The 243,459-nt window shown below is 45.3% G+C and overlaps 11 protein-coding genes across 19 annotated transcripts; 5 read left to right on the top strand and 6 right to left on the bottom strand.

The window, feature by feature from the left end:
• Positions 1–14,034: 14,034 nt before the first annotated feature.
• fws (Conserved oligomeric Golgi complex subunit 5 four way stop) lies at positions 14,035–60,140 on the bottom strand. Its single transcript, XM_084578193.1, has 19 exons — positions 60,006–60,140; positions 59,737–59,876; positions 59,468–59,580; positions 59,210–59,400; positions 56,820–56,950; positions 55,047–55,218; positions 52,816–52,925; positions 49,604–49,681; positions 46,334–46,415; positions 44,942–45,098; positions 42,356–42,520; positions 39,719–39,932; positions 38,994–39,056; positions 35,411–35,514; positions 24,906–25,037; positions 23,522–23,690; positions 20,261–20,404; positions 16,968–17,047; positions 14,035–16,197 (listed from the first exon to the last, which is right to left on the bottom strand). Exons 1-19 carry the CDS (start codon positions 60,049–60,051, stop codon positions 16,080–16,082), a joined length of 2,409 nt encoding a protein of 802 aa, XP_084434319.1. The 5' UTR covers positions 60,052–60,140; the 3' UTR covers positions 14,035–16,079.
• Positions 60,100–62,873, top strand: Dus4 (Dihydrouridine synthase 4). Its single transcript, XM_084578199.1, has 7 exons — positions 60,100–60,284; positions 60,347–60,468; positions 60,537–60,612; positions 60,673–60,714; positions 60,798–60,938; positions 61,005–61,213; positions 62,593–62,873. The coding sequence occupies exons 1-7, from the start codon at positions 60,100–60,102 to the stop codon at positions 62,871–62,873; spliced, it is 1,056 nt and encodes a 351-aa protein (XP_084434325.1).
• Positions 62,863–63,675, bottom strand: LSm3 (U6 snRNA-associated Sm-like protein LSm3). Its single transcript, XM_084578201.1, has 4 exons — positions 63,542–63,675; positions 63,350–63,457; positions 63,168–63,263; positions 62,863–63,027 (listed from the first exon to the last, which is right to left on the bottom strand). Exons 1-4 carry the CDS (start codon positions 63,560–63,562, stop codon positions 62,944–62,946), a joined length of 309 nt encoding a protein of 102 aa, XP_084434327.1. The 5' UTR covers positions 63,563–63,675; the 3' UTR covers positions 62,863–62,943.
• Positions 63,676–63,769: 94 nt separating this feature from the next.
• Nf-YC (nuclear factor Y-box C) lies at positions 63,770–81,862 on the top strand. Of its 4 annotated transcripts, none has more exons than XM_084578197.1 (10): positions 63,770–63,958; positions 65,469–65,582; positions 67,358–67,543; positions 68,816–68,953; positions 70,729–70,833; positions 72,047–72,145; positions 74,322–74,384; positions 74,534–74,653; positions 78,663–78,794; positions 81,546–81,862. In XM_084578197.1, the coding sequence occupies exons 2-10, from the start codon at positions 65,475–65,477 to the stop codon at positions 81,693–81,695; spliced, it is 1,101 nt and encodes a 366-aa protein (XP_084434323.1). In that variant the 5' UTR covers positions 63,770–63,958; positions 65,469–65,474; the 3' UTR covers positions 81,696–81,862. The 4 variants fall into 4 exon arrangements, with proteins under 4 accessions (XP_084434323.1, XP_084434324.1, XP_084434320.1 ...); XM_084578198.1 differs by lacking the exon at positions 63,770–63,958 and adding an exon at positions 63,969–64,063 and having other exon boundaries at positions 70,732–70,833; XM_084578194.1 differs by lacking the exon at positions 63,770–63,958 and adding an exon at positions 64,324–64,523.
• A 4,213-nt stretch (positions 81,863–86,075) lies between these two features.
• On the bottom strand, positions 86,076–92,466 carry RpS12 (ribosomal protein S12). Its single transcript, XM_084578200.1, has 4 exons — positions 92,316–92,466; positions 91,995–92,120; positions 88,138–88,240; positions 86,076–86,286 (listed from the first exon to the last, which is right to left on the bottom strand). Coding segments are annotated over exons 1-4 (399 nt in total). The 5' UTR covers positions 92,318–92,466; the 3' UTR covers positions 86,076–86,118.
• Positions 92,467–92,616: 150 nt separating this feature from the next.
• eIF2alpha (eukaryotic translation initiation factor 2 subunit alpha) lies at positions 92,617–100,626 on the top strand. Its single transcript, XM_084578202.1, has 8 exons — positions 92,617–92,756; positions 93,136–93,386; positions 95,839–95,918; positions 96,005–96,153; positions 96,494–96,600; positions 97,644–97,741; positions 99,652–99,795; positions 100,415–100,626. The coding sequence occupies exons 2-8, from the start codon at positions 93,149–93,151 to the stop codon at positions 100,574–100,576; spliced, it is 978 nt and encodes a 325-aa protein (XP_084434328.1). The 5' UTR covers positions 92,617–92,756; positions 93,136–93,148; the 3' UTR covers positions 100,577–100,626.
• A 5,020-nt stretch (positions 100,627–105,646) lies between these two features.
• On the bottom strand, positions 105,647–114,419 carry Exd2 (Exonuclease 3'-5' domain-containing 2). 2 transcript variants are annotated; one of them, XM_084578204.1, is made up of 4 exons: positions 113,522–114,419; positions 113,254–113,464; positions 108,929–109,170; positions 105,647–106,380 (listed from the first exon to the last, which is right to left on the bottom strand). In XM_084578204.1, exons 1-4 carry the CDS (start codon positions 114,205–114,207, stop codon positions 105,747–105,749), a joined length of 1,773 nt encoding a protein of 590 aa, XP_084434330.1. In that variant the 5' UTR covers positions 114,208–114,419; the 3' UTR covers positions 105,647–105,746. The 2 variants fall into 2 exon arrangements, with proteins under 2 accessions (XP_084434330.1, XP_084434329.1); XM_084578203.1 differs by having other exon boundaries at positions 113,254–114,417.
• A 201-nt stretch (positions 114,420–114,620) lies between these two features.
• On the top strand, positions 114,621–124,042 carry LOC146178373 (uncharacterized). 2 transcript variants are annotated; one of them, XM_084578208.1, is made up of 4 exons: positions 114,621–114,788; positions 115,930–116,047; positions 120,800–121,006; positions 123,007–124,042. In XM_084578208.1, the coding sequence occupies exons 2-4, from the start codon at positions 115,965–115,967 to the stop codon at positions 123,158–123,160; spliced, it is 444 nt and encodes a 147-aa protein (XP_084434334.1). In that variant the 5' UTR covers positions 114,621–114,788; positions 115,930–115,964; the 3' UTR covers positions 123,161–124,042. The 2 variants fall into 2 exon arrangements, with proteins under 2 accessions (XP_084434334.1, XP_084434333.1); XM_084578207.1 differs by lacking the exon at positions 114,621–114,788 and adding an exon at positions 115,112–115,406.
• A 2,571-nt stretch (positions 124,043–126,613) lies between these two features.
• Positions 126,614–142,456, bottom strand: LOC146178374 (syntenin-1-like). 2 transcript variants are annotated; one of them, XM_084578206.1, is made up of 8 exons: positions 142,311–142,456; positions 141,537–141,595; positions 140,050–140,256; positions 138,938–139,114; positions 137,650–137,825; positions 135,409–135,550; positions 128,297–128,418; positions 126,614–127,925 (listed from the first exon to the last, which is right to left on the bottom strand). In XM_084578206.1, exons 2-8 carry the CDS (start codon positions 141,588–141,590, stop codon positions 127,871–127,873), a joined length of 933 nt encoding a protein of 310 aa, XP_084434332.1. In that variant the 5' UTR covers positions 141,591–141,595; positions 142,311–142,456; the 3' UTR covers positions 126,614–127,870. The 2 variants fall into 2 exon arrangements, with proteins under 2 accessions (XP_084434332.1, XP_084434331.1); XM_084578205.1 differs by lacking the exon at positions 142,311–142,456 and adding an exon at positions 142,144–142,300.
• Positions 142,457–144,480: 2,024 nt separating this feature from the next.
• Positions 144,481–234,410, bottom strand: r (carbamoyl-phosphate synthetase 2, aspartate transcarbamylase, and dihydroorotase rudimentary). 3 transcript variants are annotated; one of them, XM_084578210.1, is made up of 44 exons: positions 234,226–234,410; positions 233,746–233,865; positions 233,290–233,444; positions 232,430–232,702; positions 224,271–224,329; positions 222,291–222,374; positions 220,017–220,158; positions 218,921–219,101; positions 217,265–217,450; positions 215,992–216,093; positions 213,847–213,997; positions 212,475–212,840; positions 211,814–212,035; positions 209,881–210,069; positions 208,963–209,196; positions 207,265–207,402; positions 204,551–204,718; positions 203,377–203,459; positions 200,897–201,146; positions 199,832–199,930; positions 197,007–197,108; positions 196,506–196,628; positions 193,845–194,027; positions 193,152–193,370; positions 192,162–192,329; positions 191,094–191,276; positions 187,149–187,253; positions 184,796–185,077; positions 182,592–182,840; positions 182,235–182,399; positions 180,850–180,981; positions 180,021–180,222; positions 177,875–177,990; positions 176,040–176,255; positions 174,046–174,129; positions 169,391–169,508; positions 167,722–168,107; positions 163,966–164,107; positions 161,517–161,587; positions 159,095–159,220; positions 157,072–157,227; positions 154,229–154,330; positions 152,340–152,434; positions 144,481–145,617 (listed from the first exon to the last, which is right to left on the bottom strand). In XM_084578210.1, exons 3-44 carry the CDS (start codon positions 233,396–233,398, stop codon positions 145,515–145,517), a joined length of 6,864 nt encoding a protein of 2,287 aa, XP_084434336.1. In that variant the 5' UTR covers positions 233,399–233,444; positions 233,746–233,865; positions 234,226–234,410; the 3' UTR covers positions 144,481–145,514. The 3 variants fall into 3 exon arrangements, with proteins under 3 accessions (XP_084434336.1, XP_084434337.1, XP_084434335.1); XM_084578211.1 differs by lacking the exon at positions 233,746–233,865 and having other exon boundaries at positions 233,290–233,440; XM_084578209.1 differs by lacking the exon at positions 233,746–233,865 and having other exon boundaries at positions 234,226–234,409.
• A 772-nt stretch (positions 234,411–235,182) lies between these two features.
• On the top strand, positions 235,183–239,145 carry LOC146178376 (acyl-coenzyme A thioesterase 13-like). The gene is made up of 3 exons (XM_084579744.1): positions 235,183–235,286; positions 235,491–235,672; positions 238,809–239,145. Exons 1-3 carry the CDS (start codon positions 235,203–235,205, stop codon positions 239,014–239,016), a joined length of 474 nt encoding a protein of 157 aa, XP_084435870.1. The 5' UTR covers positions 235,183–235,202; the 3' UTR covers positions 239,017–239,145.
• The last annotated feature ends 4,314 nt before the right edge of the window (positions 239,146–243,459 follow it).

Raw genomic sequence — 243,459 nt, forward strand, 5'->3', positions numbered from 1 at the left:
ACAGCCATCAGGCCAAGTGTGCTGTCTTTAATTAATGAGAGCCACCCAGGAATGACAAAAAGAGAAATTCTGGCCCGAAGTTCGATTTGGTGGCCAAATATTGATACAGATTTGGGGGACATAGTACGAACATGTGAGGACTGTCAAAGTGTGCGGAATTCTGTGCAGTCAGTACCGATGCAACCTTAGCCAAGAGCTGCAAATCCTTGGGAAAGGGTTCATTTGGATTGTGCGCAAGTAGAAGGGAAATCATTGCTGCTGGTGGTAGACGCCTACTCTAAATGGCTCGAAATAAAATTAGTCCATTGTCCATACGCCTTGGCCATGGTGGAGGCGGTAAGGAACAATTTTGCGGTGGATGGCCTACCAAATATTGTGGTGACAGACAACAGCTCACAATTCGGATCCATGCAGTGAATTCCAACACTTCTTTGAGCAAAATGGTGTAAAGTCAATTTTTCCACATCCATATCACCCTCAATCCAACGGTGCAGTGGAAAGACTTGTGCAGACAACAAAGAGGGGCATCTTGAAATTGCTGTTCGAAGATGAGAGTCGGCCGAAGGCGGTTCCTACAGCACCGCATTGATCATTTTCTGTTTTCATACGGGACAACGTCTCATTCATTCACAGAATCCGCGCCCTGCGAATTGTTTCTCGAACGAAAAATTCGAGCCAGACTGTTCACGCTGAAACCATTCGAAATGACAGTGTGGAAAAACAGAAGTGAAAAAAATAAGCTAACTGCAGATGCGAGGTGGGGAAACAGCCGCGAGTCAACGAAAAGGTGAACTGGTGGCTTGGAAAAATTGTTAAGGTGTCAAAAGTGACTTTCCTGATGCGGGTAAGCTGAGTGCTTTGGTTTTGCCATGCAGATCACATAAGATGTAACGTGGGACTGTCAAGGGTTTCCTGGTCCGAGATGTCGCTGTCTGCGAACGCAGAGCCTCAAAGCGAGACGGTAACCGAAATTTCGTCAATTGAAGGTACATTAGACACCGGCACGTCCGTGCAGTCGTCAGTGCCATCGGGAGAGGGATCAGCAAGCGAACAGACTTCCACACAGCAGCCAGCAGGACCAGGGCCCCTGCGGCGATCCACTAGGATCCGGCGAATGACTGAAAGGTATGGGTACCAATTACTGCTTGGTAGCGATCCAAAATAAGGGCAGGGAAAGTGTTGCGTATTATATCCAGCAAGAGGTCACGGTCATCTGTACCTCAGCGCCACCACAATACTATAAATAGCCTGCCCAGTTAGGGAGACGCGTTCTTGAGTGTTCCGTGTGTGTACCGACAAGCCGTCGATAATAAACACATTCCCACCGGCGTCTCGACACTAACAATTACCAGATATGCCTCACAGTATAATATAATGCCGGGGTGACGCAGTGGTTACGGCGCTCGACTACTGTTCCCAAGGACGCGGGATCGAATCCCGGCCTCGGCAGCAGCTTTTCGATGGAGGCGAAAAGCAAGGCGCCCGTGTGCTGTGCGATGTCAGTGCACGTTAAAGAACCCCAGGTGGTCGAAATTTCCGGAGGCCTTCACTACGGCGTCTCTCATAGCCTGAGTTGCTTTGGGACGTTAAACCCCACAAACCAAACCAACCTTACAGCATAATGCGTCATTGGGCCTCCTAACCTCACTAGGCCCTATGACATATCCCATTTCCTATCCTCTAGTTCCTCTAACAGCACTGCTAAATTAGCTTCACTTGCTAGGGTTCTAGCGTTGCCAGGGTCAGTTTCCAATGGCGGCCTGTCCAGCGGAGCCAGAGATTGTTAGCACCCCCCGCTACGTCACGAGTCTGACCCCCGCCGTGGTCAGTTGCTCCCCAGCCGCTGGTGACTGAGGGCCAGGGTTTTATAAGACTAATCATAGGAGGTTGCGGCCAATTACTGCACCAGAGTGGCCAACTCCTGTTCTGGTGAGGGAGTGCGCTGCCGGAGGTGTTCATCGGCATCAGGTCGCACCTCAAACCTGTTTATGCAATTCCATCGACACGCATTTTTTTTTTTTGATACGGTGGAGAACTGCGCGGCACCGGGATTCAAACCACAGCCCTCTTGCGGATGTTTTAACTCTACGCCGCCGCTGCGCTATTCCGGATATTCCCCTCTGAAACGGGGTGGTGATAGTCACCGTCATGCTCAACCTTCCTTTTTACGTTTTTTTTTTTTTTTAACTTATAATCCAACAACTCTAACGACTTTTATTTTAGTTCCGGGATATCTTTAAATACCCGTGTTTAATTTCGATTTAGTTTGCATGTGTGTTTTCCGTGCTATTCATCCATCAATCTTCCAAACGTCTTTTGCTTGCCTCTACCGTCGATTCGTTCACGCTTTCTTTGTCATCTATAAACCCCAGGGCCTCGGCTAGAGTGACTGCGTCCGTATCGACATCTGAATGGATACTGCCACACTCCATATAAGATGTCCAGTTGTTTCTGGGCATCTACCGCACATAGCACAATAGTTTCATCTTCTTGATTAAACTTCCTTCTGTAACTTCGGGTTCTAAGACACCCTGATCCAGCCTCAGAAAGAAGGCCGCTGCCTCTTGAGTTGTCATAGGTTTCCTTCCTAATCCGATTTTTTCATTTTCTATATATGTCTAGGGTCGGCTTCTTTTCCATTGAATTATTCCATTCCATAGTCCATTTTCCCGAGGCGCTCTTTGTACAATATTTTGCTCTGAGCATCTCGTGCCTCGAAAGAAGCCCAGACCTTGTCTTCCTGTACTGCTTCGTTTATAGCTTTGCCGTTGGCTCCAAGTACTAATCTTCCCACGGTACTTTGATTTATTTCTAACCCCGACTGAACTTCTGCCCTTAAGCACAAAACCGCGTTCCCGGAGGTAAGCCCTGGTACCATTATTCCTTTCCAAATACATTTAAGCCCTTCATATCTGTTGTACCCACATAATGCACTGTGCTATTATCGCGGCAACCCTTCGCTCTTGTGGTCTATTAATGCTTTTCCATGTATACCTGTCCTTCGTTTATCCATACCCCGAGGTATACTATTATTCTGTCAGTTGGTATCTCACTCCCTTGTATTGTCAGCTTTTTAGCACTGAATGTGTTGAATACCATTACACCCGACTCAAGTGCACTCAAGGTTAAGCCGACTGCATATCCTTCGTATTCACATATATTAACCAATGCTTGTAAATCTTCTTGGCTATTGGCTAATAGAACAATGTCGTCCGCGTACATTATTCCCCGAAGCGTTTATTGCAGGTCCGTTCCACCTAGCTTATACGGGATTAAAATCAAGCTAGGTTGCTTTCTTGCAGACTTTTTTCCACATTCTTCGTATAAATCATGAACAATAGCAGTGATAGCGGACACCCTTGCTTTAGTTCTTTGCATACCTCGACAGTAGACGTTCTTAATAATCCTTCCCATGAAATCTCAACTTTATTATCTCGGTATATTTTCCCTAGTAATTCTATTACTTCGTTACCATTGCCTTCAGATTTGAGTATGTTCCACAAAAGTTCCCTGTTCGAGCTGTCGTATGCACCGCTTATGTCCAGGTCTGTTTATATAATTGGTTCACAGGAATTGGTGCCCAGTATCGGTCACACGCCCTGGCTATGCACTGGCACGGCCGCTCGATGGAAGCGCTTCCATCTAGCGGCCGTGGCACTGGGTTGTTACGAAAATGCTATCATCTAAGCGCCTACCACTCCTGAACCCGTTCAGCATATAGACCAACACCGATCTGTGACATAAGCGCGATGCGGTGGCACTCCTGTCGCCAGGCTGGGCCGGTTGGGGGTGAAAACTAGGCTTTAGCGCCCATAGGAATACATGGACCCTAAAAGTTTCAAAGCAATTTTCTAATTTCTTGGCGCAACTATGATCTCGTTATTCGGTACAGAGCAACCATGAACATCCTAGAATAGATCACGAAAGTATGAAATCTCATTAACGAGGCGAAGTATTTTTAAAATACTGGGAAACGTATGCGGGTGCGAGTTGGGAGGGCGACCCATAGAAACACATGCAAACACAACTTACCGGAACATTTTACTCGGTTCAGCAGCTTTGAACCCTTCTCTTTTTTTTTTTTTTTTTGGTGAACGTCTTGTATCACACCCCGACATCATGTTGAATGGCATACTATATTCCCTTGCAAGTACTGCAAGTCTGACGACTTGCGGGACCGTTCACAGCACGATAAACTGACCGCGCACAGTTGCAGACGGCAATGCACCACCGGCGCTGTGGCTAGCAGACGCTCCGGAGCTGGAGGCGGCCGCGGTGGGTATCGCCAGCTGCGCTGTCGTCTGCTGCAATGCGCGACTCCTGTTCGGTCCGTATTGTCGTACGGCGTTTGACAACTGCCTTTTAAATGTAATTCTGTCTAGGATGTATCACTTGAGGACAGTATTATCAAGCTAATTTACTCCATGCGGCAGCATATCCGACTGTAAACAAAACTACGTGATTCGCTACATGAGCATTAGGGGGTGTCTGAATTCACCACATAGATTTTTCGAAGAGTTTTAAAAGTAGACCACCTCCACAATGACGCAACACACTTTTTCAAAGCGCTGGCCAATGTTTAACGACCAGCCACCACTTCTAGTGCTCTGCGAAACGAGAGAAATGTTGCGGTAAGTTGCGTTTACTTGTGTTTTTATGGGTCACTCTCCCAACTCGCACCCCCATACTTTTCGAGGTGTTTTAAAAATACTTCGCCTCGGTCATGAGATTTCACACTTTCACGATGTTCACGGTTACTCTGCACCGAATAAGGACTCATGGGTGTCTCGTGAAATTAAAGAACTGCTTAGAAATATTTCGGTTCCATGTATCCCTATGGGCGCTATTCCTGTTTTTCACCCCCAATCGGTTGCGACGCCGCGAGCGCCCCCTTTGTTTGTCAACACGGTGTTAGTCTATATATGTTGTTGTTGTTGTTGTGGCTGTAGGAAAAAGGGAAAGAAATGCACGGGCCTGCCACTGCCTCTGTAGCTGAGCCACCTTCGCTGCCTCGTGCGGACAGGAGAAAATAGAGAAGGAAGAAAAAGAAGAGGGGCAGAAAGACGCGCGCCGCAACAGCCGTCGTCCACCACCGAAGCGGTGGCGGGCGCAACGACGGCCCACAACAGATAAACATTCGGTGGCAGACCAGCCCCCCCCCCCCTCCCCCCAAGCGGCGGTGACCCACCTGTCCCAGCCCCATCAGGGCCAGAAGCAGCCACCCTCCTTGGTCTATATAATAGGGTTTCGAGTATAACGCTAGCGCTACCGCACGGTCTTTTGTCGAAAGAGTCCGGGAATCTCAATGCTGTGGAGACAGGCGCGACTCTGCAGCCACTGCTCTCCTGAAGGCACTGAAGACGTGCGAACTCTCCCTGTTTGGCTCATACGGGGCGCTACCATAAAATGAAGATGGCGGCTCCCAGGCATCCAAACTTAAAACCCCAATAAAATATCGTCTTGCTACCGCTCATGGTGTTAGGGGAGCCCATTTGTGTGCCCAGGGCTCCATACTAATTTTTATTTGGAATACTGCTAACCCTTTCAGAAGGGTTGCAGAACCGTTCACGTGCGTAACAACTGCATAGCAACGCTATAACAGTTAGCCAAGCACGGTCCTGACAGGTGCCTATATATTGCCACGAACCTCTGTAATCTTTTTATCTGCCAACGACCAATGGCACGCAGCCTCAATTTATTCGCAGCGGCTCTTTGTCGCCGAGACGCGGCTAGTCACTTTAAAGTGTGAGCTCTATACTTTTCGCACTGCAACTCCCAAAGCGTTTGATTTTGAGCCGAGATTACGCTGTAGTGGTTGGGCTCCGAAAAATTTTCGACTATCTCCCAATCAAAAAAAAAAAAATCAATGGGTCCAACTGGGAAGACCAGTCAGATTGAATTGGTTCTGCCAATCCCAAATGGTTTGTCCAATGGGTACTGTCCAACCCAACAGGTTTCTTCACTCCCAATTGGGAAGCGCAGTTTGTTTCTTCACTCCAAATTGGGACGCCCAGTTGGTTTTGTGACTCCCAATTGGGAATGAAGAAACCATTAGGGCGTCGCAATTGGGACTGAAGAAACCAACGGGGCATCCCAATTGGGATTGAATAAACCCATAGTGCTAATGGGAAACCCAACAGGTTACTTCAATCCCAATTGGGAATTCTTCGCTCCCAATTTGGACGCCCATTTGAAACGAACTGGGCTTCCAATTGGTTCTAATTGGTCCTAATCAAACATTCCCAATTGGGAAAGTCAAGTCAGTGATATCCTTGACTGAGATGTGCACAGATATACATACCTCTATAAAGAGACAACAGTGAAAATTTTAAGTTCTTATAAAAAGTATATGCCGCTTAATCTTATTAATTATATCGTGTTCACTGTGAGTGCAGGCATAATTAAATAAGTTAAGTCTGAATAACAAAGATGTGTCACTGGTCCCAGCAGCACTGTTCAAAGAATGGAGTATACAAGTCTGCAACCTGTGGATATAAACATTGAATCTGTGTTAGTTCCGTGTGTGTAATGCTTGCTTGTCTCTCACAATTTCTGTAAAAAATTGTAATTTCATTCCACTTGTATAAAAATTGGCTCCCCTAAAACTTCTGGACAGAAAACATTGAAATTGCATCTCCGTTCTTTTTTTCTTTTTCAAGCTATGTGAGTTCAAACCATTTGGGCTAAATGGGTATGCCATTTGAGTTCAATTGGTGAACCATTTGGTCTTAATAGGTGACCATTTATTTCCTATTGGGAGCACCAATTCACATCAAATGGTCAGGCCCAATGGGTGGCGAAAACACAATTGGTTTTTGACCAATTCATTTCGATTGTGAAATTCCCAAGTGGACCCATTGAATTTTTTTCACTGGGCTTGACTCAAGGTCAGTCGCGCTTTTCTTCTGGTTGTTGTTGCGACTGAAGGAAGAAAGAAAAGAAAACGCACGGGCCTGCTACTGGCTGAGTGAGTGAAAAACTTTATTGAGTAAAGATAATGGGAGGGCAACGTTTATACAGGGTCTGGAATATTTGGGGGCTGGGATTTAAAAAATTCCTATGCAAAATCTACTAACCCATTCGAGCTGAAATAACGTTCACAAAGTAGCAAAATACAGTCTACGTTATCTGATAAGTGATTCAACATCGGTACTTGCCTAGATTTATCGAAATCGAGAAAAAACTGCTCTCGGTGGCGTGCACAATTTTCGCAGAAGAGAGTCGAAAAGCTATTTTAACATGATGCGTCATCTGTCGAGCAGTGAGACAAGCTCCGTCCCGGCCGTTGGCGCGCTTGCCTCGCTGCCCGACAGATGACGCACCATGTTAAAATAGCTTTTCGACTCTCTTCTGCGAAAATTGTGCACGCCGCCGAGAGCAGTTTTTTCTCGATTTCGGAAAATCTAGGCAAGTACCGATGTTGAATCACTTATCAGATAACGTAGACGATATTTTGCTACTTTGTGAACGTTATTTCAGCTCGAATGGTGTAGTAGATTTTGCATAGGAATTTTTAAAATTACAGCCCCCAAATATTCAAGACCCTGTATAGGGTTTTGAATATTTGGCGGCTGGGATTTAAAACATTCCTATGCAAAATCTACTACACCATTCGAGCTGAAATAACGTTCACAAAGTAGCAAAATATCGTCTACGTTATCTGATAAGTGATTCAACACCGGTACTTGCCTAGATTTTCCGAAATCGAGAAAAAACTGCTCTCAAAGGCGTGCACAATTTTCGCAGAAGAGAGTCGAAAAGCTATCTTGACATGGTGCGTCATCTGTCGGGCAGCGAGGCAAGCGCGCCAACGGCCAGGATGGAGCTTGTCTCAATGCTCGACAGATGACGCATCGTGTCAAAATAGCTTTTCGACTTTCTTCTGCGAAAATTGTGCACGCCACTGAGAGCAGTTTTTTCTCGATTTCGGAAAATCTAGGCAAGTACCGATGTTGAATCACTTATCAGATAACGTAGACGATATTTTGCTACTTTGAGAACGTTATTTCAGCTCGAATGGGGTAGTATATTTTGCATAGGAATTTTTTAAATCCCAGCCCTCAAATATTCAAGACCCTGTAGATCATTTTCAGTTCCGTATCTACTCGGCGCGCCCGCAGGGAGCAGGCGGAGCAGGCGGCCCGACGCTGCTCCCGCCACCGCGGCGCTGCTCAACCTTTGCGCCAGGGAACAGCGTCGTCTGCTACAGAAGCGCCGCGCTCCACTCCGCTTCCCGAACAGCTGTGCTTTGTAGGTTTATGGACTTGGGTGACGTGACAATAAGGACGATTGCTGCTTAGAAAAAAATGGGCGTCTGCGATAATTATCGTTTCGGGCTGAACAGCCACTTTTTTGCGTGTGCATTTCAAAATAGAGAAGAAAGAAAAAAAAAAGAGGGAGAGAAAGACGTGCGTCACAACAGCTGTCATCCACCACCGAAATGTAGCGGGTGCAATGACAGCCTACAACAGATAAAAGTATGGTGGCAGGCTAGCCCCCGCCGCAAGCGGCAGTGACCTATCAGTCCCAACCCCGTAGGGCCAGGAGCAGCCACCCATCGCCTTGGGCGGAGAGGCGACTTAGTTTAGTGGAGAGGTTCGAAATTTTCAAGTTCTTCGCATTGCAACTCCCAAGGTCATTCACTTTGCGTTTGACCTTGACCTGAGATGCATAGTGGTTGGTATGAGTGAGTAAGGGAGAGAGAGAGAGAGAGAGACAGCGAGAGCAGTGTATAAACAATTTTACATTTGGTCTAGGTGCATCAACCCTTCCAGCTGCGCGGAGGAAGCGAAAAGAAATTTCTGAGCATTCCATTTTACGAGTGGCGAAATGCTGCGAACAGCCAATCTCGACGGCACGTGGCACCGCACCGAGCTTCTCAATGCATTTGTATACCAGAAAAAGACAGCTGTGCGCACGCGCGCACATACATACACGCGCGCGCGCGCACACACACACACACACACACACACATCAGACACCGAGAGTCATAGAGTTCCTTACACTAACTAGAGGGAAAGCTGAGGGCGCTGCACTTCAGCCACCATGGGCGCGCTAAGAATCATGGGCCGGTGTGCTACTTGTTGCGGGACAGTCGGTTTTTCTCGGGTACGTGGAGTGGCGTTACTGCGATGTTTCTTTTTCGTCATCATCATCATCTGAAGGTGCGTACATAGACCGCGAAAGCCATAGTAGCGAAGGCGCAAAAGCATCCGTCGCCAATAAATGGTTTCTGTTTCCCGAAATGCCACTAAAAACTTCCTTAGGTGATTGCACAACGATAAATATTTTCATAACATTTTTTTTATTTCAAAGTTTGCATATTAAGTGCGAAATATTGGTATTTGTGCTGCTCAAAACTAAGCCAATAGGAGAAAGAGCCATCGCTTATATTGGATAAATATCACACTGACATGCTGTTTCCCTCTCTCTTTACAATTTATAGTCACAATATTCATTCTTAGGACATTATTTACGGTATAACAACGTTTATCTTTGCATTAGTTTTGGCCAAAAGTTGTAGTTCTGCACTCGGTAGCTCACCGGCCCATGATGCTTTGAGCGCCCATGGTGGCTGAACTGGCCGTCTGGAAACTCCATGTAAACGCCCATAGACGGCAGCACAGCTTTCCCTCTAGGTAAGAGTAAGAAACTCTATGCCGAGAGTACCCTTGAATGCTTCGGACGCGGCGAGACACCCCCAACCCCCTCACTCACCATAGCGCAGGCCGTACACTGGCGAAGCTTGCAGACTCGGACTGCTCCATACCCTACACTTCTACATGCGTTCGATACCCATGGACCAGTTTTCATCATCATGCAGACTCTGCGGCAAACCAGGACACTTCCTACACATCATTATAAAATGCCTCACCTTTCCTCATCCCCCATCACCGAACGTCGCCGAGTCCTACTGGAAGTCTCTCATGAAGAGCCCTTTAAGTCAAGACCAACGGAAGATCATTTCTATGCAGTGCTACGTGCTCTTCAAGGACTTTCTTTTGCCTTATAAGGGTGCTTCCCATGTAGTAAAGGAGCACCTATAAGTGCCATGCAGGGGGCTTCGCCCCCCCCCCCCCCCCCCCTATTTGTTCCAATGGCAATAAATGTTTATACCACCATCATCCTTTTTTGAGAGAAAGGTGGCTGCTCCTGGCCCTACGGCGCTGGGACGGTAGGTCAACGCCGCTTGCGGCGGGGGCTAGCCAGCCACTATTTTTATCTGTTGTAGGTAGTCATTGCACCCGCCAACGCTTCGGTGGTGGTGGGCACGCGTCTTTCTCTCCCTCTATTCTTTCTTTCTTGTCTATTTTTTGTCTTCTGTCAGCACGAGGCAGCGGAGGTGGCTCAGCTACAGAGCCAGTAGCAGGCCCGTGCATTTTCTTTTTTTTTTTTTCTTCCTAAAGCCGCAACAACAACCCTGTTTCGATGGAGTCGAAACGCCTCTCCGTGTGCTATGCGATGTCAGCGCACTTAAAGGTCCCCAATAGGTCGAAATTAAATCGATTATCTTTACATCCTCGCTACCTTGAGAGAGTTCGCAGAATTTGAAGTGGTAAGACGCCCGACTACTATGCCGGAATACCCGGGTTCGATCCCGACCTCGGCGGCTGCGTTTCGATGGAGGCAGAACAGAGGCGTCCGTGTGCTGTGCGATGTCAGCGTACGTTAAAGATTCCCAGGTGGTCGAAATTACTCCCTAGCCCTCCACTACGGCTTCTATTTCTCTCTATCCGCTTTCACTCCCACCTTCCTCCCTTCCCTTACGGCACAGTTCAGGCGTCCACAGAAACAAGTGTGACAGATACTGTGCCTTTCCCTTCCTGTGAACCAATTATTATTATTATTATTAATAGAGGGAAGGTACGCGCAGTGAGAGAAGAGGTATGGGGGGGGGGGGGGGGCACTATGTAGTGGTCTGAGTTGAAATATATAGTTTCTTGTATATGTAGCACCCTTTCGGTGCCCAAAGCTTTGGTGACACCTGTTGTGCTGTCATAAAGGTTCAATGTCTCTGGCTCAATGCCACGATGGTGCTGCAGGCCGTCTTCGCGTTTGATGCCCCCACAGGAGTGGGCTGCATCAAATGCGAAGACGACCTGCAGTGCCATCGTGGCATTGAGCCAAAGAGACATTCAACCTTCATGATAGCACAACAGGTGTCACTAAAGCTTTGGGCACCGAAAGGGTGCTACATATACAAGAAACTATATATTTCAACTCGTCAGTGCAGACCAATTAACTGTTTTTTAGAACACTACATAGTGCCCCCCCCTACCCCTTCTCTCCCTGCGCGTACAGTTAATTGGTCTGCAATGATGAGTTGAAATATATACTTTCTTGTAGTATATGTAGTGCCCTTTCGGTGCCCAAAGCTTTGGTGACACCTGTTGTGCTGTCATGAAGGTTCAACGCCTCTTTGTCTCAATGCCACGATGGCACTGCAGGCCGTCTTCGCGTTTGATGCAGCCCACTCCTGTGGGGGCATCGAGCGGCGGCCTCCTTTGTTATCCAGGTAAGGTCCCCCCACCTCGAACACACAAAACTCTATCCCAGACCCCACTTAGCCCGGTGGGAAGGGGGGAGGTGGGGGTGGGCTGCCGGAGGTGTTGAACGGATGATGGGCTGATGAGTTATGCGAGACTGGGGCGCGGCCCTTTTGGTGTCAAGTCCGCCCTCCCATGTCTGACAACGGTAGCCACCAGGATCATTGTGTGAGTACGTGATGTGAAAAGTTGTTGCCGCCGCCAGATGGTTGGATTGTTCGGCTGTGTCAGCGGCGCAAGTGAGCCGTTGTCTACTACCACTGGCGACGGTCGGCAAGCCGTTTGTTGACGATCCGGGCAGCAGGCCTGGCTGGGCTCGCGTTTGTTGTGAAGTCCAATTGCTGCAGCTAGAGGCGGAGGGGGCCGAAAAGAACTCGTATCCAAAGGGATCATGTCCTCTGCAGCGGCTAAAGATGTTGCTGTTGTACGAGAATGCAGCCACAGTCGTAGCTGTAGTCATGGGTGGCGGCAGAGATAAGGGTGGGTTGCTGCTACTGCAGGAGCTAGCCCTCGAGCGCCGTCAGCGCGGTGGTGGCGGGGCGGGAAGGTCTGCCAAACATTGGTCAGCTTGATCGAGCAGATCGGCAGGTATATTCAGTGCTCTCCTTACTACCGTTGCCCTCGGCCAAAGGGTCAAGGCAAAGAGTTCGGGGAAAGCCATGGGCATGGGGGCAAGCAGGCCGTCACCTGTGGCAAGCTGCCAAACAGCAGAGCCTTCGGCGGCGGCGGTACACCTCGGTACTGCACTGTCTCTCTAAAGGCAGATGATTTTAGAGGTGATATATAGAGGCGGCGGAGGCTCCACAGGTGTTGCTGGCTTGGATATGAATTGGCACGGGACCCGGGTATGAGAATAGGGTATAATAGCGCAGTGGAAGTGCGCATGTTCGTATAATTGCAGCACACCCAACCCATTCACTGCAGCATTCTGCGCGTGCGCACTGTCGCACCGCAATTACCATATCCCCCTTAACCAATGTCCCCCATTCTAAAACTCGCTAAAACGAAAAGAAAAAAGCGTGCGCAGTTGCTTAGGAGGGGTGGATAAGTGTAAATGCAAGTTGGTTTATATGAAAGTAAAGGAGCAGCGGTGCACACCTCATATATATGTCCCAGCTAACTTCTGCCAAGGGTTAAAAACAAATAATTGAGATAAGCCAGGAAAAACCGCAGCCAGCCTTGCGCACTACAGGCATTTGACTTTGAAGTCAGACCAGATGACATGGTCAAGTTGGAATGAACGTGGAAAGATGGAAGAGAATCGAGCATCATTAGCTAAGCTGTCTTGTGACGTCACGTCCACTGGCCTCGCACAAGTAGTTCACACTAAGGCCAGTCAGTATAGCTTAGCCTGTGACTGATCTTTAATTTTTGACCTAAACCTAACTAGTACTTCTAGCGAGTTTTCTAGTTTTGATAAATACTGTGCCATGGTCCATTTCAATCCCCCCTCAATTCACAATCTTCCTAATCAACCACAATACAACTTTCTACATGGTACTGCAACTTGATCTAATACAATCCCCTTTCTCTAAATAATTCAAAATTAAATTAAAGAGACCGAAAAACGTGGCGTGATATGGTCCGTAGGGTCACGAAGTCGAACACGACTGAACGACTGAACTGAACTGAACTGAGATAAACCACAACCCACTCTAATGCAACTTAATTGACTAAGATCCACATTTTCCACTCTTAATCCAACATACTCTAACTTAATCCAATTAAATCTAGCCTTAATGCAACATTATCCACCACAATTAACCCATAATCTTACTCTATCTGTCCGTAAATTAATCTAGTCCAAGTCCTATATCTAATTACTTTCATTCCAGACATCAAAACATGACTTGGGCATTGTAGCAGCATGACGTAGGTTTTCAGCTCCGGCGCGCCAAAATGATGAAGACCCAAAATTTCAGCGTACTTATTACACAACATAAAAATTACAACTGCATCCGTACACACCACATTGGACAAAATCAAGGTGGTGGCGTTGTGAATGTTCACGTGGCCCCAAACCCACTGTGCCCCCAACAAATAAAACCTATCAAATAAATAGGACCTCCAATTATTTTATCATGCATGGTAGGTTTCTTGGTATATATTATAACAGTCCTTTGTAACCCATGAAGAGAAATGTTATGTGGGGCTGCCCTTGCTCCATTCCCATCAAGTCTGCTCTGCTTCCCCTGGAGGGATTCAAAAATTTATGACCATCAATAGTAGCTAGATTATGTCCACAGTAAGACGGCAGAAAGACAGTGATCTGGTCCCAGCTGCCATATTGGTTATTACGAACACAATCAATTGGAAGTACACAATAGAGCTCTGGACAAGGCACAAGAGGCTTTGTCTCTGCTGTCACAGGTTTGCCAAGACTTTAAAATTGAATACATAACACCATTACAAAGGCAGTTTTAACCTCTTTTGTTCCTACCAGTGTGGTATCTTAGAGTGTACAAGTAAAATAACCCGAAGAAAGCAGCACAAAATAACTTTTATTGAAATTTTAACTGCAAAAGATTTGGTGTGCTGTAATCAGTATGCCTCAGTGAAGAATGAAACAAATCGTGTTCATGCCATCAACTTATTTGTGATGAAATCACCCAGTGCATGTGGCACAGTCTCAGTTCATGCAAAAATAGAGTAGTACAATCTAATTAATGGTTTTCAAATTCATGACATCATGAGCAACATCGTCCAGAGCACTGAGCCATACCAACGTCCTTGTTGTCTTGAGACTTTGTGCTGTAACAACATTTTTGAGTTGCATCACTCACGAAAAAGATCATAGATCGCTTTAAGCGTGCGAGATTTTCTGGAAGGTAGATTAGCCATTGATGGAAGAGGTGTTTTTTTCATTACCTAAATTTGAGCTCCTCACTTCTGCACATTTACACAAGTTTACTTACTCCTCAACAAATTTTAATTTACGTATTAAAAATTGATAAGCTTCACAATATGTACACTATTAAACATGCCATAGTACAACAATTGAATGTTAACCTTGCCCCCCCCCCCCAGGAAAAGTGGGGCCATCATAGGCTTACTCAGGACAAGGCATAAATTCCTCTACCACGTACGTCACTCCCTGCACGCTGTTTCTCGAGATGCTTCCCAGTAGGTCGGCGGCTCTCTGTCAGTATATTATTAAGACCACCTGACAAATGTCATTCCTGTGTTGCTACAAGAACATTTGCAACAAAACTGATGCCTTTAAATGTACTTGGTTCCCAAATCATTGCGCATAATTGCAGGACTAAAACAAAAACAAGAAAACCAGGTTCGAGCAATTCAGCAGTGTGACGGACTTACAAACTGAACACACATTTCCTTAAGCTTTCTTTTTTTTTCTACTGAAAAGAGGTCACATCACTCGCAACATCAGCAGTAGCTAGCACCAAGGCGGGGGTTCACTTACTTACACTTTACACCACTATTTGCACGTCCTCACAGGAGGTGACAAAAACACAATGCATAAAAGAAATGCTCAGATACCTAACTATAGCACTTTTCCTTTTATGCATCGAATATAACTTGTCAAACTTACCACACTAAGACCACGACATAACGTCTGGTACCCTTTTTGCAGTATAGGAAAGAAAGAAATGGTTAGATAACTTAGTAGGTTAAATTCTATGTATTGTATATTCTACACAATACATATTATACAGTCAAACCCATTTATAACAACACTAAGTGCCATGAAAATATTGTTATAACCAATAATAGTTATAACTGAGCTATGCCAAAACAACAAAGAAAACACAAGAAACTTGTGAAATTTTATTAAAGAGGAAGTAGCTTACACTTTTCACTTATTTGCAGGCAAAAATATATAATCAATCAGCTTAAATTTAATTTCACTGCTTGACACCAATATTGTTGATATCTCTCTGCAGGGCATCCACTGCTGCACAAAGCTGAGTAAAAGATTATTGCCATAAATGATGTTCCGCAGGGACTTCATCATTCTTAGAACTTTGTGATGTGGTTTGACTGGCATGGTCTCAGTGTTCAGGAGATTATATGCAGGTTATTTTACCATAAACCACATGGCAAAGTTGATGGTGCTATGACTGACCATTGCTATGTACAATACAGTATTGTTCAAAATGGTATTGTTATAAGTGGGCTTGATGGTACAACAATATAGATTCAATTAAACAAAAGTGGCAACTTTTCATCACACAATGCAATAAATTAGCCCAAAGTGCCTTGTAACAGGCTGCTTATTTGGAAACAAACACTATTTTGTTATTCATACAACACAGCGACTCTCATCACATCTGCAGAAAATCATGGCAATAAGCATAAGCGATTGCAAAAGAGGGCTGAATATATTCTGCACTTTGCTGACCAATAGCCGCTCACTCCCTGTTCGCAGGATGTTTCTCAAGTCAAGAATACGACATCCGAGCAACCTATTCATTTTAACACCACCGGACAACCTAGCAAAATATGGATGGGTTGTGGTCCCTCAAAAGCACTGTCCTTTTTCAAGCCTAGTCACCCTAGTGCATCGCAGCATCAGACCCTCTCCAGGGCCATGGCTTTCTCGAGAATCTCCTTCATGATGGGGTAGACAGGTGCGAACTCCTTGCCCTGCCGCTGTCGCACGGTCTGCACGTAGGACTCCATTGCACCCCTGTAAGCCAGGATGGAGTAAACAGGGAGAAAGTGGAAGGCAACCCAATAATGTCAGAAGGATTCATTTTGCTGTTTTCAGCCAGAATATAGAAAGAGCTAGAAAGTATGCACCAGGCTGCCCCAACTACTAAATCATGAGGCCCCTGTATACTTGCCACACCTAGCCTACATAGCGGAACAGGTACAGGTGAAGCTGCAAACACTGTCGTCTCTTTTGAACAGATGACCGCTTTACATTTGGACCAGTTAATGAGATATGAACTCAGATTGAAAGTATATCTTTGATAATTCATAGTGTGCACAACTAAGATGTCTTCAAGCATGTCAAGTCCCCCTTAAAATTTGACAATGAATGGGTAAAAGCCTGAAAAAGCCCTCAAATGCATACTAATTGAATGGAAAACTGCACAAGTGGCACCGAGAAACAACAAGCTTGAATACATACTTATAAGCAGAACCGGAAGACTCAATGATTCTCTTCCTTGAGGGCTGTTTCGTAAAAAACATTGAAACTCATACCTTTTCATAAGCCACTTCATAAAAGGATAAGTATTCATAGCTCCTGTTTGTAGCCATGAAGTTAAAGTAATGAAATTCAGAGAGTAGACAGTTATGGCCTCCTACTTAAAGTAATCTGCCATAGAGGAAGTGAGTGACCATAAAAATAATTTTCCGATGACACTTCTAAAATAGTGAGAGTATTCACACAGCCAAAAAGAGCAAAATGACTGATCTTCCATCATTCGTTATGCAAATTATTTCACTCACCGCACAAGAACAAGCCGCTCCTTCTCAGACGTATGTTCATCCAGCCACTTGGAGTACCTACTACGTGACCATGATGCAGCCTGCGATAAATGGGACGCAAATGTGGCAATATACAGCAGTGGATTTGCATAGTTACCAAGTTTGTTTTAGACTACTGCAACTACGAACACTACATTGACAAGATGCAAAAGAAGAAAAAAGATTAAAGAGACCGAAAAAGATAGGCTAGGGCTTAGAGCTGAATTTTTTAACTCCATTTTCACAAATTCACCATTTCCTGCATCATTTTCTTGTTCACTTTTCACTTGGCTTGGCTTAGATCTAGGGTCAGCACCAATCTGCTTGAGTGCCAAAGCAATCCAAGGCAAGGAGGAACTACAGTACAACCTCAATAAATTGAACTCGGTTAATTCGAAATCCCAGATAATTCGAAGGTTTTCTGCGGTCCCGTATTTTCCAATGTAAATTTGGCCGGATAATTCGAACAGGCGGCCTGCGCCAGCCCGGTTAATTCGAAAATTTGGACTGCTATGCGGCAATGCCTGATCCATGTTTCGCCGCAAACTCGGCGAAATGACGGCCCTACGGAGCCGCGAGGCAAAGCCACATAGTAATGGTGATGATTTATAGGCGAAGCGCCCCAGCCGGAGCACTCTCTGCACAAAAATCGGTCCACAGTGCGCCTCGCGCACCGCCGAAACACGCGCCTGCAGAGGAGAAGACGTGCTTCACTGCAACACGGCGGGCATACCGGTTTTTATCACGTGACCTCGCCCCCACTCCATCCCTTGGTGTGCTTCGCCCACTCTTCCCCCGTGCCTCCGACGCTGCAAGTACGCCACCACCACCGCCGCGCCGGTCTCACCTGCGCCATTTCTTTGTGTTGTGCGCTGTGGTTAGGGGTCGGCTACTGTGCCGTTTTTTTGGACGGGACTGTGCAGAAGTGCTAGCTTTGTGACCGTAGCAGTGCAGAAATGCCAAAGTACAAGGCTTTAACGCTGCAGCAGAAGTTCTGCTTGATCCAGGAAGCAGGCAAGAGCGCTTGTTCGAAGACCGAGTTGGCCAAAAGGCATGGCGTGCCCCTCTCGACATTGTCCACAATATTGAGCAACAAGTCAAAAATACTAGAGGCTTACGGCAAGACCTATTCTTCGAAGCGGTCACGAGTGCGGGCTCCCACGTATCAAGATGTGGAAGCTGCTCTGCTTCGCTGGCTGCAGAAAGCAAACGCTGCCCACCTTCCCGTCAATGGAACGCTACTGTGGGAGAAGGCCAACGACCTAGCTCAATGCGCTCTGCACAGAGGATGAGTCTAACGCAGTCGGCTTCGCCGAGTATATCAACATTGAGAGCGAAGGACAGACTGGCTACTCTGACTTGGAGAGTGAGATCACTGCTGGTACGAACATGCGCGATGACAGCGACGATAGCGACGACGACACCGACGAGCCTCCCCGAGCACCTGCTCTTGGTGAAGTTATCGGATCGCTGAACGTTATCCGCAGTTTTGTTGAGTGCCGCGGTGGAAGTTCAGAGATGTTTCGTCTATTTGACCAACTCGAGAGCATGACCTTAGGAGCCGCAAACTACCGGACGCGGCAAACCAGCATCTCTGATTACTTTCAGTAGTAATTCAAAATATGCCGAATAAAGGTAACACGTTCCTGCAACGAATTTTTTTGCCTAAGTCTTATTTCTTGGTGTGTTCGGTTAATTCGAAAACCCGCTTAATTCGAAGATTTCTCGCGGTCCCGATGACTTCGAATTAACGAGGTTGTACTGTACTATTACAATGGGCTACAGTGACACAGTGACTCAGGAACGGCTAACATTGAGGTAAAAGAAGGAAAGGTGGGAAGGGATACTAAAAAGACGGCATGCCATTAGAGAGGAAACGTGGATGAAGAAAAATTAAGTTTGTGCGCTTTCTTTGCCCTTGAAGCCCTGTTGCTTTTACCAGTGTACACAAAACACAAAAGAAACACAGAAAAAGTAGGTGTGGGTGGCATATGCATACAAATGTTATCTTGTTGTGCAAGGCAGGAAAATTAAGATGAACAAACAGGGGTGCGCAGATATCTGAGATTTGCTTCCGGCAAATTAAGTGATGTCAGACTCCTCTACATTACGAATCCAACCAGACAGACTTCCACCAAAACTTTTCATGCATAAGCGGTGGTGGTAAGCAAGGTGCACCACACAGAATGAAGCCTTGCCATAAGCGTGACAAGAAACAGAAATTAACAGTCACACCCTGTGGTACCTGCGTCATAATACAACGACTATGTTTACTTATAGCAACATATAAAATGAGAGCTTTATGATCTGGTAAATGTGTGGGCACAGGCTTGTGGACCTCAGTATGTAACATATTCCTCTTCTGTTCCGCCCGGAAGACATTTGCAAGCTGCATCCTCCCACATACACACAGTGTTCTGAACGTGCCAGGCTTCCTTAGCTGCACTCAAGTCTTTTTGCAATGTAACTAATGTGCCCCGTCGTCACCTGATGCTTTATCACCATAGAAGCTAGTAATACATGGTGTCACCAGAGGTACGCAAGAGCCATCTCTCAGAAACACAAGCATCAACAAAATCGATTTTCCCTTGTTTTCCCCCATTGTCTTTTCCTTTCCTTTCCATGTGTGTGTGTGTGAGTGACTGCCTACTTCCTCATTCGCTATTACATGGCCCCACATCCTTTGTACATCTACTATATGGCTCCCTCCCCATTCAAGGATGACAAAACCTATGAAATGAAGCTCAGAATTTACTAACAATTAACCACAGAGGTCTATCTGAAATGGCTTTAAAGCTGTTTCTAGCTTCTACATAGTAGCTCGCTTCATATGTTGCTGGTGGCAAAAGTTCAGCAAGGTAGCAGTCAGGCTCAACCTAATTCTTCTAAAACTCACTTAGAATAAAGCAGTTTAGAAAAAATGCTTTGTCAGAAAACAAAAGCTGAAGGAAGATGTAATGCAGGAATTAATAAAAAATAACTCCATAAACATCAAACTAAGTGTCAGTGTATGACACTAAACAGGCTACGTTATTGCCTAATATCAAATTTTTCTGTACACAGTGTTATAAGACAACAATAGGGTCTACTATCTTGACTTTGTGAACTATTGTCCTCTGCAGCTAGTAACAGTGACTACATGTTGAGAGCTGCATTCAGACAGCTATCTTGGATCTACATTAACAACAATTTCAATATGGCCAAAGTTAGCATTTTCCAGGGTATAGCAATGCACCGTGACTAGAAACAATGCACTTCTCACTTCAAGAACACACCTCGTAGGGCGACCGGAGTTCGGGTGGTGCCTTGGCAAACAGAAAGTGCAGCATCAACGAGTGGGGCACCACATCACCTAGCATGGGAGACTGGGACACATGCTGTGGGCTCTGGAAGAGCAGTGGACGCAGTGCCCGCAACACCTGCACCAACAAAGAACGCAGGCATCAGTAACCTCAACACGCAGATCGTTACACACACCCATACTGACATAACAAGAGCAGCCAGCGGGCATTTCGAAGACCTTTGAACCGATTGTCTATCGACTCAAAGGCCTTCGAACGCTGCCACACGGGCGTTTTAAATGGCCATTGAGTCGGTAGTCTATCGAGTCAACGGATCAGTTGAGAACTCTATTGAGGTCTTGAAGGCCTTCAAATGTCGCATAAGGTTGCTAGCGTTGACCCAAGGAGCACAATGTGCACTCTCATGCACAACGTATTTACGATTGAAAAACATGAACAATCGTTATTTTATATCTTTAATTTATGTGCGTAATAATATAAACATAGCATTGCTCTTTTTCAAGGCGAATTATTTTTGTACTCTCTACCACTGTAACCTGCACTGCCGAAAAAAGCAAACACAATGAAAACCACAGCTGTATGAATGTCAATGCATTACAAAAACAAAAAAACAAACAAAATTGCCTTTTAAAACAACTAAAAACCAGCAGTTACTAAAAAAAAGGTAACAGTTATATTTTATTTTGCATTGATAAAAAGATTTTAGTTCTCTAAGCAAAACCGAAAGCAACGATAGTGGCGCCACAAAAGTTTGCCGCCAAACACCAGAACTATTTCAACAGCCTTCGAGTTTTGCCGTGTAGCAGCGGCACAACTCCCAAGTTCAATCGTGATTGAAAATCTCGAAGGCTATCGACTCAATCGCCTTTGAAAATGACCATGTGACATGGGTATAACAATAATATAGAGAGCCCAAATACCTGAATAAAAATCAAATTCCAAAATGGCTTCATGTCGATATATATTTCACTATGGGCCTGTGTTCCCATTCCCATACAGCAACTGGCCGCTCTTTCAGATTCCGATAATTCGGACGCACAAAGCACTTTGAGCTTTACTAAGGAAGCATCACGCAAACATAATGACAACGACCAACATTTCGAACCCTGCAGAGTCCAAAAGGTCACGTTTTTGGACTGACTTCAATGGCATCAATACTGTAAGTAATCATTTTTTAGATCTACTACAAAAGCAAGCAAGTGCCGCTATCGCAGCCAACTGGCTTTTCACTACCACAAAATATGCCACCCAAAATTTAAATGGAGTCAATCAGATGAACTGGCTTGGATAGGCTTGGCTATTTGTTTTTCACTGTCAGCACTCAAGTCAATGGCATGCTTCTTGTTGCCACTTCTTGATGCCGATCAATAAAGAGCGGATGAGGCTAAGGTATGTGGTCAGATTAAAAATGGGACAGCAGTAACATCTGAATTATCTTAAGCAATGCCAACCATGGTGTTGGGCCAAAGAAAAAATTGTGGGGGGTGGGTGTGCAGTCAGGGGTGCTGGCTTCTTTCCGTGGGTACCCTCTTGGTCTTTGCAACCACTGTTGCCCACAGGAACAGACTCTGTTCTCACTTCTGCACAGGGCATGCACTGCCGTGCGACCTGCAGATGTGTTGCAGTCCAAGATCAATATTGAACATATTGAGGCTAGGACAGCCATTCTCTCTTAAAACTTTTTTACTTCTCTTTTGAAAGCACTCATAGTACTCAGAACACTACCAAAAAAATTTTATGCCGACATCAATGGGAATATTTTCATGCATTACCACATTCAAAGAGTGCAATGGGCATGTCTGAGCGCCTAAGAGCAGACAGCCTACTCTACTCTAAACTTTTCATCACCAGCTGCAGGTTCAGCCACGCTCATAAAGAAAAGTATTGGCCCCATCAGCGAAGAGTACTGATTCATAAATGTCATGAACAGTGCAAAGGAAACAATTAGTTCGATACTCTCGATCATTGTAATAGGTCCATAAAAAGAAATACCTACAGTGACCCCCTAAACTTAGTTTTGTATCAGCATTTCGACAATGTTATGCAGCACTAGCATAGGGGCTTGTCTTTTCTCACTGATTCCATCACAAGAAAAAGCCGGACCTCCAAACCACTCGTCTAAATTCTAGAATACCCGAAAAAGCTTCTTGGAATAGCCTTTCTATTTGAGGCATCTGCTCTGTCACCCGAGTTTATGGCTATGAATATGAATATGGGGGTACACGCAGTGGCGAGCAGTGGCAGGAGTGCACGCTGCCCTGGCTGCAAAGCTGGTTATGAGGGACAACACCGACGGCAACGCGAAAAGCAGGGACACAGAAACGGGCACCAAAGAGCTGTGCTCTAAAAAAAATCAGAAAGTCCATGGCGTATTTTCAGTACATGATGCCTTAAATGGTGCTGAGAAACCCTCCTCATTACAGCTGAATACCATAGTGATGTTCAGTTAAATAGGGAAAGAATACTTAGAGATAACAAACAGTAGCTGAACTCCTCTCTGTAAAGAACAAACAAAATTCTATCTATCAAAGTGTACACTAGAACAAATATTTAAACTGCCCACTTATCAACAAGCAAAGGGCTCAGGACTCCTATTAATGCCTTACTGCTAAAAGAAAATATAGTCCAAAGTACTGCAGCACAGCTTCCATCATTACATATTGCAATAAGACTTACACAGTTGTCAAACTCTGGAATCAACCCACTTTCAAGTAAGATAACTGTCATGCTGACAAGTACAGCTGGGCAACCTTCAACAATGTCAGGCTTCGTTTGCCAGCACATGAGACAGGTCGAAGCCTGAACCACAAGCACTGACAGGATATGTAGGCCACAATTCAGCCCATGAAAAGAAGCAGACTGTGTGCAGTTCAAAGCTATTTTTTTTTCCTTTTGTGCGCTAGAAATACACAAGCTGACAGGACTTTTGAGTGAGGTATAGCACTTATCTTTAGCCAAGTAGCTAAAGAAGAAAAAAAAGCCAAGCACGTCTAGCGAAATAAATTAAGCCCCTCCAGAGTTGAAAAAAAGAAAAAAGATGACAATACAATTAGCCACCTAGGCCTCTCTCTCTCTACCTCTAACCTCTAGGCCTTAAGAGGACAAAGATGCAAAGACTCCTGTAAACCACTGAATAAGCTCAAGGCAACCAGCCCAGCCATTAACAGAAAAATTCAGTACTATGCAAATCAACAGCAGCGGTGTGCACAAAGAATTAGCAGTGCATGCCAAAACCTTGTATGGTCGTCCTAGGTCGGCCAGCGGTTGCCCCAGGGGTGCCAGCGCCATCTCCATGTGGGCAAAGTCAGCAGCCAGCCGCATCTTCCCTCCCTCGGCAAGAGGACGCACCAGGCTGGCGTGTCGAACCAGAAGCTCAAGGGCACGTGACGCCAGCTCCCGCACCCTGCGGTGGATTCCATTCGCCTACACGTCACAGCTCCCGGACACCAATGCATCCATTCGTCATTGATATCTGCTCGCACCTCAGATCAGCCAGCCGTAAACCAATGCCACTCACTTTGCTACAAAGCTGTTAGTTACGCAAAAACTGACCTACCTCCAAGGGCTTAAAAAATGTATGCTACACAACTGCTGCCAAGGCGACTCTCAAATGTGGTGCCATCCCTATGATGTAACGTGCATGCACAAACAAAGGCAAGGGGACTCCCTGGTCAGCTACGACGTGAATTTTACCTTAAATGTGAGTGCTATAGATGTTTGCTGCTGCCCTCTGAGAGAAGAGTTCCTTCCCAGGTAACACAATTAATCAAGAACAAAAACAGAACTGTCCAGAGTAAAGGCACCTCAGTGTGACAAAGGGAGGCAAGACAGCATTACTTTCTTTCACCGCTGCAAAAATTAACATATTAGATACAGTTACGGTACTTCAAAGTAAAATGTAAAAGACACAATATTTTTGATATCCAATAGCTGCTAGTTGTATAACAGTCAATCAAACAGCAAGAAGTTTCAAGAAAGCAGAACTATGTGAAACCAAAAATGCTGTGTGGGTTATGACAGGAACCAATGAAAGCAAATTCATCTATGATAGAGGCAGGCATTTGCTGCATTGAGTAAAATTCGACAAAAAAATTAGTGACAGCAGAGCGGTGCCCAGCAGTAGCCTATGAATAAAGGATGACATAATATCTGTAAAAACAGATCAGTCTAAAGCAACACACTGTGTATCAGCATCTTAAATATATATATATATATATATTATATAATAAATCAAACAAAAAATTATCATTTAAGAAGTGTTAGAGGAGGTTCCATGGAAAAAAAAAAGATATATGCAGTCCCACATATTTCTCCCATCTTTGCATTTATTAGGAAACCATGCAGTTGCATGAAAAGATCTACCATACAAAAGTACGGATTGATATCAGGTGCACAAAGAGAAAAAATACCTCGAACCACCAATAAATAACATTCGCATGCCCGCAGCAAAGGCTGGTAATTACAAGAACAAAACAATACCCCAAAAAAGTTGATGTCATTGAGATATTTTTCAATGCAATGCCCTCCATTCAAAGTTCTAGTTGCAGACACGTCGTCGGTAAATGCGACAAAAACAAGTGCAAGAAGAAAGGCTCTGCCACCAATTGCCTCCGCTTACCCCTGCGTGACAGCTGGTGCAGGCGGCCATGCGGAGAAGAAGTCGGTCTGGCAATGGGCGAGAAACTGCTGCAATTCCCGCATGTACAGAGAGCAGGGGGCATCAGGGGCAGCCATGCGGTCCACAGCAGGCCTGCGAAAGCAAGAAGAAGCCAGCCTACTATCAGCATGCAATGTATGACCGTCCGAGGATGCACAAACAGTCATGCACAAAAAACAAGAAAACTGACAAACACCGCCGGCAGTCGTTAAACAAAACCTTGCAGCTTGCAGTTGGTCCCCATTTTATGGGCTTCAGCGTAATCAGAAACACCATCATGTGCTGACATCACATTCTGAAAGTGATGCTGGAAGCGTCCAAGTAAGTGAACTGTGAAATCAGTGTTCAGGCACAACATAGCACGCTGAAACAGAAATGCAGCGCTATGTCCTTGGCGTATCTAAAAAGATACTATAAGATGCTTCAAAATAAGTTAAACCTCAATATAACAAAGCCGGTCAAATCCACAATTTACTTCGTAAAATTGAAATTTTGCAATATTGAAATTTGTCTCCTGCTATGGAGATAACACTCTAAAACATTTTATGTATAATTAAGAGAGAAGGCCTTTAATTGTGGGTGGAAGTGGACATTACGGGAGTGAATGGGACGCTGTGCCCGTATAGTTTTGGTTTCAGCATTGTCGTCGCCCTTCTGAACTATGAATCCTCGAACATGTTGTTGATTTGGGAGTGCGTTCGGATGCCACTGCGATCACGTGGGACAAAGCAAGGGTTTAGTTTGGTTTGTGTGGTTTGATGTCACAAAGTGACCCAGGCTATGAGAGATGCCGTAGTAGAGGACTCCGGAAATTTTGATCACCTGGGATTCTTTAACGTGCACTGACATCGCACAGCACACGGGCGCCTAGCTTTTCGCCTCCATCGAAAAGCGACCGCCGAGGCCGGGATTCAATCTCGCATATTTGGGAACAGCAGTCGAGCGCTGTAACCACTGCTCTACCCCGGCGGGGCACAGAGCAAGGGAAACGAAGGCGGCGGCAGGCCATGCCAGCTTTTCTATCTCACTTTCTCTATGCAGTGACAGCTAGCTGGAACAGTGCCCTCCATCATACCAGATGAACTGAAACCCACTTCGCAGCGCACATCGTGGCTTTGCATATCTAGTGCAAGAATACGCACATCTCACGTACACACAGCATCTGAATGAGAATTGAGGTTAAGGTGGACGGGTGTGCCTACCTTTCCAGTTCTCTTACCAAGCTCTGTCATAAATAAACCGAATTATATTAGCACGGTTTCCTTTAAGTATAGGTGGCCCAATTCTACATCAGTTTCAGGCAAGATTGTGACATATTACGAGAGCAGTGTCTGATCTCCCTGGCAATGCGTTTTGCAGACGCTTGGGCCACTCTGTGGTTACCCATGACACCACGTTCACGAACCTCACCCAAACTACCCTAGATGGCACAGCAGGCGACATACTCCCCCTTCCCCTCACATTTACACTCTCTTCAGCTGCCTTCCAAGCAGCGCCCACCTTCACGTTTGCGTTCGAGTGCATGCTTCAGTATGTGCCCTGCTGAAGCTTCGAGCTCACGGCACAATTCTTTGACGGGTTCATTTCGAGCCCACAATGAAATTTCGCTACACTGAAAGTGCATTAGCTTTACTTCATTATATTGAAGCCAAAAATACATGGTGCTCTGCGGACCCCAAGTTGGGAAAACCAAAATAATTTGTTGCATTGAGGATTTCATTATACTGAAGTTTATTACATTCAGGCTTAATGAAGTTGCTAACAACGCATTGCCTCACATAGTTTCTTATTACAGTCTAACCTCAATATATTGAACTCAAAAGGAATGGCGAAATAGTTTGATATCTCAATAACTGAATGTATAAGAAAAGGCAATAGCCTACAGGCAACCTTATCTGTCCCCTGGAATAAGGAATACATACACCGCACCCATGCTAGTGGCGCAACTTGTAGTGATGTTTAGCTCATTAAAATTAAAATACAGTTGGTTTCCACAAAGCTTTTGGCAGAGAATCGAATGAAGCATACTAAGAGAGGAGCACCGCTAGGCTTTAGTTAGTTTGATTGGCTTCCCTGCATGACACCAATCTGGCATGAAGAATTAGTACAATGTGTCGAAGACCACCTCAAGCACACCGCATATCCTCCTTGTCACACGATTTTACAGCGCTAGCACGCAACCATGGTAACCAGCAGGTGACCAAGGCTGTGCAGCCAACCTGTGTCCGCATGAAAAAAGTAGCCAAAAAGCGCCGTTAGGAAAAATGCTCCTAGCAAGAAAGCGGCTGCAGCTTGATATAGGAAACCCAAGCTCAAGTATCGATGCGTTACTTCAGCGTTACGCCTCCCTTGGAGGCGAACCATCGAGGCTACTAGGGAGGAGCGCGACGGGCACTGCCGGCCAGACAGTGGAAGCAGTGGCAGCACGCGCGCGTACGTGCCCCTCAGTTCGAGTAGGAGAGGAGCAGCGCCGAGCACACACATCCCCTCTCAGTGGATGCATGCCTTTGTACTGTACTGTGATAGTCAGCACTTCAGCCATCGACATGCACCAGTGCGTTGTGCGACGAAGACAAAGAAGAAGTACGCTGGGCTCGCCGTTGCAAGGTCATCTCCTCACAGCTCTCCATCTGAGCGTCAATAAACGCCCTATTACAATTGGCGGAGGTGCCGGAAACGATCCCATCCAAACTGGAACTGCGAAGCCGTACACTTCCCTCTACGACCGCCATGCAAGATGAGTCCACTTCGACGCTGCCGGCCGTTCCACCCACGATCATGTGTTCTGGCGTCGTGCGCCAGCGTGACCCTTGCCTCTTCAGTGGCACGGCCGACCAAGATGTCGACGACTGGCTGTCATCGTATGAAAGAGTAAGCAGCTACAACAAGTGGGATGACTCGTACAAGCTCAGTAACGTCATATTCTATCTGACGGACGTGGCGAACCTCTGGTTTCGCAACCATGAGGCTGACCTGTCATCTTGGTCGGAATTTAAAAAGAATTTCGCGGAAGTGTTCGACCACCCGGCAGTGCGTAAGCTTCGTGCCGAACAACGTTTACACGATCGTGTTCAGCGCGCTGATGAGACCTTTACCAGCTACATAGAAGACATCGTTGATCTCTGCAAACGAGTCGACCCGGCCATGCCGGAAGCGAACAAAATCCGCTACATCCTCGAGGGCATTACTGAGGACGCCTTCCAGATGCTGGCAGCGAAAGATCCCACCAGCGTTAGTGAAATCGTGAAGCTTTGCCAGAGCTACGACGAGCTCCGCAAGCGGCGCGCTTCTAGGCGCCGCTCGAGTGTATGCGACGAAGGCGTATCCGCATTAGCCCTGGGTGGTTCGCCAACTTCTGAAGGGAGCCCGCTGAATCAACAGATCACAGATTTTATTCGTGAAGAGGTCGCACGTCAACTCTCACTCCTTCCCCATTTTCAAGACTCGGGCCACCTCGTTCCTGAACTGGCTCCATCTTTGGCCCCTGCTATACGCCGTGTCGTGCAAGAACACGTCGCTGATGTCTTGCCGTCCAATCCCGTGCTGCCACCTGTGACGGCACCTCTCACGTATGCCCAAGTAACGGCTAGGCCACCACCTTCGCCCACGTCTGGCTCCTATGTGCATGCCCCTGCCTACCGTTCACCGCCGCATGCTGAGCCTTCGTTCCAAGCCCCACCCTCAAGGTTCCGCCCACATCCTATGAAACCTTGGCGTACTACAGACAACCTTCCGATTTGCTATGCCTGCGGTCGGCCGGGCCATGTTGCACGCCTTTGTCGCCAGCGCCTCCAACCTTCACAGCCTGACATTTGACTTTACCCGTACGATACCGACTCACGCTCGCAAATGATTTCGCCCGGTTCTCAATTTGTCTCACAAGATCGCCAAACCTATGCCACTCGTCGATCACATTCTCCTCGGCGCCGATCGCTTTCTCCAATGCTGCGACGTCCTACCAGCACCGTTGAGGGAAACTAACAGTCGCAGTTCCGGGGGCAAGAACTGCGCTTGTTTCGAATTCCTCAAGTCCTCCGTCTCGTCCCGCTAATGTTATCAAAGTTTCTGTAGAAGGCGCCACAGTTCTCGCTCTCGTCGATACCGGTGCAGCCGTCTCCGTCATCAGTGAAGCGCTCTGCCGTCGAATTCGCAAAGTGACCACTCCGATTTCCGACTTTTCGCTCCGCACCGCCTCATCACAGCACATTCAACCCTCCGCATCTTGCACAGCCCGTGTGCTCATTCAAGACGTCTTGTACCCCATCGAGTTTATTGTTCTGCCGAACTGCTCGCATGATATCATCCTCGGATACGATTTTCTATCGACTCATCAGGCCGTTATTGACTGTGTTCGCGCGCAAATTGCCTTCGCCCCCCTCTGTGATGCCCCCTTCTGTGATACCCCTCCCCGCACTGCAAAACTTCTCGTCGCCCATGACACCGACATTCCTCCGTTTTCTGCTGCCCTTGTACCACTGTCTTGTGAGTGTGTAACTCCTTTGACTGCGATTTTTACACCTTCCGAAGCCGCCTCCCGTCATCCCTGCCTCCTTTTTCCGTTCGCAGTTCTCGAAATTCAAGACGGCGAGACTGCACTTTACGCCTCGAACCCATTTTCTTGCCCAGCAGTCCTGCTCCGTGGCGAATGCATTGGACGTCTTGAAGAGCTTGATCCCGGTCATATCACCACTCTTGCTGACTCAACCCCCTCCTTCGACGTTAGTCTGTGCTCTTGCGATGTTGCGACCGCTTCGACGCCCTCCGACGTTTTCCAACATGTTATTGATGCTGATCTTCCACTTGCGCAACGTGATAAACTTGTCGCCCTCTTGCAGAACTTCGCTTCTTCATTCGACCTTCCTCAAACTGACTTGGGCCGCACGTCTGTCGTAGAGCACACCATCGACACCGGTAAAACCGCACCTTTGCGCCAGCGCCCCTATCGCGTGTCGGCTTCGGAGCACTAAGTAATTGCTGATCATGTGGATGACATGCTCCGTCGTAGTGTCATTCAGCCATCCCACATTCCCTGGGCGTCTCCAGTTGTGTTGGTACCTAAGAAAGATGGCTCCTTCCGGTTTTGTGTCGACTACCGCCGGCTCAACAAGATCACGCGCAAGGACGTCTATCCTCTGCCACGCATCGATGACGCACTGAACTGCTTGCAGGGCGCCGAGTTTTTCTCCTCATTGGATTTACGATCTGGCTACTGGCAGGTGCCAATGTATGACGCTGGCCGCTCTAAAACTGCCTTCATCACACCAGATGGATTATATGAATTCAACGTCATGCCCTTTGGGCTTTGCAACGCCCCGGCCACATTTGAACGCCTCATGGACACTGTGCTTCGTGGATTCAAGTGGCGAACCTGTCTTTGCTATCTCGATGATATCGTAGTCTTTTCTACCGATTTTCAATCCCACCTGCTCCGATTGAAGGACGTTCTCACTTGTCTCGCTACCACCGGCCTCCAACTGAATCTGAAGAAGTGCCGCTTTGCTGCTTGCCGACTAACTATTCTAGGTCATGTCGTTTCTAAGGATGGCATTCTTCCCAATCCCACCAAACTTCGTGCAGTTGCCGAATTCCCACGCCCAAAATCACTGAAGCAGCTACGAAGTTTCATCGGCCTGTGCTCCTACTTTCGCCGCTTCATCTTAAATTTCACCTCTATTATTGCTCCTCTCATCTAGCTCCTCTCCGGCAGCTCCGACCTCTCTGCATGGACACCTGCTTGTGATGACGCCTTCAACACATTACGCTGTCTTTTGGTTTCGCCTCCCATCCTCCGCCACTTCGACCCGAATGCGCCAACTGAGATTCACACTGACGCTAGCAGTATTGGGATAGGCGCCGTTCTCACCCAACACAAACCTGGTATCCGAGACTATGTGGTGGCGTACGCAAGCCGCACCTTGACCAAGGCAGAGTCCAATTATTCTGTTACGGAAAGAGAATGCTTGGCCATTATTTGGGCCATCGGCAAATTCCGTCCGTATGTCTATGGCCGACCATTTTATGTGGTCACTGATCATCATGCTCTGTGCTGGCCGGCGTCCCTCAAGGACCCGTCCGGCCGCATTGCTCGCTGGGCTCTTCGCCTCCAAGAGTATAACATTCGTGTCATATATCGCTCAGGCCTCAAGCATACTGACGCGGACGCTCTTTTGCGCTCACCGCTGTCTCCCTCTTCGTTGTCTGATGAGATCTGCGCCTACGATTTGTCTTCGCTTGCCACTATCGACATGGCCACGGAACAGCGGCGCGACCCGTGGATATCTACACTTCTGGACTTTCTTTCAAGTCACTCTCCAGGTCGTTTGCCTAGGGCGCTTGCCCGCCAAGCTCACCATTTTTCAATTCGTGACGGGCTGCTCTATCGTCGCAATTATCTTCACGATGGAAGGAAGTGGCTTTTAGTCATCCCCCGTCATCTCCGCGCCGAAATTTGTGCTGCTTTCCATACTGATCCCCAGTGCGCCCACGGCGGAGTGTTGAAAACCTACACGCGCTTGCGTCTACGCTTCTTCTAGCGTGGAATGTACCGCTTTGTCTGCCATTTTGTCCGCTCTTGCCAGTCTTGCCAACGCCAAAAAACTCCTCTCAAGTCTCCTGCCTCGTTGCAGCTGTTGCCCTGTCCTGCCCGTCCGTTTGATCGTGTCGGCATAGATCTATACGGTCCCCTTCCTACAACTTCAGCTGGCAACCGCTGGATTATCGTGGCAGTGGATCATCTGACCCGCTACACTGAGACATCATCATTGCCCTCTGCTTCCGCACGCGACATGGCTGCCTTTATTCTGAAAAACCTGGTTCTTCGCCATGGTGCCCCTCGCGAACTGCTCAGTGACCGCGGACGCGTTTTCTTATCAGACGCTCTTGAGGCTCTCCTGAAAGAATGCCGCATCATACACCGCACTGCTACCTCGTACCACCCTCAGACATATGGACTGACAGAACGTTTCAACCGCACTCTCGGTGACATGCAGGCTATGTACGTGAACACCGACCATTCCAATTGGGACCAAGTTCTACCATTTGTAACTTACGCATAAAACACCGCGACACAGACCACTACTGGATTCTATCCATTCTTTCTTCTTTACGGGCGCGAACCACCCTGTACTATGGACACACTTTTTCCCTACCGTCCTGACGTTTCCGAATCTTCCCCGCTATCCGATGCCGTCACGTACGCAGAAGAATGCAGTCAGCTCGCCCGCTCTCTCACAACAGAAAATCAGTGGCAACAAAAATACCTCCGTGATACCGGCGAAGCTTCGTCATATCTCCCGAACTCTCTGGTGTGGCTCTGGGTGCCCTCCACAACCCCTGGCCTTTCAAAGAAGCTTCTTGCTCGCTACCACGGGCCATATAGGGTCCTCCAGCAAACATCTGCAGTCAACTACGTAGTTGAGCCCGTCACGCCCTCTGCGGACTTGCGTCGCCGTGGCCGTGAAACAGTTCACGTGAACCGATTGAAGCCATTCTATGACCCCGCTGTGCTTTCCGCGCCATAAGTCGCCAGGATGGCTCCTTTTTTTTTACCCGGGAGGAAAATGTACTGTGATAGTCAGCACTTCAGCCATCGACATGCACCAGTGCGTTGTGCGACGAAGACAAAGAAGAAGTACGCTGGGCTCGCCGTTGCAAGGTCATCTCCTCACAGCTCTCCATCTGAGCGTCAATAAATGCCCTATTACAGTACGAAGAGATAAAAAGATTTGATTCAGTGGGTTTGCTTTCAAGAATACTGGTCTGTTATGAAGGTTAAGGTGAACGGGATAACAGTTCATTTGAAAAGTGGAGGTTGGCCATTAAATTAAACATGAACTATTGCTCGCCGGAAATAATTTCTCGTGGGTTCAGAATTGACCGACTGAATTTACAGAAGCACTACATTATAAAGCATGAAGGCTTTTCCAACTCGTGGGCGAAGAGATCAAAACACTGGCTATTACCCCACTGGTGCACGAGTTTACTTCGTATTATTTTACATGAAGGCCACAGCAGCTTTGTTTTGAAGTTAGCGTCAGTTCCAGCTTTGCAAGGGCATCTTCCATCTTGAAAGAAAAGCTCTGACTTTTCATGAGATGGTAATGCCCACAATGAATAAACAAATGTGAGCTAGCATTGACTTTTACCTTAAATGTGCTATGATCTTCGAAACTTTGCTCACCAAACGCTAACCTTGTTAGCATCCCTCTCCAATCCCCCGGGAGCTGATACAAAAATAATAAAGCTTTAAAACTTATAATAAAGTTTCTTAACAGCAAAATTTTTCGTTTAGTGTACTAAGTGATTTTCTTCTACTTTTACACAGGACTTTCAAGAGATTAGTCTGTGTTCAGCATGGCCAGTAATGTGAAATAGCCGGGTATGATACATCCAGGTTCAATTGTATGCACTTAAATGCTATCCCATGCGCAGTGGCAGCATATTTGATGGGACAGAGAAGACTGGTAAAGTACTACATGCACTATTATGACCAAAGTTCAAGAACATGCCTTATCTTAACCCATTAGTTCCTGCCGTTTCATTTACGTTTCCAATGCAACAAACACTGCTGTCCAATTTTAGCACCCAGAGTGACCCATTTTGCTGGAAACAATCTGCAATATCTCGCACTACAAATGTCACAGCAGGATAATGTTTCATTCAGCTGTCCGAACATGCACCATAGCAACCTAGAAAATTTTTCATATGTGGAAATCTCAGTGTTCAGGCATGTGATATGAATTCTTGCATTTTTCACACTCACAATGATTCTTGCTTTTTTTGCCCTGGGCTTTCCAGGTGACGTATCTGTTTAATGGATTTTGCTTCATGACAATAGAAGGTATCTGTCCAATAAAATAGGCCTATCTGCAGATCTCTAAGCGCATTAGAGATGGAGATCCTGCTGGCTTATCTCTGCTCTTGTATCTAGGCAGCAGGACACTTCATCAATCGGTTCAGCGACATCAACCTTCCAGTCCGCGTAGGACAGTTTTATTTCAGCCACTTTCCTGTATGATCGTAGCTGCTATAAACGGTGAAATCCATTGCATCTAACATTGCCAGAAACGAAGTCAGGTGTTGGCCTTCAAGGTCAATGCATCCCACACTTTTTTTGCAGTGAAGCACCACTGGACTGCTGTCACAGTCAACCACCACTGCTTTGCAAGCAGTCTACAAACTCTAGATCACTGCAATCTGAATTATTGTCGCTGGCAAAACGAACCGCTTCGATCTCAGTACCCTTGAAGACTCCTGCCTCTCCTCGATGCCATACTCACCCCAAAAATTGCTGTCTGAAATACTTCTCCGCAAAAATAGTATTTGTGAACTTAGTGGAAAAGTATTGCAATGTGGCATTAAAGCTACAAAGCACAACCAAGATGATTCTTATGCAGCGTCATTAATTATTATTCAGTGATAGCCATCATTTTTTCTGGCGGACGGCATTCCACAGTCTTTTTCCACTTTACCTCTTTCTTTGCTGAATGGAAACCCTCTGTCATTAAAAGCCAGTGGGTTAATGAATGACCTTATCTTGGGAACTGATTTCAGACTATGCCAGCATGTGGTAAGCGAAGCCAAATGGTACCCTATTAACAGCTATGGAAAGACAACACAAAAATGATGCCACAACTGTCTGTCTGTAAGGAGGTACCAATAAAGAAAAGCATCAGATATTGGCTGAAACAATAGGTGGCACACAAATACAGCGAAACTCTTACAAACAGAATGTAACAGTTTGGCACTGTTGTTTAGTTTTATTCTCACAGAAAACTCTAAACTTCTAAACTTGTGCACACTCAAGAACAAGAATTCCAGCACTGCCACAAGAGCGCCACCAAACAGCAATGACGTTCTCACAGTCTGGCAACGCGAGTGGTGAGTTCCATGTATTGTGGCACATGGCACATAACTAGACACATTCTGCTCTTTAATCACAAAAACAATTTTTAGGACCACTATAGCTTCTATAAATGGTCAGAAAATATTGGGACATCTTTCTAAGTGAGGGAGGAGCAACTGCAGCAGAAAAAGGCTGCGTGCTAGACAACAGCTGCAGGCAATAATTTATGAAATATTTTCTTCTCAGAGTGGCCTTGCATAGCTCCTCATGCCTACAGCAGTCCAATAACTTGCTTGAAAACCTGTGGTTACATGCTCTAATATGATGCAACATTTAAAAAATTTCCATTAATGAGGTCCTATTTATAATATTGGTCTGATGATCCCTCAGATGTGCTAATTTATACAGGAACGAGCAATACCCATACTGATATGTTTCTCAATATAAGGTTGCCTTTGTATGGAATCTTGAATGTAGGGCACAAGTCATTCGTTCCCAAGATGAACGCAAACAAACGACTTCCTCTTGGGCCATGCTAGCTATTAGTTAACTGCTCTAAAGCACTGAGAAAGTGTCTGAAATAACCAAATACGTCCAAAAAAAGAAAATAAATAATGCTTACGTGCAAAAGTCCTCCTCGTGCATGGTGAGGATGATGGCCTCGACAGACTGGCTCACAGCATTCAGGAGTGGCTGCACAATGCTCTGGATGACGGCTTCCACAGTCTGCACAGCAATTACAGCAGCGCCACTTAGTAACTTGCGCCACATATCCCTTGCATCAAAATTAGGTAGATAGTGCCTCGAATATGTTAATGCCATTATACGTTCCAGGCCGCTGCCACACATCACTGTACACCATGGTGAGGAAGTACCCTAGAAAGGAACATGTTAACATTATTCGTAAGCTTTATTCATACATGCAAAGTTATTTATTTATTTATTTATTTATTTATTTATTTATTTATTTATTTATTTATATTTATTTATACAATACTGCAGGCCAAAAAAAAAAGGCTCTGGCAGGAATAGGGCACAATCGAGCATCGTTATACACACCTATGCACATTACATTTTTCCGTGGAAAAAAGAAAGCAGAAGGAAAGAACAAGAACACATTTTGAGAAGTAACAAAAAACAGACGTTACTGCTTCGAAAATTGTTGAACTGCAGAGAGGACATTTGTACCTTTAAACACATGCGAAGGCAAACCATTCCACTCAGTTAAAGTCGTTGGGAAAAATGAATATTTGAATTGGTTTGTGCGGGCAAATACAGGAGTTAGTTTATGAGGATAGTGACGCCTCGTAACTCTAGACGATGAGGGTTGAAAATACGACGAATTCATATGGAGCGTGTGATAACAGAGGTTGAAGAGGAATTTTATTCTTGCTAGCCCTCTCAGAGATGCTAAAGATTCGATTTCATACTGCAATATCATTTGATTTTTATTCAGCAATTTGGAATACAGCCATAATAAACTCATGGGATAGTGCACTTCTCAGTGTTCATCTGAAGTGCTATCAGTAAAAATTGCACTGCAACTTGTAAAACCTCACAGGCATGCCCCACCTGACGGCGAATTACAAATATATTACTTGGTACATGATAGGATATTACTTTGATTGAATGAGCACTTTACTACGTGAGCAATGAGGTGGGGAGAACACTTCTGTTATGGGAAAATAAGCTGCGGCAAACTCAGTAAATTATGAATGACATTAAACACACTCTTGGGCACCAAAAGAGTTGGAACCCTGAAATGATTTCGACAGTCACATTGTAAAACAGAGGTTCACAAAACGTTTTTGTCACAGGTCATGTTGCTTGTGAATGGACCCATTTTGCTTTTTATTTTCTCACTCAGTGCACTTCTGAAAGCATTCCGTTTGTTTTCTTGCTTTTGGCAATTAGTTTCTTTTCTTTTTTACCTATCTCTCCCTCCATTCCCATCCCACTGTGTGCTGAACAAGCTGTCTGGATCTCATAGGCTATCGCCACCCCCTGCTCTGGCAACAGCATGGCGGCGCCTTTTGTTTCTCTATTTTGGCAGGCGCTGCTGGCTTTCTACCTAAATGGCTGGTTGGCACCAAAATTTTGCCCAGTTATCATTGACCACATTAAAATGTTTTACGAGACAAGCGCTTCCTTTTTTTTTTTTTTTTTGTCCGAGCTGGGTTTTGCAGTGCATCCCACGTACACCTCCAATAATTATGCACATGAGTGCACGTTTCAACATAACGTTAGTAAACAGTCTCAGCATGCATCGCCTTATGTATCATGGCCCTTCCACACTGTCTCACCAGTGCTGTAAATGTATGCATGACGGTGGAGAAATGTAGTAGAACGCTACCGAAGTCTATGCTGTAGACAGTATCAACGCAAGAAACTGCAATAGTAAGATCCAATGCTCTAAAATATGTTTTAGTAAACCAGATACTGTGTCTGGAGAAGTGAGAGGAAGGAAGTACAGGCCAGAGTGAATGTTCGCGGAACCCACAAACAGCCCATGAACTGCCTGGGTTCAGCAGAAGTCAGTCTGAGAACCCCTGTGAGTTCAATGCAACAAATTTTTAAAGGCGAGCCATGAGCGTTTAAGTCAAATTTAAAACCCCTGAATGGGCGCCACAATTTACAGAAAATTTTTAAAAACTGCTCCTTGCTACTGATTAGGAACGCCTTAGAATGCATTCTTAACCATCCCTGCCCTCCTGACATACAGTGGGGAGTATGTGCAAGCCTTTTCACTGAGCTTCCCCAAATTATGTGGTCAGGGTGCAGTAGCAACCCATTTTCTTCTTTTTTTTTTCTTGCACTTTGATGTGCAATCAGTTGGAGGGAGAACAGGAGCACTATTTTTTATCCTTAATATCTTCGCATTAGTGAAGCCAGATTAAAGATTTTTGTGCTGTGAATAAATATGGTAAATAATGCAACTTCAAGAAAAAAAAACTATACAGCATTGTAACACAAATTAGGCCTTTTCAAGCCAATTACAGCCAAGTGCTCGAAAAAAAAATAAAAGTCTACAGTACACAGTTATGCAAGCAACGAATTCGAAGATATTATTTGAGAGGTACCCGTTTAACAAAAGTGCACAATGTCGATCCCAGCAAAGCCTGCGACGCATTACCTTGGCACTCTGCCATGCACCAGCTGCTGCCATCCCCAATGTGCCACTACAGCTCCGAGTTTCGTGCTGCTCCCTCCTTTGCTCTTGCACCCTGCTTTTATTTCCCTATTCTACTTAACATCTTCCTCGCTTTCTCTTTCTCAATGGACCGAGCCAACCTCTTTCCCCAATGTGCCACCGCAGCTCCGAGTTTCGTGCTGCTCCCTCCTTTGCTCTTGCACCTTGCTTTTATTTCCTTATTCTACTTAACATCTTCCTCGCTTTCTCTTTCTCAATGAACCGAGCCAACCTCTTCCCACGTTGATCACCACCCCTACTTTTCCCGTAGGCAGCATGCAGTCCTAAAGGCACCCAAAAGCTGGTTTCTCCTAGCAGCTTGACAGTAAGCTAGTGCTAGCTTGAGTGCCATAAGGGAATCAATGAAGGAAGGGAAAAAAAGCGCCTTATATTTGTGTAAATACGGTACCCTTTATAAATACCCTATGCAGCCTCGCAGCGACGACGGCCAATAGGTGTAAGTTGTGAGGAGTGCATGCTATAGGTTCCATGCCAGAACAAGTTCCAATCTAGCTCGGAGGGATAAGGAATGTTTTTCTTTGTACGCTATAAGGCTAAGGAATGTTTTCCTTTGTACATTATAAACACACATCTGAGGGAGATTCACATCTTACTCGACATAAGGCTAGGCACTTGTTTCAGCCTCAACTGTGGCATCTGCACTGCCAGAATTCTGAGTTCTGATACCAAGTTCAAATAATGCTGAGAATACATCCAAAGGCATTGCATACCCTAAACTATGAAAGATATTAGGTGCTCAGAATCACTCTTGGCAAGCATGCGTCCCAATGTGGGTGCTCTGCACCCTCGTGAGCCCTAAACTTACGCTTCAGCCTACTGGGTCGTTAAAACATGCAATGCTGGATTAAAATGTTGGCAACTGTATTTTCAAATGGCAGTAAGAACTTGCCCATGCTCACCCCTTCAATTTAAACAAAAGAGAAATTACACACTGCAGCCATAGTGACGGACAAGGAAAGTGTCAGGAACAACAGTAGGAAGAAATCGCACTCACCTTTAGAGAATTTCTCACAATGGAAGCAGCCTCGGGTGACTCAAGAGAATTGCCAGATAAGAACTGGAACAAAATGCAGTGCAACAGCGTATAATCATGCACAAAAAAACTACACTACTAAATGCAATGAAAGTACACTAATTTGAATTTCTGTATAATTTGAACTGTGCTACTTGGCCCAGCCGAGCTCCTAATAAAAGCCCGTTAATTCGAAAACATGACAGTTCCGTCATGGATAATGAATTGTGCACCACTTGGGCAGCCTGGTGCCCAGCATATCGCCCAAGAAACACCCCCACAATAGGGCGGCACAGTCACGAGGCTGCAGCATCTCCAAAATGGGGAGAGAAGATAAAACCACGTAAAACCACGAAAGAATAGGTAAAAACCACACTGCCGCCAATGCCCGCCCAGAGGCTGGGGGCTCCGAAGGAGTGGATGGTGGCCGTAGCAGCAGCTGCCTGCTCCCTGTCTCACATGACCAAGACTTTCAACTGAAAAGTAATTAATTTGACCCCCTTAATTCGGAGATATGTATAAGCCTCACTGTTGGGAGGCTATGGTGTCATTAAATGGCCTTGAACAAGTTAGACACACCGCCCTAATACTGCTCTTTAAAAACTCCCTCTTTTACTTCCCTTACTCAGCCTCTGCCCAACCTGCCCTAACCATACCCTTGCTTTCCTCCCTGCTGTCAGTATGAATTCTCACGTAGCACTACTCACCGTGTCCATCTGTGTCTGAAACAGGTGCAGCAGGTGGAGCAGGGCAGCGTTGCACTGCTGGGCCTGGGTGGCTGGGCCATTGACCTGCAGTGCCTCGGCACCCTCCAGGGCAGCCAGCTGCTCGCACCGGGCAGCCAGCTGGTGCACGGCCTGTGCCACATTCTTGGCCACCAAGCGGCAGAGACGGCCGTCCACTGAGGCCACTCGCAACTCACTGCACGCACAGCGAATAAGCTCCATCAAGGAACAAGGCCGGGAGCTTTAGAAGCCATAACATTGAATGCTTACATTCTAATATGAATGTTTTTCATTTCACTGTTCAAAGCATGGAGCTCTTATGGACACCTACGAAACAACAAAGTGTCTCATGAGCTGCCCCTAGCAATGCAATAGTCCATTTAAAGAAGCCTCGAAATACTCCCAGAGGAACTCTTGCAACAACTTATAGCAGCCTTATTTTGGTTTCAACAAGAGATCAGCTGTTTTAGCTGCGCTAGCACAAAAACAGTTAGGTGGGTAGGCCAGCCACGCAGTACACACCACGAGCACAAAGAGGTAATGCACTGTAACAAATGAATACCATCAGCCATAAACTGGATTCCGTACAAGCCTTCTTCACACTTCAGCATTTGGATTTTGCCTATTTTTTGACAATGTAAACATCGGGTTATGCAAATATTTTTCGTGACCCATGAGATTAGTACTATCACCGAGAATCTATCGGCACCCTGCACCCGCTAGGAGCCGTCAACGTAGAGGCTGCATTCAGCGCCCCACACGGCCCGTTCCTTGTCCCAGTCATGAAGGCTCCCTCCGCATCTTCGCAGGATTGTAGTCAGCTAGCGGTGTGCCGCTGATTGTAGAGGCAGGATTCGGAGCTGTTAATGAGGCAGAAAATTCTTTCGAGGCGCAAACATCAGGAAAGGAATGAAGTTTTTTGAAGCAGGCCATGTACAGGACATGAAGGAGATAATTTCGTATGATGAGGTCCAAATAACAGCCCGGTGCGTTGCACAGACAAGCATCAGTTTGCCATCGAAAACCATCAAATTAGATGGTTGTCTTGTTCGTGGGGTTTAACGTCCCAAAGCGACTCAGGCTACGAGAGATGCTGCGTGCACTGACATCGCACAGCACACGGGCCCCTTGCTTTTCGCCTCCATCGAAAAGTGGCCGCTGAGGCCGGGATTTGATCCCGCGCCCTTGGGAACAGTAGTCGAGCGCTGTAACCACTGCGCCACCCCGGCGGGGTTCATCAAATTAGAGCTAAAGAATATATTTATCCGCTGACTTTTACCATGCTGACTGTTGCGCTGCTAGCTTTATGCAATGTAACAACCGGCCCGGATTACCGCTACATTCTTGCAACTTAAAGTATGATAGACAGGAATGGCAACAAAAAAGGAAAGAAAAGCATACGACGTTTTGGAACCTACTCGGTTCCTTCATCAGGTGTAACTACAAGCGAGTTCTTGGTGGTGGTGGTGGTAGTTTATTAAACATAATCAAAGAGAAAGTAAAGGAATGTTGCTGGCTGCGGAAATTGGTATCTAATATCTTAAGCACCCTGAGCTGCCGACGGTGGAAAGAAAAGGGACAGGATGCATGAGAGTTGCAGATTACCTTTTTTTTTAACCCCCGATTATTCATCCGTCGGCTCACTGAAAGTAGCCCGCGGATGTAACATGATATGCAGGAAGGGATCCTGGGTACAGGTTTATGTTTCCTTGCGCATACTCTGATTCCGGCAAGAGTTTCCTGTGTGAGTGCGGCTCTGTGCCCAGCACGTTTTATTTTTTCAAGCCATTCTAGTGTTCGAATGTCTTGCAGTGTAAGGCCACCGTGCTATGGTCTCTGCTCGTTTGTGTGACGTCTACCTTGTGCTGTTTCATGCTTTTGGGGAATTTCGCTATTTTGTAGACTGAGGGGAAAATACTTGGGCTGTAGGATGGGTGCCCTTATTCGTCCGGGTTTTCATTTTCCACAAAATGGCTCCTGCATACCTTGGATTTCACCCCCCAAAGCACACAATCCGTGCCATCTTTGCTGAAGAGGTAAACATAAAAACAGATAAACAGAATACTCTGCTACGCGCATGCAATGAACAATCTACGATGACTTTATCCAATATTATGTATGTCCAGCATGCACGGCAGATGGCAAGAAACGTCCCTTTTGCACATTTTAAGACTTCAACAAGTGCCTACTTCTACAGCATGATGTGCGTGAAAGAAATAGAGCTTAAGCTTAGTTTTCCCAATGAACAATGCAAATCCAATGCTGCCGTCATTCTGTCTCACAATGCCATGTTGGGAAGCCGCAAAATTTTGTTCCAGCAGGCAAATTCATGCAAGTATTGCTGCAGCTTACAACACAGCCGTGTGTCCGGCTGTTTTTATGTATCATTTGTGACCGAGGAGGAGGTGCAGAGCTCATTTGTGACGATGCGCACAGCACTGCTGGCGCTGCCGTCTGCTCTAGCCTTCATGACAGGGACGCGCTCGCCACTGTGAGTGGCACACATGTCGCTCCAGAGTTAGATGAGCACGGTGCCTATAGTAAACCCCTACCCCTTAGCTACTCAGAAAATTCAGAAACTCTCTCTTTTACATGCACTGAAGTGAGAAAGCACTGGACCTGGAGATAGCTCGAAGGATGCCATCCAGGTCATCCTGCGAAGGGCGGCTCTCATGGCTGCTGCCCGAGAGGGCTACGTTGACTGCATCTAGGAGCCGCGACAGAGATCTTGACAGGTACGCCTTCTCCAGTGGTGCCAGGGTGCCACAAAGAGCGTCTTCCAGCCTGCACATACACCAGCAAAGCAGAACAGCTCAAAAACAGTGAAGCTCCTACGAGGTGATGCATTTCCGAGTGCCTCATAATAGTTCTGCACTCATGTGACCTTGTCACCAAAAGAAGCTCTAAGCATGTAGCTCTTCTTTATTTGTTCAGTCAGCAATCTGTCACCTCAGCAAGACTTGGTGCGCAGGTAGTTGGTAATCCATATTTTAGCAGTAAAACATCACAACACAAATGACCACAGGACAAAAAATTACAGGACTGCGCTAAAGTCTGCTTAAGAGCAGAAATGGCGAAAGCCACTTTACAGGACTGTTTTTATTAACTGCATCATCGCTATCATCATCATCATCACTATCACTACTATCATCATTATCAAATCAATGCACTGTCATAGTCATTGATATTATCACCATATCATTACAATTTACCGCAGTGTTAATATTATTGCTACTACCGTCATTATCATTATCCCTAACTGCATCATCAATGCCATTGCTACTATCATCCTGATCCTAGACAAAGAGTGGAAGAACGGGCTAGTTGGTAAATCATCTCGGAAATCAAACTAGCGCACTTCAAAACAAAGACACAGGAAGAGAACAACAACACAGCGCTGCACAGACAAAGAGAATTGCAATCGGTTTCTCATGAGCCTGGTGTGGCATAGTGGTTCACGCATTCGGCCGGAGATAGTGGTTCGATTCGCGGTGAAGAAAGATTTTTTCTTTAAAGTAAATCCATGCGAATATTTCCACAGCCTGTGAGCCAAGACAGGCTTTTGTCTTAAAAAGATTATATATGAAACAAACGCTTTCTGTTGTTGTGAAGTGTTGTCTTTTTCGAACTAAGGCTGTTTATGTTGTGCTGTTTTGCTTTGAAAGCGCAGCAACATTTGATGTTGTGCAATAGCCCTGTATACATGGACTCGACAGTACAGTGTCGAGCCAGCGTCGGGTAAGACCTGATTAGTGTCTAGATGAACTCGCTTCTAGTGAGTATATAGCAGCGACGCCTAGCGTCGAGACTTTCACTTATTATGCAAGCTTCCTGCCCATGTTTGACACTGTTGCCTTTTACTATCATGAGTTCCGCTCATTATTTTTTATCACTGATGAGGGCTAGAAAGCATTCAATTTCACCGATGCTCCAAGCCACGCTGGAAGCTTTTTTGATCCCAGAGTTCATCATAACTTGATTCCCTGACCTGATAATGTCTATGTGATATTAGACAAATGGGTCAAGAGAGTTAAACTGCTCCCTGCAGGCAAGTTAACTCGCTCCGCTGCTTACTTTACTCAACCCAAATGCATACATATGAACCCTACAACTGGTTTTTTACTCGACAGGCTAACTCGACCAAACTCTGTCAAGTCTATTTATACAAGGCTACCATGAAGAGGCTGCAGTTATTGACCAATTTATTTCAGACTCGTCAGGACTCACAAGGTGGTGTGAATAGACAAAGTTCAAAGAAAGCTATTAACTTAAAAAAATATCCCTAGTGCTAATTAGTTTTGCCTTCTCACGTGTTCCACCGACAAGCTGTAACACATCAGCTTGCATTTGAGTTGGACGGCCATGCTTTCATCACATCAATACTGCACGTGTTCGCAGCACACTGCTAGCAATACCGTTTGTGTGGTCTGCGGGTGGTGCCACAAACATGCCATGAACCGATGACCAATTCTCTGCTGCTGTGCCACAAGGCATGCTCCTTGCTGCCATCTAGCCCAAACATGCTCCGTGAGATTCTGACAGAAATTTGTCAAGAAAGACCAGGACAGAGTCTATTTCCAGGAAAATTATGTTCGGGCAGATCGACACGGCATGCAGAGACGACACATGCTGAAAGTGGGTAGCTCTGATGCCCGAATGGCATGACAATGTTAAATATTAGCATTCCAATAAGCAGGACCGCTTTGGACATGCCCACAGATTAAAACATGTCCTCTCTTTGGCTGTCTCAACACCGGGCATCGTGGTAGTCAAGGGAAAGCTCCCATAGTATATGAGAGTTTTGCTCCCCACTGCCCCTACTAGTCAACGTACCACTTACAGCTTTCTTGTTGCATGTGAATTCACGGTCCTGCCTGACTGGCAGAGCCATCGTTGCTAGGCTGTACTGCAAGACACTCCTAATTCCTATCAGCTCACTGCTGACAGTGGCAAGTGAGCCCTTGAATTATGCCCTGTCAAGGAACAAGGCTAGCATCTGAAAAAAAAATAGTAAAGAAGCGTTCTTCTTCATTTAAAACACGGCACAAAGAAACAATGGCTCTAAAAGAACACCTGCTTCCCTTGGAAGGCACTAAGGAAACCACGGTCGGTTACTAGCCATCTAGCGCTGCACTTAAAAGGGCCTTAGCTATCAACACACAGAGTGATGAAATACCACATCCTCAATAAAAACGTGGCACCTACTTGAAGTCACCCTGGCCCAGGAAGTGGCCACTTGGCTCTCCGTCAGAGCTGGCAGGAGCCTGGCCTTCAATCTGGTCCAGCCGCTTCCAGAGCCCATTGAAGAGGTTCAGCAGCTTGGGGTACTCGCCTTCAAATGCCTGCCGCAGAAATGTGGACTCTGCAAGGATGAAATTTTCAATCAGTAGTTTGCGCAAGCTGAAAAGTGACACGGCTCGACTAATTATTGCCACCTCAGATCTTGCACAACAAAGTTCGCAACTGCTGTACACCTGCGCGAAAATGACTACCGAAGTCATGTCCCAAGAGAGGCTTCTTTCCTAATAATCTCGACAGTAACCATAATCGAAAACAAATGTTTTTAAAGATACCATCCACAGCCCATAATAATCACGACAATTTAATGAGCAACTTCTCCCTTGTCAATCAGATGTAAGCTGCCTGATTTCACACGTGTGTGGCATCTGTGCAGGCACATCTGAAGGTTTGACAGCAAAAGTTACATTTTTTTTCTGATATGGTTCACTTACTAACACTATGCACACTGGCCAAAGACCCCAAGAGGCACTATCCTGTTATTTGTGCAGGTAGTAGCAACAAATTATTCGCAAAGGGCCATGGAAGAACACCCATCCTCCCGTCAGCCATGTGCAAATTCTAGCCCCTTGGGCAGAAATCTTGATCAAAGTTTACTCAGAAAAAAAAAAAAAAAAAAAATTTGCTGGTGGTGTAATTTTGGTTAGCCCTGGAGGGGAGCAAAAGCTTCACGTACATACCTAAGCTCATCGCCAAGCTTGCATTAAACACATTGTGTGTTTCTCCAACCGTAAAGCCCGTTCTTCATCGGTCTCTTCGACATGCCGCCATTTCACGGCCTCATTCCGACATGCCTTCTTCGCGTTCTGATGCACTACTGCAGCAGGGTGTCCGTCCTCCTCCATTTCGCACAGTGTTGTAACCTAGGCAGGAGCTCCAGGGCGCCTATTTAGAATCGTCAAAGAGCCCTCTACTTCCACGTGACACTGACATCACCTCGTGTGAACTTGACCTTGACAGTGGTCACAGACCACTTGGTGGCCTACGTGTCTATGCCCCAAAGTTACATGCCGACCACCAGGCTTAACACAAAAGTTTGACCGCTAAATCTCTCTCAAGGTGAAAATCGTGCATACCCGACAGCACCTTACATGACCTTGATAGTGGTCACGGGCCACTTGGTGGACAATGGCCCAAAGTCGCACTGCGACCACCAGGCTTCAGAAGTTTAGCCTCTAAATTTCCCTGAAGGTTGAAAGCGTGCATACCTGATGGCTCGAACTACCTGGCATACTTCAAAACTTTCGCTTCAAAAAAGAGAAAGAAAGAAAAGCATGATGTTGTTAAAGCACCACTTGCCGGCAGCTGCCTTTGCCAATTCATCGGACAACATCTCAGCGAGAGAAAGCCAGAAGGAACGAAGAATGTCCCCGTGTCCACTCTGAAATGAAAAAAAATAATAACAATAAATTCAATCTGAACAGAGTGCAAGTACAGATGGCATGGCCCTATAAAAGCACTACAAGATCTGCATAATGATACGACGACTCGGAAAAAATAAAGATTCACTTCAAACAGGCAAAAGTGAATTGTTGTCTTGAGACAAAAGAAAACCTTTCATGCCCTTATGGGGGAGAGATACAAGTGTCAGCTCGACGAATCACCCACACATGCCTTGCTATGCCCTCAAAATCTACCTGGTGAAGGAATATGCCTGCTGGTTTTTACCGAGCTTTAGCTGCTCCTCTTTCTTATGCAGCTGTCAATAAACAGGAACCTTGTGGAAGTAGCCTGAAGCTGCAAGACAGCTTCACACAGCAGACAGCGCGCGCAGCAATCCGATAACACACGCGGTCGCCACCACGGAGGTAGCGGCAGGGGGGTGGGGGAAGGAGCGCGCGCTGCCCCAGCTGCGGAGCTGGTTACAGGGACAACGCCACCGCCGCCAATGATGACGCGAAACGCAGGAACGAGCGCCAAAGAGCTGCGCTCTAAAAAAAAAAAAAGGAATCGGGACACAGCGCGTCGAGCTAATGCGTTGGTCGGGTGCGCCGAGGAAGCCTGCATGCCACGATGACGTGGGGGAGGATGGAGCACTTCCTCATGAGAAGGAGAAGGGAAGGCGTAAGGCGCTGCTAGGCACGGCAGTTCTGAGGGAGAGCTTTGAGCACTCCCCCTCGAGACCGCACGTGGCCTAGAGAACTTACATCCTCTCTGCCTCTGCACGGTGGAACAGCTCATTCCGAGGGTGCCCTGACCGTGATGCGCTGCACTATCATCCCATATTTGCTTTGTCCAGGCTCCCGCTTCGTGGCTGCACATGTTTTGTGGCAAGCGTGCAGCAGCAGCGTTCGTGCACGTGTCTTTCTAACGTGGTTCTCCTAGTGAGCCATCATTCTTGCCACGATCTTGCTGGCCCTGGATTTTTCGTCAACAGTAATGGAGGATCCTCCTTCAGGAAGTGCGACACAACCGGCGCAGAAGAGGAAGTGAATGGCAATACCGCTAGAAGTTAAACGGAAGATGGTATGGTGAGTACAAGGACGAAGTAAAAGTGTGCAACTTGGTGCGCAAGTACGAGCTGACACAACCAACAGTAGCAACAATCATACACAACGCGCTCAAGATTGAGAACGGAAGCGATGCCAGTGCTGCCCATGCAATGAACGACAGTTACAAAGACGTAAAAAGGCGATCTACCAGTGGTTCTTGAACGCCGGTGCAGCGAACCTGCTAATTAGTGGCCTGATTTTAGAGTAGAAGGCAAAGCACTTCGCATACCTCCCACGCAACATCGATTTCCAGCCTGGTGGTGGTTTGATTTAATGGTTCAAGGAGAGCCATGGGATTGTCTACAAGGCAGTCGTGGGTGAGCCAGGATCGCTCATGTCGACGCTAGGCAGAAGCGGCTTGAGGAAACACTGCCCTGCATCCGAGAAGCATACGCGGACCGGGACTTGTACAATGGGGATGAGACTGGGCTGTTTTTCCAGATGCTACCGTCAAAGATGCACGTTGTCAAAGGCGATCCCTATAAGGGCGGCAAGCAAAGCAAATTGCATGTGGCCATTTTTCTGTGTGCCAACATAGATGGCAGCAACAAGTTCCCTGCCTTCGTCATAGTAAAATCCAAGAATCCCTGCTGCTTTCGTAGTGCTGCGAGGATCCCGTTTTGCGAGGATCCGCTGCGAGGATCCGAGGATCCCGCTACCGTCATAACGAGAGAGCATGAATGACGCGAACTTTCCGCGAGTGGCTGGTCGGTTTGATAAGTGGATGCAACACGAAGGCAGGAAGGTTGGCACTGGTGCTCGACAATTGCACTGCGCACCAACCAGCTCAGAATCTCTCGCATGTGTAAGTTTTTTTCCTCCCACCTAACACCACTGCAGGCTTGCAGCCTGTAGATGCAGATGTGACTGCTTGCTTCAAGGCACTGTATCGTCGACATTTTTTGAGCAGGCTCGTGCTGAACCTCAACATTTCTGTCCGACAACGCGGACAGGCGCCAGACTTGAAGATTTCGCTCCTGATGGCAGTGCAGCTCATTTCCGGAGCATGAGCAGGAGTAAGCTCCTCCATCATCATGAAATGGTTCAGGAAGGCGGGCTTCACTGGGGATGCTGGCGACGCAGAAGGTCGCAAAGCTCCTGCCGACACAGCAATGACTGAAATTTGGTCCCCAGTGAGCGGTAGGGACGGTGACGCGTCAGGACTTGAGGAATTTTAAATGCGGACAACACAGTCGCGACAGATGAAGAGCTGACAGACGAGGCCATAGTCACAGCAGTCACTGGCACTGAGGATAGTGACAGAAGCGACGATGATGAACCAGAACCTGTGCAGGTTGCATCTCACTAGGCGGCTTTGAGAATGGTTGACTCCCTGCGGGATTTTGTTTTTGCTGAGAACCTTCCACTGCACTGCGTTCAGCAGTTGGATGCCCTGCAGAAAGATGTCGGGCAGATTGCCGTGAAACAGACAATGCTTACAGATTCGGGTTTCTTCCCGCTACGAAATAAAAAGTGTAAGGTGCCTCGTCCTCATTAAATGTGTAGTTTATAATGTTGTTTCTTTTGTGTGTTTTTCGGCCTAACCCAGTTACATATAACAATTATCGTTTATAACAATATTTCCATGGCCCTTCAATACTGTTATAAGTGGGCTTGACTGTATTAAGCACTTGTCGAATCTTGTTCTAGTGAAGTTGTTGTACGTAAACTTATCCTTTTTTTTTATTTTTTTTTTTTATTGGGTGGTGGAGACAAAGCGCAAGCTTTAGTCATGGTTCTAGAATATTTACTAATGGGATAATGTGCAGGCAAATTTTTCATTATGTTTTTGGAGAGTGCAGAGCCATTGAATCTGGCATGTGCATGTAAAATGCCATGTTGGAAAACAGTGCGGATGTGGGGCTAAGCGATGAAACTCTGACCCCCTTCGGCTCAGTGCGGTCCAGTTGGGTTGAGATGAGTTTAGTTCAGGCTAGGCTAGGCTACATTAAGCTAGCTTAGGTTAAGCTAGGATAGGTTAAGCTAGGTTAGAAGCCTCGCAAAGCTAAGAATAATTTTCAGCAAAATTATTTTGGGCATCAACAGCCACATTAGAATCTTGGCAAGTGAAGCTCACCTTTTGCAGCTCCTGAAGGAAGATCACATGTGTGACAGGATCTTTCTTTTTGGCCAGCACATGCTCCAGCTGCTGAATCTACACAACCACATGAAAAAGATCAAATAAGCTGGCAAGAAATATCCTCCAGTGCAACAACCAAAGGGAAAAAGAATGACTTGTAAAAGAAAAAGCAAGTATAACACACCAAGCAACACAAAGGGCCAGTTAGATATGAGCATAGCAGCACAGCATTGCTTAAGTGCGGCAACACAAAGAGAGGCGGTCATCTCAGCAATGACAATTGGGCGCGAGCGCCACCACTAGAGCAAACAGCGCTAGCTTCGACCTAGGGGAGCAAGCGGGATCACATGACTACTCTTTAAATTAAATTTGCGCATTTTAAACGCTAATATAGTCGCATTTTTTCTTGTAGTTTTTCTTAATATAACAAGTGCCAGCATTGAACTTTTTGATCTTTCATCATTGCTGCGATTACTGAAGTTTATATAAGCTGTAGCGAGGGTCCATTATTGCTCTGTATCTGGAAGTATGTGACGAAACCCAACGCAAGCTCCCATTGCTACCCAAAAAATAAGCTCACGGAATCTTCCTTATTTAAGATTTGAATGGGCAAAGAAGCGAGTGTGTGCAGCAGACATTTCAGTAAGCAAGGTTTAATAATATTGTTATGTAATATTGTAATGTGACAATATTAATTGGTTCACAGGAAGGGAAAGGCACAGTATCGGTCACACTTGTTTTTGTGGACACCTGAACCACACAATAAGGGAAGAAAGCAAGGTGAGAGAGAAAGTTAGAAAGAGAGAAAGGGGAGCTATAGTGGAGGGCTACAGAGTAATTTCGACCACCTGGGGATCTTTAACGTGCGCTGACATCAAACAGCACACGGATGTCTCTTCGTTGAGCCTCCATCTAAACGCAGCCGCCGGCGGTCGGGTTCGAACCCGGGAACTCCGGCACAGTAGTCAGGCACCTTACCACTGCACCCCCGTGGCGGGGCTAAAATTTCTTCTATGGAGTTAGTGCTAAATAGTTCAGTGAGTAGAGGCAGAAGAAACAGCGCGTGCGTTTTAGTTTGCGCTTATCAAACGAAGACCTATTGCTGGCAAGATTGAAAACATGCTGCCTTCACAGAGCAGCACGCTCCCAGAACAAGGAAGGATCATGCAAAAGACATAAGGTCTCATTCTTCTGAAGGCAATAAAACATAAGTTTCACAGAAGTGAACTAGATTCTGCAGCCACGGGGAGCGGTATGCGTGATGAATTGTCTCAGGCAGTGTTCAGAGTGCTGATGTAATTTCAAATCACAGAGTATGTGAATAAATGAGAGATAGAGCATTACATGTGATATGCTGAGGTATGCCTCAGCAAAGCTATTCTGCATGGGGAAAACAAATATGGGCACCCAAACCAAGAGTGCCAATGACAGTAGTCAGTGCGCAAGAATTCGCTGCGTGGGAAACACTTCTTCACACAATGCTATAAAATTTAAACCATGTCTTCCCCATACTCTAACTTGTCTGTTCTACTATGTTCAAGAGAGCAGGTGAGCGGCACCGCTTCCACCGGCACTATTCGGAGGCACTCAGCATATGTCAGGAGCCTGTATGATCTGTTTCCTCTAGCAAAGAATTCTTATAACTGAAATTCACCAGCAGCTTACTATTGACTGGTTGTACGGAAGCTTGAGTTCCTTACATAATGGCAATAACAATGCAGGCCAGTCCGCATCCTCATCCAAGTAAACTTGTCGGCCAAGCCCTCGCTTCGGCAACTAACACTCGATGAAATGCTGTCTTGCTGAATGAGTGGGCCTAATATCTCAAACTAAGCTTACAGAGGCCCAAAACAAAGTGTAAATAAATAAATATGTGAATGCAGCATTAGCGCACAACTAAACTGCATAGGAGAGAACTGCACAGCAGCAGTTCAATGCGCATTATCCCACTTAGTCTGTCATGCAGGGCTGCTGAGAGGTGGCGCCACGGTATGCCCTCACGCCCAATAGTGTTGATCACCATTCTTTTTGTTCAGAATTCAAAACACCAGCCAAAGCTAAACGCTTATTGAGTGCAACCTGGACAGGCCCCTTTTTCAAATACAGTGAAAGCTCGTTCATTATAATGTCGATAGTTCGAATTTTCGAATAATTCGAACTACACTACTTGGTCTGGCCAGTCCCCATAGAGATCTGTGTATAAAAAAGGCCTGTTAATTTCGAATGCGAGTTAGTTCCACTACGGATAATTCAAACAACTACAGGACACCGCGTCTGGGCGGCTTGGCACACAGCACGTGCAAAGAAAACATCACATCCGCGAAAGAGCGGCATAGTTAGAGGCTGCGCACACCCGAAACAGAGACAGAAGATGAAGACAGGTGAAGCCATGGAAGAGTGGGTGAAGCCTGAATGGCACCATGACCGGCGCAGCAGCCGGCGGCACCGAAGGGTAGGGAATGGCGGCCGCGGTGGTGGCTGCCTACTCTTGCTTCCACACAACCTCCGAAACTCGCAACTAAATAGTTGTTAATTCGAGCCCTGTAAATTCGGAAGCATGGATAAGTGCTGTCAGCGCGGTCCCAGCCAACGCCCATGAAAGGCCATGACTTCGGACGGGTGCTACAAATTATGAGAAAAACTTCTCTTTTTTTTTTGCAATGGTCGTCCATCCTTCCACCCATCAGTCAGCACGCGGTAAGCCGCGATCATGACACTGGCTCTTTAGCATCACTGGCTTCAAAAGGTGTTTGCTGCTTTCGCACGTTCCTATGATTAAGTGGCAGTAGACAGCGGCCGCCCTAATCGCCCATGACATAATAAAGCGAACATTCTGAAAATGAGGCTTGCACAACCGGAAGTATCTGGCACTATATCAAATTCGCTTCTCCTCCTTGCTAGAGCTAACAACATAAGGTAAACACGTGGTGTTGTTATCACTGCGCACCAAAAAATGCATTGTGGATGTGACAGTGCGAAACAGAGGGAAGTGCCAACGACTCACACTTTCTTTTACTATTTTTATTTTTTCAAATTCTTAAGCGAAAATCGGGGGTGAGTGAGTTACACGAGTAAATACGGCACATTTCGAGGCCATTCGATAATTCCAACTTTTTCCCTGCTCCCGTGAAGTTCGAATGAACAAGCTTTTACTGTATAGTAACAATGTCCGCTTCCTGGCGACCCAGATGTCTTGACGATGCACCTACCTGACAGCAGGCTTGACAGACACTATCCACCAGGCGGTCCATACTGGTCCAAAGGGCTGCTCGGAATGCTGCACTGCTGCCTGTGACTGGCATGGCTGCTCGACCAGGACCTACCCAGGAGTGGCACCGAAAACTTTAACAGCACTGTTCACGATGGTGTGCAGAGCATTGACACTGCATGCTTCGGAGCAGCAATGCAGATAGTAAGACCAAGAGACATCCCAACGAGAAGTCACAATTGGGACCAATCTTCCACAAAGATATCATATTTGGCATTGCCCACTAGCTGAAGCAGCAAAGCAGAATAGAGTAAGATAGATACACCTGAGAGGTTGCCATTCCAAAGCTGCCAATTGACTACGAAAAATGCTATCGCAGTGGGCCTAGGAATATATTTGACCACCTGGGTTGCCTCAACATGCATGGACATCACGTAGCATGCAGGCTTCCATTAAGGCAATCAAAAGGATGTCTACGCTGAACTGTCAATTAACTTCTAGCCACCCCAAGCAATGGAGCACACTCAGCGCACTGTACTTGATGGAACACTGTAAAATCGTGATATGTGCAGATGATGTACACACTTTCCCACAACTGCAGGTGCCATATAATGCAGGCCTAAGAGACAAAATTCGTGAAGATATCCTCCGCAGCCCTTCCTCATACACAGATGACTCCCGTTCAACTACCAAAAACAAAAGGCAAAGGCATTACATTTCATCATCAAGCTTACTTAGCTTTTCCCACCTGGCCTTTTCCAATGGAAGAGACCTTTTTTCCATGTCGCTCCCATTAACCTGGTCCTGTTCCTGTAAAGTTAGCTAATGCCAAAAAACTTCTTAATCTCATCTTCCCACTTAACTTTCTGCCACCCCAGCTACGTTTGTCTGCTCTTAAATCCAATCCATTACCCTTAAGGATACTGGTTATCTTGCCTTCGCATTACATGCCCTACTCATGCCCCATTCCTACTTATTTCAGTTATAATGCCACTATTATTAACTAGCGTTTCTTCCCACACCCACTGTGCTCTCTCCTCATCTTATAATATTACATCAACTATTTCCTGTCCCACGGCTTGCTGCAATGTCTTCAAGCTAACCTTAAGCCTCGATCTTCATTAGCCTCCATGTTTCTGCCCCAGTGGTGAGTACCTGTTAGGTACAGCTGTTACATAATTTTCCTACATACTGTAAAATTCCAAGCAAGCACCCCCCTCCATGCAGGTCAAAATTAACAGGAAAGTAAGGGGAAAGGGGCACTATCCCAGAATAGCATGAACATTCAAGATGTTGACGACAAAATTTTCCTGCCAGAAAAGGAAGTGCACATGAATTTAAAGCTGTTTACATTTAAATGGCATGCCGAGAGAGAAAACAGCTGCAGTGACGAGTCGATCAGTTTGCATCGGTGGAGACTTAGCAAGAACACTCGGTGGCAGCGTGCTGATATATTAACACACACCTCCATGCCCGATCAGCCTGATCTGATCAGGCTGACCGGGCGTGGAGGTGTGTGCCAAGACATCAGCGTGCAGCCACCATCAGGCTGATTGGGAATGGAGGTGTGTGCCAAGACATAAGAGCGCCGCCACCATCAGGCTGATTGGGCCCATGTGGAGGTGTGTGCCAAGACATCAGCATGCCGCCACCGAATGTTCTTGCTAAGCCTCCACCGATGCAAACTGATTGACTCGTCGTTGCAGCTGTTTTCTCTCGGCGTGCCATTTAAATATGGTGACGATTGTCTTATATTTCATTTTAGCACTAGCTTCCACCTAAACAGCAGCTACCCACTCTTAAGTGAATGCACTTCAGATGCCTCGATTGCGGTGGTCACCTTCATAAGCCTTTTGGATGTGAGTATCTGGAAGAGTCGGTGCTCTTTATGCTTGTGGTGGTTTTGAGCGTTTGTATGTGAGATGTATGCACGGCACACATCTCTAATCATATCTAATCTAATCAGCTGCAAAGCAGAATTTGAGTGAAGTGTATAGAGTTCTTGCATAGGAAATGGCTGGCCAATGTCGCCTGGGCGCAGTGCATAATGAGGGTGTGAAGCAGGGTGGAAGAGCTTCTCTTTCCCAAAATGGTGTGAAAATGTGAAATTTGCAGTGAAGTTAAGAGGGCTCTTGCATGGATTGGGGAGCTTGACCAGAATTTCACAGTAAATAGCGCATTGCATTTACTTCCCTTTAAACCCAAAATGCAGCCTGTGCCAACTGCTCTGACCTCGGTTCCCAAAGGCTGCGGATGCCTGCTGGTCGAGGCTCCCCACGGAGAGCGCCTGCTGCACTGAGTTCCGCAGCCGCTCAAGCGTAGAGCGCACCAGCTGCAGCACGCGAGGCTGCAGGAGCTGCAGGTGAAACAGCACCTGCAGGGCAGTGCCCACTTGCGCCTGGTTCTGAAAAGAGAACACACACACACACTATGTGTGACTTATCGCCAACAACAGCGCAGTGCTTTAGGCCCTAAACAACTGTCATGGATAGCTTGGCTATCTCAGTACAGTGGCGAGCAAAGCTGTTTAGAGCGCTACAGTAGCATGAAGCAAATAATGCAAAATTATAGCACAGCTGTTGTGTTATGAGGCTGACTGCTTGTGCCTGTGATGCTCGTTTATCTTTTCAGCTGAGCTCAAAACATGCACCGCCTGTGAAACAGAGCTGCTGCGTAAATTTTTTTGCACTGAATACCCCAGCCATTGAAGCAAACATTACAGTTCAGTTCAATAAGCAAACTGTTAGAAATTGTTACCCTTCTTCACTGCCTCAAACAGCTCTCATTTTCATCATTTCAGTCCACAGTGCAGACCTTGACAGTGCACCAAGATGCTGCCTACTGATCACAGATTGTTTACCTTTTGCCAAAATGCCTTGCGAATGTGAAACGCTCGGCAAACTTGGCAGAATGCCACGACACTGCATGCCTTTAAAAAGAGCCCTGGTGACAGTGCTGTGCTTGACGCACTGCTGGGCACTGGGTTGCACCAGTGTATGATTAGAAAGTCTGTAATCCAGAATGTGCACTTCATCACTCCACAATCAATCAGTGCCATTCTCTGCCAAACAAAACGTGGAATTGCGCCCCAATAAAAGCAAATACTTTTTTTAAGTGAACGGTGCTTAGAAAAGGCTTTATGAGCATGGTTAACCACCTGTTTCAGTTGATGATTCACGGATGAACAGCCATATATCAAATTTCGGCTCTTGCAAAAAAATCTGTTGGAAACATTTTCGCCCCATGTAACGAGCCCCCATCAAACTGATGTCAATTTTTCCTGAAAGAAGTGGGTTTATTATGTGAGTAAATACAGCAACTATTACTGTCTGATCCTTCCTTGCCCTTCCTCACTGGCTAAAATGACACCATACTCTCGCCACTAATGAGGTGCAGGCAGTGAAAAACAGGAAACGCAAGGTAGAACATTTCTAAAAACAATAGCAAAGAGCAGGCTAAATTGAAACAGTACACAAAAAGAATAGAACTATTGTGTTATGCTGACCCTTGGATAATTCTGACTGCCTTGGATCTGTGAAACAATCAGACAGCTGAACTAGTGCATAGCATTTTATCTGGTAACTGTGGGTCCTTGACACAAACTGATATATCAGGGAACAAGTGCTTTTGCGTCCAGCAAAGGGTTTGAGGAAGCTAAATAAGTTAGACTAAACTGTAAATTTTATGGTTGAACATCCTGAAGTAATGTACTCTGCAAGAAGTCGTAGTGGAAGGCTCCGGATTACTTTGACAATCTGGTGTTCTCCAACATGGCTGACATTGCGTAGCAAAACATGTTAAGTGTGCCAAGAAGTATCACAAGCAGCGAGAAAAGCACAGTTAAAGGCAATGTAGTTTACGGCCACTCAAATATGCCCATTTCATTACTAGTTTAAGGTGCTCTTCACAACACTGCAGGTCAACTATAAAGCTGGTTTCAGTACTAATGTGCTGAGCCCCCAAATATAGAAAGCAACAATGTGACCTTTAAGCTTGTTTTCCTACCTGTGACTCGGTACCTTTTTCGAGCATGCGCTCTGCCTGTCTTTCGAGCTCCTGTCGTGCATTCTCAAGCACAGCCAGTTCATCCTGCGCCACCTCCACACCGCTCAGGTCCACACCTTCAAGCAGTTGATCTGCACATTAACAGGCACACATCAGAAATCTGTGAACAGGTAGGATCTGATGCACACTGAAGTTCTCTACAATTGTTAGGGAATTATTTTCCTCATCTCCATGACAAGCACTTGTTTTCAACACTGGAAACACATCATTGTTTTTAACACTGCAAACTGGCTTCAGCTCCTCAGAAGGGTTTAAGAACAATGTACTTCTTACACTTATTTCATGAGCGAAATGGATTTAACTTTGAGACTTTTGATGTAAAATTTCTCTCTTATTGGCCCCCACCTCCTCTAACTGCAACCCTGTTCCAAAACCCAAGTGGATCATGAATTTTGCACAAAACAAGAATCATACTGAGTGCATCTCCTTGCCTGTCAACTATGACCTGACCATTTCAAATTCTGCAGCTGCAGTTCATGACAGAATTGATCATGCCAATCAAGTCCTCCAGTGATATTGAACACACTATCAACAATGAAGCTTTTCTGCATGTCAACTTGACAGCAGCTCCAGAAGCAGTGCCAATTAGAGTCATTCTATTATACAGTTTTCTGCAACTTTAGTGGAACACTTTTGAAAAATTCTCCTGCCTCAACTAGAAGCTCAGTTACGCCGAAACCGCAAGAGCTTGATCGTTGTTGACCCTATAGTTATGCAGTAAGTTTGTCCAAGGTGCTTATCTGGTTTGACCATCCATGATGAAAAGCCAGAACCATCTGCAACAAGACTAACCGAGCAAAAGGCAGTTGTGGCGCCATCTGACATCGCTAGAGGAAAGCGCTGATGCTTGAAATCGCCAAGGCAAGCGTACCACGTTTTTGTAATAATGCTAGATGGCACCATCCCTGACCTTCACCGGGAAATTGGAGTTTGCGTCTTTCGTTTATTCAATCTCATCCCAGATGGTTCTGCTTTCTCATCATGCGAGGCCAAACTAGGTGAGCACCACTCTAAAACTTACTACACAACAAAAGGAACAACAACACACTAGCTTCCCGCATGGTTTCACCGGAAACATGTCTCCAGTTGAGGCAGGAGAATTTTTCAAAACGGTTTCGATAAAATTGCAGAGCACTATACGTGCTAGGTATAATTGCGATTTTCACAAAACGCCAATTTTAACAATAAAAACAGGCTAGTGCTGGTAGGTAGGATGAAATGCAATGCCCATCAGAGTCATTTTATCATACGTGCTTCACAAAAAAACAATTTGGTTTTCACAAAACACCGATTTTAATTATAACTAACTAGTCCTGGAGGGTTCCGGTAACAGCGTGCCCGGAAAAAATGGCCCTATTTGAGAAGTAGGAAAATATGTCCCCAGACAGGGACTGTAGGCTTTGGGCTATAGGACATAGACTGCATTATACCGGGAGAGCTGCAGGTGTATGCTATTGCTACAGCGCCTACACCTGTCAGCTTGGAAGTGGCCAAACACCAAATTGAAGTGGGGCATTCATAAAAACAAAAAAGCAATTGAAGCAGTAACACAGTGACAGTGCCTTGTCTTCCCTTTGTCTGTGGGGAAATGGCGAGCTGACCACTGGCTTTAGCAGACCATAAGCTTAAAGCCATGCTTTAGGGCGGACATGGTGCAAGACAGGTTAAGCTTCGGCTCCCTAATACAGCATCTCAATCACCATGGAAGTGCACCAAGAATTTTACACCATCATCAGAGGAAGGCTTGAACGTCGTCACCGAAAGGTCTGAGGGGTTCTAGTGAGGCATTCTGTTTTGGGCGCTTCCCCACGGCTACCATGTGCACTGACATACTTGTACCTTTCTCAGTAGGCAATATTGCCAAGCTGATAAGACCTTTCGTAATGATTGCTTAACGAGCTGCGGAGCCCAGAACCATGCAATGTATAAACAACCAGACGACTCTTTCACAATAGTTTTTTGCCGTGCCTTCTGCAGTACTTGTAAACATGTCCAGCATCCAGAGGACCCAGGTCACATACGATGATTACATTTATCTAACGCTAAGAAATAATGGAATAAAATGTGCGTTTTTTGAGATTTGAATTCGAGACGAATTCATCCTTAGGGCCAATTTTTACCTTTGGGGTGTTTTTTCCTAGTGGCCACTTCTTCAGCGGCCTTTCCTTCCAGGGACGTTTTTACATACCCCTAGTGCTAGTAGGTAGGACGAAATGGAGTGCAATGTTTAGAGGAGTGAGTTGGTTAATTTATGCTCGGATTGAGGCAGAGCTGGAAGGGCAAAATGGAAATGTGCAGAGCAAAGTTAAGGCGAATCGTACGCTTATCACCTGCTTCACTGAGACTCTGGGCAGCCTTGGTGATTTCCTTGCCGCCACCTTGAAGCTGCAATCGCAAGCGTTTGACAATCTGGAATAGTCGTCCCATCCGTCGAATCATGTCGCACGTTTGCTGCAGTCGGGAGAGCATTGCCGTCTGGGTCCAACTTTTGTTGTACGGTTCCACGATCTTGCTTTGCAATCTGCAAATTATTTGCCATGAATACACTGCTCCAGTCCCTTCACAAAAAAATACGATTCCTCGATTACCTTTCAGATGTCCCTTGGAGGTTCTGTATGGAGGCACACATCGTTTGCAGAGCGCCTTCCAGGGTTTCGATTCCGGACGCCTGAGCCAAAAGGTCTTCATAATGAGCGGAAACCTGCGAGGTTTCACAAAAAGGTTCGAACTTCTCACACCACACTCACGATTCCATTGACTTCATTCTTTGGCACGGCCTGTCAGACCGTCAAAAATAACTATCTTCCTTTTATACACAAACATTCCACGCATGCATAAACAATTCAGCTCAAATTACCTGGCTATGGAGTTCTTTGTCCAAAAGGGAGATGCCGGTAGCGAGCTTTGCGAGATGCTGTGAGATTGCAAGGTCTTGGATGGCGTTGCAAGCGACAGACTTCGCGTCGAAGTCGTCGAGCAAGAACTGCTTGTAAACGGCTGCAGAATTAGGGAAACAAGTGTCACACAGCACGTTACAGCGCAGTTACAGATAAAAACGTTCCTGTGCACAAAAATAAAATAATAAGCGATCGCATGAATTTACATCAACCAAGAAGCCGGTCTTACCATCGTTCTCAAACTGCTCGAGAACGCCCGACGTGTCTTCCGCCATGTTTGTTTACATCCTGGCGTGCACAGGAGATCGGCAACGAGGGATTGAATGGTGTTCGCAGGCGGAGAGACACGCGTGCGTCATAGTGCATCGTGGTACAGAGTTTATAGAAGCGGGTGTTTAGAATCCCACCTTAAAATGAACGAAGCGGTTGAATCTTGGAGTAAACCGCTGGATCTGCTGAACAGTGGTGAAATGACCAAAATCTGTGCTCCAATGGTTCGGTACTCAAAGTGAGTGGCGCTTTGCCGTCGTTTCGCCGACCGTATACCTGACCTAACAAATCTCTCTTTAGGCAAGCTTTCCGTCACCTAGTCCGGAGGTACAACGTCGACATCGCTTACACCCCAATGATTGTGTCCGATTCATTTGTTAAATCTCGAAAAGCAAGAGACGCAGAGTTCACCACAGGCCAGGGTAGGGAATCATTTCATCTGGCTTGATTCAGTGCATGGCCGTTGTAGTAAATGTCTTGCTCTCGACAGGAGATCGACCACTTATCGTACAGTTTGCAGCAAACAACGCTATTGATTTGGCGAACGCAGCAGAGCTTGTTTACAGGTGAGAGACGCTGCCCATAGGATCCCTGAACAATGAGTAAAGGTGTTCGTCATTCTGCAGGTATGCTGATGGCGTTGACTTGAACTGCGGGTGCCCGCAAAGGTATGTAAACAAGTCGTGTCCACAGCCCTCGTGACGTCACGTAACCTCCGCTAAGCTTGGTCATCGGTGGTATATTTCAACAGGTGGGCTATGGCAGAAGGATATGGCGCCCATCTCCTAGCTCACCCTGAACTCGTGAGGGATATGGTACATCAGACCAGGAATCGCCTCTCTGACTGTAGCTTTACTACATCTGTGAAGATTCGAATATGCAGCGACCTCAGGTAGTACATGGTGCAGTTTGTGTATGTTCAGTAAGACCTTTTAATATGCGAATATTTATCTTACAGGAAGACAGTGGACTTCTGCCAACAGTTGGAAGCTACAGGTGTGTCCTTTGTGACTGTGCATGGCCGTACCAAGGACCAACGTTCTGAGCCGGTCAGCATAGAAGCCATACGGACTGTCAAAGACTCATTACAGATACCTGTGGTTGCTAATGGCGACGTAACCAGCTTGAGCAAAGCTGAAGAAATCTGCAAGGAAACTGGAGTCAATGGTAGGTATCTAGTCGCACCCTTTAATATGCCAAAGGTGAAACTACAGCCTAAAAGAAAAACACACGCAAGGAGGACAACAGGACACGGCCTTGTTGTCTTCTTTGTGTGTGTTTTTCTGTTAGGCTGTAGTTCTGCCTTTGTCATGAACCAACTAGCTCAGATCCAGATCGCCCTGCCTTAATATGGATGACTCGAGTGATGAACTGGTTACCAAATTGTTTCCGTTCGGACAATGGACATGATGAAAATGCACAGAGCCTATGGATCTCCATATAATGGGCAACTGGGCAACAAGAACACATGATTTCTACTTAGACATTTACTCGGTCCTACGAGAACTAAGGCCGAATCCCGCAAGAACCTACATAGGATCTCGCAATCTTTCCAAGACACCGACGAAGAGCTCATGAACACATTAAAAGATATGTGCGTTAACACCTCCCAGAGTATACCCACGCCAGATGGGTACTCAGGATAATCATCACATGGATAGCTTCTTTACCGTAGCAGGGATCAGAGCTGCTCTTAACCAAATTAACATCACCTCGTCACCGGGGAAAGTATTAAGGAAGCCTCAGCGTAGGTAAAGCAGTAATGTGAGCCGCCGCTGTCAGCAGGCCACCAAGTAAAGAATCTGAAGGGAGAAGAGGCTATCCTTCAGTACCGACTACCCTCCCTGAAGGCAGTGCCGGCCAGTGCCCAGGAATTTATCAATACAAGCACATGATCATAACACATGTGGACATGATATCGAGTGGAAATGTGCTGCTCATTGATGTGAACATGAAAATGCACAGAGCCTATGGATCTCCATATAATTTCGTAACATTAGTATGGATGGCAACGAGAAAGAAAATCTGGACTCCTCAACTGTGCATTTCCATACTTGTATTCGAAGTGCTGGACACCAGCAAAAGGCATTGCAGAGATTTACAAAAATAATAAATGCCTTGTTTTGGGGTTTCATGTTTTCCAGTGTCATGATGCCCAGTCGATGAGCCTTAACATTTGTTTTGCTAAAAGTGCTCTCTCTGCAGCTGATGTTGAAAGCCTCCTCCATAAGCTGTCCACATACTTGGCACAGATATCAAGTCCAGAGTTCTACAGAATCCCATCTGGTGGCGGAAATTCATACTGACTTTACATAAATATACGTCAAAGGTGGTAGAACAAAGTAAAACGGAAAGCGTGTATGTTTTAATCAAGTTGGTAGAGTTGTACTAGCATTTTGTGGTATGCATAATAGGGGACATGTTGCCTGAAGAAGCCATCATGCATCTCACAGACCGCTAGGTATTTTCAAATGCATCAAATTATTTTATTGAGTTGCTAGTGGTTGTCTCACCTTGCACTCTTGACCAAGTTCCTCTCTGCACAGGTGTCATGGCAGCAAGAGGAATGCTCGACAACCCAGCCATGTTCTCAGGGTCCAAGCATACACCCTCAGTGTGTGTCCAAGACTGGCTTCAGCTAAGTTCCCAGCTGGGATGTCCACTGACGCAGTTCCACCACCACCTCATGTTCATGCTCGACCAAGTGCTGTCTCGAAGCGAGAAAAGGATATTCAACAGCCTAACCAGCTACTCTGCAATTGTAGACTATTTGCGTGCCACCTATTCTATAGGGCAATGTCTAGACAAAGACAAACTTATTTTGTGAACGTTTACATTTTATTGAGTGATCATGGACGTGGTTCAAAGTGACAGAGTGGATGGGAGGAGGTGTACGCTCAGTTCGTCGTTCGGACTGGAGGGGACACCAGTATGACGCCGTCCCCACGCACGAACAGCATTGGGATGGACCTCCTGGTACTCTGCACAGGTACGGCAAAATGCAACAGATGTGTCGTTGTATACATGCGTTCTTTCCGAAATTTTACAAAATGAAAGAAAAAAAGCGCGCCCCGTTTAACCGAATATAAGTCGTCGAGAGTCGCGCAGCACACCCACTTACCTTGTACACCTCTTCGTACGTTTCCTCGTCAATCTCCACGCTGGTCACAGTCTCCTCTACGTCACCCAGGATCATGTTGAGATGCTGATCGTACGCCTAGAAACAAACATTTGCCCGCCATCAATTAAAGCTGCACCGCCTGTACAGGTAGGGCTTTTAAAATGTCTAGAAAGCACACTCACGTGCAACCTTCCCCTCAGTTCCCTTTCGTTCCTCATTTTGACGTAGATTTTTTCATCCAAGCTCAGACGTATCAGGTCCAGCGGCTCCTCAACTGCGGTTGTTGGCGCCTGGAACAGCACACTTACATATATAAAGGTTCGTTTATGTGCAACCGTTTAAAAGCTCAGAAGTTGAAATGTGCTCAAATTTACCTGTTCAGCCTCGTCAGCCATCGGTAAAACGTGCGTCTTCCGTTGCTCTGAGTCTCTCCGTTCTGTCCTGTCGAAGCACCGGAAGTAGAGCCGGAAGTGCGATTCCGGAACTTGCTGTGCGGCTGTGAGCGCCTGGTAAGCTACCGCAGCGCCTGCGAAACTTGGCGCGGCAGTCGCGCGCAACAAAGAAAAAAATAATAAACCATAAAAGAATGTGAAGTCGGCTTCAGCGGTCGACCGTGTGTGTGTGTATGTGTGTGCAATCTTGTCGACTGCAGCCGCGCTGTACGGTGTACTCGATCTGTGTGCTGTCTCGAGCGCACGCCGCCGCTATGTCCGCGATCGGCAGCTGATAGGATGTCGACGTGGAATCTGTCACATGCTCTCGATCTCTAGTGCGACTGGCTAATCGACAAGGTGAGTGGTGCGTCGTTCGCGTGCTGCGCAGCGCCTATGGTCGAGAACCCAGCCACTGAGTGCGAGCGGTCCGCCGTCGTCCTATCAACTCTGTCCAATGGGGCGGTCAGTGCTCCTGTGATTGGCCTGGGCCCCCCAAGAAATGCTCCCTTCAAGGCACCGACTGATTGGCCGCCGGCGGATTTGAAAAACACCAACTCGTGGCCGCCGGCAGAGCACGCGGGATGCGCGAAAAGCAATCTTCTTTTCCACTGGTGTACTAGGCGATATTTCGTACAGGGCCGTAGACGACGCGCTACCCCGATTAGGCTTAGACGCGGTCACGGTCGACGCTGGTCCCAATGGCATCTCCGTTTATGGCGATAAGCGCGAGCCGCAGGTTGCTCGGGCGATAAACCGGCCCGCGTGTATCGCGATGACAGGCAACGTTGTGTTAGTCTGTCTGAGTGTTTCATGGTGCTTGTAAGGGGAATCAGTCGCTACCAAGCGTTTTGTCATGATCTGGCCGCTCATCGTTCACCCCACCGTGCCAACATAAAATTCGATGGAGTTCGCGGAGTTACAGGTGCTGACCCATGCCATTTACAACTGCCTAATTTCGAACAAAGGCTTCTGTTTTCCACTTCCTGGAATATTGTCATGGGCCTAATTTTTGTGAGAATTAAATGCATGAAGTTTTCACTTTGTGTGTTGCCTTTTATTCGTTTTGCTTAATGCTTACTGCTATTTATGTACGTTTTCTTCAGGAAAACTCTACTTACTTGCAACACTAGTAAGTTAGGGAAGGCATCAATTGTGTGCTGAGGTAATGATTCGATATGCTACTGCAGAAAGTCACATCACTAGTTGGATAGGCTTCAAGGAGAAAGCAACAAGTGCCCCTGAAAGGAGGCCCTCCAACCAATGGCATTGACTGATTGACTGAACTTTGCTAGCTGGCATGAAATTGCGAGCAGCGGCCAGATATTACGGAATTAACCACAAATTAACTGGGACTCCATGACGGCTGACAGCACAGGTCTGAGGGTTTCCTTTGAGAGGATTTTTGTCGCTTTGTTCTCGATTTTTATAAGGCTGTAGTCGGTTTTTAATACATGGCACATTTTATTTTTTGAAATACAAGTCGCATCTCATTTCTCTCAAACTTGAATGAGTGCTTTTGTACTAAACGTTTTATCATAAAGTCAGTGTTGTTCTAATGTAAGTAGTAAAAGCTCCGATATGTGCCCTTACTGGTAGGAACTTTGGATTGCTTTAGCTCAGCAGCTCATCATGAGTCAGTTATCAAGCTGCTCTCACTGAGTGAACAACGTGCTAACACATGTGGCAAAAGTGCCAATAGGTGTTGACAGGGGCAGTGCATAAGCTTACTCCCCCATAAATAGGTCTGCGCTTAATATGATCATGTAGTCATTGTCTAAACATTATGCACTTCCTTCTGAAGGAGCATTATGCTTTGGACGTAGATTTGGCCATGTGCTTATTGTATGACTATAACTTTTGAATGCAGGGCATCATGTCTGATTCCCAGACATATACGAGTGGCTCCGGCCAGACAGAGGCCCACCAGGCTTTGGAATACTTCTGGCCTCGCATCATGGAGGAGACGCGGAATCTAGGCGTGGTAGCTATCCTTTGCCACTCTGGTGTCTTTTGTGCAAGACTCCTTTAGCTGTTGCTACAAAAGTGGCAAAAAGGGTCATGCTTAAGTTGCAGTGTGTAAAAAAAATATTTTCACGGACAATAGGGCTAGACATGCCTAAAAAACAGTGCTAAGCTGTACCAGCAGCTTGAGTTCCGCACAGAGCGCGCGAGCTGACTTCAGCGTCTTTTTTTCTCCTAGGCGCCACCTAAGAATCTCGGGAACACCAGGTGGCAATATCTTCTTTATCTCATATTACTTTGTGTTTCATGCCGAAGCATAGAGTTTTTGCTAGTGATGTTCTACATTAGTGCATTTGACATTTGGCGACAACAAGGACAAAGGAAATGAACTGCCCCAAGAATGCCAGCGACACAGTGTGTGACGCAGCACATTGAGAACACTGAGCAAACATCATTCTGCCAAATAAAGAACGGCGAGTTTCCTACCATAAGGTGATCACAAAAACTGACAAACAAGTACTGTTTACAAGCGTTGAATTTCTGGCTAGTTAGTAATACATTTGGAATAACAGCACGAAGGACGAGGATGAAGATCAGAAGATCAGCACTGTGTTTGTGTCCTTCTGCACTTCGTCCTCGTCCTTCGCGCTGTTATTCCAAAAGTACTGTTTTCCACAATGGCGTTCCATGCTGTAACCAAAGATTAAGTCAGTTGCATTTGGGATGCTGACACAAAACCATATGGGTGTCATGAAAACAGTATCATGTTTGTGGCTGCCACAATGATTAAGGAATTTTCAGTCTTGCCACCAGCACACAGATTGCTCTGTCACTCAACCCAGCGCAGAGCAACCCAGTATCATTTTTTCAACCTAGTTGTTGCCAGTAAATTTCCATTTGCTTTTTTCTTTGCTGGCTATTTCATTTAAAAATTTTTTATTTCCCATGACTATAGGAGGTATTCAAGTGACGTCACACGCGCAATTTTGAGGTAGAGAGCAGTTTCAGCAGTTCAAGCCCAATAAGCTGATTAAATACGCCTGTAGCTTTTCGCCGTGCTTCTTGCACCACAAAATGGCCACCGACTGTGATGTAGGTGCATACTCTCTATACTGACAGAGTTCACGAATTCACTTTGAAATTCTGTTCTCAGAAGCTGGGTAGGATATAAGACAAAAGATGGTGGAGCTGTTACCCTACTTAAATCTGGTTAAAATGAGTAAAAGCAGCTGCCACAGTGTTTGTGTGTAGCTTCCGAGACATCGGTTGGACGAGACGTTGTCTTGGAAGCCATTGTACTTGCCCAGGCAAAACCGCTGCCGTGTGGCATGGACAGCTTGCAAACACACAAGCCTTAGACAATGTTAGATGATTTTGATAGGGTCGGAACACCTCCAGATTAATGCTTCACACTAAAAATGTCAATTCCCCCCCTCCCGCCCCGCTTCTGTTAATGTGTACAAACCTGCACACCAGCTTTAGAGATGATAGAGGTGTGATGTAAATATATTATGCCTGTTACAATTTTCTTCGGCAGTTTGACATGCTAAAAACATCTTGCTTAATTTTATATTTATGCATATGTAGGCAACTGTAGACAGCTGGGCATGCTGTTTATCCCAATGAAAAAAAAGAAAGCTTGTACAGGTGCTTCACATATGTTTTCAGGAAATTTCGCATGCCCACGGAAAAAGGGCACTTTTCTCTTAAAGCTTCGAATTGGTTTACAGCCTTGCCTTCCACATCCACTCGCTTTGATGCCTTTAATTAGTTTGTCCTTCTTCTTTTTTCCAGAATGAATTCAAAAACCAGGAACTACCACTGGCTAGGATAAAGAAAATAATGAAGCTGGACGAAGATGTGAAGATGATTAGTGCTGAAGCACCTGTGCTTTTTGCCAGGGCGGCAGAAATCTTCATCACTGAGCTTTCGTTACGTGCTTGGGTCCATACAGAGGACAACAAGAGGCGCACATTGCAGGTGACGCATCTCGCTAAGACTGTGATGACATTTATTTTGTTGAGGATTTTGCCATTGGCACACGAGTAGGGCAGGTGGGATCAGCACTATTCAGATGTGTAGCTAGCCTTACCTATTACAGCCTTGCTTTGCTTTTAAGTGCCCACCACAGTGACTTAGTGGCCATGTCGCTCTACTACCAAGCTAGGTAGCTCAGCTTCTGCTTTTTGGCTAAAGCAAAAAGCAAACCATTCTTTGCAATGTCAGGGCGCATTAAAGAACCTCAGGGGGTTGAAATCATTCGGAGGAGAAACCAAACCAACCAAAGCTGAGCATATCCAACATATAATGTTTCAGAATGGTCCCATCATGTGCAGTCTTTCTGAATGTGCTCGGCAGGAAGTATAATGACAATCGAACTGTAGCCTGAGTGGCTAGATGCCAGGAAGTGTTAATTCCATGCAAGATATATGGTGCAGTCAGTCCCAAAATATCAAATTTTCGCAATTCTAAGCATCCCCATAACTTCGCAAAAGGAAAATTTTGGAAAGAGCTTGCATGCAAATCTGAGCACCCTCCTTTTTGTAAGAAAGAGAGCGTAGACCAGCTTGCCAGTGCACTTGCTCTCTCAGTCGAGCCATTGGAGACCCAAGATGCAGCGAGATCTCCAGCTTCTCGTGTTGCTGCATTCTGACACTGCACTATAGCAGGTGACGCAGGACAGCAAAAGCCGACTGAAAGCGACCCCGAATACTTCATCACCGTATTGTCACGTGGACGTGGGATCGGTGGCTATTCGGCAGATCTCGGCAATTCTGACAGGCATTGCGGGCCCGTGTTGCTTTGTTTAGTGTCAGCTGTTCGGCATCCGTAACAGAAGTCAGAATGAGTTTTAAGAGGGCTCCCACAGCTTGAACTTCCAAGTGCATTGCATTTGCGTATGCGGAATATGTTTGCCAAATAAACTGTTAATTCTCGAGCCCTTTTTATTTTTTATTTTTTAATATCTAAGCACCCCCCTATGACTTTGTCACTTCGGGTATTGCGATCGTGGAAAAAAAGGAGGGTGCTTAATGAGTAAATATGGTACTAAATTTCTATTATGCTGTAACCTTCCCCATTTTTTATTCTCTTGTTTAACCTGAATGACCACTCACTTGCATTGTTGCTTGTAAATGTGCTTTTGAAAGAGGACTTGTTTGCATGGGGATGACCTTATTTTGTAGTTGTTTGTGTTGAGCGTGGCAGATGCATTGTCCAGGTGGTGCTTGACCCATTTTGTGGATGTTGCAGAGAAATGACATAGCCATGGCTATCACTAAGTACGACCAGTTTGATTTCCTCATCGATATCGTGCCAAGGGACGAGCTCAAACCGGCTGCCAAACGGACTGAGGAGACAGTGCGGACAACCACCATGCCTGCTGACCAGGTGAGCGGTGACCTTGTTGCTGCTGACATGTGTATTTTGCCTAGCTGCTTGTGCATGGCACTCTGTGGAAAAAAGCCATGAACAGGAGTCTGTAATCGCTTAGCTACACTGCAGAACGGTGAGTATAGTAGGTTTTGCTTCCGACACCTTTTCTGGGAGTGAATGGTGCCAATAAAGCCAGCAATGAGCTGAGCTTGATGTGGAATAAGGTAAGTCTTACAAGCTGCACCTGACAAATTAGGGTGCCTCTAGCCACAGTTGTCAATGCAGGATGCTAGGAGATTATCTGCTTAGCGACGTTTTGCATGCTGGGTCTTTATTGGCATTCATCCACTGTAGCATGAGAAAAGCAGGTTGCAAATTTAGTAAAGTTTTTGCAATTTTGTTGCCTGTAATTTTAGAGCGGAAGAATCATTCTGACTAGGGTGCCTTGTAGCTGGACTGTGTGGAAATGGGGTCCAGAAAAAAATGTACGTGCAATCACCATACTGTAATAATGCATGAAATGACAAACGAAGAAAGAGGCAAGACAACACAGAGATCACCTTTTGTGTTTTTATATTATGGTGATTCCCAGAAGCAGGAGACGCCTGCTTCTGGGAAAGAGAGCAATGGTTAGCCTTGACCGCCTAGTAAAGAGCAGAGACATTAGTCTGCCAACCAAGATCCGTATAACCCGTGCTATGGTCTTTCCAGTTGTGATGTATGGATGCGAGAGTTGGACTGTGAAAAAGGCTGACCGCCGAAGAATTGACGCGTTTGAATTGTGGTGCTGGCGAAGACTCTTAAGAGTTCCTTGGACTGCCAGAAGATCAAATCAGTCGATATTGTCGACCATAAACCCTGACTGCTCATTGGAGGGTCAAATTCTAAAGTTAAAGCTCAGCTACTTTGGTCATCTGATGAGAAGAGAGGAGTCGCTGGAGAAAGATTTGATGTTGGGAAAGGTTGAGGGTCGCCGGAGAAGGGGTAGGCAGCGAACGCGATGGTTAGATGGCATTCTCGAGGCATTGCAGATGAAGCTATGTGATGTTAAGAAGATAGTGAGAGACCGGAAAGCGTGGCGTGACATGGTCCATAGGGTCACGAAGAGTCGGACACGACTGAACGCCTGAACTGAACTGATTATGGTGAACCGAAACCAACTTGTCAAGCTTTTCTTCCTTCAGACAAATGTGTAAGCTTTGAACTGGGTAGTCCTGTTTTGTAGTGAGGTGTATGTGTTTGCATGCTTTGTGACACTATTTTTACATGCATTTGTACAAGTTTCCCTCACACATATGGCATATCATATCATAGCGGCAGGCTACGAAAATTTGATGCATAACTGCGCGCCTGTCTTCAGGCGTATTTTCAAGCATTGTATGCCACTTAAAATTTTGTAGTTTTGATGACGAAACCTGAAAATGTTGAGCTTGCTACTCTTAGAGTGGAAAGGCCACTTTTCTGCATGTGTGCATCTGTGAAAGAGATAGATGAGCAAAGCAGTTATTGTTTGTTGTATGCATGAGGGCGTGCCTCTCACAAGAAAAGCAAAAGGTATTCCTGAACTGCAAGTTTCACGCAGTCAGAAAGCGCCTAATAGAACTTCGAAAACACTTTTTTTGGAGATCAACTGGAGTGAAGTGGCTTTTTGTTTATGTTTTTGCAAGTTCCAATCACTTTTATTTATGCCTACTTGTGTGTTCATACTGTGAACTTTTTTGTTGTTGGTTTTCCCCCCGATAAAACTGTGAAACTGATGGCAAGTGTCTATCCATTCTCCACTGTGAAAGCAGGTGCAGTACTACTTCCAGCTGGCGCAACAACATCAGGCAGCCTTACAGCAGCAGCAGCAGCAACAGCCGGCGACTGCTTTGACCGCAGCACCCCAGCCACAGGTCAGGGCTTGTCAAAGAGATGATGTCACAACTGCAATGCTTTTCATGCAGTGCCTTTCTCTTAGTGTGTCTGTACTGTACAACTTGAGAACAAGATGGCGAGGCCTCTCTGTCGGGTACCTCCAACCAATAGCATCGACCCATTGTGATGATGTCACAGTTGCCTGCTAACATTGCATAGCAAGTGGCACAGCAGGTGAAGGGTAGTTGATGCTATGCCATGGATTTAGGTTGGCATCATTGGTTGAATGGCAACCTGTGAAAATTGTACCCGACTATCTTGTGGGGTCAGTGTGAAGCGGAGTACATATGGCCAAGCCATTGTTGCAAATCCAACATCCAGTTTTACCCGCTGTGGTGGTTCAGGGGTCATAATGCTCAACTGCTGAAGCCAAGGATGCGGGCTCAGTATGAGCCACGGCAGCTGCTTTTCAAGAGAGGTGAAAAGCAAGGTCCCCTTGTTTGGCAGTGCATGTTAAAAAACTCTAGGTGGTCGAAATTTCCTGGAGCCCTTTACTCTGGCATTCCTTACTTAGTGACTCGACTCTATTTCAGACGTTAAACCCTATAAATCAATTAACCAAACTGGAAATGAGCTGGACCTGCATTAGAGTGTTGCACGGCATGCCGTTTAATGAGATCGCATTGACCTTTGCCATACTGCTTTAGTAAAGCATGATCTCTCAACAAAAATCCAAGGCTGCTACATATTTCTGTATTGTGCATGCCATGCATGCAGCAAATTGCTGCATTGTAATGCACGTGTGTCTCAGATATCATGCTCAGAGCATTGGCCCCTTGGCCTAGCAAATAAATATAAAGTTGACTTGTTATGTGGACTGATATATAGTATTCTGAAGGGTTAACTGGCGTCATAAAACAAGGATTTCCCTGACCAGTACACTGTAATGGAACTTGGGGCTATTCAAGCTGTCTTCTGTTCAGCTTTTTAGCCTTGTTTTCCCCACAACCTAGTACCTCCCTGTTTCTGGAAATAAATCAAATCAAAATCAAGCCTGCTGTGAGACAAAGGCCTCCCCCAGCCTCAACCTGGATTTGGTCACTTGTTCTGTGTACAGCGTGCCTTCTTACAGTAACTGAATGCAAGATAATCATAGCTGGAGCTGAAACTGATCTCATCTTGACTGCTCGTAAACAAGTTTGCTGTTCACTGGGCGAGGTTATTCAAATCGCTCATACTTCCTCATTGCAGATCCAGATAGTGCAGGCGTCCGGCACCAACGCTCAAGCCTTGACAGTGCAGAATGCGGCTCCTTCATTCTCAATGCCATCAGTGCTGCAAGTACAACAGGTCAGTGGAAGAAATCGCCACCACATTACGCAACCATAGTGCATTCTGTTCGCATATTTGGACATATGATGTCGAAGGCCCCTTGACTGCTTTTGCAGCTAGAGTTACTACTGGGAGTTTGCAAATATCTGAAATTTTGAAGCCTCCAAATAGTATAGTTGCTATTGGATTCAATTCACACTCCACTTTCACTATTTGAGCCTCCTATAACCTTTACGCAAGGGCTAAGCGGACTATGTATCATCACGAGCGCAGTGTTTCGGGCAACATTCCTACTGCTGAGCTTGGCCTTCAGACATCGCGAGGGAGCTTGGATGTGATTGTTGTGCCTGTCTTGTGCTTTGCCAGTACCTTGTCTCGTCATTAGCCGACTGCTGATGTGACAACATTCAGTAAACTTCCTTTTTTATGTGAGCACTAAGTTAAACTGATATAGTATTAGGCTTTTTGTCACTGACAAAAGTTATCTAAAAACTGTAAATAGTTTGCTATTTTTACTGCATGATCCCTGTCTGCTTATTTAGTGCCTGGTAGGCCATGCAGGTATAACAAAATATGTTGTTGATGGATGAAAACAATTTATTTGCAGTATCTCTATTTCTTTTTAGCTCTGGTTTTTGCGCAACATCATTTCTCTATTATTTTTATTCACTTCGCACTCAGTAATTTGCTCTCTCCACACTCTAAATTTTTTTTTTATGGCCATGTTTCGCAGCAGATTTCACCTGTTATTTATCTTAACAGTCTTTAAAAATATTTGGAAAATAATCAGATCGCACAGCTCTACATTAAGTATATGGCCCAGTGTTTTCGTCGGAATACATGGAGAAAGAATTTTGCGTGCAGAGCAAGCTAAGTAGATGCTGGCTTCTGCTGGCATGAAAGCCACGCCTGTGTCTAAAGTAAAGTGCCCTCTGTCTTCAAGTGAACTGCGTGGGTGGTGTTTCCTGACGTTGCCAGAACACTGTAACATTCCTTTTTCATTTTCTTTTTGGCACAAAAGGAGGTTACCTCAGAGGCAGTAAAAGGTTCTTTCTCCATCAGCATGTGATCGACATAAATGAAAGCTTTGTGACCACTGAACACAAGATCCTTAGTGCACTAATCGTGGTGAAAGAACAGCCGAGTCCTGCCCTGCTAAAAATCTTTGCAGTTTTTTTACCTCCAAAATAATAGTTGTAAGAAGTTTTACAAGAAAGGCTAGAGGTGTGCAAATATTGAAATTTTTTAGTCAAATGCAAATACAGGGAAAAAAATGCCTTTCAATATAGAATATCTAGTCAGTGATTAAGAAAGAATGAAAAATTAGAAAATAGCAAACATTGCCTCATTTATTTTAGGGTTCACATGGTATTGGCAAATAAAATAAACTGGTATTGCACAGAAGTGCATATGCTACTGAAAAATATAATATAAACGCTATGCAGGGTTTCGTATATACCGGTTTTCTATACAGGAAGGACGTACATGAAACCAGGTGTTGTCGTACTGTACTGCTGCTGAATACAGTAAACTTATCGTTTCAGCGTTCAAGGAACCAGAAAGAACTGTCAGAGTTAACCAAAAGTTTGAATTATCGAATGGGCGTGAAAAAGTGATGAAAACTGTTTGCATTTTAGATGAAACCGAAGTGAGAGCCCCAATTTTTTCCCCAGCTTCGTCAAGTTCTTCGCTTTGCACACACTTTGGGAAGGCTCCCTTCACAAGTCACAAAACTGCCCCATCGCACTTTAAAGATGCTTCACAGCACAGTCCACGCACAGCACAGTTCATCAAAGTCAAGCATTGTGATGAAACTACAGGGAATTGGAAGTTTCTCAGTTTATTCACGAATTTTCGAGGATTCGAAAAATTCTGAATATGCGTATTTCGAATGTGAATGCGAATGACAACCACATTTAGTTCTTAATCAAAATATCGAATATTTGCACCCCCTAAGAGAGACCTAAATATGGAATTCTTTGTATTGTTGTTCACGGATGCATACGCATGTTACAGCAGTTTGAGCACTACCGAAGCTGCTAGGTGATCCTTATTGCTGAAGAATGTGTTCAGTCTATGGTTGTATCGGGGGCATTATAACTGGCAGCTGGGTTGTCCAATATAACATAGTGTCTTTGCTCATACAGGTCTGCGATTTGCAGGCAGCAGCTGAGCGTATGCTTTGCCCTTGCAGGTTGGGACCGCCGAACAGCAGCAACAAGCCCAGCAGCAGCAACAGCAGCAGATCCAGCTGCAGGTGAGTCCATCCGGGCAAATGCGACCTCTTGCATGTTTACAAGGTATGCCAATCTTCAGGTGTGCCCCGCGTTCCTTGCGCATTGCCCGAGATTGATTTTGATGTCCTTTGCGTCTTGCGAGTTCTTACACCGTGCTGTGCCACTGCAGACCCAGCCCCAGGTGGTGCAGTTGCAGCAGCAGGTGCAGACGCAGCAGGTGGCCCAGCAGGGGGGCATCCAGATTGTGCAGCAGATAATCAACAGCAACGGCGAGATACAGCAGATACCGGTGGGTGTTGTGGGCACACACCACCCACTGCTTATAGTACTATTGTTGCATGGAGTGTTGTGTGCACTCTTGTATGCTCGGCAGAAGTTCCTGCCTGGACAGTTAGTACTTCATTATGTCATTGAGAAAACTTTTAGCACAATAGAAAAGACAAAGGATAGCAGACAAACGGGACAAGTGCTTGTCCCATTCGTCTTTACTGTTGTGCTACAAGTTTTCCTGGTCGCTACTTTTACAGTACTGTTGTTGCATAGGGTGTTGTGCACACTCTTTTAAGCCAGCGCATTTTTTATTATTATTATTATTTATTTGTTTATTTCAACCAAATTCAGTCGAACCCGGATATATCAAACTCGAAGGGGAGCTCGAAATAGTTCGATATATCGATAATTCGATATACAAAAATCGGCTTGTGACGACACAAAAAACGATACCGTATTTGTCACGTCAGCAACCCACTCCCATAATGAACCCACCCTGCACTTTTGCACGGAGAATTTGAAAAAAAAAAAAAAAGCGTCAAGGCCAGCTCGCTCACATGCAAGCGATTGAGCGATCTCAGGGACGAGCGGCAGCGACAGAGCGAAAAAAATTGTTGGAACTGCGTTCCTCTCGCTGCTCGAGCCATCACGGCAGCTCTAAACTAGGTTTCTGTGTTGCCGCGGCAGAAATCGCGAGCGTTTTCGCTTGCATGTCGATGGCGCGCGTCACTCCGGTCTCATCCGCAGCTCATTTCTTGGCAGCGTGCCAAGATGCTGCGCAGCGATAACGTCGGGGCGCGTTTATTTTCTGATAGCTCCTGCGGTGGCGGGAGCGAACTTGGCAGAGTGCCCGTGATGGCTTGATTGCACAAGCCTGGTTCGATTTATCACACCACGCTTGGGGCGGGCGTCATGATCGCAGCAGCTGACCGCGTGCTTTCGTTGATTCATACATGCAAGGATAAACGACTCCCACAAAAAGAAAAAAAGAAAAAACTTCCGCTTCTTAACGTCCGACCAGCACAACGATAAAAAAGGATGACTCGCAAAAAAAAAAAAAAAAAGAGCTGCCGCTTTTTAACGTCCGCAGGCACCAGCACCATAGCCACCTCAGCCGCCGCGCACGCAGAGGGTTCGCAACACACGCTGGAGAAAGCGTTGATGCCTGTCTGAAAACGGGCTGAGCTGGCTTGGCGCATGCGTAGCGCGTGCTGAAGGAGAGAGATAGCTTGGCAAAAGGATGGGCGAACGTCGTGTGTTGGCGCGCGGAAAACGATAACTGCAGATGCGCGCGCCTTTGGGGAATGGGCGCGGCGCTGCCCAGACCAGCCGTCGCCGAACTGTCCCCTCTCATTCCTTCCGCACGCACGTGGCTTGAAAACGGCACGCGGCAAACGGCCAAGGGTGATGCGATCATCTTTGGGGAAAGCACACTTTCCAGTGCGTGGTGCGGAGTTCGATATATCGAACGACCGGTGAAATTAAGTTCGATATATGGCGCGGCTTTCCTATATTTTTACATGGGATTTTCAAGGGGATATTCTGTAAGTTCGATATAACCAAAATTCGATATATCCAAGTTCGATATAACCGGGTTCGACTGTATGTTCAGCCTTTGTAAAAACTTAGCAGACAACAGTGACATCTAAACTCCCACCAGTTAATCTGGGGCAACTTGAAGCAATGTTACACCGTGGCATTTGGCTTCATTCCAGCGGGCAGTGTGGTGCAACCTGCATATAAAGTCAGCCTGCCCTGCATTTTTTCATGCATACTTGCAAGAGTGCCGTGCAAGAGCTGTGGAGGCATGGCGCCATTCCCTGGTGCCCACTGATGGCCACCTTGGTGCCATCTCATAGCATTCACACTGCCATGCAGTTTTAGTAGACACTTTATGGCTCTTTACCTCTCTTGAGAGATCTACACCAAGCTGGCATCATCTTCCCATGATCAGCCAGTTCATGCAAATGGAGAGAACTTTTATTCTTTTTTTTTTCTTTATAACCTTCTTCGCAGTCCTAAGTGGCTTGCGTGTTTGTTGATTTTCAGCCCTTCGTGCACACTAAACAAGAGCACAGGGCACATCTAGGGTTGTCCTACAGTTGTGCGTTATGCAGTAGCCTACCCTCATCCGCCTTTCTTTGTTGACTTTTACTGGATAGAACGAGTGCTGTTGTGCATGGCTGCTAGCCATTATGTTACACGGGGCGTTTCAGATAACTTGAGCCAAGAATTTGAAGAAAGCAGCACAGCGTAGCTTAGTTAAACCAACAGCATGTCATTTGCCATCATGTAGCGCTCCTCAGAGTATTTATAATGCCACTGCATTAAAGGCCCCCTTCTCCAGAAAATCTAGTGTTGGTGTTGTGAGCAAAAAGTTACGGGAATGCCTCTGGCAGGCATATTGTGTCAAAATTACGAATGCTCGCTCAGGCTTACTAACAAAATTTTGGTCAGCAGTCTCGCTCAAACTCACACACGCTCGGGCATACCGAGCTCGTGAACTCATGCACTTTGTACTTAACTGAACACATATATTAAAGATTTCGTATTGTTCATCTTAGTTAATGAACTAATTACACAGAATGTAAAAGATACATTTTGAGAAGAACTACATGGTGGCAAACAATATGCTGTTGGCTTCACCGAGCTGTAGCGCTCTTTCTTTTTTAATCCTTGGTTAAAGTTACTTGAAACGCCCTGTATACATACTTCATTGTGATGACACATGTTCATGTTTAAATGTTTGATAAATGTAAAGTAAGATGTTTAGCCCTTCCCAAGTCAACCTTGAACTAAAGGCTTTAAAACTGAAGATTTTGATCTTCATGTTAACTGTATTGTGTTTCTCAATGTCTGATACAAATTTCATTGCAGATTTTGATTAAATGTTCCGCTTCTAAACATTTTGCCCCATTTACAGGTGCCCACAAAAGTTTGTGGAAGGTTTAAACAAGTCAACTCAAATTTCATTGTGAACTGTGCGAGTCAACCAAGGAAGTGCAAAGTGCCTCCTTCCTTCTGTGGTTTATTGCTTGAACAACTAAGAAATTGAGCTTTTCTGAAATATCCATCTCCCGAAAACTTTTGGGGCATGTGTGTGTGCTGTCGTCCACTTCTTCCCTTCATTCAGCGCTCAAGTAAACTAGCACAGCGCAGTGTGTGAAGCAGTGGCTGCTGTAATACAGATGCACTTTTTTCTTCTTGGTGAACTGCTTTTTGTGTATGGTGCATGCAAGTTCCTAGTGGTCATTCGACACCTGATTACCGACTGTAACAAACTGAACTCAAGATAATCTCGGATATATCAAACCCAGATGTATTTAATTATTGATTGTGTTGAACATTCAAAGAACCCGCTTGGTAGTTCCATGCAGCCGTGTAGGACCAGTGGGCACATTGACCGACTCTTATAAACGAGACATCCAATGTACCGAACTGTGTCATGAGGGATGTGACAAGTGATTGGTGGTAGCCTTTGGTCTGGCAGACCCATTTTCCACGATACTGCCGCCGAAGGCATTGCAAAACCCAACTGTACCATAATCTTGACTAAGTATTGTGCTTACATAGTGCACTAATAACATAGTTAGGCCTCTTATGCTAGGCAGCGGCTACACACAAAGCACCGTCGGTGCCTCAGTACACTGCTAGCACTGCGCCGACGGGCAGCACGTCGCTGCAAAACGTGTGCAATTTGCACATTGCTACAGTTCATTTCCTTCTAGATTGCAGACGATCATATCCACTGCGGTGTTTGATATGCTAAACTATTAATATATTGAACTGTTGTGCGATCTTCAAGTTAGAAGTACCACGCTCGACCGCGTTATTCTTCCCTTGTAGAATTAAAATTGTGCTTTACTGCTGTTCATGGCCAAGCATTTTGTTGTAGTCAGTGCTATCCCACAGGCTTGAGTTTCTTCTACTGCTTTCCTGGCAGGAAGCACATCTCACAATTGTGCATAGATTTTAGAGCTCTAACATGTGTGATGGCTTGCACGTCTTTTCCTCCTTCTGCACTGCAGATCCAGCTGACACAGGCGCAGTTGCAGCTGATCCGGATGCAAATGCAGGGACAGAGCACTGGCCAGCCTATCATCATCCAGACAGCACCCATCCCCCAGGCAGCACCACAGCCCCCACCACAGCAGCCACAGGTGAGGAACATACAGGCACTGTGCACAGAAAACATGGGTGTGAGCAGTTGCCAACCGCCCGCAGATAATGGCTCCACAGTTATCGACAAGACTTAGTCCCCGAGACACCCCAGTGCTTGAGTGTACAGGGACTGTATGAATACGAAGCAGGGAACCATAGTTTAGTCTTGTCGGTAAAAGTCAAAACATTTTTTCTCTATCACTTTTAAAATTTTTCAATGAATCGATACCTAATTTCAGCAAGAATCAGAATTTTTTTAAATTCGAGGCAGAGCAAAATAGAAAAGTTGATCGCTTTACACAAAAGCCAGAACCGACTAATTTATTCTGCACATGCGTCATCTCTTAGATTTCAAGGTCCGCATTGTGTTTTAGGCGCTGATGGAGAGAATTTACGTGCAATATTTTTGGCAAGCTATATACCTTTGCAACAAGGGCTCCCTGGGCATCTCCATATTGTCTGCTGTGCTGTTGTGTGCACATGGCGCTAGTACTGTGGAGGCAGCATACAAACCGGTTTCCAATAGCCCAGGGAGGAGGATTTTTGACATCCTCCTCGCCCGATGTGAAGGTCTAGACCAGATTTTTTAGCTGCTCCCGTGCGGTGCCATTTTCTGCCGACTAGCGCACCGCCGCTTGGGTGCTTCTTTGGGGACTGTGAGGCCGCGTTATCACTACGGCCGTGCCTGTACAATAGCCACGTTTAGCTAGCCTTCAGGCGCTGGAGAACATCGGCAAAAACATTTTCACCGCACGGTTGTGTTGGAGTGAGTTTGTTTGCATTGTCGTAGAGTTAATATCAACTTATTTATGAGGTTCAGTTTGACGTAACTGTGTTGGTGGTCATCACGCAGCTGCGCTAATAATGCCATCTTGGTCCCTTACTGACAATAAAACTTTTGTAAGCAATTGCAAACATTACTCTTGTGTACGACTCGCATATAATTCCACTTCCAGTCCGCTCTTCCTTCCTACCAGCCATTTCGAACCTTACCAATTAGATAGTGTTGTTTGCGTGGTGTGCGCCAGTCACATCAACAAATTATCACATCTGAGTTGATAAGCTAATGGCAGGCAAATTTTTTTTTGCGCTTTATTTATGAACATGGCCACATTAAGATCGTTATTTTTTATCCCTGGAACTCTATAGCACCTATCAAACTGTAGCACCTGCATGTCAAACTTAATGCACCTTTTAATTTATATACTGCATATACATTCGTACATGCCAAAGAAACAGCAGCAAGACATTGCACACTACACAGGTGCTTCAGCTCTGTCTTCATCGAAGCGCAGCCGTCGCTTCTGTGATCGAACCTGTCTTCCGGCTCAGCAGTCAAGAGCCCTAACCACAGAGCCACCGCTGGAGGGCACAACCCCATTTCGCTATTTGTATTAATCCTTGAACAAATATTAACACAGCAGCCAGCTCTCGTGAGTTTTGCAGCGACAAGACGAATATACTCGATTTCGATGTTATTGGTATGTGTGTGAAACCGCTGCTTAGCCGGTTGGGGCAGGTCGTAGCAAGTAATGAAATCGTGTTTGTTGTGTCCGAGGTAGATACTAACTGCAAAAAGCTACTACACTCAACCGGTTTGCACGGCGACTTCTCTCTGAAAAGGAAATAACAATTGAGAGTCCTGGTAGTCGTGCTTAGGTTCCCTTAAAGGAATAACGAAAGCCAAAGACAACCACTGTTGGTCTAAAAAACGTTTTGCCTAAGAAAACTTCAGCACGAAGCTCGTCGATCTGGTTAAATCTCACACCATGGAATCAGGTCCAAAAATCTACATCCTTGTACGTAAACTATAAAAAAAAAAGTGTGGATTTATTACACGCACAAAAAAAAAAAAACACCACTGCTGCACATAAACAATTTACAGTTTGTAAACCATGCACGCAAGAGTACCCTCATATATTGCGTCACCGAGGGAACAGTGCGCTTCAAATTGCTGTAGCACTCTCTGGAACAGGGAGAAATGTGAGTAGCAATGCACAGCACACGCCTACATGCATAGGTGGTAGAGCACATTAACGACAGAATTGAATGCTCACTCACAAACACGTATGCAACGCGAGGCGCCCACGTGATCCTTAATCCCCTAGCAACGTGCGCCCGACAGATGGCACCTGGTGTCGATAGTAGGAGCGCGCTAGCAGCCTGCATGTGAGGGTAAAAATATCTGGTCTATAATCATTGCCTGTCAACCTGACCAATCTTGTTCTTATAATTAGTTAATTTCCATCTCATCTTCAGGAGCAAAAATTATTGCATGTTTTTCCCACTTCGTTGATTTTACATTTAGGGTGTTATTAAAGCTAGTTTGTATTACGTGTATTTAAGGCTTTCATTTACAAACACTTAATTATGCTTATTTACTCGCACCAGCCACTGGCAGGCTGGAAAAGCAGGGGATCGCTTACTTCAGGTTTTTGTCATAATTTGAGCAAAAAAAACTTTTGTGCTAACAAAGCCACCAGCAGCTTTCTCTCTCCCTCTTTATTTCCTTCTGAACATTTTCTCGAATCTCTAGAAACTCCCTTTCTATGAAGCCAGACTTTTAAACACACCACTTGAGACAAGTGAACCTTTGATGATGATGTGCAATCACAGCCAGCACATTTTAGCAGGTGCTTAAATCGAGCTAAAGGCAGAATATATAAAGAATCGGCAGATAAAACACAGGAAAGGAGCGGAGCTTGCGTTCACCGTTAACAAGACGTGCTCTCTCTTTCCCCACTACCTAGACGCTGTACCAGATCCAGCAAGCTCCTGGGCAGCCAGCTTCGGTTTTCCTGGCTCCGACGGGAGCAGTGACGGGCACGCCACAGACAACCGTCCAGATCCAGACACAACAAGAGGCGCAAGCCACCGACGACGACGGCACAGATCAGTGACGATGGAGGTCTCTCGCGGCTGTCAATACTGCTGCACCCTTGTAAAAGCCATTGTTGTACAGATCCGCTTTTCACCACCACCCTCACAACCCGCGTTTTTGTAGCATGCTGCCGCCATTTGTCTGCCAGAATAAATGGGGACATGTGGCACCATCACCTCCACCACCAAGATATTGTGTCCATGTTTGCCTTCTAGTCTGTGATGGAGCATGCCTCAACTTGCTGCATCAAGCAGTGCTCTCTTCTGTGCCTGGTGCTGTCAGCCTTGACTGTGTCGAGGATCTCATAAGCACCCACGAAGTTCAATGCGGGGTCCAAGAAAACTGTGAATCAAACTTTTTTTATGAACGTGCACAAAAGAGCAGCCAAAGGAATATTTCTGCACTGTCTAGTTTACTGCGTCAGTATGTTGAAACACTGCACTGAATGTACGACTGCCTAAATGCACACAATACAGTTATTCGACTCTCCAGTTGCACAAAACAAATTAGGCTAGTGCCTAGCCTCTTGTAGGTTTTGCCATTGTTTAACATTGTTGGTTATTGAAAATCACGTGGGGCGCAGGAACACTGGCCAAATGCCTCATTTGCTAGCTAGCATTCGTTTCTCCCTTTCTCATTTAGGTTTTCTGTCTTCTTTTTCCTCAGTGTGCTGATGTGTTCACCGACCAGTTAGTCTTCCTTTCCTGAAAATCAAGAGAATCCATATTTTTAAGTCTAGACTCAAATGGTTTTCCAAGTGGGTCCAGATCCCAGCAAAAAACAAACAGCAGGCTTTATCAGAGTAATAGCTTCAAGGACCACAAGAGTGCCTCCAAGAGCAGACCTCTATTGTTAGGATAAAGTTCACTGCGCAGGCTTCGAGAGCCCTCACGATAGAAGAAAAAGTGTCACCGCAGCCATTGCCAAGAAAGCATTAAAAAGTAATCTCGTCTCTTCATGAGTTTCTGGTGATGTCAGCATTGCTTTGAACATTAGAGACCTCTAGAATAACATGCGCTGCTAAGTAGGTTTCTGGTGATGCTAGCAACGAACATTCGACTCGGCATTGCACTGCTACTACCAGCGCACCAGTGTGGAGGCCTACGTAGGCTAGCTTCTCTCTCATTGTTTGAACGGGACAGAAGGGTAGTCTAGCCTCCGGAATCCACAACGAAAATAATGTTGCTGCACATATTACACTTGCAAATTCAGCTGGCAACAGCAACAGTAGTTAATTACCCAACCGTTTTCTAGCTTTTAAGTTTCCTACCAGTGACAGTAGCATCTTTGCAATTATATTGTTACAATCTATTCGTGCAGGCAAACTATCGGTTTGCTGCCGGTGTCCCTTTGAGAAAATTGCCGTTTATATGAGAGCAACCACACATTCACTTGCTAGCTTCACATATCTATGGATCTACTGCAGTATCATGCACCTTACAGCAAAAAAAAAGAACACTTGTTTGCCTAGCAAACATAGGATAACTGACTGCCAGCAGTCTTTCATTACAAGAACTACATGCAGAAAGCACACGCACCAAAACTAATTGCAACAGTAAAAAAAAAAAAAAAAAAAATTGCTGTGGATTAGCTTTTGGTTAAACCTGGAGTTACACGAGAGCTATCTGCATGGCTACGCTTAGGTTCGGCTTGAAAGTAAAGACATGGCCTATGCACATAGTAGTTTACCATGGTTCCAGCTTTAGTTATGCCATGAGGGCACCTCACACTTCTAAAGTACAATGAGGCAAAAGCCTCTGTTACGCGGTGGTCCAAAGCCCTCCAATACAGCATCTCTGTTTTCACTCCTACCTTCACAATGACGCGACAGTGTGAGCTACCAGACAACACATAAAGCCTCGCTTTAACCGAGCCATATGAATGTGCCTGTGTGGCCTAGGGATAATGTGAATGTAAGGGTTTTAGCAGACTATGTCGCCACCTTCCCATATGAAAGGGGAGGCCCGAGTAATGTCAGGAAGCCCTACATCTAGTTGATGATGAACTGTCAAAATTGCACATACCCACGACAGGTGATTGGCCAGGGTACATTGTAGATTCTAAATATATATTGTCAAGGACTGGTGTATTCAGATAAATAAGGGCGTTTAATTAGAATTAGTGCCCTGCCATGTCAGCTGCCGCCTCCCAAGACTCCTTCTTCGCTCTTCGGAGAGACACGGACAGGAACGGCGACTGTGGCCAATGTAGTTCTCGCTACAATATACAACAAAATCCAAGTTTGACGACACATTGCATTCCTTTGGTCACCGGTTATTTCTTTGTGCTAGTGCTACAAATGAACCTATGTCCTGACTAGCCAAACCAGATTTACAAGAATTGTGTGCCTGTCATGTATGAAGTAGTTGAGTGCTCCTAAACTGCAGTAACTATGTACAGGAAGTAGCCAGTCCCATCAGTGCAGACTTATTTCAACTAAAAAATTAACCTGAAAAATTCCTGCATGCACATAGTGAAGCAGCAACTTACTCAATGATAACAAGGCGCTAAAACAGGAAAGGGCTAGCAAGGCATCCATACTAGAGTAACAGCAATAACACACAAACTTTGGGGTACATGGCTGCTGAACAAAATGCACTCGCAGGCGTGGAAGCAGGCTTTAGCATTTTGGAGCAGCTTTGGACCAACAAAAAGAGTTTTGGAGCATGTTTCTAAGGTCAAATGCCTTTGATAACTGCAGTTTTCTTTTTCTGAAATACAAAATTTCATTTGGTTCCTTTTTGTGCAAGTTCAATGCCTTTTCAACTTCGCATTCATCTCTGACAAGACAAACTGGCAACGCTCGCTGATGCGCTTTATAACATCTAGTCTGACCTAATGCATTTGCCTATTTTGACTTGGCAGATTCAAATGTAGTCTACCACTTCGATGCGCTCTAGCAGCAATACTAATTCGAAGTTCAGATTAATGGGCATGGCATTTCCGCTCCCTATCTTGGGCATACTAGTATTTTATTTAGAGTACATTTGAAAGCCCCCACATATGGGGTATTACGATTCTTTTTGATCCTATGCCTGGGCTGATAAATCCCCGAGCACATGGATATTTCATCTGCCAAAAATGCACTCTCAGACCACAATAACACACCTTGAAAAGCTTGGTACCAGTGCCACTCCCTTGCTTTTTGCCTACCGTGGGATCGCAGATTGCAGCACGACTAGATCGCCTTATCCATTTGTAAATATGGCGAAGGTTTTACAGGGGTGGAAGCGGGCTCAGGCATTTTGAAGCAGCTTCGGGATATATAGATGGCACTGAAGTGTAGCCTTTCCATCCTAGAACTTTTTTACTTTACTGCCTCCTGCCAATAGTTCATCCTTTGCATGAGCAAGCTGGGGCTCACTTTTAATATTTTGGCAATAGACCCCACCCCATATGCCTTTCCAACACTCTTGAGAAGCTTCCTAGTGATTGACAGCTTTGGCGTACCAACCCATCACGCTTCAAGTATAGTTTTGTCTGCCATAGGCCTGGCAAGCTTGTCACTGACAAAGAGGCCCGATGGTGAAGTACCTGCTTGTTTTCACAGCAGAACCATTAGAATAACTCCAGCAGTTTTTGCAGTCAAACAAGTTTCCTTCCCGACGGCTCACACTTGTTTGCGCTACCTGCTTCATTTGCTGATCTCACTTCTCTCCACTGGCAATTCAAAAGGCTGAGAAGGAGGTGCTACGTCACAGGAACAGTGCATTTTATTTCGCAAATATTATGCCCCATACTTCCCTCCATTACAAAAACTTCATTTGTATTAAGCCCAATGCAAGATGCGTTATACCTTTGCCACTGGTGTATCGATATTGTTCCCATGTTCTGCTAAATTTCATAGCAGAACATCAAAAGTTTTGGAGCAATATTGCATTTTGGAGCAGCACTTCCAGAATGTACAGTTTTCTGTCAACTTCTACTCACCTAACCATCCATCCATCCCAATTTCACATGCATAATGCAAAAAGCACCACCTAATTTCACAACCCCGGACCAAGCATCTGGTTTCAATTAGCTATAACACGTTCACTGCTTTCAAGGTGTCATTGCATCCGACCCGGCCACGCAGTAATCTGAAGTGGCTGGCCATGTGAAGCAGCACATTCGTGTCTCTGTGTGCTTGAATCGCTTTGCATCGATATCTGCCTGCGTCAGATACAATGTTGCTTTAAAAGCAGTGACCGTGTTCTAGCTAGAAGTGGACGACCCTGTACATCAGCGCAATCTCACTACTGTCATGTCTCTTCCTCCATGAAGGCAAATGGCCCAACCCTGCCTTTGTATCACTTGAGCACATGCCATAAGTTTTGGCACGCTCCATGATTACGGTATAAAAGTATGGCACTGGTGGAACACTCAACACCACACATAAATCGCACACACTGAGGCAGCATTCTTTCTTTTTGCCCCTTTAATGCAAGCTGTGGCAGCCCATGTCAGCCTCTCTTGGACTGGAAGTAGTCTGCGAGGACGTCGTGTGCTTGCGTCTCCTTGCCGTAGTCCTTGACCACAACGCAGCTACAGCCGACCACTTTCCTCGCCTTTCCCTCTTTGTCGATCTTGCACAGGCCAGCCCACTCGCCAAGCTTCTTGTTGCTGTCAACCTATGCACAATTCCAAGAAAGAGCCAAGGTTAAACTTGCCAGTATACTCTGCCATCACTTACAAATGTCAGAACCAAGTGTGCAAAATCAGGGGGTAACAATTCCACATCAAACTTTTTCAGGAGAGGGAGTCCGTTTCTCATCATGCACACTTGTTTCACCTGCCATTCAGGTTTGCAGTTGAGCAATATGCACTCAGCATCTCGCATTTTAAGGCCGATTCACACAACAGATGAACTGTCTGTGGACGGAGCATTACGCCATCAGACGTTATTGGCTCCGCCTCATCCAAGGGCAGCGGACGAGGTGCTAGACGACATAGCAGATGGAAACCAAGGAAGGGCGAAGCCACATTGTACCGCTCCTTGCAGCTCAACACCACCACAGAGGAAAATGGCAGGCGATGGCACTTCAAGAAAACTAAGTCATATTGTTGACTAGGGTGCCTCGATGGCTAGGGAGGCGAGAGCATCGACACACCCTATTGTTGAATCTACAAAAGCATCCCAACTATGTTAAAAAAAGAAGTGACAATACAATTGTTGGTCCACTTGGAAGATGTAGTTCTGGTAAAAAAATAGCAGACAACCACCATATTTTGACAAGGGAAATGAATGCCAGTGTGTGGCTTGCGAAGGCTGCGCCGTCCATGGACGAGGCGGAGCCAGTGACGCTAAGCCATGTGGTTCTTGTCTGCTCGTGGACTCCAGCGATTCCATCTGTCGTGTGAATCGGCCTTTATAAGCAGCGTATTACATAACACGCAACTGGACTACTCTTGCTTCAAGCTAAATTGCATGCTCTTCGACCAGCTACTTCTGCAATGGTCTCTTCTCGCAGGTAAGTCCTCAAGGCCACTGTATGACTGGAAAACTGGGAATGCATTCATGTTCACCTCGTACCTGTGCAAAGGAACTGTACAACAGGATAACTCTGCATTATGGAATGTATATTCACAGCAGCCGAGGCCCATTGCACATAAGATACAGCTTTTTGTAAATTAGGACTATACAGACAAAACCCCAAACTTAAAACAAGGCATATCATTCCCCACCAGCAACTATTCAATTCAATTCAATTTTATTTTTATGTGAAGCAAAGCGGCTTGGTTTGGTTTGTGGGGTTTAACGTCCCAAAGCGACTCAGGCTATGAGAGACGCCGTAGAGGAGGACTCCGGAAATTCCGACCACGGGGTTCTTTAACAAGCACTGACATCGCACAGCACATGGATGCAATTAGTATCTGGGAACATATTCATTCACTGGGAGAAAAATAGTGCAACTATACAAGACATTTTGATGTACAAACCAGAAAACTGCACGATGTGGGAATGCATGCTTTACTGTATGCTTTGTGACTAGTATTTCATGTCCCCGATATTGTCAAATCGCAAAAAAAGGGGGACCCCCATGAGTCAGCTTAAAAGCTTGCATGGCATCAGTGGCTGCTCTGCTTCTTTGCTGCTTTCACCATTTCCATTTTCCCAATTCCAGCACACTTTCCCACTATTGCCTGCACCTGATGGCCATTGAGCCATATACTGCTGCCTCCGTGGCACGACACTGACACTTCCTTGCCATAGAACGGCAGTGGAGCCAGTTTGCAGCAGCCCAGAGAGGAGGCACTTGACATTTTCCTCGCCCAATGGAAAGGTTATCGAGATACACAGTAGGGCAAATAATACCAAATCACTACACTGCCTAGACTAAGTGAAGCTAGACTGGCATTTGATTTTGCAACTTAGCAATACAAGAATCATACTCCACTTCAATGGCTGCCTACACCTAAACATATGCACGTTCACAATCGGAACTATAAAAAGTGCACTGGAGGTTTGTTACTTAAATTACCTTGATGAGGTTGATCTGGTGCTCAGCGCACAGGGCTTCCACGAGCTTCACATAGCTGGCCTCGTCACAGTTGTTGGCGAGGACACACAAGTGAGCCTGACGCCTGTAAAGAAGGGTGAACTCAGCCACATGGCATTTCCAGCTATTTACTGTGACACAAAGACTTACGCATGAGAACTCTTGTGGATCAGACATGCACACTAAGCTGGGAGCATATGGGGTGTGTGTCATTCATGGGAGACCTCAAGGGGTCAATTAAGAACTTAATTCACACATACTCTTGATAAACATTGCTCATGTTCTAGGTGAATGGCCCCACTGCTTCCAAAACTTCACAGCTTAAGACTTGCAGACATCCTCTCCAAAAGTTTACTTATCAACATGGACAGCTGTTCACAGCGTCATAACAGCTAATAAATAAACTTCCAAAATGTGACAGCCCAGAAGGGCAATCCCCCCCCCCCCCCCCCCCCCACACTCAGATTCAACATCTTTATACCATAATCATAACCAGACTCACATACACTGTAACCTTGTTCTAGCTTTGTTTATAAGGTTTAACGTCGCAAAGTGACTCTGGCTATGGGGATTGCCATGGTGAAGGGCTCCAGAAATTTTCACCACCTGCAAATGACATCACATAGTATGCAGGTGCTTTTCACTTCCATTGAAAAGTAGCCACCCCCCCCAGGATTTGGTTCCACGTCCCTGGGTTGACATGCGAGCACACTAACCAGTAAGCAACCAGGGCGATGCTGAAATCTTATTCTGTGCCAAATATGCTGACACCCACTCTTCCAGCAGTGCCAGAACATTTATTTGAATCATAAACAAAATACACCTTATGCACACCTTGAAGAAACGTTTTAAGGTCAAGATGACACAGATGACATTTTGATTTTTTTTTTTTCAGAACTAATAGCAGAGTTACAGCCATCAAGATCTATCTACAACGCCATGCTCCACTCCTCGCCTTCAGTCTTCGATGGGTTTCTTTCTCCTGCCTGGTCAACTAGCCTCCACTAAAATTGGCCATCCTCAATTTCAGCGAGATGAGTGCCATCAGTGAAGTACCACAGGTGCCGACAATCATGATCCTGCCTTGGAAAGCATCTTAATCTTGCTTTTTATACCCGAGCATTCCCAGGTTGCGGAGACAGAGGAAGGCAGGCTCCTAAGCGACCTTCTGTTTGAAAGTCTAGAAGGAAGCTTTTGGCGGCATGATCGTTCGGCCCTCATCGGGCTACTTGAGCTCAATGGGTGATTAAGATGTGGACAGGGGCACTCTCTGGCATCTCAGAAAAGCAGGCCGATGCACGCAAGCATGTCTCCGTGTGTTTATTCTGGTCTTTTCTGTGTTCATGGTCACACACGGTCATAGTGGCGCAACATACAAAACACTGAAGCATGCATGAATTAAGACAAGAAACTAAAAGCCTTTTTGTGTGGCTGCATGCATGCACAAAAAACGAAAAGACGCGACGGAAAAGTGCGCATGATCCTAGCAATGACACGACTCGCTTCAACCGCCAGACACTGAAGCATGCATAGATTAAGACAAGAAACTAAAAGCCTTTTTGTGTGGCTGCATGCATGCACAAAAAACGAAAAGACGTGACGGAAAAGTGTGCATGATCCTAGCAATGACACGACTCGCTTCAACCGCCAGGCAAAGACCAATTTTATACGTCACATTCAAGATTCGACAAGCTAGTGTAGAGGATGTAGAGGTATGAACCTCAAAAAAGAAGTGAGAGAGCATTGATTTGAATGTTTGGTGCTTTACAGCGCATGCATTGCTGTAGAATTTTGCGCACTACCTAACTGAAGCACTAGCCTTGTTTAATATGTCATAACCTGGCCAGTGAGCATTGAAGACAGTGTGTATACTGCCAGCAGAATTTCCTGAGAAATTCTCTCAGCAGTTGGCTCCAATTGGATGCAGGAAGTCGTGCGACATTTCTTCACAAATGTGGCTTGAACTCGTTTTTAAGGCGAAAGCCTTTATTGCCTCATTGTCGTCAGCAAAAGTGTCACGCTTTCGCGGCGGCTCTGATTGGTTGATACGGGATGAAGTCATGGAGGTCTCGACATCACAGAGCACCGCCACAGTATGCGCGAATACGTGCGTTATATGGCCGTACGGCAACCAATAATCAATTACTAATTAATTAACAAAAATGAATTAGTGACAGTTGCATAATTTGTTAATTACTCATTTTTGCTGTGCACCTGGTAAAATAAACCACACTACAGTAAACGTAGAACTGCGAAGATACAAGGTTGGTTGGTTGGTTTGTGGGGTTTAACGTCCCAAAGCAACTCAGGCTATGAGAGACGCCGTAGTGGAGGACTCCGGAAATTTCGACCACCTGGGGTTCTTTAACGTGCACTGACATCGCACAGCACACGGGCGCCTTGCTTTTCGCCTCCATCGAAAAGTGGCCGCCGAGGCCGGGATTCGATCCCGCGTCCTTGGGAACAGTAGTCGAGCGCCGTAACCACTGCGCCACCCCGGCGGGGTGGCGCAGGGTGGCGCTCTTCTGCTTTCTATATAATTTGCGTGTTCCAATAAATGTTTTATGTTGATATTGAGCACTTGTTCTCTTCGTCTCAGTCCTCGTTCTTGCAGAAGATACAAGGAGCGCGATCGCTTCGTTGCCAAGCAGAATTCACTAAATAAATGCACTTGCAAAATGTGAGAATAGTCATTTACTCGTAGCAATGTGCAACAGCCGCGTAACAGAATGCAGCACTCAGGCTTTCGCCTTTCATCACTTCAGTCGCCAAAGTGTCCTCGATTTTTTCGCACTCTCACCAGCCGTCCCTCAACAAACCACTCCTAACAAGCGTATGCTGCCATGCACCACTATGTAAGCAACTAGAATGTTGTTTGGATAGCAAGCAACTGAAAGACTTGCTTGAGCAACATTTTCGAAGTAGACTTCCATGCCCGTGAGCCAAATATCACCCAGCTTTCCAGTGCAATAAAATTGTGGTGTGGAACTTTCATCTACTGAACAGGAATTAAGTGCAGTTCATGTGTTTACAGCAAAAAATTATATAAAGCATAAGACTACAGGAGCAAGACAAAAGCATTATCGACGGATTTACCAGTTATTTCTATACTACGGGTGCTTGACTCACCAAGGCTGCGTGCCAGCGCTACGATCGAAATGGCACTGATTACGGGCACTGCTTCGATTAAAACTTGAACACACAGGAAACTAAAGCTGGCTAACCATAGCTGCTTCATGCATCAACGGCTCAGGTAATCCCACCATACTGGTTACGAGCGCATGCCCGATATAAAACAGCACAGGAGATTATGGAGGCCTTTAGGATAAGAAAGTCAGCCGATAAATGTGTGAGCCGCCTTCGCTGTTACTACTCTACTCAGTGTAAATACCTTGAAGATACACTTTCCCTTGATACTGTTAGAGTTACGCATGCCGCGTTTTCGTTCTTTGTGTTCGCTCTTCTGCTTTCTATATAATTTGCGTGTTCCAATAAATGTTTTATGTTGATATTGAGCACTTGTTCTCTTCGTCTCAGTCCTCGTTCTTGCAGTGCCACAACAAAATGGATCCGTACCAACTTGCCAGTTTTCGACCCTTTTGCATGCTAGGTAAGTAAGCTTTTACAAAAAACCATCCGCACTTTCAATCATGCATATCGGTAAAATATGCATATCCATGAAAAAGAACCGTTCGCTCCAAGTTCTTTCACACAACCGCCACTCCGATATGGTGCACACCGTGCAGTGAGCCAGTGAGCTCCGTGCTGGCGTCACGAGCACACCTAAGCAAGATCACAACTGATGCACGATCGACTTGTGCGAAGGTTTCGGTACTCACTTGTCGAGAGCTTTTGCCGCTTCGTGGAGCCCACGAGCAAGGCCGTCGTGCATCAGGGCCATCTTGAGCACCTCTTGGAGGGCCGTGTAGACATCCATGGGCTCGCCGCTTGAAGCTATCGCCTCCCTGCATGGCGCACAACGAGGTGCGATCCCAAGTCACATTTGCAGCTGTGCTACAGTGAGGTGCCGGGCACCCTTCGCTTAACGCCGAAGAGCATGGCAAAGTTCCGCGCCAATATTCGTGACACACAAGCGCAAAGCATGAAATACATAGTCGAACACTAGAGAAGATGCTTGTCATTTAGAAAAGTGCACTTACATATTGTAGATCAAATATGTCCTCGGCGATAGACACGAATTAGGAACAGGTCTGCTGAATGCGCCTCACCGGCTCAGGGCAGACATGAAAAGGAAAAAGGATATTGATGCGTGCTGAAAGTACCCCTATCCATAGTTTCGCAAATAGCAACTAACCAAATACTGATGTCTTTAAAACTTGTTATAAATAATATAAATTGCAAATGTTATATTAAATTACTTATTTTATTAATATGTTAAATAACCGGTGCAATATAAAGCATTTTATATAATTACCTTTTTACTACAATGCGGAGCGGCATTCCGCTTCCGTTTTGTTTTATTTTCCACTGTTCATGAGCGCTTCTGAAAGCGGTGCCACATGTTGGTTTGACTTATTTTTCGGTGTCTGTGCAACGTTTCCTCGTGGTTTTGAGCCCTGGATTGCATAAGACGACTTAACGTAAGTGACGCGCCGAAGATCTGGCTTCTTTACTTTCGTCTGTGGTGGAGTAAATTCTGTTAAATCTCACCTCAGCTGCCGGCATCGCTAGTTGTCAAGGCATGTGGAAAATGGGCCGGCTCTCAGATCCCGTCATTAACGTTAACTGCTTTATCTTGTAGCCAACACACAAGTGTGTTTCATGCGTTGGGTCATCACCTCCTTTTATCGAAAGCAAGACATGTAACCGACTTCGCGCTGAGCGATCAAAGTATCTCGTTTATGGCATATCACCGACTGTCGTGTAGAAAGTCATTCCTCCCCTTCGTGCTTTAAATTGTGTACTCACTGCTACTCTGTTCCCATTCATGGGTTTGTACTGATAGTTATTTATTTCCAGTGAAACAGCCACCATGCCGCTTTCATGTCGATTCTACTCGCAAAAATACCCGGAGCCCGAAGATGTGGTCATGGTCAACGTCCGGCAGATCGCTGAGATGGGCGCCTACGTGCGGTTACTGGAGTACAATGACATCGAAGGCATGATCCTGCTCTCGGAGTTGTCTCGGCGTCGTATCCGTTCCATCAACAAGCTCATCCGCGTTGGCCGCAGCGAGTGCGTCGTCGTCATCAGAGTGGACAAGGACAAAGGTATAGTTCCTGTCCGCGATGCAGTTTTCGTTTTGGGAATAACCTCTCCCCATTTTAGGGACATTTCGAACTGTTCCTTTGTGGATTTGCGGCTAGCCAGTGCTCGATACATGTGCACGCGCCCTTTAACAAATTGTTTTGGACGAACGCTACCAACCTTACGTGAAGTAAATATGAAGCTCTGATGAGCAGACAAGTTGAAAGCATTTTGTAACGCCTGGTGGTCGAACGGGGTTCGGAGCACCTCAGTGTGACGTTCCCCTATCACATGCATCTTACCGTACGAAACAGTACCATGCATACTTGTATTCTATTAACGCGATAGCCTTTAATAGAGACTTTTAGAGTCTACCGCTACCACGCGCTGATTGGCCCCTGCATGCGGAATTTGACAGGAATGTGGTGCCATCTGTCGCCTTCGGGGTGATCTGCGCATGCGTACTGACGCTCGCGCGGTAGCGCTATATAAAGGCCCCAATATAGTCCAACGTTTTCGACGCGACTGGCAGGGCCGGCAACGTCGGCCACGGTATGTCGGCTACGACGAGCACGTCAAGAAACCGCCGCCTTTACAGTCTGGGGTGCACGATGCTACAGCACGCATGCGCATAAGACTCCCTCGAGCACTAATACGTTTTCAGCTGGTGTGCATTTTTGAGCAGACGACAGGTCTCCTGGAAGAATTGGGGAAGTCGCCTATCGAGACACTTACTGTCGTGGTCACGGCAATGACACGATGCGATTACTGCGAATGTTCGAATGGCTCAAAACATTTGCAGCCGGCCATGGAGACATCGAGCCTAGCAACGGCCTGAGCTTGCACCCACGATGGCTACAGACGGGGCGATAATGATTGTGTATGTGCGTGTTTTACTGAAAACTAATCATCACTTAAGTGTCTGTATTATTGCAGAAAAGTTAAACATAGGGAAAGATTGCACAGCCATGAGGACCACTTTCTCGGTCAGCCTCAGTTCCTGTAGAATTCCATCGATTTCGCGAATTCCCGAAACCGTTTCTGTTCCATGTCGCCAAATAGACGGCCTTCGATTCCGGAGTGTGCTGGTTACAAAGCCGCTTCCACAGTTTCTGGTATTCTTCTACTGCAAGTACTGCACATAAGAGAAACAACACCATCGCTACACCTCCTCGAGCACTGCACTAAAACAGGCATGGCACATTACGCACTGTAGCGAAAAGCTCACAGCTGTGCTCGGGCCGCTCTGCTGACAGATTGCATCCCTGGCATTTATTTATTATTTTATTTTATTTTTTTGTAGCGAGAGCTACATTGGCCACAGTCTCGCCATTTCACCATGCCTGTCAAAAATTTAAGCGCAACAGAGACAACACACAGACAAGGTAGGATAGGACTTGCGCTTCCTGTCCTCTCTTGTCTGTGTGTTGTCTCTGTTGTGCTTAAATTTTTGACAGCTATGCACCAACCTGCTCCGCTAAGTGTCTTACTAAAGTATCACCATGCCTGTCCGAAGAAAAAAAGAAGACAGATAATTAGGTAGTTGGTAGAGGCAAACAACAACAGCGAGTTGCTAGGACAGAAGGTTCGTTCTAATGTTATGATGGCGGTGTGTCCAGGCATGAAGACTGCTCGCATCTTCTGCAAGAGGACTGCTCACACTGAATTTTAGCTCTCATTAAGTCGCAATAGACCCCCCAGCTATAACTAAAGCCGTTGACTACAAGTTTTAGGTTGTGTTTTGAGTCTTGGACTGAAAGCGGCACACATATTTAACGCTTCTCGCTGTGGAGGCTTCTGCGTAGTTAGCGCAACTTAGTCTCGGACATCCCGTGCTCACAAAGGGAAACACGAATTTCTATTCTAACAATTAAAGCATTGGCTTTTATTGATATAAAATATATTTGTAACTTTTGGAACAAAGTGAAATGCTTCAGTTGTACTGGCATGCATATATGAGTTCTTTCTGTGCACTGTACACTTGCAGACAAGTAAACATGTACGCGCAGTTTTATTTATATATTCACAAGCACAATAATGTAGCTGAAACTACATTATTGTGGATGTCTTGAGCTTGCTGTGTTCCATGTTGTTATAAAGCACAAGAACTAACTGGCGATCTTATCAATTCGTTAATATTTGTCTTCAGGGAGTGCACTAAAACAGTTTCTGCTTTCAAAATGATCTTGTAAAGCCCCAAAACCACGGTGACATCAAGATATGAAACCAGTGGCAGGTTGTGTGTTTTGCTGAAATTAGTTTCTTGCACTGAAATGCAGCAATGAAATCTTGTTGTTCTGTAACTTGTTCCACGGAGGATTTGCTATCTGAAACACTCGAACACCTCTAGCAGTGCAAATTGTAATAAAGTGTGTGTCATGCACTTGCACTTGTTTTTGTTGTTTTTTGGGTATCGTGGGTGCAGTTTGTTCATCCTCATGTTCTGTGTAGTCAAGTAAGATTCCATATTTGCAGGCTACATTGACTTGTCCAAACGGAGAGTGTCTCCTGAAGACATCACAAAGTGCGAGGAGAAGTTTGCCAGGGGTAGGGCTGTAAGTAGGAGTTACTATGTTATAGACCTCCCACGTAATGCAGTAAGGATTGATTTCACTTGTATCGATGCCCATGCTTCTCACAGGTGAACAGTATTTTGCGGCACGTGGGCGAAACACTGAAGTATGAGACTGACGAGCAGCTGGAAGAGCTGTGCAGGAAAACTGCGTGGTATTTTGATGACAAGTTCAAGAAGCCCACTGCATCATATGATGTCTTCAAGCTCGCCGTCACGTAGGTGTTCTTTGACAGAAAATGCTCCTCTGCTATTTCTTGCTTCTATCAGCATGACAATTCACAATGTTAGCTAACCACAGGAGTCACAGAACCAAATCTTGGTGACATTGACTCATCATCTTTAGGCTGTCAAAATCTGCCTGGAGGGTTGCATTGGTACTTGAATGTTCACTTTTCAGTGGTAAAAACGTTCAACTTCTGAGCTGGATGACCTAGGTTCAGTTGGACGACCTAGGTGTTCGATGACAGGAATTTGGCACATCCAATATGTGCAGTTACGCTGTGTCTGTGCACAGAAAATTGGTGCTTGAGCGAGTTTGTCTCTTCTCACTGACAGAGATGTGTCGGTCTTGGATGAATGCAACATAGACCCCAACACGAGGGAAGTCCTCTTGACCAACATCAAGCACAGGCTGACTCCTCAAGCAGTCAAGATCAGGGCAGGTGGGTCAATTTCATTATGTACAGTAAAGCCTCTTTTGTACACTTTCAACAACACAAAATGCAGGGAGGAACGTACTATTTAAACAGCCTAGTTTTGAAAAATACAACTGTTAAATGAGATGCAACGGCATTCCTTGGCATAAGGTCAGACCACGGTGCGGGTTTATTTGCCTAAAGATGTTCTTTTCTGCAGTTCGTGAAGTTTAGTCTGCACCTGCAGTGGTCTCATTAAATATGGTAGGAACTTCACTGCACATCTGGTACAGTGGTAGTGTGATGAATGTAGTCAAAACTTTGTCCATTTTGTTTTTGGATGTTTCGGCATCTTGCTCCTATCCACTTTGGAAAGACGCTCTGTCGGTTGAATGTCACAGCGATCTTGCTTTTCATGCAGCACTCCCCAGACTTGGCCCATTCCTTCGCAAACGAGTAATTGTAGTTCTCAGATGCCCTCATAGCCTCAGTCAGATACTATAGACCAAACCTAGAAGAAAAATAGGAGCTCTATGAAGGATAATTAATGCCCATCAGTGCATGGACCAGGAATGTAACGGCAAGGTTTCACTGTAATGCTCCACCTAGAGCAACTGGTGGAGACCTCATATCTCACCTATCCTACAAGTTTGCTGCAAAAGAAATTTCTGCATCTACAACGTTTGCTGCTAAGCCCTTGCTGGTTTGGTTCCCTGCTACTGTGGATGGATTTCAATTGCAGGTAGCATTCAAGAAGTTTTTCAAAAAAGCACTCAGATTTACATTCTTATAATTGAACACTAGTTGTATACAGTTAGTGCTCTCACAGGGCTGCTACTCATTGTAGCCTGCAATGTACAGTGGATGTCCAAGAATGCATTAATCTCCCATTTTCCACCCCTTACGAGAATGAGGGAAGAACATTCGTTTTTCTTTTCAAATTAACAGATATTTGCTTTTGTGGTTCTTCATTCAAGTGCATCTGAGCCACCTTTCACATCTTGCTCACTGCTGTATGTATGAGTTTGCCAGTGCTCATTTCTTCCTCTCATTCCTTTCCCCACTGCCAGATATTGAGGTGTCTTGCTACGAGTATGAAGGCATTGATGCTGTGAAAGATGCCTTGCGGGAAGGCATGGCTCTCTCCACCGAGGACATGCCTATCAAGGTGAGGTTGCTAGACCCATCCTTTGGCCTTGTTTTGAACTTGTGTGGTTGTTGAAGATGCCAGGCCTCATAGTGGATGTGCTTATACTGTGGCACTTGCATTCTGGGCTTCAGGTACTCTAGATGCACAGCGTGGTTTGCATAGCCTGCTTGGATCATTGTGTTGTGACGCATTTAATATGCTGTTACCTCAAAATAATTTTCACTCAGATGAGGGTGGCAACTACAAAACTATGCACTCTTTCACTACTCTTATTGGACAGATTCACAGCTCACATTGTCTATTTGCCTGGATGTGTGCTCTGAAACATCAAAGCCTTGCTATGCACAATACAAATTCAGATGCAAAAAGACATGCGAGTTGTTAAGGCACCTTTTAGAACCTGCAGATGGCTAGATTAGTGCATCCGTATCAAGGCACAACTGAAGAGTTTATAAAGGAACTCCGGGATCGTTACATAAACGACAGGCAGGGTGGTCGCTTGCTAGATTATTTGGGGGAGGAAAACAGAATTAGATGCCGACTTTGCGGTGGCGGAAGTGGAGTTTGCAATGGGGCAGCTTCATACTACTTAGCGGGTCCCGACTGTGTTACCAACAAAATGCTGAGGAACCTGGACTTCAAGTCTGTAGAGGCACTCACAGACCTGATGAACAAGTATTGAGAGGCCTACGAGATCCCAGCAGAATGGAAGCATGCTAGGATTATATTTATTCCTAAGCCAGGAAAGAAGCTATGTATCGAGAATCTGCGCCCCATCTCGCTGACATCCTGCATGAGCAGGTTGATGGAGCACGTGGTCCTCCATTTATACATAGGCGATAGGATTCATTCATTCATAAATATATGCGATGCATATAAAAGCTGAACGCATTCATGTGGTCTGCTAGCTGTGAATTATATTGCCACTCACATCAGCCGGCGCCAACATGCCGAATAAGATCATTTTCAAACAGCACATCGTAATGAAGTGTTGACGCGAGCCAGCCTCAATGCATGTGCACTATGCGGGAGCCGGCACGAAGCGAAAACTACTTGAATCACGATTCAGCATGAATCATAACACATGCACGTGCTTACTTGTTAGACATGGCTTGAAGTATGCGTCGTCGTTCCTTTGGCGAACACAGGCACTGTGTTCTCATTGACGAGTGCAATGATAAATAGGGTCGCTTCACTGTTTATCACAACACGCGAGCCATTGTCGCGCTAGCCGTCATCTTCTGTCACGCGGCGGCTGCAGCTGCAACATTTCGGCACTGATCGCTGAGGAGGTGCACAGTTTTGCTAAACTTTTCGTAAACTCGACCTGCATGACATCTGCACTTTTTGAAACAAACGGTGTGGTGCACAGGGCGCCATGTTACATCGTTTAAAAACGAATGGCGAAGTGCAGCACCACATGAATCAGTTCTCATGGTGCAGGTGAATTGAATGGACCTCATATCTTATGGGAGTGCAGCATAGCGCTGCCGTCGGCGGATATTATGCAGGATCTTTCTTTAAAGCAGTGGGAGGCTGTGTTGGCCAGCTCAGACCCGGTTGTCCAGACCAGGTCCGTGGAGTGGGCCACCCGGGTCGCCGTCAGCCATGGGTTGATGACCAGCTAGCACGGAACAGTCCGCACCTGCTGTCTGACAAAATAGTTTTTCCATCCATCTATCCACCGGAAAGAAGTGTCAGTGAAGGGAATAGCATCTGAATCTGTTTGCAGACTCTGACTAGCAGCTCTTGCTCTGTAACAAATGCAATAATGCAGGACTTCAAAAAAGCAGCAATGGCTCGTTCAGGCTGCTTGTATGGCTCTCTTGGCGTAGGTAGCAGACCTGGGCATGCAACTGTGCCATGGCCTTTGTGGAGTCATCCTGGGCAAGGAACTGATCAGGGCTCTTATCGTTCCTCCTCTGCAGATCAACCTGATTGCCCCACCTGTCTATGTGATGACCACAACAACCATGGACCGGGCAGAGGGCCTGGAGGCGCTCAACAACGCAATAACCAGGATTGAGGAAAGGATCCGCAAAGCGGGAGGTGTCTTCACTGTGCAGAGCGCAGTGAGTACATGGCGCTGTTTTCATGGTCTTTTGTTTGAGTGCCCCTGACCCACTCTTGCAAGATCTTACCAAATTCGTTGAGGTGACCTTCATTCTTTCATGTAATTAATTTTCCCTGAACTGCTGCGTTGCAGAAACCATAGACTTTTGTTGGCTGCTGTACTTGTCTCGAAGGAAAGGACAGCATACTTATGATCACACCGTAAACACATTTTAAAGGTGCTGCAGCGTCTTGTTTCATGCCCTGGTGGATCTGAGAAAGTGGGCTCAACTGTATATATCTAGGCGTTGGACAACTTGGCTTTAGTTCATACATTATGCCACAGACTCTGGAAGTGTTTTGAGGAGCTTTTTATCATCATTGACCAGATATGCTTACTAGTGGCAAAAAAGTGCATCGAGTGGCACAGTGAAAAAGCTTATTTTGACTAAAAGTAAACAAATGCAGATAGACTTATGTGAAAGGAGAAAAGCTGATTAAGTTGTTTCCTATTCACTAAAGATGTGCACTAAAGAGTCTATTGCAGGGGCTTGACAAAGGCATCGATGCTGTGGTCGTGTAGAACTCAAATTTTTCTGATGCTTCCCCCCCCCCCCTCTCTCCCCCATTTCTACACAGCCCAAGGTGGTGACAGAGACAGACGAGCTGGAGCTTGCCAAGCAGCTAGATCGCCTGGAACAGGAGAACGCCGAGATAGACGGAGATGATGATGACGAAGAGGCTGAGGCCGGCTCGGCCTCTTCGGGAGGCGAGGACAATGTGGTGATCGCCGAAGCCTGACCAGAGATAAGCCAGGGCGTGGAGGAATAAAGTGACTGATTAATATTAAACCCTTGCACTTGGCTTGTTGTCTTTTCCTCAGGTCGGTGTCATGATTTGTTGCTCCGCCTTTCCTAGTGCAGAGCATCAAACAGGCCGGAATGTAGTAGTTGAGGCCAGCCTGTCTGCCTTTCATATAACTCCCTCCTGGCCAGATTCCCACATGATGGTATGGTGCAGGAACTGGCAAAGCTTTGCAGTGCTTTTTAAAATAAGCAAACAATGTTGATCTCTGTCACAGATCAATTGTGCTGCAGTTATATTTAGTGCAGGGTTACAGAGGTGAGGTTTACTTGATTTGGCTGAACTAGCTGCACTAGCTCATTGAAATCAGCGTCTTCATAATTGTTTTTTTAGTGCAGTGCGTGGCACCTGGCTATTTATTTTGCAAGTGCAAGCCTAGTTCAGCGCGAGTTCACTGAATCTTTTAACTGGCCGTTTGCCAACTGCAGCAAACACGCAGCGCCAGTGGCGCTAGTGTCGCACTGCACCTGAACTAAACCTGATCTAGCTGGTCCAGTGCTGCAAGCCATTTGCACCCTCTTGAAACCCCCTTGGATCTTGCCAAACTAGTACAGAAAGCATAGGCAAATCGAGTAGACCTGTAGGGTAGTTGTTGCTGCTCTGCTTTGATGTGTGGTACTCTAGAAGTTTTCCATGCTGGATGCAGGGTAGTTCTTGGTTCCTGTAATGCCTTGGTATACTTGTATTGGGGAATCATAATGTTAACAGTATAGTACACTTGTTGACTATAGTTGGATAAAATTCAAGAATTGAATAAAGCCTTCCTCCAGCCAATTGTGTGGATGGTTCGTGCGATGTTGAGGTTAATCCTTTACCGTGAAATCGCAGCTGACTGGCAAGTAGCTCTGTGAAATTAGATCGACTGACGTAACAATAGCATTTATAGCAGAATTCATATCGGTCTATAGAGCAGCCCAGCTAATGCATAACTTGATAAGCATTCTTTAATTTCTTTTTCTGGCACTGTCAAGTTCATCTCTTGGAGGACAACAAAATGTCCTCTCCGGCTGAAGCCTGAGAATGCAATGATGTTTTGGATAATGCAAGACAAAGCTAATGCACCAAACATTTGATATGTTGTTGAGTGCTGCCACAAACCGCAATGTAAATCGTGAAAGTAAGTTATAGTGATAACTTCCACATGGCCCAAAACCTAAGATGTAAAATTTCAGAATGAATACACTGGACTCATGATAAATAAGTTGAACAATGTGATACTGGTTTGTTACCCATAGAACTCGTCAAAAGAAAAATTTCTAAAATGACCCGTCTTGTATGTACTGTGGTTAAGATGAACTTAGCAGGTACTGTGAAATATGTCGTCTCCATAAAATGACACTTGCAGGCCATTCGCAAGGCACTGTCATGGGAAAAAAGAAAGTGGGTCTCTACAAAATGGCTTCCTCACAACACCGTGGAGAACTGTAGGAAAGCCTTGCGGGAGCGCTCCCTGTTAAGGTGGAGGAAGAGCTTTCTTAGCCATGCGGAAAGGTATGGTGTGGTCTGCAGGAATCTGGCATGGTCAGAGATTTCGACGTGTGCATGACGTGTTGCCCACAAACTAGAAAAGCGGAATTTTCGCACAGTGTGCCTATTCATTGACTTCAGGCACAAAAACTCCGGAGCCGAATTTTCAACTGTCTCAGCACTGCAACATGCATTATTGCGGTGTAGAAATGGCCAGATATTGGTGCTACGTGCGTTGCCTATAGCAAAGAGAGCCATGTGGTGTGCCTACTCATGGGGTGTGTAAATGCTAGATATACTGCAGATGGAGCAAGATAAGATAGAGATGCCCACGCTACACTGCTGGGCATATTCAAAGGATATGCAAAGGAAGATGCAGTGGAAGAACAAAACTAGACCAATGTTGTTTTCAAGGATAACATGAGCTGATTTCATGTCATGTCTGCAACTCACTTCATGCATAGTGCAATAAATGCTTTGTTTGCAATTATTTTCTCTCTGGAAGAATATTATATATGGACCATTTTCAAACTAACAAAATTATTGGTCACTTTGAGTTCGTCTTAAAGGGAGCCTATCTGCTGAATTGAAGAAATCTTTTGCAGCAGCAGAAGTGCGGACTTCGTGATGATATGGAACACTAAAACATGAGGCAATACTGTTACTGGCCTCCCACCATAAAGAGGAGGAGGAAGATTAGGAGAAGGAAAGGCAGGGAGGTTAAGAGTTCACAGCTTCTTACAGAATTCACTTCAAGAAAATCTTGTTTAATGTTTCATGTCATGAAGCCTGGTCATGAAGCCAAATTTCCACGCATGGAAAATAAAAAAATTCCCAGACACCAAGATTACTGCAAATTAAAGGATACCACATGGTTGAAAATAATTCATTAGTCCACTGCTTTGTAGTCTATTTTTTCAAAAACATGCAGTGCTAGGGTTTTAATTTTCCTCTAACCAGTATAAGAGCGCTTGTACAACATCCATGTCCCAAGACTTGGAGGAGTGAAGACAAGAGCTCCTTTTGCCGCAGAGATTTAGAACCCTGGAGATTCATTACGCACCACATAGCAATGTCCAGAAACAAATATTGTCAACTGTATATTTTGGACAAAGGGTGTACCATATCACAGGCCACAAAGCTTTTTGGACATGAAAAAATGAGCCACTTGTGCTAGCCATCTCGCATCATACATGCAAAACTATGTACTTGTTCCAATACAAGACATTGATGCCGAAGAAAAGTAAGCCATTACCAATTCTTCTGAATTTAAGAAAGGCTAGCATCTATTTATGGAATAAAATTATGGGGATGCTAGTGTACCTTAATGACACCTAATTTCCGGTTGCGAGTTTTCTTCTTTGTAATGTTATGTAAGATGTTACCAGTATACATGGAATACCACATATATGGTATTCATCTACAACCGCCAGAAAATTTAATAATTTCAATTTTTTTTTCTGTCACCAGTTTTGGTTTAATAGCTAAGCAAAGGGTATATATATGATGTCAATTGTCAAAGGGATAGGTCACCTGAGGAATTCAAAATCATTGCTTCGTCATTTTCATTCATTGCAGTGCTGAAGCCAATACGCCTCAAGTGCCAGGATCGCAATTAATAAAGAAGCAGTGATTACATTGGAGTTTTCTTGATGTTTCACATGACCTGTACGAGTCTGATATCAGAGCCATTGATCGGCCACTGGAGCTGACACAGATTAATACATTCGATCTCAGCTGTATTGAACTGCTGTTTATGTCAAACTCTCAGAGTATCCACTTAAATCTCCTATGCAGAGGTATAGCAGTAGTGCTCGCATTTATCGAACTCCCGTTCAGCGGAGCATTCCGTACATCACTGATCAATCCGTGTGCTGGCAATGGGTGCTTCTCCTCATTTGCATCCCCGCGATTATTTTTCGCAGGCGGAGCCATGTCAGCTGCGAAGCTTTGGGCACCTGCTGACAGCCCTAATGCTGTGCAACCGCTTGAAGAGGTGGAAGTCGAGCCCACTTGAAAGTGGCCTTAGATCTGGCGTGTTGCTTTCAACGCGACATTTTTTTATTCAGGGAGCTAACATTCTGTTGTCGTGCGGTGAAGCTATGGTGCCAGCATTGCTGACCAAAGGCCTGCAGCGGTTCTCCTGTGGCCCGCTTCGCTGCTGAAGCAGGCAGAAGTCAACGGCACCATAGTATTAATTTAGCATTTTTGTGCATCATGCAGTAAGAGAAATATACCCCTTATGATCAGTGGTGGCTGTTCTCAAAGCTGTGTGTGCAGGAGCTTTATGTGGTCCCCAACTCCAACCACACTTAATTGTTCCGCGCAGTGAGAGACATGAGGTGAGAGTAGAGCGAGCTCTGACGCTCTGATCAGCCTCTGCCAAATATTTTGAGAGCATGCTGGCACCCATGGAGCGGCACGTGGGTGCACAATCGTCACGCTTCTCGGCTGCATATCTGTTGGCATGTTTTATATAACAAATTATATATCGACATATCCGGGATCGACTGCATTACATTATTTAGCTGTCTTGCAAATACCACAAAGTGATCTATAAACAGTAATTAACATCTGATGCATCATTGACAAGAAAAAAACAACTAAAATTTGATCTTTGTACACCTTTCATAGTGTTATGAACACCCTTAGGAACACTGCTGCAAGGGGTTTGAGTCACAGCCGCCCGACGTTTTTGCTTGTTTCCACTGTTGTTTTTTTTCCTGCTATGGTAAACGCAGGTGCTGATTCTAGCCCCCTTCCAATCAAATGCAGAGCTGTCCAGACAGCTGCATAAAACCAAGCACAACTGCAAACAACCACTGATCGGACCATTGCTTTCAGCCAGGTCACATGACAAGCGCATCTACAAAATGCCAGTGCACCTGCAATTTCTGTGTCTATGTCATGACTCGTGATTCCACACATCTCAGGGACTAATCAGCATTCAGCTGTCCCCTGCCAACTCAGCCATTTCACTTGGTGTTACCCTGCTGGCCATCCAGTGCTCAATTATGTCACGTGGCCTAGTGACATCATCATTTCGACCAATCAGAGGATCTTCTGACATCGTTAGTTGCTACCAGGTTTTTATGAACTCTAATGCTATTGCATTAAATAGGCTCTTGTCTAGTATGATACGGCATAGTAGCACGTGCAGTTTAGTGTCCCGAAGCTGTGCACAGGCTGAGAGGCATTGTAGTAGAGTGCTCTGAATTTTTTTAGACCACCTGGGGTTCCTTAACGTGCACTGGTATTTCACTGCACATGAACATCTTTCATAGCACACCTTCATTAAAAGTTGGCTGGCATTTGATGTCGCACCTTTGGGCTCAGCTGCCAAATGACATAAAGCACTGAACCACCAGTTATTTTGGTGACATGCCCTGCGATTTGGAGCTATCACTATACTTGCACCAAAGAGGGAGGTATGCTCGCAAAAAACAGTACAAAGTAAAAGCTGAGCAGCTCAGTAAAAGCTGGCAAAGCAGCACCATGCTGCAGACCTCAAGCCAGCCATTTTATCAATGACAGAGAGAATCTATAGGTGGTACCAAGTTTATCCGCAACCAAACAAATAAAAACATCACAGTGGACCCATTTCATTTTCACAAAAACCAGCGGAGAATGGCACATATTGTCAACACTGTTTTCTAGTCAAATCATCTGGAGCAACATTCAGTTTCTTCAAAACAGTGTCCACAAGCTCTTGACTGATGCCAATCTCCGAGAGTGTGACGTCCTTCGCCCTGCCTTGGGCAAACTTCAGTGCCAACACTTCACGATGGTGGTCTACAGACCACAATGGTGGCATGTACTTGGGATGCATGGAGTCCAGAAAGTGTTGCCTCCATCGCATCTCCAAGTTGGCCAACCCAATCGTCTTCTTGAAATGTTCGACAACTCTCTGACCATGTGGAATGAAGTCATCATTGTAAACCCGTGTGTCAATATCTGAAGCATTCTGAATGATTTCATCAGTGACCTCGGCGACATTGAAGTGCTCTTTGAGGACGTCTTCAAGGAGTGTCACCCTGTCCTCTGGAAGTGAACCTCGGGCATTAGACAATGCACGGCCGGCCGAGCGCACTTTTCGCAGTAATCTGTCTTCCCTCGCTTTGCTTATATCGCCGCTCTCTATGGGCGCATTGCACTCTTTGGCCAGTGCCTTGCGAAGCGCAGCATCCCTGAGGTTGCTGACCTGGTGACAGCGAAGGCACAGCAGCAGGATGTCGTGCGAAATGTGGTTCTTCATTATCTCTGGGAAGTATTTCCTGGAAATTAAAAGCAATGAGATTAATTCTTTTTATTAAATCTTCTAAAAAAAGTTGCAAAAGCAACAAATGCATGATTAAGTATTGCCACGAAACTATGAACATCAGGTGAAAGAAGGCACAGCAGGATTCTAATTTGTTTTCTACTACACTGTAGTAATTTCTTCTCTTTTGATGCATGTGCCTAGCACCCCATGGTGATGTTATTGTGGAGCCTGTCATTTTTCTACTATGTTAAACCAGGGTCAAGTACACAAGGGCAATGTGTGTTTTCTCTTTTGTATCATGCATGTGTGCTGGGGAGGGGGTGCATTCTTTGAATGTCCTAGAGGACACACCATATTGGTTGATTTGCGTCACAGTATGCGTGCACAGTGTTGCAGGCTTTAATCATTCTTGCAAAACTTCTTCACGTCAATGACCTAAACACAAAGTGGTGACGCCTGTGGTGTATGCGCGTGTGGCGCTGTAGCCGTATCAAGGTACACATTGGCACCAAAAACAATATTTAAGTTTCGCTACAGTAGAGAAATTGCAGCAGAATTTACTGCAATGCTATGCCCACCAGTACAGTTAACAGCAACTAAATTGAACCCTTGGCAGAGCTGTAAAAGGAAGTAATTCCTGCAAAAATCCTTCTTGCATGATGAGATCAATAATTGCCAACTTTTTCAAGAAATAAACGTGCCTTGACATAGAGTACTTTGTTATGGTTTTTCATCGGCACTGCCACGATAATCTGACATTTAATTAATCCTGACATTTTCCAGTCCTGGTAAATCTGAATGAATGGGGGCTGTACTCTATAAGTCGGCAATAAACAGCAACGCATGAGCATGATGTGACGGCAATACTGAGTAGTGCTTCTCTGAAGAAGACATTCATAGCTAACAAGAAACCGCATTATGAACACTGTAAACAATAATAGATAGAACTATGATTAATGATCTGTCCTTTGCAGAATATTTACAAGAATTTTTAAGATGCAAAGACAAGACAGATATTCAACAACCTCAGCAGTTTTAACAAGGCTAGCCGCCATTGCAGACAAATACTGTGCACCTGTTTTTAGTTCAATTTAATTACTTTGGAAAAAAGTGTACAAAAGTGGGTGATAAAAACATCTGTGACCTTAGCAAGCTGCTGGTTTGGGCCCACGCAATAAATGCACAACAAAAGCATACCCAGGTACCAGTCAAAAAAAAATGTGTACACCCTGACATGGCACGAAGGGTTGAGAGTGCAATCGTGGCATCCTTCATGTTGTCCTTTTTGCACATAGCCTTTCATGGGGTTACAAGATTCAAGCCTACTAGCCCCCTACTAACTCTTGCTAAAGGGCACCTTGACATGTACGAAGATATGTGTATAAAAGTAGCACTCAAGTGAATGGATACATCACATGTATGTGACCGGCAAAAGAAACAATAAACCAACACTGGACACTGTATACGCATATTCAAATAATACATAAAAGCTGTGTAAACAAGAATTGAGGTTTTAACATGATCTTAGTACAACAACAAAAACATTTTTAGGATAGCATTACACTTTGGCAAGAAATTCAGTTATTTTTGCTGACGAGCTCTTTCAGTGACAGAAGTTATGGCTTCCTTTTACTGTTTATGGAAGAGTGTTCTATAGTCTTGTGCCAGTGTATGCTAACAATCATTGGCTGCATAAGTTGTGAATGGCTGGAATGTTAAAATTATAGTTCACTTCATGTATGCATTTCTGGGGGTATAAAAACAGTGGAAGGAAGAGAGTTATCAGACAAATTTGTATGCACAGCACATGCCGTTTTGTAATCTTGTGCGACTCTAAATGGCATAATCTGAAGTTTGTCAAAAAGTGGTGCTTTGCATTTTCTGTAGTTTGAAAAGGTTATTAAAGTGCACAAAGCACGTTTCTGCAAAATGATCAGTGGTTCAAGATAGAAAGGATGAGTATAGCCCCATGAATTTTGACACAGTATGTAAGATTGCAGTGAAAAATTGCAAAATAATATTTTAAACGTTTTTAGAGGAAAGTGCTGACGTGCCTGATAGAGTAAGTAGAAAACATGTGCGATTGTTTCTTGTAAAGTTTACTGATATGCTCCTTGAAGTATAATGGTGAGTCCTGGGTCATACCAAGGTATCAGCACAATTGTATCTTGAACTACTACTTCGCTATAAATTCTTGAGGTTATAGGACATTTTTGCTGCACAGTTTAACATCAATTTGTTGGCAGAACACCAGTTAGCTATGTTATTAAGGTCTTTATTAGACTTTCTTTTATATAGAACCTATATATTTACCCGAGATGAGTACAGCTATGTCAACCACATATAGAATGGTATCGCCATTTTGCATGTACTTTGGGAAATCATTTATACACAAGGAAAACAAGATTGGTTATAACATTGATCCTTGTGGTACCCAAATGAGACTGGGTAAGGCTTTCTAAGGCTATCAACCACAAGCTCCATCCACTATATTTGCTGTTATCAAGCTACATCGGGCATGATTGTTGTACTGACCCACAGTAGCCCTACAAACTGCTCACCTGTACTCGTGAGGCACAACATTCTTGCGTACAAGGGACTGCGCTGAGCTGCAGACCACGCATATGTTGTCCTTGTTCTGTATGTAGTACTGGCTGTCCAGCACAGGCCTGTTGGATGGCTCAAAGTTCAGCTGAACAGCGAGTGGTTCGTCATCGCCAGACACAACGGTCCCGAGGCCTCTGTCCACGTACCACAGGACCTTCTTGTAGTTGCAGCTGCTCAGTCGCTCCCCATCTGGGGCCTGCAGGCAAAGATGGCTTTTCATTTTTTCTGTGGGTAGACATTACACATTTTCTGACTGTTGCTGACATTTTTTCAGTAGTAAGAGTCATTGGAACACTCGTAATTGGAAGGATTTACGCATGCTAGGCACGTACAAAATAGGTTAGTATGGATGTGAATTAGCAGAAGACAAAAAAACGCCACCACAGAAGTCAAGTCACTCAATTTAGCATGGCCACACCTACTGTTGACAAAAATATAGCAGCAACGTTGTAGTCAAGTGACGGATGGGCCAGTTCAAAGTTACAGCTTTAGGAGTAGGTTTCATTCAGTATTTGAATGCTTTGGCAACAAAATATGCCTTGCTGAAATGAGAAAACATGATGGGAGAACTCTGTTGTGTTGATGCTGCTGATTTGGTAAATACCAAAGGACACAATGGCACAAGGTATTTTGGTATACTCAATACAGGGCCAGAGATCCATTTTTCAATTATTTCATTCCAAAAAACCCAAGTACCAGGCCAGGGAAAAGCTTGCACTCATTTGTATGACTGGTGGGCGCACAGCACCAGTGAGGATGAAGCCAGCACCTCCTCCGTGCAAGGCAGATGCTCTACCGAATAGGCCACTGGCCAACCCTGCAATGGCATGTACGCATTCAATGCTTGCTAATAACATCTATCAAGGCCTAAAATTAGAGATTATTATCATCAGTCCTAGTATGGCCATTACAGAAAAAAAAAACAAAAAAAAAAAAAACCTTCCTCACATCGCTCCAATAAACCTGGTCCTGTACCAATTGAAGCCACTCTCTCTGCAAACTTCCTCTCATCTGTCCACTAGTGTGCTCGCCTTCTCTCAGAATCCAGTGCCTTACATTGCCTTGCAGTGCCCAGTCCCATCAGCTTTTTGGTTTATGTTTTCCTTTTCTTCCCCGCTTGAGTTGGCCCTTCTCTAGGTATTCTTTTAGTAAGCCCTACAACGTCATCATATGTTCAGACCCTATTTGGTTGCTTGTATAATATGCCTTCCATGTGATTGCCACTTCCTTAAACTGTGCATTGTGGTTATGGTTTTCTTTCTACTTTTGTCCTTTTAATGCAGTTGATGCCCTCCCAAACCTGATTTTAATTTTTCTGCGATCACTTCCCAAGCTTTTCGTACCTTCTTCATCAACTTCCAATCTCCCTAACCTGTCATACAGTTTGTGCAACATTAGGGAATAAGCAATAGTGGAGAGCGAGTTATTTTTTTACAGGCTAGTTCCCCCTCGCATTTAATTTCAGAGTTTACCATTACAAGATCATGAGCCTCGAAAAATTGTTCTGGCATTTTACCTGCCTTTTTTGTAGCTCCATCGAAGTGTTCCCCCTTATGTCTTTAGATATACATTAGAGATGCCTTGCATTCTCCTCTCTCAAATCATTCCCTGTACTAAAGTATACAAACCCCAGGATAACCTCTTGACCTCCACTACGCCTTGGAGTCATATAATGTTCCCTGCAGTCTTTTGCAGTTTAGCTCTTTAATAATGCCCCTAGCCCTTTTCCTTTACGGTCTTTCCCCTGCTTGTTGCATCCTGTCCAACCGTAGCCTTCAATATGTGAAGGTTCTACCCATTTTTTTAAAGGTTGTCGCAGTGCCGGCCTTTGGGGTGGGCGACCGATGCGGTCACACAGAGTGCCAGCATGAAGAGGGCGTCGATCTGCACTTAGTGCTCACTCTCCCCCCCCCCCCCCCCCCCCTGTTCTCTCAGCATGGCCCCCTTCTTGTCTATCATTCTTCACAAGAGGCATTATAGCCGTGTGCTTATTGAAATGAGGAAAGCAATATGTTTGCTTGCAGAACACCCAAAACGAAAGCCACCGAAAGGGAATGGCCTTCCCAGAAACCGCCTAGGGAGGCCCCAGGACATGGCGTGGTTTCAGCCTTCTTTTATAACTGTAACATAGCTCCGTGAAGAAGAAGTGACGAGGGGGAGGGGGGGGGGGGGCGAAAAAATGTTACTGTGCTGTCTGTCCAGTGCCTGTCTGTTGCGTTTCTTTCTCTTTTTTTTTTTTCTGTCGCTTAAAATTCCTTAAAACATGTCCTTTGAATAATGACTGTTTCTTTCCTTTCTGCGTGCTCCACGGTGGAAACATCATTAGAGCACACAGCTTCCAAAAAAACAACATGATTTTGAGATCAAAAACGCATCTGAACGTGACTAGTTGCCTTGTTAATCTCCAAAATTCATCATCATCATCAGCCTGACTATACCCACTGCAGGGAGAAGGCCTCTCCCATATTTCTCCAATTAACCCGGTTCTGTGCTAGCTGCATCCACTTGACCCCTGCGAACTTCTTAACCTCATCCACCCACCGAACTTTCTGCCGCCCCCTGCTACGCTTTCCTTCCCTTGGAATCCAGTTTGTTACCCTAAGCGACCATCGGTTATCCTCTCTTTGCACTACATGTCTTGCCCATGTCCATTTCTTCATTTCTGCTAGAATGTCGGTAACTTGAGTTATTTCTCTGACCCACTCTGCACGCTTCCTATCTCTTAATGTTACCCCGACCATTTTTCGTTCCATAGCCCTCTGGGTTGTCCTCAACTTAAGTAGAACCCTCTTGGTAAGCCTCCACTTTTCAGCCCCATAGGTGAGTACAAGGTAAGATGCAACTGTTGTATGCTTTCCTCTTGAGCGATACCAGTAAGCTGCTTGGTAAGCCTCCACTTTTCAGCCCCATAGGTGAGTACAAGGTAAGATGCAACTGTTGTATGCTTTCCTCTTGAGCGATACCAGTAAGCTGCTAGTCAAAATCTGCGAGTGTTTGCCAAATGCACTCCATCCCAATCTTATTCTTCTCGTTATTTCCTTTTCATTGTTCGGATCTGCGGTTACTACCTGTCCTAAGTAGACGTATTCGCCTAGTACTTCCAGTGGTTCGCTACCTAATGTAAACTGCTGTTCCTTGCCGAGGCTGTTGAACATTACTTTAGTTTTCTGCATATTGATTTTCAAGCCTACCTTTCTACTTTTCCTGTCTAGGTCATCAATCATTATTTGCAGTTCATCCCCCAAGTTACTTAGCAAGGCAATGTCATCAGCAAATCGCAGATTACTGAGGTATTCTCCATCTACCGTAATCCCTAACTGCTCCCATTCCAAGTCTCTGAATACTTCCTCTAAGCAAGCTGTGAATAGTACTGGGGAGATTGTGTCTCCTTGCCTAACTCCTTTCTTTATGGGAATTTTGTTACTTTCTTTATGCAGAACTACTGTTGCTGTGCAGCCACTATATATATCTTCCAGCACTTTCACGTACGGTTCGTCTACCCCCTGATTTCACAATGCCTGCATCACCGCCGAGGTTTCAACTGAGTCAAATGCTTTTTCGTAATCAATGAATGCTATGTATAAGGGCTGGTTATATTCCGAGCATTTTTCTATCACCTGATTGATGGTATGGATATGATCGATAGTAGAGTACCGTTTCCGAAACCCTGCTTGATCCTTTGCTTGATTGCAGTCTAAGGTTGCCCTAATTCTATTAGCGATTACCTTAGTAAATACCAAAATTCAATTAACCTTAATTTTGAGTAAAGAACAATTTTGTTCCTATATTGTTGCTATGTGAACGAATGCGACTGTGGACAAAATTTCGTGCAATGGTGTGGCTACTTTGGAAAGATAAGTTGGGTTTGCCGAGTCTGGCATTATGTTAAAATGCAGTTTGTTTTTATTTTGAAATCTCCTCCCTTCCCTATTGCAGACTGAAGAAAAACTAATATTCCTTATGACAATACATGGCTGTATAAGTCTTCTCGTAAGCACCGTTCTAAACAAGATTTGTCAAAGGAAAGGAAGGCAGAAATGCTAAATTAACAGGTGTGCATGAAAGGAGTTCGCACAGTGCACCGAATGAGATAAGGCCGGCCTTGGGTTGTCGAAAAAAAAAAATATATCATACTGTTAACCCTGATACCATAGTAAAACGCAATGTCCACCGATTTAAAGGTGGCAATGCTAACAGCAATAGCTGCAGCTCAAGCCCCTCGTCCCCAGGCGTACGACAGCACCAGTAAAAAATGAATCCAACAGCGTGCTGCAAGTACCTGCAATATGCAGTTGTCGTACAGCGGGGTCTTGCGCGTCACGTACGACCGGAAGCAGCCCAGTTTCTTTGGTATCCCGCTGGCAGCAGTAGGCGACGAGTCGCGAGACTTGACAAGTGCCAAGTTCTTCTCCGGCTTGGAGAAAGGGACATCCAGCAGCCCTTCGCAGGCGGCCAGGGTCTCGGCCTTCAGTTTGCGATACCAGCCCGGCCTGTAAGAGGCTAACGTTAGCCTTTCTCGAACGATCTGGTCAAAGATTTGCACGGACAGGATGACATCGCTCGCGGCGTAGTCGACTTGGGCACTGCTGAGTGCGTCTGCCTCCCAGTCGCTACACGTGTGAACTTTCGACGTGTCCGCCTGCACGCCGAGGATTGTGCGGGCCTGAGTTTTGAGCCCGGCCACAGGATAACCGTTGAGTTCAGGAAAAAGGCGGAGCACATGCCTCAAGTCGAGGCAGCCGCGAACGCTCAAGCCGTAGTCATGGAAGAGCTTGTAGGAGTCATCGCAGATTGCTACGCCCACCTTTACAATACAGTAGTCGTCAAGCAAGTCCCTCAGAGAGTCGGGAAAGCCGGGTAGACATTGGCCCCGCATGCCTCCAGCGGCGTCCGGAAACATCTTGCAAATCCGGAGAAGCACGCTGAAGTCTCTGCTGGGAGCCAGTTGGAGCAGGGCTACGTTTCGCCTGCACTTTCCGACGCTCACCCATTCGCAGTCGAGGCCGACGACGCTGGACTCATGACATAACTTCAGGAAAAGTTCCTCCACTTCCTTGAACTCTTCCAAGGACGAGCAGACAACAACTTTGCTGGTAAACAGGCGCTGCACGTATTTGTGCAGCTTTTTTTCGAACTGGTACGCGCTGAGTGCAATGCACCCGACAGCGCCTGCTGTGAGCACGGCTAGCTTGGGCCAAGAAACGGTGTCAGCGGCGTCCATGGCCGTGCTCATTCGGCTGTACGTCGCAAAGCAAGCATCGAATGACAGACGTGCGAAGTCGGGATGAACTTGATTACCATCGTAGCTCGCAGAACAGAGCAGCAGTACTAGTCAATGGCAGCGTGAGCAGTGCACAATCCGACACAACAGAAGCACAACAGAAGCACGTGGCAATGAGTATTAGTGGCAGTGGACAGATGAACGAAGACAAGGCATGTATTATACAAGTAGATTAATTTTAGTGTGTTTCCCTTGAAGCTTGGCAACGACATCCATGGTCGAAAATCAAACTTACCATTAAATATTCTGCACGTGTAAATAACGTCAACAAACATTGATTACAAAAATGCCCAAAATAATATTTGAAGATAAAGTGATTTATAATCGACTTCATAAAACAGCATGATATAGCTGAAATCAACAACATTGCGCATGGCATCATGGGATAGGAATGGCCATATGCTTGTCTTGCGACGAAGTGGTGAGCGCAGGTGGTAGGTAGCCTTGCGTCAAAAATTACCGGCTAGCTCAGAGTGATGTAATTAGTCTCCGGCTGTCACACGAAGGAGCAGGCCCTAAGAACTGTCCGCACGGTGAGCTTTTCATTTTGGCGAGTTCTTCAGAGTTGAGAGAAAAAGAAGGGAAAGAACCGTGCTTGCCCTGCGCGCGTAACTTGGCTCGCGCAGTCCCTGTCGTGATGACTGGCGGTTTGTAGTTCAGAAGCGCGGGTGGGTTTTTTATTATTTTTTTTTTAAGACGCCTTAGCCAAGGGCGCGAATGCTGTCGCAAAAGCGACGTCTCGGTGAGTGATGGATCGCAGTACAAAACGCAACGTTATGATGCGCTCCATTTCGACTTCGTAGGAAGTGACCTAGTTCTTTGTCGTCCACAGTCGCTCTGCTGGGCGACGATTCCTTCGTTTCTTTCAGTGCAAGACTTCGTTTTAGGCTGAAGCGACCCTGTCACGCTTTTCGGCAGCTCAGCGGGAGACAGTAACGTGCTGGCTTCGCTAATTCGGACTAATTCCCAAAGTGTGAATTGCTGTTCTGTCAGAGAGAGGTCGTAGCAGAAAGCAGTTCGCCTTACCCCAGCTAGAAGACAACGTCGTAATGCGGCAGCAGTCTAATCGTGGTGAAAACACACAATATATCCTTCGTGCGTCTCGTATAAAATGATTACGATTCACGCATGGGACGTTGCGCGCGCACGAGGTTGGTGCCATTCACAACAGCGATGGGTTGTTTTGAATCCGTCCGTGTCGCGCATGGTTGCTTTAGAGGAAGCGTGTGCGTCAGTCAGCGTTTGCGTCAATCGTGTTCGCTACGTTATATTGATTTTTTTGCTGCAGATAATCGAGCATTAGCTACATATGTATTTGTTTGGTTACTAAGCCTTGACCGGGTTACATAACGATGGTCTGCAACTTGTTATCTGCGTAAATCGCACGGCACTGTTATAAACTTGCGACACTAAATCTCTGCATGCGCTACTACTGAGGCCCACTCATCCACTGAAAAAAGAAACTTTGATATGCTTATGCTGTTAATTTCACTAAAAATGGGCAAAGAATAAGGGACGGCAATCGCATAAACTAGGGCGAAAAGCAAACAACGCCTACTTTAATGGGGTTTCTCATCACCTGCTGCTTGCTTCAGTCTGGCTGCAGTGATTTAAACTAGTCAACGCAAACGTTTGTTTTCATTAAATGTCCCACTCGTTTTCTTTAATGTGCAGTGACTGGCGTGGAACAAACAAGGCATGTTGACAAGATGGACAAGAAGCAGGTGCAGCATCCGCCAGCTGTCGACGACCTGCAGACAGCATTCAAAAAGTTGAAGGTCAACCTTACCAGGTTGGGAACTTTGTGCATAGCTGCTTCTGCTACTGCCTTCATTAGCTTTGTTGCCCAGTCATATTCGAAGAATCCCGCTGCTGCTAGCATTTGTAAAGTTAAAATTAAAGCACAGATGTGTAGTCTCACCAGTGTTGATTTGTACAATTTTGTACTGTTTACGGTATGCTACTGCAGGTCTAGATGCCTGTGACTAGCTTAACTGTGCCCACTACAGAAAAAAGGCCTCTCTAGTGCCCTACATTTAACCCGGTCTTGTGGCGGTGCAGCCACCGTATTCCTGAAAACTTCGAAAATCTCATCTGCCTACCAGATGCTCAAGCCCCCTTCTACACTTACCATCTCTTGAAATGCACTCCATTATCAGATGATTGGTTACCTTGTTTTTTTCATTGCATATCTTGCCCATTCAGGGCATGCAGTTCTAGATTTCAGCTAGAATGTCATTAACTCGTGTTTGTTTTCTGATTCACTCTTCCTATGATATTTTACTGTTACACGTGTCATTTGCTTTTTCATAGTTTGCTACATAGTCTTCAGTTCAACTCAAATCTGTTTTTTAGCCTCCACGTTTGTGCCCCATATGTTAGTTTCATTTACAGTTCTTATATGCTACTCTTTTGAGGTATTGGTCATTGATGACTTGAGAATATTTCCCGAATGCACTGTACACCATTCCTTTAGTTTATTTCGCAGCCGTGATCCACGATCACTACCTGCCCTAAGTGTATGCATTTCCTTACTCCTTACCACTTCCATCACTTCATTACCTATCATAAACTGCTGTTTCCTTCAGAGGCTGCTAGCATTATGTTAGTTTTGTGCACGCTAATTTTTAAGTGCACCATTCTGCTTTGCCTGTCTAGGTGCTTATCATCCTTTTATCTAGGTAATGTCATAAACAAATCGGACGTTGCCAAGGTATTCTCTGCTAGCTTTTGTTCACAGTTCATCCCAGTCCGGTTCCCTGAATGCCTCCTGTAGAGGTAGTGTGTCCTTTTCTGACACCCTTTATAATTGTTATCACTTTTCGTAGCCTGTGTGGCTGAATGAGATGAGTCTAGATTTGTTACACGAGTTATATATAGGGGAGGACTACTTGACAAGATACAACCAAATAAGTATGAGTATAAACAAGTATGAAGTCAGTCCACTAAATCAGAAGTATGGCTAAAACTCATGACATAACATTTTGCTTGTGAAAAACAATTGTTGCTATGCAAACACTATAGATATTTTGCAGTATGTTTTGCATATGGCTTTTCGACATCTTGGTTATAAAATTGTGCATGACTGCTGGAGCTTCAGAGGGGTAATTTGCTTTCTTATAATCTACACTGGCTACATGCAGATTGTTTCATATAATTTGAGCCAGGATTAAAAAAACAAAAGGCACTTCCGACACAGATATGATCTGATGCATGATGTTGGTACTGCCCTAGAGTTACTGAGGCAGTTTTTCATCTTTTCCTTAACTTATTGTTTAATAGCTGAACATATGCTCAGCGCTTAGGGCACTAAGCTGCTGAACTCGAGGATGCTGGATCAAATCCCGGCCGCGATAACCACATTTTAATGGAGGCAAAAAGCAAGACCCCTGTGTACTGTGTGACATATGTGTACATTAAAAATACAATTCCCAGGTTGTCAAAATTTACAGAGCTGTCCATTGCAGTGTCCCTCATAACCAGAGTTGTTTTGGGATGTTGAACCCGTTGAACCAAACCAGGTACTGAACTTTTTAAATACAGGTTGCAGACTCCATTTGTAATACATAAAGTGTTACGGCTGAATTGTACACAATATGTCTTGCTTAGTCCTTTTTTCCACATTCCTAAGAAAGCCTGCAATATGAAAAAAGCCCATGATGGGCCTTTGTCCACTGCTGTTGTGCTGCTCTCAAAACACTCAATGAATGAACTAGGTTGGTAGCAGTGTCATGGTGCCCACGGTGAAGCGACAGGGTGTTATGCTGGTTTTAGTTTCTGGTTCTCCAGCTTTTGACTCATGACGGCGAAAACGCATGCTGCTCGCTGAGTGTTCCTTCTTCGAAGTGAATCAAAAATCTGTTTTCTTCTTTTCTTCGTATTCTTGCATGTTTTATCATTTTCACAACACTCGCGCAGTAGAACACGTTTGCGCTGACACGTGTCGGAGCCCCAAATACCTACATTTGGGATAATACCCCATTGTTTGCCTCGACCAGTCACACTGCATCCGACCTTCTTCATTCATCACACACCTGAAAGCAGCATTTAAGCAGTGTGGAAGCGCACCATCACATGGTTATTTTCATGTTTTGCAGGCTTTCTTTTGAATGCAGAGACATAATGAGAGATTTCTGAAGGTGCTCAGCAATTTTGCATGTTGCATATGATATCTGCAGCCAGTGTTTTAAAGGTTGAGTAATTAAACATAACTAATCAATTAGGGGAAAAATAGTGAATAGCCTGAGTAACTCTAGACTAGTGCCAACCCAGTGCATCCAGACATATTCTCATCCGAAATGCCTTTTATTTTTTACATTTTGGCTTAAGTAATGTGAGACAGCCTGTATAAGGATTGTTTGTTATGTGCATTTTTCTGCCACTTAGTTTATGATGCTATTATGGTCCATTGCTGAGTAGCCTTTACAAAAGCCAGCCTGCTCCTCTGGTTGATTGAAGCCTAAGGTTTCTGTAATTCTGTTTACAATTATCTTACTAAAGGTCTGTAAACAGCTGAGAGTATACGATCAGATTATTTTATGGACCTGACAATCTTTTTTTTTTATTAGGGTGATGCGGGGGGGGGGGGGGGGGGGCATTTTTTCAAAATTCCAGTACTCCAGAGGTTGTACATGAATCTTCCGCTTCCCTCCAGGGTTAACCAAAGTTAAACCACCTGCTAATGTTTCCCTTGCAGCGCACATAAGGCTTATTTTGCTTCCTTTCTCATTACCTCTGGGATGTTTGGTCTGTCCATACCATGCACTTCACTATCCAAATCCTTGTTCTAGCTGCTATTGAGATCTGGGTAGAAGTCTTCCTTAGTGTCCTTATTGTCAATTACATTGCCCTCGTGTCTAAAGCCGTACACCTGACTTTTACCAATGGCCAATTTCTTCCTGGCTACTTTTAGGCCGTCACCTTTGTCTGGGGGCTGCTTGATCTTTGTATTATTCTTTTTGTAGTCATTTACTTTATGCTTATCGGTTAGCTTTGACAGTTCTGCTAGCTCCGTCCTATCCATGGTGCTAGAGACCTTCATGCTTTGGCATTTCTTAATCAGGTCTTTCATCTCTTGTGACAGCTTGCTAGCATCCTTTCTAGCTACCCTGCCAAGCACCTCTATCACCCACTCGATAATGGAATTTTTGGATTATCATTGAACTCTTGAACATTGTGTCATTGTCCTCTGTTGAACCTAATTAGTACCTGTTCTCTTGTGAAATTCTCTGTTCCTCTACTTTCACTCTTACCGCTAATTCATTAAGTTACTTTATGGATTTAATGTTCTAGGGTATCACGTGAGCAGTGAGGGATTCCCTAGTAGAGGACTGGATCAGTTTAAACGTTCTGGAGTTCTTCACTGTGCACTGACATCGCACAGCATTCCCCTCCATCTAAGTGCAGCTGCTGCAGCTGGGATTGTGCCGGTGCCCTTGGCCTCCACATTAGAGAGTGCCCTATCAATTGAGTCACTGTGGTGCGGTTGCCATTAAACTGTTTCCCTAAAAGGTTGGCATCCTGTGTCAGGAGGAGGCGGAGGAAAAACTATTTCCTTATCTTTCTGAGTAGAGCCCTCAGTCCAGGGCCCCATGTGCCACCTCAATCCTGCAGGCCCGCCAGAACAGCTGTCGCTGGTCTTGCGGGTTGGTGCTAATGAAACGGTGTCAGAAAGGAATAAACGCATGTGAGTCCAGTCCATTGGCCATTGCAATCCTCTCGACCCGCACGATTAGCTGGCGTTGTTCGGTCAGCTCTGTGCGGGACAAAGCATCTTCCCAAGAAGAGAGAGTGGGATGAGTTATAGTTGGAATGCCGCTGGGTGGTTTGGGCAGGCCCAAACAGAATGATATAGTGTAGGTCGGTGTTGGCAGGTGGGGCATTTTTCTGGGAAGCTGGTGGGGAAGAACAAATGTTTGTGGTTCAGATTTGTATACGTGTGAGTCTGCAGTTGTCGCCATGCCAGAGCTTCGGCCTTCGTGAGTGTTGGGTGCGGCGGTGGGTGTTCTTTGTGTACGGTAATGTAGTGTAATGTGGGTGTAAGACTGTAGAACTGTGCTGGCATCCTCTCTGTCTACTTCCCCCTCCGCTTCTGTCGACAGCGCTCGGAAGGTTGCTGCTCGGGCGAGTGCCTGCGCACTCTCGTTGCCAGGAAGGGAGGGGTGACCAGGGGTCCAAACGATTTTAACAATGGGAAAGGTATCATAGTGTATAGGTGAGAGCATGCGTGAAGCCTCCAAAGATAATGTATTCTTCGCGAAGGCACGACACGCAGATTGTGAGTCTGTGATTATTATATATGTCGGACTGGTGTGATGTGACATGGCTCGAAGCCTTGTTGTCTTTATTTCTACCCTTTCGCAGAAGCTAGGCCTGGCATGTGGCATGGTTTAACAGCTAGATATGATTTCCTTTACATCACTTACACTACACGTTTTACCTTGTTAGAGTGGAAAATCTTAGATTTCTTGCATCTCTTTCTGCCTTTTTGGCAAATAATGTTTCTGTGTCAAACTACTTTTATTTCTTTGTTGCCCACCTCCAGTGAAAGTCGTCGACCACTGGCAGGTCTGCAGAAGCACCACCACCACCATCATCACAACCACCTTTCGGGTCCGCTTCGTAAGTTCCGGTCACGGTCCGCATCGACAAGCACCACGGAGAGCGGCGCAGAGCAGAGCCTGGCCGCTGTCTCTGAACGGCTGCAGCATGCCAGCCTGGAACCGTCGGTACCAAGCTGTCTTGCCGTCAGGTAGCATGTGCTTACCATCTCCTTTTAGTGCGCACACACAATAGGCCTTATGTAAAAGTGCTGCCATCTACCAAAAAAAAAGCAAAACGAGTAAGCAGAGCCACGTTGGGGAATTGTGGTTGCAGGATTGCCTGTTGCGGAACGTATGAGTGGTTTTCTTGGTTTGACAATCTTTTTGTGTTAAAGTTTGACAGAAATAAATACTGACAATTGATTCGTGGACGTTTCTGTGTTGTCCATGTTTCCAAGCGGCTTTGCAGATACCTATTATGCGTCAAAAACGCAAACGGAAAGGCATAGCAGCAGCGAGCGATGAAATTACAACAGTGTCGTATGTTGAAGATGAAGTGCACTAGGGCAACGAATATTTTCCTTTTCGTTTTGAAATGTTGGAGTCGCACTGTTAGTCAATTGTTGAGGTTAAGGCAAGCTCCGTGCTGGCATTGCACTGACGATGCCATATACGCCATATCACGATCACGCGCTTGATTACGAGTATACCGTGGTGAAACTTGCTGGTTTTTAGAGTGTTTAAAGCTGACCAAAGACCTTGTGATGCTAAGCCAAAGAATGCAGGCTCGATCCTAGCTGCAGCGGCCGTTTTTCTTATGGAAGGGAAAAACTTGATTCGGTGCACATTGAAGATTCCCACATGCTCAAAATCATCCTGCAGCCCTCAGCTAAAAGGCACTTCACAGCCTTGGGGTAGCTTGGACACTCTACAAAAGGGCTTGATAATTTGCATTGCTGCTCTCATTTCGGTGCCACGACAGCAGGTGATCGGCAGAGTGACTGCCTAACCATGACTGCCGATGCTGCTTCGAAGATTCAACAAATAGCCAACCACGGCAGCGAATAGCTGAAGGTCTGCTCCGGATCCGTTTGCCTGTGACACTTCGCAAACAGAAAAATGTGTCGCTGATGTGTCACATGTCAGTCATCCTGGTAATGTCCTCAGAAAAAAAAAAAAATTCGAGATCACTGCAGAATCTGCACTGGAGAAAAGCCTAAGCCTGAGCGTTGCTGTGATGTCCGCAAGATGTGTCAGCGGGATTCCACGAGTGACAGATACTGCGCCTTTCCTTTCCTGTAAATCAATTATAGAACGCTGGTGGTGGGTTCAACGGAACGCTAGTTGTGTTCCACAAGGGGTGCATAATGTACAGCCTCGTCCACTTCTAGCTAGAACACGGTCACTGCTTTCAAGGTGTCATTGCATCCGACCCGGCCACGCAGTAATCTAAAGTGGCTGGCCATGTGAAGCAGCACATCCGTGTCTCTGTGTGCTTGCATCGCTTTGCATCGATATCTGCCTGCGTCAGATACAATGTTGCTTTAAAAGCAGTGACCGTGTTCTAGCTAGAAGTGGACGACCCTGTACCTTGTGCAGCAGCAACGCTCAGGCTTTCAAATTTCTACAGCTCTTGGAAATTTGTTTTTTTTTTTAATTGGTTGCACATGTGTATCCTTGCCGATCCAAGGGGCATTGAGACTTGCTTTTCTCTGTCATTTTCATACATCTTATTTCTCTACTCTTGTGCATACAGTGCTTTTGATACTTGTCAGAAGTACACATTGACATCAGCAGTTTACCAAATTTATTCCCTTGTGTGTGAAGTGCCTGCCAGCACCCATGGCAATGCGTTTAGTGTAGCTGGCAACTGCTGGCGCTGCGTAGTTCATCACAAACACAAGAGAGAACACAGGACATCCGCACCGGTGGTGCGCATCACTGGAGTGCGACGTCTTTCAGTGTTCTGTTTTGAGTATGTGATGAACTATGCAGCACCAGCTACTATCAGCTTTGCGTAACCAACTAGCCCACATGCAAGTTTTACTGAGCTTCTAGTCTTTCCTTGAGTCTTTACTGAGCTTGTCTTTCCACTCTCCTTATCACAGTTGTAGCCATGACAGCATTGCATGTGGTTCTGTGCTTTATGTCCTCAGTGTGACCTTTCCTCCACAAAACTAAGAACTGGGTTTTGGGGGTCTCGGTGCAGTTCCACCACCAAGGTGCAGGCCACACCAGACCTGACATGTTCACAGCAGGCGAGGATGGACGACACCACTGTGGACGAGCTTGCGAGTTATTTCGACAACCTCGTCTATATACCACGAAAGATGTCTGTTATGGCAGAAATGATGTACACGTAGCAGCGTAGCGGCACTATGACGCGCTGTCCGAGGGACAAGTGGAGTTGACCTCCACTGCGCCTATGCGTCAGGAGAAGGGAGAGATTACGCCAGGGCAATAAAACCATAGGCGTTAACTGTGGCTGCTAATATGGCAGCCTTGGTTTGTTTTGTATGGTCTCTAATATCAATCGTGATGCAGGTTTCTTGTGTGCTTTTGCTGGCCTAGAGCAAGAAAAAAAATTCCCTTTTATTGTGATAACTGAACTCTGGCTCTCGTGTGTTGCTAGTAACACGATGAAGTGTTTTTATAGCTGGCTTTTGGTCTACGTGAAGACTACTAACGTACGTACCGAGTGAGTCTTTTCATTTTCCACAACTCAAATTCAGTAGGCATAGGTGCCACATACGGTTGATACAATCTGTTGCAATAATGAAATGGCTTTCTAAATGAGAGAGCACAGAGGTGTTTTTTGAGCTCCGCTTTCATAAGTGTCTTAATCTTGATCACTGAGAGCAGCTTGATTGATAAAGGTGCTGCTCTGAATCCTTTCTTTTTTGCCGCTTCGCACACGATGGTAGTCCAGAATTTGGCGACAGAAATGCAAAGCTCTGAAAGCGCTGCATTTTGTTGTTGTTTTTTTCCCTCCGTAGCCCAGTGTGTGTGTCTGCAGTTGTGTGAAGTGTCTGAGAAGTGTAACAGTGCTGTGTCCTTGAATGAGTAATAAAAAAGGGGGGGAGGTGTGTGCTTGCAGGGTGGGGCAAATCCTGTTCGCCAAAGAGATCCCCTCTCCCAGGCAACATTTTTTTTTCCCGTTGCCTAGCGGCGACACCTGTGGTATGTGGCTCTCTTGGCGAGGACCATGTGCAAGTTGTCAAAAAATAAAACATTCTCAGATTTAATCTTTTTTCTCTGTTTAGTCTGTCTGTTTTCCTGTGGCATGCTTTGAGCACTAAAGGTCTTGGTTATATTCTCTGCACAAAAAGCAGCCTACAGCAAAATTGCATGCTGTCCTTGCCCTTCGCCTAGGCAAAAACAAGTCTTGTCGAAACGTTTGCTCGGCTTGCAAACTGAGGCTCCTCTTCATTCAACCTTTGTTCAGTGCTCTTTAATACCGTGTAGCCATCTTTCTTTCATTCTAAACGGGATGGCTGTTTCACTAGGTGAGGTAACATGGCAGCTGGCGTTTTGCTTCAAGAAAACATTGAAGTGCTACCCTCGCTGATCACAAATGCTGTGAAATTTGCAAAAGTTTCACCCAACAAATGTTTCTAAGGCACATTAAAGTGAAGTGAGGAGGTGAAAACTGCACAGTTCAAGTCTTTCATTTTCCCTGAACTTGAATTGGCTCCTTTGTTTCCACTTTGCTGCATACCGAGGCAAGTGGCCAGCTGTTGAGTGACCGGTTTTCATCATCGTTACGATTGTTACGTTAGTTCGTTTGCAAGAGATGCGATGCACCATTTAGCCAAAGCAACAAGAGTTGTTCATGGCATCAGTACTTGCCACATCAAGAGCTGTTTGCACGAGAGGACAGTACCGTATGATCTCAAGAATGAAGACATTTGCTAATTGTGTGTTGGGAGGATAAAGCTCCTGGTGGTTTTAAGACTCGAGTATTTGAGCTGCTTCATGCACGTTTCCGCATGCAGAGTGCAAAGCTATAGAGGCGATTGGTACTGGACGCTTCTTGTGGCCATTGACGAAATGTCATATATACTGTGGGCCTGTGGTGAGATGTTAGAAAGTCTTAAAAGATGACTAGTTTATGCACAGTGTGTGTCCAAACTCTGCATTTGTGCCCAGGCTACACTATTCTCGGAGGCTCGAGTTGAGGCATCCAGAGCTGTTTTAACCCATTTTGATTCTACAAAAGACTTTTTGGACAGATTAATGACAGAGGATGAAACATCGCTCCACATTTATGATCCCGAAACCAAATAACAGTTAAAGGAATGGCGCCACAGTGGGTCCCCGTGAGCAAAAAAATTCTGCGCCCAGAAATCTGCAAAAAAAGTCATGGCGTCCATTTTCTGGAACAAAGATGGTGTTCTGTTGGTGGAATACCTACCTCAGGGTTGTAATATAAGCGGATAATATTATGCCGACCTCCTCGACAAGCTGAAAGAGGCAATTAAGACGAAACGCTGAACAAAGGAATTCTTTTGTTACATAACAATGCACCTGCGCACATTTCCATAGTTGTGGCTGTCAAACTGAAGGCCCTTGGTTTCCAGTTGGTCCACCATGCCCCCTATTCACCTGACCTGGCTCTTCTGACTACCATCAGTTTCCCAACTTGGAAGAAACATCCGAAGGGTCGTCATTTCGACGACATTGCCGACATCAAATTTGCTGCTAAAAGCTGGTTTGAAGACCCGTCATAATTTTTTTTAAATGGAGTAGAAAAGCTGAAAGAGCAATGCAACAAGTGCATCTGGCTCAGGGGGGAATATGTTGAATATGCACTTTCAAAACTCTGACTACATTCTTTTTGTGCAAAGCTAGAAACTTCTCAGCACCCCCTCGTATATATATATATATATATATATATATATATATATATATATACATACACACACAACACACTGTAGGATTGCGAAAGCTAAGCGATGCTGGTGCACACAGTGCATCCAGTTTGCTCTCATTAACTAAATGTACAGTTATTATTGCCAATGGCATCAGTCATATCACGAATTGCAGTCTCATCATCGCTGCTATCATTACAGTAGACAAGAATTATGAGCTTTTCATAATCCCGGGCGTGGCACAGTTAAAGCGCTTGGCTGGGGGGCCAAGGTATGGCGTTTAGATTCCCGGTGGAGACAGGATTTAATTATTTCATATATTTACGGAGCTGGTTACGAGGGACAACGCCGACGCTGCGAAATGCAACTGGAACGGCGCCAAAGAGCTGCGCTCTAAAAAGGCGCCGTAATCATTTCGACCACCTGGGGGTTTTTAACTGCTGCGCTTCAATGGAGGCGAAACGAAGAGGCGCCAGTGTGCTGTGCGATATCAGTACACATTAAAGATCCCCAGGTGGTCGAAATTATTCCATTGCCCTCCAGGCTCCTCTTTTTCTCCCACTTTCCTCACTTCCCTTACTGCTCGGTTCAGGTGTCCACAGAAACAAGTGTGACAGATACGGTGCCTTTCTCTTCTTGTGAACCAATTATTTTAAAATGTGCTGACATTGCACAGCACACGAATGCCTTTTCCTATAAATGCTGTAGAAAGGCGCAGTATATGTCGCACTTCTCTATGGAACTGCTAAAAGGGCACTATGCCTACCAGACTTTGGCACAGGCTAGCAACTGGGTGCTGTACGAGAGGAATGCATGTGTGCCTATGCATCTCTATAGAAGAAATCAGTTTTTCTCACATGCATATGCAGCAAGCTTTCTTACACCTAATGTGCGACAGCTTCAAGTGTTCTGAAAGAGTAAAAAAAAAAGTGAAGCCAAACAACATTATCAGTCGTATCTTTAGTTAAAAACCATACATTGCACAATGCATTTGATTCGAATGCCATGCGCAGGAACTACATGCAAAGCTCTACTTTCACAGCCATCAAGAGGGAGGCCAATCACAGACAATATTGACTTTGTGATGCCCCGCAACTACTACTTCGGGGGGTAAAACAGAAAAAGGTCTGAATATGCAATATTATAACTAGTACATCAAAAATAAAATGCCGCACAAGTGCTATACATCATGACAGCATCAGAAGCGACAGTAGAAATGTATAATGCCAGCAGTATTAGAACAGCAGCAACTGTGGGAAGGCATGGCTTCTGTTGAGCCACAGTAGCAATAAGGGCGGAATATGTGTGTTCACAACTTGTGTATGCAAATCATTTTACACAATCTCTGCAATTAAAAAGAGGCACAAAAACAAGTGATGTGTAGGGGGGCAATAAATATCACACACCATTTGTCCTCTCAAACATGGATACAGAAAATTGAAATCACAATGAAATGTATATTTGCATATAGTATATTTCACACAAAACATTGGTACTTGTTCATAAGAAATGAAAATATAACGTACACAGCTTCTGCCAGTTGTCAGCTACAGAGAGAAGCTAAGTATCGCACTGTTATCCAACATGGTGACACAGCAGTAGATATACTATATCAAGCAGACTCTCATTTGTGCGCAAAGCAGTTACAGCCAGCAAATGAGCATACTTTGCCGCTAGAGGCAAATGACTCCAAACAAGACAGCTATCTGGCATGCTCATCGTGTTTAAAAAAAGAGGCAATTACCAACAGCTCATGAAAGGGTACAATTGCCACCTCCAGTCATGATTGTTGCGGACATAATGCTGCTAATAAACGATGAAATGGCAGTTCTCTCAGAAAACAGGTGACTGCTCAATGTTAACATACCATCAGGTATGCTCAGCAGCTAGCTTGCTAATGAGAACAGACAAGGGGTATGTGAACGATTCTTTCCTACAGCAAGCCACGGTCCATAGGGCCTCCACCGTGCCAGTTTACTGCATAAAAGCAATAAATGTATATAGTAATGAAACAAACTTTTGGAGAGCGGAGCATAAGAATTGCAGCACCCAATATCAGATGCCAGCCATGACAAAGGGAGTGTTGAGGTAATGACTTATTAAAAGACTTCCAACGCTCTGCTTCCTTATGGCCAGGTGGGGCACATTATACTTGGCGTGACAGAACTGGATTCAGGGTGGATTCGTAGCGTTCCAACCCGTTTAGATGTCTGGGATTGAGTGGTCCATCAGTTTCTTCAGCATGCCTCCAGATGTGCTGCAATCGCAAAGGGAAGCAACAGCATAAGAATTCGGCAGCACTGAATGTTGTGCAAATCGGTACAGAACTTTAATGCTGTCCGAACCAAACCCTTCAGTGTGGGGGATTAGCACACTTGACAAGGAAAGCACTACCTTGCTCTGTGATTGACATAGGAAGGAAAAGTACACTGATCTGGAAAGAGTTATTATGGCCAGAAAAATTCGGCTCAAATGGTTGGTTTGTGGGGTTTAACGTTAAAAAGTGACTTAGGTTATGAACTCAAATGAAAAACACAGATAGTGCCAGATGCTATGGAGGCACAGGCTGTTTTGCTGCAGGCCAGTAGCAGCAATATAAAAATTAGTGGCACTTGATAGTACACATACTGTTTGATCATGTGGTCGTAGACGAAAGACGGCATGACCGTCACTGTTATGACGTTCCCTGCACCCTCAATAATCTTGGTGATGTCGGCATCCTTGACTCCCACCACGTTCTGGCCGTTCACCTGCAAGTGGCAAAATGAAGGAGAAAAAGAACAAACAAAACAAAAGCAGTTACAACAAATTAGCATTAACAAAACAGCATAACAAATGAATAAGAATCAACAAGTATGTATTTGTGAGGTGTTTGAGGGAAGCCTGACACAAATTTTTGAATACAGGCTCTTTGAGAGAAAAAGAGTTCCTTTTCTGAAAAGGGGGGGTGGGGGGCAGAGTAATACAGTAAAACGTCGTTCACATGACTCCCATTATTCGGGCTAGGAGCGTGATCCCAGCTGACGTTCGTGTAAGACAACAGCAGAGGATATGTATGCAGTTCTCATTTCATAGAGAGTTAAAAAAAAAGACAGTTAAAATGAATGCAGTTGATGTAACGCCTTATACTTGTTTGAAGAAAAAAGGTGCTATGCTAACGTGCCCAAACAAAGTGCTGGGCACTTGTAGTGCTGTTATGATTCACGGCGAAAGATTGCGTTGCTTTCAGCCAGCTGCTCCCTCAAAATTTCTATATTGTTTCCGGGTGCACATAACTTTTCTGAAAATCCCAGGTCATCGACACCCTCCTCATTAGTGCTCAAGAGCAACGGCATGCTACTTTGTGCTCAGCAAGCCACTCATTGGTGCTCAGCCCCTCCGTGGTGGTGCAGTGGTTAGGGCGCTCGACTACTGGGCCCAAAGATGCAGGATCGAATCCCGACCGCGGTGGCCGCTTTTTGATGGAGGCGAAAATCAAGGTGCCCGTGTGCTATGCAATGCCAGTGCACGTTAAAGAACCCTAGGTGGTCGAAATTTCCAGAGCCTTCCATTACGGCGTCTCTCATAGCCTGAGTCGCTTTGGGACGTTAGATCCCACAAATAACATCATTGGTGCTCAATGAAAAGGGCACAGCAACGTCCCTGTACGGACCTTTTCAAAAAGCGGATGAAGGGCGCTCCCATACGGAGGCTGGGCTGTGCTTGAAGCACAAAAAAGAATGAGGATCCTCTCCCCCACGCCCACTCCACAGTCCAGTAAAACTGTTTTCCCCAAGAAGTGGCAATACACACTACAAAACCCTCATTAGCTTGAAGCTGTAAAATCCGAGAAAATTTCGAGATAAGCAGAGTTCCGAGTTAAGCAAAATGCCGAAAATTCGGAAGGAAGAACTGGGTAGTGCTTGTCTGCTTCGTGTTGGCCCTCGGCCCGACAAAAGCATCCTTCAGCTGCTGAACGCATCGCATGAACCGTTGGTTGCCACCGCTGCATTCAACTTTGTTGCGAAGAAAGCATAGCAGGTTTCTTCTTTCCGCAGTTGTCGGCACATCTCTAGGTACTTCGTCATCAGCCTAATTATCACCTTCGTTCACTGCCATTTCGACAATATCGGTGTCGGACAGCATTCCGGCAACAGGCTCGCCCGCTACATATAGAGTGTGCTCTTCAAAAGTGATGTCGTCGACTTCGGTATTATTGGTGCAACCAGTACCGCATTTACACGATTGTAAGTCGATGCCCCCAAATCACATGTACCGAAGAAAAAAAAAAGAACATACCGCGGTGGATGCTCTCGACAACGAAAATTTATTGCCTGGCTGTACAACTCGTCTCCACTTCAAATCATGTATGTCGGTGGTATACGTTGCAAGCTTGGCCTATAGCAAACCAACTGTATCTCTTGGAAGCCTCTTTGCTTGGCATTATAACTGAAATCACCTCGCTACCACCGCCACTTCCGTATCAGGGTACTCGTGTGAAACGCAACTTGCTGGTTTCATCCATGATCTTCATTCATCTGTTAATGTTGGTACTCAAGTTGACTCAACATTTCTCGATTTTTCCAAAGCATTTGATAGGGTACCTCACAACCAGTTATTAGCCAAATTAACACTTCTCAATATTCACCCCTTTGTTATTGCATGGGTTAAAGATTTTCTCTGTTCCAGGTTTCAGTTTACCACTGTCAATAACCACAATTATGTAATTGTGGTTATTGACAGTATATCGTTTCCCCTATGTAATACCCTCGAACTGAGGGCCTTTAAGGGTATATTGTATAAATAAATAAATAAATAAATAAATAAATAACTCGTTTAGAAGCTTCGAACTTGCGGCCCACAGTGCAGTTGTTTCTTCGGCATAAATGATAGCCGCCTCCTTGAACGCTGCGCAGAACAAGTGCCGACTGCTTTTTCGACTGGAGAGCTCATGACGAAGAACGTGGCCGGCCATAACATCAAGCGTGAACTCAACGAATGATTGGTGTCTGCTCTTCTATCAACTATCAACACTCCCTGGAAGTGCCACTGTGTCACGTGATAAGATGCGACTGAAGAGCAAAAACGGCGAAGCAAAACGCAAGAACAGGCGCCACAGAGCTGCGCTCTAGAAGCGAGCGCTGCCGCGATTCGAATATCAGCTCTTCCGTAAACTATCGACACTCCCACAGGTGCAGTTTGTGCTGCGCAGTGAAAGTTAAAAAGGAAAAACCTTCCCAAGAAATACGCACAGTAACTGAATGTTGCACTTAGAGCCGTAGAGCAAACAAATTTGTTGCAGCCTCCCTGATATGATTTTTATTTTGCTCTTATTAACAGTGCCACGTTTTGGTTTCGGTTGTAGGTCAACCCCCTCCCCTCACTTTGGACTTTTGAATTTTCAAAAAGGGGTCAACTTACAATCTAGTAAATAGGGTAGCTTTGTGAACTTCATCGCAAAGTTTATCACAGTCACGGAACTCGTTAGTGTCTGGTTCGAGGAATCTTTTGCTGCACGAAAGGTCCGCGTGCGCGATCGCAATCGCCATTGGATGGACTTGTCGCCAGGCTTTGGCGATCAGGTGGACTACACCCAGTAAATCTATTTCATACCTCTCATCACTGTCATAAGAAGACAAAACTCGGTGTAGGAGGCTCTTCCTATACAGTAGAATCTCGATGATACGATTACGGCTGGTACGAATTTCGGGATGATACGAATTTTAAGAATGCTTTGAACGGACTACATTGTATAGAATACGTTAAGATTCGGGGTGATACGAAGAGTTTCTGAACCTGCCGCGGTTGATACGAACGTGCAAACCAGTCGTGCATGCGAGCGGGCCGGCGCGGCTGGCCTCAAGAGAGTAACATAACCGACGCGGCCGCCGCCAACTCCCCCCCCCCCCCCCTCCCCCCGCCGCGAATGATAGGAACGAACGTTGTACAAAGGCACAAAGCCACCGAGCAGCTCAGCGCAAGAGCTCACAGGGGGAGAGGGTACCCACCGCGGCCGCTGCCTCTCCTCTCCAACGCCTCTCACCCCACTAGCCACCCTACTCCCCCCTCCCTTTCGTAGCAAACCGACGAGCACTAGACAAGGACGGCCAAGGCGAAGCACGTGCCCAGTCGAGTACGTCACTCATTCGCTGGCAGCTCATTGGTCTATCGAAAAGTTGTCTCGCCGGCTGTTCCCAGGAGGACTGTGACGCTGGCTGCCGCTACAGTAGTTCTCCGGTTCTCCGTTCGCCGCTTCTTCATACCTTGGCTTCTTTCTGTCGTTCGCTGTGACGTGAACTGCCCAAACGTTAGAAAGACGCAAGCGTTCGCTGCTGCCGAAATGTCGCGGAAGCGTAAAGCCCTTTCTTTTAAGGAAAAGCTTGAAGTGCTGAAGAGGGTCGACGAAAACCCTAAGAAGAAGAGTGTCGACTTAGCAAAAGAGCTAGGGTTGGCACCGTCAACACTCTGCACCATTGTTGGGTAGCGAGATGTCATCTTGAAGAATGTGCAGCACTTCGGTGCGAACGTGAAGCAGGCTAAAACAGCGACCCATGTCAAGCTGGAAGAGGTTCTGCTGACTTGGTTCCGCGAAGTGACAGCGGCCGGCGTCAACGTGGACAGCAAGGTGCTACGTGAAAAAGCCGACACCGTCGCGCTTTCGCTTGGAATTGAAAATTTCCAAGCGTCTGGGGGATGGCTGCACCGATTTAAGGAGCGGCACGGACTTGTCTGCCGGGTCGTCTCAGGTGAAGGCAAGAAAGTGGATCAGTCAGCTGTAGATGAGTGGCTGAACACGCTGCCGGCGCTGATTTCGGAGTACGCGCCACGTGATATATTTAATGCCGACGAGGCTGGCCTCTTTTTCAACCTTCAACTAGAAAGAAGTTTGTGCGTAAAAGGCCAGGCATGCCAGGGCGGCCAGAAAAGCAAGAAGAGAGTAACAGTACTCTTTTGCTGCAACTCGGATGGATCAGAGAAACTCCAGCTTACCGTCATCGGTAAGTCGAAGAAACCGAGGTGTTTCCGATCGGCGGAGCGTTTGCCTGTCTTTTACAAAGGCAACCGAAAGACGTGGATGACTGGAGATTTTTTCCGCGAGTTCTTGACAAGCCTTGATCGGAAAATGGCGTCAAGAAACCGGAAAATTTTGCTTTTCGTGGACCAGTGCTCTGCCCACCCAAAGGAAATGACATTCAATAACGTGAAAGTCAGGTTCCTGCCGGCGAACACTACCAGCCATCTTCAGCCACTGGACGCTGGGATAATTAGAAATGTGAAACATCATTTCAAAGGACTTCTAGTGAGGCGTCTGCTGGCAAAAATTGACCGTAAAGAAGCAAACTTGCGGATCAGTCTCTTAGATGCTTTGCACTTTCTAGCCATGTCGTGGGATAATGTAACTTCAGACACAATCTCGAACTGTTTTAGAAAGTGCGGATTTGCCATCGGACTTGCTGCGGCTTCGGCAGGAGATTGTCAAGAGCCAGACGAAGACCTCACGATTGATGGCTGGGACAATCTGGAAACTGAAGCTTCGGTTCGGGACTTCGTTACCGCGGACGACAATGTCGCGACCTGTGGGCTGAGGTCTATTGAACACTTGGTCAATGAAGCGAATGATTGCGAAAGTGAGCCTGACAGCGATGGTGACGCTGATGACGAGTGTGATCAGCCACCGTCAAAGGCAGATACTCTTCACGCTTTGGACGTTCTGCGCCGCAACGTAAGTGCCAGCAGCGTGAGCGACGAAACCGCGGCACGGTTTTATGCCTTTCAGGCGGAGCTTGTCCGCGACATCAACAGCAGAAAAGTGCAGACAAGCATTACGGACTTTTTCGGCCACAAGTAGTTCGCCATAATAAACTTTGGTTCATTTTCAATTCATTCCCATGTGGATGTTGACTTGTTTTGAATCATACGAATTCGGGATGATACGAATATTTTGCGTGCTCCCTTGCAATTCGTATCATCGAGATTCTACTGTAGAATTTGCAAGTAACCTCAATGAGTCCTTGGTCCATCAACTGGAGCATGGACGTCATATTCGCAGGCAGGAACTCCAGCATAAATGCCTCCAAGTTGTCTATTTTTCCATGGCCGTGGCCGCTGTCCACCATGAACAACGCTTTCCTGCTGTCCTTCGCCATTTCGCGATCAAGAGCACATACTGTCATCCAGTCCGTTTTATGCGAATGCGGTTGTCAGCCAAATTTTGTCCTTATTTCCCACAAAATATGCCTGAAGGCGTAAAAATTTCCTGATTGATACATTATTTTTCATTTGGTACAAACTCAAATCGTTACATCCACTGACGTGCACTTATTTACTTCGTTAAAAATAGACCCAAGTTGTACTGAAAATGGAAAAATGGGAAATGAGAAATTGAACTTTCTTCGTTATGACCGCTATTTCGCTACAAGTGGCTTCGCTATACCCGGGCTAGACTGTACTTAAAAAAAAAAAAAAAAGAATTATGAGAAAATTAGTACTAGCACTTTGGTTTCCACTTTGGTTTTGATTTTGGACTGCACATATTCAGTATACTGTCATAATCTGCCACATTATGTGAATGACTACCAGGCTCACTTAAACCAAGCCATTCGAATGTCCCTGTTTGGCCTAGGGGCAGAATGCTGGATTCTGGACCTAGAGTTCCAGTGAGTTCCGACTTTTCCCACAAAAATGCTGACCAAGTTGGCAGTTCCTGCTAACAGCATCACATCCTGCTTCACATGGATATCGATGTAATCGGTGAATGAGGGCTTCAGTGTATTAAATGCTAATGAAGTACTCAACACTGATGCTGTATTGAGACTCCTGCCACATGAAGAGCTGTTTTCCCACAGAGCTTGGAACCACCCAACAATGACAGACCTTTGTACAACCCTGTTCCTTGTGGGATCGTATACCAGAATGCTCTGGAATAGTGTCTTGTCATTTTGCAAAGTTTGATGAGTGCACTGCCTTCCCAGGAAATCTTATCAAGCGATAAACTTACCACAATGCTATCTGTGTGCAGCATATCAGCATGTTCCTAAGGCTACACTGCTGATGATGACAATGGCCCAGCACTTAATAATAATTAATGTAAGCTGAGCATTATCCAAAACAAAAGTACATTTTAAGTGGCGGCCAGCACGATTATTAAGCTGTGAAAAAGTTTCTCTGGATTCTTTAAGCAGCTCTTGACCACTTTCAGTCATCAGAGGTCAGCAGAAGGGCTGTCAGTCTACAGTGCAGAAATGCGAAAGTCTAAGCATTGCTGGTACACATGGTGCATCACATTTTCTCTCATTATCATTATATCTAATTGCAGCATCATTGCCACCGCTATCACCCTCACGGTTGACAAGGAGAATTATGATGTGGGTTTCACGATCCCGGGCATGGCACAGTTGATTAAAGCGCTCGGCTGGGGATCCAAGGGATGGAGGTTTGATTCCCAATAGCCAGAATTCTTATTTTTCTGACAACGTCAGTTGATTGACAGCTATACTGTGACCGGACGAACGAACGCCGACAGTATGGGCCATTAAAGGCTATCGCCTTAAAATTTGAAAGTTTAGCCTCAAGGACCTCTGTGAAAAATGAGCTCCTTATCAGTCACTTAGCAATACAATGAAGAAAATAGCAGGGTGAAAAATCAATCTGCAGACATGGACCACTACTAGCTCCTTTCACTCAAGGCTTACCACCACGACAATATGCCCTTGGAAGCAGAAGAGCAAGGGCACACGAGCTTAGTCCTGTTATGTGCTTACCTCAAGAAGCTGGTGGTCGACAAGGAGTCCGTTACGTGTTGCCGACGAGTCCTTGACCAACGAGATAATGCGGCCATCACGGAAGGCAAATCCAACATGGCCAGTGCTCGATTTGTGCATCGTCACAGTGCGTTCAAATGGCCTGCAGAGATGAGAAACAGAGAGGGAGGGTGTGTTTGAGAGCCACTCTTGCACAGTTACAAGAGGCCTTTTCCACAAAGGTCACTTGGCAGAAGAAAACACCGCATGGAAGGAAATGAGGTGGATTCAAAGTGTGAATAGAGAGAAAAAAAAAAAAAAAAAAATGTGCAGAAAAGATTAAATAATAAAAGCAAGAAAAAATTTGGGCCCGAACAAAGGGTTCCCGATTTTTATGGTTCTTAAGCACGCCAATAAAGTATTGTGTTTACATGAATACAGTGTAATCCACTTATTACAATACCAGAGATAACAATACATCTCTTATAATGATCACATTCCCGGCCATCACCATGCAAAGGGTGTGGCCATCGCCAATACCCAATTGTGCGCCATGGAAGATGGCGGCGACCAAGACAGTGGCAACAGCTCTTGAGGTGAAACAGCAGGTTCACCACGATTTCAAGCAGGATTTTCTTAAGAAAAAAATATGGGTACTTGCACCTAACAATTTTAACGAATATAAAGACTGAGGATGTCCCAAAGTTCACCCAGTAGCTGATCGGTTTCGTGCATGCAAAAAGCCCGCCGCCAGAACTGCTGTCACACGGGCACGGCTGAACTATTTTAACTCCCTTCAACCACCAAGGTAGTCTATCTCAATGGAGATATGCACCATGTCACATGGCAGTCCTTTAGGAAAGGAAGTTTAAGGAAGTTCCTAGCATAAGGAGTTGCTATCGTCTCCCTGAAGCAGGTAAAGGGCGTAGTACTCCGGTTCACCGTGAGCTTCACTGCAGGTTTAAAAAAAAAATTCACATGCATTCATTTTGCATTTATAACTAACTTTAATACTGTAGCACAACGCAAAGCATAGAAAAAATTAAACGTGCAAATAACTAAGCATGCACGCAAGAATTTTGCAAGTACATTGTGGCCAGCAGAACGGACAAACCCGATATGCTAGTAAAAGTAACAGCGCATTCCTTTCACATGAATGAAAATACATTTATATTTTAAATTCAATTGAAACTGTTGAAAAGAAAACAGCTGAAAATTATTTTACTTTATATGCATACACAAAACGAACAGCGCCTAATGAGACCCCGACGGCGCGTCTGAGAAGCTCGTTCTTAGCCGTGTGACTAAATTTGAGGAATGATTTGTACAATTCTAAGACTGGTCCAAATTAGTAGAGTGAAGGAATATTCTGAACAGCTGGCAAGGCTCGCTTATTACCAAACCATATCCCGTAGGAGCACTCGAGCAGACGACGCTCTGGCGCGTGATCCCTCTGAGCAACGCCACCCGGCGACAAATTGTGGATATATTGTCTAAATAATAACGCATTTAAAAGCCACAGATTCCGTCGATTCTGTGGCGTAATGGATTAACCCCTTCACCGCTTTGTTATATCAACGAATTTCTTAACAAAACTGCTTATTTTTTTAGTGCTGATTTCGGTTATTATGTTGCCATACGTAAAAGACGTTTATGTGGTAGAAAAAAACAAACTTAACAGGTCAGTGCTGCCATCTGTCGAGCAAAATGCCATCTAAGCCACAAATGAGCTTTGCTCGTTCGAAACGCTAAAGGGAAGAACCTATTCAGCGAGGACGAGCTATAGTCGTCCAAAACGGTTTGGGGACGGCTTTGCAAGGACGAGCGCTACTCGTCCGAAACGGTTAAGGGGGGATATACCACCCTCCTCTGCACTGATGCTAGTGAAACATCTGGTCGACTCCTGTGTTGTAATTTTTTTCTGCATTTTTTTGTTCAGTTGCCTTTATCCTTAGTTATTTTCTGCCTTCAGTGGTGTATGTTATCTTTAGGTTGCCTTCATTGACACATTTCAGTAACAATCGGCATGACAATGGTTCCTTCACCGTATTTATTTCTTAAATTCAGTGAGTGCATGTTACCTTTAGGCTGCGTTCAGAGCCATCTTTCAGCAACAATCACTGTTTACAGTGAGTGTATGTTACCTTTAGGTTGCGTTCAGAGAGACCTTTCAGCAACAAACGCCGTTTAGCTCGCTGAGAACGTCGTCTATTCCAGTGCGCCTACGGGATATGGTTTGGAAATATGCGCAAGGCTACTCACCTGTCCCTAACAGCAATGACGATGCGTTCTGAATTGGCCTTGACAATGAGCGTATGCACTTTGTCAACTGAGTAGCCAGCAAGCACTTCATCGTTGATGGTCAGCAGCTGATCCCCAAAGCGCAGGCCAGCCAGGGCAGCGGGACTGTTGGCCTGGACCAGTACCACAAAGATGCCCTGAAAATAGAAGGAGCGTTATAGTGTAGTATAGAACATTTTTCAATTTATTTAGCATACCTATGGCACCACAAAGAACATGCTGTGAAGGGATTATCGATAAAAAAGAAGATGCATGTGCACACAACTGGTAGTTGAGGAACAAACTATGCAGCAACAACAGCAAAGCCAGACAGACAAGAAGGGCGGTACATTTCAATGACAGGAATCTCCTAACTGGCTTCAAAAATTGGTCGAAGTGACCATCTTTACAGGCAGCACATTCAATGCAGGAACTCTGTTTAGGAGAAAATACTAATACTGAAATGTAATCCCAAGAGGTCCCGTCTTTTTAGTATGATTTTTTCTATTAGACTCATAATCAGGCACTTCAAAGAGAAACTCTCTTTTCTACCTCCACATATTGTTTAAAATCTTCATAATGTTCTCTATGGTATTCTAATTTATTTTCATACAGTGAGAATTCTCTACACAATTCTAAAATGCTGAACACCAAGTGCCATTCCTTGCACTTTAGCAATCCTGCCTGCAGATATCTTCATAACATCAGTTCCTTAAATCCAAAAGTCTGCTGATAAAAGGATAAAGAGCGGGAAAAGGGAAAGAATGTCTCAGTGAAAAGTGTCACTACAGCTCTCCCTGCAAGACAGATTTGCCATTTGTGTAGAAACACTTGACTTTCATAATTTCTATACACTTCCCTCAGCATAGCATGCTACATAGCACAAAATAAGCGTTTTTGCCTGTGCAGATTAGCTTTTATAAATTTAAATTCCAAAACAGCAGAAGCAGCATGCAGACCCAGTCATGTGAATTACTAAAGTGAGGCAACAGTACTCAGCATGACATTTTGATCATGATATGCTGTATCAAATGAATCAAATGGCAATCTATAGTAGCAAATATCACATGAAGTCACACATTCACATACTGCTTCAGAAAGTACCAACGTAACTTATGGCACGCTCTTCTCGCTATTACAAACCGGACATATGAGAATAGGTGCTCAAAAACCAAGACTTGCACAAACAATTGCTTCTTCATCATGAACAGAATAAAGAATTACCAGACGTGCCCATCAGAGAACCGTAATGAAAGGCCATTGGGCTCACCTTGTTGATGGCCTGAACACGGAGTCCCACTTTGCCCTTTTGGTCCTTGCAGAGAATGACCTCGCGAATCCCATGGCTCACATGCGCCCTCTTCAGGCCCAGGGAGGAGCCAGAAATTGGTGCAACCATGTTTGAGAGGCTGCTGGTTCCCATATGCTGTGGCACGGCTACCTGGCTCTATGGAAAAGAAGTGAGAAGATGGTTGGTACCATTTCGCAGCATAAATTACACAGAAGCAGTGAGAATGATATAAAAACTACACTACACACAGAAATGGGATGCGACATGTCCCCTGGTGCTGCTCTGCAGAAGGCTGGTGCAATTCTCATGGTTTACAGTTGTACTCTCAAGGCTGTGGCCAACGCACTGCTGGATTATACGCATCCAAACAGCTCACACTTTATTATCGAAGGTTGAAACAAATCAATGGCAATGACACAGCGTAAAAGTTCAAACAGCTTTTGCATGTGCTCATATAAGGATTCAGGCTAATCATCTGAAACTAACTGTGCACCTCTGTACGAAGATCGGCAAAGGTGCATATCACGTACAAACAAAAGCAGGGCAATGACTGCAGAGTCTCCACACTTGGACAGTATCATAACCATTATCATCCTGATAAAAGAAACAATGCAAAGACTCCACAAATGTTAGTAATAATAACTGAATGAACAACTTTTCAAGCTTGAAGCACTGCTGGGTGATAACCACAGAAGCCGTATTCTAGTGTCCTCACTAAAATGGTCGGAAAGCACACATGCACATGCATTGAAAATATTCCTGCATAATTTGTGACAACACTGAAACTAGTCACAGCAGGATGAATACTGTTCATACTGGGGAGCCCAAATAAGTTTTCAGCACATAAAGAAGCAAAACTTATGCACTGATACCTATGGATAAGAAAGCCTGCACCTCAGTGAGGAATTTTTACACACCACAGCAGAGCAAGTGACTCAAAGGCAGGCAGCAACTGACTGTCCCCAATTAATTTCAACCATCTAGAATTCTTCAGCATTCCCTAAAGTCTCTGCACACTAAGGTTTTTGTTTTGTCTCAATGAAAAGTGACCACTACAACTGTGATAAAACTAAGTCATTCCATGCACCTACCTGTGAGACCGTTGCCAGAGCAGTCAACTCAGGTGGAAGATCCCTCGACAAGGAAAGCCCCATGTAGTCATCAAGAACCGGATAGAGGGCCTCAAACTTGTCGGAGGCAGCCGGAGCTGACGGGTACAGTCCATATGGGAGAGGAGCAGGTGCGGATGGGCCAATGGCAGCTGTTGGAACAGATGACTCCAGGGGCTTCGTCTGTGCCTACGAGTACACAACAGAGAAAGAATGCCCAAACACATTTGAGACTCAAACTCTGGCAACGAATACATTCAAACAGTGTGTAGAACCGACTGGACATGTCATATATTACTGGTTCAGCTGTGCTTGTTACTTCAAAGAAAGAAATAAACAACAATACCACTCAAGGGCATCAAGAAAATAAAGGATGGTCACAAAAGAAAGGGCATCAAAGACCTGTGCTCCCCTCCACCCCAGTGAGGAACAGGAGACCTCGTTTCAAAAAGTGGCACTCTCCAAAAAACTCAAAATGTTGCCACCTGTTTAGGTAAATGAGGAGTGATGTAAGATTTCAACTGTTCAAACAGTAAGCAATACCGATGATATAATACCAGCTTCACACCATCTTTGCTCAAAGTCTTTTTCAGACTGTGTGAGACTTTATCATTTTTAGCAATGTTATCATTTAGTGTGCGCGCAGCCTGACAAAGACTGTGAGCAAAGCTGGTGTGAAGCTGGTTTTTGCTGCCAAGAAAAAGAGCAGGGCTGTGCAGAAGTAAATCAAGAGACTAGAAAGGCCCGTAGAAAAATCATCGCAAGCAATTTGTGAACTGTTGTTGCGGTGTCATAAGATCCCACTGCAATGCAGCCGGTACTACATCGAGGAGACGGGACACTGTGTCAATGAGCGATTGTGCGAACATGTGAAATAGAAAATCAGTCACGCTAGAATAATAGTCACTCATTTAGCTGACAGCGAAAACTGTGAGGCATTCCTGAATAAAACAACAATCATCGCCAAGTATATAGAGATCAGACCTCACACTTGTATCAGAAGCATTTCACTTTCACAAATTTGCTGACGTGTGCCAGCGAAACATTGGTGGCTTTATTCCCACTGGAGCTGACATTTCTTAGTCGATAACTGTTTTTTTTCATAGCCCAAAGTATGTTTGTCGCGTTCATAATTGCGCTGCCAAATGTGTCTTTTTCTGTGTTTTGCTCGCATCTTTTCGCAATAAACCATTTGGTTGGTAGTCAGCGCATGTGTTTGATCCTTTCCTGTTGTCCTGTTGTAAGCGCTGTTTCCGTCATTCCTTTTAAACACACGCATATATAATATGATCTGATCTTAATTTGCATAATTCTTGCCTGGGACTGTCATGCGCCGCGAAGCAGATAGAGACAGACCCAGTGACTTTACTCATAGTAACAGCTTCAACACAACCTGTGGACTTTGGCCAAAGTCACTTGATTAACAGCAGCTAACAAAAATTTAAAAAAAAATAAAAAAGTAAACTCACCTGGATCATGTGGTCTACTTTCATATCCTCTAGCGTAGGATACAGGCTCGACATCTTGACTGTGCCAGAGGAGAACAAGTATCGATCAAGTTAGAACTGCGACAAGCAATGCCAACTCAGCAATCTTATCGGCACCCTTCACGTCGGCTCGACTTCGGAACCGCTTTTGTTCGATAACGCGGCCCGGGTTTTACATACTTGCATCATAGGCAAGGACGAAGATGCGTGGTCAGTACTGTAAAAGTAAAATTAAGAAATTGCTACTAAGGTCTTTTTTTTTACAGCAGATTCAAAACCAAGGCCACTAGTTTCGCTACGCTTCTGAAAAACCTGATAAGCAATCCTCAAGTGCAGGTGTAGCAGCTGACATTGTTATGCATTCAAGGAAATGACACCCTAAAAGTGATGCTGTAGAGCTACAGCAAGACGAGACAGGTCAAGGCCATTCAAACATGTAAACATGAAAAGGGGGTGGATCGCCTCATAGCGGGAGCTGTAACGTAAACATGTTTAACTTGACGAGCACAATACATTGCAGGACACAGCTGGAAACATGGTCTCCAAATTACACGCACAAAGGCTTAGAAATAACAGGAACGCAGCATACCTTGCTTCAAATTAATCAAATTTTGACGGTTAGCAGACTTCAACAGCAGACACGAGAACACTAACCAACTGTCTCCGAAACTCTAGCAGTTCTGTGGTCACGCGGCAGACGGAATCGTCCTTCGTCACCGGATCCAAACGAACGTCAGAAGTGAAATGCACACTTACCTCAGTGTAGTGACGGTTCCCGATGCAACAACCAACGCTTCCCGTTTTTGTTTTTCCGATTAGTGACTCACAGCAGCGGTGAGGATTCGCTTATCGCGCAGCCCAACGTCTTTTGTCACGTGGCCGACGGCGCAGCCGTAGCGTCAAAAGAATGACGTCAGATTATAAACACCGCCATGGTTTTGCAAATGAGCCTAAACTGGCCTAAATGAAATATAAGTTCGGTTAATTGCTTCAAGCAACACAGCAAAAAAAAAAAAAAAAAAAAAAAAACAACTCGCCTGAACCAGATGAACTGAAATTGAAATCTTTTGGCGCGCATTTTGGAGTGCTTGAAGTCTACCAGACAGTCCAAGCTTCTAGCTTCTCGACTGCAAACGGCTCGCACTCCCGTGGACTAAAAATCCCGCCCTAAGATGGCGACGAATTGCCCATTCAACTTGAATGCTCCTCCTCAGCGCCTAAACAATTAAAAAAAAAAAAAAGAAAGTGTATAAAAGCCCCCAAAACGCTGCTTCTCTCATCGCGTGGCTGTGGTCATGTCACGTCCTCCACCCCCCTCTCGTTATCGGACAGAGAAAAGCTGGCGGTAGTAAAAAGCCAGCTAAATAAATCTAGGCATTGGCTGGGTAGTGGTGGTGGTGAGCTCTTTTATTGCGCCCAAAAACAGGGAGCCAGTCAAAGGACCGGTTGCGCTGGCTTAGAGGAGGTCTGCGGGGATCCCTTGGGATGTAGTGGCCTCCACCGCGCGCTGGATACGCCATGGAGCGTTGGTCTGCTGGCTCGGAAGTACGCAGGAGAGACTCCCACGTCTTTGGGGTGTTTGAGTTGTCTGTGTTGTAATGTGTACAAGTCCACACCATGCGTATGAGTGGCCGCGGAGTTCAGCAGTGTTCAAACATGGGGTCTATCTGTTCCGGAAAGATCCTGCTGTATAAGAGGGGGTGTGGGAAGCTGCCAGTTTGTAGTTAGCGCCATTGGACGGCCTCGAGTCTCGTTAGACACCAGACAAGGACGAGAAACACACACTCAAGGGCTCGTGTGTCTTCTGGTCTTTGATGCATCACTTAATATCACTCCAGAGCTGCCATCATATTAAAGAGTATATCGACTAAAGATAGCAAGATGTTGCGCACGCCGCATGCGGGCAGTGGCAACGTAGGGCCCTCCTGACTGCAATGTAACAAGATAGTTTCAGTGTAGATAGCAGTGTAGTGCTGTGCCATTCCCATCATTGCCATGTTGTTTGTTGCTGCAGTTAAAGTTTACCACACAGCAGTGCGAAAACAGCAAGATGTACCATCTGTTGAGTAAGTACCACGAAGGCCCTAGCTGTGCCTGCAACATCTTGAACCGTGCAAGGCTTCCATGCAGCTGGAGACTCATCCTTCAGTGCATCATCCGAGCAGCAGTATGAGAAGTTATTGGACACCTTCAGCATACCATGTATTGCCTGCCATGAAAGTGCCTGCCGCCAGTGTACAAGTTGGAAATGTCCTGAGCAACACTCAAGATTTAATGCAAGCATAAAGCACATACATGCAGAATCTCAAAGGCAGCATGAATTGATTTTGCAATGTTTTTACAACATTAAACTGGGAGGACTGCAACCTACATTAAGAATGAAACTGAATAGTAGTACACTCTAAACTCTTCCCCGCCGGGGTGGCGCAGTGGTTACGGCGCTCGACTACTGTTCCCACGGTTGCGGGATCGAATCCTGGCCTTGGCGGCAGCTTTTCGATGGAGGCGAAAAGCAAGGCGCCCGTTTGCTATGAGAGGTCAGTGCACGTTAAAGAATCCCAGGTGGTCGAAATTTCCGGAGTCCTCCACTACGGCGTCTCTCATAGCCTGAGTTGCTTTGGGACGTTAAACCCAACAAACCAACCAACCAACTCTCAACTCCTCTTCCTGTAGTTGCACAGGGCCTCCCTAGAGAAAAAAAGCAGAAAAAGGTGAGCACATTTAAAAGTGGTGGTAGTATAGTTTCCTCTTACAACTGTCCTCTTCAGGTCCATGGACGAGCCAAATGAAGGCACAGTCAAGCATACTTATTTGAGGGTACTTGAAAGGACTGAACTGCAGAGTTCCATGCAAAGCCAGAGCAAGTACTGCCAGAAAACTTCAGCTAAGAAGCCCCACAAGACAAGAGCACTTAGTCAGAATTACATACAGAATTGCAAAAGTAGATTTATTTCATTTGATTTCAGCAATTGCATCAGAAATGACATCATTCTGCGCTCAACAAAAGCAACACCTCAAACGGGCAATACTCCCGAAAAATTGACAAACAGGTGTAAATATAAACATATTCCACAATATGGTCAACATGAGGAATGCTTCCACAGTTTGCACAAAAACGTCAACATGAACAAAAATGGAGCTGGGTATGGCACAGTGGAAAAAGCAATTAACAAGAAAACAAAGGCCAAGCACAGGGTCAAAAAGGCCCCACACTCCAAAATTTTCAGCACTGCCAAATATCAAAATACTGTGTAATAACACCAATTCCATTACAATGCGTTGCTAATAATACGGCAATTGCGATGTATGCAGCTTGAACAGAATTTGAACAAAGCTGCTACAGTAAAAATCTATTTCCATTACATCAGCATGCAACTTTTTAACAGAAGCATCATACCGCATACATATCCTATTAATTCATTTGAAGATTCAATTCAATACATCCTTCACAATCACAGCTTAGTGACTACCTTTCAAATTACCTATGAGCTCCCACTGCCTGGTTGAAGATATTTCATAAGGCGCTATCCTGAGATGTCAGCAATTAAATTTGCTTGAACATTCAGTACCTTCAAGATGGCTGCCCCGGTAAAAAAGGTTACTTGCTGGTTAAGAAACAGAATGAGCACGAAATTGATTTTTGCTTGCAGGCATGCATGCATTTACAGAAAAATGGCCAGCTTTGTATGTGGGTGACTGTTTCGCTGCCCTGAACCAAGGGGCCTTGAAATGTTGCGGTTCAACTATAAATTTGCCAGCTACAGCAAGTACTTTTTAAATAGAAAAGTCATTTCAGGTAAGTTTACGTAATAGTCAAGCACAGGACCTTGTGCCAACAGTCACAAGGCACAAGATTTTCCCGCATATAATCAGTCACGAAGTACGGAGGTCACTGATGAAGAACAAACACATGATACGTCGCTGAGATCATCGCAGGACGTTGCTGCTTCAACGGTGTGTTCAGACGCGTCCAAGCACCATTGCCAGCAATGCCATGCGAACATACATTCCGGCCTCAGCTTGTCGAAAATATGCTGCTCGAGGGTCTGTGTCAAAATCGGGGCTATGGGTTGGCAGCAAAGAAAAAACAACAAAACAATTTAGATTTTTCATTTCAAAGCTTCTGAACACTATGGCCCTATACTATGCGCGCGCACACATGAATGAATCTGTTCCAATGCGGAGGCCACCATAAAAAAAAATGGGTGGGGGGAGAGGGGGGCAGGAGACAGTTTTCAACTACCAATATCTGTGCAGTCCAGTTCTTATCAGTGTCACACCATATCAATGTCCAAGTCAAACACAGTTTCCATCAACAAATTCTTGTTATAGTCTATAATTACCAAACCACTTTTTCCTAGCATTTTTTAAATTTATTTCTGGGAAAAAAGGAAAAAAAGCACGCTGAAAACACTATGAAATATGAACAAAACAGCAGTAGTGAACACTTTGCACATAAACAAAAATGCGCTCAGACAAACATTTTTTTTTTTTTGCTTTGCCACACAAGTGAAAGGTCTTCAACAGGTAGGCTGTTTTGCTAGGCTTTTGATGGGAATGCACAATATGTGCTGCAGCATAATGATGTAATACTACATATCTCTCTTTTGTAGACACTACGTGCACAACTGGTAAGTCAAACTTCATGTCACACGTGATTCTCATTTAAAATCATAAAAGGCACTAAGAGAACAAGCGGAAGTCTCCCCTTGCCAATAACTATTGCAAAGTTAGCTCCTCATTTAAGAACTATGCGCGCCCCACTTTGTATGACGGCTGGTGGGAACCTGTTTTTCCGTGTGCTTCACAGATGGAGGCATTACAAAAATTAATTTCACGTTCGTAACAACATGATGTTATTGTGCCAGCATCGTTTACATATTTTTCTGATCAGCAATGGCTAGTTGAAAACCTCTTTCTGCTGTGGCTTCAGTGGAGAAGCATGTTAGGCTTGCAACATCGGGCGAGTGACTAAATCACCTGGCAGGCCGCACACTGCTGCATGAAGCAGACTCACTGTATGATGTGAATGACTAATAAAAACACTGCTGCTGTGAGTGACAGTTGATCCTAAATAAAATCCAAGCCGAACCACATATTGTGAAATACCTTCGAAGAACCAAAGCAGGCATGTGTAACCCAGATCGTTTTTGAGTGCACAGCCTCAGTACTACCATACCTATTTAGTTGTACAATTTGTGCACTCATAATTTATTAAAAATTAAAACCTTTACTCTCATATTTTGCACTCCCTGCAGAGCTAGGCCATCAGCAATTATGCGGGTGTGCACAGGCCTGGGATTATGCGCACAGCAGTGTCGCTGTGCGTGGCTACAAAGAGTCATTTATTTGTATGTTCGGGCCAGTAACTAAATCTCGAAATGTGTGCTTGCTCAGCTCACTAAGCTCGTTCGTGCTCGACGTCGCTTTTCTGGATGGGCAGATGCAGAATTACACTTCCAGTGAACTCCAAGGAGCTCCAATGAATCCGAAACTATCAAATTGATCGAGTTTGGTTAGTCACAAGAGCCCTGAAAGAGGACTTATTCTTATTACCACTTATCTCCACTTGCCTCTGGCCGTTATCTCTGCAATTGTATTGTTGCGAACCTAATGCTCCAAGCTGTGCAAATGCCATCATTCCATAAAGAGAGTGAGGCGATGGGGTAGGGAGGAGAAAGAGGATGTGTGTGTCTGTAAATTTACTACAGTGAAAGCTCGTTAATTCACAACTCGTTAATTCGAACTTTTGGATAATTCGAAATAGTCATCGTGGTCCGGTCAGCAGTGCATAGAAGTCTATGCGCGTAACAGCTCGTTAATTCACTCAAAAATTGGCGCCGCCACCCATAATTCGAACTGCGCGCCGCCAAGCGGCGCTGTTAAAAACCATCGTTGGAAGCTTTCACGGCAGAACGATAGATGGCACAACCATCGGGGCGCAGCTAGGGTGCTGGAACAAGTACTAAACAGTCTTTCCTGCCGCGACTCCTTCGAGGAACAACGTTTTAGTGTTATCGACCACGGTTTCGTGTTGCATTTCGTGAGCCCTCGTTTTGCACGCCGCTTGTTGTGAGCTTGTGTCCGCGAGATGTGTTCGCGTGGGAAATACTGTGCCAAGACGGTGAAGGAGAAAGTGGCTATTTTACGCGAGGTGGATGAACGGAAGGCCAGCAAAGTGGAAATCGCGAAAAAGCACGGGATTCCACCAAGCACGTTGTCGACGTACGTCCGAAATAGGAAGGCCATCGAGGATGCCTATGAAGCCGAAGATTTCGCCAGCAACAGAAAAAGGCTTCGGTTAGCCAAGTATCCGGAAATTGAGACCGCTGTGATCACGTGGGTGAAAGAAATGAGAAGCGCTGACATTCCACTGAGCGGCCCAATTATCATGGCGAAGGCGGCCGATTTCGCCCTGCGCTTGAATGTGGAAGATTTTGTCGCCTCCGAAGGATGGTTTCACCGCTTTAGAGACAGACATAATCAGAGGGGGAAGAAGACTCCCTGCGTCGCATTCGCATGCTAGAAGACCGAGTGAGTACGGTAGCCCTCAGAGAGAAGAAGCAGAAGATGATAACAGACTTTTTTGCTAAATAAATGTTTTTCGTGCCCTCCGGGCATCAAACGCCTTCATTTTTGCTCACTTTCATTAGTTCGAATTTTGGTTAATTCGAACTGGCCTGGCGGCCCCGTGGAATTTGAATTAACGAGCTTTTACTGTAGTATATTTTTGAGCCAACTTTATTTTTCTGGCAAGTAAGGGGTACAAGTTAAGGATTAACGCTGTGCCTTTTTGGCATTTTTAGAACGTAGTTGAGGATTCGCTGGAAACCCGTCCGGTGAGAGAAATTCAGCATGTTAAAGAAAACAGCACTTGCCGAAGTCACAGAGGGAACGAAAAAAACACACAAAACATAGACATTGACGTTTCGGCACTGCTATGGGTGCCTTTTTCACAATGAAGATGGAACGAGATGGGCCGTTAGCTATGAAGCGAATGTTGCGTACCATGCGCATGTACATCTCATGTTGATTTCCCCGCGTCCTGTTTATCGTTTTGCTTATCATTTGGATGTGTAATGATTCCTTGAGTAGGCGGGTAGATAAAAGTTTTCTCTTTGAAGTATCTGTGCGGAATCCCAGTCAATCAGGTGACCTATGTCTTGATTGTGCTCTGCTAGAGCGTTAGAGGTCACCTTTTTGTTCTTCACGTCACGCTGGTGCTCAAAATGTCTTAGAAAAAAATTGCGTAATTTGCACATTATAACCATTGTTATTTTAAACAGTGCGAACAGAAAGACACAGGACAGTATACAAGGAAGCCACAGTACAAGCGCTGACTCACAACTCGGCCTAAGCCTTTACTCCAAGGCCATCAGTATTCACAGACTACGAAGAATTCAATCAACGAATGAGGGACATTATTGGTGTTTTTGCCGAGTGTGGATCTGGGCTGGAATTTACTGTTGAAGAACCAGTGGACGATCGGTTACAGTTTTTAGATTTACTGATTCAGTTCGGTGAGGGTCATGTTTGTTGGGAATACAACCCGAGATCGGTGAAGCCCTTGCTAAGTTCCAATTCAGGGCATTCCAAATTAGTGAAGAATGGGATGATCAACACATGCTTGTTAAATGCGTAGAAGAAATCTTGCTACTACGGCATGGGCAACAGTTTTGAAAGCCAACTGACAAGAATTGCAAAAGCCGGTTATCGGGAGTCTGTTATTAATGAGGCCAGTTGCTGGTTACTGAAGAGCCTTAAAAGAACGCTCAGATAGAAATCCCTGCTTAACATGGGTGAGAAGAAGAGGAAGGTTGCGGTGGTACCGTATGTGCACAGAATTTCACATGGCCTCAAAAATGTAGGCAAGAGGTATGGTGATGATGTCGCATTGACCGCCCCGCTCAAGATGAGGATTTGCCCGGCTATTCACAGGGCTATTCACAGGGAAAGAGAATCGAGGAAGCAAGAAAGTGGGGTAAAACATAGAGACCCATTTGTTAGATGCAAGACTGGTGTTGTGTACAGCTTTCCACTTTCTTGTGGAGCCTGCTATATAGGACAAACAGGACACTGTATTAACAAGAGACTACTGGAACCCCGGAACAAGTTGGAAAGTGGCAAGGACAATACATTTCTGGTCTCGCATTGCCATTCCTGTGAAAAAATGAAGGAGAAGAAGAAGTGTACTCCTATGTTTAACCAGGTTAGGATTTTGTACTGCCACAAAGAAAAGTTGACGAGAGAAATAGCTGAAGCATATTTTATTTCAAGGGACAATAACTGTGTCAGCAAGACTTCTCTTGCTATTTTAAGCAAAGACATTACTTTTTTGAGTGACTTTTTGTGTAGCGGGCGAACCCAGGGGTTGTTTCACGTGATTGCTTCATTTTCATGTTTGTTGTTATCTGGGCCTTGGAGTAAAGGCTTAGGCTGAGTTGTGAGTCAGCGCTTGTACTGTGACTTCCTTGTATATTGTCCTGTGTCTTCCTGTTCACGCTGTTTAAATTAACAATGGGTGTTTACCAACTCGCCCAACAAAGTATCTTGGTTGCACATTATAACTTTAATTTAAAGAAAAAAAAATTAGAAGGGTTCAATGCGGCTGAACTGAATATGGAGCGAAAGCATTAGCTGTAGGTGACCGAGGGTTGTCCTTTTTTTCTTTTTCTTCTTCCCCAGCCCACATATAAAGCCCCGCTTTAACCAAGCTGTACAAACGTGCCTTAATGGCCTCTAGGGGTAACGTGAATGCCAGGGTCCTGGCAGGCTGATTCTGACACAATCGTCCCATGTGAAACAAGAGACCCAAGTTGGCAGCTCCTGCCAGGGAACCATGGACATGGCACACAGCGACGAGTGGCTAGACCTGGCTGAGTATTACTTTCGCAATAAAAAAGAGGTGCGCAAAATATGCGAGTATAAGTGTTAATTCTGGTCAAACAAAAATAGAGGCACTTTCAGAACACGGAAGGAAAAGAATTATAATTTTGGCAGGGAGAGTAGCAGATGCATTTATAACATAAATGCATAAGTTTTGCACGATTTCTGATCATACAACGGCTGGATTACATGACTGTTTCCTGTGGCCCCCTGATAGTCATATAATTGAGGTTCTAATATATTTATATGCAGAACAATAAAAGAAATAAGGTCTTTACATTGCTCTTCGCATTGCGCAAAAATGACTGCTTGAAAAGCTTAACATATGACGTTTCGAAATCTGTAGTGTACTGTACACCAGCTTTCACTGAAAACATGGGCTAAAAACTATACTTTTAAGTCTCCAAAATGGACTGAACAAGAACATAAGAACTTAAAAATGTTAGCTTGCATTAAGCGTTCTATTTTAGAATCTGGCTTTGCGGAAGCAAGTACAGTGAAAGCTCGTTAATTCACAACTCGTTAATTCGAAATTTTGGATAATTCGAAATAGTCATCGTGGTCCGGTCCGCAGTGCATAGAAGTCTATGCGCGTAACAGCTCGTTAATTCACTCAAAAATTGGCGCCGCCACCCATAATTCGAACTGCGCGCCGCCAAGCGGCGCTGTTAAAAACCATCGTTGGAAGCTTTCACGGCAGAACGATAGATGGCACAACCATCGAGGCGCCGCTAGGGTGCTGGAACAAGTACTAAACAGTCTTTCCTGCTGCGACTCCTTCGAGGAACGACGTTTTAGTGTTATCGACCACGGTTTCGTATTGCATTTCGTGAGCCCTCGTTTTGCACGCCGCTTGTCGTGAGCTTGTGTCCGCGAGATGTGTTCGCGTGGGAAATACTGTGCCAAGACGGTGAAGGAGAAAGTGGCTATTTTACGCGAGGTGGATGAACGGAAGGCCAGCAAAGTGGAAATCGCAAAAAAGCACGGGATTCCACCAAGCACGTGGTCGACGTACGTCCGAAATAGGAAGGCCATCGAGGATGCCGTCCACAATTGCAAACTGCTTCCACCACTGTGGCTTTGCTGCCGGAAGTATGAAAGAAAGTGGCGACGATGGGAGTCCGGAGCCTCTGCCTGCGGCTGTGCGTGCTGTGCTGCAGGACGTCAGTTTTGATGATTACGTTGGAGTAGACAGCGATGCAGCAGTGTGCAGTGCCCTAAGTGATGAGGACATTGTCGCTGAAATTGTTGGGGAGCAGTCTGTCCCAGAAGAGGCAGAAGACGAGGACGACGAGGAGGAGCAAGAGCCCGTGCGTCCATCCGCGGCAGAAGTTATGGGAGCGCTGAATGTCGCGCGCCTTTTCTTCAGCTTTGAAGAGGGGGAAGAAGACTCCCTGCGTCGCATTCGCATGCTAGAAGACCGAGTGAGTATGGTAGCCCTCAGAGAGAAAAAGCAGAAGATGATAACAGACTTTTTTGCTAAATAAATGTTTTTCGTGCCCTCCGGGCATCAAACGCCTTCATTTTTGCTCACTTTCATTAGTTCGAATTTTGGTTAATTCGAACTGGCCTGGCGGCCCCGTGGAATTTGAATTAACGAGCTTTTACTGTAGTACCATGTGTACTCAAGGCAGAAAGCTGGGCTAGTTGGTGTGTCATCATTAATAAAAAGACTAGCGCATTTAACACGGACACAGACATAAAGGAAGACAGGATGAGCGCTAATCGTCCCGTTTTCTTCAATGTCTGTGTCCATGTTAAATGCGCTAGTCTTTTTAAGTAATGATACCATGTGTACACTTGTGTACAATGCGATCCGACAGATTTTGCAGATGATTATGCATGCTCCTAGTTATACCATTAGTCTAAATAAATTAAATTTCGCATCAGCATACCCACCTGATTTCAAATACCCGCGGGAGAGGATGCATCACAATCATGCGCTTCTTGGCCTTTGTCATCAGCTGAGGTGTCACCACGAAGAGGCCACAAGCCTGCGCAGGAAAGCAGAAGAGAGAGAGAGAGAGGGGGGAGGGGGGGAGATGGAAAGGGGATTAAAACTGCAGAAGCACACTCCTGAAATACAACTTCATATGGGTAGTCATGAACTGACCATTGCACTAGATTCATCACGAGGCACAAATTGGGCACACAAAACGAGTTTTCTTAGAACAGATAAATCAGCAATGGCACTTATTTTGTGCATCATACCTAAGGCATATGTTTCAAAACATAATATCCTACACTGTGAATTTTCACGCCAGATTGGTGATACCCAAGGATTTAGAACAGTTCGCATGAGCTGCTGCCATCTGTGCTGTAAATCAGCTATGTCCATTCCCTTGATTTCTCAGCAGCACATTCTTCAGCGTTGTGCAGAAAACCACGATGGAAGAGTCATCTTTCACCAGAAGAATGCACAGCTGTTCACCAAAATTAATAGCCTGAAAAGTTTGCTCCCAAGCTCCAAAAATGGTGCTGATCCTAAGCTTTTAATGATGAGGATGAAAGTCAATCTCATCTTTATGATACTTGAAATGCGGATGATTTATGACAAACCACACAGCAATGTACAAAAGAAAGCCAATGGACTTTATGGCAAAGGCTGTATTTTCTGTTGCTGTATAGTGCACAGATTAGGGAAAGTGCCATTCACGCAATTAAGTGGCTCGATGATGTGACACGCCAATGTATCATGGGGCAACAATGCCTGTGTCATTAAAGTGTTCATTCCTAACAGACATTAAAGTTTGACATAATGGAAGGCAACAATTCTTGTGAGTGGCCTTCGGATGTCCTCAAGTAAAAGGGAGATGTTAAACGAAGATCTACGAGTGAAAATTCAGCCAACTTTCAGTCATTACCAAGCAAAAAGAAGCAACCTAGCTGATGCATCACAGTGTCCCGAGAAGATTGCTCATATTCAAGCTTAGATGTGGCGATAGTAGTTGTGGTTTCATGATGATCGGCTCAACCTCTACACTGCACTTGCCTTAAGGTGGTGGTCATGGGACCTTTCTCGATGTTGGCGTCCCAAGTTTGAATCGTGTGATCATCTGCGATAACTTCAAAATGTAACTTTGCTAGCAATAAAAGTGTCTTTTTGTGCTTGTACAAACACCACCATAGCTAGAAGTTATGGGGATAAATTTCTTACCTAGAAAAACAACTGGGTGGCATTGTCCTAGACACCCCTTCAAAAGTGACCACTGTTCCCTTCACTTGCATTAGGTCTATGCAACACAGACACAAGGTGCCTCTTAACTGCACTGCGTGAGCAGTTTACTGTTGCAAGTCTACCGGTGCAGATCTGCTGTGAAAAGCTTAGCAGGGTTTAAAGTCGGGGGGGGGTCTCGAGGGGGTCTGAGACCCTCTGCCAGTATTTGGGAGGGGTCCGAGACTCCTTGCGCATGAAGGTACTATTAAGGACTGCATGAGTATGAAGCCGGCTGTCACCTTTTAATCCTGTCAGTGTTTGTTAGAACATTTCTCTGTTGTTTCAGCCATTTGGCAGTGAGTTTTAATAAGAACCATTAACATATTTTCTATAACCAGCGACGGAGAAAAAATGTCTCCGACTTGTATAAAACGATGTGTGAAGCAGGCCACCAGCAGCTCTCTCTCTGTTTCTCTTTCCACCTGTGCTGAAATCAGAGACCCCCTTCTAATGGTGACAGACTTTAAAGCACTGAAGCTTAGTCTACTATCAACCCTGACATACTATCATTCCAGAATATAACAACTCTAGGATGCAGCTGAATGCCTCAAGCATCACCGTAGGAACGCACCTTCTCGTACTCTTCAGCACTGCTGAAGCGCTCCTTTTGAATCCTAGTCATGTAGAGCACATCTGTATCTGGCAGTGCAACTTCTAGGCTTTCCATGTCCTCCTGTTTGAAACAAAATGGGACATTAAGATATGGTTTCACCGTGACAGTACGTGCAACAAACATACAAGAACTGTTAGTGTAGTAAAATAATTGTTAGTAAAAAGGAAAAAGTAAATAATATTACATTCATGCTGCAAAAATGTGAAACCATGACTGCATTTTTTTTTTCTCAGCTCATTTGTGCGCAGTCATGCAATTAATGAGAGGGGTCAAGGGAATGTGCTACCTGGTATGGCTAGCACAGGCTAACGAGAATCTGTTCGGCACACCGTGGTTGGATGTAACATTTCGGGCTCTGAAGGCACCATCCCAGAAGAGGTAAGTTAAAACCAAAACCAGGTGAAGCAAGTGTTCCATGAACGTTAGCTTTGAAAGATTTTGAACGCCAAACATTCAGATTGAACTGAATACTTTGTTATTTGACCGAATATTCAAAGTTTCGGAATATCTGTGCAGGCCTACTGACCTTTTTTTTTTTTTTTTTTTTTTTTTTGCATTTTTCCTCTTTGACTGTACCCTGCATTTCTTAAACACTGGGGTACTTGCAGTGAGTACAGTGCAGTCCACTTATAACGATAGCAGATATAATAATATATCGCTTATAACGATCGAATTCTTAGGATTTATCAGTTTTCCCATTGCCCCTATGTAAAAATAAACCAGATGTAACGACAGATTATTGGTGGTATATCAGATACAATGATAGCTTCATTGCAGCCTGGTAGATGTTTACCACGAAAATTTGCCTGAATGTTTGATAAAAATAAAATACTACGAAGAGAATGATGTGAAAAATCTACACACGCGGCGAAAACGGATTGGTATGGAGAAATCCGCGAGGGCCACTGCGTGCTCTGAAATGGGAGCTATCATCACCACAGTCACTGCCTGTCGCCACGCAAACGGTGCCTTCGTACTATACTTGTCATCGCCGATTGTGCATCTATGAAAGATGCCGCCGACCACAACAATGGCGAGATAGCTCTCGAGATGAAACAGCAGGGTTTCAACGTTAGAAGTCTCGCAAAAAAATATGGACATTTGCACTCTACGATTTTAATGGTCATCAAGGCTGTGGATGTCCTGCATTTCATCCAGTCTCTAATCGGTTTCATGCACGCAAAAAGGACTACCGCTAGCGTTCACACTACTAGAAGCTATGCTCACAGTGACTGTCAAGCTTCAGCTGCTGCTCAAGGGAGCTGCTCAAGTTAATTTAAGGCTATTGATGTACCCTGTGCTCTTTACTACAATTAGCATTGTTTAACCAGACTTATTCATCGCTGGTAAGTAGGCAAGCCTACATACATGGGACAATATGTGGATGTGTGCTTTTGTTTGTTTTTCTTTTTTTTTTCTTTCAGCAGTCCAGATCTAACGATAATCTGTTATAACGATAGAATTTTACGGTTTTCTCATTACTGTTATAAGTGGACTGCACTGTACAGTGTTCATGCATGATTTCATGCTATTCTGACTTCAATCTTACTTCTTTTTCTTTTTTTCAGTGCAGAGATGTCCTTTTCAAGAAGTTTAGAGCCCAGGGCATTTGCTTCTGAGCTACACCATGCAACTTGTAATGCACTCCTAATGTTCCCAATCTCCTGGGGTATGAAGGTTTTTGTCCCATCCTCTCCGGCGGGAAGGATGTTCACGAATGCTAAAGGAGCGCCACTACACAGCTTAAAAGCAGACCTCTGGCCTCTAAACTTTCAACAAAGACTGTACACAGAATCTTTCATTGAGGTTAAGACTGCGTTTGAAATAAGCATCGTGCTTGGCTCTCTAGCCCTGTATACATGGACTCGACAGCACCGGGTCGGGTAAGCGTCGAGTAAGCGAGGTCACCATTACTCGACCTGATTGGTGTCTACATGAACTCGCTTTCTAGCGAGTAAGTATCGCAGCGGCGCGTAGCGTCGAGATTTGAAGTTATTGTGCAAGTTTCTTACTCGTAATTGATTCCGTTGCCTTTTAGTATAGAGAGCTTCGATTATTATTTATTATCGTTGATGAGGGCTAAAAAGCCTTCAACTTCGCTGATGCTCCTCGCCGTTCCGGTTGCTTTTTAATCCCAGAGTTCGCCATAACTCGACTCCCTGACTCGACAGTGTCTACATGCTTTTAGACAAGCGGGTCAAGCGAGTTAACCTACCCCCTGCAAGCGAGTTAACGCGACCCGCTCCGTGGCTATTTTACTCGACCCGACTGCGTATAGCGTATACATGAACCCGACAACTGGTTTTTTACTCGACAGGCTTACTCGACCTGACTCTGTCGAGTCCATGTATACAGGTCTTCTGCACCCCTCATGCTCACGCTGTCGTCTTTAGTCCTTCTCTGCAGAGTTAGCTGAATGAGACAGTACATCTCGAGTAAGCGAGTTCGGTGTAGCAATTTCCCACTAAGCATTACTTAACACTCGTTCTCGCATATGCTGTCGAGGTGCAGCCAACAGTGTGTGGGTTACTCAGACACTCTACTATTACTGCTGCAGATCAAGGTGTTGACATGAGTGAGACTGCAGCCATCAGTGCAAATGTATCTAAGGTGCCTTCTGGTCCTGAAGAGCGATTCTTGAGCTGTGCCACGATCTGTGAAAGGGACACTCAATGACTATGGTATGCACTCTTATGCAGTGCTGTGCGTCACACTAACTGCGACAGTACACCTTTGCCATGCCATATACGCATTGCCATGCATCGTTGTTGCTATTGCCAAGGTCTTCATGTGTAACTTGCCTGGGAGATACCATGGGAAGCGACGACGTCACGTATAGACTGTGGCATGCCCAGGTTGGCGGGTGCGACATAGCGCAGGTGGACATTATAGTGGGTAAGCAGCCGTGCCAGGGAATGCACCGTGCGACCGTGCTTCAGGTCGCCCACCAGGGTCACCTGCACACATCCACAGAGTGGCAAAGAATTTGGTGAGCCGACCATCTAGAGAAGAGAAGACACTGCCTACAATTCTAAAGTTGGCATATCACTGGTTCTAACATATTGCCACGTGCCTAGCGCCGCGCGGCCGCCGTGCTTGGTGCTGGACACTCATCGGAGCTAGAAGCCCACCTTATCCTTGGGTCTTACCTTCACGATACCGTGTACCTTCACGGCTCCATGTGGCTTGAGTCGTGACAATATAGATGAAGCTGAAACTGCCACTCCTTTAAATTTGTGCAGAAAGTTACCTTTAAAGGCGTGTTCATACTAGGCTGATACGACGGCGCTACCGATGCGGCGACAGCGCGACGATGACGTTAGCACTCAGCGAGCTGGTCAGCTGATGTGTTCATCTGTCACACTAGACTGACAATGATGTATCGTCGTAGTGCGACAGGCTTTTCAGGCCAGCGACGCCGACGAAACGTATTGGCAGATGGGTCGGCCGATTGTTCCTCGGCAGATCGGCGAGCAGGTGATAATTTAATGCCGACTAGAGACATACGGTGCACAGCTGCGATTCTCTCTGCCTTATTAGCCCTAAAATTAAGCAGAAAAGAGGTGGCATTTGATATGTTCACACTGCTACAACTCGAGCTCGAGAAGAGAAAATATTCAAGTTAAGTAGAGCCCAGCATGCAATTTTTGCCATGCAAATGAGCAATATGTGTCTGCACACAGATGTAAACAGCAGCACCGATGACATGCAGTCATTGTCATCTGAGCATTCTCGGCAGAATTTCTCGCTCACACAGGAAATGCCAAGTGCATTGCATGAGGTCTTGAAGCATTAATTCAGTGAATGCACGAGACATAGTAAATATCGAAACCAGAAGCACCGCTTGCAGCAGACGCGTGATGTGGGCTGTGGATGGGACAAGGTGAAGACGGTGACGAGCATTGGTCAATGCGGACAGTGGGGCGTAGTGCCGTCGTAGCGTGACAAGAAAATCAGCCAACGGAGTTGCGACCGCTCTGCTCTCTGTGCCGGGCGACCGAAAATGTCATTGGCAGACAATCAGTGCGCTGTCAGCATCGGCACAGTATGACAAGCTAGTCGATCATTCAAAAAACGCGCATGTCGATGGTCTATCGACATAGATAGGCCTAGTATGAATGCACCTTAAGCAGCAGCATTAAACTGGTCACTTTTGAAATATTGCGCAAGGGGCAACTGAGCAATGAAGGAGTGCGAGCACTCCACTCTCACAGCTGGACGATGGCGACTGGCAACCTCCCTCAGGGTTTCTCTAAATATGGTGTAAATGCTTTGCTTCACGCCTTCTTCACTACGAAAGCACATCTTGCTCTTAGATGCAGACAGGCTGTAAAAAAAAAATAATTCCCCTGCCACGTCCTGCTTCCCCCAAACAATCAACTGCAAATGAGGCTATGGCTCTATGTCCAAGGTTCCTCAAGGAATAATAAAAAGTAAAGATGAAGTAATCAACAAAGCGCAATTAATTCTCTTATCTCCACACTAATATCCTTGAAAAATAACAACATATTGACATTGCATTTGATGGCTGATGCATACTTCTCAAGTTCCTTCAGAGTTTTATTCAGTCCAGCAATGTACGTGTAAACTTCGCGGCAATGAGGACGTCAATTTACCTATCTTTTTATATTTTCAAAATTTTCAATTACTCAGAAGTAGCAATGTGAATATAGACATACAACACTGGTACTAAACAAATAATTACAAACACAACCACACACAGTGTCATCAATCTCAGCACTGCCAGCCTTTATGCTTTGCCAACCATGTTCTGCAAAAAATAAACTTCAATGAACGAAAAATGTGCAGGGCAGTGCTACATACCGTGACATTGTTGACAGTGCCAATTTCTTCACGGATGGTGTAGACATCAAGGAGGGCCTGCGTTGGGTGCTCACCAATGCCGTCACCAGCGTTGATCACAGGCTTCCGGCAGTGCTTTGAGGCTCGCTAAAAAGAGGTAAATTCAACATTTGCACAGAGAGCCGAACACTGAAACCCTTCATTATTGCGGTTGTATACGACACTATCTGCATACAAAGGACAAACAGAAGGCTGGAAGGACACAAATGCACACACGCATACGTGCACACACAGTTCATGTGCATCACCATCATCATCATCATCAACCGGACTACTATACCCAATGCAAGGCGAAAGCCTCCCCATATCCCTTCAATTAACCCGGTCCTGTGCTAGCATGAATCAGCTGTATCTTACTGCTGCTCACCTATTGGCAGGGATGTGGAACTAACGAAAAGGGTTCCACTTAAAACAAAAAATGCTCGGTGTGACATTAGACACAGGAAACGTGCAGATTGGGTCACAGAGCAAATCCAAGTTAATCTAGCCTGGTTAACGTCAAGAAGAAAAAATGGGCATGGGCAAGGTATAATATCATCTGCAGAGCATACTACAATGGCAAGAGCCCCCTTTACTTGGCATCTCGTACTTGTTTATACAAATGCAATCCTTCGTCACAGAGAAAGTCCAGCATATTTTTTTCCCCATAAGATAAAATTAGCGACTCACACCACATTCAATGGAGTCCCGTTTCTGACGCAGCAAGAACAGCAAATTAGAATTTTGTAGGAGTGTGCGAATACTCAAAATTACAAATATGAATCGAGTATGCTTGCTATTTGATTTGTATTGCTTCAATCCTAATCAATCTTGTGGCGCCGTCATGCGGCCAGACTGCATTACCGGACTTTTGAGCTGGCCTTAGCCATGCTAGCCACCCCGGCGTTCTTAGTCTTCCTCTCTCGAGCTCCCGGCTGCCTTCCCATGTAAGTTCGCTCATTAAACCTACCTTCTGGGTGAACCTACTTTGGCTGCTCTGGCTGTTTGACGGTGACAGTATTCATATCCGAAAAACTGATATTCAGAATTTCCAAATAATAGAAAATTACTGAATAGTACATCGGAACTTTTTTAAACTCTAGACGGTAGTTTCCCCACACTGTGCACTTCACCGCAATGCTTGACCACATAGGCTGAGCAGTGAAGCATCCTCAAAACACAACGGAGGTGTTGCAAGGCCTACTCGAGTGCGTGCAAAGCGAAGCACTTCAAGAAACCGAGGAAGAACGCCCTTCTTACTTCGGTTGCATTTCAGGTGCAGGCACCCATCATATTGATGTTCATCACATAAAATTAATGCAATGCAAATGGTTCTGGCAGTCTTTTTCAAGCTCATTCGATAATTTGAGCTCTAAGTTATATTGAACATTTTTCTGGGCCCTTGAAGGCCAAATTAACAAACGTTTACCGTATATTCAGCAGCAATTTGATAGCTCCACATAGTATAATGCAGGTTATTCCCCTGTATAAAACAACTGGTACATGAAATCCTGTATAAGATTTACACCGAGTATTTCAGCAGGGTATATAGTACTTCAATGCAATTCTAGAGTCTTTTATTTACCAAGTGAATTCTGAAACAAACAAGACAAACAGTATGGCCTTTTTTTTTTTTCGTATTCGATTTTTGTACTAAAATTTACATATTTGCACACCCCTGAAAATTTGTTTAATGGCCAGAGACAATGCTGCAGTTGACACAGCAACGATTTCACAGGACATCATTAGAAAGACACTTGTATGCATTTTGTATGGTTGAAATGGCAACTGGAATTGAAGACTCAGGTCATAAAATGCTTGAGAACTTAAAAGAAGTCTCAGAATTAGTTCACACATGGAAAGGGCAATAACATGAGACACCAGAGGCCACAGAAAAACTAAAAAATAAATTCAATTTGCATAGTAATTTATCGCTGCATGCAAAATATACAATGAAAGTATAATTACAGCGTGAAAAAAAGTTTCCTTTAATGCCGCTCAGTATCTGGAGTAGTCACACCTCAAAATCAGTGGCAACTTTCAGTCCTAATCAGTTGTTGAAATAAAGTGACATTTTAGAGACGCAACGTCACTAGTGAAGATTAGCAAAAGACACTGAACACTGATACAGAATCCACTGGCAACTCCAGAGTACACCATACTATAAGACTACCCTTGCTGCTAGAGATTTTACAAGCAAGGCCTCTAGAAGAAGAAGGAAAAAAAGTTGCAAACTCGTTCAGAAAAAAAAAAGAAAGAAAGAAAAAGAACTGCCAAGGGGCTTATAATAATCATTATCTTGGTCTTGCAAATATATTCTGACAGCCCTCTCATGGCTCCTTAGCCACTAGAGCAAAGCAAAGCCTGAGGACACAACGCAAAGGGTGACCAAAAACATGCTTACCAAGACAGCCCCTGGCTGCGGATGCCGCAACACAACCACATCACTGTAGTTGGACATGACCGTGATGGTGTCTGCAATGATGGAAGAGTAATTGGCCTCCTCAGTATGAGCAATCACAAGGCTGTTTATTTTTTTATTTTCTTTGTTAAAAAATAGAAAAACAATTGTCCCTTTCACATCAATCCAATGCTATCTTTTCCCTCAGTTCATCGGTTCCACCGTGCAGCTAACATGATACTTCAGAAATGAAATACGAGTGTAACGCAGTTTTTTTTCTTTTTGGGGATCTTTAGCAGAGGCAGCTAGGCTTCAGAACTATCAAACAGGAACAATGCTTTAGGGGAACATTTCTGACTAGGATTGTTCTACAGGGTTTAATGCCCCAAAGTTGACATTGGCTACAAGGAATGCTGTAGTGGAGGGCTTTGAAAAACTTTGATCACCTGGGGTTCTTGCCCTGAAAATGCACAGTAGATGGACACCTTGTGTTCCGTCTCCATAAAAAAAAGAAACTTTGCAAAAATGAAGAACACTGTCATGTTTGTAGGCAAACACCCCGAAGTTACCAGGTGCAGTGTCTTCATTACAAATTCTGCATTATTGAGGCAAGTAAGCAGCTTAAAAAAATAAATAAATGAGGATTTAAAAACACTGCTCTTTCTTATAAACTAGCCCTTTCAGAGAGGGCTACTGCCTCCAACAGACGAAACATCAGACATCTCAATTATTCAGATGGTTTCATGAACCCATTGTAGCAGCATACAGTAAAACCTTGATAATTTGAAAAATTTCTGCGGTCTCGTAATTTCTAATGTAAATTTAACCGTACAATTCGAAGCAGTGGCCTGTTCCAGCCCCAACAATTTAAAGCTACTTTATCCCAATTTCCCCTTGATAGGCTTGATATGCTGTAGCGCCCCAACCCTAGAGCTCTCAGCACAGAAAACCAATCTGTGGTACGACCTGCCGACCGAAGTGGAGATGTGCTTCACTGCAATACAACCGTGGATACTCGGCACTTCGTCAAGGCACAGGCAGGCTGAAAGCAGCGGTGCATGCACTCTTTGCCCCTCTCCAGCCTGGCTGTGGCCGAAGCAGTGTACAATAGAGGTGCTGGCATCAAACCATCTCCCATTCATAGCAGCAGCAGGGAAGAGAGAGGCTGCCACACGCTGCATTATCAGCGCGATTGTGAAGCGCTTCACCGCTTCTATAATCCCAAATTATTGTTACATTCAAGGTAGTTTTTATTCTACATTGCCCTTTTGGGTCTTCACGCGAACACTTCATATAACGAAAACCTGGATGTAACGAAAAATCTCGGACCTTTTACAATTTTGTCAAAACTAGGTTTAACTGTATATTCGGACGTTAGTTCTTGCATTGGATGTGTAAAAAAAAAAATAAGGGGTGGAGGGTCCAAACTTGGCAGAGTGTCAGCGGCCTTGACAGGAGTGCTAGATGTGGCTTGCTGGGCCTGAATGAGTTACAAAGCCATTTAGAATTGAGACTTTCACTGCATAAAAGTGTGGATTAGCATGTATAGGCATCTAGTATGCACAGATCTTTTTATAGCTTTCGCAGAATGCAGTCACAAATCCAGTTTGCACAAGGCAATGATAAGCCAGAATCACTTCCGTGATTGCTTCCGGATTCTTTGCCTCCTTTCACCAATGACATGTGGAGAAGCCATCATGAGGCTTACAGTTGCCCTGTTTCTGCTTATGCTGCGTCCTCTAGGCATGGTCCGCTCGTATGCAGGCAAATAGCTGTAGTTAATAAATGATTCACCTCCTTGCCGCTAAGGCATCGCAAAGAAGCCACCAATTTCCCTTCATGAAGTCATGTTTCCCCGGGAATGGGCATCTCGTATCTTAGCTCGTTGGCTTTCATGCTTCGCCACTTTGAAAATAGGTAGTGTAGGAATGCAACTGAGGCAGGTGGGCGCCGCTGATCAGTTTTTCATGAGATAAGCACTCGTTAGCACATGTCCAGTTGATCGCAAAATGCTTTATGCGGCCACAATTTGTCTAAGTTACGAGCTAGGCAACCGGGAAATTGTGTTATCCGGGAACGTATTGACCAGAAAAGAGTAACTTTGTGGGAGATATCTTTTACTGCCCGCAATTTTGAGCGTATGAAACGAGAAAATGATTATTTACCTTATTTGCGTGAAGGCAATGCATAGGAAGAGTTCAGGAGAATTCAAAGAGAAGATTTACTGCCACTAATACAACATACTCGCAAACTGTTCAGGCCAACAACGACAGCTGAGACAAACCAACAACTCTCATTTAGCAATTTTTATAACCAAATAATTATTCCCTGACATTTTCCACCACAATGCTGCAAAACTGGTTTTTTTCCCCCTCTCACCACACTTGCTGCCATCGATGGCCAGTCAACTACAACAGTCTCCACCTACACTGAAGAGCAGCTGATACAATACCCTCGAGGGTCTCGCCCTTTTGCGTCGACGATGTGGCCTGGTCCATGTGGATCACCGAGCCTCCAAGCCGCTGCATGGCGGCGCCAAAGCTGCAAGATGTCCGCGTGCTCACCTCGTAGAATACGGATGCCATCACCTTGCCCTGGAGAAAACGTAACAAGCATTTTCGAGCAGCCAACCCCAAAAGAGACGTCCGATGACTACCAACCAGTTGCAAAAGCAGCAGCAAAATGCCCTCTTTAAACTGAGTCTACTCAAACCCAACTGTATTACATGCTGTGATGACCACAGGCAACAAAGTGGAGGGACAAACAGCGTGCACAACACCACTCGCTCCAGCTTTCTTCTAAATGTGAAGTATTCCAAGGCTTTTAATTATCTGCTACCTTTAAAAACTAACAGCTGAAAAATTAACCTGCTAAAGACAACTACATTCCTCTTTCCATAAGCGTTACTGTGCCAGCAGTAGTTTCAGTGTTACATTTAACCTTACCATGCTTCATCCAGTGCCTCATGCAGACAAGAAAGGTCTAACAGCACCATTAAGTGCAGCTACCATAAAGTACTGACAGTGCATATGTGCCTCATTTTCCGTTCCTCACCTTAGGCATCCCAAAACGCTGCGATTCCATTAACAAACTATGCACAGGGCACAGGGTGCTGAAGTCCTTACATTTTTTTACCAGCAAAAAGTTCCAGCGTGCTGCCATTCTACTTTTCCTGTATCAGGTTCCACAACCAATTTCGCTAAGAAAAATGTTCATTATACCAGGTGCCCCAGTTAAATGCAGCAAAGTTAAAAAAAAAAAAAAAAAGGGAGGGTGAAAGCAATTCAGTGCTGTTGAGAGACATGAACTATCTGCAATATTTTTTTTTTGTCCTTAATCAGTAAAGGTGAAATAGCTATGTTCTGTCTGAGAATTTGTCTTCAGGAGAAAAGTAAAAATTGTACACCCCAGGGGTGAAAGCAGGCTTGAGCATTTTGGAGCAGCTGTGCATGAACAAAAGAAAAGTTTGGAGCAATCAAATTAGTATGTTGTAGAGCATGTTTCTAAGGTCAAACGCTTTTAATAATCGCAAGTTTTTGTTGCTGACGTACAAAAGTAACCAATTTGGCACGTTTATATTAATATTAAGGCGAAAGCCTTTAATGGCTCATACTTGCGGCCATGACCCTGTCTGTCCGGCCAAGAGAAGTGTCACACTTCTTCGCGAGATTCTGCGAGATTGTGCCTCTAATGGCTCATACTAGCAGACGTGACCATGTCTATCCTGCCACGAAAATGTCACACCTCCACTAGTACTAGTAACAGTTATGGCCAATGACTAACTGGTCACTAACCAGTACTAATGAATATCTAGTACTAAGTAGTTATTGGTCATGACTAACTAGTCATGAGTGATGACAGATTTGACGCAGAAAGTTGGACGAGCTGGTGTTTAGATTAAACAGACATAGTCCTAGCACTTTAGACAGGGACAAAGGGAGAACACAGACACCACAAACGCTAGCGTCGCTAGCGTTTGTGGTGTCTGTGTTTTCCCTTTGTCCCTGTCTGAAGTGCTAGGACTATGTCTGTTGATTGACCGAGATGACTGGCCATGACGTCACATCCGGTTATGATGTCATCAGATAATTCATGCATATAAGAAGCTGATCCCGCAGAACACAGACACCACAAACGCTAGCTTGTGGTGTCTGTGCTTTCCCTTTTCCCTGTCTAAAGTGCTAGGACTATGTCTGTTGAATGACCGAGACGATGGCCGTGACGTAATGACGTAACATCCGGTTATGACGTCATCAGATAATTCATGCATATAAGAAGCTGACCCCGCCGGGCGTCCGATCCAGGCATTCGTGCGGCGCCTTTCATACAGTGCTTCCTCAAACGCCGCACCACACAGCATATAGAAGCAGACCAGTACAGAAAGCATCAGTGGTGTTTCAAATTGGTTTACAGCAAAGAAAAGGCGCAGTATCTGTCATATTTCTCCACGGACACCTGAACCGATCCATAAGGAAAAGAAGGAAGGTGGGAGTGAAAAAAGAAAGGTGCCGTAGTGGAGGGCTATGGACCACTGCGTCACACTTAGGTGGTCCAAAGGGCCCTCTAGCAATTGTCAATGTTCAATGCTTTGCTCACCACCCGCATCTCTGACAAGACAAACAGCCAAAACATGTACAGCTACAGTAGAGTGGAGAGCTGGGCCAGTTGGTACATATTGGTAAAGATTGAAACCAGCAGAAAGACGCAGACAGAGAGCAATGCTTGCTTCCACACTTCCTAACTGAACCAAGTTTGACTATTTTGACAGGATAGATTAAAACGTGGAGTCTACCACTTTGCTCTGCTCAAGCACCGCAACAAATTTGGTGTTCACATCAATCAGCAGCCCATTTCTGCTATCTTGTACATACCCTTTTTTATCCGATGCCTGTGCTGAAAAATTTTAAGGCAGTGGTCAGTAGTACCTTCAGGAAGGATAGACAGCACTCAAGGATAGCCTTTCCCTCTACCAGATTTTTTTGCTTCATAGTTTCCTGCCAATGGCTCCTCATGTTTCACCTGAGCCAAACTGGCGCTTAATTAATTTAACACATTGGCAATGGGCCCTGTATGGCTTTCCAACACTCTTGAGAACATGTCTAGTGAATGGCACCTTTATGATGCTACCCCCTCATGCTTCAAGTATGCTTTTGCCTGACTTAGTCTTCATACATTGGTTATTAACAAAGGTGCGATGATGAAGTACCTGCTTGTTTTCAACTTGAGTTGTTCTGTGTAGTCAGAAAACTTTCCTAATGGCTGGGCTTATCCCCCGTGAGTGCTTCGCCTCACTGTCGACGATTTACAAGGGTCACTATCGACGATTTACACATTTTTTTTGCAATTAATTTCCATCCAATCATTTGTAGCTTTATGCTTTGTTATGTTTTATGCTTAAATTTATGAAACTATTAATACGTATTAAGCCCAGCAAGATGTGCATTCTCTGCCACACCGTTGCGCTGCCTTTGTTTTGACTAAAGCGACCCTTAGAGCATGTACACGGAACTCACAGCATGCCATCACTCTGGTGTGCTTCTCACGATCAATTAATCAAATTGTATGGAATCAAATTTTTTTGACGAAAGCAAAAATGCTTGATCCACTAAATTTGGTGGCAAAACATTGAGGAAGTCTCACTCAGGACGTGCATCTAAACACTACTTGCAGAAAAGGGACAGGGAGATGAAAAAAGGGCACAGAGAGAGATGCCATAGTGGAGGGTATCCTGATCACCTAGGGTTGGATTTATAGGGTTTAATGCCCCGCAGCAACTCAGGATCTGAGACTGTTGCGGAGCCATTCGAATAATTTGGACCGCCTCGAGTTTTCAATGTACATAGTACACGGGCACCTTGCACTGTGCCTCTATCGGAACATAACTACGGAGCCAAGATCAAACCCAAGTACACTGTGGCAGGGCAAGTACACAATAGACTGGGCTAGTTAATGGATGACGATGAGTGAAACAGTGTGATGATAAAAAAACCTAAAGCAGAAGAATATTGGTGTGCCAGCACTTGTTTGTATTCCTTTCTGTTCAGTCTATCCCGTCATCAAGCTGCTTCACTCCTTGCTTACGCATGTTAAAACCCATTAACGTTAATGCATGTTAAAAACCATGCTCCTGAAACTGATTCAGAGCCTTCCACTACATTTCAAATCACACAATAAGTGAAAAGCACTATATTGCCTCAGTGTGACGCACCTTGAGCACATGATCAAGGGCGCGGTCCTTCTGCACACACACGCTGAAGGCGTGAGCCAGGTTGAATAGGGCATGCATCTGTTCCTTGGAGAACATGTCGGCTGTCAAGATGTGCCGGCCTTGCAGGGCATTGGGGATATCCGGCAGGCTCCATGGTATGGAGGTTGTCGCAGCCGATGCCGCCACCACCGTGCCACCCGAGGAACTGCCGCTCATCAGGGGGCTGATGCTGCGGTGCAACATGCTGGACGGTGCGACGGCGGTGCCCGGCCTCATGGCCACTACTGCGGCTGATTCATCCGACGAGCTCGTCACCCCCGCCACGCCACCCGGCACTAGCAGCCGCTCTGGCAGGCCCAACTCTTGGAACATCTTGTTGTACATCTCTGCCAGGGACAAAACGAGGAAATTTTCTTTTGCATGCGCTCTGACCTTTAATGTGCCTTTCCTATTTTCCACATTCCATTGGATAGAATAAATGAGAAAATATTCTCAGCAGCCTTTCTGCTAGTTGGACAACTGCATTTGCCAGAAGGCGGCCAGGGACAAGTGCCAGAGAGCTCACAGGTGCTGAATACATCTCTGACAAGTTATTCAATTAAAAAAATACAGAGCAACAGTTTTGTCAAGGACCTTTCTTCCAAGTAATTGGGCAATATGTAGATAAGCATGGGACAAAAGGAAATGTTTGTAGTCACTGGCAGCCAAGACACATTGTGAAGCATTTTGCGCAGCAGCTATGAAACAGTAATACTAGATAGTCATATTGAACCAGTACTGTCAGTAATGTTAAGCAACTTAAAAGCAAATAACCAACTTGCATGTCTGGAGAAGTTGGTAGTTTTTCTTGCCATACAATATGGGATATTAAAGAAGCCCGCCAGCTAGGGCGAAAAATGTGAACTACTATGTGCCACTTCTTAGGGGCTCCAAAAGCGATCTCGTTGGCGGCTCTGCAGAGCTTCAGTGAAATCGTCACAGCTCTCACAATGCCTTGTGCCTTTGTGCACATAGTGAAACTACAAGGATAAGTAGGAAATAAGGTAAAAATATGTTTTTACTGGCAATTTCAAGCGACACGCTAAAAGTAAATGTCATCGATAGAAAGAAAACCACAGTTGTTCGTCCGCACAACGCTGCTTGCTTCTTTTTCAGCATCATGTCAACCTCAAATTTCTGCTGCCGCTGTCATGCATCACCATGTCATACTGTCATCCGTGGTAAGAATAGTTGTCGCTGCCTGCATGAGGCAGATCGGCGACAAAGAGGAAGACCGCATGGAGTGCGCGTGGAATTGGCCGCCGCTGCTTTGCCTGGCTCCAGCTCCTGTTTCTGCCTCTTGCGCATGAACGGCCTGGCCCTGCCCTTTGAGCCTGTCCTTCTGGACTGCCGTCTCGGGTCGCTGAAAAAACCTGTGACATTCTGGTGGAGGTGGTGGGATGCTGTTCCTTCGTAGTTTGTCTACTAATTTCATATTTGATTCATGCTGCTGGTTGCGCATAATAGGCATGAAAAAGCAGCTTGTTCTCTACAGGTTGACAGTTGTGACAACCAAGCAAGACTGTTTGCATAGCAGCATGAACTGTGGTGTCACAACACTCGGTAAAATCTAACAAAATTACAACAATGCCTTTTTAATGCAGCTTGGAAGCATTTATGGGGGGCTTACCTGTGGTCAAGGACTTGACAGAATTGCGCCAGTGACCGTGCTTCCCAAGTGAAGGGGATGTGACACCATATGTTGTCTCGGAAACTCCAGAACTGCCCTTCTCAGGAGAGCCTTGGAGCTGCATGAAAAGGAAGAAAACCATGCAAAAAAAACATGTTTCACCCCAAAGATATAAAAATAAAGACCAGGGATATGAGAATAAGAAATTTCAAAGAATGGATGTAGAAGTAGAGCGATTTAGTAGAGTTGGTAACAATCCATCACATCGAACAGCGCGAGAAAGATACGGGGGCAGAACAAAGGATGACACAGGACGAGCGTATAACAAAGGACAACAAAGGACTAGCGCTTGTCCTATGTCGTCCTTTTTTCTGCCCCCGTGTCTTTCTCTCGCTGTTTGATGCGATGAAGAATAGGTAACTTTTGTCATGCAGTGCATTTTCAGATAGATAAATTGATATCTGAGATTTCCTGAATATTCAACGCAAACTGAATACCTCGCCGGCTTGTGTATATGAAACTTTTGCAGAATCTCAGTACCTGGTCAAATTATCTACACACAGGATTTAAAGGTTACAAATACGCCCCTCTTCGTGTACAGTCATGCGCAAAAGTGGAGAGACCATGTAATTTGGCAGAACCGCATGCCAGCATTTTTTGACCAGTGCAGCAACTGTTTTTGGAATTTGCATATGATGCCCCCTTGTCATACTAGCCAGCTGGCCCAAGCATTTCTGTTGGTTGCCTTTGTATATAAAAAAACAGCCTTTGTAGTCATTTACATGCTCTCTGAACTTTTGTTATCGCACAAAAAACCGACAAAATTCGAACCTCCTGCTAAATTCCACAAGCGGGTGAGTTTTCTAGGCATGTGCAAATGATTGAATTTTATTTCAAAGCCAATAAGCGAATAGCTATTTTGTTCAAACAGTTTTGAAGCTAAGAGAATACTGTCAAAGTGAATAGTTTGAGGCTAAAAATGCTGCAGTAAAAAAAAAAAAGGTTTGTTAGCATTTGCTGAAAGATGTTTATCGAATTCAAAAGACAACTGAAATAAAAATTCAAATATAATTTGAAACTTGCATTGCATAATTTACAAACAGCAGCAAACCAAAGTGCACTAAGCATGATAGTCTCAAGCCCTTACCATGAGATTTTTTACATGAGGCTGCCCTTGAATACAAAAGGCACAGGTGTGTTTTTCAGACATGATTTGCAATTAAAACTTGCAGTGCGCCAAGTCATATATTCCACAGCATACATCAATTCTTTCCTCCTATCTATCCTCCTGTCCCGTGTTGCGATGTTCCTCACTAGAGTCTTATTTCTACCAACTGACTCTTGTTGTCTGCACATGGAGTCGAAATTTAGCAGAATGGGGCAAGTATGTTTACGATGGTTCTCTAAGCACTGCAGGCTACGCACAATACATTTGCACGCAGTAATCATATTTGGTCAATGGTGACTATGTTCACCGAAGCCAAGAACCCTTCACAAAAACATTTGTGTTTTTATTTTTTAGTCTTGCTCTACGAGCTCATGTGGTTGCACTGAAGTCATTTTTAACATGCGGCTGTCTGTTAAACGTGGCTGCGACTGTTTAGTCACCGACTGTTGCCTTACAGGGCTAAGTGGCATACAGTTAAACCTCTATGTAACAAACCTCCATGTAGCGAATTTCTCGATATTACAAAGTTTTTTAATTCCCCAACACTGCCCCCATTCAAGTGCGTATATTTGAAAACTCTGTGTAACAAACATGTACTGGCACTTGACCTTGATATAACGAACTCGCGGCGCAGACTGTCTCTTAGCTAGTGCAGAGTTACCGGATATTTGTTACAACCCTGCAAGTTTCAGGCCGATAAAACACAAACTGAAGTCAGGAATTCCCACTATAGCAATGAGCGACCATAGTTTAAACACGCCTGGTTTCAGCGCCGACGCAGCAGTCTCCGCTGCTTCCGCTGTCGGAACATGGCATTACAATAGCTCATGCTTAGAAGCGGCAAAAAATAATAATAAAAAAATATGCCGACGGTTACGCGGGACAACACAGACGATGCATAACGCAGGAACAGGCGCCAATCTAAAGATACATGGGGCGAGCAGCACGTATGAGTAGCGGGAACAGCGGAGCGAGCTGGCGACGCGAGGCAGGTCGGTTTCCCCCAGACTGATTCCACCTCCACCCCCTTTCTCCACTCCCCCGTAAATGCTTCGTCCGAGCCGCAGAGAAATTGGAGGTTGCCGCCCCGCTATCAGCGCGATCGCGAATCATTTCACGCATCTATGACTTCGAATAATTCTGATTCACTGTAAACACTTTCAGGGTGGTATCCTTTACATCAATTCTTAATCTGGTTATTGTTCTACATTGTCCTTTTGGGTCTTCACACAAAAACTGCGTGTAACGAAAACCTGGATGCAACGAATGAAAAGAGCAAGCTTCCTGACATCTCATTCCATGAAATTTCAACGGAAGAAGCACTGCAGCACCAGTGCATAAAAAGCCATACGAAGAGATTATTGGGTGCTGAATATTCCCTCAAACTATTATAGAGGTAGTCTGTGAATAAATTCTTGCGTTCAACAATTTAGGTGCAAAAACAAGGTGATTTTTTTGCTTGGCAGGCATACAATAGCTTCAGTGCCTGAAATGACACAGTGAGTTCACGGACTTATATTTGCAGGACCATGACACAGACAGAGGTTACGCCTGACTGTCGTACATGGCGCAAAGGCACTTGGTAGCTGCTTGGCAGCCTGGAGGAAGATGACACCAAACGCCCGAGTTTAAGAGTCTGCACCTTCGAGGGGCCGAAAAAGTGCCTGGAAAACCAGGCAATCTGAAAAGCGAATTCACAACAAAAATACCACTTTATTTACCGAGCGGCTTGAAAAATTCATCAATCTGTTTCTGCATCAATCTCTTCAATCTCACAGCCAGTGTCCTCTCCGGCACGGCAACAAGAGCGGGGAAAACCGCGAAACAATCACAGTGGTGTGATGTTTTAACAGAAAGAAGAAACGGATACCAAAATCAGTTCGGGCGGAGCCTTGCTACTCCTAAGTGACTTGGTCAGCGCATTTTTTTTATCCCACGTGAAAAGAAGAAAGAAAAAGTGGCGGCTTCCTCTGTGGGAGTGATGGAAGTCGTCCGCTGTGCGCATTGGTTAAAAAAAAGCATATATATATATATATATATATATATATCAAAGGCGAGGCTGCCTAGCGAGCTCCAGCAATCGTATGGTCCAACAAAGGCAAAGCTCTCTCGGAGGTCATGTTTAGTATGTATTGACGTCATGTATTGCGAATGAACTAAAATCAGTGTCTGTTGCCAGTTGGCAGCGGCCGCTTTTTTAGGCACTAGACAGGCATGCAAACCTTTTTTTTTTCTTCGTGCTTGCGCATCGTCATCTGCAAGTTTGGTTTGGTTTGGTTTCGGGGGTTTAACGCCCCAAAGCTACCCAGGCTATGAAAGATGCCATAGTGGAGGGCTTCGGAAATTTCGACCACCTGGGGTTCTTTAACATGCACTGACATCGCACAGCACACGGACGCCTAGCGTTTTCGCCAGCATCGAAAAGAGGCCGTGGCGGCCGAGATTCGATCTCGCATCCTTAGACGCAGTAGTCGAGTGCCCTAACCGCTGCACCACCATGGCGGGGCCGTCGTCGTCAAGAGGACTCATGCTGTTGGTGCCGCAGTCTGTGGCAATGCACATCACTGGGTCTCTCGTTCACAGCTACATGCAAGCTGTGACATACGGTCATATGATCACATGATAAAAGCATGCTCGCGCTTACTGACCCGTACTATGTCGTTGTCGGTAGACAGACCCCAGAACCATGCAGTGGCGCAGAGCGCTTATTTCGCGGAGTAACGGGTCCATCAACTCCGTAGAGCTAGCGATGCCTGCTATCGAGAGCATAGCAGGCATGTGAGATGCATGCAATGCTGGTTTGAGGTTGCAGAAAAACGAAATTGCAGCGATGTTGTGGCAATTTTTCATAGCTTCTGACCTGTGATTGAGAGAGAAGTCCAAAAAATCGATCGAGAAAAGTTTCAAAGGTCCGAAATTTTGGTTGGTGTTATACACTGACTCTATGGAGCGTGTGACGATGGCATGGCCGAGTCTGAATAATTGGATGGGTCCTAAAAATTGGGGACCTGAAATATTGGTCGGCAACTGTGCACGCGAACTGGTTTCTGTTCAAGGGTACTATGTTCTGCTCTAGAGTACTTTTCATATTGATGTTGAAGGCGAGATTCTCCATTTCTTCAGTGATTCTGCAACCACGTTTGTGTCTAACCTTGGCTGTGATTTGTGAATAGTTGACCCTTGAGTTGGGATGAGATTTTGGGAAAAATGATCGACCTGTATAAGATAAAGTAGATCAAATACAACATTATTAGGGTCATATCTGTGCAACCAGGGTTGCATGTCAGCTGTCTTATTTAGCTGTTCCATTACACCAAGCCCATTTTGCATGTGTGTGTGGAAGTGCAGGAGCCATCTGAGGGGGCGCTCCCCTATATTTTTCCAAAATGCTTTTCAAGCTATATTTCCTCTTTTGTGCCTGTCTTGCTAAGCAGCAGCGTACTTCTCTCACAACATACTGCCATTTCTTTAAGCACAGAAGACAAACCTGCGTCAGACTTCCAACACTTGTAGTGCGCTCAAGCTCTGTGGTGGCCATGACATCCCGGCCAAAGCCTGGTTCCACAAGCACCTGCAGGGAACACAGTGAACAGTTAACACCTGTTTGATGACACTGCATATGTCTTGGACACTCACTGTTATAAACACACAATGCAACGAGCCTTACGATTTTCTGCCACTCCAGGAAACTATTTAGCACAGGCAGTTCATTTGGTGTGCAGAAATGATGACACATACCATTAATACACACAGCTACATCTGTAAAAAGTAAGTCTCAAGACATTTGGTTAAGAAGCCATGGTTAGGAAGGGTATTATTATTTTTTTATCTTTTTCAGTGATGAGCAGTGCTTGTCATCATGGTACAAGCTGATACACTGTATCGGCTCATACCGTATTATTGCATTGTTGTCTCAGGCATTCTGACATTTGACTTCAGAGATCACTTGTCAATTTTTGTTTTTTCCATACGTACGAAAGGTAAACAAGCACAGCCATGATTTCCCTGTGTCTTACAAAAAAACTATTCCTGACACCATACTCGTTTTTCGTGTACCGATAGAAGCAGTGCAATGAAACCAAGTTCATAATGAGAAAAATTCTAGCTTGTCCTACATTATCTTTTTGCGCATAATTAAAGGCTTATGATAAGTCCTTCCCTTTTGTTCAGCTCAAAAAACACAACATAATAAAAAACACAACAAACATAATCTATACAACATTTATTTGCTCGAGAAATATTGGCAAATTATCAGAGTATAAGAGAGTCCGAAACAATTTAAACTATAACCTTGAAAAAGCCAAGACAGTTTTACAAGCGAAAGTTCATTTAAATGTCTAATGATTGTAGGAAAATCTGGACTGAAGTCGGAAGCTTTATGAGAAACCCAAACAATACAATTCCTAGCACACTAAAATTTAATGGTATTGAGTACTGCAATACTGCTCTAGCCAAAAAATTAAACGACCATTTCCTGAATGCCGGTGCACCACCAAATGTTCTGATGCTGGACAAGGAGTGGAAAAATAAGATAAGGTTCGAGAGCAGAACTCTATTTTTCTGAACCCTTGTATGGAAGATTAAATTTTTCCTTCCTTACGCACTTCGTTTCAAAAAGTTCGATTCAAAATTTTAATTGCGATCAGTGAAAGTTGTGTGCTTTTCGTGCCAGTTGCTTGCACATGCAACGAGGCTGGTTCACGTGAAAGCTTCACTGCAATATGCAATTTGAAAATTTGTCACCTTCGTTGGCATGTTGGTGCCGGTTGATGTGAGTGGCAATATTCGCAGCTAGCCAACCACAAGAATGCGATCGGCTTATATAATTACTGGTGCACTGCATTCATAAATGAATGAATCCTAACTAAAGTGTATATGCCGCTAAGATCAACGGCGCTAACATCCCGAACATGAAGATTTTCAAATAGTACATTGCAATAAGTATGTGTTGTGCAAATGCATATACATAGGCACCTTAATTGCAGCAGAAGGTGAGAAACGCACATGATCATGACTGAAGTATATAAATCAGCATGCTTCACACCACATGCATGCCATGTGCTATTTGAAAACTCAAAAAATCAAGTCATTCGGGACGTTGGCGTCAGCCGATGTGAATTGCACACAGTCGACCGCAGCTTGCTGGCGACGCCACGGCTAGCAGACAGCCTGGTCTGCATTCTACCATTTGTTTAGGAAGTAGCCGGTGCTGATGCTGCACTTGAACTGCTGGAACTGGCGCTGCACGTCTGCGGCACCACCGCAGAACTTTACTAAACTGGTGCAGAGTGCAGCCGAATCGAAAGGAAATATTGAGGAATTCATTGTGCGGAGCTTTGTCATATGCTTATTTAACCACATAATAGTCTTACATAGTTTCCACTACAATAAAGTATGCAGTGCCACTGGTATTCTCAAAACCAGCCGTCTACCTTAAGAAACGTTCACACCATTCAATTTTGGCATAACATGAGTGCATACCTGGCCATCTACGAAGACCACCTCCCCACGGATGACGACCCGACGAACCTGGCCACGAACTTTGCGACCAGCGAAGGGTGTCCAGCCAGCACGGCTGTAAGCGGGTGCTTCAGGTATCGTCCATTCTTCATCCAGGTCTACCTCGATGTATGTGTCAGGCTGAATGGGCAGATTGAAGATCTGCCTTGGGTTGTGGTACATCTTCTTGATAAGGTCCTGCACCATGAGTAACAAAAGACATGGTTAATGAAAAGAGGTGAAGTCCCAAAACAACTAAGGCTGTGAGAGATGTCGTAGTGGAGGGCTCCAAAAATTTTGACCACCTGGAGTTCTTTAATGTACACAGACATTGCACAGCACATAGGGTGCTTTACTTTTTGCCTACGCTGAAAAGTGGCTGCCGAAGCCGGGATTTCATCCCGCATCCTTGGGTAAAACAGTCGAGCGCCCTAACCACTGCGCCACCGCAACGAGGCGAAAAGCAAAAAAAAAAAACAATTTAGATGGCCTCTTAGATGCCTTTTAAGAGGAGAATGGCAAAAAAGTCTACCCTTCCTCACCTATCATTTGCCTAAAATCAGCGTTCGTTGCAGTGCTACATATAATTATTATTGGTTTACAGGAAAGGAAAGGCACAGTATCTGTCACACTTTCTCCAGCAAGCGTGAGTTTGGATGGTACACCATCGCTCCTGTCGCATGGCGTTCCTTGGCGCGCGTTGAAGTGCGGTATTGCAGATGACAGGAACGCTAGAGGAATCTTGAGGAATATGACAGATCTCGCGCACAACTCTTACGCACGGGATTTCGTTCCATGAGCCTTTTACAAAAGCTTTCGCCTTAATAAAAGAGAATGCTATATTCAGAGGCATCGTTAAGCACATTGTACTTCATGCTTACAGACAAACAGAACAAGCAGAAAGGTGCAGATCAGGAAAAGGATGATCGCACACACACGCACTCCACCACTTCACTTGCAAGTGATCTATTTTGGCCCATTCTATGGATGTTAGCGGCAGCTTTTCATGCCTCACAGGACTTGCACTAAACTTTGGTAATATAACCAAAACCACCGTTCGATCGTTGAAAAAAACTTGAGAGGAGAAATTAAACCATTTATTTACCTGGCCTCGGTGGCACAAAACTAATTGATTTCTCTACACCTACAACAGGGCCCTGAATTATGCGTGGCAGAAAAATTTGAAAATCCGCAAACTGAGAACAAAAATTTAATATCTCGTGGGACGCTCTCGGGCTACATGCAGCCTTTCATGCGGTGTGTCGCAATGGTCAGGAGGACTCCGACGAAGTTGCCCTTTCCTGCACTTCTCCAGCCTGATGGCCGAGGCAGCATGGTTATACAACCTTATGATCCGAGAGACGATTTGATAACCCCTCCTGCTCCAGACTTACTCTTAATTTCCTGTTACTGGACAATTCGAAGTCAGCAAAAGACAGCGCAGGACAACAGCTAGAAGCTCACAAGTTCCGCAGAGGCCCAGAGGTCTTCTTTCAGTGCATTTCCCACAAAGGCAGGTGTGCTTTCGCAGCTACACTTTGTCCTAGCCTACATGTTCGTTCGCTCGTTCGTGACGTGACAATGGCAGTAATGCCATTGAACGCCGAGTTCATAAAGGCAGCCGCCGCCTCTCTACAGAGCACGTGGCGAGGTTTTAGGTTGTCTGACAGTTTAGAATGTTTTTCAGTAACTGTTGAACCCTTCTTCTAATATACTGGCATTAGATTTTGGCACAAAGGAAAAGGAAAAAGCTTTCACAATAAAATCTGATTTTTCACCTCAGCGGCCAGCATCTCCACTGAAACCCCATCACCCACCTCCATGGTTATCCTGCCCTCGGCTACAGCAGTCAGCATGAGCGGCAGTGAGGTCTCAAGGCCTGGGAAGCCAGGCGGCGCGTTGGACTCGTTTTTCTCCGCATAGGTGTGGGGCGCTGTAAGAAAAGAAGAGGCAGCAGGACTAATTGCAATCCATCGCTTGGAACCCTATTACTAATAAAAAAAAAATTATGGGGACACTTAAGCTCTACTTTTAAGGGTATGATGCAATAGCATTGATGGCTCCCATATGCAGCCCCCCTTAAAGTTCCTTGTTTACAAACATAGTTTCTGCTCGATTAATTGCCAATCCCTTAATTTGAGCCTTTTAATACAACATATTGTTAAGCTACCAGATCCAATTAGCAGTTGTAAGTGGCCACTTGACGCAGATATAAAGATCTGCTTTAACCAAGTCGTACCAACATGCCTGCATGACCTAACAAGGCTTGGCATCCGAGAGCCCTAGAAGGTTGAATCCAATTCCACCGTTTCACCTCAACCGAGTTGGCGGTTCTTGTTATGTGACAACGGATCAGTGCCTGGCCATGTCACCTGCCAACTACTACCTGCCAGTGCCCTGCCTGAGGTTTTCTCTCATAATGCTGGATTTTCTGCAGACTGGGGACTTTAAGTCTACAGTCAAACCCACTTATAACAATACCGCTTAGAACAATATATCGGATATAACAATGGACAAACGCAGCGCCGTCAGCTTCTTGAAGTTTTCTATGGTAAAATAAACTGGTTATAACAATGCTGTCTAGAGAATCATCGGTTATAACAATAAAATCCGGTCACTAGGAACCAACCGTGAAGACAAAAACATGGAAATGCTGTAACCACACCAGCCGAACCATACACATAATGCCAATATTTCCCTCTCCACCACCGTTTTCTCAGTCCTGCAAGCTCATCGGATTTTATGTCAAGGATCGCTTCCGGAAAGTGGGCTTCATTCGGAATGCCAGAAACGCGAAGTTGTGCTAAGCTCCCAACTATGCGATAATAATGGTGGCGTGTTGAGACTTCAATTCATGCACAAAGATGATCAGGAGGCTGTGTGAAAGAGGTCTTACAAATGACCTCCGGGGTTCCCCACTTGGGCATGTGCAGAGTTAGGCACTCCACAACAAGATGTCAACTGAATATACCTTTTCCTGCGAAGAAAACCACCTTGGTAGTTACTTTCCTGTCATTAAATTATCTGAAGTTTGTTTGTCATCTCTTTTTTTCTTTTAAAGAAGGAGGAGGGGGGGGGGGGGGGGGGGGGAGCATAACTTGCTTATAAAAATTATTTGTTATAACAATGATATTTTGTTGGCACTTCAATATTGTTATATAAGTGGGTTTAACTGTATCGTGTTAATGTTTGGCTTTTCACAAGCCCGGCACATAACTGATATTGAAATCTGGTGGGCAGGTCTGCCACACAAGACTGTTTTTGGCTACTTGTCTGTCCTCAAGACACAAACTGAGAAAGCTGCCCTCCTGCCTCCTTTGCTCTCCAGCAAACTGCAGTGCATCATGCTTCGTGTTAGCACTTTCACTTTTGCTTATAGCACGTTTGGCATTCAGCAGAGAAGCTAACGTACCAAAGTTGCTGCAAGTGCCTGTAAAACAGTGCTAGAACATCAGAAAGGATCTTTCCTGTTCTACGGTAACACCTGAGATGTCATCCTTTTACTGACTAAGGTGCGCTGCTTTCGCGTGCATGCATTTTTTGATGAAAATTAATTTATCTCATATTACAAATTATGGCTAGATCAAGCTATTCTGAAATTTTTTCACTGCGACGTGGTTTGGATGCTTCCAACTTTTACTATTCTCATCCTTGCTTTCTATTCCCGACTGCAACTTATTTGAGTTATGGATGAAAATAGCAGTAAAATTAAAAAATATGGTCAGCAGAACTGCAAATAAGAACTCTAAATAACATATGGGTCAGCAACAAATGTAAAAAAAAAAAAAAAGAAAGTAAATATGATGATGTAAACTAAAGTGAAAAGGCTGGTAACAAAACAAGTGCCCACAAAGACATGAGTTCGCAACTAAGATAACACGTGGACGCACACAAAACTGTAAAAATGCGATGTGCAAAGGGGTGCAAAAGGTGCAGTGCCCTAGTTCCTTATAACCAACCCACCGTGGTCAGTGGCAATGCAGTCGATGACGTCCAGGTTGTCCCACAGTGCCTTCTGATCCTTGGCAGTCATCAGGGGCGGTTTCACTTTGGACACGTTGGGGCCCAGCCGGTCAATGTCATCCACCGTGAGGAACAAATGATGCGGTGTCACCTCACAAGTCACAGCATGACCCTGGGCCTTGGCTGCCTTGATGATGGCTATCTGTCATTTTTTTTTTTAATGTAGTAATAGTACAAAACCTCAGGCAACTTTGATGGCACTTGCAAAAATGACAAATTGCATGCACTATCATCTCACTGCCCCGCTTCGGTGGGAGCACAACACAATCTCAACACACGACTTGCGTCAGCCCTTTCCCATACTGTCCTGCACCTAACATTCTCCAGTGCTTGTTCTAAGTGCTTGTTGTATACCAGCAGGCACCCTTCAATTAATAGCCCTACCCGCCACCAGGTTTATGACAGCAGCCACCTTTACCACCACATGCTCCTAAGAGCAATGAAAATGCACAACGTGATCTCTATCAACGTGACCAGCACCTCCACCAGTGTCACGTAGCCGTTTAGGCCCGTAACCAGAAGGTTGGGTTTTATGAAGGGTTGAGCAAGCAGGCGCAGAAGAGCAGGTTCGGAGCACCGAGAGAAGGCAGCTAACTTCAGCTTCTCGAACGCCACGGGGCACTTCTTCGAGTCCGCGCACGAGACTCTCGATGAGCAGCCGCCTAGCGGCTGCTGTTGCACACGCTACAATATAATGACCCTTGAAATGAAGAGCGGTGCTACTATAAGCAAAAGATAGAAGGAAAAAAAGGGGCAAAATTTCACGGACCTCTTCTTCTCTGGCTACGTGGCAGATGTGGACAGGCCGCTGCTGGAGGCTTGCCAAAAGTATAACAGCGGCTGTCGTGCGGCCTTCAGCATGGCAACACAGAGGCATGTGCCTTGGCCACTTCTCGAAGTGCTGCGTAAACAGAACCAGACCATCAGGCTGTGGTTTCACCTGCGCGTTCTTGCGTGGACAGCATCGCTTCTGCAGAACACGTACTTCGCAACTGCCCCAAGTATGCACGTGAATAGAAAATGTTATTCATTGCCCTTAAACTGTCTGGAGATGCTACCGCTGACACTTCAATCTTGTGACCAGACAACAAACCTTTTGGCAAAGTCATCAGGACTTTCCATCCTTAAAGCAGCATGGGAATCCACTAAAGGATATGAATAGGCCCTGTGGCAATCTGTGTTTAGAAATTTTCACCCATCCGCCAACATCGCTACAGTTAAATCTCAATGCAGCGAATTTTTCGATATCACAAAGTTCTTCAATTCCTCATCACCGTCCCCACTGAAATGCATTTACTATTTTAAAACTCCACGTAAGAATATGTTGTGACGATTGACCTTGATACAACGAATTCACTGTGCCAACCATCTTAGCTAGTGCTAAATTACTGAAAATTCGACAAAAGCCCCAAGTTTCATGATGATAAAACGTGAATCGTCTATATGATTGCAGCGAGTGATCACAGTTGACACACGTGCCATGTTTAAGCACTGACAGCGCATTTATGTGTGAAACACAGCAGTCTCCATTGCTTTCGGTTTTGGAATGCGCACTACAATAGTTCATGATCAAAAGCAGTGAAAGGTAACAGGACAAAGAAAAAAAATATATGCAGGGCGAGCAGCATGCATCTATCGTGGCGGTTGCTCGCATGGTGTTTCGCGCGTCAGTAGCTCCTGGCGGGAACATGCGAGCGGGAACATGCATGAAGACGCAGGCACTTGCTCAGCCGTTGGCGGCGCGACCGCACGCTCTCTCTCCCACGATTTGACGTGAAGGTGGAAGCTGCTGCCGTAACGTTTCAATGTTTCTATAAGAGTTTTTTTATTTACTGTACAGTTTTAAGGTGGTTGTCCTTATATTCAATTCTTAATCTGTTTTTCGTTCTGCATTGTTCTTGCATTGAAGAGAGTTATAGCTGTCTCTTCACCTATTTCTGTTGTGTACTTGCATAAAATGCACAGTCAGTTCCCTCCTTACGGTTTTCTTCTGTGCTCTGTACTACCCGCACTACATCAGGAGCCCAATGCAAGTTAGACCGGCTACATTGTCGTACATCTCATTTTCGGTGATTCCCATGTGAAAAGTGCCAAAAGGAAATACAAGAAGCAGACAGGTCAAACATTCTAACCTTTGCTGACTTTAAAACTTACCAAGAGCCAGTCAGAGACAGTGTCCATGCAGAGGGGTCCATACGTATCATTAAGGTACATCTTGAGACCAACAACGGACGGAGCCAGAGATACAACAGTCTCGGCGTTGGTCTGGCTCGCACCAGCAAAGAGGGCATAGTCGCATCGTGCGCCAGCTTTTGCTACCTGTTTGACAAGAACAGGGGGCACAGTCACAAACTGACAGGAAAAGCTTAAAAGCACGAGTAAAATGAGACGGCCATTGCACAGATCATATGAAAACCAGTACCGCTAACTGAAATTATACCTGCTCGCTGCATACACAACCCTCAATCAGAGCCAAAACTTAAGGCTGCGTAACCATGACAACAGGCTCACCTGCTGGCAGACAGTGAGGGCATCGGCGTCACACAGCGGCGGTCGGGTGTTGGGCATGGCACAGATGAGTGTGAACCCACCGGCCAAAGCAGCTGCGGTGCCGGAGGCATAGTCTTCTTTCTCTGTGGCCCCTGGCTCTCGCATGTGGACGTGCACATCGATGAGACCCGGCAAGCGCACAATATTGCGTGACGTCAGGCAGTCAATGTGTGTCTTGACGGGCGGAGCCTTGCGGACCAGCCGCAAGGCCTGCATTCGCAATGACGAAGCAGTGAAGAATTAGAAAATGAACGTGCCCAACGTTGCAACATAGGTGACAGCTACGGTGCAATGCGATGCATTCCTGTCTGGCTGGCAGAGAGACAAGTTATTGCAGGGGTTGAAGTTGATAGTAGACCTCGCTTTAATTATTAATGCATTATGGGAGGCATTACCGTGCAACATAGCTTGACAGGAAGTAAAAAAAAAAGACATACTCAAGTTACTGAATGACAAGTTGACCAAATTAAGCTGTCAAGTGAATTCCACTAATACATTACTTGCCAGCAAGATTATTTTCTTTCTAGAATGCCTGCAATAGGACAGAAAAGGTGTAAAAAGCAGACATGTACACCACCAATCAAATACAGTCGCCGACCAAAAATTCGGGCACACTTGATTATTCGAACCTTTTGGCAGCACACTGATATGCGCCACAGAACTGATGTATATGAGCACTTGAAATTTTGGATACAACGCGACTGACTGCTCGACTTTTCGGACCTCACATGCATTGGCCACTCCACTGCTGCCAATAGCCTAGCCTGCATGTAATATGTACTTGTCTAGCAGTAATTTTATATGATGGACACCTGCATGACTGTTGTCTGCATTCGAGATGAAACCCAAGTGAGAACAAGGGTTTTGTCTGGTGCTTTGCTTTGTGCATGTTGCCGGGAATGCCAAAGAAATGGGTCAAATAATGAATGCATCTGCGGCCCCTTTTGTAATGCGAGTAGCAGTGGTGCGTTTCCATAGATGGACCTGCCGCGTTTTGAATATGAGCAGAGACTGAAGAATGGGGCATCCTCAATATGCAGTGGTCCATTGAATTCACAGCGGCAGGCTTGTTTTCGTTGTGTAGATATTCTAAGCTTTGCTTGCGACTTGCACACAGCAATGCAGCCAACAAGCACCACTTGCTGCCAATCGTCTGCATAATAAACACTGTTTGGCGAGACAGTCAAGCACCAGAATGGGCACAAAACTGCTCACCCTTTTCCTCTACTATGTGCCAATCGAAAGTTTAAGTAAATGGGTTTTTCTATCAATAAAATTTTTGTGGACATTTTCGCTGTTTCTAGAGAGCCCAAAAAAATCGGTTGCCAACTGTAAGCTTCCCAACAATACATGCTGTAAATGCGTAACCCTGCCAAGCTAGGTGTACTAGAAAGAAGCCTTTGTCAGGTCAAAAACAAGTAATCCAACTGGCTTGACATTGGCTCCCTGAAGAGTGAAAAAAATGTTGGAACGAGAGCATTTAAAACTTTCAGAAAGAACTATGTTATTAGGCCGAATTCACAAATGGCACGTGTTTTATTGTTGTTGCATAGCCCATGCAACATAAACTTGACATATTAGCCAGCAAACAAGAGTGTTTTGTTTAGCAGACTCAGTTGACACACCTTCAAGGTGTCTTTGAAAGATTTTTCAAAAGGCATACTGCTGACATCACTAGAACTATCATTCAAGGTCCACTGCTCAATACCATTGGGGACGGAAAGAAAGTCCCTGGAACACCGGTACATGGCATCGAAAGTACAGTTTCCTCACAGGCCAATGGTTTCAGGCCCTATTTGTGGATGCGAAGGCTGGACATGATTTCTCTCATGTGCGCTAGAGAAATATAAAAATTATTCGTTTACATTGTACTTTTAGTCAAATAATAATACTAATAATAATAATAATATAATAATTGGTTCACAGGACGGGAAAGGCGCAGGCAGTATCTGTCACACAATCTGTGGACACCTGAACTGCGCCATAAGGGAAGGGAGGAAGGTGGGAGTGAAAGTGGAAGGAGAGAAAAAGGAGTCGTAGTGGAGGGTTATGAAGTAATTTCAACCACCTGGGGATCCAGGAATGTATTTCGAACTTTTGTCCCTAATGGTACACTTCTCAGTACCTAGCCAAAATTAGCCACGATCGCAGTGCCCTTCACTTGCCTCCACAAGTAGCTTGGCACACTTCACATCTGTGACAAGGGGCACGGCGTAGTCTACTGCCATGCGTCGCGTCCTGTAGCCCTGGGTGAACATGGTCGAGATCCGGCGAGCTCCACTGCTGCACATGGGCAGGTTCACCACGAGGTCAAACTCTTTCTGCTCCAGGAAGTCGGCGATGCTTAGGCCCTGCTGAGAGTTGCCACTGCTGCCAGTCTCCGAGTTACCGTTGACCACATCGTCATCAATGTCGTGGTCGTGGAAGGGCCAGGTCATTGCCTCAATCTACTGACAGCATAGAAAGCACAGTTGTTGAGTCGTTGCAAAATGATGGAAGCAATGCGATTATTCAAGGACATACACCACCTGCAACTTACATCTGAATTTCTCATGGTGCATTCAGAAATAAATACTAGAAAGGTGCTACAGTCTGCGAGAGTGCGATAGAAAGCAATCTCAGCATGTGATTGCTGCACACAGTGAAATGCCACATAAAGACAGGCCCATGAGAATAAGTGGGTGCTAAAACAAATAATTTAGCTTTCCAGGAACAAGAGACTGAATTTGAAAAAAAAAAAAAAAAAAAAAGAATGTCCTCTCATTTACGAGAGACTGCTTGAGTCTCGTGACGACAAGCATAGATGGGAGAGCAGTTCTCTCTCATAAGCGAGATGGCTTGCATAAGCAAGGTTCCTTGCTTCACTATATACTGATCTGTCTCTACTTTGCCCTTGGTATGGTGCTTTGAGAACAGTTCACTCCTTTGAGTTGCACTGCAGCTAAACATGTTGGCAAGCTTTTGGCACTACTTCACTGCAAAAAGAGTACAGTTAGCCATCGGTTCCTTGCATTCGCAACAGCGGTGAAATCTCTCTATCTGCGTACTCATTATGAATGGCGAAAAATTCAGGCCTTCTCTCTAGTGCTATTTTGCAAAGCGCACTCCATTGTACAAACTGCTCAACTCTCTAATTGAAATGCTCAAATCGTGAAGCACCCTTGCAATCTGGTATAACGTGACCCTACATAAGTGATTTCTATTGCTTCACTTCAGTTCGCGATATGGCCACGAGACCTTTTAACAGTTCGGATCTTATAAGCATGCACAACATGATATTGCACTAAAACGTAAAACAAAAAGGAGAAACAGCTTTACAGGACTGAACTGCCTGGTCGCAAAGCGAGCACAAATTACAGTAGAACCTCGGTGATACGAATCTCACGAGGTCGCGAAAAAATTTGTATCATCCGAACATTCGTATCATCAAAACAAACAAAAATAAGTATGCAGAAGCATAAGAAAGGCAGTCGCGCATATCTGTTTACGTCCAAGAAGTTTTATTACGGTCGCGCGGTCATAGCTCGCTCTCGTGGCGCCCACAGCTCGACAGTCTATCGCGACGTCGGCGACGCGCGGGCCGCGTTCCTCCGTAGACTTCACATGGCGCATAATGCACAAGAGACAGCGATGTCGCGTGGCACCACAGACTGCTTGCGATGTGTATAGCGCGACTAGCGGTCGCGAAGTCTATGATGTGTGGCCCGTACGCGCTCGCCGCTGACTACTACTCATGGCCGTGCGCCTTCCCGTAATTTTTTCGTTCGCAGGAAGTAGTTTGAATAAAAATAACCATGACAGCTTCTTGCAACTATGTGATACCAAATGCGACAGCTTTACAGTGGCACAAAACAGATGCTTAAAGGTATTCGTCGCTTTCCTGCAGTATTTCTCACATGGGAGTCCGCGAACCCCAGGGGGTTTGCGAAGCTACTTTCGGGGTCCAAGACACCTGCGCACCTACACACAAAAAAAGAAAGGTTGCGTGATACCTCCACCCTAGCTAAACAGTTTTACAGGGTTTTATTAAAAGCAGGAAGGTTCAAAGCTGACTTCAGTTTCTAAAAGCAAAAGAAACACAAGAGGAGTGCAGAAATGGAGAGTGCGCGCGAGAGGAAGGAAGGGAGATAGCGAGTGTCTACATTATTTGATGGTGCCGGCATCGATGAAACTCGAGCTCTGACTGCACTGCTGGACAGTGCTGCAATGCAAAAGCGTCTTGGGTGTCAGATGAGTGAGCGGTTTGATATATTTAATGACCCATTAGCAGGAGTTCTATAAACACCAACAGCTCTGCTACACTTCTGCATGGGATGTTCAAGGAGATATTCAGACAATTTGATACATGCAACAATTTGATATATCCAGCCTGGACTGTTAAGAAATTTGGCACTGAACTGCCATTTTCTGCAGACAATTCAGCACTGCTGCTCTCATTGCAATTACTCACACAGAAACTGTGCTCAAATTTGGCAGCTGCCAGACAAAATAAGGCCTTCGCAAACAAAATGGGCTCACCTTGATTCCATGCTCCATGTAGAAGTCTGAGGTGCCAAGGCTGCCATACAGCTTGAAGCCCATCTTTTCCAGGGTTCGGACACTGGGCAAGAACTCTGCCTTGTGCTGTGCGCAGGAGGATAGGAACGGTTGACTCAACAAAATGCCATAAGCCGCCACCAACAAAACATCGACAGCACTTAGACATGACTAATGACCTGAAACTGATGCTTGTAGAGTAGCATCTCAAGGATATAAATTTAATAGGGTTGTGGAGAATACCCTCACCATACAAAATGAATAAAACACACACGTGAAGCATCAGAAATGCACTGGGATTAAATAGTTTTAGCAAAGTGCATTTAACTACTACAATCTGCCTCTGCAACCAGTGATCATTGAAGTTCGTTAATTCGAACCACAATAATTCAAAATTTTGGATAATTCGAAATGCACTACTTGGTCTGGCCCAGCTAAATAGGAGCTCATGTATAAAAAGCCCCAAACATGACTGTTTCACTCCGGACAATTCGAACTATGCGCTGCCGTGTCCAGGCAGCCTGGCACCCGGCATATGCCAAGAAATGTCCCATGATAAGGTGCATAGCTACAAGGCTGTGCACCGCCAAAACAAGGACAGAACATCAAAACCAGGGAGTATGGGTACGGCCGAAATGACGCTGTGGATGGCCTGGCGGCCGGCGGCGCAGGAAGGTGGGGGGGTGGCAGCCATGGCAGCGGCTGCTTGTCGTCTGTTCCACGTGACCTCCGAAGCATGTAGCCGAATGCCCACTACAGTCAAACCCAGATATATCAAATTTTTTATATATCGAACTCACAGAATATCGCCTTGAAAATCCCATGTAAAAGTATAGGAAAGCTGCATCCTATTCGAACTTCAGTTTCACTCGTATTTCGATATATCGAACTCCGCACCACGCATTGGAAGGTGCACCTTTCCCAAAGACGATCGCATCACCCTCAGCTGTTTGCCACGTGGCATTTTCTAGCCACGAACGGAAGAAATAAGACAGTACAGTTCTGCTACGGCTGGTTTTGAGCAGCGCCGTGCCCTTTCCCCAAAGGCGTGCGCATCTGCGGTGATCATTTGGCGCGCGACAGCATGTTTGCAAGCCATGTCAAGGAATGAGAGGGAACCGATTTGGCAATGGCCGGTATGGAGCAGACGCAGCCAATGCAGTCATTGTGTTCGGGAGATGGAAAACAATGTGATAGAAGGAAGTGCAAGGAAGGGTGTGTGCATTCTTCTGCCTTCTCTCTCCCCTTCCTCTCTCATCCCTGGCATCTGTTCGCAGCAGCACGCACTATGCATGCGCCAACAAGCCAGCTCAGCCCGTGGCAGACAATGTCGGACGCTTTCTCCAGAATCTAGTAACGCTGTTCTCCAGTGCATGTTGTCACTTAGCTCTTTGCAGATGCTTCAGCTAAGCGGGATGTTCTTGGCTCGCGTTTTGACGAACCAGGCGTGAACAACCTTATCAAGTCCCTTGTATGTTGGCTGCGTCACCTTCTTGTGTCGAGCTGAAGTGCCCGACGCAAGTACCTTGCAGACGCTTTCTTTACTCTTCAGTATCGTTGACAACGAACTCGGCACGATGCCAAAATCTGCGGCAATATTCGCCTTCTTCCCACTTTCTGCTTTGGCAATAGTATGCGCTTTTTCTTCTAGCCAAAGAAACTTTCACTTCTTCGCTGGCGGTGACATCCTAGGAAGTTAGCAGCGACAGCAAAGACGAGACGAGACCACGTCGAATGATCCACTCACGAACAACAAGGACACACAAGGAAGAAAATGGAGATGCGGAGTGGGCTTCTTCCTGCAGCGCCTTTCAGCCCGCCTCACGTTTTTCTTCTTTTTTTTTTCTCCGAGAGGGCATGAAGCTCCGCCCACCAGTCCTCAGCCTGCCTGAAACGCGTTCGGTTCCTAGCAGACGCCGCCGAAGACACTAGCAAATGATGGCATACTGACGCGCTGGCGCATTTTACATGCGTTTTCGAGCAGCCCCTCTTTGCTTGGAGGCCGCGAACGCTTGACAGCCAACAGCACTCGCACGTGATCATGACGCCCATACACGCCCATGTAGAGCTAGGCGTCCAACGAGCTCTACGGGTCTCGCATCGGTTAGACTTCCTCTAGATATAAGGAGCATGGCTAGCTATCCTCAAAACTTGTATAAACCAAACTGCATGTTGACGAGCTGACTGTGCACCTTTGACACGTGCGCAACAGCAAGCATGACAAAACAGGAATGAATGGCCTGGTCTGTGATAATATACTGACTACTTAGTTTGTTTTTGCCAGTTTTATGAGCTTTGCGCCGTTCGCGCCAACCCGCATCCAAGGCGGCTATCGGCCACACGTCAGCCAACTAACCGATCGCAGCTGCTTGGAGTTTTGGATGATCGTTGGCTCTACTGGGCTTTTTCCACACTTCATTTGCATTGTTATTGCACTGCTCCGAAAATGTTCGCTAGTCTAGTGGTGTTCAGCACATCGAGCAGTATAGCCTCATAAGCGACGCAAGCTTCTCGTGAGGGGCACTGCCACTACCAAGTCGCACTGTGAAGGATGTCAGGGAGGCCCTCGTTATTGCCCAATTTTTCGCCAAATAAATTTACCGTAACGCAAGTGGTTCTTGTCAGTCTGCGAGGCCATTTGATAATTTGAATATTTTTTTTCCCAGTCTAGTGAAGTTCAAGTTAACGAGCTTTTATTGTATACGTGCACCTGTAGGTGGTGCCTAGCATACACTTGCCATTGTGCAGGTATGGCTGTGCCCGAGTGCAGATCACAATAACCAAGTGTAGACAGTGCTATACTAAAGCTCTCCAAAGTAATGACTGTGCACTATTGCTTACTGCACGTGGTGCGTACTGAGCAACTAGCAATTGCGGCATCATAACGTGCACCACCGTGATGCACGATGGTGACACCATGGCTCGCGCATCCAGAATATCCCCATTCTCGCACATTATGCACAGTGCATTCAATGCCAAAGAATTTCCCAAATTGTGCACACCCTCATCCAAATGCCAAAGACATTTTGTTAGAAGTATCACACCTTCATGACCTCTCATCACATGAGACTTTTCTCCATGTCTTCAGTCTTGGAGAAGTTATTTTTACTCATACTTTTTATTTAACCTCTTCATCTAGCGCTTTAAGTTATTGGGCTACGTCTAAGACATTGGAAGTGAAAAGCAATTTCACTCCTTGCACAACAAGAAGCACTTAGCTTTTAAGAAGTACTGGGGAACATAATCACACATGGAATTCTTGCACGAGGAAAACTGTTGAACTAGTTCCAGTGTTTACTGTCATCATGGCGCTTCTCAGTAGCAATAATTGTGCAGTTCCAGCTATGAAACAACTTCTCTATGAAAAGTGCATGTGACATGAACACAAGGTGCACAACTACAGAAAAGCAAAAAAAAAATTGGCTTTGTGCACTGTGACGGAAGGGACATCTGATTACAAACCACCTCAAATACAGCTAAAAATGACAGTGACAGCCCTAGCAGCTATAGAACTGCTCTAGTAATACCTCATTGGTTTGGGAAAAGGTGCAATTTTGACCACATTAGGCTTTTTTTGCCCTGCAAGCTCATAAAATTCCTCATAAATGCACAAAAAGTCACCCAACTGCCACTGGCCTTTGCAAACAAGATCATTTTATTATAAATAGTTTGCTTAGCTCATTCCAGCTAGTGTCTACAGATTAGACTTGGGCAGAGTGCCAAGACACCGCGTGCAACTGCATGGGAGTGTTGGCAGTGGTTCTGTGGGGGATGACATTGGGGAATTGAGCATTTGCAGCATGCATAACTTCTGGACTGTATGTGCAAAGCTTGCTCATTGACGCCCCCATCTCCTGCTGCAGCATGTGTGCAAGGCTCGTACGTTGCAATTCCTGTGTAGTGCAACTGCAAACGACAGTGTCGTACCTTGTAGCTCCCAATGGAGAGGAATATCTTCTTCTCGGGAATGCAGAAGCCTGTGCTCAGCAGAGCCTTGAGGTATGCCTCATAGCGGTTCTCCCCAAAGCAGGCCACCTCTCCCGTGGAGGCCATCTCCACCCCTAGCCGGATGTCGGCACCCGCCAATCGCGAGTATGAGAACTGGGGCACCTGCAAGGAAACCACAACAGGACCTGCCTCGGATGTAGTGCAAAACAAAGGTATGAACAACAGAAGCACAGAGAGAAGCAGGAGTGGATCAGGGGATACCTATCAATGATACGAACTCACTGACAAAAATCAAACCTGCATTAACACCCTTTTGGTCATGGCATCCCCTTACGAGGGCATTTATTTGTTGCGTTAGCTCATTAATTTGAAACGCATAGAGATGCCAATACAATTTGAATTACCTCACTGAACTAATGAAAGCGAACATGAAACATAATTGTAAACTGTGGTCAGGAAGAAATATGGTAGCAAGATTGCCCCGTTTTATTGTTCCCCAAAATTCCATGATCACTTGCTTTCTTTTTAAGAAGGCAACAATGTCAATATCAGGTACAGGTTTATAGGGTTTCATGTCATAAAGCAATTCAGGCTTTGCCACACGGCGCAATGGAGAGATTATAAAATAGGTTGCGCGGCAGTCAGCATGCCCTGCCGTCACCCACGTTTACATTGGCCAAGCACTTTTTACCCGTCCTACTGGAGCGCCCCCCATCATGCATGCACTCTGATGTGTGTTTCGACCAAACTCTGCTCAATTTTTCAAGCTCCCGGCAGTTCATTTTGAGCCAGCAAAGAAATTTCACTTCATTAAAAATTTGGTAAAATGTACTTTGTTTTACTGAAGCCAAAAATACATGGAGTTCGATGGATATAAAAGTTGTTGAAGCTAAAACTGATGGCGAGTATTTCGTTATATTGAAGTTCAGTACATTGAGGTTTAACCGTAGCAGAGTGTAGTAATAAGGTGTGCCACAGAACTGAGCCCAAATAATTCAAAGGTCCAACAGACAATGCCTTTGGAGAAGGAAAAGAGAATTTCCAGACCTTGACGCCGACCCTGGCCCCCTTAAAGGTGATTTCCTGGGGTTCCACAGGCATTCCAAGGATGACTTGGGTGGCCAGAGCGACAAAGTCACAGTTGAGTGTCTTGGAGACGAAAGGGAAGGAGCGGGACACACGGAGATTGCACTCGATCACCTTCAGCTGGTTATCCTGCACAAGAACAGAGCCACCGGTAAGCCGTCTAACTTACTGCTTCGTCTGTCTAGAACGCTTGCATAGTTTGCACTTTCGACACACTTTGAGGATGCAGATGCGCAGGTACGATTACAGCAACACACATGAAAGAGCTAATAGCAATACATAGCTTACAAATGCACAGAAACACCAACAACAGAGAGAATACGGACACAATAGGGAATGCAGCAGCACCTGTTGTATCCCTATTCCCTCTGTGTTTCTGTGCCTTTGTAAGCTATGCATTCATACCAAACCTGCCCAGATTTCTGCATTTGACAGACAGCAATGATACAATGACCCGTGGAGGCAGTTATAAACATTTTATCAGGGATGCATGAACGCTGCCATGAGGTGTGGTAATAAAAGGACCAGGCTGACAGATGGAGGTTTCGGCAACTAAATGTTCGTTAAGAAAAACTTGTGGCAGTGATGTGATGAAGATAACTTGGCCATCTTGGCCTTCTCAACTGATAAGCAATGACAAACATTTGATAAAACGCACCAAAGATACTGATAACAATATCAAGCATTGAATAAACTGTCATGCACAGTTATAACTGCTCTAGAAAAATCAGGACTCTGCTTGTGTGTCAAAGCAATAAGCTTTGTGTCAACGGCAGCGAACAAAACTAAGAATGTGGAAAAAAATGCACCTCAGCAACATTCAAAATTTCTATAAAGAAGGCACATGATCTTCACTCACGTGATTGATAACAATGAGCAAAGTGGTCTTGCCATATGGTGGTAATTCATGCGGAAGGAAAGATACTCAGGCATAGAGAAGAGGAGGCCCACCTTGGCGATGAGCTGCATGTTGTACGGCCCACTAACTATGAGCGCCTCGCCAATCGCCTGACAGATGGTACGGATCTTGGCGAGCGTCTCACGGTTAAGATCCTGGGGCGGAGTCACCAGGGTGGCATCACCCGAGTGCACGCCAGCATTCTCGACATGTTCGGAGACAGCCATTGCCACCAGGATGCCATCCTTGGCCACCGCATCCACGTCGATTTCCTGTAATGCACATTTTTTCTTATGACCACACAACACCAGGCTTGTTTTTCAATAAGCTGGGCGATTCCCTAGAGTCCAGGGCAATTTATGCAATGACATCAGACTTAGGTAGCTTTGGTTGAAAAACTGAAGGAACTGATTGTCAAAATCCTCCACCCTCACGTTCCTCAAGCTGGCACAACAGACTTTTTCCCATTTCCCAAGGATTCAGTTGGACAACGGAGTGCCAATACATGCTCTGGAGCATAAAAAAACATTATCTAAACAGAAAAAAATCTAAACCTCTGGACCCCATGTCTGCAGACTTGCATTAACAATAGACTGAAAAATGAGACCAAATGAGAAAAGTCTGCAATAAATAAGTCCTTATATCGAAGCTATGAATTGATTACTGATGCCCAATGAAGCGTAGGGGTTTAACCTACAGACAACGCTTCAAAAATGCATGCCATTTTCATATGCTATTAGACTTACCTTAGCTTCGCAGATGAACTTTGAGATGACCACAGGGTGCTCCTTAGAGACTGCACTGGCCTCGTTGAGATAACCCTCGAGGTCACGGTGGGAGTAAGCCACATTCATGGCTGCGCCACTCAGCACATAGCTTGGGCGCACCAGGCAGGGGTAGCCGACCTCTTCGCAAAATGATTTGATATTCTGCATATCGAAGAAAACAAGAAAGTTGCAAGAAAAAGCTCAAGGAGCTTTTCAGCAGGCTACAGTAGATGGCAGCAGATGAACACTGGCCTAGCCCGATCTTGTGCACTCACAGAGAGCAGAAAGGAAAGAGGACAGTAACAGGAAACGAGAGGCCGAGGAATCGGGTGCAATTCCCCATGCAAGGTGGGTCTACTGAGGTGCTCTCTCCACACCATAAGAATCAAAGGGCAGTTACTGCTCTTGTTACAGTAGGCACATAACCTACTTCGGCAGGGAATTATCTTAGAACATGCTCATTGCTCAAAGCTTTCATGGCTGTTCACTAAGAGAATTTATCATCCACCAAGTCCACTAAAAGTCATCTCTTGCCGACCCTGCACCTTCTCACTCGCCGTAGTGCTCTAAGCCCAATGGCAAGTGTACCCAAAAGGGACGCCTATATCAACATAACAGCAGCAAACCTTGTAAGCAAGACTGACAACTTTTTCACTTAGCTTGCCAGAAACAATTCAGGCTTGTAAAGCACTTTTCGTTTGATTTATCTTTACCACGCAGGCCAGAAACTGAAACCCGGCTCCTTTTTAGAGTGCAGCTCTTAGGCTCCCCTTCCTAGATTGTTCGCTGCTGGCCTAGTTGTCAACACAACCAGCCACATGCCAGACATGGCAAGTATTAGCAGAACGAAATCCTATCTGCTACAGCTAGCAGGTGGCAGAGCGGAGCAGAGGTGTGCACGGGCCAAAATTTCGAGCCCGAGCCCGGTGTGGCCCTGCGTTTACATTTAATGCTTGGGCCCCACCCGGCCCGACATGCTATAATTGGAGCTGAAGCGATGATACAGAAAGAAATAATTTCAGGATGATAAGTTTATCCAAGATCTTTAAATGTTAAGTACTCATGTTTAAAATGAAAAATTTTCTGAATGCAGTAAAACCTCGACAATTCGAACCCGGTTAATTTGAAATCAAAGGTAATTCGAAGGTTTTCTGCAGTCTCGTATTTTCCAACGTAAATCTGACAATTGGAACTGGCAGCCTGCGCCAGCCCTGTTAATTCGAAAATCAGGGGTACTATGCGGCAATGCCCAATGTTTCGCGGCAAACACTGCGAAATGACGGCCCTACAGAGCCATGAGGCAAAACAGCGCCTTTGTTCTTTTGGGCTGTGCAGAAGTGCTAGCTTTGGGACCGTACTAGTGAACAAAATGCCAAAGTACAAGACTTTAATGCTGCAGCAGAAGTTCTGCTTGATCCAAGAAGCAAGCAAGAACGCTTGTTCCAAGACAGAGTTGGCTAAGAGGCACGACGTGCCCATCTCGACATCGTTCACAATACTGAGCAACAAGTCGAAGAGAGGCCTACGGCAAGGCACACTGTTCGAAGCGGTCACGAGTGCGGGCTCCCGCATGTCAAGATGAGAAATTTGCTCTGCTTTGCTGGCTACAGAAAGCAAACACAGTCCACCTTCCCATCAATGGAACGATACTACGAGAGAATGCTAACGACCTGGCTCTGCAACTTGGCCACGAATAATTCAAGGGTAGTAACGGATGGTTTAGCCGTTTTAAAGAACGCAATAATTTGATATTTCTGACCGCCTGGGTGAGAGCGGCAGCACTAATGAGCGCTGTCGAGAATTGGAAGGAGCACATTTTGGCGCCGCTGCTTACCGAATACAGAGCAGACGACATTTACAACCTTGACAAGGCTGCACTGTTTTATAAGATGCTGCCAACAAAGGCATTCACAGTAAAGGACATCGCAGTCAAGGGTAGAAAACAGGCCCGGGACAGGATTACTGTGCTGTTCGGCCCGAACATGTGCGGTAAACACAAGCTGCCACTACTGGGTATTGGGAAGACAGAGAAGCCTCACCGCTTCAAAAATTCACTGATTTCAAAGAAACATTTAGTGGCACCACCTGCTCAAGCGCATGCTCCTTTGCTACAACAATGGCAAGGAATACTGCATCGACTGCTTTGGACCATATGCCTCATGGTGTACACTGGGAAGCAAGTGGAGCCCACATCGATCAGGCAGTGTTAATACGCTGGTTTTTTCAGTGAAAGCATTGTTGATGCCGATGCAGACTACCGGTCTACACTTGACGAAGAAAGAGCAGAGCATTGAGGCCTAATCAATGCACTCCGCACATAAAATAGTGATTCCAATGCAGTCGGCTTCACCGAGTATCTGAACTTTGAGAGTGCTGAGCAGACAGAGCCTGGTACGGGCTTTCGGGCCGGCCAGAGCTCGTGCACAGCTCTAGAGTGTAGAGATAGTTCATGGTTTATGAGATTAAACGTGCCAAATCAAACAGTAGTATATCAAGTGGGGGCTATAAAAACGCAGATCATGGAATTGTGTCGTGGCACAATCAGCCAATTTTTTTGGGTGTCACAGAGTCTGAAAAAAAATCAGTTGGTAACTGTACTTGTACCAGTGAATGCAACAGGATAACAAGGGCACATGTCACCTCAAGATTGCTGAGCTCCTTCCATCGCGGCTGAGAGATGCCAATGGAGTCCAGCATGCGGGAGAACTTGAACCGGTTCTCCGCAGTGTCGATAGACTCCGGAGACGTGCCCAGTATGCGAGCCTGGGAGAGACAGCACGGGGTAAATAAAGAGGGTGAATAAAAAGAAAACACTTCCTCACAGCTCTCCAGCTACAGTTAGGTCACAGTTTCTTCAAAAGACTTAATGCTGCTCCCCATAACTACCCAAGGCCAGCATTTTAAAGCTTTTAGTAATTTTAATCCTGTGAAGACAGCACATGTGGGTCCCCCAGTTGCCAGCTGTGGAAAATCTAAGGGTGTTGCACAACGGCCGACAGTGATGTGAAAAAGGTGATGTTACGCTTTTTTTTTTTTTCCACTTCTGTCGTGTGCTGTAGGCATGAACAGCAGCAGTTCGGACTACACCAGTCAGGGTCACTGCTCCATAGTGGCCGGCAAAAGCAAAACCTTGCCCCTTACTTTCTGCCTGTACAAGTCCATGGCAATGTTGTTTGGCAGCTGTCCGCCCATGTTGAGAATGATGCCCTCAGGTTGCTCCAGACTGTAGATGTCCATCACTGTCTGCAGAGGCCAGAAATATGCAAGAGAAAAATATAGTCATACACATGCACACACTGCCCAAATATTTCAAAACTTTTTTTCATCTGTAAACACAGCAGGGAAAATCTTTTTGACAACTTGCGAGGCAGCTCACTGCTATTCGAAGCTAGAAGAGGGGTCCTGTGAATGATAACGTACAGGGCAAAACTTGAGGGCAATATATTATGTGTGGTTTGTGGAGTTGAAATAGAGACTATAGAATATATAGTGCTGAGGTGCAGGAAACTCCAGCCGGCCATCCCAGACGGAAAAGAGACAGATCTGGAGAGGGCGCAGGGATTTGCCGGGGAAGATGCACAAATAGACTAGAAACAAGTTAGTATAACGAAGGGGCAGTTGGGAGATTGGTGGAGTAGGGCAAGGGAGAGAGGAAATTGCAAAGCCACGGGCTGATTCTTAAGGGAGGGGGAAGGGAGATTATAGGTTAGGCGACGCAAGCTGCTGCCCGATACAAAGGGTAAGGCCACCCACCCACCCGCCCGAGGGGCTTTTTCTTTCTCATTATTGACACAGATACAGTCTTTGCAAAATTAATCTTCGTACTGCTCTCCTCACACCAGTCTGCAAGTTTACAAAGGTTTTCATTCAATACAGTTTGTTGTGAAGCACTGTCTATGACAATGTACAAGACACAATCGTTGGCAATGCTACTGATATAAATTAAAAAAAAACAAAGGGCCTAGCACAGATCCCTGAGGCACTCCGATCAACACATCAGTCTTAGAAAGCTGCCGCGGTCATTTGACGTATAGGGTTAAAGAACACCTGTGCAGTGTATCCGCACAGACATGGCCGTTATTCCGGATGGCCTCGCCGGCATGCTGCAACCCCTGTATGCAAGCATCAATTTAAGGTTGAATTCCGAGGGCAGTAATCAGAATGGATGGCAAACGGCAATCACGACAAGACGCCGACCGGGCAGCTCAAGAGGGCTCCGCTCGTGACTGTGCTTGGCAGGATTTTGTCCGCGTTGAACTCTGTGTCTGCGGATATTGTATCCCATAGTTTCAAGGTGACCAGGATTTCAAGCAGTTTAGATGGGATTGAAGGCAACGGCTTGTGGAGTGAACGTGCACTAGAGCACAGCACCAGCTCAGAGTTGGAAGACTATGAGTGACGACTGAATGGAAAATGAATGCCACACATTCACAGATTGGCCTGTTTTTACTTTAAAAAAAAAGAAAAATTAAGTTTTTCACATATATCCCGTGTATAGGCCGCACCCCGAGAATTGGCCCTCGAATCTGGGAACAAAAGTACGGCCCTTACATGCGTTTATACGGTATGCAGCTGTATCAAAATGGCGTAATCCGCGCAGCTGTTGAACCCCTGCTGCAGGGAGGTCTTTCGAGAGACAAAAGCTGTTTTTTTCCCTGGTGTTGTATAAGACTTTATTACTGCTTTGAGCAAGCAATTCTTGAGTACTCTCAAATGCTTGTCAAAGCATTTTTGTAAGCACGACTTTGTTTACTCGTATTTTTAAATCAAGCACGTTTTTGAGTCATGCCATTTTTCAAGAATACCACTGCTCGAACTTCATTTCTTAGTTTTCGTCTGTAAGCATCATACATCAGGAAGTGCAGATTGCCACTGCTTGAAAGGCCTTTGAAATCTCGCTCGATTTGTGGGCTTCTGTGCTGACTCAATAAGCACATTCATTTGATGGCTAACATAGCTGCCAGTACAGAAACAATGAACATGTGTGGTGAACCTGAAATATGCCACAACTAGGCCAAGGCGCTGCTAGCGAAAAGTAACCAACTGAATTCAACCGGCCGGCTCATATTTTAAATCAGTTGGCCCCGAGATGCCAAGCCTTCCGCCTTATCTCTGCGTTCGTCATGCATGCCAACGAGTGGTGACCCGGACATGGCATCACAAACAAGCTTCGAGCTACACCTCCGCGACAACCTACTGACAGGAGTACGTACATGAGCAACAAACGATTCATGTAGTCATATGTTTCTGCCTAATGACGCAGTACGACGACCCCTACGAGCCTCATATGATGACCCATTCAAGATTCTCCACCATGGGAGGAAAATGTTTACCATTAAAATGCGGGGCTGCCTGAAGTTGTTTCATTAGACAGAGTGAAACCCGCATTCATGGAAACTTAGTCCACAATGACCATTCCCACCCCGCCACCTAGCACCCGTGCAGAAGCACCTCGTCCCATGGCAGCGGATTCTACCGCGAGTGAGACCAGCAGCTACCACACGCGCAGTGGCAGACGTTTGAACGCACCAAGCCACCTAAGCCTCTAGGCTTGTGAGCTGTTTCGTTCGGCAACTTTATGCTCTGACTAGGGGGGAGCGCTGTGGTGAACCCGAAATATGCCACAGCTAGGTCAAGGCGCTGCTTTCGAAAAGTAGCCAACCGTAGCCGACAGAAGTTGACCGGCTATTGGAGAAGTGGCTGGCTCATAGAAGAAAATAAATTTGTTGGCACCAAAACGCCAAGCCTTCCGCCTTGTCTCTGCGTTCCTCGTGCATGCATTTCAGTCGAACTATTAGACTGAAGGCCTTCAATATACCTGTGTGACACAAGTACTTATTTGCATTGCACAAACCACCAACTACTAAACTACAATCCTTACTAAAATTATGTACGGAATAAATCATGATAAAATTATAACAAAAAGTGCCAAGGAAACCAAAGCCTTCTGGGCAATGATGACTCACCTCAAAGCTGATCTCGTCAAAGTAGAGGCGGTCGCACATGTCATAGTCTGTGCTCACAGTCTCAGGATTGCAGTTCACCATGATGGTCGCTTTGCCCAGCTGAAAGCAGAAGCCAACAGGCATCAAAATGAATGACACACCTGCTCACAACACGTCTACCTTTGGAACTGCTGTTAACTGGATGCAATTCACGACAATAAGAAAATACACCAAAGCATTACAAAAGCGGATTTCTCAAGTCAGGCCACCTTGCAATTGTCCTAGACGAAAACCTTTTTCCCCATGTTGTCACTGAGGGAGTTGCTATGCTAAATGGACTGAGATACCAGACTCATCTCCCATAAAGCTTAGATGACAACCTACGATTTGGCTGCGGATATGCTTCAACAGCTCGAACTCTATGGAGGAGTACAGTAGAACCCTGCTATAGAAAACTTGGATATAGTAAAGTGAAACTGAAGTCCCAGTTCATCTTTCATAGACAACTACATTTTTCCTCCTTTATATTATAAGGACATTTTCTCTTGGTAATGAAAGTGATAACAGATTGCACCTTCAGGGTTATGTCACCACCAACAACTGATATAGTAAAGACCCTGATAGAGTGAAGTTTTTTGCCGGTCCCTGTGACTTTACTATGAAGGGGTTCTACTTCCAAACTTCGACTCCCTCACACCTCCTGCACAAACAGCAAATTTTCTGAAAGGATTCACAAACCTGGGCCAGTAACTTAACTAAGCTAACCAGGACAGCTAGTAGATTGCAGCGGTAAAGATATGCTGACGAACAAGTAAGCAAGAAGTAGTCCATAGCATATAGAGGAATCTGACAAGGTGGAGTAGATTTTAAATAAGAGAATAATTAAAGGGAATGATTACTCATTAAAATACCCAAGACAAGTTCAAGCCTTGGATAGGCATGGGGTTTTTGCAAATGTGATGTTTCCAAGCTCCATGGTGTTTCTTGGTAACGATACGGTTGCACTGACATGTACGCGAACGGATAATTACTAGCTCAGTAGAGAAAATATATACTGTGAAGACCTGTAGAGGTCCTAGCACCAACCTTGCGCAGCTCCTGGACACAGCTAACGGCACACCAGTCGAACTCCACCGAGCTGCCGATGCGGTAAACGCCTGAGCCCAGCACCATGATGGCGCTGCGTGGCTCGAACTGGAGGTCGTCCCCACTGGCGTTGTACGTCAGGTACAGGTAGTTGGTTGCTGCGGGCCACTCGGCAGCCACTGTGTCCACCTGCTTCACCCGGGGCACAATGCCAAGCTCCTGGCGCATTTTGCGCACCACCAGCTCTGTGCTATAGGTAATTAAACAAAACAAGGAAGAGCAACGAAAAGTTTGAGACAGAGTCCCCTGAGCACAGCTGTGGTAAGCGATAAGTGGTGTAGCATAAGAAAAAGCAGCAGCAGCAACAAAAATGCACAGGTTATCAGTGGTTACAATGCTGATAACAGCTCTGTTTTTGAATTTGCTGAAGCCACGCACTGTGCTCAACCTGAAATCCTTAAAACTGGTTGCAAATTGAACTGAATATTTTCCCATCAAAATGTTTTGTTGTGTAATGTCAGTCAGAAACGACAGAGATGCCAAGGCACAGAATAAGATGCAATTTAATTAAAAAAGGGTTATCAAAATTTCGAGAAAGCGGCATTCCTACTTCTTGAGGTGCAAATCAAGTGCTCAAGTAGAATTAAGCCTTACTAGACTAAGATCTTGTCTTGCTACAGAGCATTATTTTAGTTTGCATTTAATCTGATGCTGATATCAGTACATACACTGATGTGCACAGTGCTCAGCTAGTGCAGTCAAACTGTGACCACACAGCAGAGAAGTAACACTAACTGTGTCCATCCGCTATGCCACCACAAATACTTGAAGGGCACAAGTTCATATGTATTACGATGTATCAAGTTTCATGCATCATCATGTCGTCTGTGTCAACGCTATTTAGAAGTTAATGCGTCAGAAGTGAAAGTAACTGCGATACAGCTTTGCTCCCTACAACTAAATTTCGCCCTGTTTGCGATTCCATTCATTTAGCGCTTTATTTGTCGCTGAGAAGAGTCAATGCGAGGAGAAGAGCCAATGCGACCGAAAATGCGCATATGCAGCGGCAATCAGTTTCTCATCGAGCATGCACAGTCTTCGCCTTGCTGGAAAGCTCTACCACAACCAGCAGAACGAAATACTGACTGTTTGACACAGATAACCCACTTTGCACGCAGCACACGTTAAACGTTGAACCAGGGCCGATGACGCACCCACTCCGCAGTTGAAAAAGCTTCGGTTTGAGCCATATCTAACCACACAGTTCGCAGGAGCCCTTTGCATCATTCATCATTATCGAGTTGATGCTGCGGGCAATAGGCAGCTGCACACGTTTTCTTCCAAGTAGCGCGACCTGTTGCATTGACCTTGCTTGTGTCTCTGTTGCAAATGTTAGATGATGATGATGATGATACCACTGGTGACATCTGGCGGCAGCTTCGAGCACAAAGCACTGAGCTGGCTCTTTGTGTACACGGAGAACAATTATGCTTTTGTGTCCGTTTGCTATCACTCATTATGCTCCCTATATATAAAAGAACATCCGATGCCCCCGTTGGCACTATTATTGCTAGAATTTCTTGCTTATTTCCTGAATTCGTAATTTACAAGTTCCCATCTACTAGCAGTGTTCCATGAACCTGTTAAATTTATTTCGGCTGCTAAAACACGGGAGCCTCGACAAAACGAAATTCCCGATTTAACGAAATTTTCGGCTGCAAGTAGGACTTCATTATACCAATGTTCGACTGTATACTCAAAATGTGAGCTTGATCCACAACACAGCACAGCCGGATAAGAACGCAACCCCAGTTGTAAGGATCATTACAAGCCCTTGCATTCAAAATTCGTACAACGTGGTAAATCTAATCGAGCATCACAGTTTCTACAAACCACAGTCATCAACTCATTCACACGACTCAGTGCGAATAAAAACAAAGTCCTTGTTTTAAGTAAAAATGTCACGAAGACTAACTGCACAAGCTGAACCTGCCTTTTCATGCCCCTCTCATACTAGAGATCCACCGGTTGAGAACAAGCCCCCAGCATTCACCATGTGTGCATAATTCATGCAAGGGTCAGGCGCAAGCGACAGATGACAGCTTCTTTCAAGCATACGCACTGCACGTATAGTCCATCCTCATGGAGCCAGATCGCGCTGCTGTTGTCCATGTGCCTTTTGTCATAAACCAGTATTCCGGGTGGCAGATTAATTTTCACTCACTCGCTAGAACATGCCATATCTTTTGAAAGATGTAATTTATGCGAGCCACCAAGGGACCTTCCATTTTCTGTTACTGCAGTGAGAGTGCCAGGAAACATGCGTTATTGATGAAATCGTGCAACACCTTACTAAGGGATTAATACACGCAATTCCAACTGGTGAGTTCTTTCATTAGCTACTGCAACAGGGTCATGCTGAACAACTAAACATGCACCTCGATAGAAAAACAGAAAGGCCAAGGCTGATGGGCACTCACCTGCCCACACACTGGGCAATTTGCTTGTCCGAGAAGCCCAACTGCTTGGCTCGCAGGAGGACATCGTGCGTGAGTAGTGCAGGCTGCGTGTCAGGTGCAACAAAGCCCATTAGTTCTGAGATATAAATTTTTTCTTATTTAATAAAAACACAAGACATTTGAGATGAAAACCACGTGACAATAATGACTTTCTGCAGTTTTGTCCAGTTCCTTGATCTCCACACACTATCTGAAAATGTCAGAACTGTTTGGGTAGCTAAAACATAGCAAACTCGATGTAATGAAATTCGAGATTTAACGAAATTTTCAGCTCCAAGTAGGACTTCGTTATATTGAGGTTCGACTGTATAGAAATGAACTACTTCACAAAGTGCCCACATACAATATCTGCGGAACCTGCAGGGACTGCGTGGACAGCCTGTAACTTTTACAGGTTACTTGTAATGGAACTGGCTGAACTCTCTGGAATGACGCCAGCCATTGCATAGCTGCACCAAACTTTACATCCTCCCGTCCACACCAAAATGTGCAAAACCAGCATGACAACACATCTATTTGCTCCGCACAGACAGTAGCGTCTGCATTGGCTGTATTTAACAAGAGCGAAAATTGGCTGTGGTTTGACCAATGACCATTCCGAGTAGAATTGCGGAAGCAATGAATTATGAAGATTTGCTTGCCTAAGGCGATCAGCCTCTGCTTGGCTCAACTTCTTCACGGCTGATTGCAACGGTACCGGTGCGGCACCACATATATACACCCCGCGCATGCGCAGTGGCTCCGGCGCATCGGAAGAACAATGAAGTCACTGCGCATGCGCGGCAGCACCTCTGAGTCACTGCGCCGCGGAGGAGTCGGTGGTGGCCCTGGCGGGCCAGCTGTGCACCGTGTGACGTCACTCCCTCCTGGCGCGGTGGCGGCAGCCCCTCTGAGTCACTCGCGCAATGGAGAAGGCCGCAGAGGCTCCAACGAGGCTCTCCAGCTGTGCTCCGTGTGACGTCACTCACTCCTCGTGCATGCGCAGCTTGGTTCATCGGGTGCTCCGCGAAATGGCTCACCGACTAGCGTAGTGTTGCTTCCACAATAAAATGCACCGCAACAATGCCATCATCCAATCGAGAGGCTACCACAGCTAGGCTTCTAGCATCTGCATTGAGTCGGGCAGAGTACTTGCCTTGCTGTGGAGGCCTTCGAGGAAAGTGTGGTAGTCAATGATGTTGATGATCTTGCTGAGGAACCAGGGGTCAATCTGGGTGAGCTCGTTGAGCTGGTTTACTGTGTATCCGGCCTTGATGGCTGCCGCCAGGTGGAACATGCGCTTGTCCGTGGGGCACGACAGTTCCTGGAAACGAGCGGAAACTTTACTGCCTCGCAATGCTACAAGATGACACTTGGGTAGAAAAAGCATTATGTAACAATAGCAGGGGCACAATCGGGGGAGGAAGACGCTCCTAAAAAAGAGATATACACTTTGTTCGGAGTACCGGTCATTAAACTGGTGGCACCACTAGCGAAAGGCAAAAAGATAGCACCGTAAAAGAAAGAAAAGAGAAAGGTCATAACTGAGAATTTCTGTGGACGGGGAGGATGACATATAAGCTTGAGAAAAATTAGGATTATACTTAGGCTGTGCGTTGTGGGGATACACATGAATCCCCTGTCCCACTGCAACGGCCGCGCATAATTATCCCCCAAGGTTATGTGCGCGCTGCTATGGAGAGTGGTGAGACGATGGCACACCGGCCACCTCCAGTGCTTCCCAGTCTCCTCCAGCAATACTGCCGCAACTTTCGTTTTGTTTACTCCTGGCACAGCCAGGGGACCTCCTTTCCACAGCCAGGAAGCAGCGTGCCTTTAGCAATTTCCTTTTGTCTTCCAGTCGGTGAACGTGCACGCACGAGGTTCAGGTTTTTTGCAGAGGAGATCGCCGCCATCACCTGAATCGCCCAGCCATCGTACACAGTTACCACTGCGGGCTGCGAGTGTGAAGCCATGAGAGGTGAGCAGAACGTTTCTCTCCCCTTTCTACATGCGATTCACCCTTTTGGTGGTTTTCTTTCACCCCCGTATGTGAGTGAGAGATTTGCTCGCTACAGCAGTTGTATCTTAATGTTTCTGCCATACAATTACTCGAGCAGAATAAAGCCTGCTTCGAGTATGCCACTCGTGTCTGTCCCCTCTGACCCGAACCCATCATGGTGGCAACTAACCACATCGTGGGTTGGGGGTTCCAGCTCTGACTGTTAGGCCTGGCACGCCGGTGCTAAGAGGAGACTTCTGTGTCTAGCCCTTTGGAGTGTTCTCACAAGAATAACCTCAACAACCTTTAGGGTATGGCCTATGTCTCCCGTTTGTGACTCCCCTTGTGGATTCTCATTGCTGTACATTCCCTTTGCTACCTGCTTAATCACTACTCCTCTAATCTGTGCCTTTATGATCTCGCACGTACTCATTAGCACACAGTTGTAAGACACCACATTAGGTGAAAGACAACCTTACAGAGATTACAACCAAGTTATTGGAATGTGCAAACATGGCTGACTCTCCAGCCAAGAACTCAGCCATGCTAAATGGTGTCGTGACGTCGCACAGCCTGACGGCAAAGCAGTATGCCCATCATTTTCCATCATGCCATGCCAGAATTACTGGAGAAGGGGGACTAACACCGTGGAATTAAAATTTTATAAGTAAACGAAAAGCTTCAGTTCAAGATTTAGTTTTTTTGCAGTTTTCTCGGTTCGACCACTTTTGCCACCTGGCAACCTACTGACAAGCCTATCTCAACTTCTACTCGTCCGATCTTTGTCCCTTTTGTGTTGTTTTGTAGCTAAATAGTTGTTGATTGCAATAACGGTTTAAAATGGTGGCTAGGGGCAAGCACAAAATTTTTATCTTCCGAAATATTTTAACAAAAATTTCAGTTTTTCAACCACAAATTTGGGTGATCATAACTTTTGCTATAGAAGAGCCAGAAGTATGCTGTTACCCTTGTTGCACTCCTTGATCCTTCTAGAATATAATGGTATGGAGCTTTTGAGCATCCATACAGCAGTTTTTTCTAAAACCTTACCAGAATCTTTGTTCATAAAATATTGCATAAAGTCAAAAGTATTCTCTTTTTGCAAAATCTGACTTCATATTTGAGATCAGTATGCAGAAATACATATACCTACAAAATTTCAAAGCTGCAGCTTCAATATTCTCTTTTTGTAAAATCTGATTTCATATGTGAGATCAGTATGCAGAAATACATATACATACCTACAAAATTTCAAAGCTGCAGCTTCAATATTAAAAATTTTTTCTCAAAGACCCATGTCCCCCCCCTTAACGGTATAAACAGTAGTATTTTTTCCCCAAACCAAATTGGATAGGAATAGCATCACTATTACTGAACCATTAATGAACTTCAGTAATTACTGATTTATACCACTGCATGGCACCGTAACTTTGATAAATAACTCAGTTTTGCATCACAAAGCAACACTTTGGGAAACAAGGCAGACTGCAGTGGGACGCTCTAGATAAATTTTTGTCTGCCTAGGAGTTCTATACACCCCAGACATTTCACAGTACACCTGCAGTCAAATGCAGCCCCTAGATCTGAAAATGGATACATTACCTTGGCCATGAGTAGCCTGAACACCAAGTTGGTGGAATGATTCATACAGCAGCATCAGGCTCTCCTCAGACTACACCCCCACAACCTTCTGACTAGAAGGACGCAAGCACAGAGGGCATACTTGCTTTTACTAATATGGCCCCGTTGCTTCAGTAGCCTCTATTGGTTAAGCCAGCCATCAGAACATACAATAAGGAAAAAGAAACATCCTCAAAAAGACCAAAGCATCCATCATAAGCCCAAATGATGGCAACAAAGCAACTTACCCGATCACTGAAGGACTTCAGGTAGGGGTCCAAGCCAGAGACATGCTCCTCCACCATTCTGATTGCCTTTTGGAAGGCCTCCTCAAATGATCGCCCTATGGACATGACTTCGCCAACGCTCTTCATGGAGCTGCCAATCTGTTTTGAAGGTGAGACAAAGCAAGGACTAAAATGATTAGCAGGAAGAAAAAAGGACCAGCATTCTTCCAAGGTAGGCTTGGTTTGATTAAATTCCACCCTGCAAACAAATCTGCTCCCACTTTTTCAACTTTAAGAACTGACTATTCTGACACTATGTAGACTTTGAGGTGGAAAGTTGAAAACTCTACCTTTCACATCCTGGCAAGAGATGGAAATGCCATCAGCCAAGGAAAAACTAGAACACAACTAGAATGCCCCCTTGGGCCATTTCATACAGTCAAACCCACTTATACAATACAGCTTTGAACAATATATTGGATATTACAATGAACAACAGTGGCACCATCAGCTTCATCATGTATTCTTTGGTAAAATAAACCGCATATAGCAATGCTCTCATTGTAGATTATTAGTTATAACAATTAAATCAGGTCACTGAGCACCAACCCTAACAGAAAAAAGGACTCACAAATACAGTGAAACCTCGATAATTCAAAATCCCAGATAATTGAAAGAATGTAAAAAAAAATAGTAGATTGGTTTTCTGGAAATCAAATATACAAAAAGAAAACTGTGTTGATATGTTTCCGAAATCCGCACAAGAGTGTTGATCTTTCAGAGTCAATTCTTTTGCACGGTAGTGCCTGTGCCAATTGTAACTGTTCGCTGCTGCCCTACTCAAACAGTGTTAAGTACCTCTGCCTGTATCTTGATTCTAATATGTGTTCGTCTTCTCAAATTGGCCACCTATTAAAACGACTGCGTTCCCTTTCTGAGCAGCTGTATCATATAAAATACACAGCACCTGTAAAGTTGCGTCAGACTGTGTATAGGTCTTTGGGAGAATCTATCCTTAGATATGGCATTTCTGTCTATGGTTCGTGTGCACCCTGTAAGATTAGGAAGGTTGATAGGTTGTTGTGCAGAATCTCCACTAATTTACTGTATGGAACTGCTTATGAGAAATCTGACTACAACACCAAAATGGTTGAAGCAGGTGTTAGTCCCCTGCATGACTTGTATGTGCAAGTGGTAGTTCCAAGAAATTACTTTTCAAACCAGTTCAAACAGCCAGATAAAAAACCAGAATCCCTTAGGCACATAGCGCGTTATAAAGTAATTATGGCAAAAAGATACAACAGTTTTATACTGCTGCAGTGGGGACTTCTCGCATTGCTGGTTGGGGGTCTCAGCTCTGTCTGCTAGAAGGAGACTGTAGCATCTAGCCCCCTTTGGCACATTATCCTTGGGAATAACCCCGATAGTGCAAAGAAGGATGTTTAATGTAAAGTACCGTGAAAGGTTTTTTTTGTTTGTTTTTGTTGGATGAAAACAAAGGTTCACTACACTATATTATTATCAATTAGCATATAGCCTAACATATACATTATTTGCCTGCAGCATAGCCTGGGTCACCAATCCACACGTTGCTATCAGCACATTAAGAAGCTATTTAACAGCCTGAGTAGGCAAGTGGCAGTGAGACGTCCATCCTGCAGACCTGCGCTCCACGGCTGCCATAAAGTGAATTCCAGAGAGAACTAGGGGGAATCTTGCCTTGTTGCTGACGTGTGGGAACTTGCCCAGGTCCCAGCGGGGGATCTTGACGACGCAGTAGTCCAAGCTGGGCTCGAAGCAGGCTGTCGTCTGGCAGGTAACCGTGTTGCGCAACGAGGGCAGCGAGATGCCCAGTGCCAACTTGGCAGCGATGTAGGCCAGTGGGTAGCCTGTCGCTTTGCTCGCCAGCGCTGAGCTCCGGGACAGCCGGGCATTCACCTCCACTATGTAGTACTGCATAGCAAATGCAAGCATAAAAAATTAAGGCCGAGTGAGACTTCATGGAAGCACTCTAGGCCAGGAGTTCTCAAACGGTTTTGCCCAAAAGAAGCCCAAAACCCATCCATATGTGCAGAGGAATTCTTAGCAGAAAGTTAGGTGGGCGGACGAGGTTAAGAAATTCGCAGGGGTCAAGTGGATGCAGCTAGCACAGAACCAGGTTAATTGGAGAAATATGGGAGAGGCCTTCACTCTGTAGTGGATATAGTCAGGCTGATGATGATGATGATGCACAGAGGAACACCCCCACTGCCATCATAATCAGACAAAGATGTGCTTGTGCATAGACCCGTCCTAGTTTTTTCCCGTCTAAGTTACTTTGGCATCATTTGTTTGTTTTCTTCCTTTTGGAAATCTGATAATTAAAATCACATCTCTTTACAAAACAAGAATGCAGAAAGCTCCAGCTGCAAGATCCACACTCCAACTCATTCCCATGCTCGGCCAATGCCAGCCGTCTGACCGGCTGGCCTGTGCACAGAATCACGTGACAGCTTGCCCGCTTTTATTAGTTCCGTCACTCTCTGCTCTCTAGTAGCAGTGCAGAGCACGCATATTTTTCTACTTCGACAGATACTGATTTTTGACGCACCTCAAACATAATCCGACAAAGAGAAGAAAAACAGAACCACGGCGTACCTCAGATGAGTGGGGGCTGAGGGCATACTGGACGTTGCACTCGCCCACAATACCCAGCCGCCGCACGACCCGGATGGCAGTCGTGCGGAGCCGGTTGTACTCCTCATTGGTCAGGGTCTGGCTGGGCGCTACAACAATGGACTCGCCCGTGTGAATGCCCAAAGGGTCCAGATTCTCCATGTTACACACCTGCGAGTTGATGATTCTGCTTAGAAATTGATTATGTAATTGCTGGTCTAACTGGTTATGAAGACTGTGCGTGGTACCTTTTGCCTAGCACCTCGGGAAGAAATGGTTGCCCCCATCAGAAAACCAGGCTGTCAATCTACACCTAACAAATGTGACAATATGGAGTATACAGTGCACATTTTGCATTAAATGCCAGCGAAACAGTTGGAAAGTTGATGGAATGAGCCCCAAGTAGCACTACTGCAGCACAATAACCACTGATTTTGTAGCTTTTTCTTTCTTCCCATAATTACAAAAACACAAAACTGCAAAAGAAAAAAAAATTCAGGTCATGGTCAACCGCACAGACCACAAAACAAACAAGTACAGTGAACGCTTGTTTCTTCAAATCTCATTAACTGCCTGTGCAATCACAGCCTACACCCATGCAAGTCTATGGCATTAGATGCTCGTTAATTTGGATCCTACGAGTATCACATTGATAATTCAACAGAGCTCTTGAAGTGAGGCGACGTCCAGGTATGACTGATGCTTTGAGAGCTCATCAAAATAGCCCTCCTATAACTTGAGTTCCATTGCTTGAGTGGTGTCAGCACGAGAACAGCCACAAACACATGAAAGACAAATACAACGCTGGCATGTGCTTGTGTCTATTCCCATGCCGACACCACTATGCATTAACCAGCTCAGATACAACCAGTCTTACTGACTTGCATGATGCAAAGTTACCCACACTCATGCATGCAACCAAACGACGGAAAACTCGTGGACTTGGCTTAGAGGATAGTCTGGCCACATAGTTTCGATGTCCCTTTTTTGAGCTTTGCACTAGCTGCAGCAACAGCGGTTATCAGCCGCACATTAGCCAATCAAAAAAGTCCAGCAGACTGGCATTTAGGACGCTGATTACCCACCATCTCCACGCTCCCTTCACTTCTATTCACAAGTTTCTTTCAGTCTTCTGTTAGACAAAAACTGCATAATCATCGCATGCAATTTGCTTTTGTGCAATGTAACCTCCTTACATGCAACGCAGTTGTTTGTAGGGGTGAGACTCCCCTGCTCCAATGGGGGCTTTTAATGTTTTTGAACAGACAACCACTGCCAAACATTTCACTAAATGTGTTTTTACAGGTCATTTGATAATTCTATATTGTTTTCTCGTTGCTTGGATTTTGCATTAATGAGCTTTTAATGTGAATGAATAAAAAGTTTGATTCAGTACGCTTGCCATCAATGCATTAAGTCTGCGTGTACACAAGCAAACGGTAGCAGGAGTCTCTAAACTATAATGCAGAGCTTTACTGATATAGTCCCCAAAAAATGCGCAAGGGGAAGCATATGCAGGCAGAAAAGCATTTGGTCCAAAATCACCAATATTCCGTAAAAATGGCTTAAGAATGAAGCTCAAAAGGCATTAAGCGATGCCTAATTTTTAAAAGGACATTTTGCAGCTGCTGGCACAGTATCTAAAAAGCTTTAATGCGACTTGTAGGCTTCCGCCGAAATTCACATTGCCTTTAGCACAAAAGAAGCTGCAGCCTAACCAGTCTAGTGGTGGCAAGAGCAACACTTGCCGGAACCTCTTCGGTGTCAAAGTCTTGATTTTCAAATGCCATTTGCACTTTTGCACATGTTTTGATGGACGCTAAGCATAAAATATGACCAGTACTTGGCAACACTGAACACTCTAAACGAGAAACAACGTTACAAGAAATGGAACCGTGATCCCAAAGGCACTGACCGTGATGCAGTTGTCGAAGGCGTCGCGCACCACCTCGTACTCGACCTCCTTCCAGCCCTTAAGACTGCGGTCGAGGAGCACCTGGCTGGAGCGTACCAGAGCCTGCGCCACCAGGACGCGCAGCTCGTCCGGGTTGTGGGCAAAGCCCGAGCCCAGGCCGCCCAGGCAGAAGGCGCCTCGCACCAGGATGGGGAAACCCAGCTTCTCAGCTGCTGCCATGGCCTGTCAACAATGCGAAACCACGCTTGGGCCCATTTTCAGAAAAAAAAAAAGGATAACCACGCAGTCACACTGAGGAGAAACCACTTGCTTTCACTAACATGTTTCATCACCAAATTGAATTCTTACTTGTCTACGCTAATCTGGCAGCGATATTACTACAGTCTCTGCTTTCACAATTTCAACTGCTATTCAAACCTTCTAAATATTCAAAAATTCCAATTTCCTTTGGCAGTGGTATGAGTGCACAATCACGCTGCACTGTTTCGTTCTTGTATGCTGATTAGGCCTCTTGTCTCTCAATTCGATTACATGTATTTCTTAACAACCAATACTCTCAATCAGAATGACTCCCCCCCATACACACATTCTCTACTTATAGCCTCAACAGAAATGACAAAAAGAAAAAGAAAAGTATCAAAAGCTGAGCACCAGGACTTGCCTCCTCGATGGTGTAGACAGCGCAGTTAGGCACGACGTGCTCGCCAATCTCCTCAACCAGCTCGGCAAACAGCTTGCGGTCCTCAGAGTTGATGATTGACTCAATGGGCGTGCCCAGCACAGCCACTCCATAACGGTCCAGCGTGCCATTCTTCTGCAGCTCCACACCGCAGTTGAGTGCAGTCTGCCCGCCAAAGGTGAGGAGGATCCCGTCAGGCCGCTCCGACTTGATCACCTCGCCCACATAGTATGGTGTGATGGGCAGGAAGTACACTTTGTCTGCGAGTCCAGGCGATGTTTGCACCGTTGCTATGTTGGGATTGATTAGAATGGTTTGGATCTTCTCTTCTTTGAGGGCCTTGATGGCCTGTAAGAGAACACGACGCTTTTCAACCTGGGCAACCTGCTCCTTACCTGACCTGGACACCAATAAGATGGTTAAAGAAACACGTAGGAGAAGTTTGTAAAATCACTTCTGTCAGTTAAAATATTCACTGTTGCTTTTTGTGACCATGCTGACATTTATTTGGCAGCAGAAGGTGCACTTATTGCGCCAAAAATCGGACTAAAAACTCAGCACTTTATCTCTCCATTCAATTTAAAATCATGATATTAAGATAAATAGGGGGAGGTGGCCTCTGTGGTCACCGTTTGTTACCACTTAGAAAAAAAAACAAACAAAAAACTTGCATGTCACCATAGCTTGCCTGTGAAAACAACTGGCGATGGCTGCATGTGCATTTTGTTTTCTGCTCTGCATACTTTTTTCACCTCACAAAAGCTTCCTTTTCAGAGAAAGACTACCATGAGAACGTGGTAATGCAGTCTAGCCAGATTATAGCGAAGCCACTGATAGCGAAATAGCGGTCATAAAAAAAGTTCAATTTCCTAGTCCCATTTTTGCATTTCCAACACAATTTGGGTCCAGTTTTCACCCTTTCGCTGTCACGAACGTCGTCGTCGCGAACCAGGAATAAAGATCTCTGTATCGTGCACATGGCAATAACAAAAAGCATAATGTGAATGAATAATCACCTTGTTTCTCTAGCACACGAGAGAACTCAAGTCAAACTTTTACATCCATTAGTATGGTCTTCTACTACTACTGGCCAATGAGAAATTTATATGCTTTCGAAGCCTTTGCACGTTTCACAGACTCTAAGTTGTCCCCCTATAGGACATCAGTGAGCATTAGTAGAAACCAACTTCCAAAACAGCATTGCAATGACAGCTCTTGAGCATGCATACCCTAGCTGTGCTTCATCACAATGAAAAAGAGGGAGTGCAAATAGATAAGTGCCGGAGCGGTGCTGATCGCCCACAAACAAATGACCCTAGATATGAGGCTTCAATTACACAGGCCGCAGCCTCACCTGAGATCCAGAGTAGTCGAACTCTCCAGCTTGACCAATTGACAGTCCACCTGAACCGAGGATCAGAACCTTGCGGGGCCGCTTGGAAGCCAAGGTAGGCGGCGGTGCAAGCTCTGCAAATTTGGCCGCAATGCGCTCCTCAATGGGAGTGCTGCCAGGATAAAAACACATACCAAGGGGTTTGCTGACAAGGAACAAGAAATGCCTTGCAGGCAGATGCTGTATGTTTAGAAACTATTCATAGATCCATAAGCACAGTCGCGACTGGTTGTGTTAGGTTTTATGGCACATAGGCAGCTAAGCGCCAAACGCAAGGTTTACATTGGGGTGTGCGCCGCCCGCTACAACAAAATCATTGAAACGAGTGATAGCAGCAAGTGCCTTTTGAAACGAACGATGCTAAAAGCCAGCGTCATGAACGCAGCTGACCGCATACTTTCTTTGACGATTGACGACTGAAATAGATGACTCGTAAAAAAAAAAAAATTAAAAAAAAAAAAAAAAAAGAATCCCAACTTTTCCTACGTACTGAACCTTTCCCTCAAACTCGTGTCAATTTTTATTGAAAAAAATATATCAAAAAGTGGGTTCATTACGTGAGTAAATACGGTATTTCCGGTAAGCGCTTTGTCGTTCTGACTGGCCAGTGACGCGATGGCATGACGCGTCCTAGAACTTCCGCCTTGCAGGTTTTGTATGCACATGCGACAGTACGCCCCTGTCACCATCATCTTGTTTCGCTCAGATTCCGGACTGCCGGCAAAATTGGCGAGTAAAAGGGCAGATGAGTCAGGGCTGAAGTTTTAGTTCTCATCTGATTGTCAAGCTGGCTGCTGGTACATGCATGCGATGCGCCAGGACTTCATTGAATCGAAAGCACAACATAAAATTACTTCGTTAAATCGCGAAAAAAAATACATGGTTATGAGGTAGAGATTGGAAAATAAAAAATTTGCTACATCGCGAATTTCATTACATTGAAATTCGTTATATTGAGGTTCGACTGTACCTGCAATTATTTCTAATTGCAATGATTGCAATGGCAACCCAATACCCAATGAGCATTTTCTGCTACCCTCAGACCTTCCACAGGAAAAAAATGGTGGTCTAAACCCGTGCTATGCCAAGACTATTCCACTGCAGGAATGCATGCATGCTGGCCCATGTTCTGCTGGCATAAACAAAGCACAGGTTGTAAGGAAACTTAGTCTTTATAATGCGTGTGCTCCTGTGCTGTCACGCAAGACAGCGAGTAGTGGCATGTGATAGCAAAGTAGCACACACAGTTCACGCTGGTTACAACGCCGTGTTGTGCAAAGTTGTAAACAATACAAAGTGCACTCCTGGTAATGGCTTGAAGTGGCTTACTGACCATAACCATAGCTCATAGCATCTTAGCAACACAGGCGGCAGCTAACGAGAGGTATATGCAAAAGAAAAAAAACGGTCGTTCAAGCCTGACGACCTGTTTAGCGGAGTATAAAGCTACTTTTGGACAAGTAGCACCATCTGGTGCCATTAATACGATTCAAACAAAATTGTGGCACATGTTGGCCATGCCAGATGGCACAACTGATCCAATAGGTGGCCGCTAGTGGCAATCCTTGGTGCTGGGCTAGAAGCTTTCTCACACTAACCCAGATCTTGTACCTTCGCATTGCTATTGAAGGTAGTAAACTAATATGACTATTCACAGATAAATACTTCGTCCCATGACATTATTTTAAAGCAACACTTACCACAACAAAAAACGAGAATTTCTGAAAATTTTCTGCGAGTAATCGTGCCACCTTGGAATTTCTATTTGCCATGGTGGACGGAACTGCGACAAACAATAGGAGCTGAAAATGTAGCCAATAAATGCATTCCTACATTAAAAATGCACCTGCTCATGACAAATTCACTGATACCGTGCCTCAAAATTCGCATGCAGATCGGTTGCTAGGAAAGATTTCTACAATGTCCCTTTACATATACAAATCTCCAAAGGCACACAATTCCTCACAGTTCCCTGCTACAGCAGCAAATACAAGGAGCTGCAACAAAGTAATTTTATGCACATTTTCAAACAGCTTTCTCCTGAATGTGACATGTCCAGAATGGCAGAGTGGGTGCTAAGTGAACAACCACACACCATGCACTTACTGAGGTTTGACAGCTATTGAGTCCTTTACAGAGTCCAGGAAGACATCAAAGAGGAATTCCAAGTCTGCAGGACCAGCCATGTGCTCTGGGTGAAACTGGACACTGAAAAATTGAATGGTTTCTCGTAAGCAGTGAAGGGACGGGCAGAGCACAGATCACGTGTAACAGCAAATTTTAGCACTTAATTCTAAAACACCAGGAAAACTGCCATTCATGGAACTAGGATGCACAGGTTGATTCGGCAGCAACTCTCATTATCTACTGATCATGTTTTCTTTCATGCTTGACTACATAATACAGATGCAAAAATGATTACCTCTAATACTCAAGCCAGATTTTTTAAAACCTTATTTTAAACCTGCAAGTTCTCAACACTGCCAATGCACTTCAAGTTGCCAGTACAATACCCCTCAATGCATCAAAAGTACCTTGCTTGCAATTCAGTTTACTTTTCAGCAGTCAGCACACCCGACTTTTTGTGAACTGTACATCCACCTTTCCGCATTTAAACAACAGTTCCATTTCAATTGTTCCATATCAAGAGGAAAGCCTGGGTTCCTTGAAAATCTTCAACTGAGCACCAGTACAGAGCTATGGCGGAGCCTCATATTCCACCCCTAGAGTCTCAGTGCTCCAGCAACAGTGCAATGCCATTATGGAAAAAAAACTCAAAGCATGTGAAAACTGGCTTTATCTCTATTACCCACAGCAAAGAACACTAATACTTTTTTTTTTTTTTTTTTTTTAATAATGCTTGCTTCTGCCTAATATTTTTCGGGCTAACATCCAACTACAAAACTGCACTTAGGATTTTTTTTTAACCCCGCCAGGGTGGTGCAGTGGTAAGACGCCCGACTACTGTGTCGGAGTTCCCGGGTTCAAATCCGACCACGGCGGCTGCGTTTCGATGGAGGGGAAATGAAGTGGCGTTGATGTCAGTGCACGTTAAAGATCCCCAGCCTGTAGCCCTCCACTACGGCTCCCCTTTCTCTCTTTCCACTTTCACTCCCACCTTCCTCCCTTCCCTTAGGGCGCAGTTCAAGTGTCCACAGAGCAAGTGTGACAGATACTGCGCCTTTCTCTTCCTGTGAACCAATAACAGGAACTGTTTTTTTGTACATACATTAAACTTTGCGGGCAAAAAGAAAAGGCCCAAAGTGAACTGCGGTGCCCTCGAAAAATTGTTCAGGACTTAGCTCCTTTGACATCAGAGCATGAAACACGCTAAACCACCAGCATCAAAGAAACAGGTCCCTGATTCAATAGCACCAACCTGAAGAAAGGCAGTTTCTTGTGAACAATGCCTTCATTCGTGCGGTCATTGGCATTGGTAAAAAGAGCCGACCACTCTGGCGGAAGAGTCGAAGCATCTACGGCATAGCCATGATTCTGCGTTGTTATGCAGCATCGGCCAGAATCACTGAACAAGCAGGGCTGGTTGTGGCCACGGTTGCCGTACCTGGAAGCAGTGCACCTTTAATCTAATTTTTGCCAAGCAAGAAAAAATATCAAAGATTTTCAAGGACGTGTAAAGTTCACAAAGAAATAAGTTCAATTCTTTGAGGGGAATAAGTTAAGAAATTCTTGTCTCATATGTAAACAATGCACTTTCGACTCAACCTTGCTTAATAAACTATGAACAAATCAGCAAATTTTGGGCCACGCTCATGCTTGCACAAAAGAAAAGAAAAAAAGAACCTTATTAATGGTAATGGAAAGGCATCGCTCTTAAAGGTAACTTTGTGTTCATTTCGCACGTTTGCCTTGAGCCGGTTTCACGCGACTTATATAGAATGAAGGTTTGAAACATAAGTTGCCGCCATTGGTGGCTCACTCCAGTCAAGCAGTAACCAAGATTGATGCCAAACAGGTTATGTACACTTAAAAAAACTCGTGACCAAATGGGCTAATTCCACCTTGCAGCCGAAAGTATCTGATAGTACTAGCAAACTTCTCATGTCAGAATAAAGTGCTCGAAGGAGTACAAAACTGGTCGTAATGTCTGCTGGTTATTCGAGCCCCAATGCTAATGGTATGGCTTAAACATTGCTACCAAGGGCTATTTCTTTAGTGCAAGAAAAGCGCGCAATTGAGGTCTGCTACATTACAATCGCTTCAGAATATGATGGAGACCTGAAGTCGGCAAAACCAAGAAAGGCAAATGAATTTTCTATTTTGATAAGCAGTAATAATCTGTAGTATTAATGGGTAGTTAATTCTGTAACAATTCTATGCCTGAAAGGTAATAAGAAAGAAGAAAAAAACATCTTACACTTGACACACTATCACTTTCGACAAGAATGTGCAGGATTTTTAACACATAACTGTGCAGGACTTTGGTGAAATGAAAACCTAAACAGCTACAATTCCAAATTTAAATGTGAAAACTGCACAAAGCAGGCTACTGCTGTATATTTACTAGCATAGTGAACCACATTAGCATAATGCACCCACCACCAACTGCAATGTTTTTTTTTTTTTTTTTTCTTCTCAGTATTTCACTTAAAAAAGCCCAGCGTTAGGCATATTCACTTTATCTCTCTGTGTTTGGCTGACCCTGCCTCCTACTACAAAAGAACTGTCTGAGTGCCCTGTGACAACAGCAAATACCATCTGAAGTGTACAATGCTAGAAAAATCAGCAACCTGACCCTGTCTCTTTGTTGACGACGCAGGAACAGATGGGCATATGATATAGTAAAACTTTATCTTCTGCAAAAAAATCTGTTGGTATGTTCTCCCCTCCCCACTTAAATGTAATGGACCCTCACCCAAAACCAATGTCAACCTTTATTGAAGAAAAAAAAGGGGGGGTTCAACAAACGCGCAAACAATGCATGCAAAATTGTTCTTGGTTGCTGGAAAATGCATGCCTGTGAAGCAACTTGCACAGGGAAATGAATGTGCAAACAAGTGAAATTCACACGCACTTCATCTTGTACGTGGTGGCCCCAATGGCAAGGCACATGAGCTGGTGCCCCAGGCAGATGCCAAACACTGGCTTCAGCTTGGCTGGATCGGACCCACCAAGGAAAGCCCGCAACATCTTCACTGTTGTTGCACACTGCGTAGGGTCGCCTGGACCATTGCTCACAAAGAGACCGTCACACCCTGCACATGAAAGGGAGAAAACCAGAACTAAAGCCTTCTATTTATAAACCAATCTAAAGGACACCCAGTACAAAGACCTTTAGGTTTGATAATGGCCTTATTTTCTCTTGGCACAGAAAAGGCTGCAGCAAAGTAGAAGAAGACTTAGCTACCTGACTGTCAGTGTTATAAAAGGCCCTGTGTGCAGGTCAGTGAATCATAACACTTAATGTTAGTTACATCGTAATGTGAAGTTACATCTTCACTTTGTGCAGTTTATTACCTAGAGAAATGAGTCATTTAAAATTCAATATGTATCATTTACTAGGGCAGATCCCCACCTGCAATTGCAAGAGTCCAGCCTGAAGGGCATGCAGGTTTTTTGCCACTTGTGAACATCATAATTACATGGCACATATCAGATTAAGCACAGCCATGGTTGTTCACTGGTTAAGGCGCTCGACTGCCGATCTCAAGGAGGCAGGTTTGATCCCGGCAGGGCTGTCACACTGATAGAGGCAAAATTAAAAATCCCCATGTGGTTGAAATTTCTGGGGCCCTCTGCTATACTGTGTCACTGATAGCCAATGTCACTTTTGGATACTAAAGATCAAACCGAAACAAGCCACAAACCAGGCTAACAAGTTCATCTGCTTTCAAATTCGGGGCACCTTTGTCCTGTTGTCGGAGATGAAACCCCGAATAAAATGCAGCGACCCTCTTTTACGCTGCGGAAATCCAGTTTAGTTCTCTGAAGTCCTTTGCTGCCATAGGCAGGTCAGTGAGCTGACCTTCCTCCCTCTTAGAGAAAGTGGACTAAGACAACCTGAGCATACCCTGGACTTCATGTGGTATGTAAGTACATATGGTTTTCCTCATGAAAAAGCTCAAGTGCGTGCCAGACTTGCAGCCGCACCTGAGGGGGGCACTACTTACCCTGTGGGTCGACAGGGTGGTCCCAGGGCACCACGGTGACTTGGGCTCCCCTGGAGATTAGGCAGCGCAGCTGGTTGTTCTTCATGCCACAGTCCACAACAGTTATCGATGGCTTGCCCCCCTTGTTGTATACGACGGGAGCCTGCAGCAAAAAAAAAACAGGACCTTGGGTGAGCACAACCCCTAAGACTGTGCGGTGTGTTCGTGAACATTGTCCAAGAACTACAAGCATGTCTGATGCTGCAGACCTTTGGCAAATGCACTCCATTGGTGTTAATTTGACTCCACAACAAACAGCAGTAGTTTTCGACAAATGCTTAGCATTAAAGCTGATTGAGATGCAGCCGATTAAGCTGTCAAATGGCATCAACACATTTTCCGCCTCTTCATTTTTCGATCAGATCAGGAATAATAAAATAAAGACTGCACCATGCAATTTTGTGCTGTGCTGCACCGTGACAATGCCTGGCTGCACCATTCAACAAAAACTTGGGATCCTGCCAAGCAGTCTTGGTGAAAAATAAAACATAGTTTTAAGCGACCACGACTTGACCCCAAGCAGCTAATTCATTCTGGAGTGTGAAGAATTGCCTTGGCAATCAGCATTTCCCCGGGGAAGAGGGTTCACCGTACAGTTCTGTCTTCCAGAATGCAGGGCAGCAAAAATTCGTGCCTTTCTCTAACAAGTACGCTAAGTATGATGAGAAACCAAATGAAAAGGTAAGTGGTGCCTCGTGGAGAAAAGGATGTACCATACATGAAAAAGAACCCGGTTATATTTCAATAAATCTTATTACTATGAACTACATTAACAATCCTTTTAAATTAATAAACATTTTAAAAAATTGCATCAGATTTCCAAAACAGTAAAACCTCTTTCTGGTAAAGTCACTGGTCGCTACCCATTCTTCCCATGCCGATCAAGTGGAATAAACTTTTGTCTAGTGAAAGCATCTGCCTCCTGCTCATCCACAACTTTACACCATTTTATCTTGCACAGTATGAACCAGTTTGAATTATTCATTGAATAACGTTGGAGAGCGCAGCTTGCTCAGCACACAAATCACTGAAATAAGGATGTGCTATCAACAACAACAACAACGGGGAGTGAGCTTTTCAGCGCGCACACAGCTCCTCAGAAACCTCTTCACTGGTAACCACACACACACAGAGAGAGAGAGAGAGAAAAAAGAGAAGAAATGCATTTAAGCAATGAGTGCGCAGCCATCACGTACGCTTCCTCCTGTATGCCAGGTGCCCACTCCCCTTTCACGCCATCCGGTTGTCAGAAAGACAGGGGGAAAATGTTTATAAAGAAAAAAAAAAGAGCCTGCCGAGGGGGCAACACACAGCTGTGACACAGGTTCTACGTCACACAAGTCGTGTGATCCTCCTTGTCCGTATGCAAAAATTGAGTTCCTCGTTCACCAGTTGGTCGTTCATTTGCGCGTGCTGGCAGGTATTTTTTGTTGTGGATGATCTTACTGCCAAGTCAATGCAAGATCCGACGATGAATGCAGTAATCAGTGGCACTAAGAAGAAGCGAAAGCAGTTTTCGCAGCAGGAATAAGTGGCCACAGTGCAAGAAATCAATGCAGGAAAAAAGCAAATCGACTTCTGCCGACATCTTAACATTGTTTTATTTACCATTGTGATCGTTTGAAAGATCGAGACAAGATTGTCAAACTTCACTGAATATGAGGTGTTTTATTGCGCATGAACAAATTCAGCACTTTCATTGCTCGGTGCAATGATGTGCCCGATCAGGCGTTGCGCAAAGTGCAAGGTGCAGAGCTTTTAACAGGTCGTGTGTGTTGCATACAGCAGAAAAAAAAAAGTTTTTTTCTTCAAATAAAGCAGCTTTCAAGTTAGGCATTTTCATTTGAGACATTGCTTGTCTGACATGCGCCAACTGCCAAGCTACGCCATTTTCGTATGTAGGTTTTATCACTGGCTCATGAGTTTTTCATTACAACGACATTTCAAAATAATGAATTTTGGCAGTTCTGCATGATTAGATATATCGAAATCTGACTGTGCAACTGCATCACCTCCCTTTGGGATATGAGGAGGATTTGTCCACAATGAGAGGTAACCAAAATAAATGGAACGAAAATACTAGTTGGAATACTGTTAATATAAATAATCCGCTTGTACTGCAAATTTGCTAGCAGCATAATGCCTCATTTCAACGAATCACAAGTTGCCAAACAAGCTATACACACCATGCCAAAGCTTACGTGGCCTGTCATACCCTGGCATTTATGAACTCACCTTGAGAGATACTTCCTTGACAAGGTTCAGCTTATTCGGGTTTTCAAATTTCAAAGAAGAAGGATCTGTGTCCCCTATTATGACCTGGAAACGAAAAAGAACAATCATATGAGGCAAAGAGGAAACTACTTCTTTCTACCCAGAGGTTTCACAGAAGCCTAGAGTCAATGAAATTAAATCGCTGCTGCGGGCCGGCCCCCCCAAAAAAATAATACAGCCGATCTGCATAGTTAATCAAATGTAGAGTAGGTGCGCAGCACTGCTTACACCGATGTACCAGTCGGCCAGGCTTCATCCATAACGGTGCCAATCGAAGTGGAGCACAGCTACGTCCTGAACTCGATTCACACCATCTGCAGTGGTTTTTATCACTGGGCGGCCCATGAGCACTCAGAGTCGAGGTCGAGGGAGCATTGCGCATACACGTCTGCTGTCTGTGAAAGCCGAGTAACGACTAATGCTCGAGGAGAAAGAATTTGAGTGTGTGTGAGTGACATGCGGTACTCAGTAAGGAGCAACACGCGATTGTAAAGCATTGCCCGGTGACGACCGGGACTGTGATACACACCACTCTTTCATTGGCAGCAGCTGTGAGGTCTCTCCGCCTTCTCCATGGCTAAGACACGGCGCAACACAACCTAGGCTTACGGTGTCGCTACAGTCTCCTTCATGCCTGAAGCTTACGGAGAGGGAGACAGACAGAGCAGGCGTCGGACCACCACCAGGGAAATCCGCGATTGCGGGAAGAAGTGCTACGCGCTAAAAACAGGAATTGACTAACATAACCAATGAAGGTACACAACAGGCAGCTAAATAATCGTACCAACGATGTTGGAGTGGCTAGCTTAGGCCAAAAAAATTGCACACACGAATATGAGCAGCAAGTTAAGAATGCAGTGGTTAGAGAAGGTTTAACACTGTAGCTTGCTTTCATTTATAATGTCAAATCAGCATGTAATTACTTAGCCTCTTAATAATCACCTATGAAATGCTTGCATTTGAAATATCCCGCTATAAAATGATTTTCCCAAATAGATCATGCTCTAAGGTGGAAGCACCGGGGAACAGGGCTCTTGGAACGTTCATTTTTCAACCAGAGTGAAAATGCACAACATTATTTAGTTTATTATGCAGATTTCAAACATGTAATTACCTTTTTGATATATGAATCATTTTTCAAGATCAGACATTTTCACTCCACTGTTTCCCATAATATTAAAGAGAAACATTGGTAAAAAAAACTATTATTCAACATGTGCAGTATATGGAATACAATGTAGGAAGTACTCTTATCAAGCCAATATTACTTATTCAAGAACATATTGAAGTTCAATGTAGGGGAGACTAGTTCATGAGGTTTATTAAATCAGAGTGCACAAAATATTAGCAAGCATAAAATGAGAAGTTTGTTCTAAACATTGTATACTTTATTCACATAGTAGCACGTGTAGTAAAAATTACTGCTTCATCTTCTCTAGGTGCAAATATACATTCCTTGTAAACTACCAAAGTAAAAAAATCTGTTCTGAAAAAAAGAAAAAAAACCAAAGGGAGACTTACGAAACTGATTTATTCACCTTGTTTTTGTATCTTATGAAACGGAATCAATAATCCAGAGACTAAATAAATTCGCTGATATGTAGATGGGCAGCAGACTTAAAAAAATGTCATTTTCAAGAATTTTCTTTTTTTGTGTGTGTGATTTTTGGGCCCTCAATAGCCCTCTCCCCTTTTAAAATGGCCTAGTCTGGAGAAACTCCTCGCACTCTAGTACAAAACCTTTTTCAAGGATGAACACAGCGACAGAATTTGCCTGAATAATGCAACAATGAACACCAGCTATTCACAGCAAAGTTCTTGTGCAAGCTAAAAATTTCATTAAATTTTTTTGTCAAGACTAAGCAAGCAAGGCTCTGAAGAATTTAATGAGCAGCTCAATTTGTACAGCAGCTAAGGCCATTGAAAGAAAACCTGCCTCACCTTTCCAAGCATGGTGCCCTTCTCACGAATCTTCTTGGTCAGTTCCCGGGTGTCAATACCTGTGAAGCAATGATGTGCGCTTGAGAGAGCTCGCTAGCACAAGTACAATAACATTTGTTTTAAAAAAGTCAATGTACCGTATATATCTGGGTAACAAAACCCCATTTTCCAAGAAAAATCGACACCAGCTTGGGGTGAGAGTTCATTGCACGAAGAAAAAGAGAACCACCGTGTAGCTGTTCATCAAATAAAGTTATTGTGATGCAAATGGTTTTTGGCAGTTTTTTTAATCCCATTCAATAATACGAACTTTCAATTAACTCTACCATTTTTTCTGGTCCTTTGAAGGCTGATTTAATGAGTTTACTATATTCAGCAACAATACGACAGCTCCACTCAGTTTCATGCAGGTCCATCTTGTATAATACAGAAGTACAGTGTAGATTGCTTATAGTCACTGGCAGGCGCGAAAATATGCATTATAACCCCTACCGCACTGTAACAAAAGGTTTACTTTTATTTTTTCATGTCAAAATACATGCCAGATGGGTAACTTCCCTTTCAAAAATGCCTTATTAATCAAAACAAAAAGCAACCCACTAGGTCAGCTGCCCGCTTAGATAAGCTTTAGCATATCACGTGTGATATGATTATGAAAACAGCTGCAACCAGCGCGCAGAACTGCTATGCGCTTATCAGCCTATGCTCACTCCTGTGCAGAGCACTAACACGGCCGCTCGATGGAAGCGCACTAGGTGCGGCCTGCTACATCGCCTGAAACCGGCGGGAGGCGCCTACTTCCAGTCGCCACCGCCGCGGCGCCACCGTTCGGGGACAGCCGCAAGCGGAGAGCTGCGCCTGGCTGCGCTTTGAGGGAGGCGTAGGTGTGGTAGAAGCGCTTTATTTCAAGGATATAAGAGCTCCGCTTCACACAATTTGGCAACAAGAATTAGTATATACTGTCATGTCTAGTGTGACCATGTCAGCACTTAGCGCTTGCTCGGCAAGGATGCACACTCGAGTGTACCCCGAAAAACTTAGTCACGGTGGTTGAAGACCACTCACATGGAGAGCTCGCATTACCGTGATGTTGCATCGGATCCAGTTCTTCGTCACATTAAAATGTGACCCGGCTGTGAACAATTCGAAGCTGTTCAGCTGCCATGGTAGCCTAATGCATAACCACTTAACTGTGTCGCGAATTCTGTGTGTCATTTTCATACCATTTACTCATTCCTGCATACAGCTTTTATACACAAATTGATGTCAACCTGTTCTAAGCTGCCAGCGCTATCCAATAAAAAAAAATGTCATACTATGAGCAACCTCTGTGAAAATGCAACATGTAACCAACCTTTCTATCTCATTATGACAAATTTTACGGTGCAAATATGAAGATATTTATTAGGTTAAATCTAGATGATAACCTGGGATCTTCGACTCAGTTGGAGACCTTAAACTTTGTACGCCAGAACGCTATCCGCCATGGCTTCCCGCATTTTGCATGACCGGACAAAGTAAGCGCGCTTGATAGAGCCGGTCTGCCTCATGGTGCTACATATATGCGCCAAAAGATTTTAATAATTTTTTTATTGGCTGCTCGCAAACCCATACAATTTTGCTGGTTCGTCATTTTCAATGGAAGAACGTGCATCGAGTGTTGCTGTTGTGAAACTATTAGCTGTGATCACAAGAATGTTCACGCGTCAGAGCACAACTGCAGCCGAGATTCAGCAAGCAGCCAAGTACGCTTATTGGCCACGCAAAAAAAGGAAGAAAATTACCAATCCCAGACGGAAAACCTTTCTAGAGAGAGGTTTATGCCATAGCCATACACATCGCTCCACTGTTGAGTTGACATTTCCAGCCCAGCTCGCTGTGAGGGCAGCAACTTAAAGATATCTTGCATAGCGCCTTAGCATGAGCACGATCATTGTTTTTATAGATTAGCTGCAGGTACTGTGTACAGTGAGAAAACAATGATGAAACCAAAAGTTTACACAGCTTGCTACTTCACCGGACCTCTTCAGACTTCATCATCCTGTTAATGAAGGGGCGCGTAAGCTGACAAAGCTTGATTACTTCCTTTGCGGGGTACATCAAGCCTCCATTGTCCTTGGTTTTCATTAACCTGTAACTAGTCCAGTTGACTATATTTCCTGCAACAGGCTCTTGCTCGACTGACATGTCGCCTCAAAATCATTACCAAATATCGCATAAATTAAGCAACAACCTGGTAGTGATAAACAAATCTTGGGGTTCTTAAGTCTCCTTGAGGAGCCTCGTTAGAGTGCCCGCACTTTGCTACCTGCTTATTCACCGTATCCCATAATTGCTGCCTCTGTCTCATATCATTAGAATGCAGCCTTAAGCCACCGCATTATGTGAAATAGCACCCTACACATAGCTATATAAAGCCCCTCTTTACCGCAGCCGTACGAACGTGCCCTATAGGAGTATAGTGCGTCTGACTTGGGATCTAAGGGTCCTCCCGCTTTCAATAATTCCCATTTCACCCTTACATCTTATTGACTCTCTCTGGTTTGGCAGCTCCTGCCACATTGAACATGTCATGTGTTCTCATTGCGCCAAAGGTGTCTGGCCATACCACCAACTAAAGTGCATCTTACCACAGAGGTTTTTTTCCGACTGTCCGCCGACAGAGCGGGCGCCGGATTTTCTGTGGAACGTGGCTTTTCGTTTTATCTTATCGGCTCAAACAGTCTCAACAGTATAAACAAATGTATGCACAGGCTCCTTTACTTGCAAGGCCACTCAGACTAGCGTGGCAAAATTTAGAACAAATTGCATGCTTATATATAAAAAAAGCCTTCGTAGCTTTTTCTGATATGTCCCCGCAACATAACCTGCGAGAAAAGCTTCTGCTACCTCATCGTGTTCATCTGCTTCACCAACACATAGTTGAAAATCCTAGTTCACTGGCCAGCTCCCTGGTAACTAAATAGGTTAAACAACGTGACGGGAACACAGGAAAAGAGGACAACACAACTAGCGTGGTTGGGCCGTCTTCTTCTCCTGTGTTCCCGTCACGTTGTTTGCACGGTTAACCTATAATTAATCAAGTCCAATCTGCTGTCCCTTGTAGCAAATTCAATGGCAGCTGATAGGGCATTATGCTTCAGCATCTGGACCTTTTAACCGCAGCGCCGCTTTCATTTCAGAGGAAGCGATGTGCATTTCCACTCCTCGCTGCTGTCTGCCTAAAGCGAGCTCAGCAGATAAAATTAGAGGGTCTCTTAGATGTCTCTTAAGCGCAGGACGGCGAAAGCCTACCCTTCTCCTATCATTTGCCTCTCATCGTTTGCCATAGTTCGTCATTTCAAGTCGTCGTTTGATATATTGCTCGTTTCTCAGTCATGATGAGTCCGCCTGCGTAGTCATTGTAGCCCTTATCACTCATAACTAAGCAGGTTACTCATTTAGAATCAGCAGTGGTCATTACATGTCGTTTCACATATTGATCATTTCGTTGTCATTAACCGTAATGATGAGTCATGCCTAGCTATTACAGTCATTAACCACACATTGCTAAGCACTTTTACTCATTTCTAATCAATTACGGTCATTACATGTCGTAGTTTGATCATTAGTCATTATCTCTATCAATGTCTATAACTTTTATTGATTACCTATCACCATCAATCATTTTCATTCTTAATCTCCCTCCTTGCACGTCCGCTTTTGCGACTGGCACACAAGTGCACAGATGCGACGCACAGATAACAGGCACAGCTTCTGCGCATAGATTTTCGTTCCATGGGCATAGAACGGCTTTCGCCTTAAAAACAAACGCATCCAGTCTCAACGTAAACGTGCTTGCACACGCGCCCACAAAAAAGTTTGCGTTTACCACGCAGACGCGAGGCGAACGCGCTCAGAAAGGAAGCAAACCGCGCGCTCAGAGCCAGGGACCCCGGCGGCGACGTGTCCCCGAACAGTGGCGCCCTCAGCAGAAATAGCGGGCGCAACTGTAAACTCCCCAAGGACGCGCTTGCCCATTGACGGCGGCGCGACGCAGCAGGCCGCCCCCAGTGCGCTTCCATCGAGCGGCCGTGGCATTAACATCCACAGTCGTGCTGCACACGTCGTACTAAAGCACCACTTGGCTTTCTTCATTTTCACAAAGGATACGAGGCATTTCGAAAAGAAACCATTTGATTGGAAAACAAGCCTTGCAGGGAGGCTGACAAAGAAATCCTATTTAGAGTTTTGGGTACTGTTGAGGCAGTCCATGACACGGTATCTCCGTTTTGCTTCTATCATCACAAAAATACCACCTTGTGCAAACTGTCCGGTGTACATGCACAGGAATATAGCTCAGTGTCTGCTCTGGCAGCGCGCCGGCATTTAACGGTTTGTCACCAAGAGAGAAATGCGGCACACGAGCAAACTTGAACGAAGACACAATCACAACCAGTATTTCCCCTTAATCTTAAGAAAAGAGCGACGTAAGAGTGAACAAGCATTACAGAGAGCCATGTGAGAAAATGTGGTGCGATCCAGATGCATAAAAACGGTATTGTGTATTCCTGTGCAAGGCAGGAGCAACATGTAGAGTCTGAGGGAGGAAACATGTGGTGAACGCATGCAGTTGTGTTGTGCCCTAAACATGTGTTGCAATGTGCTCTGCCATGCAGGAAACCCAGTCCCGCACGGGGAAGGGTACTTGCTGTTCCACGGTCACCGAGTGAATTTCAAAGCCACACTATAGCTGGCACATCACTTCATGCGACCTCATCATAAGTGCTATGACTTCACATCGAGTCCTATGGGAGGTAAACTGGTGGCTGGCAAAAGCAGTGTTATATCCAGTCCCGCACTATAAATTGTTACAATGCAAGTAGCGGTGTGCGAATATTGGAAATTTCGAATATGTATATGGGAAAAAAAAATGCTCACGAATATCGAATTGAATATCTGATCAGTGAAAAAAAAAAAAAAAAAGAGCATTAAATAAAAAAAATAGCAAACACTGTTCACCTTATTTGTTTCAGAATTCACATGACATTTGTACACAAAGTTAAACAAGAACTGCACAGATGTGTACACTGTACTGAAAAATCCAATACACGTTTTATACAGGATTCCGTACACCGTTTTGTTTTGTACGGGAATGATGAAACCAGGTGGAGCTGTCATATTGCTGCTGAATACAGGAAACTCATTAATTTGGCCTTCAGAAAACTAGAAGAAAAATGTCCTGAGTTAACTGAAAACAAGTAGGCCTGAAACAACTGCCAAAGACGTGTGCGTCACAGTAATTCTATCTGATGAACACCTGCACAATGGATGTCTGCATTTCAGATGAAACCAAATTGAGAACGACACTTTTTTTTTTTCTGGTTTCATCAAGTGCCTGGCTTTGTGCACACTGTCGGGAAAGCCCCCTTCAGAAAAGGGAAGGTCCCTGTTCACAAAATGACCCCGCTGCCCTTTGAAGATGCTTCACTGCACAGCTCACATGGTCAAGCACCGCGGTGAAGCGCGCAGTGCAGGGAAACTGCCGTGTAGTGTTCGGTAAATTTAGAATATTAGTTTTTTTGAATATTCACACACAACTTTACATGAAATCCTTTATAATATTCATACCGCAATTCTAAATGAATTTTCTTTGCAAACACCACATGCATTATGAAGTAAACAAAATTAACAATGTTTGCTACTTTTTACTTTCCTTTTTTTTACTAGGATATTCGATATTAAAAGGCTTTTTTTTTTCCTTATTCATACTTTAGTTGTACTAAATAATTTTAATATTTGGTCATCCCTAGTGAAAAACATTTGCAACGTGTTTATTTCTTTAGCTGTTGTGGAAAGAGAGAAACTCAGTATTATACTAAAATGCCTTATTTAATTTGTGAAAAACTTATTAATCCCATTTGCCTCACGGCCGAAAATTCAAGAGCCCCGCCGTTGTAGCACAGTGGTTATGGTACTCAACTGCTGTACCAAAGGATGAAATGTCGGCTGCAGCGGCCGCTTTTCGAACAAAGCGAAAAGCAAGGCGCCCTCATGCTGTGCTACGTCAGTGCATGCTGAACAAGGCCAGATGGTCGAAATTCCCGAAGCCCTCCATACAGCATCTCACATAGCTTGAGTCGCTTTGGGGCATCAAACCACTTTAATCAAACTGAAAAATTTAATATTTGCACAAATCTCCTAAACGCAATTCATTTCGTGTCCACTGCTAAAAGCTTGTGGCCCAACAATATATTACAAGGTGAAATGAACTGAAACAACAACCTAGGATTTAACTAAATTTAGTGCATATTCAGTCGTAAATTTAGCTCAGCCCATGGAGGGAACGAGTTGCTGAACCTAACCTTTGCCACTGCAATACTCTTTCTCCAACCCAGCTCCTCTGTACAACTCTGTCTTGAACAACGCTCAAGGAGTCGCCGAAACCCTCACGACTAAGGAGGAATGACTTAGTATTTCTTGCAAAGCATGCAAAATTCTACAGAAATTGCAAAGCCCAGAAACAAAAAAAAAGTAAGCAAAGCATTCAACACGACAACTCTAAGACCCTACGAGAAGTGCCCCGGACACTCCCCAACCTATTTGAGCATAACAAGCTGCCACACACAGCAGATGGCCGGATCAAAAGGCCTCATGCGAAGTGCAGGACTCAGAAATGGGCCTCAGAACTACAGCCTTTGTTTTCTCCATCGCATCATCGAAATGAGGCTTCTGTTGCAGAGGTGTGTTACAGCTGCGGGAGTCAGGATGCTAATAACAATGACATGAGTAGGGTGGTACTCCCAGAGGCACAAGTTTAAAGAGAAAATTCTAGACAATTGATATGGCAAAATTTATCTATTGTATATTTCATACCTGGGTACCTGCTGTACGCCCAGGAAAAAGTTTCCAAGAAGACAGCGCTTTTGAGGAACTGATACTTTTAGCTCAAAATATGTGAAAACCCTCCAGAGCTACTCTTTAATCCTTTGAGGGTTTTTGCCGTACATGTGCAGCAGCGGTTTTCTTCCCACAATGTTTTTGCCATACGGGTATGGTTTCCACCTTCTGTATGAAATTTCGCGCCTTAATGACGATGCATGCTCACTGGGGGGTGCTGCCACCTCCTAGGACTTACAAGAAGCGTTCGAAATTTATTGTGCTGCCTTCTTCTGAAGATAATCAGAACTCGTTCCTAGCTGCAGCGTGTGGCCCGGTCTGCAGAGGTATGCCAAACCGATTTTTGTCCTTATGGCCACTCCCATAGAACCTGATTTCCATCTTTATTGCGGCTGCTGTAAGCTTGTTTATCATCGATGCTCACGAGGTATTTCTGTTCTCTTTGTTTACTGAGGTTCCCGAGTTTACAGTGTTGAGCAATGTTGACTCCAAAATACGGTTCCTAATATTTTTTTAGAGCTTTTCTCCGACTTTACTCATTTTGTTCTTTCAAAATCCGCAATAGTAATTTGACCATTGGGAAAGTTTTGTTTTATTAAATTCGACCCTCAAAGGGTTAAGAAGCAGTACTGATTAGTCTCAAAGATGCTGCCATATTTTCGCAATTCTAAGCACAACCCCCTAGCTTCGCAAAAACTTTTTGAAAAAAAATAAAAATATATAAAAGCGCGGAAATGTAAGCACTCTCTTTTCTGCGAGGAAAAAGGCGTAGACAAGACTTCCAGCCTGCTTGCTCACTAAGTCAACCCAGAGCTGTTGGAGACTCAAGGTGTGGCACTGTCTGTAGCTTCTCGTGTTGCTGCGTTCCAACACTCTACAACAGCTGGCGGCGCCGGATGGCAAAACCTGGCTGAAAGCTACCTCGACTACTCTATGAGCATGTTTCTATGTGGACATGGAATCGGCAGCAATTTGGCAGTTCTCGACAGGTTTCGCAGGCATCGTAAACCCACATCAGTTTGTTCGTTATCGGCTGTTTGGCAACCATAACGGTAGCTAAAACTGTGAAGAGGGCTGTCACAGCTTGAAACTTCAAGTGCGCCATTTCAGTCGTGTTTGCAGAATAAGTTTCCCGTCTTGTCAAGATATAGACATAAAATGAAATGAGTGGGGAATTTTAGATTTTTCAAATGGCATTGTGACTGAGAAAAGGGCTTAGAATCAAGTAAATATGGTATTTATGTAAATGCCTGGGCCAAAGTATGGTGCACTTCTCTTACCAGAGATGCCCGGTACGGCACCGGCACAAAGCCAATCCGAGAGCGATTGGCGAGCACTCCAGTGGCTGTATTTGTTGACACACTCGCCAACAATCAAGCCAGCTGCCCAGATCCTGTGAGATTCAAAGTTGACAGGAATGCCATGTGCGTCCTTTTCGGCAGCATCGGGGACCCCATAGTTTCCAATTAGAGGATAGGTTAGCACAAGGATCTGGCGACAGTACGATGGATCTGTCAGCGACTCGACGTAGCCCACCATGCCCGTCTGGAACACTGCATGAAAGATATGAGCAAAAGAGTAAGCTCCAGTGAAAAGATTCTGATTTTGTTTTTATATCACCTTGTAACCATTGGCTAGCACAACCCTGCAACTTGAGAATAGCTCGCTAAGCATGAAGAAGTGTTTTACAGGCAAGGAAGGAAATGCCAACTGAACTGCATCAACTCATATGTAACAAAGCTAGCCGAGAAGCAAGTAACCGAAATATTAAAACTGTACCACTACCAGCATTTCCTTTCGTTACACTTTAGAGAACTGCATAGGATCACTGAGAGAACTGATTCCAAAAAAACTTCTAAATGTGTTAGTTGGAGCTTGTCTAAGCTCAGCAATGTGTGCAGTGTGTATTCCTTAGAGACAAAAGGAATGCAAGTTATTCAACGTGTTGTCATCATTATGACGCTTCCAACATACTTTCCTCACTTTTTGTCAGGAAACATGGCAACCTAAAAGACAGTAGTACCATCAGCACGGGAACATAAACTGCATTACCTAAGAGTGTGCATGACCGCTTTGGGATTTCTTCAAATTAAGTAGAAAATGAACATAAATTACAAAAAAAGAACATAGCTAAACTCACCAACTTCCCCTGAAATGCATGTCTGGCTTCCAAATGCCACACCAGTGTATGTAGTCCCGTCCTCTAGGATTAAGTGGGCGGACTTTCTCTCAGTGACAGCCTCCTCCATGGCAGTCCGAAATGTGACACAGCCACAACAGAGAAACCAGCACTATCTGAAAGTGAAAATTTGTACGCAAGGTTATCAACTGCAGTTCCAGGCCGGGTTATGCACAATTTGCGAGTCATGGTGAATGTAGAGGCTACAGAAAGGAGTAGAACATCAAAACCTGCGCTACAAGCATCCGCTACTGTAGCACTTCACCTCCAGCGCTTGCGTACCGTTAGTTGTGAGGTTCGGAGTTTTAAGGTGTGTGCACAGACTACACCGGGAAGAGATATTGTTGCCATAAACTGCTAACCATACGCAGACCGGTTAACGCGCTTGAAAAAAATCAAAAATTAACAAGCACATGCCTGGTTATTTGGCTTTACTGCTGTAGAGTCCCTGAGCGTGCCACGAGGAGCGTGAGGGAACCTAAGCAGAGCGCATCCCAGGCTGATGAGGGAGGAAATTTCACTGGCGCGGTGAACGTCCTGTCGTGTAAAGGCGGTAAATTCGAAGATATATCAGTTTCACAGGCCAAAGCAGCCTCAGCGAAAAAACGTGTCGCAGACTACTGAAACGAAGGGGATGTGGCCGTGCATAAAATAAAGCTATTGTAATATTACACTGAAGCACGCCGGCGAGCAGATGAGGTCCAGAAAAAGCAGTTGCGATAGTATCTCAGTCGTGAAACTGGATAGGGAATGATAAATTCCGGCAAATTAGCAACGCAAAAAGTAAAGCGCTGCCTGGTGAAGTATATGCACGAGGACGACCACGAGAAAGACACGAGTGCGCGCTATGACAGTGCCGCGAAAAAAGAAAAGGGAAACAACGCCAAGCACTCTTACGTCGTCTTCAAATGTCGTACTTAGAGCCGCGCGGAAAGCCACGCAGGCTACAACAGCCCACGGTGACTGTCTACCACGAAAGACAGGTTACCGAAGATGCGAAGACGACAGGAGCTCAGCGGCACATTGTTTACCGCGCAACACGTGTAGCGCGTATCGTCAAGTCGAACAGCCGGCTGACATGCTTTACGAAGTGCTGTTTGATGTGATCTGCCACTACGTGTCGCTACGTTACAACTACAACCTACAACACTACAACGACTAGCATTTTATTTTATTTATTTTCTTTTGCCAAACTTTAGTAGGCACCGTGCACCGTGGTAGGCACAGATGATTTTAGATGTAGCTGCTCCGCTGCTTCCGGCATTTAACATATAAATATTGTACGTCGACAATTTTGGATGCATATCTGCAGTAAATAATGAGCTAAACCGAAAGTCAGGCTGGCGGTGGCGTGACTTTACACATTTTTCAAGTGTCTCATTGCTAAAATAAAAAAAAAACTGTTCAATAATATTAACCACAGATCAATGCCCAGTCGCTTTGTTATGTTACGCTCATGTATAGCTCATGTTATGCTCCTTTACGGCCATAGAGGTTTTGCGGTTTTTACGGCGTTTTGATGAAACCAAAACCACATCAACGTACTTTCGACCTTTCGATTTTAACCATATTTTCACAAAGTTATCATTTAATCGATTTAGTAGCAAGAACTCTTACGAAAACACTGCTTTCAACCACCTCAGCCATTAGAAATTGACTTTCAATAACTGCTGCACTGTCACGCAAATAGTTCAAAAACTTTTGGTTTTAAATCGTCATACCGACACTCAATATAGTCAGCAGCGCCAAATTTTCTTTCTTTTAAAAAACTTATAATACAAAGAATACTTGATCACATGGAGAAAGGAATACTTGATCACATTGATCATAAAGCAGAGTTACAAAACTAAACAATAACAACGGCAGCAAACAACATGGCTGCGTACACGCTGGATAGAATTCGTCAGCTCTTGCAGCGAGTTATAAGCAGTGGAACCTTCACCAAACACTTCGACGCAGTGAGTATTAGACGTTTGCGTAAATATAGAATTGATTTCCTTGTTGCTGGTATGTAACTTCAAATTACTTATTTAGCCCCCCGTTACTCTGCGGTAGGCAATTTCTGGGGAAACTGTTGTTGTCAGTCGTGAAACGAAAGTGCTTCGGCGGAGGCGTCTGCTCAGCCTGCATAACATTCAGTTGCCGCTCTTTCTGGCATTCAGGTGCGTATCGTCTCGGCCGGAGATGGCAAATGCACGGCCGAGCTCACGGTCAACGAGAACGTCCTCAACCACCTCGGAACCATGCAGGGGAGCTTTTCGGCGAGCCTCGTCGATGTCATTAGCACGTACGCGCTCCTGACGCTCCGCGATGTGCGCAACGTCAGCGTGGACATGAGCATGAGGTAAAAGTGGAACCTGCTCTCGCGGTCGCCCCGACCGGGACTCGATCCCGCGTCTTGAGGCTGAGCAGATCAGTCACCGCGCTCCAGGAAAATCTGGAACAACAATAATCGGGAACCTATTTTATCTTATTAATGAAAAAAGTTTGTGGTTTGTATATATATATATATATATATATATATATATATATATATATATATATATATATATATATATATATATATATATATATATATATATATATATATATATATATATATATATATATACACACAGAAACGCCCTTTCGGAGAGTTGCAATGGCCGCAACTCAGCCCCAGAAAGCGGCACTGCTTTCTCAGATATGTGACAATGAATATGTTCTGGAACTTTTATTGTAGCAGTTTTGGAAAATTCTCTCGCCTCAACCGGAGGCTTGTTTGCGGCAAAACCACGCGTCTCAAAGTTATGGCCCCATACCAAATTTGACAACGATTCTTACGTGGTTCGGCCGCGCACGTGGCGAAATCCGAATAGTCTGCGACGAATTGGAGGAGGCCGTGCGGGGGTCTCGAAACCTGAGGGTCCCAAACTGCACTGTTTTAATCATAGAGTTTCTTACTCCTAGAGGGAAAGCTGTGCTGCCGTCTATGGGAGTTTACATGGAGTTTTCAGACGGCCAGTTCAGCCACCATGGGCGCTCAAACCATCATGGGCCGGAGAGCTGCCGAGTGCAGAACTGCAACTTTTGTCCAAAACTAATGCAAAGATAAACGTTGTTCTACCGTAAATAATGTCCTAAGATTGAATATTGTGACTGTAAATTACAAAAAGAGAGAGAAACAGCATGTCAGTGCGAGATTTATGCAATATAAGCGATGGCTCTTTCTCCTGTTGGCTTAGTTTTGAGCAGCACAAATACCAATATTTCGTACTTAATAGGCAAACTTTGAAATAGAAAAATGTTATAAAAATATTTATCGTTGTGCAATCACTTAATGAAGTTTTTAGTCGCATTTCGGGAAACAGAAACCATTTATTGGCGACATCTGCTTTTGCGCCTTCGCTATTATGGTTTTCGCGGTCTATGTACGCACCTTCAGATGATGATGATGACGAAAAAGAAACATCGCAGTAATGCCACTCCACGTACCCGAGAAAAACCGACTGTCCCAACAAGTAGCACACCGGCCCAAGATTCTTAGCGCGCCCATGGTGGCTAAAGCCCCTCATTAGTTTATTGAGGGGCTTTAATGGTGGGTGAAGTGCAGCGCCCTCAGCTTTCCCTCTAGGTAGTGTAAGGAACTCTATGGTTTTAATAAAGGATTTTACTACTACTTAATAATAATTGTCTGACAGGAAAGTAAATGCGCAGATCGTCACAGTTTTTATTTTGTGGACATCTAAACCGCGCAGTAGGGAGGCGGGAGTGAACGCGGAAAGAGAAAGAGGTGCCGTAGTGGAGGGCTACAAGTAATTTCGACCATCTTTTTATTCTAGTAATGAGCGCTGACAACGCACAGCGCACGGAGGCCTCTCCTTTGCGCCACCATCGAAACGCACCCGCCGGCGGTCGGGTTCAAACCCTGGTACTCTGACACTGCAATCGGGCATCTTAACCACTGCGCCACCGCAGTGAGGCAGGGGTTGAAAGAAGAGTAAGCTGTGTCATAGTGGAGGGTTCCGGAATAATTTCGACCACCTTGGGATCTTTATCGTGCTGGGCGATGACACATTAGTCGGGCATCTTAATAACTGCGCCACCGTGACGGGGCGCATACAAGTTTGGAAAAAAAAAGACGGGCAAAATGAAGCACACAAGCATGTGGATACCGGCACACGAGCGAATCGACGGCAACGAGGCTGCCGACAGGATAGCCCGAGGGCATACTTTGCGGGCACCTGCGCCAGCTGCCCCACCCCTCTCACATACGAGGAACTAATACAATACTTCAAATTAGAAAGAAAACGATACGCAGAACCGCACAAAGACCTCAGCAGACAGGAGGCAGTAACCTGGAGGAACCTACAGGCTAGGACATTCCCAAACCTACCAAAGTACCACAAAATCTGGCCCGAAAAATTCCAAAATAACACATGCACTGCATGCGGTGAAGTCTCGGACATCCTTCACATGATATGAAACTGCAAAGAGCAATTAAAGAAATATAAAGCTCGAGCGCTTAGCCAAGCGGAGTGGGAGGCAGAGCTGGCCCACACGGGTCTCTCTGAGCAGCGCAGCCTGCTCACCAGGGCCCGGGAGACAGCCCAGGCCAATGGTATCCTGGACTGAGGAAACCACCCACGCTATTCCGTTCAACAAATAAAGTTTACTCTCTCTATGGGGTTTAACGTCCCAAAGCGACTCAGGTTATAGAGACGCCGTAGTGTAGTGCTCCGAAAATTTCTGCCGCCTTGTTTTTAACGTGGACTGACATCGTACAGCACACGGGCGCCTTGCTTTTCGCCTCCATCGAAAAGGGGCCGCCACGGCTGGGATTCGATACATCCTTAGGCACAGGAGTCGAGTGTCTTAACCATTGCATTACAGCGACGAGGAATAAAAATGTAACCTGGTTTATAGGAAGGGAAATATATAGTCGTAAAGTGTAGAGCCCAGGATGTCTGCTTCCGAGTCACTTCGTGCGGCCTCCAGTGTTGCGAATCTCGATGGTAAGAACAGATGCGCGTCAAAGATCACCAGATGGTCGAAATTGCAAAGTAGGTACGGTGCCTAGATGAGCCCTTGAAGTCCCCCAGCTTTTCCCTTGGCAATAGAGGCACCCTGCAGTGACGCGTCCTTTACCCTTTTTTTATTTAACATCACTCTCATCCCTATTGCTCAGAAGCTGTCACAGATCTCAAACCGCCGCCCAAAGCACACGGGAGCCTTGCTTTTTTTAATCAGTTCACAGGAAAGGAAAGGCACAGTATCTATAGACACCTGACCGCGCCGTAAGGGAAGGGACGAAAGTGGGAGTGAAAGCAGAAAGAGAGAGAAGGGTACCATAGTGGAGGACTCCGGAGTAATTTCAACCACCTGGAGATATTTAACGTGCACTGTTATCGCACAGCACACAGTTATCGCACAGTTATCGCACCATTTTCGAGTCACGTTATCTTAGCTGGCTGATCATTTGTATCTCGTGGTCCACGCAGTTACGTGGGCAAGGCGGCATTGGGCGACTCAATCCTGGTGGAGGCTACCGCCACTAAATTAGGCAGCACCACGGCTTTTCTCACGGTCGACATCCGCAACAAGGAGACAGGCAGGCTGCTCGTCAGAGGCCTACACACCAAGCAGCTGCTCAACGGCTTGGACTACATGGGCAACAAGGTGGAAGGGACCAGGGCACCCTCGAGATGACCATGCATACTCTGTTTTCAGAAACTGATGCCACTGACCTCTGCATCGTTTTTTGGTGCGTTGTCGCTTCGTCTCGTGCGTTTGTTGAACTAAAGTTTGTGTTGAAACGCCTTTTCAAGTTGCATTTTCTGCTTGTTGCCCCTCTGGCGTCTATCTAGGCCTTTCTGCAAAGCTGCCGTAATCAACACACTGTGGTGCCTCAGCGTCTTGTGTAAAGTTAATCACTGGGTAAGAAGTGTGCAGTGAATGGAGGTGTAGATCTGAGGGCATCGCCTCCCATTGAAACGCTCTGCATGATAATCCCTCTTGATTTCATGCGGTTTTCCGATCGCTTGCGGGCAGATACTTGTTAGTCATAGCCTTAAGTTGAGACTATGCACAGGGGCACGCCTTGTGTGCAAGATCACGGCCACGTTGTGCCGCCACGGAAACCGACAGGCATTCCTTAAAATGGGCGAGTTTCATGCCACGAAATGACAGGGCTGGCTCTTTCGAATAATGCATTGATCACAGCGAGGTGTGACCTGTGACTGGATCGAACTGTGGAACAGAGCGCTGGAATATACTCTTCTTTGCACAGGTAAGTCTGGGAGGGTTCACCAAAGCGTCAAAATCGTTGCACGAAATTTAGATGAAACTATCTGGATGAATCCAGCAGACATCGCAGACGCAGGTGCGTCTGCGGACACGGAAAGCGTTCCGCAATCAGGCGAGCATGATAAACCCCTGCTGTCAGCATAGTCTACGACAGTGTCTGCCGCAGCCTGCAGGCGCTCAATTCTCGCATCGCTACCCTGATTAATCCAGAGATTGATGTCAACAGCATATATACATGCATGAATCGCCTGGTAACGTCATGACCTGTCGTGACGGTACATCGCGCGCCCCTTGTCGAACACAACCAGAATTTCATTGAACGCGTCAGTTCACGGGCGTTCTATAATTCGTTTACAGGAAAGGAAAGGCGCAGTACCTTTCACTCGCGGAATCCCGCTATCATCCCCAGGGTATCCAAGGGGAATTATCAAGAGCGTTTCACGATGCGGGGTGTGGCGCAGTTGGTAAAGCGCTGGGCTGGGTATCCAAGGTATGGATGTTCAATTCCCGGTGAAAACAAGGTTTATTCATTTATTTTTAACTCTCGCTCTCGAAAGCGTGACACCTCTGCTGACAACCATCTCTCGACAACGATGAGACATTAAAGGCTTTCGCCTTAGAAATGCTTTCGACTCGTCGGCACCGGTCTACCGGCCCTCTCCATGCTGCGCGTCGCTCATTTGTCGGGCACTTGAGGCTCTTTGCAACGTCATCCAACTAGAGCTCGGATATAACCGACGCCGTGTCACGATTCACCTCATATGCCCTCTTTCTCTCTATTTATCCCTCTCTGATGCTGCGTTGCGCGTGCCATGGTTGCCAGTAAAGCTTCAATGATGTCACGCGAATAATCTCTACATCCTTTCACGAGCACAGGATACGAACAGAATTTATCCTGTACATACGTACGTACGTACGTACGTACGTACGTACGCACGCACGCACGCACACACACACACACACACACGCACGCGCACACACACACACACACACATACATACATACATACATACACACATACATACATACATACATACATACATACATACATACATACATACATACATACATACATACATACATACATACATACATACATACAAAAACGCGCATTACTCACAGACCAATAGCACTATACAAAACACTACTTTAGGGTACTTATACAAAATAAACTCAAATACATGATTCCCCAGAGAGGGGCAACAATAGAAATGAGGAGGGGGGAGGGGAGGTCTAATAAATTACGACAGGCATCTCAAGTCTGCTCCCCAACGTTGTGCTCCCCTGTACAACATAGAAACGCGTGTGCCAGCGCCGCAGAAACCGCGCCTCGCCGTCCGTTTCTAACATGCCAGACAGATACCTTCAGATGTCGAGGCGCAGTCTCTGCAAGGCTGGGTACGAGGTGTTGGTACATTGCGCGGGCGGGAGTGCGGCGCGCCTCAGCGAGGCACCTGCGACGCCACAACACAAACAGAATCATAGTGAACACAAGATGTTCGAAATGGTTACGCCAGCGCCTGACGGCGGGGTTCATACGAATGTTAAACATCCTATACGCAAGCCGACACATTGTTCTCGCAACTAAACACCCGAAAAAAAGCATGCGAGAGGCTCTCGGGAGCCCCGCAGTTGGCACACTGGTCATTGGGTACAATACCCCATCTGGCAAGGCGCTGTCTCGTGGGGAAGACGAAAAACTCCCCTGATGGTGCTGGGACAGGTCGGCCACTGCCGCTTGCGGCGGGGGCTGGCTTGCCACCGAGTTTTTGTCTGTTGTGGGCCGTCGTTGCACCCGCCGCCGCTTGGGTGGTGGACGACGGCCGTTGTTTCGGCGCGCGTCTTTCTCTTCCCTTTCTTCTCTATTTTCTCTTCTGTCTGCACGGGGCAGCGGAGGTGGCTCAGCTACAGAGCCAGTAGCAGGCCCGTGCATTTTTTTTCCTTCTTCCTACAGCCACAACAACAACAACAACAGCGCCTAAGCCAGCCAAATCTCGTATTTCATTTGACAGCCGACAAGCTGCCCACGCTCGCCGTTTGGGGACAGCGGTCTCTCGTTGCTCATCAGCTGAAAGCCTGCAAACGGCAACTAGTTCACTGATGCGTATGGCTGGTAGGTCACCTACATTAACATCTGATAGGTCAGCATCGAGAGTCGACTTTGTCTCGGCAACCTCGCGGTAAAAAGCAGAGGTCTGTCCGCCTGTGAACCGACGTAATGTTCAGGTGTAAGCACACGACGCGCCGTGCTCGTCCAGTGCAGGATGAGCGAGCGACCAGAGTAAGATTCGTCAGTTAAAGCCTCTCCACCAGCCTTAACGCGAGTACTCGAGCCATTGTCGGGATGTACGGCAGGCCAAGGCCTCCCCTGCGCTGTCCTGCCGTCCCAAACAAAAGTCTCTATAAGGGATGCGAGTCGGTTCGCCACACGGCGCGGGATGGTCGCGATACGCGCCACATAAAGGGTAAAGCCGCTCGCTCGTGTCTTGATGACACTGACTTTAGCATCGAGCGTGAGGTTGAAACGCGCTACGTCAGAAAGGGCGTGCGTTGTTGGTGAGATAACTACATCCCAGATGCGGGAAGAGACCCCGCTTGGCTCAAACAGCACGCCAAGTACACGCACTGCATCCACAAACGGTACGGCGACGGCTAAAGGGTCCCTGAACTGACTGAAGCGTTGTGTATTACTTTTCTTCGTGTTGAGCTGCACTCTAGATACAGCTGCGTATTCTGAAAAGATGTTCAAAAAACAAAACAATGAAACTGTCATTGTCACGCACGAAGAGTGAAATGTCGTTCGTGTATGCAGATACGACTGTCTCCTGTCCTACTGATGGAAAACCTCGAATACGCCTGTCCGCGGTGAGCCTACGCAGCAGCGGGTCGAGCGAAAGTATGAAGAGTACCGGCGAGAGCGGACACCCCTGACGCACTCCCCGCGTAATCGGAGAGCTGCCGGCAATTTGGCCATTCAATACTAGTTCGCTGCTACGGTCTGTGTAAAGGCCGCGTAGAAGCTGAACGAATTCGTCAGGAAAGCCAAATGAGCGGAGCACGGCCAACAAGTAACCATGTTCAACGCAGTCGAAGGCCTTCGCCTGGTCCCAGGCAACGAAAGCTCCAGTGATCCGTTTGACACAGACGTATTCGAAGACGTCCCTCGTCAGTGTCAGCGAAGCGGACAACGATCGTCCAGGTACCGCACAGGACTGGTATGGGCTTACCAAATCCTGCAGGTAGGTTCGCATCATACGGACCAGCAATGTGGTTACGAGTTTATAGTCGGTGTTAAGGAGGGTAATCGGTCGCCACGATGAGGGACTCGACGGCGTCATGCCCTCCTTCGGTATTAGAACGATACGGCCGACACTGAACGAGGTTGGCTTGGCGCCGCTCTCGAGGAAACAATTTACGAGCCTAAGTAATTAAGGAATGAGGATGTGAAAGAAAGTGGAATAAAAAACGGCTACTATATTCGTCAGGACCGGGAGCAGTCGACTGGTTCGTGGCGCCTAAGGCAAAACGCACCTCCTCCAAAGTTGCTGGCTCCTTAAGTGCCGAACATGCGTCTTCTGGAGGTTGAGGGAGAGGCCTGCAGAAGGAGCCCACAGCTTCTTGAAAATCCTTCTCGTGGTCGAAGCCTTGCGACGAAAAAGAGGGCGGCGAAATGCTCGCTAAACAAGTTGACGTCAGCGGGTTCCTGTTAGTGCGCTGGCCAACGGCTCGAGCGTGTCCGAGGCCTGCGGCATTCTTAAGCGGCACGTTAGATGGACCCGCGGAGAGTGATGCGCGCGAAATGTCCTCGAGGATGCATAAAGATAATTTATCATACATACATACAAA

Source organism: Amblyomma maculatum, chromosome 9 (assembly GCF_055883805.1).
Source record: "Amblyomma maculatum isolate TAMU_Amacu chromosome 9, ASM5588380v1, whole genome shotgun sequence".
Taxonomy (NCBI): domain Eukaryota; kingdom Metazoa; phylum Arthropoda; class Arachnida; order Ixodida; family Ixodidae; genus Amblyomma; species Amblyomma maculatum.

What these genes read in the sequence shown, in the direction of transcription:
- LOC146178373 (XM_084578207.1), top strand. Translation starts at nt 115,367, where the DNA reads ATGATTACGATTCACGCATGGGACGTTGCGCGCGCACGAG. An exon ending in GGACGTTGCGCGCGCACGAG is followed by an intron (nt 115,407 to 115,929) that starts GTTGGTGCCATT and finishes TTTAATGTGCAG; the next exon opens with TGACTGGCGTGGAACAAACA. An exon ending in TTGAAGGTCAACCTTACCAG is followed by an intron (nt 116,048 to 120,799) that starts GTTGGGAACTTT and finishes GCCCACCTCCAG; the next exon opens with TGAAAGTCGTCGACCACTGG.
- Exd2 (XM_084578203.1), bottom strand. Translation starts at nt 114,207, where the DNA reads ATGAGCACGGCCATGGACGCCGCTGACACCGTTTCTTGGCCCAAGCTA. An exon ending in ACGACAACTGCATATTGCAG is followed by an intron (nt 109,171 to 113,253) that starts GTACTTGCAGCA and finishes CTTTGCCTGCAG; the next exon opens with GCCCCAGATGGGGAGCGACT. An exon ending in GTTGTGCCTCACGAGTACAG is followed by an intron (nt 106,381 to 108,928) that starts GTGAGCAGTTTG and finishes TTTAATTTCCAG; the next exon opens with GAAATACTTCCCAGAGATAA.
- LOC146178374 (XM_084578206.1), bottom strand. Translation starts at nt 141,590, where the DNA reads ATGTCGAGCCTGTATCCTACGCTAGAGGATATGAAAGTAGACCACATG. An exon ending in AAGTAGACCACATGATCCAG is followed by an intron (nt 140,257 to 141,536) that starts GTGAGTTTACTT and finishes GTGTACTCGTAG; the next exon opens with GCACAGACGAAGCCCCTGGA. An exon ending in GTGTTCAGGCCATCAACAAG is followed by an intron (nt 137,826 to 138,937) that starts GTGAGCCCAATG and finishes TTCTATTTTCAG; the next exon opens with GGCATCTTTGTGGTACTGGT.
- eIF2alpha (XM_084578202.1), top strand. Translation starts at nt 93,149, where the DNA reads ATGCCGCTTTCATGTCGATTCTACTCGCAAAAATACCCGGAGCCCGAA. An exon ending in AGTTTGCCAGGGGTAGGGCT is followed by an intron (nt 95,919 to 96,004) that starts GTAAGTAGGAGT and finishes TGCTTCTCACAG; the next exon opens with GTGAACAGTATTTTGCGGCA. An exon ending in CCGAGGACATGCCTATCAAG is followed by an intron (nt 97,742 to 99,651) that starts GTGAGGTTGCTA and finishes CCTCCTCTGCAG; the next exon opens with ATCAACCTGATTGCCCCACC.
- LOC146178376 (XM_084579744.1), top strand. Translation starts at nt 235,203, where the DNA reads ATGGCTGCGTACACGCTGGATAGAATTCGTCAGCTCTTGCAGCGAGTT. An exon ending in TCACCAAACACTTCGACGCA is followed by an intron (nt 235,287 to 235,490) that starts GTGAGTATTAGA and finishes TCTGGCATTCAG; the next exon opens with GTGCGTATCGTCTCGGCCGG. An exon ending in AGCGTGGACATGAGCATGAG is followed by an intron (nt 235,673 to 238,808) that starts GTAAAAGTGGAA and finishes TGGTCCACGCAG; the next exon opens with TTACGTGGGCAAGGCGGCAT.
- fws (XM_084578193.1), bottom strand. Translation starts at nt 60,051, where the DNA reads ATGGCGGAAGACACGTCGGGCGTTCTCGAGCAGTTTGAGAACGATG. An exon ending in GCACCAGCTGTCACGCAGGG is followed by an intron (nt 23,691 to 24,905) that starts GTAAGCGGAGGC and finishes AATCCACCGCAG; the next exon opens with GGTGCGGGAGCTGGCGTCAC. An exon ending in ACCTAGGACGACCATACAAG is followed by an intron (nt 20,405 to 23,521) that starts GTTTTGGCATGC and finishes TTGTTGGTGCAG; the next exon opens with GTGTTGCGGGCACTGCGTCC.
- RpS12 (XM_084578200.1), bottom strand. An exon ending in GCGGCAAAAGCTCTCGACAA is followed by an intron (nt 88,241 to 91,994) that starts GTGAGTACCGAA and finishes CCTTCTTTACAG; the next exon opens with GCGTCAGGCTCACTTGTGTG. An exon ending in ACCAGATCAACCTCATCAAG is followed by an intron (nt 86,287 to 88,137) that starts GTAATTTAAGTA and finishes AATTGTGCATAG; the next exon opens with GTTGACAGCAACAAGAAGCT.
- r (XM_084578211.1), bottom strand. Translation starts at nt 233,398, where the DNA reads ATGGAGGAGGCTGTCACTGAGAGAAAGTCCGCCCACTTAATCCTAGAG. An exon ending in GGGCCAGGGTCGGCGTCAAG is followed by an intron (nt 191,277 to 192,161) that starts GTCTGGAAATTC and finishes GTTTCCTTGCAG; the next exon opens with GTGCCCCAGTTCTCATACTC. An exon ending in ACGTAGCCAGAGAAGAAGAG is followed by an intron (nt 180,223 to 180,849) that starts GTCCGTGAAATT and finishes AAAAAATGACAG; the next exon opens with ATAGCCATCATCAAGGCAGC.
- LSm3 (XM_084578201.1), bottom strand. Translation starts at nt 63,562, where the DNA reads ATGGCTGACGAGGCTGAACAG. An exon ending in TGGCTGACGAGGCTGAACAG is followed by an intron (nt 63,458 to 63,541) that starts GTAAATTTGAGC and finishes GTGCTGTTCCAG; the next exon opens with GCGCCAACAACCGCAGTTGA. An exon ending in AACTGAGGGGAAGGTTGCAC is followed by an intron (nt 63,264 to 63,349) that starts GTGAGTGTGCTT and finishes GTTTGTTTCTAG; the next exon opens with GCGTACGATCAGCATCTCAA.
- Nf-YC (XM_084578198.1), top strand. Translation starts at nt 63,995, where the DNA reads ATGGTCGAGAACCCAGCCACTGAGTGCGAGCGGTCCGCCGTCGTCCTA. An exon ending in ACAAGAGGCGCACATTGCAG is followed by an intron (nt 67,544 to 68,815) that starts GTGACGCATCTC and finishes TGGATGTTGCAG; the next exon opens with AGAAATGACATAGCCATGGC. An exon ending in AGCAGCAGATCCAGCTGCAG is followed by an intron (nt 74,385 to 74,533) that starts GTGAGTCCATCC and finishes GTGCCACTGCAG; the next exon opens with ACCCAGCCCCAGGTGGTGCA.
- Dus4 (XM_084578199.1), top strand. Translation starts at nt 60,100, where the DNA reads ATGGTGTTCGCAGGCGGAGAGACACGCGTGCGTCATAGTGCATCGTGG. An exon ending in CCAATGGTTCGGTACTCAAA is followed by an intron (nt 60,285 to 60,346) that starts GTGAGTGGCGCT and finishes ATCTCTCTTTAG; the next exon opens with GCAAGCTTTCCGTCACCTAG. An exon ending in CGAATATGCAGCGACCTCAG is followed by an intron (nt 60,939 to 61,004) that starts GTAGTACATGGT and finishes TTTATCTTACAG; the next exon opens with GAAGACAGTGGACTTCTGCC.